At 43.9% G+C, this 288,358-nt stretch overlaps 4 protein-coding genes across 11 annotated transcripts; 2 read left to right on the top strand and 2 right to left on the bottom strand.

Moving 5' to 3' along the window:
* Positions 1–4,927: 4,927 nt before the first annotated feature.
* MNX1 (motor neuron and pancreas homeobox 1) lies at positions 4,928–9,351 on the top strand (the record flags this gene model as incomplete). Its single annotated transcript, XM_081288251.1, has 3 exons — positions 4,928–5,615; positions 8,252–8,412; positions 8,995–9,351. The coding sequence occupies 3 exons, from the start codon at positions 4,928–4,930 to the stop codon at positions 9,349–9,351; spliced, it is 1,206 nt and encodes a 401-aa protein (XP_081144377.1).
* A 21,851-nt stretch (positions 9,352–31,202) lies between these two features.
* Positions 31,203–46,270, bottom strand: NOM1 (nucleolar protein with MIF4G domain 1). Of its 2 annotated transcripts, XM_081283360.1 has the most exons (11): positions 45,364–46,269; positions 45,025–45,152; positions 43,375–43,570; positions 40,271–40,594; positions 38,719–38,829; positions 37,914–38,081; positions 36,647–36,768; positions 34,910–35,042; positions 34,337–34,468; positions 32,475–32,584; positions 31,203–31,950 (listed from the first exon to the last, which is right to left on the bottom strand). In XM_081283360.1, the coding sequence occupies exons 1-11, from the start codon at positions 46,237–46,239 to the stop codon at positions 31,776–31,778; spliced, it is 2,475 nt and encodes an 824-aa protein (XP_081139486.1). In that variant the 5' UTR covers positions 46,240–46,269; the 3' UTR covers positions 31,203–31,775. The 2 variants fall into 2 exon arrangements, with proteins under 2 accessions (XP_081139486.1, XP_081139487.1); XM_081283361.1 differs by lacking the exons at positions 31,203–31,950; positions 32,475–32,584; positions 34,337–34,468 and having other exon boundaries at positions 34,989–35,122; positions 45,364–46,270.
* Positions 46,271–91,319: 45,049 nt separating this feature from the next.
* LMBR1 (limb development membrane protein 1) lies at positions 91,320–237,967 on the top strand. 5 transcript variants are annotated; one of them, XM_081284649.1, is made up of 18 exons: positions 91,320–91,600; positions 119,146–119,218; positions 121,049–121,088; positions 130,015–130,154; positions 131,452–131,490; positions 153,174–153,277; positions 179,863–179,989; positions 180,449–180,517; positions 181,342–181,406; positions 185,638–185,710; positions 199,935–200,015; positions 204,544–204,620; positions 205,206–205,283; positions 208,006–208,079; positions 208,317–208,407; positions 209,634–209,700; positions 233,259–233,420; positions 236,432–237,967. In XM_081284649.1, exons 1-18 carry the CDS (start codon positions 91,535–91,537, stop codon positions 236,515–236,517), a joined length of 1,512 nt encoding a protein of 503 aa, XP_081140775.1. In that variant the 5' UTR covers positions 91,320–91,534; the 3' UTR covers positions 236,518–237,967. The 5 variants fall into 5 exon arrangements, 4 of the variants coding, with proteins under 4 accessions (XP_081140775.1, XP_081140776.1, XP_081140777.1 ...); XR_014020883.1 differs by lacking the exon at positions 209,634–209,700 and having other exon boundaries at positions 91,321–91,600; XM_081284650.1 differs by lacking the exon at positions 131,452–131,490 and having other exon boundaries at positions 91,322–91,600.
* Positions 237,968–244,436: 6,469 nt separating this feature from the next.
* Positions 244,437–273,032, bottom strand: RNF32 (ring finger protein 32). 3 transcript variants are annotated; one of them, XM_081284653.1, is made up of 9 exons: positions 272,779–273,031; positions 271,728–271,816; positions 270,729–270,993; positions 264,650–264,792; positions 262,272–262,304; positions 261,657–261,781; positions 261,373–261,481; positions 247,806–247,973; positions 244,437–247,095 (listed from the first exon to the last, which is right to left on the bottom strand). In XM_081284653.1, the coding sequence occupies exons 2-9, from the start codon at positions 271,740–271,742 to the stop codon at positions 246,847–246,849; spliced, it is 1,107 nt and encodes a 368-aa protein (XP_081140779.1). In that variant the 5' UTR covers positions 271,743–271,816; positions 272,779–273,031; the 3' UTR covers positions 244,437–246,846. The 3 variants fall into 3 exon arrangements, with proteins under 3 accessions (XP_081140779.1, XP_081140780.1, XP_081140781.1); XM_081284654.1 differs by lacking the exon at positions 272,779–273,031 and adding an exon at positions 272,452–272,767; XM_081284655.1 differs by lacking the exon at positions 262,272–262,304 and having other exon boundaries at positions 272,779–273,032.
* Between the last annotated feature and the right edge of the window lie 15,326 nt (positions 273,033–288,358).

Below are 288,358 nucleotides of genomic sequence, written 5' to 3'. Positions count from 1 at the left end.
AGCTTCTGCCATCTCAGCAACTACTAAATAGACCAATTAGCTAAGACTTCCTGCCATTATCTAACGTGGATTTGGACATTAGCGTGCTACTATTTGACCATAATTTCGAGTCAGAATGCACTAAAAAATTCACTCACTGAAGCATTAAAATGTTCCCAGGCAACATCTGTTTTTGTGTATTTGGGCTTCTTCCCTGTGTTTTGCCCCAAACTCACCAGCCTGTAGGCCAGTGTCACAGCCTAGCAGAACTGCCTGTCTGGTGTGACTTTCTCCTCCTCCTGCGGGGGTAGGTGGGTGACAGGTGGATTAGAAAGGTGTGATAGTGGCCTCTTCAGACTTGACATGAACACTGTGGAGGCTTTATGAAGTGGCCTTCAATCACTACGTCCCGGAAGCTGGGCTTTTGTGAGGCACCCAAGCATTGTTGATGGTCTTAAAACCGATATTCTGTGCAAGCCTCACCAGCACTGGAGGTCAGATCTAGGTAGTTTAGAGAGGGCTAGTGCAGGGGCATTCTGACATAGCCCCCCCCCCCCGCCGTGTGCATTTGTTATCTGCCTTGATCCTGACAGTATGAAGTGAGGGGGCCACGCAGGAGCCTGCAATGACAGTGGGAATCCCCTAGCAAGGATACAGCTTTCTCCAGGAGCCTTCCTGGGCTGAGGGAGCTCCCCAGCATGGCTCAGAAGCTGCTGAGCCCCCTCACCTCTCCCCGTTTGTTTCTCCATGTGGCCCTGAGCTTCCAGTGTGTGCCAGGGAAGACGTGTGGCCAGGGCTCAGCCCTGGGAAACCTGCTGGGCCCCCTTCTCTTCATGTTCAGGGAAGCTGGGCATAAAGCAGAGATCTTGGTATTGGAGACATTTTTGAAAATAGAAGTCCCAATTGTTTCAGGGTTCCCTGTGTTTATAAGCTACAGCTTCTCCCTGACTCCTTACCAAGCCCTGTTTGGGCTCAAAGGGCAATATGATGTCCAGGTGTGCAGGGAAAGGCCAAGCAGGAGCGAGCTGGAGGTGGACAAGGCCCACCTGCGGTTTTAGTGTGTGTGTGTGTGTGGGGGGGGTGTTCTGATTGCTGCATCATAGACTCCCCTTTCCAGACCCCTTTAAATGCCAGGCTCTAGGGTCAATGAGGAGGTCAGCAGATCAAAGGATGGCCCCTGGGGGCTCTGCAGGCAGGGTGAGTGAGGGAACTGATCAGAGCCCCCTCCCCTGAGCTCGACCCAGGTCTTCCCTTTGAGCCTGCTGCCCCCAGGCTGGGATGCTTACCCCGAGGTGAGGTAACCTGATGTCTGTGGCAGGAACGAATGAGGTTGGGGCACCTCCCTGAGTCCCTACTGGCCCTCCTGCCCCAAGGCTCTGAGACTTCTTGTGCCCACTGCCCTGACGTCGGTCACACAGCACCCCAGCCTCATTTCCTGAAGGGAAACCTCTAAAGGTTCAGTGGAGATTGGAGTGTGTTGACCACCTTGCCCTCCAGCCACGCAGTGCCCCTCTTCCCCTAGGCTCACCTCCTGCCGCTTCTCACAGAGGGAAGAAGTTTACAGATGAGGAGTCAATGCCTTCTGTCTGTGACGGTAAAGGTTTCCTCCCAAACCCTAACAGCTTCCCAACTTCAGGTGTGATTGGAATAGATCCTTTTATGCATGTATACACTACTGAGAACTTCCAGGCAGGGAGGGGCCACTATGGGAGCCCCATCAGGGAACCTGGCCTCCCTAGGGAACCTGTTCTAAGGACCAGATTCTGCTACCTGGGGATCCAGGGTTAGGAGCACTGTGTGGAGCAGACTTTTGATCCCTCCTTGTGGCCCTTCCCAAGACCCAAGCCCAGCTCCAGTCTTCCCCAAAGCCAGCGTGACTGGGTTAATACAGATACAGGGAACAGGAAGAGACCCAGTACACATTGTAAACCACACATTGTAAACCACACAAAGACCCCAGACTTCCGGAGAGCTCCCTCTCTCCACACCCATCTCTCTCCATACAATTTACAGAGCACCTCCAATGTGTGTTCACCGATTCTCAAATGGAAACAGAATATATAACCACGTTGAAGCCCTGTGGCCCCACAGAGTCCATCTGGCTACCCCAGCTCTTCCAGACAAAGAAACAATCCATCAAGTCAGGGAGCCTGGATGAACCAAGTTGCAGTCAAATGGGCCCTTGGGATGACCCCTCTGCCCACAGGTGGTAGGGATCAGGTGGGGCTGGACCAGGTGGACCTGCACTCATGGGTGGTCCCAGAAGTGGTTGGAATGGCAAGTGCTCTCCCAGGTCCAGGCTGTGTGTGTGTGTGTGTGTGTGTGTGTGTGTGTTTGGGGGAGGGGTTGAACATGGTTTTTGCAGAAAAGGGTGCAAACAATCCCTCTGGGAGTCATGAGAATTCAGGGTGATTCGGATGAGGAAGTGTGTGGCTTGACCAGTCTACATGGCACCTATCACCAGCTAGAACAACCCTGGCAGTGCCCATTTTAGGTCAGAAAGATGAAAGGAAGTTCTCTGAGATCCATCTTGGGAAATTTCTTCTGCAGACCCTCTCTTCTTCCCTCTTAAAATCCCTCCTCTTGGGACCAACTGATCTGTCCCCAAATGGGGTGATGAGGTGAGGAAAGGCAGGTCAGACTGGGAGCCAAGTCCTTCAGGTGAAGGGGCCAAGACTGCACTCCCCCGGCCCCCAGAGAGAGCAATCCTTATTCTCCAAGGGCATCCGACCCAGAACAGGAGGCTAAGAATCTCAGGCCTCCCCCATGGGAATGAATGGGTGGGAAACAGAACAGATATCCACAGCAGGTAGGCAGCAGGAAGGACCTCCCAGTCCTCCCCAGGCTTAACTATAGGTGAGTCTCCACCTCCTACAACCTGAACGCTAGAAAATGGAAATGTCCAAAGATCCTTCTTTGGGTGCCACAGCCAAAATGAAGGAGATAACTACAGAAAGCACATGGCAGGTATTCAAGACATGTGCTGCTCTTGAGCGTGCTCTTCAAACCCTCTCAGGTAGGACTGCACTCCTATCACCCCAAGACTTTGCATCTAAAGACAGGACAAAAACAGTGGAGATGCTGTCTTCTGTTTATTGGTAATCACCTTTGGGAAAGCTATATAGCATTTACCCCAAGCTGCTTCTGCTACCCTCCCAACCTTCCACCCAGTACTGTGTGTCTCAGAGTTACCCTGTTATGATGAAAAAGAAATACAACTCATGCCAACAAAGTTGATGTATCAGTTTTCACCTAAGTAAAAACCTAAGTCTTTTGAAGATAAATTACATGGTCCTTATATTTACTTTTTTTAAAAAAATCCCTCTTGCGCAATCTGACCTGCTATTTTTAAAGTTTGCCTGGAAAGACTTTTCCCTTGGTCCCCCACCCTTCCCACAGCCCCTTCCTGTGCTTTTACTCCCCTCTCACCTGCCTAGGAAGCCACAGCTTTAGGAACCGACACTCCCTCCCTTATGCCCTGCCTGTTTGAAGATAACGGTCTAATGGAGCTATTGACCCAGCCTGGTGTTGGTGACCTGTTGACTTCCCAACCTGCCTGTTGATTCTTTAGACGTCCTTAGAAATCTTTTTACTGTAAATATTTGATGTGTGTTTGTGTGTCAGGGGGGATGAAGTCTGGATTCTCATTCCACTGCCTTGCTCAGTCACGGGAAGCCCCTTCTCCCCGGTTTTCCGGCTGTTGCCCGCTTCTCCCTCCCTCCAGCTCCTAAGAGCTAGCCAAGTCTGGAGGGGCCGACTTGGGGATGACTCCCGGCCTGGTGCTTTTTAGCTGAATGGTAGGGGGTGGTCTCCTTCACGTCCATCAGCATCCCTCCGCAGAGAGGAAGAGCTTTGCCAATGTGGTCCCACTCCACGGCCCCTGGATGATGTCTCCAAGCAGATGTGGGTTCTGCAGTCCAAGGTGCAGACTCTGCGCTCTTCGCCTTGGCTGGGGTAGGGCTCCCAGTGACCATCTGTGGAAGCCAACTGACGCTCATGTTTACACCCCTAACCCTGGACGCCCACACACCTGAAACGCAGGGAACTTCCCAGAGCAGATAAAAAGATTCAACCTGCTCAGGGTGGGACCCGGACACTCCCCGCCGCGCCTGGAGGCCCTGGAGCTGGAAGAAGCCGGAACCACACTGTCGTCCCTGCGCTTGTCTTGGTCATTTTAGCAGAGCAGCCAGATTTGGGCGCAACGTGGGTGTTCAGGAACGCACCCGACTCCCGAGGCAGAAGAGGACAAACTAAGAGGCGCTGCGGAGGCCTCGCGGACTAGCCCTGCTGCCTTCGTAAGGCGCGAGGCCAAAATGAGACGAGGTGTCTAGCCACCGGGCACTCACGGGGACCCAAGGGCCACACACGGGAGAGCAGAGAGAAAACAGGGGTTGAGCCTCTGAGTCCTCCAACCCCAGTCGCTGTCCCCGCCCTGCCACCTCGGCTCAACACCCTGGGCTGTTTAGGACCTGGAGGCGCAGGGGCGGGGCGACAGGCGGCTGGACGGTGACAGGTGCGCCCCTCGGCCAATCGCTGGGCTGGCGCCCCTCCTCGGCCCCCGCCTCGCGCGCCAATCCGAGGCCGCGCTGAGCTTCAAGTGCGCGGAGGGGCGCGGGTCCGCGCCACGGCGCCAGCGGCCTCGGCGCGGTAGCCTGCGGGCTGGGTCCCAGAGTCGGGCGCCCGGGCCCAGACGCACCGAAGCGGTCGCGTGGGAGTTTGTCCGAGTGCGAGCGCGTGTGAGCGCGGCCCCAGCGGGGTTCGCACCGAGAGGCGCCTGGAATATGATAGCCCTCCGCTGAGTTTCCGGCGGTGACTTCGATTCTTGGCAAATACTCACAATAACCATACCGAGCCCCGGGGCTTGCCACCGTCGGGCACAGACTCCGTGAGCCCGCACACGGCCGCGACGTCCACCACCGGGCCCTGATTGCCAACCCCAAACGAGCAGATGGAAAAATCCAAAAATTTCCGCATCGACGCCCTGCTGGCGGTGGACCCCCCGCGAGCCGCCTCCGCGCAGAGCGTGCCGCTGGCCTTGGTCACCTCACTCTCGGCCGCCGCAGCTGGACCCGGCGGCGGCAGCGGCGGCGGGGCGAGTAGCGGGGCAAGCGGCAGCTGCAGCCCCACATCCTCCGAGCCCACCGCGGCACCCGCCGACCGCCTGCGCGCGGAAAGCCCGTCTCCCCCGCGCCTGCTGGCAGCGCACTGCGCGCTGCTGCCCAAACCCGGTTTCCTGGGTGCGGGCGGCGGTGGCGGCGGCGCGGGCAGCGGGCCGGCGGGGCCCCACCACCACGCTCACCCGAGCGCCGCCGCCGCTGCCGCTGCCGCTGCCGCCGCCGCTGCCGCTGGGGGCCTGGCGCTGGGGCTGCACCCCGGGGGCGCGCAGGGAGGCGCGGGCCTCCCGGCGCAGGCGGCGCTCTATGGCCACCCAGTCTACGGCTACTCCGCGGCGGCGGCGGCGGCGGCGCTGGCCGGCCAGCACCCGGCACTCTCCTACTCATACCCGCAGGTGCAGGGAGCGCACCCCGCGCACCCCGCCGACCCCATCAAGCTGGGCGCCGGCACCTTTCAGCTGGACCAGTGGTTGCGCGCATCCACCGCGGGCATGATCCTGCCCAAGATGCCGGACTTCAACTGTGAGTACCCGCGCAGCCCTGGCTGCCTGTCGTGCGCATCCTTCTCTACCCCGCACCTCCTGGGTCTCTGCGCTGGGCCCCCAACGAGTTGTGGAAGTGCAGTGAACCGTCTCTGCTCTGCCCCGGGCCTGTGAGGCCCCGAGCGGGTTCCGCGGTGTGGAAGTGGAGGCGAATTATTAAAATGGCCACGGCGAAGGCCTTGCCTTCTCTTCCTCTCTTAACGGGAAAGGGCCGGAGGTGTGAGACTTGAATCTAATGATTAACCTGCAGGCTAGAGGAGAAGGAAGTGGCGAAGGAAGCCAGCCAGCCGAAGAGCTCCCTGAATTAGGCAGGCCTGGGAATGGGGGGTCACTGAAACCAGGGGCCTTTCCCTGGGAAAACGAACGTGGCCTGGTCCCCCCTTGCTAGGCTATTGAAAGACCCTCAGCCTCTCCCAGGAGAGGGAGATCCTGGAACAGCAAGAAAAGGGGGCTCCCAGGAGCTCCTGGCTGCAAGGCCAGGGCTCAGGCAATCCCCTGGCCCTTGCCCAGGCACTACCCTCCTCCAGAAGGATGCTGGGTCTCCTTGTGATGTCCAGGAGGCCTTGTGTGGGATTCTTAAGCAGCAGGTGCCTGCCCCAGAATCGGGGAGCCCATCAATTAGGAGCCCCTCTCCAAGGTGGGAGCAAGCCCAGGAGTCCCTGGGCTGCCTGGGCCTCTTAGCCATCCCCAGGGGGACACCTCCTGAAGGCCAGGCCAGGTTCTGGCTTTACTGGCAATCAGGACTCAGTGGGCAGGCACTCATCTCAGGCTCCCCTGCTTGGCATCCCACCTGGGTAGGATGGCTTAGAGTTAGGCCAGAACAGAAGATGTATATGGCTTTATGCTTTCAGCCGCCAAACACCCAAACAAAGAGACCCCATTGTTTCCGTCTGAGTGGATTTGTTTAGACTGGGGGATGAAGGCACAAGAGGGGGAAAAGCAAAAGAGAAAACAGAAATAAACACTTGCCAGGATTCAGATTCCTCTGTTAGAAGCCATGGTTGTGACTAAACAGAAAAGCCAGGACCCCAGAGGGCTGGAGAAGTCACAGGGGGGTGAGAGAATCCAGCCTGCTGTTTGTCCACAGCACCCCCACCACTTTCCCCAAGCATGGCTCCCAGAAGGCCTTACTGACCACCCATCCCTGTCTTGAAGAATCAGCTCCTACCTGAAAAGAAGGGGAAAGCCTCTTCCTCACTTCAGGGGGAGGGCTGAAGCTCAGATATCTCAAGCTGCTGGTCCTGCCCATTAGGCCCAGGGTACCCTCTGGGTCTGGACACTGAGCCCAGCAGATCCCATCTGATGCAAAGCCACCCATGGCTTTCCTGTAGCTTTATGGCCTGCATTGCCCAAAGCCTGGGGTTCTGGTTGTCCACTGAGCAAGGCCTGGTCTCCATACAGGCCTCCTGGAGCATAGGTTCCCTGGCCACCCAGCTGCTTTCTGGGCCTTCATGGGACCTAAGGTCAATTAAAATGGAATTCCCTTGCCAACACACCTCATCATCTCTAATTCCTAGTCTTGGTGAAATTAAACACACAGCCAGTTCTAAATTTGGAAAAGGAACCGGAGCTCCATGATCCTAAAGGGCAATAAGAAATGAAGGCTAGGAAGATAGTGTCCAGAGGACTCCCCTCTGGCCTCTGGAACCCTGCTTGGGTTCCTTTAGCTGGTTGTCTCTGCCCATGGGATGGCACTTCCTAAAGGGTCCCTTCCAGCCAGTGTTTTAATTAAAGTTCTAATGTCTTGTCAAGTTGGGAATTCGCCCTTGTTTAACTAAAGCAGGGGGCGTGGGCCGGCCTATAAAGCAAATTGCCCGTCCCTGGGGAGCCTGAGCTCATCCCAGCCCGGGCTGGCCTCTTTTCTTTCCTTTGCTTTCTTTCTTTTATTGTCTAACACTTGTCAGACTCCTGGGAAATCAAGGGAAGTCTCGTTTTGAGGTCATAAAATTCTCTGTGATGTAACCGTGTGAAATTATGTAAATAAAGCCGACAGGCCTCTGGAACACACAGCAAGCCACCCACCCACGCCTTGGCCTTTAATTTGGGTAATGAGAATTATCCTGAAAAGGCTTCCAATCTCCTCTGGCTTTGTCCCCTGCAGCTGAGGAGGGGGTTGTCAAGAATACTTGAAGCAGGGAGGGTCCTTAAGGAACACAATATCTAGGTCCCAGGTTTGGTCTCTTCCCATCGTTTCTCCCTCCTTTTTTATTTTTTATTTTTGTTTTGTTGTTATTGGTTGGCTTTGGCATTCTCCTGTTCTGTTTTAAGGAGGTGGTGGTGGGAACCCTGCATCCGCAGGACCTGCTTCTCCCCAAACCGGTGTGGATTTGGGCAGTGAGAACAGGGAAGGAGGGGGGTTCCTCTGGGCCCTCTTCTCTCGCCTTCTGGTCAACCCTCTTCCTACCAACCTACCCACTCGGGCCACAGGCTTTGCCCCAGACAAAACGATTGGGTCCAGTTAAACCCAGTCCCTGCAGTTCAACCGAGGGTCCTGGGTCCCACTGAAGCGAGGGGCGAGCTCCGGCTCCGCTGGGCGGGCGCTTGGCGGTGGGGCCTGGGGGGAGGGATACGGCAGAGGACGGGGCGGCCGCGGCCTCACACCTGCTCGGTCCTCAGCCCAGGCGCAGTCGAACCTCCTGGGGAAGTGCCGCCGGCCGCGCACGGCCTTCACTAGCCAGCAGCTGCTGGAGCTGGAGCACCAGTTCAAGCTCAACAAGTACCTGTCGCGGCCCAAGCGCTTCGAGGTGGCCACCTCGCTCATGCTCACCGAGACCCAGGTGCGCCGCCTACCCACCGCCCTAGCGCGTCCTGGGCTCCCGGGGCTGCTGTCGCCTCTGTTGTCAGGGGGATCTAGGACCGTGCCTCTTGACCCCCAGGGTGCGGACTGTGAATTGAAACTCCGGTGAGGCTCCCCATTAGCAGGCGAGTCTCTGCCCGCGATAGGCGTCTGTTCCAGTAGGTTGGGGCGAGGACCCAGATCTGCATTTAACTTCCCTCCGCTCCCCATTCTCAAGCGAGTGTTCCGCGGGTTTTGTCCCAGAAAGAGAGGAGGGGACGTTCTGAGATTTTATTAAAGAGACCTGCCCCGCTGCCCTGACCCCTCCGCAGAATGCTGCGCGGTAGAAAGTGGCTGGCCCGGGGAGGTGGGGACACCTATAGTCCGAGCTTCCCTGGGCCCCCCAGCCCCGCTCTGGGTCTGCTGATGAGTAGGGGAGGGGAGGAACAGTTGGGAGACTCTGCCGGTCCGAGGTCCCCCATCCGAAGTCCCCTGCAGGGCGAGGGCGGGCGGAGCGGCCCCAGACCCTGGAGAGGAGACTCGGACGGAGGTGCGGGTTTCTCACGCCTGCTTCTGCTCGCAGGTGAAGATCTGGTTCCAGAACCGGCGGATGAAATGGAAGCGCAGCAAAAAGGCCAAGGAGCAGGCGGCGCAGGAGGCCGAGAAGCAGAAGGGCGGCAGCGGGGGCGCCTGCAAAGGCGGCGCCGAGGAGAAGGGCGAGGAGGAGGTGCTGGGGCCGCCGGCGTCTGGGGACAAGGCCAGCGGCCGTCGCCTGCGGGACTTAAGGGACAGTGACCCCGAGGAGGACGAAGACGAGGACGACGAGGACCATTTCCCCTACAGCAACGGCGCCAGCGCCCACACCGTCTCCTCCGACTGCTCCTCGGAGGAGGACTCGCCGCCCCCGCGGCCGGGCGGGCGCCAGCCCCCGCCCCAGTAGGAGTCCGGGGCCGGCGCCCACCCTCCTCGGACCAGCCGTCCGTCTGCGCGGGGCCTGGGGCTTCCCTTCTGGGTCAGGGCATTCTGACAGCGCTAGGGAGACCCGGCGGCTCCAGGTGGAACCGTGGTTCTGTTAATTTTGGGTAGTGTTGGCGGGAGGTGTTTGGGAGGCCTCCCGTCTGAGAAGGCGGAAACCGACAGTGTTAAATGACCTCTGAAACTTGAAACCTTCTCTGGAAATGCCATTCTGATGAGTATTGGAAAGGGTTTTATGCTGATGTATCTTATGGGGAAAAACGTGTGCCATGGGCAAACTGCTGGAAATTTCAGAACTGTACTGTCTTTATTTTTGTATATTGTATTTATATATAAAGAAAGAACCGTCTACTTATGCATGCTAAATTATTATTTAGCTTCTCCCATCGCCCAGGATGGAATGTAAAATAAAATGGTTTTCTACTTGATAAGAGTGCAGCTCTCTGGGGCAGTCTCACTGCTGCAGTTGCAGGGAGGGGGAGGTTTCTACCCCAGGACTGACAGCAGAGTGTGTGAATCGGAAGCACAGTGGCTGTCAGCACCTGAGACCCAGTGGGACCTGACTCTGGTGGCGAGTGGGCGGAGGGGTGTCCCAGGTGTGAAGTGTGGGTAAAGTTCCGAGGCCAGGTGTCAGAGCACTGGTGCTGATTCACCCCTGTCCCTGGCACATCTGGGTGTGTGTACTACCCTATTCCCTTGGTGGTTCAGAAATGAAAATACACTGAATGTTTTGGAAAAGAAGCTTCAAATGAGAGACTGTGGTACATGGGGGTCGGCCCAGCCCTAGGCACTACTGAAGCTTATTTCCCAGAATGCTCTGACTTGAGCGGCACCTCTCTTTCTCCTCCACCCCGTCCTGGCCTTCGCTGCAGGCAGACCATTTCTTGGGCTGGCCTGGAATGGTTTTCTTGGATCTGTGCGAATGTCCGAGAGAGCAGCCACAGGCGGCAAGAATGCTGCTCGTCAGGACTGCAATGGCTCTGGGTTAATAAACCCTGCAATGTGTGCCATCAATCAAGGGCCAGCAGCCCGCTGGCCATGTGCTGCACACATGGGGGCCCAAGCCGGGCCCACGGGACCTTGCGCTGTCCCTCCCCGCCTGGACGCACAGGCCGGCCGCCCAGCGGACCCTGCTGGTACTCGGTTCCTGCTGCTGACCCTGTGGGCTCATCTAGGGATGCCGCAGGAGCCTTCCTTCTGTGGGTCACTTTCTCACCTGGGCCTGGGCCTGGGCCGCAGCCCCTCCCCCCTCTCCCTGCCCTTTCCCAGCTGATGGATGAGTTCAGAGGGCCTGGCGTTTCATTTGGGTGATTACCGCGGGGTGCACGGGGCACTCAGTACCTCAGAGCCGGGCGAGATTAATATCCTCCCTGGCAGCTCATTATCACCCCGGGCTTCTGCGTCCCACCCGACGGCGGGGGCGAGGACAGCGAGCCAAGCCGAGCCGCTGCTGCACGCACGCGCCCGGTCGCGGGGCTTCGGCTGCCTTGGGGTCCACAGTCGCTTTGGGGGACTGGGTTTGCGACTGGTGGGGAAGGTTGAGGGCCCGCGGAAATGGAGTGGGAAAGTCGGAGGGCAGCGGAGGGGAGAGGGCGGACGTCTTTGGGGGTTAAAAAACGGCAACCTGTACACGTCTTCGTTAATCTCTACCACATTGGCAGGTCAGCCTGAAGCGATCTCCTCTCCGGCGGCTCCACATCTGGGGGTTATTTCCCCCCAGCTCAGCCGCCCCCAACCCAGAGAAGCCAGGAAAGCGGGGCCGGGCTTAGAAAGTGGTTTAACATCCGGCCCTGGGACCCCGGGCGGGGGTCCCAGCCAAGGTTTTGTCCCTCTACCCCAAGGCAAGAGCGGCCCTGGAGGGAGATGGGTCGCCCAGCCCCCGCCCGTCCTCCTGCCGAGCAAGGCCGGGTTTGGCGCGGGACCGGCCAGCGGCCCAGCTCCTGCAGCGCCGCTTTAATCGCGGCGGAATTTATCTCGCTAATAAATTTAATGATCAATTCGTTCTTGTCACAGTAGCTCTTCCCCAAATCAATTATAGCAAATTTAAATATAATCACTGGCTCGTCCTCACCCACTCCGGGCACGGCGCACAATTCATTCCGCCTAATGAACGCCGCCAGCCCTGCTCGGCCTAGCTCTAGGGCGCGCCCCCATCCAGGCACCGCGTGCTGCGTCCCGACCTGGCTGGGCCCGGGGCGGGCCGCCTCCATACCTGGCCTCCCACCTCGAACCGCACCGCGCCTCGGGATGGCCCCGCGCTCAGGAGGTCTCTGCAGCCCCACGGCGGCTCCCCGACCGAGCCATCCGGTCTAGGCCGAGGGAGCCCCGAGGGTGGGGATTCCAGGCTTTGTTCCCAGGCCGCTCCACCGCCCCTCGGAAGCCCTGCGGCTCCTCGGTCCGTGGACTGTGCGGTCTCTCTCCACCCTAGACGCCAGCCTGGTGCGCTGCCTTGGCACTGAGATACGGGGCCTGGAGTCCTATGGAAGGCACTGTCCAACGCTGACCCAACCAGGGGAACCCCAGCCCGGACCCTTGCCCGAGGAAGGGACCGACGTATTGGTACAGGGTTTTGTTGTTGTTTGTTAGTTTTGTTTTTGTTTTTTTTATTCTCATGAGAGGTTCTAACAACAGTATGTGGGTAAAGTCCTCCTAACTGGAGAAATCATCTACAGGTCCCCTCCAGACGGTGCAGGGTCACCCTCCCGCCCAGCCCCTGGTGAGAGGACATCCAAGGAAACAACAGGAAGTAGAGGAGATGGCCACAGTCCTGCCCTGCTACTCAGGCCCCAGGTGGCAGTCAGCTTGGAAAGAGGACTGAGGCTGTGACCCCAAAACCCAAACAACAAAAGCAAAAATAGACAAATGCAACTACATCAAACTGGACAACCTCTGTGCCACCGAGGGCAGCCCAGGGAGGAAGAAAGCAACTGCAAACCATATCCATGTGATAATTGGCATGGAGCCTGTGAAGAACTACCACAGCAAAACCAAAGGATGCGACTTCACCCAGCACCGAAGAGGAGACAGACATTTCTTCAAAGACCCACAAATGGCTAAAGAGAGTAGGAAGAGATGGTCACCAGGGAAACGCCAATCAAAACCTCTGAGATCCCACCTCAGGAATTCATTAGGGTGGCCAATTAAAAAAAAAAAACAATGACACATAATAACAAGTATTTCAAAGATTTGGGGAAATCAGAGCCCTGGTGTACTATTGGTGAGAATGTAAAATGGAGCAGCCGTTAAGGAAAACAATATAGAGGTGTCTCAAAAACTGAAAAATAGAACCATCCTATGGTCGGGCAGTGAGCAGTCCCGGTTCTGGTATATATCCAAAAGAACTGACGTCAGACTCCTGGAGGACCGGTCAGGTCACCACAGCCTGAACACAATGGCCGTCAGCAGGTGGGCAGGTGGGCAGGTGGGCAGTTGGTAGATGTGCACAGGGGAGCAGATTCCGCTTCAACCGAAGGAATACTTGTCACAAAGTAAGCCACCACCTGGAGGAGTGCGAGGAGGACGTCGTGCGAAGTGAAACCAGCCAGTCCCAGATCGATGCTACCTTTCAGAGCGGCGTCCAACCCCTGGAGAGTGGAAGGGTGGCCGCCAGGGGCCCTGCGGAGTGGATGGGGAGCTGGTTGAGTGGGGCGTGGGCAGGCGGCAGGCTCCGGGATCTGGGGCCCACCGGGCAGCTTATAGTCAGCCCGTGCGCTGGGCGCCTGAAAACGGCCACTGCGGTTTACACGGGTTTTCTTTCTTCCTTTCTTTTTCATTTTCTCCCCCCCCCCACACCCCCGCAGCGCTGGGGACGAACCCGGCGCCGAGCTACGGTCCCAGTCCTCAGAGGTTTCCTCTCCTCCCTCCCTCTTCCTCCCTCTCCCCTCCCTCTCCGCTTCTCCTTTTCACTCCTCACAAAGGCTAAACCTGAGGTTCCTGGGAGGGAGACCCCGGCCCAGCGGCCTGCGGGTGGGCCTCTGCAGAGCGGATCTGGCTGGTTCCGCGGGGCACCCCGGGTACACGGGTTAACGAAGCCGGGGACTGCGCTGTCCCCAGGGACACAGGGTCGTCCTCAGGCCGACCTCGGGCCGGAAGTCCTCAGGACCCGGGGGCTGGCCAGGTGGGGACCCCAGGGTGGGAGTGGCCCCCAGACGCACTGAGGGGAGGTTGGGTGACCCTGGAGAGGGGACCCGGGGACCTCTGGGGGTCAGCGCAGGGCGTGGGCGCCGGAGAAGGGCGCTCCCCGGTCTGGGTATCAAAGTCCTGCGGGGCATTGTGTCTCCCTCAATAAAACCAATCCCTCCGGAGGTGTGACCGCCACCCAGCACGCCACAGTGTTCCGACTGCAGGGCGAGTGTTTTTCAGATTTGGCTTTTATGGTCGGATTAAAGTTTATTTTCCATAATAGGACACCTAATAAAACGCACAAGGCCGGGCCGGGCCTCCAGCTGTGGCCTCGTTTAACACTCGCACTTCGTAAATCTCCCCAGGACGCGCAGGTGTGCGGCGCGCGGGCGACGGCCGGCGGCGACCGGGGAGCTCGGCCCGCGGCTGCCGGGCGGGCGCAGCGAAGGGCCGCGAGGAGCGGGCGGGTCCGAGCCCCGGGCAGCGTCCCGGGGGCTCCCGCCCGCGCCCGGCCCCGCGCCGACCCCGCATTCCGCTGCCCGCGCACCTGCCGCCCCGCCCCGTGTACACACCGGGCCGGACAATGTGCGCTCCTCCGGGCCATTGTCCCCGGCGGCGCTCGGGGCGGGACAAAGAGAGATCCCCTCCCGCGGCCGCGGCGAGGGCGGGCGCGGTTTACCCAGCTGGGGGAGGAACAAAGGCGCGCGCCTTATCTCCCCGCCGCCCAGAACTCCGCGCAGCGCCGCTCGGGGTCAGACGGGGGGCGCGGGGCGGGACCCCTGGGTGCCACCTGAGCTGTCCCTGCCGCCGCTCGTTCCAGGAAGCGGTGACCCCCACGGGCTTTCCAGTCCCTAGGGCCTCTTCGCGCAGGGCGCTGCAGGAGGCTCCCGGGGCAGGAGTCGTGCTGGGCTGCGGAGGCCCTGGTTCGTGCCCTGCGCGGAAAAAGGCTCCCCGTGAGGAGTTCGGGCGCCAGGGAAGAAAACGCGGAGGCAGGGCCGGCGCAGTGGAAGAGCAAGGCCACCCCTCGCGTGGAGCCGGCGCCCCTGGTCAATGTTGAAAGCTGACCCAGTCTCATTGGGGTGCTCCATGCTGAAGCTTTTGTATTTGTTGATGTGTTTTAATATTGCAGCTCATTTCCCCGATTGGTATCTTTTCTCTTAATCATAAAAATTCCTGTTATATGCTGATATTTAATAAAAGAAGGGGGCAGGGGCAGAGAAGGACAGCCCTCCTCTGGTGGGCTCCCAGGCTGCCCAGCTTGATCCAGGGCTCATCTGCCTCATCTCTCAGTGTCCCTTCCTGCAAGCAGCAGCCCACCTCTCAGGCCTGGGTGGCCCTGGTCCTGCATGTCAAGACTGTATATATATATAGTACCAGGGATTAAAGCCCGTCACTTAGGTACATCCCCAGACTTTTTTTACTTTTTATTTCAACACAAGGTCTCACTAAGTTGCTTAGGACCTTGCTAGGTTGCTGAGGTTGGCCTCAAACTTTCCATCCTCCTGCCTTAGGTCTAAAATTGCTGCCATTACAGGTGTGGCCACCACATTGGCTATTGTACATGTTATCTTTCAACTCATGGGTCAGTTTAGCGTCACAATGGATTTATTCCAGATGTTTATATTCATGCATGTCTTCAGATTAGGTACCTTTAAACAGCATCTTTTTCATCTGCAAACTAGAGATTATTTCATACTTCTGGGATGCCCTGTCTCCAGACCCACGTGACACAGGAGATAGCAGGGCCTACAGGGGCCCTGCTAAAGAAAGAGTGCTAAAGAAAGGGCGCACAAGTAGCTCAGTTGGCCTGGGAAAGGGAGTATGTGAGGGAACGGCTTTGTAGGGATTCTTGGAGTCCAAAAATAGTAGGCAGGAGGAAAACATGGGGTGAGACACTACCAACCAGGTGGCCCTGGGCACGAGGATCCAACTCCCTGTGCCTCGGTGTCCTGCTCTGACAGGACACTGTTGCCACACCTGTTTTATCTGCTGGCTACAGGATTATCTGACCTCTGCAAGGGGAGAAGTCTGTCTCAAAGTGTGCAGCCACACTCATTAGCTTCTGAGGTGCCCCTGGGGAGTCTCATCTTGGGGTGTGCCTGCAGGGGGCACAGGCACCACAGGCCACCCTGTCCTGACTCTGCAGCAGGTCACACCTGTGCCAGCCCCTGGATGCTCCTCTCAGCACCTCCTGCAGCAGAACCTTGAGAGGTCCTTCCCCTCTCTCCTGCCTTTCTGTGGCTGTGTCCTGCTTGACCTGTGGGACACTTGCAAATAGATGTGACTGGAGCTTTTAAAATCGGGCCTCGTTGCTTCACTTGCTGCCCTTGGTGACCAGTTGTCATTGGAGAGGCAGGGCTGGCCAGAGACAAAAACCCCCACTGACCTACAGCAGCCGCACCGGTGATGCCTGCTGACCCTTTGAATTACCAACAGCCACGAAAGGGTGAGTAGGCAGGATAGCTGTTGTCCTGCACCCCTGCTCCCGGGGCTGCATGCTGCTAGGGACAGCTGGTCAGGACCCATTTGGCACAGCTCCTGCCTTCCAGCCAAGCCCTCACAGATGTGTCAGCGAGCTCTGCCCCGCCAATGGCTACCTGGACCCCTGCCTTATTGATTTAAGTAATATTTATTGAGTAAGTCTCAGGTACCTGACACTGCCGGACAGCACAGCTACAGTGTGAGCGATGGACCTCCCCTGCTGAGCGGACTGTGGGCCAGGGCTGCCCGGGAGGAGCACGTGGACAGTGTGTCTTCTTTAGTGCTTGCTGGGGAACCTACTCTGCCGCTGCACACCTGCTGGCCGCTTGAGGGGAAGGGCCACATCAGGTTAGGGTGACTTCAAGGACAGAACAGCCAGACACCAGTGGTGACAGACAGAAGTTCATCCTCCCTCCTGAAGACACAGCCTTTCGCATCTGGTCTGCTGGCCTCTGGTCCTGGAGACTCGGGTGCTTCGTTTTGTCTCTTTGTGCACCTGAAACACACAACTTTCCTTCCCTGACCCATGATGGCAGCCTGGCTCTGTGTCCAGCCAGCAAGGGTCAGGAACCATGAGTGTGAACCTCCCAAGGGTTAGAAAGTGGACGCTGACCTCCACTGCACTGGTGAGGGCCCACAGCACTAGGGGCTACAGGCACTGAGTCTGCAGGGACACTGGAAACCAGCCATCCTGTTTGGTTGGCCGTGGACCCGACTGAAGTCTGAGGTCCAGTACTGAGGACAGAGCGGTGGGCAGCGTTGGAAAACACCAACTCTGCACACACATTGGTCTGATTCTTTTCTGTTGGAGTGTTGTATAGTGTCGTCCATTTTAACCATTTAGGGGGCATTCAGTGCCCTGAGCACATCTACAGTGCTGAGCAGCCATCACCCCTCTTGTCCTTGCCCCAACCTCACTCCCGTGCCCAGGAAATGACTGCCCCTGCACAGGCCCCAGTGACCTCTGCCCTGCTTTCTGTTCCTGCGAAGCCGCCTGTCCAGGTGCTGGCCTCTTTTCTAACTTCCCACGGTACCCACATAAAAGGGACCCGACAGGTTGGGCTGGGATGTCTCTGTTGGGTGAGGGGTTCTCCAGCTCAGCAAGGCCATCACCCTCTGTAGTGTTTCTACATCTAACTCAGTGCGCCAACTCCTGCCCACTGGGACATCCCCAGAGGGGTCCTGAGGGTGGGCGGCGTGATCTGGGGGGACTGCGAAGTTCTTTCCCTGGCAGAAGGTCCCCTTTGAGAAAGAGCCAGTGTCCACAGCCCAGGGTCCTGCCGTGCTGGAGGAAGGCTGCAGGCAGGTGGCCCTGGCAGGTCCTCAGAGGCCCTCCTTGCCCGGTGCACTGCCGGCAGGACCTGCGCCCACCTGGGAGAGCACCACCTGCTCCCCTGCTGCAGGGGCCAGGGCGTCACTCCAAGCACCGGCTCCTGGTGCCCCCAGGGTCGCCACCGGCCCAGGCCCCCACATCTCACACCTCCAGTTGGGAGCCTTCCCCCCCTATCTTTGTAAAACAAAGTAATTCACTTTTAATGACTCTGGTGTTTTCTTTCCCAGTTCTATTGGGGCAGATAATGTCTGAGGCCCCCCCATGGGTTAAACCACCCTGACCTTCATAATCAGAGAACAGAAACAAATTATATTTGCTCATAAATGTCACTGGGTCTCCAGGGCCCAGCTGCCTCCTAATCACAGATGCTGTGATAATATTTTGCTTTCATCAGGCCTCTGGCGCGCACAGGTGACAAAGTGCTTCATTGTGCCCGGGGCCAGGAGAGCGCCCCAGCGTGGAGTCATTTCCCACTGAAGCTGCAGTGGCACTTGGGGCCCTGGGACACTCTCACGCTCTTGGTGGCAGGCAGAGGAGATGCAGAGATTGCTGACATCTGACCCTGGGGGGACCATGAGCTCCTAAGGCCTTCCACATGGTGCCAAGAGGGGCCAGCGGCAGTGCAGCAGGCCTGCAAGGCCCCTGAGCTACGGCTGGACGCGACACCAGGACTCCCGGCTGGCCACCGTGCTATGCAGGGACTCCTGGCCCTCTTGGCCTTGAGTGGTCTCTACTTGACCTGCCACCTTGTGCTTCACGGCCGGGGAGGAGAGGCCTGGCACTCTTGTGGGTGGCCCGGGAGTGGCTGGGTCTTGTCCCAGGGAAGTGCAGCTCCCAGCAGGTCTGGAGGCAGCACCCGGGAGGGGACTCTTCAGGCCCTTGAGTGGAGGGCCCTGGACGGTGACAGATGGTAAAGTGGAGATGCCAGGACTTCCTGACTCCTCCCGGAGGCGCGAGTGCTGTGGAAGACCGGTCCTGGCCGAGGCCTGCTGGAACAGCACCCTCCTGCCGTCCCCTCCCAGGCCCGCCCTCATCAGCCCTGCAGCTCCACCTGGTGCAGCTCTGGGCTACAGTGGGAGGCAGGTCCCCACCGCTGTCCCACCTTCCCTGCCGGCCCCTGCTGCTCAGGTGTGAGGTCGCATTGCCGCCAGAGGCTTGACTTACCAGCAGTCCCACTGCTGCTCAAGTGGAAAAGCAGGCCATTAGCCCTGATAGATTGATGCAGAAAACAGAGAGTGGACTCTCGCTGACCACTGGGGGGTGTCTGGCAGATGGGGCAGATGGAAATGCATTTCCTTTGCCAAACGCTGGAGGCAAGGATAAAATAAATCTCAAATAATCACCTTGTGTTTTTGACGAGTTAAGTAAGTGTGTTTATGCCCCGAATGCAGTAATGTGCTTCTTGTGCTGTGAGCAGGTGCTCCCCAGGAAGTCTGTCTGTAGGCCTTGCTGGGCGTCCTGCCTTTGGGCCCTTCTGCTCAGAGCTGGCTCTTCCTAGGAAATCAGAGTTTCAGCTGTGGCTGTGCAAAACTAAGTACCAATAATGGCAGTCACCTCGGGCCTCAGCGTGTGGCCTGGGGGTGCTGCCCCCGGGTGCTTCCCTTGTTTGGCTCAACTTCGAAGCTGGGAGGCAGGTTTGCCCATAGCACCTTGGGTCTTGTCAGGAACTTTCAAACACCTTGCTTTAATCTTATTAAGAATAATTTTCCCAATGAGACAGACATTATGACCCTATATACACGTATGATTACACCACAGTGTGACTCTGCACCATGTTCAGCCAGAGGAAGGAGATATTGTGCTCCATTTGTGCACAATGTGTCAGAATACATTCTACTGTCATGTACAACTAATTAGAACAAATCAAAAAATAAAAAAAAAGAGTGATTTTCCTGGAGTCAGCAGAACCCTCTTGAATTAACCGCCCGTATGTATGTATGTACTGAATTATTTATTATTGGGTACTGGGAATTGAATCCAAGGTCACTTTATCACTGAGCTACATTCCAGCCCTTCCCCTCCTTTATTTTGAGATGGGGTCTTGCTAAGTTCCTGGGTTAGCCTCCGACTTGTGATCCTCCTGCCTCAGCCTTAGCCATTAGCTTTCAGGAAGTAAAGAGACATTAGCATAGACCCTTGCAAACTGGGGACCAAGAAAGAATGAATTCGGAGTCCTGGCTGCTGCCAGGTTCTGTCCTCAAGCCACAAGCAGGTAAGAACTACCTGGTGACTCGCACAGCACAGGGTCCTTTGAAGGACACAGGGTTCCTGGGCTGCTCTCTCAGACTCAAAGGTCACAAGTGCCCCTCATGCTGTGTCAGGCTGTCAGCAAACTAATAAGCAAGGCTGCCGGCTTATTAGGCTGTCCTGTCCAATGACTCCACCAAGAAGCCCAAGAGTGACTGTACACACACGTGCAGGTACAAGCAGGTGTGCTCAGTGGAAAGCACAACAGGCCAATCAAACACGTGCAAGGAGGGCCAGCCCCTTTCCCTGAAACACACTGTCCATCCTCAGCGGTTCCCCCTGGAGAGCTGGCCACAGGGGTGAGCTGTGGTCTGAGGACAGCCTGCTTGTCTTTTCTGCTACCCACTCAGTGCCTCTGGTCGGAGTGGCTGCCAAGGCTGGCCGACAGGAAGGGCAGGGATCAAGACGATGTCCTGCTGGAGGTAGCCATCTCCAGAAACTGCCCCACATGGCTGGGAAAGTGGGCTCATGCCTGCCAAGGCCAGCAGAGGCCACAAACCGTCCCCTGGACGTCTCAAGGTCGAGATTGCTCAGCTCTGGGCGCTTGCCAGAGACACAGTAGCTTTGTCCTCCAGAGGCACACGCAGCCCACCCCGGGCTCCTAAAACCGTTGCTGCAGCCGGAACCCTGGGGCCATGTCACCTTCCTCTCAGCAGCAGACCTCATTTTCCATGGCGCTCAGCTCCACTCGGGAGCAGCTCCCCTGCGGCCAGCCTCACCTCCTGCACAGCCGGGGACCTGCGGGTGAGAGAAACAAAAGCCCGGGGGGCCCTGCCACGTCACCTTCACAGGAAGACCTGGGCCTCACCGGCTTTTATTAACCCCGGAGGCTACACGCACACGGGACCTAAGCACCCAGAGGGCACGGGTCCTTCGCACCAGCAACCACAATCTCCTGCAGGGGCTCCCAGTGCTGCCAGCCCCGAACTCTGTGGGCTCCAGGCCTCAGACTGACTTGCTCCAAATCTCAGACTGACTTGCTCCAAATCTGCAGGCCTGGTCCCCTCCTGGGAGGCATGCCAGCCCCCCACCTCTGAGGAGCACCTGCCCTGGTTCCCCAGGGCTCCTGTGCCACAGTCCCCCTGTGGCCAGGTTGAAGTGGCGGGGCTTCTGCAAGACGAACTAATGCTGTCTCCTAGGAGGCAATTTTCCCACGAATGGGACGTACAAGGCACCCACTCAACAGTGTGGCCCTCCAGCACTGCGCTGCTTCCCTTCTGTTCCTCTCCCAGGTTGCAATGCAGCCAGGGTGCCTTCGTCCAGAGCCAAAGGCTGGTCTGAGGCTGGCAGCCACCCAAACTGTGAGCCGAATAAACCTCTTTTCTTTATAAGCACCCAGCCTCTGGTGCCTCAGGTGTTTTGTTACAGGGTCAGAGGATGGACTAAGACAGTGTCCACTGGACAAGCCTCCTGAGCCAAGAGGAAGTAGCACCTGGCCCTTGTTGATCCAGCCGCCATCCTTTGTCCAGCAGTTTTTGAACTCAGCTTGATTATTTAACCCCATTGCCAATAACCCCTGTGGCTTCCAGTGGTCAAGGAGATCCACCCCTCACTCCTCAGTGTGGAGGGAGAAGTTCTCCCAGAGCACCAAGCTCCTCTCCTGCCTCTGCCATCCTTCTCCGTGGGCTCACCCTCCAGGGTGGCAGCCCAGGGGTGGGAGGCCTCTGTGGCCACCTGGCTCTCCCTGTTCACCGTGCCCTCCACAGCACCCCCTGGAGGAACTGTGGCTCTCCTGCCCTGTTGGGAACCCCTGCTCCTGGCCCCTTTTGGCACACTTCCCAGGGGACATGTCCTGTCTGAGTTTAACCAAGCTTCTAAACTCGGCAGGAGCAGCAGCTCACACCAGCTCCAGGACTCCCCAGGTGGGGGGCAGTGGGTTTCCAGCTGGACAAACGAACCCTCCCCCTGTGCAGCGCTCCACAGGGGACCTTTAGCTGATGTGCTTCAGGGACACGGTGGCCTCACAAACAGGCACAGAATTTACAGCTGAGCATGAACTTGGGGAAGGGGGAGATGCAGGAGGGACTGTCAGTGGGCGCACTGGGACACACCAGTGGCGCCTGATGGCGGGAGTGGCTCCCACTAGACAGGGGACCTTTCCTTATGCTGCATTTGACCCAGCAGGGTGATGGTGGGGACAGCCCCCAGGGAACCGAGCAGAGATGGTCTTTCTAGCAGCCCCCGGGGAGTTTGGCTGTCAAGCAGGATGCAGTCACCCTGGCTCTTGTCACCTCCTCAGCACCCAGGGCAGGAAACCTGCTCTTGGGACTTCAGGTTAAGGAGTGAGCGGTGGGGAGACGAGGCTGACCTGCTTGCAGGGCCAGCTGCAGGGACTCTGGGCCCGTGGAGTTGGAGAGCACCTCCAGCAGAGACCCAGGTGAAGGGTGACAGCACACCCAGTGCCTCTGCAGCTCGCAGTGCCACCACACCGGCCACCCTCATGGTGACGGAGCCAGGCCTGGAGCCCTCAGAGGTCCTCCCACCAGGAGGTTGGGTCAGAGGGGCCACACACAGGAGGTGTCCTCTGCCGCTTACAGGCTGCCACTACTGGTGGTTCTGCAGCGGCCTCCTCCACCCTCCACCCTGGGGCTCCTGCTTGGGCTGTGTCCTCCCTCGGTCCCTGCTGGGCAGCCCTTCCTTATGCCCACATCCAGGGGTCACCTGACTGCTCTGGGAGCCCAGGCCCACTGGGTGCTGTGGTGGGGAGAGTCCTGGTGACCTGCAACTCCATGCCTGAGGGCCATGCCTGGCACAGTCCAGCCAGCCACGGCTGGGCCAGAGGACAGGAAGACACAGGGAGATGGGGAGTGTTAGATCCTGGCCCTGGGGTGAGCCAGGTGGTGTCCAGCCAAGAGAATGCTGGGAAAGCCCTGTGGTAGCATCACTTCTGTTCTGTGGGACTGGAATCCCCAAAGCATCTCCAGCTCCTTTGGTTTCAGCAAACCCCACTGCGATGGGCAGAGTGGCAGGCAGGTGGCAGGCAGGTGGCAGGGCGGTGAGCTGCAGCCTCAGGCTCCCATGCTTTTACCTCCCACCCCCGCCAGGAAGCCACACTCACACAGCGCCGCAGAAACCCTGCTGGGCTCACGGATAATCGGGGTGTCTGAATTTAGGTTTCCTATTCTGGACCTTGTCAGAAGCACCAAGGTTTTACAACTGTACACACAAAAAAAGAGCAGACATGAAATGGTTTGGCAAAAATAACTCACAATTCTCTGGTGCAGTGGCACACGCCTGTAATCCCAGCAGTTTCGGAGGCTGAGGCAGGAGGATTGCAAATTCAAAGCCAGCCTCAGCAAAAGCGAGGTGCTAAGCAACTCAGAGTTTTAGAAAATAAATACAGAATAGAGCTGGAGGTGTGGCTCAGAGGTTGAGTGTCCCTGCTTCAGTGGCCCCTGACTAAAGAAAAGATACAAGCAGCCCATGACCTGCTCAAACAACAATTAGCGGAAGGACATATACAACCTTCTGTATCTCCCCATAATACTCCCATTTTTCTCATCCAAAAGAAATCTGGTAAATGGAGATTACTGCAAGATTTAAGAGCCATTAATAATGAAATGGTTATTATGGGACCTGCTCAATCGGGGATTCCTCAATTGTCTGCTTTGCCAAAAACCTGGTATGTTTTAGTTACAGATATTAAAGATTGTTTTTTTTTTTCAATTCCAATTCATCCTGATTTTATTATTGCCCTTTCCCACATCATGAAGTTCTATTTTGTTTTTTGAGCTCATACAGACCTAGGTTATTGTTTTGCTGATCAGTTCTATTTTTTTGACTTTAGAGTTCTTAAACATTGCAATGGAGATTTCACCTGTAAAAAGTTATAAGGCCTTTACTATTATGTTATGTGTTGTATGTATATTATGTGTGCACACTTGTGTTTTGTGTTATATGTTTGAATGTACATATGTCCATATATCATATATGATGAGCGCTCATGAAAAAATGGATCCAAATATTTTTTTTCACGTGATTTAAATGGTTTAATTTAAATTGGGTAAACAGCTGTTGAGGATTGTTTTAATATATGAACAAAAAAGGAGATTAACAGATCTGTTTGTTTACTTTCACCTTTCCTTTTCATTATATTTAATAATTCTCTTCAAGATAATGTAAATTGTTAAGAAAATTGTTTTCTTTTAGTGCCTTCTGGAATGTTACATAATCTTTTCTTTAGCCATTATTGTCAGAATTCCTATCTTCATCCCAGTGCTGGTGAAGATAATGTAAATTGTTCAGAAAATTGTTTTCTTGTAGTGCCTTCTGGAATGTTACATAATTTTTTCTTTAGCCATTATTGCCAGAATTCCTATCTTCATCCCAGTGCTGGTGAAGACAAAGATAAAACCAATCTACAGCTTCTGCAATAGCCATCACTGAACTGCTTGCAGAACTTGCCTAGACTATGTATCACTTGTATGCATTGTGAACTATCTGTTGGTGCAGCGACTTGTGGTAGTGTTGGGGTATTTTTGCTGATGATGTCATCGGTGGTACAATTTTTCCAAAAGGAACCGTCAATTTGCTTGGTGTATCTTCCTCTCTTCTGCTTGTCATGGTCGTTCAGCTAAAATTTGGGGGCCAACAGAGGTGAGGCAAAGAACCTCACCCCCCCCGCTGGTACAAAGACCTCTCCACAGGTGTGGCTGTATGCTGGACCAGTAGTCAGTGATGGGTAAGATCCAATTGCAATGGTACCAACCTAAGACAGGAGGCTGACGCCTTGAGGTCAGCTCATCCAATGACGGGTAAGGACCATATGTACTATTGGACAACCTAAGGCAGGCAGGTCCCTAAGCCACATGCTTGTTGTTTAAACAGAGAGGGGGAGATGTTGAGAGCCAGAGCCGAAGGGGCCCCAGCAAACTTCCAGCTGCCAGCTGATGATTGGCTCACAGCAGCCCCAGCAACTTCTAGCTGCCAACTGATTGGCTCCTCTGCGGTGATGCTCATTGGGCTGTTTCCCCGCCCTTTCAGACCACGGAGCTGCTCATTGGGGGACTTTTTTGGCTCCGCCCACGCGACCCAGCCATTCAGCCTCAAGAGCAGGAGGATTGTGGGAGGTGGAGAGGCTGGTGGTTGAGAGAGAGGCTTGTGGGAAGCCGGTGGTGGCAGTTGGGCTCTGAGGGTTTTTCCTGAGGAGCTGTTTTGTTTGGCCTGTGTGGTTCTAAAAATAAAGTTTGTTTCTTTTGACAAGTGGCTCCTGAATTGTGCCCAGCCAGACTGCGGCATTTGGTGGCCCGTACGGGGACTTCCAGCTGCCAGCATCCCTGAGTTCATCCTCAGTACCAAAAACGAAACAAAACCTCACAATTCACAAATCAGAAGGAGGGGGTGGGCTCACATGGAATAGAAACAAAGGATACTTTCTGTGCTTCACAGGCACAAGGAGCCCGAGGTACTGGCACAGGGCTTCATCACCATCTCAAAGCACCGGGACAGAGTCACACACATGTCCTGAACCACCCTTGCTGGCTCCTCACAGCTGTGAGGCCAGCAGTACCACGGCGCTGTGTACTTGGGACTGTGCAAACAGGTCTGTGTGTCCATGTGCTGAGACAGGCTCTCCAGGGGGTATGCACATGTGCATGGAAAGGCTGGTGAGTGCCCACAGGCTGGCCTGGTGAGTCAGTGGTGGGCACTTGGCTTTCCACACATGGATGCATGTGTATATATGTGCGGGGGTCACATGTGACTCATATGGTTCCTCTCCTAACTGTCCTCTAAAGGAGATCAATGGGAGTGACACCCAGAAATGAGGGTGGCCTGACACCCACGTCTTGGTTTCTAAATACCACCGCGCACTGCCAGGGGAGGTGGTTGTGGGAATGCCGCCTCTGGGCAGGGCTGAGAAAGTACAGGGGCCTGGAACCTTCAGCCAGAAAAGAAGATGCTGCTCAGGGATGTCGAGGACACCTCTAGGCCAGAGGAGCCGCCTCACAGGCCAACTCTGGAACAGAAAGAGGTCAGTGAGATGCGGAACCACAGCTCAAGCCCTCACCCACTGATTTTGGCAACTGCTCATTGACAAGAATCTGTGGGAGCCTGGCATTTAGCTGAGGGGTTCTAGCACCCAGGAGAGAAAACCCACGAGGAGGCACCCTGCAGCTCTGCACCCTCAGCCCTCAGCCTGCCATTAAAGGGGAAGTGAGGGCTAAGGAGCACGGTCTTCCCAGACGTGGACGCTGCCCAGGAGGACCACTGTCTCACCCTTGGGGACAGGGGAGGAGGATGCACAGCACTCGTCAGACCTACTGAGCACGTGCTGTACAGTGGCAGGCTATCAACAAGCAATCTAAAAACTATTGAAGAACACAAACAAAATACTTAGGTATCAACTCAACCCGGAAGGGAGGCTGAAAGACTTGTGTAAAATACCAGTCAAGGAAACTTAAGCAGAAACAGATCAGTGGAAAGCGATTACATACCTAGAAGCCCACGACGTTCATGGATGGGAAGATTCACAACTGTTCAATGTCCACACGACCCAAAGCGACCTACAGACTCAAGGCCATCGCCACCAAAATCCCAACGGCGTTTTTCATAGAAGTACAACAGCCCTAAACTTGCCTGGGCACCACACGAGGCCCCGAGGGCCGAAGCTGGAGAGAGGACAATGCTGAAGGCACCGGCGTCCTGGCTTCAAGCTGGTTACCAACCATGGCCACCAGGCAGCATGACCCTGGCATAAACAGACCAGTGGACAGAAGCGAGAACAAGCCCCTCGGGCACAGCCCACTACTCTGACATGCGGGTGACAAGAGCACACATTCGGTGGGGAAAGAGGAGCGCTTCAGTAAACGCTGCTGGGAGAATCCACACTGCAGCGGGGGACGTCCACAGGGGAGACTGAGCTGGCCCTTGTAAACCACACAGAGTCAGCACTCAAAATGGGGTAAAGATCTAAATGTCTGCTGAGTTTTGGGAAGTGAATTTAAAAGCACAGACAACTGATACAACAGAACAGAAAAACCAACAGTCCCCTCCCGGAACTCACTGCTACAAACTGGGCGAAGGACCCAAAGAAGCATCTCTCTAGAGAAGAGACCAAGAGGCCCACAGGTTATGAAAAGGTGCTGGCCAACACTAGTTGTCAGGGAAATGCAAATCAAAACCACAGAGCTGTCACCTCACACCTGTTTGAATGGCTGCTCCTAAAATAACAAAAGACACCAAGGTTGGCCAGGGTGCAGACAAAAGGGGAGCCTTGTGCAGGCTGGGTGGGATGGAAATTCATGCAGCCATATGGAAAACAGGAGGGAAGTTCCTCAGACATTGAACCAGAACCCCTCCTGGGTGCAGATCCAAAGGAACTGAAACTGGCAGGTTGGAGGGACACCTGCTCTCTAGGGGGCACCCAGCAGACTGCAGAGGGACAGATAAGGAAAGCAGGCACAGCACACGAGGTGCCATCCTTCGAGACGTGGATGGACCTGAGGACACCACGCTAAGGGAATAAGCAGGCACAGAAGGACAATGCTGTGTGGTCCCACCTACGTGCGGAACCTGAAGCCAGTGCGTTCAGAAGCACAGGTGGTGCTTACAGGCAGCACTTCCTCTTTGCTAGGAGGGCCTTGCACGGTGCCCTCCCACACTCACAAATCACCATGGTGGCAGTGGCAGGGCTAGGAGGAAGCTGTGAGGAAGGGTTTGCGCCTGGGAGTCAAGGAGGTGGGGCTGCACGGGAACATACTCATCCCAACTCATCAAGTTGTACACTCTAGCTGGGCTGGGTTGTGGCTCAGTGCAGAGCACTTGCCTATCATGTGTGAGGCATTGGGTTCGATTCTCAGCATCGCATATAAATAAATGAATAAAATAAAGGTCCATCAACATCTAAAAAAATGTAAAAAAAAGTTGTATACATTAAACACATGGAGCTTTTCTTATGTCAACTGTACAAAACATGGTTTAATAAAATAGATCACAGCCAGGCTCAGTAGAGTACATCTGCAATCCCAGTGGCTCAGGAGGCCAAGCCTCAAGAAGTTAGGCCCAATGCAACTCAGTGAGACCCTGTCTTTAAATAAAATTAAAAAGGGCGGGGCTGGGGATGTGACTCAGTGGTCAAGCGCCCCTGGGTTCAATTTCCAGTACCCCAAAACTAATTAATATAAAACAGACCACAGTCCTGGTTTACAACCGAGGACGGCAGGGAGGGACGCCTTTGGCTGTAGAATGCGAACAAGCTCTAAAGGAGTGGATGCGCTCTTCCAGCCCACACAGGTCGGCAAGAGCCCAGGGAGAACGATGAGGGGCAGCCAGTGAGGAACAGGCTCAGCCTGGGTCTTGCAGCACCCTCCCGCCCTGGGATTCCCAAGCCAGGTCATAATAGCCCTGGGCTGGGACTCCCTGTTCTGCAGGCTGCCTGGAGCCATGTTGAGATCCTCACACAGAACCCTGAGGTACCTACCGGCTGGCAGCCAAGTTGCCAGCAGGGGTCAGCTGGGAAATGGCTCCTCTAGCCCCCACCTAGCTTCAGAGGGCAGCAGGCCTGAGTGACCTGAACACATCCTTGAGACCCTGACTCAGAACCAGAGATGCCTGCCAAGCGACCCAGCAGACAGGTGCCTGATGTGGGGCAAGGTCAGGGTGCTCCCTCGACTGGTTACCAGTTCCAAGGGGACAGGTAGTAAGCATTCGATGGAGAGCCCTGGAAGACAGTCCCCTGGAAGATTTTATGTACATACTTTAACACATTAAAGCTTGTTTCTAGTACCCCTAAGGATGAAATCCCCAAAACATAGCTTCCTTTTAATTCCATACACTTTAACAGTTGACCAAGGCAGATGTAACAGGTGGGATAAACTGAGACGCACTGAGGTGCAGCGGGAAGGGTGTCAGCCCACCAGGAAAGGCAGGAAAGCCCAGGGAGGTACTTGGCCTTCTATCCACAGCACTGAGTTGATGACTATTCTGGCTACAGAAGCGAAAGCTCTTGTTCTTAGGAAATACACACAGAAGCACTTGGGGTGAAAGGATGTGATAACAGAACTCCCAAGTGATTCAGGAAAAAAAACAACCAAAAAAACCCACAAAACCAAAAACAACACATTACCCCGAACCTACTCACCTTCCTCCCGAGAGGATGAGGAACGTGTCCTGGGACCTACTGACCAGGTGTGTGCTGGCATCTTCTGTTTCGTCGAGTCTGAACCCTCCTCTGGCCCCTTCAAGAGCCCCGCCCTGCCACAGGACCCCACAGCACCCCACCCGCGGTGTAGCCCTCCACACTGAGGCCAGCGACTGGCCTCCCCTCCTGCCAACTTGGGAGTGGAAGGAGTCGGCGGCCAGCTGACCGGGCTGAAGGACACCCAGCCTTAAGGTAGGTAGCCATCTGCAGCTCAGCCGGGCCCACCCCAATTCACAAAGGGAAGAGGCCTGGGGCTGGGGATGTGGCTCAAGCGGTAGCGCGTTCGCCTGGCATGCGTGCGGCCCGGGTTCGATCCTCAGCACCACATACCAACAAAGATGTTGTGTCCGCCGAGAACTAAAAATAAATATTAAAATTCTCTCTCTCTCTTAAAAAAAAAAAAAAGAGTTAAAAAACAAACAAACAAACAAACAAAACAAAGGGAAGAGGCCATCTGAATTGGTTTGCTGAATTATTTTTGTGAAAAAACAGAGTATTTTACATCTGTTTAGAATGACTTCTAAATAACAAATGCTTTAAAAATAAAAACTATTTTAAATTTAGAGCAAGGTTACAACTATATAAATTTCACCCCACCCTCCAGCAGTTACTATTTTCTCATTTGCTTTCTCTGAGGATGGGATGAAGAATTAATTTTTCCTCAACCACACAGCTAGGCAGACTTTTTTTAAAAAAAATATTTATTTTAAAATTATAGGTGGATACAATCTTTATTTTTATGTGGTGCTGAGGATTGAACCAGTGCCTCACAACATGGTAGGCAAGCCCTCTACCTCTGACTTCTTAAAACGGAAAGATACAGACCTTAGTACACCAGCAAAGCTCTTCTCTCAAAATAAACATCTATATACACTCTGTAGAGGAGAAAAAATAGATTTTATGTACATACTTTAACACATTAAAGCTTGTTTCTAGTACCCCTAAGGATGAAATCCCCAAAACATAGCTTCCTTTTAATTCCATACACTTTAACAGTTGTCCACCTGCATTGCAAGAAATCCACAAATACATAGCTACACCAAGCACCGACTGTCCAAGTGCCTTGCAGTACTTTTCCAATGTAGCTGTCACTGTAATACATTTTCAAACCTACATATTTGAAAGTAATTCTGAATTTATAGTAGCTTTTGGTCAGGGTGTATTTACTATTTACACTGTAGTACAATTACTGTCAACGTGTAACCATATTATGTTGTTAGAAAGTACACATATTGTGGGCAATCTCCCATATAATGTAAAACTCAGGCAGGGAGAAAAGTCACCAAGAGTCCACGACACAGGAAGAGGCAGTTTTGCTTTGATAATAAAAGACAATATAGAAGCTCAATTGTTGACAGAAGTTTGCCTTCCTTACTGCCAGAAGCTCTCTGGTCCCTCTGACCGCTCTAGGAGTAGCCCTGGTCAGCCCAGCTCCACTCCTGACCCCAGGGCCGGCCCCAGTGGCACTGACTCACCTAAGCCAAGACGAGGCCTTTTCTGTTCAAAGCCCTGCACAAAGTGAAGGCTTCACTAACATGTCAACAGCTGCAGCCCTCTTCCTTTGTCACCTAAATTTGCGACCTGGTAGAAGGCACAGGGTTTTAATTAGGCCTCTGGCCAAAGGCTGGTTTCTGGATTGGGACGGAGGCAGTGGAAGGACAGGAGGCCTGCGCAGCGTGAGCTCCGACCCCAGCACTGAGGTTCTCCAGGCTGCCCGCTCACTGCCGAGCTTACACCTTCAGGGCAGGGACATACATGGAGACTTGAGACCTCGCATGGTGACCCTGGAACGCTGACTGCGACAGGGCCACCCACACCAGACAAGAGTGCTCTGCACAGGAGCTCGTGACCACCTGCCCAGATGACGGCACTCTTGCTGGGAAACAGGTTCTGACCCACAATGTCTACACTCACCCCAGTGGCTTTCTCAACAGCTGAAGATGAGGCCGGCCAAGCCTGCAGCATTTGAAAGGAGCAACTGTGAAACAATCCACACCTGTGCACCCTAGTGGCTGCTAGGCAGAGGACACTTCTCTTTCCCCAGATTCCCAAAGCTTCCTGCACTTGGTGAGGGGGACTGGACACGCCCTGTCAACTCCCTGCATGCGGTAACTGTTTAATTCGTATCCACATCTCCTAGGACCCAGGAGCAACAGCAAGCAGCACCCACCAAGTATCCAACAGCTACTTGGTGACTTTGGAGTTATTTAACAAAATACCGCAGCGATGCAGACCTGAAGAGTGGAGAGAGACATAAAACTGTGCAGAGTGTCCTCTCTGGTGTCAACACGTCAGGTGAGCAGCAGTGGAAACCCACCCACACCACACTACACAAGGACACTCACGGTCTGGACATCAACCAACTTTTCAAAACCCAACTGCATTCACTGAGCAGGACAGGCCTTGGAGATCCTGAGGACACATCAGAATAATCAACTAGACCTCAATGAACTTTTAGCCAAAAAAAAACAACAAAAGAAATGTATCATTTATAATCACTGCACCCTCTAGTGGCCTATTTTTATCTATTAAAAATTAAGACAACCTGTAATCCCAGCAACATGGGAGGCTGAGCAGAAGGATCACAAGTTCAAGGCTAACCTCAGCAACATGTAAGACCTGTCTCAAAAAAATAAAAAGGGCTACAGATATGGCTGAACCCAGGTGGAGTGCCCCTGGGTTCAATCACCAGCATTAAAAAAGCAAAACCAAAACACTACACCAGTCTCACTGTGCAGGGTGCACAGTTCAGAGCCTGCCCCTCCCTGCCTTTTCCTGCCACCTCCAATGCATCATCTGAAAGTTACTAAAAACACAAACAGAGCTGGGTTGTGCTCAGCGGTAGAGCGCTTGCCTAGCACATGTGAGGCCCTGGGTTCTATCCTCAGCACCACTTTAAAAAAATAATAAAGTTATAAAAAACACCAACACGATACAATCTTGGATTAAAAAAATCATCTCAATAAATAACATTTACAATGTGACAGACTGTGACATTAGCCCTCCCCCTCTTCACTGAGCAGGACAGGCCTTGGAGATCCTGAGGACACCTGTGGGTCGGACATGCCTACATTCTCAGGGCAGCTTTGCCCTGCAAGGACCGCGTGGCAAGGCCTGCCCTCTCTCTCAGCACGCTGGCTTCCTCGGGACTCTGGTGGGCCTGCACGTTCTTCAGTAAGAAGTGGCCAATGAAGAGCTTCAGACCCTCTCGCAACATCCCCAGCTTTGGGTTCTCAGACACTCTGGAAGAGAATCAGACAGACGCGTGTCAGGACAGATCTCAACGCAGGTACCCAGGAGGCAGTCGTAACCTAGTTCTGTTCCCTGTGGTGCTGGGAAGGAACCAGGGCCTCTTACACGCACAAAACCATCTCCCACTGAGCTAAACCCCCAGGCCTTCTCTTCCTTTTTATTTCTGTTTTTGAGGCAGGGTCTTCTACGTTGCTCAGGCTGGCCTCAAAACTCCTAGGCCCCAGGGATCGTCCTGCCTCCCAAGAAGCTGAACCCACAGATGTACATCGCTGTGCCTGACTCTATGTAAAGCAGAATTTTCAACGAAGAACTTCAGGGCAGGAGGTGGCTCAGTGTTAGAACTGCATGCCCAGCACTGAGAAAACAACAAGCACTCTTAGATATCAGCTTAACATTAAGACTGACATGACTTATGTAGCTATACGTGAAGCACAATGCTGCTTCTGTAAACCAACCGGAATGAAAACATCTTTCTGTCCCTTTCTCATGTTTAATGAAACACCTGGGCACATACCTTGCAAAAATTAAACCCAGGTCTTCAACTTCTGTTTCCATTAACAGCATAGTCAACACTCTCCGTAGGAAGTGGACTCTGGGTTTGTCCAATTCACTGAACTCAACCACCTATAGTCAGGAGACAGAAAAAAGTGACACTAGCTTAGCCAACTCTCCAGTGATCTGTAAACAGTGCTAATGAGTAGGCATTTGACCCTTCCTCACTGCCCACACACCCTGGTTTAAGAAGGTCTTTTAAAATGAACAGCTGTTAGTAAGGAAGTGGTGCCATGGGGACCCTGCAGAGCTGGCAGGGGTGGCTGGTCAACCTGGCAGCACAACACAGCTTAGGGGGCCTATACTTCACAAGCCAGGAATGTAGTTTCTAGAACAGAAGCCTACTCTTGAGTGTGTTCCACCAGGTACAAGAGGCTGGACACTGCAGCTTCTGCTTTACGGCTGTCTGTGTGGCATTCTGGTAGAGTCTGGACCACCCCTATCAACACCTCTCTGTGTAGAGCTTAGGTCTAGGAAAGATGAACTCAGATATGCTTCCATCTTAGAAAACTATCAAAAACCCCAGAAATAATTTTAAATTTCAGCAGTGTAATAAACGTACTAGACTTATACAGTGGAAGTAAGATCACACAGAAGATCAGAGAAGAGAATTACAGATATTAACATATATAAATTGCAAACTTAATTTTAAAAAAGAACTGTGGAAAGTCACAAGAGCAAGATGACCACACGGTTCTGCCCAGAGGGTAGATGATGTACTGGCTGTAGATGCACAGCACAGGAAGTACAAAACCATGCCAGGGAGAGATTCTGATCAAAGACGGCCCCTCAGCCAGGTGCAGTGGCACATGCCTGTAATCCCAGTGATATCAGAGGCCGAAGCAGGAGGATTGTAAGTCTGAGACCAGCTTCCACAACTTAGCCAGACCCTGTCTCAAATAAAAAATAAAAAGAGCTGGGGAGTAGTTCAGCGGTAGAGTACCCCGGGTTCCAGTCCAGTATCAAAATAGAAAACAAGCAAAAAGAACACCAGTGGGGAGAGTGGAGGGCAGGGCTGGGAGCCAGGGAGAACCCAAGTTCTACTGCCCACGAGTGAGCTTCCATTGCTCCTGTTCACCCGGGGCCACACTGACCCATTCTACATTGAGCCCAACTTGAGTAGGGAAGCGTAGATGTAGCTCAACGATGAGAAGATGTTATTTAGTGTTCTAAATTACTCCAGTTCTTGGAATGGGGTGTGAAGACTGTACCCACACTTTCAGTGCAGTGGGAAACCCCACATCCCACACCCTAGAGAGGCAGGCAGTCATGGGCAGACGCTCTGACCAGGGTGGGGAGCACACCCACGGACGCAGGGCACAGAGGACGACTTGTCTCTGCACCTCGACCAGCCCTGACCCTCGGGCTCTTCAAATGCTCAGAATTTTTTAGGGCACCCACACCCTGGTGGCTCCACTACCCAAGCCTTACTGGCCAACCTCAAATCCTGCCTTCTACAGGTAGGTCCACCATCTCCTCCAGAGGAACATCGGGCATCTATGTTTTTATGGCTCTGAAGTCCCAAACAGAGTGGGGAGCCTGCAGCTTTCTAACACCCTGTTTTGCAGACCCAGTACCAGGCCTCTATGGGGTGCCAGTCTACTGAGCACTGACCGGTCCAGGATTTTAAGATTAATCTCAAACCCAGAAAAGATTTACTTAAGTTAGCAAGAAAACTGGAACCGAGCCCTAATGTTCTAGGTAAATTTATACTGTGTATACAATGATCACAACAATGAAACACTCTCCAGAATCTTGGAAAATTCATGCTTTACAAGTACAAAAAATAAGCAACTACACAGTGATTTTTAATTGCTTACAAACCTTCAAAATGGAAAGTGGAAGCGATTTTGTCTTCAACAAGTGTGCCACGAGATGAACCAAATTCAAGAAATTAGTGGCTGGCAAATTTTCTAAGTCCCGAAATTTATCCCATATGCTGAACTGGAAAGTCATCTAGTAACATTTAATAAAAAGAAAAAAATTAAAATTCAACAATCAGTAGACTAAACCACTAAGATGCTCTCATTCACTCATTTTTAATATTCTGAAACTCAGGACTTTCAGGAGCAACTATACTGTCCTTTCAAATGGTCAGGAGCTTGAAACAGCTTTACAGTCATCTTTTGGTTGTGGTTCTCCCCTGCATTTATGAGGCACTAGGTTGGATCCCCAGCACCAGCAAACCCTACCCCACCCCACCCCAGCAGATAAGCACTTTGAAGAAAGCCCTTGACAAGTGACATCAAGAGACTGGTCACACCTAGCCTCCTAGTGCAGGTGGTCCCTCTACCCAGTACTTCTGGCTCCAAGAACTCATGTTTAGGATGTGAGCCAGACAGAATGCTGAGGAAAAGCATCAGGACACAGGTAACTGGCACCTTCTGACCAAGTTACCTGGAATCGCCTTTCATAGCTGCAGAACTTGCTGGCCAAGAACGCATAGAAGGGATTGTATGTCTTCTCCTGCAAGCAGCAGTCCATGAGCACGTGGACCACCTCTCTCTCCTGCTGATCCTTCAGTCCCAGCCTGCAGCACAGAAACAGCCCAGCTAAGTCAGCACTCCACTTCCCTCTTCCACAGCCAAAGAGCCCACAGGTCCTTCCTGCCTGGAAGAGTGAGCCAGGAGGCGGGTGGCAGCAACCAGACACAAGCCAGAGGTTTGGCCCTCCCCAGTTTCTTTGGGCCTCATTTTTCTAGTGATGTGGCAAAGTTTGGGAGGACACAACAGGACTCGAGTTCTACCCCACCACAAAGCCCAGGACCCAAGTCCAACTGACACAGGCAGGACTCAAATGAAACCAGGTCTTGCTAAGACAATGATTTCCCTTTTTCTTTCTTTCTGTTTGTAGCAGGGATTGAACTCAGGGGCACTCAACCACTGAGCCATACCCCCAGCTTATTTACAGACAGGATCTGTGTTGCTTAGCACGTCAAAGTTGCTGAAGCTGGCTTTGAACTCGTGATCCTCCTGTCTCAGGCTCTGGAGCCACTGGGATTATAGGCGTGCGCCACTGTGCCTGGCTCACTTTTTCATTTTTAAAATTCACAGTAAACTCCATCCTCTTCAGTGTACAGTCCTGTGGGTGCAGCTGTATAAGCCCCCAGAGTCAGGTAACTGCAACCACACTGGAAAAAGAATTCCATCGCCCCCACAACCCCCACACGCCTGTGCAGACAGCCATTCCCCAAGCTGCGGGCTACCACCAATCTTTTTTCCAGTCCTCTAGCTCTGACTCTGCCAGAATGCCACACAAACAGCTACAAAGCAGGCGGGTGTCCAGCCTCTTAAACCTGGCAGAACACACTTAAGAGTCACCCATGCAGCTGTGGGACTGGTACTTCGCCCTCTGTAATAGTGAACTGTAAGGATCCCACCCACTGCAGCAAGGACCCCTGGTTTGTTCACCCTTTTCCCAGAGGGGCATGTGGGTTTTTTGGTAGTGGGGATGGAACCCAGGCTTCATGCACACTAGGCCACTGAGCCTCAACCCCAGGTCAGCCAATGACTGTGATGAATAAAAATGGGGAAAAAACTCATTGTTAGATGAAGACTGACTAGGAAACACAGAGGTATGCTCAGGGTTCCCACCCCGACAAGCCACCCCAGTTTACAAAACCCCAACTATCAGAATACTAAAATGAGCCATTTCTTCCTGTATTGCATTATGAGTTTGAAGCAAATAAAGAAAAATGAGTTAAACTGTTCAGTTAATTGTTATCTGATAACTAAGTACTTTGCATAAAGTATGCAAATGTTTTAGAAACCTGCTACAACAAATTATTACAGAACCATACTGGGACATTTTAAATGAGAAGCAAGAGGCAGCTTCAACATGAAGGCTCATACACTTTAAGCAATCCATGACAACCAACAGCCGCCGAAGACAGTGGCTGGCTACCAGATACTGGCTACAAAGCCCTCAAATTGCAGCCTCCTACAGGGCTCCGCTGAGGATCTACCAGGGCACACTAGTAGGAATGAGTGGCTTGCCAGAGACATGTGGCCCACCCAGGTGAAAGGACAGTAACAAAATTCCAGTTTTTCAGTCCTCCAAACACAAACCCCAGATTAAATTAATTCTTTCACAACTTCTAACTTGACAGGTCAAAACGTGCAAACAAATGCTTACTTGAGCAGCTTTTCAAAAGCATCCAAAAAATCCTCACTCGTCATCATCGTACAGAAGATGTTCCTCCTAATGTCAGTGTTCATTCTCTGCTTCCGAGCAAGATCCAACATCTTTGAGCTTATCTGAAAAAGGAAGGATTAGTGTGTGGGCCATACAAATGTCCTGAGAGCTATTTCCTGAGAAATACCATGCCACCTTTGGTTGAGTGTGCTCCTAAAGTTTCTAAAGAACAACTTGTACAATTTTGTGGCTTCAGCTCAGTATAACTAAATTGCACGTGAATACCTGTAGGTAAATTCCAAATCTTTATTTCTGGGTCACCACAAAGGGAAAATGTGGCAGGATAAAAAGCCACTGGAGGAGAGAAGCACTGGATTTGGGAACTCTCAGGAGGGTGGGACATCAGCCTGAGCATCTCAGATCAAGTTCAGATATGGGAATCATGGTCATCAGGTGTGCCAAGGGCCCAGGGCAGGAAAGGACACTGGGGACAAGGAAGGAGATCTGGATCAAACAGATGCTAGTAAATAATTTTTTTCCACTTTTATTTTTTTTGGGGGGGGGGCGGGGTACCAGGGATTGAACTCAGGGGCACTTGACCACTGATCCACACCCCAGCCCTATTTTGTACTTTATTAGAGACAGGATCTCACTGAGTTGCTTAGCATTTCACTAAATTGCTGAGGCTGGCTTTGAACTCGCCATCCTCCTGCCTCTGCCTCCTGAGCAGTTGGGATTACAGGTGTGTGCACCACACCCAGCTCCGACTCTAGCTAATAATGATAAATACAAATAAGTGGGAAGAAGTTTCATCCATGCTAATGGGCTGGAACCTACATCTCCTAGGATACAGAACACATCCCAGTCTCAAGAATGGGTATCTGCAAAGTCAGTCTTGATTTTCACACACTCCCTTCAACTCTTAGATCTTTTGCACAATGAGTTTTGGGACTCTTAAAATCCTTAAAAAAGAAACAACAAAAACTGAATTATATGTTTTGTTTTGTTTTCTGGAGCCAAGACCTTGCTATGTTGCCTAGGCTGGTTCATGTGTTCTTCCCATCTCAGCTTCCACGTAGCTGGGACTACAGGCATGTGCCACATGCCTGGATTTAAATCATACCTTAACACTGGCAATTTTTATAAGGCCTTCAAATAAACCTAAGTGGCACACTTCCATAGCCATTCAGGAATAATCAGAACTCCTCTAGCAGAGCGGGCACTCGGCACAGCAGGGTGCCCACAGTCAAGCACTGGGTCTCCATACCGTGCCCACAGGCGGCTTCTGCTGAAGTGCATGATGACTGTTGTCAATCATCGGAGTCCCGCTCCAAGCAGACCCCACGATCCACCAGCGCCCAGTTTGTTCTGCATTCAAAAGACCATCCCAAGAGATGCGAAGCTGAGTCTCAGAACCTGAGCTGGCACTGCGCACCTGATTAGAGAAAAAGGTTTAATGAGACGCTTTAATTGGTTCATAGTCTGTACTGTGATCACACTTTCTTTTTTTTGTACCAGGATTGAACCCAGGGGTGCTTAACCACTGAGCCACATCCCCAGCCCCCTTTTATCTTTTATTTAGAGACAGGATCTTGCTGAGTTGTTTAGGGCCTCTCTAAGTTGCTGAGAGTGGTTTTGAACTCGAGATCCTCCTGTCTCAGCCTCTTGAGCCACTGTGATTACAGGCGTGCACCACTGTGCCTGGCTCACTTTCATATTTTTGATAATGGAATTTTTGGTGCATGAACATTGCAATGAGTCTCTGGCAACTGGGATAGTTAGTCTGTTTGGAATAATGCCAAAATAAGCAGTCAACTCACGGTATTCTGTGTGAGGTCTGTGGGTCTGCCACCCAAGTAACGTCTCTTAGGCACAGTCGTGACAATAGGCTCCTACTGCACAGCAAGCTGAGCACCTTGGGAGGACCAGCTACAGGGGCTGTGCAGGAGGGCGTGGGCCACTCACAGGGCAGCTTCTGTCTTCTCTCAGGCCCCAACTCACAAGTCCCACTTCCTCTCCCAATGGGGCCGTGCTGCCCTGAGGCTCGGGGCAAGCAGTAGGCGGCCACTCACCAGAGCTCGCTGCACCTTCCTCAGTCTCTCCACGGGCTCGGGATCATAGCCTGGAATTTTGCGCATGTCATTGTTCTTCAAGGCCAGCATCGTCTCCAGCATAAATCGAACCTTTAAGGAAAAGGAAGGGGAGAAATAAACCCAAAACCAAAATGAAATCTCCCATTATTTCAAGCAGTTTGAACATTCCTGGACATCTTCCCCTTGCTGGATTTTCAGCCTCTCCAGGACCACTGGGTGGTCTTTTAATCCTTATCAACTGGAAACAGTAACACACTTACAGGAAAGTTACAAGGACAGCACAGAGTCTGTCTACATACCTTCCTCAAATATTAACTCTTGATACAATCTCCACATCATAAGATCAACCTCTTTAAAATAAACAAGTAGGTGATTTCGGGTATATTCCAAGCTAGGCAACAATCACTTTAGAATCTGCATAATGCCCAGAAGAGGAACTCCAATCCCTCAATAGCCGCTGGCATTCCCCACCTCCCTGCCCAGGCGGCCACCTCTGCTGTCAGCTTTTGGGCATTAGCCAGCAAGAGTGTAATCTGCACTCCCTCCCACCCCACCCACTCCCCACTTCACCCCCTGCTGCCTATGCAGACATGCTGCCCCGGTGCACAAAGAGCAGCTAACAATAATGCTCCTCATCAGACAATGACCAAAATGAAAATCCAGTCCCTTTCCCTTGACTTCAACATCCCACCTAAAGAGTAAATTCTTCTCAGGACTCTGGCCTCTGTGACCCACCCCCCAGTATCCTGCCACCTTGCCCACCAGCTCTTCTTCCTTCCTGCAGCTCCACACTGCTGCCTGTAACCACAGGGATCCCTTCACCCTAGTGGGGGTCCCACATACCCCCATGGCTTCCAGGATTCCCAGCATGAGGGTGACCCCAAATCCCCCCTGGCTCACTGCCCTTCGAGATGTGGATTCCTCCTGCACCTCCTCCCGTGCACCTGAAGGGGGGCCCTCTGCCTTTACTTCCTTCAGCCCTGCTCCCCACTAAACTCGGCTGCTTCTGACTCCCAAGGCCACATCCACTGCCAGGGTGCCCATGTCACCACCATCTCCCAGACTCCTACAGCGTCCCCCCCAATTCCTCCAGCCACTTCCCCTCTCTTCTACACTGTCACCAAAATGACTCCTAAAACAACTTCCACCCCTGGAGTATCTGCCGAGAACCCTCTGGGTCCTCCAGGAGGAAGGCCCCAGGCCCGGCCCTCCTCACTCCTGGTGGTGTCCCCAGGTCTAACATGGCCCTCTCCTTCCTCCTCAGCAATCACGTCTTCTTCCCCTCAGGCACATCAGGTGCTGCTCCCCACCCCTCACGACTGCAGGGGCAAAGCCGAGAGCCCCGAGTTATAGATGGGGAAACAGAGGCCCGCAAGACTCGGTCCTGCTGCTGCACAGGGGCTAGAGAAGGCTGAAAAGAGAAACCACTGAGGAAGGGAAGTGTCCTATTTGCCCCAGGGACTCACTGTTAAGCTCTGGTCAGTTTGTATGCTCTCGAGCACTTAGGAAGCAAGTCAAGTGGCACTCTTACCCTGGTCTGGTCCTGAAACATGCTGCCTGCCCCACTGGCTTTGGCCTGGGCATCTGTGATCAGCTCCTTCAGCGACAAGGCGTCATCTTTTCTCAATGCAAAGCCCACATTTTTCAGCATCAACAGGATCAGCTCAATGTCTTTTTCGGTGAAAGTTGAAATAAGTTTCTTCAAAATGTCGAAGACGAGGAGAGACTGTACCACGTGGAAGTTGTACAGATGGGCGATGATGGTGAAAAGGTTATCACACTCTTTCCCTTCACCTCCATTTCTGTAGACGTCATCAAACTTCCTCACCACGGCCTCCAGAAAGCAAGCACCAACCTGAGCAGGACAACAGCAAGCGTGTCGCACATGTTCTGGGGACTTCTCCTTCAACACACTGAATAAGTGCCTGCACACAGGCAGGACATAAACTCCAACAGGGCAGCCTTCAGGAACTCAAGTACGGCTGCCCCACAAGTGCACACGGTAAGCAGCTGAGCACCAACCTGTGCTGAAAGGGTCTCCGCTTTAGGCCAAGTACAAAGTCGTGAGAGAGGATCGAAAGTTCAAGACCAGCCTGAGACCCTGTCTCAAAATAAAATTTAAAAAGGGATGGGAATATGGCTCAGTGGATGAGTGCTGCTGGGTTCAATCCCCAGTACCTGCCCCCACAAATGTTAAAACACAACTGTATCTCTAAAAATGCTCTACCACCCAGTAACACTCATTCTCAGAACTGCTTATTTCAAGTTAATGTCCTCTGAATAAGCAAGCAGTGTAAGTGAACTTTAAAGAAAACAGCACATTCTCAACAGATATCAAAGGTCCCCACAGGCAAGTGCTTCATCACCAGGAGGGTGCTAAAGGAAGGACAGGAGCTCTAATGGCTCAGTTCCACTCTCAGGGTCCAGATGTGGGTGTGCTGTTCTTTGGGGCACCAGGAAGTAGGCTGACCATCACAAAGAGGGGAGAGCACAAGGCCAAGAAGTAGCAGTGGCCTGGTGAAACAGGGCAAGCTCACCAGAGAGCCATCCTCTTGCTCTTCTGGCACATTCTAGTCCAGATTCCCTATGTATGTCCTGGAGGAGGAAGGACTTCCATCCTGTCACTCTGTAAGACTGAGACCTAACTCAAAAATGGCAGCTGTCATCTTGCCATATTACTATCTGGTAAGTGTTTTCTCTCAAATCCCAACTCAAGTTGAGACCAGAGGAAGCAGATGGGAGTGGGGATGTGGTGGTGATCTCCAGTGACGCTGGCAATCCACAGGAGAGATGGCCTTACCAGGGCAGCCATGCTGGGTCAGAAAGGAAGGGCTGGGTGCCAGTGATCCCTAGGAACACTGGCAGGGTGTGGCAGGCCTGATCCGACACATCAGGTGTGTGTGATTTCCAGGCTTTCAATCTGGGTGACTTCTAAGCAGGTGGGGAGGAAGCTGGGTGCTGGACTGTCTGTGTGAGCTTACTACACTCTGACTGCAGGTCAGGCTGCAGACGTGCACAGGCATAAATGTCCGTGGGAGGAGGAGCTCCAGCAGACTGCAGGGTGCGGTGGGAAAGCAGGTGCGTCACGGCCGGGCTGCTGACTGCTCAATGCCAGAAGAGCCCAGCCACTGGCAGCAGGCAACAGAGGGTTCCCAGAAGCCAGCTCCCATAGGCTGGATGTGCCTTTTAAAGCCTGAGATAAACACATTTAACCTGTAAACTCCAAACTCAAGTCCCTTCACCAAAGATGAATATGAAAAATATAATCCCCTGGTATGACCATCATCTTACATTAAAAAACACTTAAAAAGAAATTAGGGGGCTGGGACTGTAGCTCAGTGTCAGAGCGCTTGTCCAGCACGTGTGAGCATGTGAGGCACTGGGTTTGAGCCCCAACACTGCACAAAAATAATTCCACTTAATGTGTTCAAAATTCATTTTTCTAGGGGCTGGGGCTGTAGCTCAGTGCTAGAGCACTTGCCTCAAATGTGTGAGGGACTGGGTTTGATCCTCAGTACCACATAAAAAATAAATATATTGTGTTCATCTACAACTAAAAAAACATTTCATTTTTCTAAAATTAAGTTTGGTGAATTTTAACACCAACCCATACAGATCTGATTGTTTCCTTGTAAATGATTATGAGAGCGATGCAGCAGCTGACACCATGATCTTTAACACATTTTTTTTTCTTCCCATGAATTTCTGTGAGGTGTTTTTTTAGTATAGCTCTGAAAGAAGTTTAATGGAACCAGCATCCTGAGCGCTTGTCCTATCTGGCAGAAGTTTTAGAGACTGTCATTAGCTGAAGTACCATAAGGACTTCCCCTTGGAACAAGCCACCTCATTGTCCTTCGTGCTATTAGTGAAGGTGTGAATGAGAAGCAGGAGCACTAACCCCATGTTTTCACATCAAGCTGACTACCCACGTGCTACGGGTGATCAGGGTCATGACTTTTACGTAACTCACTGTGAAATACTGTCTATAACACAGTTTGATTATTAAGTCTGCTGAAGTACACCAGAGACATCTAGAAGGATGGGGGATGAACTAAGCTAGCCACATAACAGCACTGAATTATGGTCATCATGGGGCACCAGCAAAGATGTCCAGAGCTTCCATTATGTTTTGTAATGGCAAAAAAATGGACTTTCACACTTATATGTGAACAGGAGTGTGGCTCTTAGGGGGAAAAAAACACTTTTAAAAAAGAGCAATTCTCCAAGTAGCTGGTGCAGAGTTTCCACAAACGATCCCAAGACAGTTGAGCAGACTCCTGAACCAGCTTTGGGGCCTGGGCCACTTTCTTCTGCCCTCAGCTTCCCTGTGCCCAGTTGGTCGTAAGGCCACCACCTTTCCAAATGTTGCCACAATGCTGCCATTGCTGGCTAAGAAAACCATGGCTCATTAAACTTCCCAGGAAGAGCAATGAGAACTGCGGCGGCAGGGAAAGGGGAAGAGCAGAATTGCAACCAGAAAATCTCCTTCCCTGTTGTGAATGGGCTCAGCAAGCACTTAATGAGCCAGCCTCTTTCCTATGGTCACCACATGTAGTAACTGTTGACCTACACCATGGAGGACCAAGGCCATCCCAGGCGACAGGGCCATCGGGTGGAGAAAAGGTGGGAGCGTACCTCAATTCCGACAGTGTGGTGAAGGATGCTGACCAAGAGGACGTGCTCCATCATCAGCCTGCTGGGCATGGCTGAGGGAGTGACGCAGGCACCCAGGAGGGCAGCCGTCAGTGTGTCATTCATGTCCTTCCTGCTATTGGCCATGTATAGCTCCTCCAGCTGCCCACTTATGGATGCCATGTTTGGCTCACTCAACCTGCAGGAATGTAAACACAGAAACACAATTAAATATAATTTTCCAGTTCAAACTCAGTTATCAATACTACCAACATATCCTATCTTACATATGCTTCTGACCCGGAAACAACTGACCCTGCTGCAATAACCCAGCATATTCTGCTCATAACCACAGAACACTACGGAGTTCTGAAATAATACAACTGTCTTTTCAGTTGAAATGTAACCAGTGAGGTATGCCACGGAGGGTCTGTGAGTCTGCAGAAACCTGGGTATCCTGATCTGACATTCCCAGGTGTAGGAACCATCTAAGTAGTGTATCATTAGGAAAACCACCAATTCGCCCACTTCTTAGATGGCACACATGCACGGTTTCTACACTGAAGAGGGTGCTCTGTCTGAATGAGTAGCGAGAGAGAACTGTGCAAGGAAGACTATTCACCACGCACCTGTGCTACTACTAAAAGGGACATCACAACAGCATGCTTCAGTAAAACTTCTGGGACACTCCACTGACAATGTTTCAATTTCAATTAAGCAACACAGGGGAAGAGGCGGCACAAAGGACAGGTTCTGTATCCTGATTGTGGCAGTGGTCACCTAAATCTTCATGTAATAAACTACACAGAACCTCTTTCTCTTAAACAACACAAGCACATAAAAACAGTGAAACCTGAACAAGCTCTAGGAGTTGTTACATCAGTTCCCTGATATGTGTGTGTGGTGCTGGGGATGGAATCCAGGCCTCATGAATACTAGGTTAGCACTCCACCACTAGCTGCACTCCCAGCCCCTGGTTGCTTCTCAATGGTACTCTAGCTATAGAAAATGTAACCTTTGGGAGAAAGCAGGTGTACAGCATGCAGGAATGCCCTGTACCCTATGAATCTACCAAAAAAAAAGAGCAATATACATTTAAAAGAGTGGCTGCCTTTCGAGGATTTACAAGAGGGGCATGAGGGTCTTCTGGTGAGAGTTATGGGAGAACTGGAGGACAGCATTAGTGCAAGAAGGACTTGAACTTGTTTCTTAAAGCCACAGGCTGACTGTAGATGGTTAAGTGGTGTGGTCCAAGCTACATGGCTTCCAATTACCCTTTTAGAGTCTAAATGTCAACATAGGAGGATGAAGGACCAGCATCCTGACCCGGTGCACTCTTTTCTGCAAGGGGGGATCCCTGCCAGGCCTTCCTCCACTATTCCTGGGAGGATGTTCCCTGCCCCATTCCAGCCTCAGAGTGGCAGTAGGAGTCCCCTGCTGCCTTCAAACCCTGTAAGGACTCACCATACCAAACAGCTGGGCAACATCTCCTCAACATAAGGATGTGGTTGCCCTAAGGTAGGCACAGAAAGGATCTGAAAACAGCTACAAGTCCTGCCCATCACTTGCATCTTGTCATTCTGGGACCGTTTCCGTGTTTTAGAAACAGAGCATTGCTCCAAGGGAGAGAGCGCAACAACTCTGGAAGGTCACCTGTTAATTAGGCCTTTGACGTGTTTCTTCAGCCTTTCTAACTCCTCCTTCTTGCGCTCGTCCACAGTCTCCTGGGCTGGCCGCAGCCGAGGTGGGATGTACTTTTCGCCACTTTCACAAAGCCTCTCCTTGAAAAAAGAGAATAATATAATCGCAAAAAGGAAAAAAGTACACTGGACAAACCTCACATTTCCCTTGCTATGTGCATATTCATACACAGAACTACCAACTCCGCGCAGCTGTTTCTACTGACTGTTTAACACACCGCGAGCGCCCCACTGCAGTGCACTGGCTCCGGGGCTGACGGCCATCCCCGGACCCAGGGAAGTTCCGCGGTACCTGCGGGGCCGTGCTGTCCGCCCCCGAAGAGTCTGCCCTCTCTTCTCCGTCTTCTGCGAAACGGACTCTCTTCCTCCCGGCTTTCTCCTGCGCCCCGCCTTCGGGCTCTTCCGGGCTGTCCGGCTCGGGCTCCGCGGCGTCCTCCGCACTCTGCGGCTCCGAGTCGCTGTCCAGGTCACTCTCGGGGAGCGGCGCGCCCGCCTCCTCCTCCTCCTCGCCGCCGCTGCTCTCGTGCAGCCCGCCGGCCCCCGACCCCAGCACGCCCAGGATGTAGTCCAGCCCGTCGCGCGCGAAGCCGGGCGGCACGGCGCTGCCCTCGGCCCTCTTCCTGCGCTTGCTCAGGCCCAGGCAGCGCTCCAGCTGGCGGATCTCCCGGTCCTCCTCCTCGTTGGCCGCGAGAAGCGCCCGCTTGCGGGCGGCGGCGGCGGCGGCGGCGGCGGCGGGGCTGGCCTGGCCCGGGCGAGCCGGGGCCTTGGCTGGGGCTGCGGCCTCGGGGACAGCCGTGGCCACGGACGGGGACGGCGTGCCCTTGGCGGGGGCGGAGGCCTGGGCCGGGGGCGGCGCGGGCTCCCCCGTGCTGCCCTCCTGCTTCCCCGCCGCGGCGCCCGCGGTCCTCTGCAGGCGCCGCGCTTTCCTCAGTTGCCGCTTCTCCCTCCGCAGCTCCTTGCGGCTCTTCCTGCCGCCCGGCCGGGAGCGCACCGCGGCGCCGCGCCCCTCGGCCTCTCCCCCGGAGGTGGCCCGCACGAACCCCTCTACGGCCACCCGCAGCCGCTGCAGAGCGCCCTCGCCGCCGCGCCCGCCGCCGCGCTTCTTACGAACTCCTCGCCTTCGGCCGCCTCCCGAGCTGGCCGCTGTCGCGGTCACGGACGCCGCCATTTTCCGGGACGATCTCGGACCACAACTTCCGCCGCGGCGGGACTTCCGGGCGAGAGCGAGCGCGGGGCGGGGCGGGTGTCGCCCCCTGCCGGCCGGGGGGCCGCAGCAGCGGACACAAGAACAGTGGGTCTCAAAGGGAACTTGTGAATTGTGTCAGGCCACACCCTCCCAGAGCTCGCGGCCGCTGCGGGTCGCGGGGCCGTGCGTGTTCGCGGTGGCGTGTACGCACGTGTGCCCGAGGGGAAAGGCCCCGTGCAGGGTCTCTGTATCCTAGGGAGGAGCCGCGTGCTCAGCCTTACGGCTCTGCCTTTTGCTCCCTGCGCTCTGCCTTGGGGCTCCTTAAGGACTCATTTTTCCTGAGAGTAGTGTAGTCCTGCCTAAGAGGATGCGACACATTTATTCAACGGTCCTCTGTTGGTAGTGCACTGAGATGAAATCAGTGTCCACCTGAAGCCTGTGATGTGCCCTTATGTGGACATGCGGTCTTTCCAGTTGTAGTCAAGTTTAGATGAGGGCATACCGATTTGGAGTGAGCCCTCAATCCAGGGACTGGGGCATCTTAGAAGAAGAGGGGCATTTGGACGCCCAGGGAGCTGGCCATGTGCGGGTGGAGATGGGGCTCATGTGTCTGCAAGCCTCATGTCTCGTCCACAGCCCAGGTGTGGCAGGGCAGTGGGAGGCCAAGGTGCCAGAGGCAGCCTGTGAGACAGATTTATTGGGGAGCACTTACTAGACATCAGTGACTGCCCCAAGAAGAGTTTGGTGGCAACAGGCTGAATGGAGCACCTCTGTCCCTCGTGGTGTCTGTCCAAGGATACTAGCAGGATGAGTGACACCTGTCCTCACCCAGTGCCTGCAGGTCTGTCCACTCACCACGGGGGAGGGCTGTCCTCACGGGCATCAGCTTGCTTAGTCTGCCGGTGTGACCAGCATCCCGACGAGCAGCTGTCCTGGGCAATGCAGGCAAGTGGCTTTCTCCAGGGGACACTGACCGGCCCTGGTTCCCACTGTGCAGGAGGAAAGCCAGTCCTTCAAGACGGTGTGTGTCCGACACTGCAGCCCAGCCTTGCCCTGTGTCCCTTGACTCAGCAGGTTTGGGGAGAAGAGAAAGGGGCGTCCAGGGTCATGTCTTACTGTTCCCCTTTTCTTTAGGGAGGCATGGAACAAATCCTGTCTGGGAGTCCCCAGAGGAAGCCAACCCTGCCATCCAATTTTGGATTTCTAGCCGCCAAATCCGAGAAATTTCCGTTGCTTCATACCATTCAGTGTGTGGTACTTTGTTACCAGGTATTTCGTACCGAGGTGTTAATGTGATCTAATGAACACATTTAGTGTGTGGCCAGTATTTCTTTTCTTTCTTTCTTTTTTAGGTACCAGGGGTTGAACTCAGGGGTGCTAACCACTGCCCAACACCCTGCATCCCTTTTTATATTTTATTTTGAAACAGGGTCTTGCCAAGTTGCTCAGGACTTTGCTAAGTTGCTGAGGCTAGTTTTGAACTCAGGATTCTCCTGCCCAAGCCCCTGGGATTGCCTGGCTCCAGTGTCTCTCTGTAACACGCTGCTTCATGGAGCCCTCTGGTCTGAGCATCTTCCTGGGGAAGTGGGATTGCTGGCTTGGGGTGTCCAGCCTTACAGGTCTGTTTCCTCCCAGGGTGTCCGTACAACTTCATAATCAGTTTGAGAACTTCCATGTCTCTTCCATGATATTTTTAAAAAGTCTTAAATTTTTGCCCACTTCTGTCAAACTGGTATCTCATTATTTTAATTCCTTCTGTGAGTGTTGTTTTATATGTACCTTGTCAATTCACGTTTTCTCTCTGGCTTATAACCTTTGCCATATGTTATGAACATGAGTTCCTTAGAGATCTTAGGATTTTTTTTGAAAAACATTTTTAATTGTAGTTGGACACAACGCCTTTATTTATTTATTTTATGTGGTGCTGAGGATTGAACCCAGTGCCTCCATGTACTGGGCAAGCGCTCTAGCACTGGGATACAACCCCAGCCCTTGACATCTTAGGAATTTTTACAAGGAAAAAATGTGAACAATCCTTTGTCTCTCCTATGTGTAAATATTTTCCTCCTTCAAATATTCAAGATACTTTAAAACATAAATCACTTAATTTTAATAGACAATGCACTCTACGTACAGAGTAAAAATTTAAGAGGTGCAAAAAGATGTGAATAAGAGTCCTTCTCCTCCTGTTCCTGCTGCTGAGCACCCAGCTGAGCACCCAGCTCTCCTCCAGGAAGCAGTAACCTGTGCCCTGAGACATCTTGCAAGTGGCCCTCGGGGCACATGTGCTGCCTTTCCTGACAGCCCACTGAAGACCGCTCTGCATGGTTGCTTTGTTTCACTGTCCAGTGTGCCTGGGAGACCCCCCCTCCAGCAGAGGCCACCAGAGCCCTCCTGGCCATCCCCTGGGCCATTGCAAAGGCTTCTGGTCTCCCTGCTCAGCCCCCTGCTTCAGTCTTAGCACAGCAGCCACAGTGACACTTTTTAAAAAGCATTTTGGTTACATAAGATTGTATTTTAAAATTTTTTAATTTGTTCTGCTTAGTTGTACTTGGCAGCAGAATGCATTTCAATTCATTGTACACAAATGGAGCACAACCTTTCAGTACTCTGGTTGTACAAGATGTAGAGACACACCATTCGTGCAATCATACATGTACTTAGGATAATGATGTGCATCTCATCCCACCATCTTTCCTATCCATGTGACCCCTCTCCCCCCTCCCCTTTGCCCAATCCAACGTCCCTGCATTCTTCCCGTGTCCTCCCCCCATCATAGCTCAGGATCCACTAATCAGAGAAAACATTTGACCTTTCGTTTTTGGGGATTGGCTTACTTTGCTTAGCATAATATTCTTCAACTCCATCCATTTACCCTCAAATGCCATAATATTATTCTCTTTTAATGCTGATTAATATTCCATTGTGTATATACCACAGTGTCTTTATCCACTCATCTATTGATGGGCATCCAGGTTGGTTCCACAGTTTGGCTATTGTGAATTCAGCTGCTATAAACATTGGTGTGGCTGTGTCACGATAGTATGCTGATTTTAAGTCCTTTGGGTATAGACTCTGGAGTGAGATAGCTGGGTCAAATGGTGGTTCTAATCCAAGTTTTCTGAGGAATCACCACAGGCTGCACCATTTTGCAGTCCCACCAGCAATATCTGAGTGTGCCTTTTCCCCACATCCTCACCAACACTCCACAGTGACACTTTTAAAATACAAAAATAGCATCGCTCGGCACCAGCACTCCAATCCCCAGTGGTTCATCAGCCCGGTGGGGTCCAGGCTCTGCCTGCCCATCTGCCTTCACTCCCTCCCTTTCTCCCAAGTCTGCCCTGCTCTCCTCCCAGCTCCTGGGTCCCTGGTCCCTCTCTGTCAGTGTCCTCCCTGAGCTACCCTGACTCCCCATTCAGACCTGCTTGTGCACCTCACTGGCTGCTGTCTGCTCCCTCGACCTCGAGGGCCCCCCGAGCATGGGTTCTTGTCCTGTGGTCTGTCTCCAGGCCTGAGAGAGCCTGGCACCAAAGGACACTTGGTAAGTGGACGATGGGAAACGATGCTTGGCTGCTCTTTACTGACTGCACTCTTTCCTTTCCCTTCCTCTCTGACCTCGTTTCTTTCCTTTCTTCCTTCCATCTTCCCCTCCCACGCCGGTCCTGAACTCCTGGACTAAAGTGATCTACTGCCTCAGTCTTCTGAGGACCATGAACCACAGCCTGGGCCCCCGTGGCATTATGGTTCCAACATACTCATATTAAAAATGATGCAACAGTGAGTATCTTTGAATACACAGCAGCCTACATTCGTCAGAGTAGAATTTGAGGGCTATATTTTGAGATGCATGGTTTCTGAATTGAAGGGTGAGTATTTTGCAAGTTTGATAGACATGGCTGAAGGGTTATTCATAGAGGTTGTATCAGTGAATGTCCATTGCCACTTTGGTGGAAGAATAATGACCGCATTGATTTTTTTAAGGTACTGGGGATTCAACCCAGGAGTGCTCCACCACTGAGCTCCATTCTCCGCCCCCAGAATTTTCTCAGATTTTGAGATGGGATCTTGAAGTTTCTGAGGCTGGTCTCAAACTTGTAGTCCTCCGCCTCAGGCTCACCTTCCTCCAGAGCCGTGTCACCTTCATCTAAAACAGCTCACAGAACAGCTGCAGGAGTGTGCCAGAGGCGAAGGTCCTGGGGCTCTTCCCCTTCCCTGTCCCCAGGTGGGAATCAGCAGCGGGGGAGAGTGGGGGGCAGCGTCTCAGCCAGGGGTGGATGGCTCTGAGAGAGGGCAGCACCCAGCCCCATCCCAACTCCAGTTGCACTTACATGGAAGCCAAAAGGGGAGGGAGAAGAAGAGGTGCCCACCTTCCTTCCCAGCAGAGTCCTGAGCAGGGGGTCTGGGCAGGCGAAGAGAAGAGATCTTGATTCGCATGTGGCTGGACCTTGCCCGCAAGGCTGTTCCTGAAGCTGAGGAGCAGGGAGCTGAGGTTCCTGTGGCGCTGTCCAGAGGGGGAGGGAAGTGTGCACGGACGTTTCCAGGTGCCAGAGAAGTGACTTTGTTTCCCACTTGCCCCTCCACCATGCCCCCCCGCCCCCCCATTCAAAGTAGGGGTAGGAGCTCCTCCCGGGGCTCCAAGTGCCTTCTCTCCTGATGTCCACTTCAAGGCCTGCAGCCCTCACCTCCTCTGACCACATTCTGCTCTTCTGGGTCAAGAGCAGACCTTGAGAGTGGAAATGAGACACGGTGACCCCTGCATCTAGCAGGTTGGCACAGGCTGCCTTCTACACACATCATGCGATCTGTCTCCATGGCCATCTTTCTAGAATGTGCTGTGCCCGCCTTCCAGCCTTCCTGTTCGCAGAGGGCCATGACATGCCACGAGGCATGGCCCAAGTTGCTGCGCTGTGGGAAGGGAAGGAGGCGAATCTGTGCAGCGCCCTCTGGGTCTCGCCTGCCCTCCCACTGTCATGTCCAGGTGGCAGCCGGGCGTGGCCCTGCTGTCTGCAGGATCAAAGCACACGCGGGCTCCTGGCGCCTCCCCAGGATGCGCCACCTGGAAGTCGGGGCCTCAGAGGAGGTCCCCCAGACTGCTCAGGACCAGGGTCCTTCAGGAATCTGTGATGGATGGCATGTGGGGGGAGCAGTATTCAGGGCTCAGAAGTGACCAGGGAAGAGAGCTGCAGGCAGGAGACCACCAGGGAACCACTCTCAGAGCAGGCTGGGGCTCTGCCACTTCCTAGGTCACTCACACCCTGTCACATCCATTTCTCAGAACCCAAGCAACAAAGCCCCCAATGCTCCACCCTGGGACATAAGCCAGCCCCCACCCCCTGCACAGGCTCCCCAGCTTGGCCCCTTCTGGTCCCCTCCCCCCTGTTTCCCAGGCTGGCCCTTGTCCTCTTGGCTGTCTTCCCCTGGGGCAGGTACACTCCCAGACACCCACTGAGCAGGCTGAGGTCCCTGGAAACAGTATTTCAGAGGCTGATGCTGTGAGCCTGTGTCGTGGTGACCCCACTGCAGGGCTGCAGGACCCTCCGCTGCTGGCACCTGTCCCCCGCCCACTTACTCCTCTTGGGAGCATCTCGGAGAGGGTCTCCTGCTATGGCCGCCCCAGGCCCTGGAGCCCGCCCCTGTGTTCTGGGCCCACCACGCCCCTCCTTGCCCTGTGCTGTGGACTATTCTGCAGAGCTGCAGGGCACCAACAGAGTGGGGAGGAGGGTGCAGAGCAAGAACCCCCCCCCCTGCCCAGCCTCCCAAGGGCCTCAGGAGGCCACGCCTCTTCTTGTTCAATAAGCTTTCAAACTGGGGACAAGGAGCCAATAACCTGCCAATGTCGCACTGTGAGGGGAACCAGGGCATTGGGTCATTGTTGAGGCAAAGTGCTCAGCTCTGGGTCTGGCCCAGGAAACATTGCTGGCTCCCAGTCCACTGCTGGCTTAAGTCCTCCACTTGCTCACATTCTCTGAGGCCAGGCAGGCTGCAGCCATCCATTTAAGTCCCTTTGACTTCCTTGGGGTGCAGATTTCTTTGCTCTGAAGTCAGACTTCTCAGACTTGGAGGGAGTTGGTGTGTGCCAATCATGGGGTACCTTTCCAGCCCAGTCCTCACGCGAGGGAGGCCCTGGTGCTGATCTGGGCTGCTTCTCCCTTGGAGGCCTTGGCATCCCAGCCCCACCAGCCACAGCTCCTCTCTCTGGGCCTCAGACAGTTGTGCAGAGAAGCATAAGGAGTCTTATTTCCCTGGTGCTGCCCAAAGGGACAGGGACAGAGGGACTGCGCCTGTTGGTAAGATGAGGAACGTCACCAGGTTGTCCTTTGCCCACCCAGGGCTGACTTATGCTAGGGAGGGTCTATGGCAAGTGCGAGGGGGGGAGGCTGCAAGCAGCCAGAGTGCTGTGGTGGGGGTGGGAGGCGGGCAGGCTCCAGGCACCAATACCTGGTGACCGAGTTGTGTGGCGACTTCTTCTGGGAGTGTGGGGAGCCCCTGCAGTGTTTTAGGTGGCGTGAGGGTGAGACCTGGGGCGTGCCGTGATGGTTGGCATTTCGAGGGATCACCCAGGCGCCCTAGGGCTGAGGGAGGCGCACACTGAGGTGGGCTGCACGGGACAGCTGCCCAGCGGCCTGGAGAGGAGTCGCTGGCTGGGGCTCTGCCTGCCACAGTCTGTTAAAAGTGACAGCACGAGTGGGCGGATGTGCCATTTAAAGCGTGACTTTGAACTCAGGCTCACAGACTTTTTGGTGTTGTTCTGGTGTATCCATTTATTGAATGGTTACTTTAAAAATATTGTCTTTTTTTCTGATTATAAAAATAACACACTCACCACACAAATTGGAAGATTCAGTTCATATGAAGCACAAGGAGGGGAGCCCACCATAAACTCTCCCTTCCAGAAACACATCTTCTGGACATTTACACATTTATTCCTCGCATTACGATTTTTTTAACCCACATAGAGTATATATGTAGCTTTCCATTTTCCCGTATGCACTGAACGAACGTAGTACGTAGACGTCTCCCTTTGCTTGTGTGGTCCCCGACGTGTGGATCCTGTCCCGGGCAGTAGCGCTCCACCTAGAGGATGGAGGAAATGCCGACCCCAGCCCCCTCCAGGCTCACGGTGACCTGCTTCTTTTTTTTTTTTTTTTTTTTTTTATTGATTTTTTTTATTGATTATTTATTGCATTACATAGTTCATGATATATCATCTTTCATACATTAGACTCAAATTGTGCTTTGAACTCCCATTTTCACCCCAAATACAGATTGCAGAATCACATCTGATACATATTCGCATTGAAGGGAAAGCATATGGAAATGGTAGGAGACCTTCAAGGTGACCTGCTTCTTAACCAGCAGCCTGCGGGCACTGGGGACACCTTCCAGGTGTGACCTGTCTGCTCAGGGCCAAGATTTGACAGTCTCCTGTTAAGACACACATAGCACGCCCCGCGGGAGCGCCTGCAGAGTTGGCGAAGATTCAGGAGGATCTCACCAGGGAGGTTGCTTAGGGAAAGCGTATGAATGGTATTTCTAAACTTAACAGACAATGCCAAATTGCTGACCCCCGAATTGTTTTGATTTGCACTCCCAGGGCAGTGAGTGCCGGCCCCCCAGCCACCCAAGGCATCTCACGTGTTTTCATCTTTGCCCACGGGAGAGAAAAGCCAGCCTCTGGGAGCAGCCCAGAGCTCAGCAAACCCCTTCTTCAGTGTCCGCCCTGCACCCTGCCACCCTCAGGGACGTGTGTGTATCCTCAGGTCCTTCTGGGGCAGCCATCCGCCCACCCTGAGGGGAACGCTCCAGCAGTGTCTCCCTCCAGAGCTGCGCTCACCCACGGTCCTGCCTATGGCCATCCCCAGGCTCCTGGCTGCCACAGCTCTCTCCAACCTGTCTTCCCTGCCCTTCCCCTGCTCTAGGTCTTCCAAACCAGTGCCACTCCTGGCTGGAGTGCAGGACCTTCCTTTCTCCCGTGGACTGTGTTTTGCAGGACCGATACGCTCTGGCCTCCGGCTCCTGGTTGCCCTTTGGTGGAGCCCTGGCCCCTGCGCCTGATCAGCCTTGACTTTGCCCGTGGTGGTCATCCCTGCTTCTGCCCCTGCCACTCCCCCACATCGACAAGCACCCTGCTGGGAAGCTTCCTCTGCGCTCACCTGTCTCCCTTGTCAGACTTGGAGTCTGAAGAGGAGGCCCAGACCTCTTAGTCAACCTGCCACAGCCACAGCATTTCCATTCCAGGGCCTCGACTCCTCACGCAGCAGCCCATGACAACCGGATGGACACTGGAGGGAGAGGCCGGGCTGACTCCGGGAGCGTGCCAGGCAGCTCACACCTGGATGGACCGAGAGCTGGACACACCTTTCCTCTTAGTGTATTAATCGCCTGTGGAATAATGGGTAAAACAAGAACTGGGAGGTTCAGCCCCCCCCCCCAAGCTCGGCCAGCAGCAGAGTGAGCGCGTTAGACCTGGGGAAGGACACTTCTGTGGACAGAGCCTCCAGTGAAACTTTAGCGTCTTGGCTGAGCGTGTCCCCAGGCCTGGAGCCGTGGTTCATCAGGGGCTGGCTGAGGGGTAGCCCGTCTCTGACACTGCTCATCCCATTCATCAGATGAGTAAGAGTTGTCCCTGTGTGCACCAGCGGCCTGTGCTGACATCTCTTGCACAGTTCGGAGAAGGAAAACAAGCCATAGTTTTGTGTTGTGCTCTTCAGTATTTTTAGTTTACAAGTCAACTGTTTATCACATTAGGACATGGATCTATAAATAAATTTGAAAGCAGTGATACATCTGGGCCTTTGCAGGCCTCAAGTTGAGGCAATGATCTGTAAATATATTTGTGTGTGTCATTGATCCCTTTATTACTAATGCTGTGGCTTTCATTGTGGTTATCAATCTCACCCCTGATGACCAAAGTTCTTGTTCCCCGGTGCAGGCCCACTGGCCTGTTCTTACACATTTGAGAAGCACAAAGTTATACCTAATTCTGGTTGAATTTCAGATGCATCATCCTGTTCTTCCGCACACTTTTCCTTCCCTCTCTGTGTTTTTCTATTATCTAGAGATGCTTTCCCCATCTGCAGCAAATACCACCTAAATGCCCTTGAATGAACCTTAGCTCTGATTTGAACACATGCATGTGTTACCCTCTCCTTAACAGGGCTGTTTTGTTAGTCATAAAGCTTTCTCACGCCGTTTCACTGGTTTCTTTGTATTTGTTGTTTCAAAGCAGGACTTTGTTGCCTTTTGTATTAACACAGGGCAGCCTCACATGCAGGTTGTTTCCTGTTAGGATTCTCGCAGGGGATGGCTGACCCCAGTGCGGACACTTGCTCTGAGTGTGGCCCATGTCACGATGTTCGGCCGAGGGCGCCTGCTGCTTCCCTAGCCCTCGAAGTCTTCCTGGGGGCTGTCTTCCCTGGGCCTGGATCGAACTGATGGCTTTGAGTGCAGCTCTTTCAAATTGCATGAAACACTGCTTGGCATTGTCCCTGGACAAAGTCACACCATTTAGAATCACTTAGACCACGCGCTGCATCCAAACAGAAACCGTGGTAATGTCCAGGCCCATCTCCTTTGTCCTGAGGGAGAACACCTTTTTCGTTTATGTTATAAGAGGCCATAAGATTTTCAGGCAATTTAAAGGTTTGGCTCCCACGCAGCACCCAGTGGTGTGAGCAGCGTTTTCCTCTCTCGAGAGCCGGCGCCTGGCAGGCCGAGCCCCGGGGCTGGGCATCTCAGGACCCCTGCTTCTTCCCCTGTGTTGGGCTGACTGAGGTCCGTCCCCATGTTTCCAGCTGACCACTGGTAAGTGACCTCGTTGCACATCCTCCGGAGTCTCTCTGTTCCCTGTCCCCATTCCCACCTCGTGTCAGGGCTTTCTGGGAGCAGTGTAGCTGGTGGCCTGCATCAAAGCCTTTGTCCCCAGGCTTGTTTCTGGAAGGACTCACCTGACTCAGCAACTTCAGATCCCAAACCCCAGCGTCCTGAGGCGGCTGTGCCATCAACACACACCCCCAACGTGTCTTTCCACAATGTCGGGATTCACTGGGAACCATCATGTCACAGGCTGCACCACCTAGCAGTGGCAGGTCACCGAATGCTTGGCTGACGGTCACCAGCAGGTGACGCGTTCTTCTATTACAGCCTTCACTTCTAACATCTCTAACTCTCAAGTCACAGAGGAGACTTCACACGATGGCATACATAGACTAAGAAAGAGAAGAAAAGGTCACAGGATGCTGAGCCAGGAGCACAGGCAGAGGCTTGAAGGCAGAGTCACAGAGCCACTGTGGGTGGTCAGGTGAGGGTCTTAGCCAAGCAGTTCTGCAGAGTCGTCAAGGCAGAGGGTCCCCACGGAGGGCAGTGTCGGTTTGAGATTGTCCACTTGGAGTGGGCTGGGCATGAGCGTCATGGGCAGGAGAGTGGAGCCTGGGGCGCAGGACATGGGAGGTTCATTGCTGGGGCTCATGGTAGTGACCAGGTGATGGGGTCAGGGTGTCGCTGTGGACAGTCCTGTGGGGTTCCTCCTTTTATGGGTCTGTGGTGAGGGGATTGCACCTGGTGAGGTTGGTAGACTCCAGAGGCTGGTATTCCTGACATGATTTAGGATGGCCCTGAGTCCAGGTGCTCCTGATTCCGACTGATAGGTTGACAGGTGTAAGTCATCTATCACTTTGTGCCTTATGGTTTTCCCGGGTAGATGGTGGTGGCTTACTTACACAAGCCAGCTTTACAGTCATTACCTGGTGAGGAAGGTTCTTTCTCACAGGCTCACACGGTTTTGAAGGAAAAGGGGGGAGACTGCATCTCAGCCCCACCGTTTCCTTGGAGCGCTCCCTGTGCCCAGGTCATGGTGAAGGTGGCCACCCCCTGAGGAGTCCTTGGCTGGTTGCGGCGTCAGGAAGCTGGGGGATGAGTTCCTAGAGGGTGGGGAAGGATGGGTGGGCAGATGACATTGCTGATGTGTCATGGGGCATGTTCCCCTGCAGCCCCTCAATACCCAGCCATCATTCTCGCTCAGAGGCTCATCACCCGCCCACGCCGCGCACTTAGGACCCACCACCCACACGGGGCTTCTCTCTGCCCTCCGTTTCTCCAGGCTTCTGTATTTTTAGGGCCTTGGGAAAGCATGTGTTTGTTGGGTGGTTGGGCTGGATATATTCTAAATTTTATAAAAATTCCCGATGCTGGGAATCCCTGACCCCTGGTTGATGTCGAGGTTCATATGGGAAATGGTGTGTTATTTTCTAATTATTCTACTTATTCTCTCTGTAATATCTAAAAATCTTTAGAAAAGTGTGACAGGTCCTTTAGAGTAGTCTTGGCCTGTGGTGCTGTGGTAGGGACAGACGCGGCAAGGCTCCGAAGACAGCAGGAGCTGCAGCCAAGTTCAGAGGGCACAGCTTTTACTGGGATCAATCAATCCCCTGAACCCCGAGTTCAGGGAGTTTCGGAGTTTTATACTCAGCCTGTGAGGGGAGGGGCTCAGAAGTTCCCAGTCTGCAGAAGTTCACATAAAAGCAGCTTTTTCTCTCACTGTTCTGGGCAAGTTAACTCTTCAAGGACAGCACCTGAGAGGGGGGGAGCTTCTTCTCTCCTCTCTTTCCTCCCCCTGCAGCTGTTACCATGGGACCCATTGTAACTTATCTTAAAATGTAGACATCTCTGCGAAGCCCAGCTCAAGGCCAGAGGCCTGTTTGCACATTTCTTCAAAGTACTATACTGGATATGTTTGTGAAAACTAGTAAGGGGGTGTCCAGCACCTGGAGTGCTGGTATCTTCTCGTCCAGTGGCCAAGTAAACAGGGCGACTAGAAAATAGGAAGTTTATCTACATTGGACTCCTTCACAGAGACTCTTTTGCTGACAGTCCCAAAATCAGCCGTGGTGAAGAGGGCGTTTCTGAGGAGAAAGGGGGCCACTTCAGTGCCATCTTTATTCTTGAACAGTCTTGCGCAGTGTCTGGTACTGACCATATTTAGCACACAATGTACTTGGGTAGAATTTGATTTTTCGGTGTCAACCGTAAGAATCCTGATGTTTAGTGTGTGTTTACTATGATCCAAGCACTATTCTACCAAGTGACAAACAAAGGACTCGTCCCTCTAATGCCCCCCAAGCCTCCAGAGGAAGTGGTGTGGAACCAGCAGACCCTGGCCCACGACGCCCCCTCGGCAGGGTACGCGCGTGACAGGCTCCGCCGGCCCTCATGGAGACGATCAGTTTCTCCACTCAGAAAGAGGGATGGGGTGCAAGGCCCGTTTTAGGCCACCTCAGGGCTTACATGCTCCCTTTGTGCTGGTGACACAAAGGCCAAATAGCAAGTGCCAGATCACCAGCATCCATCCCTAGCAGAGGACTCTGTCCGAGGTGGGCTCTGTCCAGGGGTGGGAACAGAGGAGCAGGACCCAGGAAGCTCTCTCTTTTTTTAATCTGAGGACTGCTCAGCACCGCTGTCCACAGGTGTCAGCTGCACAGCGAAGGGTCCCACTGTGCACCTGCACATGTCACGCTCCTGCCATGTGCAGCCCCACCCGTCCCCCTTCCCCCAACCCTTCCTAGCCCCTGGAGTGTCTCTTGTATTTTCAGGTCTTTGTTTCTGCATGGGAGAAACCACGCACGTTGTCTGTGTCTGCCTCCGCTTGTCACCATGATGCTGCGCTCGGTGAACACCTCCCATCAGTCTCCCCGAGTTCCACTCACTTTCCTGCCAAGGACAGGGTTTTGTCCTTCTTCACAGCTGGATAATATACCACATTGTGTGGGGAACCACCCTGAGCTATTTGAGTGCCTTCATTCCGCCTTGGAGCCAAGGAGATTTTGGTTTGGCTTTGCAAGCTATTCTGTGGCTCCTCCCACCTAGTGGATTGCATAATGCACGTGACCTCTGTCTCCCATCCGCTAGGAAGACTGATCTCATAGCTCTGGAGTTGGGTGGGACCCACTGGGAACTGGACAGTCCATCTCCTACCTTAATTGGTTAAGAACATTCTGTAGGAAGCCTTTGAAGTTCCCCCATACAGCTAATGCTCGACCCTTAAGGTCGAAGAGCTGCCTGTCCCCACTCTATAACTATTTTCTGTGTTGTCTGATTTTTCACCATGTTTCTCAGCAGCCCACTCCACGCAGGGGAATCCAGCTCCCATTGCTGTTGACGGGCACCTGGGCTGACTCCACGACTTGGCCGTCACGCAGAGTGCCATGGTAAGCCTGGTGTGCACCCTGACTCCATCTCCTGCGGAGAGAGGCCAGGAGTGGGAGAGCTGGAGCCTGGCAGCTCTGTTGGGTTTTGGGGGAACCTCCGCGCTGCTTTCCAGCTCGTCCTCCCTGACTCCTGCTCCCAGCTGTATGAGGCTTCCTTTCTCGCTTCCTGCCAGCATTTGTTTCATCATGGCCACCCTCACGGGGGTGTGGACTCAGTGTAGTTCTGATTTGCATTTCCCTCATGCCAAAGATGCAGATCATCTTTCGTATATTTACGTGTCTATTGAGAGTACTTTCCCATTTTTTCGATGGGACGACTTGCTGTTCTGTTTGTTGAGCTCTTCATGTCTGTATTCTGGACACGAACGCTCTGTCAGCTGAGAGCTGGCCGGCATTTCCTCCTGTCCACAGGTTGCCTCTTTTCCTTTCAGATTGTGTCCTAGCTGAGGGGAAAGGTCTCAATTTAATGTCATTCTGTTTGTCAATTCCTGCTTTTGTCCCTGAGCTGTTGAAGTCCTACCCAGGAAACCACTGCTTGGGCCAGTATCTTGAAGTGTTTCCCCTTTGGTTTTCGTCCAGTGGCTTCAGATTCCGGGTCTTATATGAAGGTCTGGGATCCATTTTGAGTTGGTTTGCACAGGGCGACCGAGGTGCTCAAGCCCTGGTCCCCTACTCATGGATGCCCCTTTGCCCAGCGCCGTCTGTGGAGGAACCGTCCTTGCTCCCTGGGTCGTTGGCACCGCAGTCAGCAGCCCACGGCTCAAGGGGCAGAGGTTCATTTCTGGGTCCTGGGCCGGGCCCCTCTGGTCTCCTGGCCTCCCTGCGGCCAGCTCCTGTGGCCTTGTTGCGGACCTGTGGTGTTCTGAAGTCAGGTACTGTGAAGCCTCTGGGCAGTGTTTTACTCCTGCTTCCATTTCATTGTTAGTTATTGATTTTTTGGGGCTTTTAAAAAATATCCTCTTGGTTCAGTTTTGGTAGGTCATGTGCCCAGGAATCCGTCCACTTCTTCGAGGTTCCAACTCATTAGCGCGCAGACTTTCAGGACCCTCTGGCGCTCGCCTCCGTGGCTCTGCTGCCGTGGCTCCTCTCCACTTGGCTGGACCCCTGGGCTGGTCACTCCCGCCTGTCTTTTCTGGTTCCATCCTCTGCTCTGTGAGCACCACCAGTTGGCCCTGGTCTCTGATTTCTTCCCGGTGCTCATCTGCTCTCCCGCGGCACTGGGTCTTGTTGGTGAGGCACTATCTGATGGGGAGTAGGAGTCACAGAAGCCGAGGACCCTCACGGGGGTGGCAGTCGCCACAGTTGTCTCGTTTCTTCTTGCTGTCACAGGGGTGACTGTGCCCACTTGGCTGGAAGCTTCAGTCCCTGTGGTTGAGCTGAAGGCTCAGGCAGGATTGGCGACGCCTGGAGCTGGACGCAGGGCTGAGCCGGGGTGTGGCTCAGTGGCCGAGCACCCGGATGTGCGAGGACTGGGCTTCAACCCCTAGGGAAAAAAGGGTAAGAAAAAATAGAATCAAATACAAAGATGAAATAAAGTTGAAAATAAAATGTTGGCATACTGGGAATTGAACCCAGGGGCGTTTTAACGCTGAATTACATCCCAGTCTTTTTTATTTTGAGACAGGGTCTTGCCAAGTTGCCCTGTGATCTGATGCATAATCCTCCTGCCTCAGCTTCCTGAGTATCTGGGATTACAGACCTGTGCCTCTATGCCCAGCTAATCATATTCAATACATTTTTTAAAGGGTAAAGAAAGCAGGAGGAAAATAAGAAGGAAAGAGGAGAAGGAGGGGGGAGAGAGGGGGGGAGAGAGAGACAGAGAGAGAGAGAGAGAGAGAGAGAGAGAGAGAGAAAAGCAATAGAATGGAGGCTCAGGGCTGCTTGCCTTGGCCGGGCACTGCAGGCGGGATCCATGGCTGGTGCTCTTCCTCTCCGCTGCTTTGCCTGTTGGTAAGGATTGAGAGGCCACGGGTCCACAGAGGTTCATGCTGGGGTGTGGCAGGTTCTGTGAGACCCTCCGCCCACAATCCTGGAGCCCCCAGACCTGGATCCTGTGTAGAGTCCCACACAGCCCTTCCCTCTGCAGGTCCGGGACTGCCCCCGAAGGGAAGCACCTGGCCTTCCCTCCATTCCACCCCCTTCCCACGCAGGTCGAAGCAGAGTTGTGTCAGTGACTCCTGCTGAGCAGACCTCAGACAGAAAGCACCAGGGCTTCTGACCCGCCCAGCACTGGGCACAGACACGGTGCCCTTTTCCAGGTGGCTCTCAGCGTCGGCCCCGTGTGGATACAGGGTGCAGAGATCGGATCCTGCAGTGCCGGCTGGCTGGGCAGGTCCCAGGCCTCTCGGCTGTCTGGACCATACGTCTGCAGGGTGCTGGGCTCTGTGCTTGTGGGAACCGCCAGGACTCTCTTCGTCTGTGCTCCTGCCAAAGGGCTGCTCCACCCCCAGCCCCTTGCCACTGAGCACTCAGTGCTGGGTGCTCTGTTTCTCTTACTGTTCTAAGAGCCAAAGTTTCTGGTTTCACCTGCTCACTGGCCCTGGCTCTCTCCAGGGCTTTCCCACGATCCGTACCTCTGCCTGTGGCTCCACGCCTGTTGTTCTCGTTGCACATGGTGAAGAAAGAAGCAGGTGTGTGCTGGGCGCCTCTGATCTGCCATCCAGCCCACCCAGGATACCTTTTCCAATTGGCATAGAATAAGCCTGCAGCAACAATCAAGTTGTGTCTGGACACTAGCTTTTGAAATAGCTGTTTTACATATGGTTCAGAAGTACACAACAATACTTCAGGAGACCATGTAAATCAAGGTCTGGGCATCACCGAGCTTCAGCCTCCTCTGTGAAGTGCATGGGTGACCTTGCTGCTGCCAGGAAAGTGTGCTTCCTGGTGGGGAGATCGAGTGTGGATCTGAGAGTCCCTCAGGACAGTGGGATGATGGCTCCCACTGGTTTGGGTCCAGCTGCCTGTTGGAGAGCCACCGAAACCTGCATGGGTGTCACTCAGAGTGGGTCACTCCAGTCTATTCAGATCCAGGCTGAACATCCACCAACCCACATCTTGTTCTGTTTTGTTTCTGGCATGTTGACAATCGCTGGATTTGCAATAATAGAGGCATCTCTCTGATTGCAAACACTTGCCGTCACTAGATATCAGGTCAGTGGCATCAAATTGTGACCTCAGGAGGTAGGAGTAAAGTCTCCAGCATCTGCCGGCCTGGGGTCACTACAGACCCGTAGAGATTGAGAGGATTCATCCTGGAACACCTTTCTGTTCCACCAGTGAGCACTCACCGCAGCTTCACAGAGCAGTTGCCTGGGACTGTCTTTGAACGTTTCATGAGTTTATTGATCTCCGTCTGATCTCTGCCTGTCCCTGGACAAGGAGTGTCCATGGCTGCAGCTTTAGGAGGCACTCACAGATCCAAAGCGTCCAATGCACCTTTTGCTTTTGTCGTCAGGTCACCCAGAAAACTAGAGTGGATGGGAAGGGTTTTCTGACACTAAATTCCATGTTTCATCAGGTTCCAATGGCTCTTCTTTACATGGCCCTACACCTCATGATTTCACAATTGTTCTTGCCAAGCTGGTCACATGGCTTCTAAAATTAAATAAGTAGGAGACCCTCCTCCATATTGAGAACACCAAAGCTTCTGCTGTGGGCCCAGAAGGCCTCAAGAAGCCACTAACCCTATGCCAACTATCAGCAAAAGAAACAGCAGCCTGGCACGGTGGCACACACCTGTAATCCCAGCGGCTCAGGAGGCTGAGGCAGGAGGATTGTGAGCCAGCCTCAGCAAGAAAGTGAGGCCCTAAGCAACTCAGCGAGACCTTGTCTTAAATAAAATGTCAAAAGAGCTGGGGATGTAGCTCAGTAGTTAAGCATCCCTGGGTTCAATATCCAGTACCAAAATAAAATAAAATAAAATAAAATAAAGAAAGAGAGAGAGAGAGAGCAGAATGTCAGTTATGCTGACATCAAAACACTTGTTCTTGTCCGGCTGGATCTGGCATCTTAACTGGTGCTAGTCCCCCACCCCTGGGTCTGCAGAGAATTGATTCCTGGACACCTGAGGGACCAAAACATGGAAGCTCAAGTCTCTTATCTAAATGGTGTCCACTTGGCATATGACTCACCTGTATGTCTGTTGTTCCATATGCGTTAATTCATCTCTAGATCACTTACAGTTCCTGATCCAATGTTAAGGGCTATGTAGATATCTATGTGCTATATTGTTTAAGAATCACTGTGCACATGCTCAGTACCAACACTTTATTCCAGTATTTCAACCCAGGGCTGTTTGGATCCTCAGATGTGGCACCCACAGTGTGGACTGTGGAGAGCCCACTGTGCTGACAATACTGTCTAATGGCTTTACAGTGTTGCTGATGTCAATATGCACACTTCACTTAATCAATTTGAATTTTAGAGATGGATGGAAAAATAGAAAGCCAGTTTGCTTTGTTTTTTTTTTTTTTTTTTCGGTACTGGGGGTTGAGTCCTGGGGCACTGTACCATTGAGCTATATCCCCAGCCCTTTTTGAGATAAGATCCTACTAAACGGTGAGTATCTTGCTAAGTGGCTGAGGCTGGCCTCAAACTTGTGATCCTCCTGCCTCAGCCTCCTGAGCCATGGGATTACAGGTGTGCACAACCACTCCCAGCTGCCAGCTTTTAAAGAGCTCAAGCAGGGTTTTGCTGCAAAGCCATGACGCTTGTTTGCAGGTGTTGGGCAGCAGCACTGGTGAAGCCACATGATGTGGAGGCTGTGGAGATGTGTGGGCCTGAGGGGGTGCCCTCCTTCACCCTCCACAGGAGCCAGACCATCCTTGAATCCCTGTCACCGTCACTGGATGAGGACAGCCATGTGGAAGAGTTCCATGTCACTTCCTTGGTGGGGTGTGAAGTCCCCTCCAAAACTCAGCTTGAAATTTAACAGGATTCAAACATAAAATGGGGGCTGGGGACACAGCTCAGTTGGTAGAGTGCCTGCCTCGCATGCACAAGGCCTGAGTTCAAACCCCAGCAGTACACACACACACACTCACACATACACAAAACACACACACACACATACACATACACTCACACTCACACACTCACACTCAGACATAAACAAAACACACACACATACAGTCACACTCACACCACACACATACACAAAACAAACACACACAAACTCACACACTTACACATACACTCACACACTCACACTCACACTCAGACATAAACAAAACAAACACACACATACATACACTCACACACACACTCACACTCACACACACTCACACTCACACACACACTCACACACACACACTCACACTCAGACATAAACAAAACAAACACACACATACAGTCACACTCACACACACACTCACACACTCACACTCACACTCAGACATAAACAAAACAAACACACACACACTCACACACACACTCACACACACTCACACACTCACACACACACACTCACACTCACATACACACACACACACTCTCACATACACACACACACACAAACACGACATAAAGTGGGACCTTGAGGTGGTGGGAGGAGAGCCCTTGGGAACAGAGGAAGCCACCGTGGCCGTGGGGGCTGGAGCGAGGCCGGGGTCTGCCCTCTCTTCTCTGCACCGACTGCAGATTCTGCGGCTCTTCTGCCAGGTCAGGCCCTCATCAGAAGCCAGCGGCCTGTGCTTGGACTTCCAGCCTCGAGGCCAGGAGCCATGAATCGCAGGAGGAAGGGGTGTCCAGGCGGTGAGGCGGGAGAGCTGAGGGCGGTCACGCAGACGCCAGAGTCCTGTCCTCTGATGCCGTAGGCGGGAGCGAGTGCGGGCTGACTCCAGGCCGAGTCTCCCCAGTGCTGGGACAGGAGGGGACATGTGTCATGCTGAGTGGGGGCCTAGGTGTTCCCTGTGAGGCCATAACTAGGTGCGTGGCCCCTGTGGAGTGAGCGTGAAGATGACCCCTTGTTTGTCCATAACCAGGTGCCCCGTGTCCATGCTGGTCACTGGCATTCATATTCCTTCTCAGGCCCAAGGAGCTGCCCAGTGTCTGTTCTGCGAGGTGTTGGAGGAGGCCGCGTGGGCAGCCTGGACTTTGCATCTGCCTGGCAGAGATGTCACAATGCCTGTCAGGCCCAGCTCTGATATAACTGCTTCAACAGGTAAAATAAAGAACTCAGAAAGTAGGCAAGGAAAAAAAAGAACCAAATGGAAATTTCAGAAATGAAAAATGTAGTAGCCAAAATTTAAAGGCTCAGTAGCTGTGCCCACCAGCAGGACGGAGAGGCAGCAATGGGCTAAGGAACAAGAGAAGGAAAAGCAAAGCAAACCAACAACAGCAACAACACCCGGTCTCAGGGTCCTGTGGCACTGCATGGGAAGATGACGTCCTTCCGGACTCCAGGGGAGGGACCCTGAGGCCCAGCAAGCACACTCAAAGCACCGCGCAGGAAACAGAATGAAATTCCAAAAATCCCCAGGCCACGCACAGGAAGGCGGGTGAAAACACAGGAATAAAGAGGAAAAGCAGAAACAAACTTGTTCCGAGTGAAGCCAAGCCCCCCTTAAACCTCCCACACCACAACCCCTCCCACAGACCTCCATGCAGTGCCACAGGTAGGGAAGTGGAGGACGGGTCAGTGGGTCTAGGGGTAGGAAGTGGGCATCGCAGGGCAGGGGACATAGTGTGGGTGGCCCTGTGGCTGTACAGTGTCAACACCTGGCTGGGATATTGTTCTCTAGCTCTGCAAGCTATTGAATTGGGAGAAGCAGGTAAAGGCTGAGTGGCACACCACTGTGCCTTGACTTGGTTCGCAGGTGGAAACGTGATTCGCTCCAGGTGCCTTGTCACGAGCACACCTCCTTCTTGTCAGTGTGGGAGGTGTGCGTCGTCAGCCTTGGCCATCTGGCCGACGGGCTCCCTTCTATCTGGACAGCTCGCCACCCTGAGTTGTGGTGGGACAGTCGAACAGCTCGGTCATGGTTTTGATCTGAGGTGTCCCCCAAGCTCCTATAACACAGGAACGTTCAGAGGTGAGCCGACTGCATGGCGAGAGCTGCGACGGGTCGCAGCTTAGACAGGCAGGGCGTGGCGGGAGGGGGTGGAGCTTGGGGGGCGTCCTGGAAGGGTGCTTGTTCCCTGCAGCCCCTCCCCTGCATTTCTGGGAAGGTCCAGGCAGTGCCCAGCTGCTGGCCTGCTGATCAGGCTCTGGAGGATGGAGGGAGGGGAGAGAAGACCCATCAGGGAGAAGGCAGTCGGGCAGCTGGGTGCAGCCATCTGGATTTGGCACCAGCTGGTTGGGGTTGTGAATCCCCGGCCTTCGGTCCTGAAGCTGAGGGAGTTGCAGCCTCTAAGCAGGGAGAGGAGAGAGTGAGCTGTGTGGGGGACAGCCCAGCCACTGGGAGAGGGGAAGTGTCCCTCCACCCCCTGCTCAGGGTCTAGGACCAGGGCTTTCCTGGGTCTCTGCTGGACGCTAAGGCGCCTGCCCCAGGTGTGAACATCCAGTGGCGCCTTAGATGGAAGGTAAGGCCCACATCGCAGGGGAGTGACCTGGGCTCTGGGCACCTGGAGATGGGGCGTGTGGAGCCCGGGCGCAGATCGGGAGGAGGGGAAGCCGGCCCCACACATCAGCCCTGCAAGTTTCTTCCTCCCCTTCACCACGGCAATAATGGCCACGGTCATTCCCGACCTGCCCCTGCTCCAGGCAGCAGAGTGTGCCCTGGGAGGGCCTCACTGCTTCTGCCAAGCTGGCAGCAGGGGTCCCTGTGCCCAGGCAGGGGGGCTGCCCAGCACTTTGTCAGGGCCTGGCTCCACCCCACTCCCAAGGCGCCCGGGCGGGTGCTGCAGGGTCCTGAGAAGAGCATCGCCAGAGGGTGCGCGGTTTCCCTGTCTGTCATCCATGGAAACAGGAACCACGCCAATTCTTTTTTTTAATATTTATTTTTGCCTATGATGCCACACATCATTAGTTGTAGGTGGACACAATTCCTTTATTTGGCTTATCTTTATGTGGTGCTGAGGATTGAACCCAGGCCTCGCATGGGCTGGGGAGCGCTGCACCGCTGAGCCCCGGCCCCGGCCCCATGCCAGGTTCTTAATGTGAGGAACATTCTAGACCATGTTCCCACAGCTCTGTTGAAACCAGAGCTCAGGTGTTTCTACAGCAGGGATAGGCACAGGTGACAGGGACCTCCTGGAACCCACAGAGCATTCCTGGGGGGTTGGCAGAGCCACCTGAGGGAGGGCAGCGGCAGGCCCTTTGCCAGGATGGACTAGACAAGACGGAGGCCCCTCTGGTGTCAGCCGGTGGCCAGGGCCCTTTCCAGTGATGGCTGTGGGCATGTGGCGCAGCACCTGCCTTGATGGGGTGGGGACAACGGCCTCCTCAAGTCTGCTCCCTTGCTAACAAATGTTTGTTCTGAGCTCAGGATGTGAGGAGCCCTGCACTGTGAGTTACTGGGAAATAAAGAGACGGAGCCCACAGAAACAAGCTCACAGCCTGGTGACAGTGTGGCTCAAAGCTGGAGACTTCAAGAAGCCTGCTCTGTTTCCAGGGAGCGTGGTGGGTGTTGCTCTGGGGGACCAGGCCAGGAGTCAGCCTGGATGCTGACGAGAGCCCATGACACACACTCGTCTTTCTCATGTAAACACATCTATTGACACTTGTTCCATTTTTGGACATACAATGCTACTATATTTGAAGCTGTGAATTATTTACCATGTGGTCTAGTCATTTTTAAAAACTTTGTTTTGAGCAGTGTCTTGCTGAGTTTCTGAGGCTGGACTCAAACTTGTGATCCTCCTGCCTCAGCCTCCAGAGTTGCTGGGATTATAGGCATGCGCTACCATACCTCGCTCACGCACATTTTGACCAGCTCCTCTAGAACAGCACTGAGCCACGCCAGTAAGCCATATTCAGTGGGTGTTAACATTGGGCTTCTCCCAGAGGCCAGCATTTCAGATGGTTAACATCCCCAAGCCCTATGACATAAACCTGTCACAAGGAGCTGTCGGTGGCTTACTGCAAGGCCTTTTGGAGTCATAGGTTAACATATTAATGAAGACTGTGGCTGCTACCCTGCATTAAATAATGACCATGAATGATTAGAAGAAAAACATCTTCATGTCCTCCTGCAGTGTGTGAGATTGATGAGAATGGATTACTCTGCCAGAAAACTCAAAAATATTACAACCTTTTATTCCTCTGCAGCTCGGGCAAGTGTGTATTCATTTCTATGTTATTACAAAAAAAAATTGTACAATGATTCTGAGCTGAAAACACATTAAATCACCACTTTAATTATATCAAAACAGCACACTGAGATTCTGTCACTAATCTAGTTTAATCTTGGCATCTCATTCTCATCCAATATTTTATTTCCATTTGGGTCATATTAGTCAATTGGGCATAAGCAACAGTATTTATTTATCTTACTAGTTTATTTTGGTACAGTCGTAAATTACAGTACAATTACAATGATTCCTCAGTTTAAATTCATTGCACCATCACATACAAACTTGACATTTTGAAATGTGGTCTCAATTGAGCATTAACATTAAACTTCTACGATTGTCTCTTCAACTTTTCTAGAAGAGCTTAAGTGGTTTGGAATATTCTGACTGCTATTTTTTTCTGGTTAATTTCCCCATTTAGATTTTATTTGTAGCATTACTTTATGTGCAAATGGGTACAAAAAGAGCCAGTAGGGTGGCAGTGAGCATTTGAGGAGGAAAGGGTTAGGTTGGGGGGGGAGGTGGTCCAAGGAGGGCAGCAGGGCTGGGGCTGTAAGCCCTGGAGTCAGGGTAAGGTCCCCAAGTCATCCCTGCGGAGGTGTGCGGAGCCAGGGAGTCTTCCTGCAGTACCTGCTTCTTTCCACCTGTCTCTCGCCTTGACAGCTGCTCCTGGCTGAGGCTTCTGAGAAGCGATGCCTTGCCCTGGTGCCAGGCAAATGGGCAAGTGGGCAAAGGGAGGTTTCCAGGCCAGGCTCGTTCACCTGGTAGCGTTTTCATGGTTCAGACCCTTGGCTTCCCGGCTCAGAGCTCTATGGCAGGGAAGACCTGAGGCCCATCGGAGCAGGGATTGATGCACAGTAGCCGTGTTCATGAGAGCAGGGAGGGGCTGTCGGTTCAGTGACACAGTTGCCGACTGGGGAGTTGGCTCCCTCCTAAGGCCTGGTTCCCTGTCCACAGGCCTCCACAGGAAACCTGAACCTCATCCAAGGGCTGTCCAGAGGCCAGCGTCTCAGGGAAGAAGGTCAAAGGGCTCACCGTGCTGGCTGGCACAGTGACAAGAGAGCGTGACACGTTAGGTGGACAGCCTCGGCAGCAGCCCCGGGCCCACCTCTACCAGCTGCAGCCTTCTCCACTCACCCCAGCAGTTGAAGGCCGACAGGGACAAGGCTTCTGAGGGCCGGGGGCCGTTGGGGAGCCTGCCACAGCCGTGCTCCTTCCTTTCCCTGTGAGTCTGACGCACTTCAAGTGTGTGGCATAAGCAGAATCATATAGGATTTGTCCTTTCATGTCTGATTTATTAATTAATCATGTCCTCAAGGCTTAGAGATTTTTAAAATATTTGTTTCTTAATTATAGGTGGACACAATGTCTTTATTTTACTTTATGTGTTGTTGAGGATCGAACCCAGTGCCTCACGCATGCCAGGCACGCCCTCTACCACTGAGCCCCAGCCCCATCCCAAGGCTTATAGATTTTTAAACACTTAAAATTGGCTAAAATCTTATAAAATTTCTTAAAAGACTGTCTTTTATTTCAGGGGGAGCAGGAAAAAGTTGAAGGCAGGGGTAGGCTTGGGGGAAGGGACACCTGGCCCTCTCCCCCTTTGGACGCCTCAGTCCCCCTTCCCAGGGGAGGAAAGGACCTTGGTCTATTTAGGGGTCTCGTGGTGGGCTCAGGCAGATGAGCACTTTTCTGAGAAAAGATGAAGGCGCTGAGGTTTGTGAGTGGCACAGGCACCTTTCAGAGGGTGTCCACAGTGTTGATTTGCCCTTGAACCTCCTGAACTGAAGCTGAACCGCATCATCATGTTTTCCAGCCTCAGCCCCAGTTTAGTTATGGCCACAGACATACATATTAAAAGTGTGCTCATTCATATATGGATATGTATTCGTTTGCACAGGTGGATGTATATAGTCATTTACATTTGGATATTTATTTATATAAATGGCATGATCTCATCTGTATATGAGTCTGTATTCATTTGTATATGTGTGTGCAAGAAGCTGAGCTATGGGGTGTGTGTGTGATTATTTTTTGCAGTGCTGGGGAGTAAACCCAGGACCTTGCATGTGCTGCACAGTGTTCTACTGAGGAGCCACTGCTCCGCCTGAAAGCATGATTCTATTGACAATGGTCCAAGCATCACAACTGCTGGCACAGGTAGCCCTCCTTCTCTAAGCACCTTCTTGGTAATCCCCACAGAGGAGACAAGAGCATCAACAGGTCTGACTAATGTTATATCCAGGGAAAAACAAGTGAGAGGGTTTTCTGCACACATATTTAAGTGCTTGCACATTTCAAGCAGCGTGAGTCCAGGATGGGGTCTTAAGATGAAGAACTTATAATTCAAATTCCAGCGTGCTCCCCCAGCCTGTTTATCTGGCTGTTTAAAGCCCCGTCACTTTTCTTGTAAGAGTTTGTAAGTGTGTTACATGGGACTCACTTTGCTGTTTCAAGTGTGCAACTTGCTGCTGTCCTTGGTGGGCCCCCACTGCCTGTCTCAGGGAGGCAGGACGAAGCTCTTTGCCCTTCCCGGTTGCATTGAACCAACTCCTCTCTCTGCCCCTTGGCCAACGACCAGGCCACCCAGAGGTCTAACTGGGAAAGAGTTGCTAATCTCACCACTTTTTTTCTGACAAAATTTGGAAAGAGGAAACAAAGTTGAATAAACTAAGGCCAGCCAACAAGAGCCCCGAGCCCTTCAGCGTATTGTTAGACAGCACTGGGCTGCTTCAGTCAGTCCCTGCCCAACCCTAACCTATTGATTTTTGCTAATGAAGAAGCAGAAGATGGGTTTTTACAGCATCAGGCATTATGCTTTGTAAGCCAACCATTGTTTGTCCTGGATCAAGGATGTTCACCACCCCACAGCTGCTATTTATTATTATAACATGCCAACAGGAATCAACCTCTTTTGAATTTAATTAGAAGAGAACATTCATGATTTCAGAATAAAGCCTATCCTTGCTAATAGTGAAAATTAATTGGATTATTTTACATGAGAATTTCCAAAGCTTCTGAAATGAATCTTTCAGAAAAAGAATGATGTATGGTTTCTTTTCAATGACTAAGTTCAGAAATCACCTGTGGCACATCCATTTGATGCGACAAGCTTATTCACATGTGTTTGCAACTAAAATTTCAGATTAGATCTACCTCCGTACCAGGAGCTAAATCACATAGACTTCCATGGAATTCAGGGGAAGAGAGGGGACAGAGAGGGGACAGCCAGAGAGGGAGACAGCGTCCCTGCCCATCAACATTGTGTTAGCAGATGCTGACACTCAGGAGCCAAGCCCTGCACGCAGACTTTCCTGCCACCGACAGTGGGCGAGCTCAGAGGCCTCAGCCTCTCACTCTACAAACAACCAAACAAAACCCTCAAAACCCACATTTCTTTCCCTCCCTTCCCTCCTCCCTCCCTCTCTCCCTCTTTCCCCCCCTTCCTGGGTATTGATTGACCCAGGGTGTCCTACGTCAGGCCACTGCCCTGCCACTCAGCTGCATCCCTAACCCTTTTACTTCTCTTCTGAGCAGGACTCCCTGTGTCGCCCAGACTGGCCTTGAATTGACCTTCAATCCTGCCTCAGCTTTATAAGTAGACCTGCACCACCATACCCGGATCAAAACCCACATTTTAATTAACCCAGGGGCACTTTACCACTGAGCTACATCCCCAATTCTTTTTATTTTTTGTTCTGAGACAGGGTCTCACTAGGTTGCTTATAGCCTCACTAAGTTGCTGAGGCTGTCTTCAAAATGGAAATCCTCCTTCCTCAGCCTCCCGAGTCACTGGGATTATGGGCATGTGTCACCATGCCTGGCAAAACCCACATTTTAATGATAAAGTAAAAAACCAGAAAGTGAAGAGAATGACAGTTATTCAGTGTATTTAGACAGTGTGGACATTCTGTCTCATTTAACCCAATACTCCATCCTTAAATATCTCTAATTCAAATTTATTATTTGCCTATATTGAGGCTCTTGCTCCAGAATCTCAGACAATACAATATAAATAACACATACTGTCAGGTTAAGAATATAGCATAAAATGCAACCCAGCACTGAACAACATAGTCAGGAGTTTGCCTAAACTAAGACATTGTAACAATATAACGTAACATTGTGATATAATGTAAATGTCTCTCTAGCTGGGCTCCCTACCTCCCCAGGCCCTTTCCAAGGCTTCCTAAGCAGGCTGAGCCCAGGCACTAGCAAGAGGTCTGTTGTCACTGAGGTTCTGGGCACAAATGTAGGTAAGACAGAGGCCAAGTCTTTACATTGAAAACTCAAACCCCAACCCCTTAAATTGGATAATAGAGCCACACAATTTTGATAATGTGAGTAGGGAACATTAGGGTAACACTAAACAATAATTAAATATATTTTTAAAGCCAGCCAACTGATATAAAAACAGCTATATCTATCTACTTAGAATACCAAAACATGTTTGGGAACATTCTGAATTCATGAATTGTGGGATGAATATTTTCCACCTGCTGTTCAGATATAATTCATACCAATATTGCCTCTTGCCCTCAGAGCACTTTGGAGCTGTGCATTATAGGAATGTCAGGCTGGATTTATACGAAAGAGGGTTTCTGTAGGTGGTATTATTGATGGCAAATGGAAGATTCACCAGACGCTGAAAATCGGAAGTACTTCTGAAAAACTGCCTTTCACTTGAAAGGGCTATAAATCTACAAATAATTTTGAATTCAAAAGCAAGCCTTTTTATGCAATAAGTTGATAGCAAATACATTACCAAAGAGAAACATAATTACCTTAAAATCTACACAGTTAGAAACATATTGTAGTTCCCAAATTATAATTTAATTTTATAATGGTAAGAAATGTTTTACTGTTCACTTTTTTTCATTGAGTTTTACCTTTTATCCTCATGTGTTTAAAGACAAAGCCAAGATATCTGTAAATTAATATCCTAGACTGTCCAGGAAGTCAGCACAGTTTCTAGTTATGTAAAAAGCAGACAAATTCTGATGAATAAGAGAAAGGCCCATGTCATCATCCCCTGATGTATGCAACCAGCCATGGCAGGACTCTGGTTGGCAGATCATTCCCAGGGTGAGGCTGTGGTCTCCTCCAATAAGTCCAGCTGTGGACTGGAGAGTCATCAGGAGATGGGGTGAACACTGGGGCTTTTCAGCTGTACAAAACAGTTCCTAGCTTTGTCAGTTCAAAGGGTACTTTCTATTGGTCTCTATCAGAATCTGATCTATCTGTAACTAAATATCTGAACCACATCCACAGCCACAGCTGCATGATGTAGCTGTATCTGTAACAGCTATATCCACCGAATAGCTGTCTTTATCCACATGTCATTGATACCTTATCTAATCTGTGTCAACATCTGTAACTCTCTCTCTCTCTCTCTCTCTCTCTCTCTCTCACACACACACACACACACACACACACACACACATACACTTTAGCCTTTCTGGTGCCAGTTTGGTCTGTTTGTCTATCTCTGTTGGAACCCAGTAACGTCGTGATATAATGTAAATGTCTCTCTAGCTGGGCTTCCTGCCTCCCCAGGTCCTTTCCAAAGCTTCCTAAGCAGGCTGAGCCCAGGCAGTAGCAAGAGGTCTGTTGTCACTGAGGTGCTGGGCACAGGTGTAGGTGAGACAGAGGCCAAGGTGACAGTCTCTGGGCTTGGAACAGAGACTGTGGTTTAGAACGCCTTGACCGTTTGCTAGTTGTGTGATCCCGACGGTCTTCTAACCTCACTGTATTTCAGTTCCCTCATCTGTTAGTAACGACGACCCTTGCTCTTCTTGTTGGGTTATTGTGAATTTAAATAATAGATATCATATGCTTTGTGGGCTCTAAAAATGCCACATAAAAGTCAAACATGATTATTGTTAAAATGTTTAGGAGGTGATAATAAGTTAGGATAAGTTCTTATTTCAAACCCATTCCCACAGAATCAGTGTAATTTTTTTTCTTTGCAGTACTGCGAATTGAACCTTGGGGTGCTCTACCACTGAGCACTAGGGACATATCCCCAACCCTTTTTACTTTGTATTTTGAGACAGGGTCTTTCTACATTGCCCAGCTGGCCTTGAACTCGTAATCCTCCTGCCTCACCCTCCCGAGTAGCTGGGACCACAGGTGTGCTCCATCACACCTGGCTGGAGCCACTGTAATCTGTGATGCTACGCACACATTGGAGAATCTGTGGTGCACAAGCCATCTGCTCCAGCCCAGGCCAGACCACGGGTGCCTATGTGCTAAGCCCTCAGCACCTACTGTCAGAGGGCTCGTTAAAAGGCAGAGCCTGGCAATCCATTCCAAGGAAAGAAAGTTCACGGTCAAAGAAAAATTAAGTGCAAAGAAAGTAGGTTAAATAACATCACCTTTGGTTAAAATATTCCAATCCTCTAGTTAATGAAGGGTGCCTCTTCCCCAAACTCAGAGCCCTCTCTGCCCAGGGCCTGAGGCCCCAAGGAGCAGCCATGGAGGAGTGCTGACATGTTCCTCTCTGCAAGGACAGTGGCTGGGGCTGTGTGCTGAATCGCCAATGCGGCACGAGTGCCCCCTAGCTCTGCTCAGGGCTCATGGCATGTCACCTCTGCCTGGGAGGAACAGGTGGCTCCTTCCCCTTCACCAAGTCCAACAAATGGGAGGACATGAACTACCACAGCTTCAGCCAATGCTCAGCCCTGTCCTGAGGGATCCCCTGACCTTCTGTAGTGTTTTCTGCCCTGCGTCCAGACACACGCTGCTCATGTCAGACATGCGCTGATCCGTTTTCCAAGCAAGCGCATGTGTAGATGCTTTTGTATTGGATTTAAGCCTATTCTACTTCAGGTGAGGATTTCTGCAGGGGTGGACACATAAGGCTTCCATTCTGAGTCTCCTCAGAGTGTGTCATCACCTGATCTATGTCTACAAGCGTTTCCAGACAGGCCCTGTGAGAAGTCAGGCACCGGGCAGAAGAAATTACAGAGCATGGTCCCTGAAATATTCCCAGAAAGCAAATGCTTGCAAAATTAGCAGCTCCATCCAGAGTGAAGGATCGCTCTGGTCCTCCCAAGTCACCAAACCTCCCCTGCTGTTGGTGAGTGTTCCTCAGTTCTGTGGAGCGTGGATCTTGCCTCCTGGTGATTTGCTAACAGGTTTTCCTGTGAGCTCATTGAAGCAGGGCAGAGATTCCCAGCAGCACGGTGCGTCTTGCTGTTGAAGTTCAGGCCGTGGAGAGGTCTGGCTGCCTGGTCGCCTGCCCTCATGGAAAGCTGGCTTAAGAACTCTGTGGTGGGGCATGGGCAAGGGTGTTGGGGAGTTCCGGCACCAGATCGAGGTGACTGAGGGATCTCTGCCGAGCTTTGCCAGTTGCCCTGGTAAGTCTTTCCCTGGTTAATTTCTGGGGGAGGCACCTGCCTAGGGCCTGCAGTGTCACAGCCAGCAGCTGGGAGCTGGTTCCACAGTGGCTTTTTGGTGACCAGGCTGTGCGGGCTGCTGAGTGAGTGCCCACCCCTGAGGTAGAGGAGGCTGTGGAGAGCGGGGGCGTCCTGTCCCCAGGAGGACTTCACGGGTTTTGTCCATTGGCTTGACTTGTAACCCAGGAGCCCTAAGTGGTAAAGATGCTGGCTCAGCAGAAGAGAGACCCCGCTGTGGCTGGAAGGTCTGTGTGGGAAAACGCCCAGCTCCCGGCTCAGTGCCAATCGAAAGCCGAGAGGATTTAGGGGCAGGGCATGACAGATGACATCCAAGTCCACCTGGAAAATGGACATTTGGGAAAAACCAGGAAACCCTGAGCCTAGGGAAAGGGGAGATCCTTGCTGGACACAGCTGCCCATCCAGCTGCCCCCTCCGCCTCCCTCAGCTCACCTCTGGGCCTGCTGCTCAGGCCTGCAACCCCTGTGGTTTGGGCCTGGGACTTCAGGGGCTTCTAAAATCTTGGGTATGAACCTCCTGTGCCCGGGGAAGGGCAGACTCCTAGCTGTCCCTCATGGACATGGCTGACTTTATCCTCAGGGGGTTGCCAGCCCCCAGGGGTGTTGGTTGAGGCCTGGGTTCCCCCCGAGGGCATTCCCTGAGGTTACGGAGGCACTCCCAGGCCAATAAGACTGGAAATCTGACCCACTTTCTTCACTGCCAGCTCTGTCCCTGTCCCTGGCAGGTACCTCTTGGAGCCCTCCCCAAAGGAGGACCCCTGGGGATGCTGTCCTGGGGTCTAGAGACCTGGGAGACTGTGGGAGCTTGGGGCTGTAAGTCTCCTCCTCTCAAGGCTTAGGCAGGGTGCAGAGAGTGAACCTCAAGGACTTGTGCTTGGCGTTGTTTCATGGGAACACAAAGAGAAGAAAACAGGGCAGTCCAAAAGTCTACCCGTGAGACTGGTTGATGGGTGTAACCTGTACCATCAACAGACTGTGCTCAAGCATGACAAAGAAGGAGAGCAGCACATAATGTGGGGAAATAGCCTAGATGCCAAGTTAACATGTCAAGCAGAAAAGCAAATCTCAATTGAACGTGTAGAAAATTCTGGAAGAATGGCTTGCTTATAGAGACTGGATCTGAGGATATGGGGAAAAAGGTGAACTTCTTACATGTGCCATCCTCACTGTCCTGAACTCTCCCCAGGAAGTAGAATTAAAAAGCTTGTGTGAAAAGAGTGAGTTCACACCCCTTTCAGGAACCCAGTTCTTTTTATGAGAGTGGTTTATGAGCCAGTGGTGAGATCAGTGTTTTCTTTTTTTTCTGGGGGGAGGAGAAGCTTCCATTGGTGGTCACAGTTATACATGACAGTTGGGTTCATTTGACATAATCATACACACATGGAATGTGTGCTCCATTTCAGTCCCCAGTGCCTCTCAGTCCTTCCCCTATATTCCTCCCTCTGTCAATCACAGTGTGTTTATTCAGTTTCTGAACTTGACTGTGGGCCTCTCATTCCAAGGGCCCAGGAAGTCTCTAGAGCCGGAGCCACATGGGAACTCACTCCATCCCTAGGGCTGCAGATGTGGAACCGGGCTTGAGCCTCCCTATTCTCACTGTGAAGCCCAAGTCTGCATCGTGTGCGGGGAAAACACCCTCTCCCTTCCCGCTCAGCCTCTCTGGCTCCTCACGTCCTGCTTTCCTCCGTGGTCTTGTGGCATATGGACCCAGGTTGTTCTGCTAACTTGTGAAGAAATGAGGCTTCTCTAAGGCTGAAACTCAGTAAGGCGTTTCTGGGTGAATGAGGTCTAGCCAATCTCTTACCTGAGATCTGGTGGGGTCCTGCTTTCCTGAGGCAACTCGATGTGCTGTGGTGTGACCTGCATCTGCAGCCTGCTGCAGGTGTTAAGCTGAGCCACACAGGAAGCAGATAGCTTCAGATTCTGATCACACATGACCGGTACACAACTCTGTTTTTTTTTTTTCCTTCTGCTATCAGAATCTCTATCATGTGTTTCTTTATACTTCACTGAGAGATAGTCAGGGGCAGGTGAAATTTACTCTAGTAGTCTTGAGATAAAAATCTTGTTAAAATCAGAGACCGACCCCGAGGGCTGACATGGACATTGAGGAGGGTGAATTGATGTGTGCCTTTAAATTCTGGTAGCTCTCCGTGAGCAGCTCCAGTCCCACCTGCATCCATTTCCTCTGATGGCTCTTGTAAATCTCAGCTCATAAGAGCACTTCTTCCACAAGTTTCTTCACAAATCAAAGCTCCTCCCTTCCCTCTTCAGTGCACTTTTAGTCTTTGCCATGAATTTCTTAGAAACTTTTGAACACTTTACTTATCTGCATAATAACCCAATGTATGTCATTGGGTTGCAATCCATGTTAGATTCAGGTTTTAAAAAATATGTTTTCCTCTTTCCACATTTTTATTGTTGCATCATAGTTGTGTATTTGGTGGGATTTGTTGTTACATATCTGTACATGCACACAATTAACAATGCAATTTGACCAAGATCACTCCCCAGTACTCCCTCCTCCTGGCCTCCCCCTCCCCTGTCCCTTCCTTTACTGATCTCCCTTTGATTTTAGATCTGGGTTTTTAGATACAATGATAATGATGATACCAACAGACGACTTTATATCACGTAGTTACAATTACTATATCAGATAACCCCACCCCTTTTTTACAGATAAGAAAACAGAAGTGTGGAGGGGATAAGCAGCATGCCCAGGGTCCGGGCCCTGAGAGGTGATGGAGCTGGCCTTCAGACCCAGAACTCGGATTTCTGAGCCCACATTCTGAACAACTCTCCTGCTTGGTCCTCAGAGTGTCTGCTCGTCTAATAATGTTTGTGTTCGATGCTGCCCATGCATGCTCCACGATGCCAAGCTGAGCTCGGCCCCAGGAGTTACAGGGTGGATGGGCCACTAGTGCCGAGTCAGGTGCCTGTCCCACAGCAGGAACCTCAGTGCCGCCTGAAAATCACTGTGCATTTCCTGGTCCTCTCACTTCCCCCCGAAATCACCTCTTACCTTTCCTCTGCAGGACTCTCCCACTGCCAGTCCTTCCCTGTGGTGGCTGACCTTGCTACCTACTTCACTGAGAAAAGAGCAGCAAGCAGAGGAGAAAGAGTGCATGCTGCCTGTCGTGGGCCGAGTGGGGTCCCCAAGCCCTCAGCACCTGAGGATGCAGCTGCTTTGGAGACAGGTCTTCACAGAGGGGACCAAGTTGAAATGAGGTCATCAGGGTAGGTCAAACAACTGTTGTCCTTACAGGGAGTGACAGTCAGGACACACAGAAAGGCAACCACGTGAGGACACAGACACCATCTGCAAGCCAAGGAAAGAGGCCACAGATGGCCCTGCAGCCCTTGACCTCTGTGACCCTGGGCTTCAGGCTTCTGGGACTGTGAGGAAGTGGGCTGGTCTGCTTAAGCTGCCCAGTCTGGGGCACATTGTGGTTGGCCAGCTGATCCAAGCATCACCCCTGCCTGTCTGCACATACTGTCTGCTGCAGTAGAGAGACACATTTGGCTCATCCCTGGAAAGAGGGCCCAAAAGGCTCACACGAGCTTCTACGCTGTGATGGGAGGCGCTTCTGAACTCAGCTGGACTGTGACAGATCTGGAACTGGTTTTCCCTTTGGGACTCCCCTGATGCACCTCTGCAGACATGTGGGGTGGTCAGCCACTGGGGGTCTTGTCCAATCCCCTTCATTTCCAGCAGAGATGCTCGTTTTCACTACCTGGTCTTTCAACCTGAAACCCCGATATGGAGAATCTGCATGTCAGGTGCCTCTGCAGGCTTTTCTGGCTCCAAGGTGTGCCATGATGACAAGTTTAATGACTGCCTCTTTGGGGGCAAAGGGCCCTGATATGTGGCCTTAGGTGATTTCCATCCTGTAAGTGTCCTCCCTGTGGCCAGCTGTAGCTCTGAGGTGACATTATTGGATATAATGGAGGAGCGCACCGTGATACAGTGGACGTAAATGGCCTTAAGAGCACAGGTAAGTGCACGGCATAACAAGATGATCAGGACATGCTGAGTTTGTGTGTTTATTACCTTGTAAAAATATAATGTGATTTCCAATAAGCGTTGCATTGGGCAGCTGACTTGAAAAATTCCTAAAAATCAGTTCCCAGCTCTTGCAGCCAGTGAGCAGTCTCTGGTGTAGCACGGGCTGCTCACCCCTGCCAAATTCTCAAGTCTGCTCATTTCTTTTGAGAGTCTAGGTTTTGTACCTGGGTTCTGCTGGATCTTCAGAGAACCTTGCATTTGGACCATAGAGTTCTTTCTGGATGAACAGAATCTGACGCCTCTTGTTTGTCAAGGGAATCCCCGTCTTATGGCGCAGGGAGAGACAGCAGCTCAGAACCGCAGACGCTTACCTTTGCTGCCCCTGGAGAGCGTGCCCAGCATCTAGGCCCTTCCATCCCGACACGCCTCTCCAGCCATGTAGAGGAGACCATGTGGGACTCATAGCAGCAGCCACGTTCAGGGTCCAGAAGTGAGAAGAGATTAGGAGTGAACAGGGCCAGAGAAGTCAGTGGAGGGAGCTGCCTGAGCGCACTTAGAGATTTTAGAATCGTTTCAGATTGACAAAGACAGTAGGAAGTGTCCCTGCACTCCCCAGTCCAGGCTCCCCTTTGTCAACATCTTGCTGCAGAACATTCCTCACAATAATGAGCTCTTCTGGACCTCTGGACGGGGACAGGGCCTCGGAGTTGGTTTTCCACGGCCTTGACGACCTTGGGGCGTCCCGGTCTGGTATCTCCTAGCATGTTCTTCTATGTGAATTCTTCTCAAGGCTAGAAGGAGGGTGTGGCTTGGAGAGGAAGCCACACTGCAAGACCCAGTGTCCCCCTGGGTAGAGTGCCAGCTGTGGGTGTGGCTTCCCAGAGCCTGTCACCCTGGCCACCCAGCCCAGGCAGGGTCTGCCGAGCTTCTCCACTCTCAAGATACTTTTGCTTCATCTTAAAATTTTGGAAGCAGCTCAGGAAGTTCAGACCACACTTGGGTGGGGAGCTGAGTTCCACTTCCATGCAGGGGAGGGAGTTATCTAAATTAAGGTATTATTTATTCAACCATTCATATTTCTGCCCAGATTGACTCATGAATATTTATTTTATACTGCGGATTCTAATCCAATGCTTTGATATTCATTTTGTTTTTCAAGTTGTTCTAGTTTTGACTGTTGGGGGCTCATTCAGGTTGGCTGCTGTGTCTCTTTGGCATTCTCTCTCTCTCTCTCTCTCTCTCTCCTTTTACCCGGTACAGGAGATGGAACTTGGGGCCTCACCTTCACTAGGCAAGTGCTGTGCCATTGAGCTGCACCCTTAGCCCCCACACTATCAGTGACTTGGCTTTTTATTGCTTTCTTATTTTCTGGCGTTGTATGGTGCTCCAGGGTTCATCTTGTCTGTTCTCAGATTCAGTCCTAGAATCCACTGCTCTCCCAGGAGCCTGGTGTCTCTATAGAGCTTGGTGTTAGGAACCATGATCTGCATTCCATGAGTGTTCATCACTCCTGGAGTGTCACTGTTCCTGCCTCTCGGTTGACAGGGCAAGGGAGCACGTGCATCCGCTGCTCATGTGTGTCTGACACTTGTACAGCTGTCCGTGTGTGCCAGGGGAAGCCGAGTGCTGGTTCCTGTGGGACCTTTCTGGGTGGCCTTTTCACTGTCACGCAGTGTCTTCTGTGCCCGTGTTTTAGGTGTTGAAGTCTGGCTCCTCGTTTGCGGTGGCTTCTGCTTTTGGTATTTAAGAAAGAAGGTGATGAAGACCCACCCTGGGTTTTCTTCACAGTGGAGCCTGCCGTTCTTTCCAACGCTCAGCTCTTTTCCTGCACAAGTGCTCTCCGAATTGTTGTGAACTCTCACACTGATTCCCGGAAGGCTGGGAAGGTGGACCTGGAGAGCCATCTCGCCCCTGCTGTTAGGGAGGAGAGGGGATTTGGAGGTCTTGTATTCTGACATTCTGGCAGACACCATTTTGTGTCTACTTGTGTAGGGAGTGAGGAAACATTCTTTTAATAAGTCTCTTTTCTGCTTACATTAGTCAGGGTTAATTTTTATTGCTTGTAAAGGAGAACTGTGATAAAATTGCTCACATAATTGCTTTCAATAATTTTTGTTTTGAGATTATTACCTTATTATTACTTTGACTTTTTTTAAATTAAAGAATGGTACACTAAACAGTTTTATGAAGTTTTTGTTTTATTTGTTGATGGAGTACTTTAAAAAAATTTTTTTAGTTGTCAATGGATGTTTATTTTATCTATTTATTTGCAGTGCTGAGAATCAAACCCAGTGCCTCACAGATACTAGACAAGCACTCTACCCCTGAGCCACCACCCCAGCCCCTGATGGAGTTCTTTTAAGGATATTTTCCACAGCATCTTGTAGTGTTCTTGACCTGAAGGCCTATGTGAGATATATGAGATTATTTCTTCTTGGAGTACAGTTCTGGGAACAGCCTTGCTTCTCCAGAGGAGCCGAGAGGCCTCCTGGTGGCTACAGAGAAGGATGTAATCAATCTCATTTTCTTTTTCATTTTTGATGCCATGAAGCTCAGAAACTTGAAATGCAGAAATAGTGATCAGATTACTTTATAATCTGCTAAGTTGAATTTTTCCTTCATTAACTATTCTAATATGCATCTTATTTGGGTCTTATTTTAAAAATATTTACCATATTTTCTATTTATACATCTATCATCTACCTGTCATCTATCATCTGTTTCCTTTATAACTTGCCTCAAATGCTTGCTGAGGAGTGAGGTGATCACACCTAGTCTCCACCAAGGAGACGTAAGGTCGGGCTGGCGGGGGATCTCCACTGCTGTCTGTGTTCCTTCTCTGGGAGCACTGGGCTTTAGGAGGCTGACGTGACAGTGGTGGAAGCACTGGAATAGGGGGCGGGGTTCAATTCTGGGATTTTCATCTATTTGCTGGTTGACCTTGAGCCAACTCCTGGCCCCTCCTCTAGGCTTGAGTCTTCAAGCCTGCAGAGTGGCCGCGGGAAGTGGACACTGAGTTGGACAGTACATGTACGGCTGTCAGCGTGGTTCTGGGAACAGCAGGTGTGGAAAATGTTCAACATTTCAACTGGAAAATGAGTTTGCAATGTGGGGAGGTCTTAGAGATGGCAGAGTGACAGCAGCGCAGGTCTGGAGGTGCCTTCGAGGGGAAACAGGTGAGACTCTAGGCCGGCCTTCACTCTAGCAGCTGTTGCCACCCAAGCCCTTCCTAAGAATGGGGGGAGGGTTGGTTTGGAGGTGCCTCCTGTCGGGGCTGGGGCTAGAATGGTAAAGGGCCTCTCCAGGGAGTGGGTTTGGGCTGGTGAGGCACACACTTTCCTCCAGAGGGATGCTGTGGCAAGAATGATGGGCTAGGAGGCAGTGGGTCTGGGCTGTCTGGGTGGTCAGTTGTCTCTTTAGGAAATGTTAGACCAGGACGCAAGAAAAGACCACTGACTCCAATTAAAACCAAATTAAAGCAAGCTTATTATTTTGACCGGCCGGGCTGCCTTTCCCTCCCAAAACGGTGGGAACAAGACAGCCTCGAGGCTTCTTTGTGGCCCAGTTTTATAGCCCAGAAAATTACACAAAGGGGGGTTACAGATAACAACACTCTGAGGAGCATAACACAAGTTTACATTTTTGCTGGCCCTGGCATCAGAATTTATGGAGATCTTAGAGACTCAGAGAGGGTCGTTATCCGGCCAGGGAAGGCCAGAATTTATGAGGCATCACTAAGGTTTAGGAAAGGGTTGTTATCTGGTCAGGGAAAACCGGACATGGGTGAGTTCAGGGCATGGGCAGGCATTCCAAGTAGGTTCAGAATTTGCAGTAATTTATAGTAAAGCCGAAATTACCTTTTCATGGTTTTATGGCGAGAGGCCCAATTTTAAGAAAAGATCAGGTTGGGTCTATCAGAAACCCCCTAAATTTCTCTGGGTTGTGGCTACTACGGTGCTAGGAGATCTCTCATCCTCCGGCTTTACACTCCTGTGGGTTCTCTGGTGCTCCACACATATCTTGCTCCTTTGGAAATATGAAAGTTTCACTCCATTGATTGTTACAACCTTTGTCTCATCTCCCTCCTAAATTGTGTGTGTTGAAGCTGGAAGAAAACAAGGGTCCAGATGGATGAGTAAAGCCTGAGGAGAAAGACATGGGACTGACTTCATTATGAGCTACAAAAGGATTGGAACCAACCTGGGACGCATTTAATGTCCCTGGGTGATATCAGCTTTAGAAATGGTACTCTTAGTTCCTTATGACCAGCAGTCCTGTTAGTTGGTGGGAAGGAATCATATAACACCCTCGGGAAGATGCACAGGTAGCTCCACAGCAAGGGCCTAGGGGGCACAAGCACCAGGGGCTGTTTTCTCCCCACGCCTATTAAGAGGAGTGGAGTAAAACTAGGTATCTCACCTTGTCATGCTTAAAGATGTCCACTTCATTTGGCCCTGGTCAGTCGTGGTTCTGGGTATTTCTGAGTAATGTGAACTTTGGAACTGAGTAAAGCAGATGGCGCTCTCTGATGTGAGTGAAGCTTGTCCAATCAGGTGAGGCCTGAGGAGTTCTAATGCATGAAGGGAACTCCTGACTGACTGTTTGACCGTCTTTATCCTCAAAAGGAAATACCTGCTCCTGGGTTCAAGTCTGCTGGCTTTCAGACTGGAACCACGTCATTGGCTCTTCTGGGCCTTCAGCTTGCAGAGTGCAGATCTTGGGACTTGGAAGCCTGCAAACTGTGTGAGCTGAATCCTGGTCCACACATATGGGCCCAGGCCCCCTCAGGTTCTGCTTCTCTGAGAGCCCTAGCACGCCAATCCGGGAAGAGGGGCACTTGTACTCATCTGCATCCTTGAACCTGAGGGAAAGGGAAAGTGGGCAGTTAGGGCAGAATCCCAGCAGAGGGACCTGAGAGTTGCTTTGTGTGTCATGTATGGGGATGTCAGTTTTTTGTTTTTACTGCATGACAGGAAGCCTAGGGCAGAGAGGAGGACAGGTAGCAATGAGTCAGGTAGATCTCAGTTCAACTCTCTCTTTTTTTAACTGTGGATGAACATAGAGAAGTTCTACCACTGAGCCACATCCCCAGCCCTTTTTATTTATTTATTTATTTTTATTTTGAGACAGTGTCTTGCTAAGTTGCCCGGCATAGGTCCTCCTGCCTCAGCCTCCTGAGAAGATGGAATTACATGTGTGTGCCACCATGCCTGATATTGGGTTTGACTTTTTTTTTTTTTTTTAGAGAGAGAATTTTTTTAATATTTATTTTTTAGTTTTTGGCGGACGCAACATCTTTGTTGGTATGTGGTGCTGAGGATCGAACCCGGGTCGCACGCATGCCAGGCGAGCGCGCTACCGCTTGAGCCACATCCCCAGCCCTGGGTTTGACTCTTGATTATGTGAACCAGGACAGGCTACTTAACCTCTCTGAGTCTCAGTGTCTTCATGGTAGTGGGGAGCTGACAACATTTATTTCACAGGGTCATGTGATGGTTAAATTAGATAATTCATCAAAGTGCCTGGAATATGGTAGTTTTTCCACAAAAGCTGATTCCCCAGTACCCTATCTTGCTCTCATCCACATATATTTATATTTTTTGGTACTGGGGCACTTGACCACTGAGACACACCCCAGCCCTATTTTGTATTTTATTTAGAGACAGGATCTCACTGAGTTATTTATCACCTCGCTTTTGCTGAGGTTGACTTTGAACTTGTGATCCTTCTGTCTCAGCCTCCTGAGCCACTGGGATTACAGGAAGGTGCCACTGTGCCCAGCTCATCCACATATTTAATGCCTTATTTATCCAACAAAGACTTACTGAGCTCCCAGTGTTGGAAAAACTGCAAATGAGACCGTGCTATGTCCAGACTGTGCAGACAGAAAGCCACCCATGTGTCCATGACTTCGTGGTTCTATTTTGAAAAGGATCAATGATGGGGTGAGCATAGCAGACTTGTTTGGGTGCTGCTGTAGCTCTGGTCCTGCCAGATGGCTCCAAGGCCCTGTCCTGTGTAATGCGTGAGGAGAGGGAGGAGGGGAGGCAGTGGGGACGGCTCCCTGGGCAGAGGGCAGTGACCAGCACAGTGTGGGGGGCAGGGATAAGGTTGGGCAGTGGGGACGGCTCCCTGGGCAGAGGGCAGTGACCAGCACAGTGGGGGGGCAGGGATAAGGTTGGGCAGTGGGGATGGCTCCCTGGGTAGAGGGCAGTGACCAGCACAGTGGGGGGGCAGGGATAAGGTTGGAGAGGTGGACGGGACAGGTCCTAGGGTCTCTATAGGTTTTGGTAAGGAGTCAGAGGCTAATAAAGATGGGAGGCCGTAGGGGAGGGCCCCTCTGATCTACGTGCTTATCATGAGGGAGGGAATAGGAGAGGGGAGAACGAGGGAGTAGGAAGACCAGCTAGAGACCATGTATGGGTGGGGTGGTTTGGACCAGATCACAATGGAGGAGCAGGTGGGGAGCAGCAGCCGGCATCGAGATGTGCTTTGGTGGAGGGCCCACGGTGCTTCTGGTGGACTGACGGGGGATATTAGGGAAAACGTCATTCGGGATGACGCTCTGGGGCTGTCTTTTCACCATCTATAGCCTGTGGAAACGCCCAGAGACGCCAGCTGGTGTGGACCTCTTCCACATTCAGTTTTAAGAGGGTGCTCAGGTCTGTCCCCTGAAAAGCCAATGGAAATGTGACTGCCTGGTGGCCATGTGGAGAAGTGGGGACTAGCGGCAAGTGTGTGGGTCACGGGGTAAAGTCCTCATGAGTACTGATTCTTTTCTCAAGCTCATGGGTTCTCCTGAGGGAGAAGACTGGTAATCTCAAGGGAGGCTTGTCAGAAAGCCTTGGTTAACCTCCTCAACTTCTCTTGCTCTCTGAGCTAGGGGGGCTTTTGGGGAGAGAGACCCAAGTGGACAGAGACCTGTACCTAACATCATGACGTCATGCTCTTCGTCAGATAATAAAACCCACAGCGTATACTTGCAACAGATCAATTAGAGCAAAAACATAATTAATTTAAATGTCATCAGATTCAAAGACTTCAAATGTGCTCATAACTGACCAAAGAGAAATATTTTGAACCCCCAAAATACAGTGATTGCCAGTGGTCCTGATTGTCACGAAGCTTTCCTGAGAACCTGCACATTTCTTCCAGAAACAAAGAGTGCTACCCTGGGCTGGCCATTTGTCTTGTCTTCTCTGAGAAGTGAGGGGCCTGGGCACCCCACCTTCAGGTGTGCACATCTTTGCTGTCTTTAAGTAAATCTTTGCTTGTGCTTTGTTTCTGATGTGCCCTGAAATTCTTTTCAGAGACAAAAGTCAAGAACCCACATGGGCCAGGTTGAGGTCCCACTTTCCTCTTTGGAAGGACCTCCTCAGACTGCTGTCAGGGACATCTCTTCTGCACAAGTCGCTTGTCATTCTGCTTTCCAGAGTTGAACTAGCCCAATACTTTCTCTGACGCCGTGCTCTGGGGCTTTCCACTCTCCAGAACCCTGAGCTAAAATAAATCTCTTTCCATTATATAGAGATCTTCAGTGATCTTCTGTTTTAACAACAGAAAGTGGACGAAGTCCCGAAACAGAATATCAGTGCTGGAAGGAACTCAGGCATCTTTGATCTAACTGAAGCCTCAAAGGCTGATGCATGGAACAACTGCAGCCTAGTTTCCAGAATCCTTGCTTGGGGTTTATTTCCCTTTAAGATGCTGTCTTTAGCCATAAGCCAAGCTGACATAGAAAACCCACGATTTAGGCTACCAGAGGGTGATGCTTATTAAAATGCTAAGTATTAAGTTCATACATTATGCATAAGATGCAAAGAACAACAGCACCACAGAACTGTGAGCTACCCACTTGAGTTTCAAAAGAGCATTGTTGATCTATTTGTAGTCCCAAATGCCTCTCAACAACCCCTTCTCTGACTTCCTGTCTCAGAGTGTCCACTGGTTTTCTTTACATTCCACGACCCATTTGTCTCCCTAAGTGAGGTCTTTGTGCTTTGCATGTTTTTGAACCTCTACAAGTGGAAGGCAGTGAGCCTTCTCCTGTGACTCACTTTTGCTCGACACTGTGTTTTAGAGATCCATCCACAGTGGTGCTTGCAGTTCTTATTAATTTTTCACCCTAATTTATTTATTTTTATATGATAGTAGAATGCATTTTGACATATTATACCCATGTGGAATATAACTTCTCATTCTTCTGGTTGTACATGATGATTACATTGGTCCTGTAATCATATATACACATAGGATAGTAATACCTGATTCATTCTACTGTCTTTCCTATTCCCCCTCCCTTCCCTTCATTCCCCTAAATCTAATCCAAACTACTTCTATTCTTCTCTATTCCCCCACTGCCTTATTGTGAGTTAGCATCTGCATATCAGAGAAAACATTTGGACTTTGTTGTTTTGAGACTGGCTTATTTTACTTAGCAATGATATTCTCAAGTTCTATCCAATTACAAGCAAATACCATAATTTCATTCTTCTTTATGACTGAGTAATATTCTGTTGTGTGTATATACCACATTTACTTTTGCTTTTTCAAGCAGTGCAGCCAAAGGTTTTTGTTCAACTTCCTGGTACACATGTGCAGGAGGGTCTTTAGGGTCTGGGCAGGAGTGCATTAGCTGGTTGCTGTTGTTAACTTTACTGGCAAAGACAGTTATTTTCTCCAGATGCTGTGTTGGTTCACACCCCCACCAGGAACGCAGGGGATTTCTGTTGCTCCACATTCTTGCCAACACTGGATACTGTCAGACTAAAAAATCTGCTTACCTGATGAATAAGAAAAGTTTCATTTAGGTTTCAATTTGCATGTCCTGGGTATTAAGGAGATGGACCATTTTCTAAAACATTCATGTGAGTACCACTCTTTGGATGTGAAATAAAACTGAATATCTTACAGCAAGTTTTGGGAACCAGGGAGTGTCATCACAATTTAGGAGCTTGTTCTACTGGTGTTTTGCTCCCTTGGCTGATGCAACTCTGCCCTTCCAGTTCTAAAGCCAGACTCCTTCCTCAGAGCCCTCTTGCTGTCCCTCTTTACAGCCACATCTGTATGGTAGGGAATCCTGTCTTAGGCTCTTCTTTAAAACATACTCAGGGTCTGCCCACCTCAGGCTCTGAATTACTGTAGTTTCTCTTCCCCCTTCACCCTCACCTGCTGTGCAGTTTCCAAAGAGAGAACAGATTGTGTCCAATTGTCAGTACCCCCATGGTGCCTGCTCACCTCTCCCAGAGTTAAAGCCAGCGTCCTTAGAGTGATGCCCTGCTTCTCACAGGACAACTTGTACAGGGATGTAGAGAAGGGTGGTTGGAGTGGCACAGGCCATCCTCTCCAGTCTACCTGGGCACTGACTCTTGGAGGCTGCTGGGGCCACAAGAAGAGCAGGACTTGGTTGGGCACAAGCCCATCAGCAGCTTCATATTCTCTGGTTTCCTATTGGCTAGTGCAAGCCACATGGTCAGGTCCAGATGCAAGATAGGAGTAGCCCCAAGGCAGAGGAGTGAACCAAAGTGAAGGCCAGGGAGGGGAGATTGTAGCCATTTTTGAAGTCATCCTGGATTTAATGTTGCAAGTACTAAAGACTGGGAAACAACCAAGATAAAAGGCATATAAGTGCTTTAGACAACTGCATGAAAGAAACTCAAAAGCTTTATATGGTTGTAGTGGGATTAGAATGATCCGAAACATTGCACGTCTAACTGCCACCCACCTTCAGACCTGATCTGCTCACTCTCTGATTTGGAGAGATTGACCCGGGAATTATATAGGTCAGTTTGGGAAGGCATTTAATCCTGCTTTTAGAATGTGTGTGTCAGAAAATCAGATTCGATTATCTCCTTACCTTTCATTATTTCTTTAGGGGTGAGACATTTTAAAAAATAAAGTTGAATTTTGAATTGAATGAATGAGGTGGAAGTCATTCCTGGATGATTATCAGCTTAAGGCAGCAGGGCATGGCTTGTGCAAACTTCAGGTTCTCAGAGTTCTCCTGAAGGACCCCAGCCCCATAACCTAAGGCCTGATTATGAAAAGTAGAAAGTATGCAGTAAACAGGGTGAGCTCACTACATAACCTGTTAGAAAGGGCACCCTGACCACATCACAGGACATGCTTGAGCAAACTGGGATCATAAGCGGGAACAGGGAGGAAACACAATGTAAACCTGTGAGATTAATGAGTTTTTCGGGAAACTATAGTGAAAAATAAGTTTATCATAGTGAAAAACAAGTTTATCATAGTGAAAAACAAGTTTACCCTTTAAGTGACGTGTATGCTGGATTCAAAAATACCTGTTATTGTGCTAGGTGGAAAACAACTCCTTTTTCCCTATAAAAGATCTGTACCCCAAAGCCCGGTGTGCCAGTTCACCAAAGCTTCGGCTGAGGTTTTGCTGTGCACCCGCAGGCGCCTGTGTATTAATAAACTTGCCTCTTGCTTTTGCAGCCAGTGTGACGCTAGTTCTCTTTTGGACGGGGGATTTGAGGGTCTGGGGGTCTTTCACTCCCAACACCTACATCCAAGGGCAATTTAAATAACTTCTGTGTAGCCATATAAACTACAAAGCAAAATTGCAAATATTCCTTTAAATTTCAATTTAGTCACAAGAACAGAAACAATGTTAATGTGGAATGGGGGAGGACTAGTCATTGTATTTGGCACATTTGGTGGTGCTCCAAAAAACCCGTGCCCTGGAAAGGCTGGCGCTGGTCGGCCTGCCCGAGGCTATCTGGGTTTTGCAGGTGGGAGCCACGCCCTCGTCCGCCGGGAAGGGCCGGGTGGCGCTCGGGGCGTGCGCGGGGCACAGCTTTCGGAGCTGGCGCACCCTCGGCCGAGCGAGCCTCCGCGGGGACCCCGCCTCCTCCTGTCCAGAACCCCGAGGCCGCGTTCCGCGCACCGAGCACTGAGCACCGAGCAAGGGCACCAGGCAGGCACCATCAGTAATCAACTCCTGTGGGGAACTAGAGCAGCGCGCCCGGACCGGTCCGGCGAGCAGGGGTCGCAGCGGGCCACCCCGTCACCTCAGCACATCAGCCGACCCCGCCCCGGCCGCCGAGGCCCCGCCCAGGCCCGAGCCCCCGCCCAGACCCCGAGGCCCCGCCCAGACCTCGAGGCTCCGCCCCCGCCCCTCCCGGCTCCCCGGACGCCGAGGCGCGCTTCTCTGACGCACCGGCGCTTCCGCGTGACGCGCGGCTCCGCCCCGCCGGCCCCGCCCCCGCCGCGGCACTGGTCCTCCGCAGCTTGAGCGGCGTCTCCCGTCGGCTGAGGCGGCGGCTGAAGAGGCGGTGTCGAGACCCCGCTGCGGCCCGGGCCCGGCGCGGCGGTGCGAGCCCCTGCGTCGGCGGACGATGGTGCGGCGGAGCGCGCGGACGCGGGCGGCGCGGCGGCGGGCATGAAGGAGGATGGACGGTCAGGACGAGGTGTCCGCGCGGGAGCAGCACTTCCACAGCCAAGTGCGGGAGTGCACGGTGCGTGGCGGCGCCGCCGCGGGCCCTCCCCAGCCCCTGCCCCCGCCGCCCGCGCTCTGCCCCGCGGCCCCGCCGCAGCCCTGCCGGCTGCGCGGTCCGCGCTCGGCTGCGGCTCCCACCTCACCCCGCCTCCGCCGCGTCCGTGCCCCCCCACCCCTTCCTCCCTGGGCATTGGAGGGCCTCTGCCCCTGCCCTCGCCCCCCGGCCCAGTCACCTGCCCTATTTCCCCCACCCCTGCCTTCGTCCCCCCTCCCATCCCTGTCCTCTACCTCCCCCCCCGCGTCCCCTGCCCTCGCCCGCCCCTCCCCGCGTCTCCTGTCCGCGTCCCCCACCCCCCTGTCCTCGCTCTCCCCTCCCCCCAGTCCCCTGTCCTCGCCTCCTCCCGGACCCGTGCAGGTGCAGCGGCCCGCGAGCTGGGCACTCGGGGAGCTCGGCCGCCTGGGGGCCGCGGCGGGCGGGGGCGGGGTGGCAGTCCGGAGGCGGGCGGAAACGTGTGCCCCTAATCGTGTAAAATACGTTAACTTATCTGTTTGTATTTACTTCTCCTGTCTTCTGACACCTCTCGTGTTCAGGCACACTCTTGATTAGAGGTTTAAAATTGTTCAATTTGTGTACTTATGGTTCTTGAAAATTGAGAATCAGCTTGCCAAGTCATACCTTGCTTGGGATAGAAGGAGATGCAAAATTTCAGAGAGTGGAATTTGCTTTTTTTTTTTTTTTAAACGAATGTTATACAGGGAGATGTATATAATCATAGGTGTACCCCTGTGTGTATTTCTTACTAAACACATCTGTGCAATTCCGTATCAAGAGTAAGAACCAGAATTTTACTAGAGGTCCCCCCCTCACCCTCGCTTTGTGTACCCTCAGCTCCAACGAAAGTTAACCACTGCCCTGGCTTCTAACACTGTAGATGACGTTTTGCTGCCATACAAATGAGATCTTACAGTATGTACTCATTTGTATCTAGTTTCTTTCACTTAACAATGAGTTGTGAAATTTCTCCATGTTGTATGTGGTTATAATTCATTCTTAGTGCTGTAGTTGTGTCACTGTAGCACAATTTATTTTTAGTTTTTCGTTTTCACTGTTGATGGGTACTTCAGTGCTTTCTAGATTTTGGCCATGAATAATTTTGTGCATGTCTTTTGGTGACCGGGTGGGTGCATTTACGTTGGGTGTAGACCTATAAATGAAATTTTCTAGGTTAGATGCTATATATTTGTTCATTTTAGTGGATGCTTTTAAACAGTCCCCCCCACCACCATCTTTACCAACACTTGATATTATTTTCGAGCCCTTTAAAAAATTGTTGCATTTTAGCAAGGATGTCAGGGTATTCATTGTACAAAGGTTTTTAATTTGCCTTTTCATGATGTATAATGAATTTGCACCACTTTATATGTTTATTGGCCATTTATAATATTTTGTGAAATATCTTCAAGGTTTTCTTTTTCCATTTTAAAATTTGTGTGTGTGTGTATATGTGTATATAAATGTGTGTTTTTTTGGTACCAGGGATTGAACCCAGGTACACTTTTCTTGAGTTGCTTAGGGCCTTCCTATACTGCTGAGGCTGGCTTTGAACTCAAAATCCTCCTGCCTGAGCCTACAGAACTGCTGGGATTACAGGTGTGCGCCACCGTGCCCAGTAGTGTATACTTTTTTTTTTTTTTCCACAATACCTTTATTCTTTTTTTTAAAAAAACAATTTTTGTGTCAATTTTATTGAGGTACAATTAATATACAGTAAGATTTGCCATTTTTTTTTTGTGTGTGTGTGTATGTGGTGCTGGAGATTGAACCCATGTCCTTGTGCGTGCGAGGCAAGCATTCTGCCAATTGAGCTATATCCTCAGCCCCACAATACTTTTATTCTATTCATTTATTTTTATGTGGTGCTGAGGATTGAACCCAGGGCCTCATACGTGCTAGGCAAGCACTCCACTACTGAGCCACAGCCCCTGGTAGTATTGATTTGCAGGGTTTTTGTTCTAAATATGATTTCTTTGACATATATGTGTATTGCAAATACTTTTTTTCCCACTCTCTGGATAACTTTTCACACTTAATGATATTGTTCTGATGAACATAAGTTCTTTTTTTCACTTTTTAAAATCTCTCTCTCTCTTTTTTTTTTTTAGATATACTGACAGTAGAGTGTATTTTGACATATATGTAAGTTCTTACTGTAGTTCATTTTTGCAAAATGTTTTCCTGTATGATGAGTAAGAAACCTTTCCTTGCAATCGGGCATCATGATGTTAGACATGCCTGTAATCCCACCTTCTTTGGAGGCTGAGGCAGTTGGATTGTAAATTCAAGGCCAGTCTGAGCAGTAAGACCCTGTCTCAAAATAAGAAATAAAAAGTGTGGGGGTGTGGCTCAGTGGTAGAGCACCACTGGGCTCAATCCCCAAGACTGACTGGAAGAAGAAAAAAAGATTGAGGAATCTTTGCTTACTCCTAGGGTATGAAGATATTCTCTTATGATTTTCTCTCAGTGCTTTATTTAATTGTCCTTCCCATTTGAATCTATAGTGCATTTGAGTATTTTTTTTTTGTATATAGTATGAGGTAGGAATCATATTTTTTTCACATAAATGTTTAATCACTTTGGCACTATTTATGACCTTTGCCACAGGCAGCTCTATATTTGTGAGGTTTAATTTTGGATTCTGTGCTGTCCCATTGGTTTATTTGTCTTTGGCTTTATTTTTATTAATTAATTAGATATTCTGTAATTATTATTGAGAAAGGGACCCATGTTATGGTAGTCCAGAGCTTTATTACCTTTATCTACTTCATTGAAAACAACTCAGTTTTGGCAATGATTCTCTGATCATAGTTTCTTAGTTCTGTCTCTCCTCACCCCATTTTCCTCAACTCAGCACCCCTGGGTGGTCAAGTGCACTTCACCTTCAGTAGAATCAGGGTAATAAGTACCCAAGTGTAGTGGATTTCCAGTGTTTGGCATTTCTTCCTCAAATTATTCATATTTAGGGTGTCTGTCAATACTTGCCTTTTCTCTAGGACTTGTGTCTAACTTTTAAAAATTATTCAACTCTTTTTGGTTTTTCCATGTAGTGCTATAATTTTTGTTTAATGTTTTTCTTGTGATTAATGTACATAACATAAAATTTGCCTAAAGGTCCAATTCAGTAGCATTAAGTAATTCACATTGTTGTGCATCCACCACCACTGTCCATCTCCTGAAGTTTTTCATCATCTCAGACTGAAACTTTATATCCATTAAACAAAGACTCCCTTACTCCCTCAAGCTGCTAATAACCATTGTATTTTCTGTCTTTATGATCTTGACTATTCCAGATAGTTCATATGAGTTGAATTCTACAATATTTGTCCTTTTGTATTTGGTGTATTAGCATACTGTTTTCAAGGTTAATCCATATTGGAGTGTGTGTCAGAATTTCCTTAAGGCTAAAGAACAATCTGTTTTTGTATATAACACATTTTGCTTATCCATTCAGCCGTCAATGCAGACTTGGGTTGTTTCCACCTTTAGGCTGTTGTGAATAATGCTGGTATGAGTGTACGGGTATCTAAGTCCCTGCTTTCAGTTCCTTTGTGTTTATATCCAGAAGAGGAATTGCTGGATCATGTGATAATTCTATATCTAATTTCTTGAGGAATTGCCAAATTATTTTCCATAGAGGCTGAACTGTCTTATCTCTCTGCCAGCAGTGTGCCAGGGCTCTAGTCTCTCCACATCCTCACCAGTACAGGTGTGAGGTGTCATCTCATTGAGGTTTTCAGTTGCATTGCCTATACCTATTGGCTGTATGTCATCTTTCGAGAAATGCCTACTGAAGTCTTTAGCCCATTTTAAAATCAGGTTTTAGTTGTTTTTAATTTTGAGTTATAGGAATTTCATTTATATATTTCCCTTCTCCTCCCTGAGGCAGGGTCTTGCTGTGTTGCCTGTACTTATCTCAAACTCCTGGGTTTAGGTGATATTTTTGCCTTAGGCTCTTGAGTAACTGGGATTACAGGCATGCACCACTATACCCTGCTTGTGTTTTGGATGTTAATTCTTTTTTTTTTTTTTTAAAGTTCTATGAATTGTTTATTATTTTCATTTTTATTATTATTGTTTGTTCTGCTTAGTTGTACATGGCAGCAGAATGCATTTCAATTCATTGTACGCAAATGGAGCACAACCTTTCAGTACTCTGGTTGTACACGATGTAGAGACACACCATTCGTGCAATCATACATGTACTTAGGATAATGATGTGCATCTCATCCCACCATCTTTCCTATCCATGTGACCCCTCTCCCCCCTCCCCTTTGCCCAATCCAACGTCCCTGCATTCTTCCCGTGTCCTCCCCCCATCATAGCTCAGGATCCACTAATCAGAGAAAACATTTGACCTTTCGTTTTTGGGGATTGGCTTACTTTGCTTAGCATAATATTCTTCAACTCCATCCATTTACCCTCAAATGCCATAATATTATTCTCTTTTAATGCCGATTAATATTCCATTGTGTATATACCACAGTTTCTTTATCCACTCATCTATTGATGGGCATCCAGGTTGGTTCCACAGTTTGGCTGTTGTGAATTCAGCTGCTATAAACATTGGTGTGGCTGTGTCACGATAGTATGCTGATATTAAATCCTTTGGGTATAGACCGAATGGATATTAATTCTTTAGTCAGTCTTCAACGGTTTGCAGATATTTTTCTTCCCCTTCTTAGTTTGCTTTTCCCACTCTGTTTATTGTCTATTTTGTTGTGCAGAAGCTTTTTGGTTTTATGATGGCCACTTTCTAATTTTGTTTCTGTTGCCTCTGCTTTTGGTGTCTTATTCATGACACAGTTGCCAAAACCAATGTCATGAATGTTTTCCTCTAGGAGTTTTCTAATTTCATGTTAAACATTTAAGTCTTTAATCCATTGTGAATTGATATTTGTTTATGATGTAAGGGTTCAGTTTCATTCTTTTACATGTAAATATCCAATTTCCTAGGATAATTTGTTGAAGACACTATGTTTTTCCCATTGTGTGTCCTTTGCATTCATGTTTAAAGTCAGGTGACCATATCTGAGTGAATTATTCCTCCGGTCTTTGTTCCATAGTTGTTTATGTCTGTCTGTCTTCTTGTATCACATTGCTTTGACTACCACAGTTTTGTAATAAGTTTGAAATCAAGAAGTGTGATGTTGGGCTGGGGATGTGGCTCAAGCGGTAGCGCGCTCGCCTGGCATGCGTGTGGCCCGGGTTCGATCCTCAGCACCACATACAAAACAAAGATGTTGTGTCCGCCGAAAACTAAAAAATAAAAAATATTAAAAAAAAAAAAGAAGTGTGATGTTTCCTGCTTTGTTCTTGCTCAATATTGATTTGGCTCTTGGGGTCTTTTTTGGTTTAATATAAACTTTAGACTTTTTTTTTCTATTTCTGTAAAATGCTATTGAGATTTTGATAGGAATTCCATTGAATTTGTAGATTGTTTTGGGTAGCAGGGACATTTTAACAATATTAAGTCTTTCTTAAAAACATAGCTGTCCTTCCATGTATTCTTGCTTCCTTTAATTTCTTTCATCAGTGTTTTGTAGGTTTTAGTATAAAAGTCTTTCACCTTCTTGATTAAATTTATTCCTATGCATTTTATTCTTTTTTGGTGCTATTGTAAGTGGGATTATTTTACTAATTTCTTCAGATACTTTGTCATAGTGTATCGAAAAATACACCTGATTTTTTTATATTGACTTTGTATACTGAATTTATTAGTTGTAACTTTTTTTTTAAAAAAATGTAGTCCTTACGGGCTGGGGATGTGGCTCAAGCGGTAGCGCGCTCGCCTGGCATGCGTGCGGCCCGGGTTCGATCCTCAGCACCACATACCAACAAAGATGTTGTGTCCGCCGAGAACTAAAAAATAAATATTAAAAATTCTCTCTCTCTCTCTCTCTCTCTCTCCTCTCTCACTCTCTCTTTAAAAAAAAAATGTAGTCCTTAGTGTGTGTTTTCTTTTTTTATAGTTAAGATGATTTCGTCTGTTAACAGGAATAGTTTTGCTTCTTTCTTTCTGATTTGAATGCCTCTTTTTTACTTTTCTTGTCTGATTTCCCTGGTTGGGACTTCCAGTAATGTGTTGAGTAGAAGTGGCAAAGTGGAAATCCCTGCCTTAGTCTTGATGTTAAGGGGAAAGCTTTCAGTTTTCATCATTGTGTGTGATGTTGGCTATAGGCTTTTCATGTATGACTCTTATTATATTGAGATAATTTCCTTCTTTTCCTGCTTTGTTAAAAGAGTTTTTACTATGAAAGAGTGCTGGATTTTTTCTAGTGCTTTTTATGTATCAGTTGAGATGACATTGATTTTTTTATCCTTTATTTTGTTGGTTTGGTATGTTACATTGATGGTTTGAGATCTTTCTTCTCTTTTAATCTAGTCATTTATTGTTATAAACTTCCTTCTCAGTACTCCTTTTGCTGCATTCCATCAGTTTTGGTATATTGTGATAATCAGTCTTGAGTTACTTTCTAATTTCTTTTTTGATTTCTTCTTTGTTCAAGATTTTGTTTTAAAATTTTCACATATTTGTGAATTTTCCAGTGATCCTTCTGTTGATTCCTTGTTTGGTGATTTCAGTCTCCTTAAATTTGTTAGGACTTGTTTTTGTGACCTAACACATGATTTCACGTTGGAGAAGGATTCCTGTGTGCTTGAAAAGAATGTGTTTTCTGTTGCTGTTTGAGTTGTGTGTTCATTTTTAAAAAAATATTTATTTTTTTAGTTGTACACAATAACTTTATTTTGTTTATTTATTTTTATGTGGTGTTGAAGATCAAACCCAGGGCCTTGTGCATGCTAGGCAAGCATTCTACCGCTGAGCCACAATCCCAGACAAATGGTGTGTTCTTTATGTTTTGGAGTATCCATTTGTCCATAGTATTACTTAAGTCATCTGTTTCCTTATGATCTTCTGTCTGGGTGTTTTGTTCATTATTAAGGTTAGAGTATTGAAGACTTCTATTATTCTTTCCATCTTATTTCTCCCTTCAATTAGTTCTGTTGCTTTGTACATTTAGGTGCTTTGATGTTGTGGACATGTATGATTGTATTGAGTCTTTCTGGTGTATTGATTATTTTGTCATTATGGTATGTACTTTTAAAAATAATTCTTTGTATCTTGTGTCAGGTTTTGAAATAAGTATATATACCTACTGTTTTTGGATTATCGTTTGATAGAACACCTTCTTCCTATCTCTTTCAGCCTTTTTTTTTTCCTATGCAGTGCTGGGGATAGAACTTAGGGCCTTATGTGTGCTAGGCAAGTGCTCTACTCCTGAGCTGCAACCCCAGCACAACTTTCAGCCTGTATATATCCTTAAGTCTAAAGCAAATTTCTTGTAAGCAGCATATAGCTAGGTTTTTTCCCCCATTCAACCACTCTGTACCTTTTATTAGGGAATCTAATCCATTTTCTTATAAAATAATTATTGATAGGGAAGGATTTACAATTTTCATTTTGTTGTTTTCTGTTAGTCTTTTAGTTGTTTTTATTTTTTTGCCATTTTCATTATTTCTGTCTTCCTTTGTATTTTATGATTTTTGATATTGACAGGTATTGACTTCTTTTTATAAGTTCAATAGGTATTTTGTATTCTTTCTTTATTAAATTATAGTCAGAATACCTTAGAGGTATAGACATCCAAAGAATGTCTTGTCCTTTTAGCATTATCTAATGTCAATGTTTTGTTTCCAAGCCAAAGTTAGGCAGGAGGATAGTAAGTCTTCTCCAACCCCCCACCCCCATTCCCCAGTGTCTGTAATATATTTTTGAAGCTATTCATTCATGATGGTTTTACAGATTTGGAGAGTACATCCAAATATAATAAACAACAGGTCAGTTTCCTGAAAGTTTTGGTGATAAGATAATTCAAGAACTGAAGGCATTATAGGAAGAATACAATAAGGGGCTGATGTTCAGAATTTTTCTTTGAAAGCTTAGTAAAATAGAAAATTCTAATTTTACACTTTAATATCTATTATTATCATTCATCTTTATTATTATTATCATTCATCTTTATGTTATGCAGTCAGTACTGTTCTCAATATAAATGCAAGAGTATTTTACTCATGTGGAATCACTGAAATTATACAATTCATATTTAGTAGTTCATACATACATATATATATGTGTGTGTGTGTGTGTGTGTGTATTTGTTCTACCAGAATAGTGAAAATGCTGCCTAAAATTAACTCAACAGTTCTTAAGCAGTTTTGTTCATAGGCTTAACATACTTTACAGTTCACTCAATTTTGTAGTTTTTAGTATATTCACAGTGTTGTGCAGTTTACCACAATCCTTCAACATTTTCTTTATCTCGAAAACAAACTGTCTACCAGTTAGCAGTCATTTTCTATTTCTCCTCATTCTCTTTCCTGTAAGCTTCAGCAACCCTAATATACTTTTTGCCTAGATTTGCTTGTCTAGATTTGCATATTCTGGTTGTGTCATATAAATTGAATCGTGTAATATATAATTTTTAATATCTAATTTCTTTTAATTAGCATTTTTTCAAGGTTCTGTCAAATTGAAGCATATATCAGACTGAATTCTTTTTTTTTTAAGAGAGAGAGAGAGAATTTTTTTTAATATTTATTTTTTAGTTTTTGGCGGACGTAACATCTTTGTTTATATGTGGTGCTAAGGATGAACCCGGGCCGCACGCATGCCAGGTGAGTGCTCTACCGCTTGAGCCACATCCCCAGCCCAGACTGAATTCTTTTTTATGGTCAGAATCTATTCCATTATTTGGATATGTTACATTTTGTTCATTCAATTATTATAGAGCTTTGGGTTGTTTCTACTTTTTGGCTTTTATGAAAATGCTAAGACCATTTGTGTACAAGTTTTTGAGTGGAAATCCATTTTCATTTCTCTTGGGCATATATGGAGGAGTGGACACATTGGGTCATATGGAAACTCTATATTTTGTTTAGGGGAACTATCAACCTGTTTTCCACAGTTATGAAACCACTTCACATTCCTGTCATCAATGTTGAGATTTCTTCATATCTTCATTTTACTTGTCATTTTGGTTTGAATTATAATGATCCTAGTGGGTGTGACATGGTCTCTCATTGTCATTTTTGTATGCATTTTCCTGATAACTCATTCTGTTGAACATCTTTTTTATGTGCTTATTATTTGTGTATTTTCTTTGGAGAAATGTTTATTCAGATCCTTTGTCCATTCTTAAGTTGGTTTTTTATTATTATTATTGAGTTGGAAGAATTATTTGTATATTCTAGATAAAAGACCCATCTCAGATATAAAACTTGCAAATATTTTCTCCTTTGAGTCATCTTTTCACTTTTTTAATTGTAGGACAAAGGTTCTTACTTGTTTTGAAGTTAAATTATGTATGTTTAAAAATTTTGTTATTTGTATTTTTAAAAAACATTTTTAGTTATAGATGGACACAATACCTTTATTTATTTATTTTTTTTGTGGTTCTGAAGATCAAACCCAGTGCTTTACACTTGCTAGGCAAGTGCTCTACCACTGAGCTACAACCTCAGATCTATCATTAATATTTTTTATGTGATATGTAAGAAGGCCTTGCCAACTTAGGATCATGAATATTTACTTTTTTTTCTAAGTATGTTATAGTTTTAGCTGTTACATTTGGCTTTAGACTTCATTACAGTTTATTTCTATGTATAATTTAGGAAAGAACTTCATTCTTTTTCAAATGGGTATCCAGTTTTTCAAGTATCATTTGTTAAAAAGGCTATTCTTTCCCTCAATGAATTGTCTCAACATTCTTGTTGAAAATCAATTGACCATAGTAGATATAAGGGTTCAGTTCTGTTTCATTGATCTGTGTGTCTGTCATTGTACTAGTACCACACTGTCTTGATCACTGTAGCTTTGTAGTAAGTTTAAAATTTGGAATTGTAAGTCCACCAATTTTGTTCTTTCCATGATTGGTAATTCTGGATTAGTTGGATTTTTTTGTGAATTTATGATAAACTTGTCAATTTCTGCAGGAAAGCAAGAACTAGAATTTTCAGAGTGTGTTGAATATGTAGATCAATTTGGGAGTTATTATCATCCCAAGGATATTAAATTCTCTGATCCATGAACGTGGATTTCTTTCCATACTCAGAAATTCTATGTCCTTCAACATTATCTTGTAGCATACAGAGTACAATTTTATTCTGCCCAGGACTTCTCATGCTTCCCTTTTACCTGTTCCTTTTTCTTCTCAAGACAGGCCAAAGAAACTAGAATTTCTTTTCCCTATGGTGTCATGGAAACTCTTTCCCCACCTTTCTTCATGTTGGCCATAAAGAATTTCTCTGACCTATCTTGTCTGATGGTAGAACATAAGACCTGTGTTTTGGAAGAGATCCTGTCCCATACGTGTGGGGAAAGAATGCTGCACTCAGAGGTCAAGAAGGATCTGAACAGTCAGTCACAACAGGCCTTGTTAGTTTCCCCTATGAGTCTATTGATGATTTGTTCAGTCACGTTTTTGCATGTCTTTCACGCTTCAATCATGATCATGCAATGGAATCTTTATAAATATCCCAAAAGACATGGTTCAGGGAACTTTGGGACAGCTGAATACCTAGAGACTTATAGGATGTAAACTAGAACTCATCACGTGCCAGGAGGGTGCCACACCCCAACTCCACATGGTTGGAAATGTCTGTGCTTGGGACCCGTTCAGACTTTGTCCTGTCTCTTTATCTGGCTATTTATTTGTGTATCCTTTATAAGAAACTGATAAACAAGTAAGTGCTTCTCCGAGTTCTGTGAGGTCTTCTAGCAAATTAATCAAACCCAAAGGTGTGGGTGTATTTGTATACAAGGTGTGTGTATATGTATGTGTCTACACCTTAGTTGGTAGCTGGTTGGTCAGAAGTTCTGGAGGCCTGGACATGTGAGTGGCATCTAAAGTGAGGGCAGTCTGGTGGGATTGAGCCCTTAACCTGTGGAATAACTACCTCCAGGTAGATGGTGTCTGAACTGAATTGATTTGAATGCCCAATTCACTTGAATTGTTGTCTGCTGTAGAGTTGCTCTTGCGTGAGGGTGGGGAGAAATCCCTGTATATTGGAATCACAAAAGTCTTCTGTGTTGATTATTGTTGAGTAAGAGTGTAGGGGAAACAGAGTTAGAGTTAATTTTTCTTCTATATCATCAGAATGGGCAGAAACTTTCAACTCACTGGGCAAATACCAAAGAATGAGATTGCCGAATTGTATTGTAAGATTATGTTTAACTTTGTGTGGAACTACAAAGTTAGTATGTAACCAAGTTTTTTGTATGGAAGACCATCCGATGGTCTTCCAAAGTGGCAAATGATTTTGTTTTCTCACCGGTGGTCAGTGAAAGTTCCTGTTGCTCCACATGCTTACCGGGCATTTGATGTTGTCAGGTTTTTTTTTTTTTTTTTTTTTTTTTGGATTTTAGCTTGTGCCTCTGGGCTGTGACCTTCACTAATGCTGCTCAGCTTTTTTTTCTCCTTCCTTAGGTAACGAAGACTGGAAGGGAGCTGGAGTTGTACGTTTCCTTTTCCCTCAATTGGTTAGGCTCTTGTAATCCCCAAATAGGTTGGGCTGTGAGTAAAAATTGTTTTCCTTGAGGGCAGACCATTCATAAGGCTAACATGAAGCTCTGGGCATATTCAAAATGGTTATTTCCTCCTGCCCCTGCAGGAAGAATGAAGGGACACTCCCCTCATCCCCATATCCTTACCCTGAGAACCTGGCTGAGTTCCTGGGAACTCAAAGGATGGCAGTCCTCTTCACACTGGACTTTTGGAGTTTCTAAGTCTTCACCCAGCCCACGCTGATCCTGCAGTAGCACATCAATGGCAGCTTAGAGATCCTGCTGGGACTGGTGCAGCAGACACAGGTATAGGACTTTGTTTCCAGTTTCTGGTGCAGCAGTTTGTCCTGGGATCTCGATTTTCTCATGGCCCTAAGAAGAGCTGGTGATTTTCAATTTGTTCAGCCTTTTCTTGTTTTGAAGGTGGAGTGATGACTTCAAGATCTTTTTGTGTTCTTGAAAGGAGAAATCACTGTTATCTTTTTGGCCTTTAAGTCTTTGGTTTACCTGAGAAATTCTTTTTGTGAATAGTATTTATGGTATAATTTAGATTAAAAATATTATATTCTGTGTGGTGACTTCCCTTGACTTCATCATTTGGTGGCTGCTTGAGAATATATCTGATATCTAGTCTCTGCATAGGTTTAATCCAAAGGAGTTATTTTAGGACTTTTTTTTTAATATTTATTTTTTTAGTTTCCGGCAGACACAACATCTTTGTATATGGTGCTGAGGATCCAACCCGGGCCGCACGCATGCCAGGCGAGTGCGCTACCGCTTGAGCTACATCCCCAGCCCTATTTTAGGACTTTTTGAAGTTGATTCTTATTTAATTTTAAATAACAGGTTTTGGTTAGCATGGTGAATATTAGTTTAATGTTTTTTTCTTAAATAATTTTTAGTTGTAGATGAACACAACACCTTTATTTTATTTATGCATGCTAGCCAAGCGCTCTGCCACTAAGCCACAACCCCAGCCCTAATTTTTCTTTTTAAATATAAGATATGTGATCATGAGGGGTGGTATCCTTTATTTATTTATTTTTTAACATTAAGTTGTTTAGAATGATCTGTTCCTTAATCTTTTTGAGGGAACTCCATACTGTTTTCCCTAGTGGCTGTACTAACCTACATTCCTAGTGGAATTCAAGAGTCCTTCTTTCTCTGCATCCTTGCAAGCATTTGTTATTTTATATCTTTTTGATAATAGCCATTCTAACATCTCATTGGGTTTTAGTTCACATTTCTGTGATGATTAGTGAGTATTTAAAAAATACGTTTGTTGGCCATTTTTATATATTCTTTTGAGTAGTGACTTCAGGTCATTTGCCCATTTTGAAATCAGATTTATTTATTTCTTTTTGCTGTTGAGTTGTTTGAATTCTTTATATGTACTGAATAGTAATGCCTTGTTGGATGAATAATTTGCAGATGTTTTCTTCTATTATGTAGGTAGTCTACGCACTTTGTTGATTGTTTCCTTTGCAGTGTGGATCTTTTTAGTTTGATGTAATCCCATGTGTCAATTTTTGCTTTAGTTACCTGTGCTTTTGGGGTCATATCCAAAATCAGACCAAAGTCCTGAAACATTTTCTCCTAGTGGTTTCATAGTTTCTGATCTTACATTTAAGTCTTTGATCTATTTTGAATTTATTAATTTTTTAAAAAAATTTATTTACTTTTGGTACCTGGGATTGAACCCAGGGGCACTCAACCATTGAGTCATATCCCCAGCCCTTTAAAAAATATGTATGTATGTATGTATGTATATGTATATATGTATGTTATAGATGGACACAATACCTTTATTTTACTTATTTTATTTTTATGTGGTGCTGAGGATGGAACCTAGTGCCTCACATGTGGTTGACAGGTGCCTTGAGCTACAACCCCAGCCTCCCCAGCCCATTTTATATGTTATTTTGAGATAGGGTCTTGCTGAGTTACTTAGGGACTAGCTAAATTGATGAGGTTGGCTTTGAACTTGCAGTCCTCCTACCTCAGCCTCCCGAGCTGCTGGGATTACAGGTATGTGCCACCTCGCCCTGCTTGAATTTATTTTTTTATATGATGAGAGTAGGGGCTGGTTATTTATTCTGTCCATGGATATCCAATTTTCCAAGCACCGTTTATTGAAGAGATTCTCCTTTCTCCAATGTATGTTCATGCTGTCTTTGTTGAAAATCAGTTGACTATAGATATATGGATTTATTTTTGGATTCTCTGTTTCATTAGTTTATATGTTTGTTTTTATGTCAGTACCATGCTGTTTTGAATACTGTGGCTTTTTAGTATGTTGTTAAATCAGGTATTGCGTTATCTCCAGCTTTGTTCTTTTTTGCTCAGATCAGGAATGCTTTAGCTATTCAGGGTCTTCTGTGGTTCCATGTGAATTTTGTGATTTAAAAAAAAAAATTCTGATAAGAGTATCATTGGTCTTTTGATAGGAATTGCATTGACTCTATAGATTACTGTGGGTAATATGGACAGTGATTGATATTAATTCTTCTAGTCCAGAAACATAGTTCTTTCCACTTTTCCTGTATGTATCTTCTTCATTTTTTTCCATTAGTGCTTTCTAATCTCATTGAAGAGATCATTCATGTAATGACTTTATCAGTTCTGACATTTCATTTTTGGTCTTTCTATATTTAAAAATATCATGTTGTCTTGCAAACAGGGATAATATGATCTCCTCTTTTCCTCCTCTGTTTGACTTCTTTCTCTTGCATTATTGCTTTGGCTAAGACTACCAATACTATGTTGAGTAAGAGTTTTGAAAGTGGACATCTTTGTCTTGTTCCTGATATTAGAGGAAATGATTTCTGCTTTCCCCCATTCAGTATGATGTTGGCTTTGGATTTGTCTTAAAACGCTTATATTGTGTTGATATAAATTCCTCCTATACCCAGTTTTCTGAGGGATTTTTATCATGAAGGAATATTGAATTTTTTTTTTTTTGGGGGGGGATCTGTTGAGATAACCACATGGATTGTTTTTGACTTCCCAGTCTGTTCATGTGATGTGTTTGTTGATATGCATATGCTGAGCCATCTTGTATCCACTCCATCTTGGTATATAATATTTTTGATATTGTTGGATTCAATTTGATAGTAGTTTATTAAGTTTTTCATCTATATTCATCAGGGATATATTGATTTGTAGTTTTCTTTGGTGTGTCCTTGTCTAATTTTTGTATCAGGGTAATGTTGACCTTATAGAATGAGGTTGGGAGGGTTCCATCTCTTTCAGTTATTTGGAAGAGTTTAAAAGTAACTTTTTTCCTCCTAAGGTCTGGGTAAGTCATTCAGTGAAGCCATCTAGTCCTGGGCTTTTCTTTTTCTTTGTTGGAAGACTTTTTTTTTTTTTTTTTTTTTTTTTAACCAATTCAGTTTTTTACTTGTATTGATCTTTTTAGCCTTTCTGTGTCCTCAACATTGAGTTTTGGTAATTTTTGCCAGAAATATACCTATTTCTTGTAGGTTTTTAAATTTGTTGGCATATCATTGTTCATAATAGTCCCTAATGATCCTATGTATTTCTGCAGAATCAATTGTAAAGTCTTATGTTTATCTGTGTCTTTATTTCTCTTTTTTTTTGCTTATTGTAGCTAAACATTATTGATTTTGTTTATCTTTAAAAATAAAGTTGTTCATTTCTTTGATTTTTGTGTGTTTTCCTGCGTTTCATTTAATTTTGCTCTGCTCTTTGTTTTTCCTATGCTAATTTTGGGCTTGGTTTATTTTCTAATTTCTTGAGTTGCATTGTTAGTTTGTTCTTGAAATCCTTCTCCTCCTCCTCCTCCTCCTCCTCCTCCTCTTCATCATCATCATCATCATCATCATCATTTTTTTGTTTGGTGTTGTCCTGGGGATTGAACCCAAAGTTACTCTACTGCTCAGCCTTATTCCCTATCCATTTTTATTTTATTTTGAGATAGGGTCTCTTTCTGTTGCTGAGGCTGGCCTTGAACTTGTCCTCCTGCCTCAGCCTCCTGAGTAGCTGGAATTACAATTATGCACTGTCATGCCTGCAATTTCTATTTTCTTAATGTAGGCCTGTATTGATATAAATTTTACCTTTTGGTGAAGTTTGGTATTGCCTTTGCTGTATTCCATACATTTGGGTATGTTGTGTTTTCTTTTTGATTTGTTTAAGAAAAACTTTAATCTCTTGTCTTGATTTCTTCTTAGACCTATTGGTTGTTTGAGAATATGTTTAATTTCTATGTATTAGAACAATTTCTAGAATATCTCTTGTTTTCAGTTTCTGGTTTTCAAGCATTGGATGCATTTATATTTACAACTGTTACTTTCACTTTGTTTCTTGAGATAGTTTTTGTCTTAAATCTATTTTGTATGATATAACTATTCTTACTTGCTTTTGGTTTATGTTTGTATAGTAATTTCCCATTTCTTCACTTTCAGTTTATATGTGTTGTTACTGGTAAAGTGAACTTCTTGTAGACAGCATATTGTTGGGTCTTCTTTCTTTTCTTTTCATCCATTCAGCCAGTCTGTATCTTTTCATTGGGGCGTTTAATCCATTTACATTCATTAATCATCTGTGTTCTCTTGATTTCCTTTTCTTTATTACTGATAAATAAATGCACATGTCCTTCCATTGTTTCTAATGAATCAGTTTTCTCTATTAAGACTTTCTTGGGCTGGGGATGTGGCTCAAGCAGTAGCATGCTTGCCTGGCATGCACGCAGCCCGGGTTCGATCCTCAGCACCACATACAAAACAAAGATGTTCTGTCCGCCGATAACTAAAAAATAAATATTAAAATTCTCTCTCTCTCTCTCTCTCTCTCTCTCTCTCCCCCCCCTCTCTCCTCTCCCCCTCCCCTCTCTCCCTCTCTCTCTTAAAAAAAAAAAAGACTTTCTTATGGAGACCAGTTGGATAGGCTGTGCTGGGTTTGGTTTGGGTGGATGCTTCAGTGAATTGTCCTGTAGCTTCTTCAGCTGTAGTCAACATTGGCGATTAGAGGATCGCACCAGCTGGCTTTCTTTCTATTTTTCTTCTTATTGTGGTGCTGAGACTTGAACCCAGGGCCTTTATATGCTAGGCAAGTGTTCTATCACTGAGCTGCAATCCTAGCTCAGGTAAGTGGTGTTCTTATACGGGCAGGTTTGCTAGTGGCTCAGGGCCTGGTGCACCTGGCTTTGGCTGTGGGACTTGCCATGAGTTTCTGTGGGTTGTGTCAGGAAGGGCTGCTTTGGCAGGCTCACATAGGTGAGGTGTGGTGCTGTCAGTTTCTGAGGACTATACGGTGGTGGTGGGGCACCATATTGGGCTTAGGTGACTCTGGCACAGTTTACCTGGTAGTGGGGTAGGGTACTTGTCAGTGTTTTAGGGCTGTTGTGTTTTACATTCAGATGTGTGATCCACTTTGAGTTAACTTTTGTGAAGTATATAAGTCTATATTCATATTTTTCTCATGGATTTCTATTCTGGCCTTGTTTGTTGAAAAAAAACAGTACTTTATTGTATTGCCTTTCCTCTTTTGTCAAAGAATTATTTATGTGAGTATATATCTGAGATCTCATCTCTGTTCTATTGACCCATATTTGTCTATTCTTTACCAATACCATACTGCTTTGATTTCTATAGCTCTATAGACTGTCTTGAAACTTTACGATGCCAGTTCTCTGACTTCATTCTTTTTCTTTAATATTGTGCTGACTATTATGGATCTTTTTGCCTTATATAAGTTTCAGGATGAATTAGTATCTGCAAAGTAATATGCTGAGATTTTTGGTTGGGATTACATTGAATCTGGAGATCAAGTTGGAAAGAACTGAAAATTTGAGAATATTGAGTCTATCTGGGAACAGAGGATATCTCTCCTTTAATTAAATTATTTTTTGATTTCTTCAGTTTTCTAGTATTTCTTATGTAGTTTTTGTACATATTGTTTGATTTATACTTGAGTATTATGTATTTTTTTGAAGTGTTAATGTAAATGATATTGTGTTTTTTACTTTCAAAATCCACTTATTCATTGTTGGTATGTAGAAAAGCAATTGACTTTAGTATATTAACCTTGTGACCTGCAGCTTTGTTATAATTGCTTACTTAGTTCTAGTTATTTTTGTTGATTTGTTCAGATTTTTTCTTTCATCTGTGAACAGACAGGTTATCTCTTCCTTCAGATCCTATATATCTCTCATTTTCTTTCTGGTCTTATTGCATTTACTAGTATTCTCCATATGTTATGGTTTGGATATGAGGTGCCCCTCAAAAACTCCTGTGTTAATGCAGGAATATTCAGAGGTGAAATGAATAGATATGAGAGCTGCAATCTCATCGGTTCATCCTAGTTTGATTGGACTGACTGTAGGCAAGTGGGGTGTGGCTGGAGGAGGTGGATCGCTGGGGTGTGTACCCTGGAAATGTTCATCTTCCTTGTGGCTCCTTCCTGTTCTGCTCTCTGCTTCCTGGCTGCCATGAATGGGGCATTGCTTCTTGACCATACACTTCTGCTGTGAGGTTCTGCCTCACCTTGGGCACAGAGCAGTGGCCTGGGCTGGCCATGAACCACACCTTGGAACTGTGAACCAGAATAAGTCCCCTTCTCTCACTTATTCTTTTCAGGTATCTTAGTCACAACAACACAACGGTGACCAGCACAGAAATCAGTATAATGTTGAGAAAGGTTGGTGAGAATGGACATCTTGCCCTGTTCCTGGTCTTAATGGAAAAGCTTTGAGTTTCTCATTATTAAGTATAATGTTATTTATGTATTTAGATATTTATTGAGATTCCCCTCTAGTATTATTATGTTTTAAAATTCTCATTTATTATTATTTATTTGATTTAGGCTTATTTCTTGCATGATCAATCACAGTCTCTTAGCTAGTATAATATTTTATTTATCTTTTTATGTCCAGTTTTTAAAAGTGTTTTGGTGTTGTGTTTTTTGGTATAGGAAGATTTATGATGGTTCTTTCTTCATTGTGGGTTTTACTATTTTTTCCTGAAGTGCTGTACTTTGTCGTGCTTTGTACATTTTTTTCTTAAATAATTCAGCTTTGTCTGAGAGAGCAGGGGGGGAGAGAGAGATTTGGATATATATATAGAGAGAGAGGGGGGGGGAGGGAGGGAGGGAGGGAGGAAGGGAGAAATAAAAAAAAATCCAACCATTGTATTCCTTGGCTTAATATCTAATAATTTTTAAAAAATCATAAATTAGTTTTATTTATTTATTTATTCTTTGTACAGGTACATGGCAGCAGAGTGTATTTTGACATCATACATATATGGAGCATAACTTATTCTAATTAGGCTCCCATTCTTGTGGTTGTGCATGATGTGGAGTTTATTGGTACTGAATATGATCATAGGAAAGTTATGTCTGACTCATTCTATTGCCTTTCCTATTCCCATCCCAGTCCCTTCCCTTAATTCCCCTTTGTCTAATCCAATGAACTTTTCTACTCCAAAACTTTTCTACTCCCTTCTTATTGTGTGCTAGCATCTGCATATCAGAGAGAACATTTGGCCTTTGGTTTTTGGGGGATTGCTTATTTCACTTAGCATGATAGTCTCCAAGTCCATCCATTTACCAGCAAATGCCATGATTTCATCCTTCTTTATGGTTGAGTAATATTCTATTGTGTATATATACTACATTTTCTTTATCCATTCATCTGTTAAAGGGCACCTAGGTTGGTTCCATAGCTTATCTATTGTGAATTGAACTGATATAAGCATTGATGAGGCTATGTCACTGTAGTGTGCTGATTTTAAGTCTTTTGGGTATAAACTTAGGAGTGGGATGACTGGGTTAAATGGTGGTTCCATTCCACGTTTTCTCAGGAATCTCCATATTGCTTTCCATGGTGGTTGCACCAATTTGCAGTCCCATCAGCAATGTACCAGTGTACCTTTTCCCCCACATCCTCATCAACATTTATTGTTGCTTGTATTCTTGATGATTGCCATTCTGACTGGAGTGAGATGGAATCTCAGTGTTGTTTTAATTTGCATTTCTCTAATTGCTAGCGATGTTGAACATTTTTTTTCCATATATATTTGTTGATTATATTTCTTCTGTGAAATGTCTGTTCAGTTCCTTTGCCCATTTAGTGATTGGGTTATTTGTGTTTTTGGTGTTAAGTTTTTTGAGTTCTTAATATATCCTGGAGATTAATGCTCTGAGGTGCATGTAGTAAAGATTTTCTCCCATTCTGTAGGCTCTCTCTTAAAATTCTTGATTGTTTGCTTTGCTGTGAAGAAGCTTTTTAGTTTGATTCCATCCCATTTATTGATTCTGGATTTTACTTCTTGCATTTGAGGAGTCTTGTTGAGGAAGTTGGTTCCTAAGCTAACATGATGGAGATTTGGGCCTACATTTTCTTCTAGTAGGTGCAGGGTCTCTAGTGTAACGCCTTGGTCCTTGAGCCACTTTGAATTGAGTTTTGTGTAGGGTGAGAGATGGGAGTCTCATTTCATTCTACTACATATACATTTTTCCAGCACCATTTGTTGAAGAGGCTGTCTTTTATTCAATGTATGTTTTTGGCGCCTTTGTCTAATATGAAACTAACTGTATTTATATGGGTTCGTCTCTGTGTCTTTTATTCCACTAGTCTTTATGCCAGTTTTGGTGCCAGTACCATGCTGTTTTTGTTACTGTAGCTCTGTAGTATAAATTAAGGTCTGGTGTGTGATGCCTCTTGCTTCGCTTTTCTTCTAAGGATTGCTTTGGCTATCTGGGCCTCTTACTTTTTCCAAATGAATCTCATGACTACCTTTTCTATTTTCATGAAGAATGTCAGTGGAATTGTAATAGGAATTGCATTAAATATGTGTAGTACTTTTGGTAAGTATGGCCATTTTGACAATGTTAATTCTGCCTGTCCAAGAACATGGGAGATCTTTCCATTTTCTAAGGTCGTCTTCAATTCTTTCTTTAGTATTCTGTAGTTTTCATTGTAGAGGTCTTTCACCTCTTTTGTTAGATTGATTGCCAAGTTATTTTTTTTATTTTTTGAGGTGATTGTGAATGGAATAATTTTTCTAATTTCTCTTTCAGTTGATTCATCATTGGTGTACAGGAATGCAGTTGATCTATGGATGTTAATTGTGTATTCTGCTACTTTGCTGAATTTATCTATGAGTTCTAGAAGTTTTCTGGTGGAGTTTTTTGGGTCTTTTACATACAGAAATCATGTGGTTGGCAAAAAGGGATACTTTGAGCTCTTTTCCAATTTGTATCCCTTTAATTTCTTTCTTTTGCCCAATTGCTAGGTCTAGAGATTAAAGAACTGTGTTGAATAGAAGTGATGAAAGAGGGCATCCCTGTCTTGTCCCAGTTTTTAGAGGGAATGCTTTCAGTTTTTCTCCATTTAGAATCATGTTGGCCTCGGGTTTAGCATGGATAGCTTTTACAATGTTGAGGCATGTCCTCAGTTTGGGTAGGTCATATGACTTTAGAAATTTGTTGATATCTTCAAGATTTTCTATTTTATTGAAGTATAAATTTTCAAAATAGTTTTTGATTTTCGTCTTGTATTTCAGTAGTGTCTATGGTGATATTCCTTTTTTATGATGAATTTTAGTAATTTGAGTTTTTTCTCTTTGTTAGCTTGGCTAAGGGATTATCTGTTTTATTTATTTTTCAAAGATCCAGTATTTTGTTCTGTTGATTTTTTTTTGAAAATTTTAAAAAATTTCATTGATTTTGGCTCTAATTTTAATTATTTCTTGTCTTCTGTTGCTTTTGGTGTTGATTTATTCTTCTTTTTCTAGGGCTTTGAGATGTAATGTTAGGTTATTTATTTGGTGACTTTCTATTCTTCTGATGAATGAACTCAATGCAGTGAACTTTCTTCTTAGAACCACCTTCATAGTGTCCCAGAAATTTTGATATGTTGTGTTGATATTCTCATTTACTGCTGAAGTTTTTTTTAAATTTCATCCCTGATTTCTTTCTATCATTAAAATTTTTTTTTTGTAGTTCTACATGGACAGCATACCTTTATTTTATTTGTTTATTTTTATGTGGGGCTAAGGATTGAACCCAGTGCCTCACACATGCTAGGCAAGTGCTCTGCCACTGAGCTACAGCCCCAGCACCTCCATTGATCATTTAATATCATATAACTTAGTCTCAAGGTGGTAAAGTGGCTTCTATTTTTTATTTTATCATTGATTTTCTAGTTTTGTTCCATTATGATCAGATAGAATACAAGGTATTATCTGTTATTTTGTATTTGCAAAGAGTTGTTTTGTGGCCTAAGATATGGTCTATTTTAGATAAGGATCCATGTGCTGCTGTATTCAGTCATTGAAGAATGAAATATTCCATATATGTCTGTTAAGTCTAAATTATTAATTGTATTTTTTAGTTTTATAGCTTCTTTATATAGTTTTTGTTTGGATGATCTATCCAGTGATGAGAGGGGTATGTAAAATTCACCCACTATTATTTTGTTGTGATCTACTTGATTCTTAAAATTGAGAGGGTTTATTTGATATATGTATGCATGTACTCAATTGTTTAGGCATAGATATTTATGATTGTTATGTCTTGCTGATATATAATTTGCTTAAGCAGTATAAAATGACCTTCTTTGTCCCTTCTGATTAACTTTGGCTTGAAGTTCACTTTATCTGATATGAGGATGGAAACTCCTGCTTGTTTATGAGATCCATGTGAATGATATGCTTTTTTTTTTTTTTTTAATCTTTTTACCTTTAGTCTATGGATGTGCCTATGAGGTGAATCTCTTGAAGACAGCATATTATTGGATCTTGTTTTTTAATCCAATCTGCCAGTCTGTTTTTTTTTTTTTTTTTTTTTTTTTTTTTTTTTTTTTTTTTGTATCAAGGATTGAACTCAGGGGCACTCAACCACTGTTTTGTATTTTATTTAGAGACAGGTTCTCACTGAGTTGCTCAGCACCTCACTTTTGCTGAGACTGCTTTGAATGCACAATCCTCCTATTTCATCCTCCTAAGCTGCTGGGATTACAGGTGTGTCCCATTGTGCCCGGCCAGTCTATTTTTTTTTTTTTTTTTTTGGTCCTGGGGATTGAACTCGGAGGCACTCAACCACTGAGCCATATCCCCAGCCCTATTTTTATATTTTATTTAGACACAGGGTCTCACTATATTGCTTAGCACTCACTTTTGCTGAGGCTGGCTTTGAACTTGCGATTCTCCTGCCTCAGCCTCCCAAACTGCTGGGATTATAGGTGTGCGCCACTGTATTGATGAGTTTAGGCCATTTACATTCAGTGTTATTATTGAGAAATGATTTTTATTCACTGTCATTTTGATTTGTTTCTAGTTTTAATTTGAATTATTTTCTCTTTTCATTGACTACTCTAGTGTTCCTCCCTTTCCTGATTTTCAATTTTCTTTTTCATTTCTTCTTCATGGGATATTTTATTGAGTATGTTTTATAGTGTAGGCTTTCTAGTTGTGAATTCTTTTAACTTTTATTTATCGTGGAAGGTTTTTATTTCATCATCAGTTCTGAAGCTTAATCCTGCAGGGTGTAGTATTCCTGGCTGGCATCCATTTTCTTTCAGAGCTTTGTATATATTATTCCAAGACCTCCTAGCTTTGAGGGTCTGTATTGAGAAATCAACTGAGATCCAGACTGGTTTCCCTCTAAATGTGACCTGTCATTTTTCTCCAGCTGCCATTTATTTATCAATCTATTTATTTTTTTTTGGGGGGGGTACTGGCAATTAAACCCAGGGTCACTTAACCAGTGAGCTACATCTGCAGTCCTTTTTTTGTATTTTATTTAGAGACAGGGTGTTGCTGAGTTGCTAAGTGTCTTGTTACGTTGCTAAGGCTTGCTTTGAACTCCTGCCTCAACCTCCTGAGACGCTGGGATTTCAGGTATGCGCCACCACACCCAGTTTCTCTGGCAGCCTTTAAAATTCTATTCTTATTCTGTATGTTAGGCATTTTCATAATAATTTGCCTTATGTGGGTCTGTTGCAGTTTTGTGTATTTGGGGTCCTATAAGCTTCCTGTATTTGATTTTTCATTTCATTCTTAAGATTTGGGAAATTTCCTGATACTGTTTCATTGAAAAGATTGTGCATTCCTTTGGTTTGTATCTCTGAGCCTTCATTATCCCAATAGGTTGTTTCATGTTACCCCAAATTTCTTGGAAGTTCTTTTCTTTTTATTTGTTCTGTTTAGATATACATGACAGTAGAGTATATTTTGACATATTATACATACATGGAGCATTACTTACTTGGAAGTTCTGTTCATGATCTCTTAACAATTTTTCTCCATGGCCAACTTTATTTTCAAGATTATATATTTTGTCTTTATTGCCTGAAACTCTATTTTCCAAGTTGTCTAGTTTGCTGGTGATGCTTGCCATTGAATTTTAAATTTGGTTTATTGACTCTGTCAATAAATCAGAAATCCTCTCAAGGATTTCTGCTTGTTTCAGAATCTCTCTTTGACCTTTCACTTCATGTATTTTCTCTCTGACTTCACGACTTACCTCATTCTTTATCTTGCATATCAGTTTAATTATGATCATTCTGAACACCTTCTCTGACATTGATGTTGTTTTTCTCTACTGGCATATTCATTCCACCTTCTATATCTTTTGTAAAAAGCCTCTTGACTGCACATTCCCCTTCACATCTGTTTCTTCCTTCCTAATGACTCTCTGAAAGAACTATCTACTTGCCTTGCCATTTCTAACTCCTCTGAACCCACTCCAGTCCAGGGTTGGCCTCCATTACTATAGAAAAACAACTCTTGTCAAGGTTGCCAGTAGCCTCCATGGTGCTAAACCCAGTTGTCAATCCTCAGTCCTCATCTTACTTGGTGGGTCAGCAACATTTGACACTGTTGTTGATAATTCCCTTTTCCTTCATGTGGCTCTTTCAGTGCCTAGTCCTGTTGACCCCTCTACCCCCCATGCTTTTCTGTCAGCTTTTGCAGATTCCTCCTAAATGTTTGAGAGCTCCAGGGGCTCTGTTTCTAGACTTCTTTTCCTAGGTTGGAAATCTTTTTTTTTTTTAATTTTTTTTTTAAAGAGAGAGAGAGAGAGAGAGAGAGAGAGAGAGAGAGAGAGAGAGAGAGAGAGAGAGAATTTTTAATATTTATTTTTTAGTTTTTGGTGGACACAACATCTTTGTTGGTATGTGGTGCTGAGGATCGAACCCGGGCTGCACGCATGCCAGGCGAGCGCGCTACCACTTGAGCCACATCCCCAGCCCCTAGGTTGGAAATCTTATCTAGTCTCAGGACTTGAAATACCATCTGCTGATTTTTTTTTTTTTTTAAGTTTCTAGCCTGGTTCCTTCCCCTGCACAGTACAGATTATTATATTTTTATATCCAACTGCTCATTCAGCCTTTTTACTTGAGTGAATATATGTATTTCAGATTTAGCAGTGCTTGTTTCACCCCAGAACTCCTCTTGTGATCTTTCCTGACTCAGTTTTTCCAGTTTCTCAGGCTGAGAACCTTGTGTTCGTTCCTGCAAGTCCTTCCAGGTCTGCTTTCAGAACATACCTAGGACTTGATCGCTTCTTAACGCCTCCACTGTATAGGTCTAAGTGACTTTGCTTTTGGATTTCTGTGGCAAATTCTTGTGTGGTCTCTTGCTTCTGTCCTCACCCTCTTCTCGCTTATTTTCTATGTAACAACTAGAGCATCTACGTCTACATTATGTACATCTCATCACATCAACTCTCTGCTGAGAATCTTACTGTAGATTCCCATGTCATTCAGGTTCAGGACCAACACAGTAGTTACCATGTCTAGGAAGCAGAAATTCCTACAAAGGTCTGTGGGAACTGGGCCTCCATTACTCTCTGACCTCATCTCTTAGTTCTCTCCCCTCATTGTTTGAACACACAGGAGCCACTGGTGCCGGAGACCCTTGGCATTGCTGTTTTCTCTGCCTCACTCACTTCCCCCTGGGTGTCTGCATGACTTACCGTGTCTTCTCTCACAACTCTCTCCTCACATGTCACCTTCTTGGTGAGGCATGCTCCCACTGCTGCTGGCACTGTCTGTTCCCCCGAGTCTATACGGATTGTCATCTGACACACTGCAATTTAACTCTTTGTCATTTACTTTGTTATTTCTCCCACTGGATTGTGAGCTTCATGAGGGCATCAGCTTTGTTCACTGCTGTGTCCCCAGTTCTTAAATGAATACTTGACATATAGTGAACACACAATAAATTTCTGTTGATTGAAGGAATTTTAGTCAGCCTCTCAGAAATATCAATTCTTTTTATATCAACTGTCAAATATCAACTCATCGCACTGGCTTTAACCATATAATTTACTTTTTCTCTGCTCAGTTACTCTTCTTTCCATTCTTCTTTAAGCCCTACTCTGACTTCTGTTACATTGTAGAACATTTCCCCCTTATCCTCAGTTCCTTCCTAGAAGACCCCTCTGTTTACATTTCTTTACCAACAACTCGTTTTCCTTATGACACATGTCCTGTATTCTGAGGATTACTAGGAGGACGTGGTGTCTCTGTCAATGATCCCTAAGTAGCTGGTGTTCCAAATAGGTCCTCGGACTGTGCAGGTGCTCGTGAATGCTCTCATTTGTTCAAGGTCCATGTTGTATTCTGTCAGTTTTCCATATGTATTTGGAGAACTCTGACCCGTGGTTTATAGTCTTCATTTTTGAGGTGTAATTTTCTAGATGGTGTCATTGATCATAGTGAAACCAGAGTTTTGAGATGAAACTCAAATTTTCTTCTTCCACTAGCAGGTGAGACGGAGTTTTTTTAGATGAGGTCTGCCTTCAGGTGCAGGTCTCTGCAGCCAGGAAGTGTTGCAGCTCTCAGTGCTGGGCCATGCCTTCCAGTGTTACAGCAGTAGGCCCTAGGCACTCACCATCAGTTCCTAATTCTTCTATTGGTCCAAATTTATGTTAATTAGGGTTTAGAAATGTACTTATGCTATTGGTCGAAATTTATGCTAATTAGGGCTCAGAAACATAGTAACGCTATTGGCCAATACTTTTTTGTGAGTGTGGTGCTGGGGATTGAACCCAGGGCCTTTCATATGCAAGGCAAGCACTCTACCAACTGAGCTATATCCCTAGCCCCCAATATTGGTCCCAACTGTCATTCAAGTCTGTCCCACTTTCATTTTTTTGTGCCAGGTCAGGAAACTGGAGGTTGAGGTTGTGGAATGGGGCTTCAGAGCTTATCCACTATGTGTGTGTGGATGAGTTTGCTGGTGGGGAGTGCGTGGGGGGATGGGCCGACGCACCTTGGCTCCCCTTTGCACTATGAGCTGTGCCTGGAGCCTCTACCTAGCCTGTCTGGCAGGCTCCAAGCAGCCTGGTGGCTTGCTTTGCTGGATTGAACAGTTACGCCCCGCTCCCCACATTGATTTGTGATGCCTCATTTATGTTAAGTTTTTACATAATAGAATCTATTTCATTCATCTGTGAATTCTTGTTGCCAGCACACACTTTGTCACTGAAGCTTCCCTGTGTTTTGATATTTAGTAGGTAGTGGATTCTCATCGACTTTGCTTCTTAGACTTGTTGGTGATAGTCTGGTTCTTGACACCTCCATATGATTTTGAAAAACATTTGATCAAGTTATGAAGAGAAAACTCTCCACTGGGATTTTTACTCCCTGGAATAGTATTAAATGGATTAATTGATGAGGTCACATAAATTAGTATTTTAACAAAGCTTTATATTAGCAAAATGTCTAAAATTTTTACTTTTTTTTTTAAAAACTTGATTTTATTTGTTCTTTCTTTATATGGTGCTGAGGATCGAACCCAGGGCCTCTCACGTGTTAGGCAAGCACTCTACTACGAGCCACAATCCCAGCCCCAAAATTTTACTTTTGTATAATGTAAATCCTTTTCCCTATAAATGCTAAAAGATGTATCTTGTATTAGTTAAGAAAAAGGCAAAAAAATGTAAATGATGTGTTAAATTTGTTTTGTTTCAGATATGTTTTCTTCTTTTTGCCATTCTGTACATTGTTTCCTACTTCATCATCACAAGGTACAAGAGAAAATCAGGCAAGTACAAACATTTTTGTTAAAGCTTTCATTATTGTGCCTCCTGGTCTCAGTGTGGTACATGGGCTCTTTGGGTACTTGTTAGTGTGGTACTGTATTGAATATGCCCATGGTTGAAGTAAACAGTGCCTGCTGAACTGGTGCACTAAAAATACCTTCCAGGGAATTTGATTACTGTTAGGATCACCTTTGGAGACCAGAGTCCTTGTTTATCACAATTCTTAGGCCCAGCTAAGAATAGTGCTGGGCTATTTAGTATCTGGGGAAATTCCAGAGTTTATGAGGCAATTTGGTTCCTTGTTACTGGCTCTGACTTTGAATAGTCAATTCAGTCCCACCTATCCTTTCCCAGCTACTAGAATATCTTTTTTTTTCTCTGAAGTACTCTAGAATTGATAGTCTCCATAATACTATTGGCATTCAGTTATCTACTATCCTTTTAGTACTTTATATTATCCTTACCTAGCTAGTGGGACCACGATATCTTTTCTTTGTTGTTGTGATATTGGGGATTGAACCCAGGGCCTCTTGCATGCTAGGCAAGTGCTGTACTATTGAGCTACAGCCCCAGTACCCCCCCCGCCTCCTCTAGTGAACTTTGTGCTAATTAAATTCACAGACTTTTAGGTCAGAATTTCACAAATACCTAAGCAACTGCCTTGCTGCTTTCTGACAAATCTTAGTTGTTTTCTGGGAATCATAATACTTTCAGCCTGTGATGCTGGGCTAATAGCACGATTCCTTGTTTTAAAGATTCTTTGATATTATATTATCAATCTAAAAACCGTCAAACTTTTGAAAGACATAAGGAAACAGCTCTTTCTCTTGTGTATTACTTTAGTAGTGTTACTTGACTCTGAACATACTGAAGTATGCCTAGATTCTGTAATTGGTCAAGATTTTGAAGATCTGAAAATCCGAGATAGTATCTTAGCTGTTTTGAAAGATATTTTGGCATAATTTCATAGGTATGGGCACAGAAGGAGGGGGGGTGAGTGAGTGAACATAAATACATTGTTTTAGGGGAGATCAGGGGTGATAAGAAGGAAAGTTAAGAGACTGAGAAAGGAAGATTTAAGAGACTTAATTTTTAGGGTACCCTGGATTTAGCAGGTGTTGGGAATAGAACTGAAGTGGCCATGGGTATATTGAAGTTCCTCCCAAGACTTGATGATTGATTGCTTGTGTATGAACTAACTGTGACTATTGCATTGTGGTCCTTTTGGTTGTAAAGCTGTTTTGAGCAGCCTGGAATTAAGGGATGGACACTGGAGTAACAGAAAGGCCCAAGTACACCATCAACACTGAGGTTTTAAAAGATATTTTAAAAGGCTGTGGTATCCAAATTAGTTTAGGATGGTCTCATTCTCAATGAGAATCTCATTGCCATTATTAATGACAAACTCAAATTATAGAAAATTTGACGAGTTCTAAGATTATAAGTTTTAATTTTATAGTGAAAACTTTAGTGTACTGTTATCAGCCAGAAAATTTAATTCATTAGCTATTTCACTTAATATTCTTTGACAGTACGTTTCATACTGGCCCTCAGGTTCTACTAACTTTTATTTTCTTGAAGAGAAAATATTTGGGAAATTTAAATTTACATATGCAATCAGGATTTTAAAAAATACCACTGCCTTCTCTAATTGTATGCCATTCTGTCTGAATTAAATTTGGATCTTTGATGAAATAAACACAATGCTCTTTGAAAGTCTTTATTTCTATTTAGTAATTGCTTTTTCAAGTTTATGTTTTTGTTACATTTTTAAGTAAATTAGTGAAACATTTTGTTGAAAAAGGATATTAATACTTTAAACATTTTTGCAGATGAACAAGAAGATGAAGATGCCATAGTCAACAGGATTTCGTATGTATTCTAAAATTCAGTTATTCTGTTTCTATTTCTGAAGTCAAATTCTGAAAATAATTCTGATTTTTGGACAAAAATACAGAGAAAAAATTACCTGACGTATTATAACACCTTTATCAATATATTTTAAAAATTCTTTTTAGTTGTAGATGGACGCAATACCTTCATTTATTTATTCATTTTTGTGGGGTGCTGAGGATCAAACCTAGTGCCTTATAAGTGCTAGGCAAGCATTCTACCACCGAGTCACAACCCCAGCCCACCTTTCTCAATATTAATCCTACCTTTGAAAAGCACATTTAAGCAAACACATGTAAGCAGTTTTAAAATTTGCTTATTTAAGGAGATGCCAGATTTTATCTTTACAAGGTTTAATGAGAAAATGGACTTAAGTTTGGAGAAACTGCTGGGTTTAAGAAAGAAAACCCCAGCTGTTTGAATTGTCTTTGGGAAAGACTGTGACTTTCTTGAAACAGGGAACAGATGTTTTCTGGTTAGTGGAGTGGGCACCTTCTATGACAGGGAGGTGGGCCCTGATTGTTCATTATAGCAAAAAGAGCCACTTCAGAACCACACATTGCATTTAGTCATCTTGTCCCTTTAGTCTTCCTCAGATAACAATCCTGGCCAGCATTTCCTCAGGTTTCCTGATCTTGATGCTTTTGAAGAGTACTGGTCATTTGTTTGGTTTTGTCTGATGTCTCTTCATGACTACTATCAGATTATGCATCTTTGATAAAGGGAGAGGTAAGAGGGCAAGAAAAGGGGAAGAGGGAAAGAGATTACCTGTGCTTCCAATACATTGATACACGTGTACTAACATGTAGTCACATGCTACAGAACAGTATTCAGCCATAAAAAGAGATGAAGGACTAATAGGTCTTGCAGTGTGGATTTCATATAGTGTGAATTTCACCTCAATGAAAGAGTCGTTTTAGCTAACAAATGACTTGAATAGACCAGATTTGATTCATAATTGAAAAATGAATATAAATAGATTCTGCCTTACTAGATTTGGCAATTTAAATTATTTCAAGTGTCCTAGGAAAGTTGGATAAGAAACAAAAATAATTGCAACTTCACTGTAGAGATTCTTTCCTTAGGCTCCAACTTAGGCCCTAAGCTTGATGTTTTAAATTTACAGGGTTAGGGGGTCTTAATTTTATTACTAACATTGTGATATTATCTAAATTAATGCTTCTGTAAAACCACAATTCACTTCACTACATCTAAAAAGCAGTCATGAATCACAGACTGAGTAAAGGGCAGATCTTCCTCCATGTGAAATCCTCTAGGTGTGAAGGGTAAGTGAAGTATGGGCCTTTCTCTTCATCATTTAGTCTGCACAACTTTGGTGGTAAATGTACTTAAATGCACTTCGAAATTAATAATTTATAAACTTAACAGAGCATATCACTTTGCCCTTTATCTGTAAAAGTGTGTTTAATGAGGATGCAACTGTGTCCTGTTTTCTTGTGAAACTGTCCACTAGCAGGCTTTACTTCCTTCCTCTGCTCCAGCGGGGCAGCTGCACAGCATGATAGTAAGCTTTCCCACTAAGTAGTTTCTGTGTCGAGGTTTGTGCTGTATCCTGTTCCTAAAGGTAGATGGGTTTGCAGTTACAACAGAGTTAGGAGGGGGAAGCCTGGAGAGAGTCACCGGAGAGGATGAGTGTTGTCTGGTCAACTCCCTTCCCCTGCATTGGTGATAAGAGTGAAAACGAAAACCAGAGAGTGAGGCTGGTATGCGTTCATAGTTTGCACCCAAAATTAACTTGCATCCAGAAGAGATGGAGAAGCAAAGATTGGCTTTCTCTATTTGTAAAGGAGGGCTTTCATCTCCTTTGTAGGATGTGAATTAAATAACATCGGCAAAACAACAACAAAAAAGGTTGCTTGTGGTGTAGCAGGTGGGATCAATGTCACTCCCCTTTTCCCGTCTCGTCTCCCTTTTCCCTTGCCTTCCCTCCTCTCCCTGAAAGCAGTTGTGAGCAAGGTAGAGAAGAAAGGTACCTTAACTAGGACAAAAAAGGAGTTGAGACATGGTGTTGAGCACAGGTGAGGGTGACACCATTCTGTTCACGTGAGAGGGCTTTCCACGGCTGACTAAGCCTCTTATTGGCTTTTTTGACCCTTTTAGAGGCCACCTTTGGTTTCTCTTCTATTCCTGATATGCCTTTATTCCATGCTCTGTTTCTGTGTACTCAAAATCCTAAATTAACTTCCTCTGCCCTTTGTAACTCAGTGCATTTTTGAGAACTCTTCTCAACTAGGTATTTAATTTGATTTGAATTAATAGTTGATCCAACTATCAAGCAAAAAAATTAAAAAAATAGGTGAGATTGCTTTTGCTGGCTGTGAGCCTGGGCAGGACAAGGAGGATGTCTGTGCTGGAGGGAAGGCTGGCGTGTGTGTGTGTGTGTGTGTGTGTGTGTGTGTGTGTGTGTGTTGGAGCCTGGCCGGTGAGGTCAGCTGCATAGGTAAAGAGAGCTTCTGAGAAGGGGGTCCCTACAGGCTGAGGATGGTGTCTGTGCTTGTGGGAGTCTGGCTGGGGTGGTGGAATGATTCAAGGGGGAACGAGGGTGTCTGTATGGCAGACAGTCTAGAGTGGGGAGCTCCATAAATAGGAGAGTGCTTGTCTGTACAGGTTGGGGATAGTGTGATAGGAGATTGGTTATTTGTGATGGCAAAGCCTGATTCTGTAAAGATAATGGGATGAACCAAGAACAATCAGAGGAAAAGGAAAAAATGGAAACAAATTACCAAGTTGTTGCCTTGGAATTGGAGGTATCAGCGTAATTTCATGGTTTCCAGCATCTAGAGAGTTTAGAAGTAAATATAGAAATAAATATGGGTCTTTGTGTGCACATGTGTGTGCTCAGCACATGCTGCACCGCTCAGCTCTGTCTGCCCTCTGAGGCGCCTGGAAGTGCCTTTCCCAGCATCAGTGAGCATTTCCAGCATGCCCAGAGACGGCGCCTGCTGAGCAGAACAGTGCTTTTGGAGAGAGGTTGGGTTGCAGGCTGGGGTCAGGAAAGGCCCAGGCTAATTTTGTACATCTTTTTTTTTAATATTTATTTTTTAGTTGTAGTTGGACATAATACCTTTAATTAATTAATTAATTTATTAATTTATGTGGTGCTGAGGATCGAACCCAGGGCCTTTCATGTGCTAGGCCACAATCCCAGCCCCTAATTTTATACATCTTATTGTAAAGAATCAAGCAAGTATCCAGAGAGTGATGGGCATATGTTGAAGGAGGCAGAATCCTTCAGGGTTCTCATACCAAGTTAAAGGCAATTCAAGCAACAGTGTCAATCATTGTAATGGATCCTAATCCATTGAGTATAGTAGAATGGTTTTGAGTCCATACAGAAATCAGTAAGTGAATTAAATCGAAAGTTTCGACAAGAAGAACTAACCTTACTCAGAATACTAATTAAAAGAAAGAGTAATTTTATGGTGGAGAACCCTGGCGGACACCACTTTGACCAGTGATCTAGACAACAGTGTTGGTAGAAGGGCAGGCAGCAATTGCCAGCTACTCATAGCTATCGAAAGAAGCGTGGACACTTCTGTGATAGTCCTGTCAAACTCCATGTATCCACAACGGAATCCTCATTTCCCCTTCAGCCTGCTGTGCTTTGTAGCCTTCTGCATCTGAAGTACTGTCAGCTCCACCCTTTCAGTTCAGGCCCAAAGCCCCAGAGTCACCCTGATGCCTCTCCCTGTCCTCCTCTCCATATTAGGCATCTATCTGTTCTGTCTTCAGGACTGCACTGCCCATCTTACTGTCTTTATTGCTGCCATATCTGCTTCAGGAGCTTTCCAGTGAGTCTCCTTCTTCTGTCCTTGCTTCTGGTCAGAACATTAGCCAGATCATGCCCCCTTCTGCTCAGAGTTCTGGAGTAGCCACTCCTGCCCACTCAGAGTGCGAGCCAAAGTGCTCACCTGGCCCAAGACATTCCTCCATGGCCCTCTTGCCCTTCTCATTGCTGAAAGGCAGCCATATCTTGTGCTTTCCTTAAAAGGCTGGCCACGCCTGGCTTAGGGCTTTCAGACCTGTTTTGTCTTCCCAGAGTGCTTTTGTTGTCAGCTGCCCCACTGAGCTTTCAACCCCTTCCATTTTGTTTTGCTTTGCCTTACCTTCCCCCTAAATTTCCGACAGCCAGCCTGCCTTTTCTTTCCTTTTCTTTCAACAGGAATTGAATCCAGGGGTACTTTACCACTGAGCCCCATCCCAAGTCTATTTATTTTTTATTTTGTGATAGAATCTTGCTAACTTGGCTTGGGGCCTTGCTAAATAGATGAGATTGGCTTTGAACTTAAAACCCTTCTGCCTCAGCCTCCTGAGCTGCTGGAATTACAGGTGTGCCCTACCACATCCATCTAAATCTTTGCTTTTCAGTGAAGCGTACACTGACGGCCATACTTAATACTGAAACTCATCTGTCTTCCTTTCAGTTTCTAGTCCTCCGTGCCTTGCATTATGTTTCTGTAGCATTTATGATTTTAATGTTATACAATTTCACATTTACTCTTTTATAGTTTATTATCTGACTTTCCCAACTGGATTCTAAGCTCATGAGGGCAAGAATGGTTGTTTTGTTCATTGTTGTAACATGCCTAGAACAGTCCTAGCACAGAACTTTAAACATATATATCTTTCTGGTGAATGAGTGTTACCAAAAAACTCACTGAGTCAGATACCCTGGGATATGTGTTTAAAAAAGCCTCATGGTGGTCCAGATGATGCTTCTCATTACTCCTTGGGGGTCCTGATGCTAGAGCTGGGTACTCCTTCTGTGGTGCTGATAGTACTGCTGCTCAGAATAACATGATTATTCTGACAATCACTGGTTAAAGAACCATTGATGTAGAGTGAGGGATGAGGGAGCCTAATTCATGCAGCATATATTTACTGATTAGCTAGACAAAGACTTAGGATGGAAATAGTGCTCATCAACTTGAAATATCATGCAAGGTCAGGTTCAGATTGCAACTTAAATGTATCTGATAAATTTGATCATAAGGAGAACTTTTTCACTACTGTGGGGTTAGGGTTTAGATATGGAATGTCCACCGGCAGCTCGTGTATTGAAGACTTGATTTCTACAGCAGCAATGTCCAGAGGTGGGGCTTTGAGGAAGTGAGTGGATAATGAGGGCTGTAACCTTATCAGTGGGTTACTCCATTTGATGGATAAATAATTTGAGTGGACTATGGGAGGTGGTCAAAATTCTTGTCAGGTTGGGTACATTTGGAGGAAGTGAGTCGCTTTGGACATGCCCCAGGGGACTCTATCTGTCCCTGGCTCCTTCTTTTCTCTGGCTCACTCTGTCTGCTTCTAGCTGCCTTGAAGGAAACAGCTCTTCTCTATTTTGTCCTTCTACCATGATATGCCCTCACCTAGGGCCCAGGGCAATTGAGTTTGCCGTGGTGGACTGACGTATCTGTAACAATGAGCCAAAGTAGATCTTTCCCCTAAGTTGTTCTTGTCTGGTATTTTGGTCACAGTAATGAAAAGCTGACTAACATGTGGTGAGGAGTGGAAATCCTACTGCAATGTGTTAAGAAAAAAACTGATGTAGAAGTAAAGATGTAACTTGTATGTCCTTCTCAAGAAGCTTTTTGAAAGATCAGAAATCCCGTAGGACTTTTCTATTCTGAGGATTAGGAGCTAGAGAAGGTGACATGGAAGGTTAAAGATGTCCAGCTGGTGAGGAAGGAGGCCTGTGGAGACAGCAGTGTGGAGAGCTCCCAAATGGTAAGTGTTTTAGTCAGCTTTTGTGTTGTTGTGGCTAAAATACATGATGGGAACAATTTAGAGGAGGGTAAGTTTTTTGGTTACAGAAGTCTTAGTCCATAGATGGGCATGTTCTGGACCCAAGGTAAGGCAGAACATCGCGGGGGGAAGGACATGGCAAAGAGAAGCTGCTGCCCTCAAGGCAGCAAGTAACTAGGGAGAAGCGGGGAAAGGGGAGAGGGAGAAAAGGGGTTGCAGGGACAATGCTTCCTGCCAGGGAAGATCCCTGTGACCCACTTCGTCCAGCCATGCCCCACCTGCCTACAGTTATCACCCCTTTAAACTGGGTTGGACTGGTCAGATCACAGTTCTTGCAATCCAGTCATTTCACATTCTTGCATTAATACAGGAGCTACTGGGGGATACCTCATATCCAAACAGTAACAGTATGGAAGGAGTTTACCCTTCTGTTCCCATTCTGAAAGAGAAGACTGTCATTTTCCAGGAATGAGGCACTGCAGGACCATGTCAGAAAGCTTGGAAAGAGCTTGAAGATTTGAAGATGTGGTCAAGAACGGGGGATTAGAGATCCAAGAGTCAAGGTTCTGGCTCTTGTTTGCCAACTGAAAGTATATGAAAGTTTTGTGGAGTGTTCAACTAAGTTGAAGTGGTCTTATTGTCTTAATTCATAATCACTGCACAAGATGTGGTCTGTGGATGACCAGCTGTCTTTACCCCCATTATATTCAACATCTCAGTGTCGGTCCTCACCACATTTTGGAGAGGAGGGGAGATTCTGCCTTTCTCATCGGATCAAGGAGATAGTAACAAATGTTAGATACTTGGGAAAACACTGGTCTTTCCCCTCCACTATCACAAAAGACATATTACTCTAAAGATGTAATTTTTTTATTCTGCTGCATTTCAGAAGGACATTTCTGAAATTTCTTCAATTCTGAAAGGCCTCTCTTCTTTAATTACATAAGTAGTGTGGTCTAAAGCACAGTGTTCTATGGTGCTTTTTCAACTTGGGGCCTTATTTTAAGGACCAGCTCTCTGCCAGCTTTAACTGTCACATGAACCTTTTATGAATAACTTTTTTATTCAGCTATATTCAGTGGCAGCAGCAGTGATTTTTAAAAAATATTTTTGTTATCATTAGGGCCAATCACAACAATTAAAGTAATAGGCTCTAATAGTTTTTTATGAAAGATCAAGCATTATAGTTGTGATGATCAATTGTTCAGGAATTGTGGGTTTTCTTTGACTTTAAATAATTTGTTTGTCCCAGAAGCTGACTCCTTTTGTTAGATCACTGGTTATAGTTTTTGATTTGAAAACTGTGTTGGCCTTTATTGCCAGGTGTATGATGAGAGTATTACAGGAGTCAAGAGGGGAGAGGAGCTAATTTTCTGGAGAGGAGAAGATGGTAGAAGCTAAGGAATGATTCTCAGGGCAGATGACATGTGAAGTCTGTTTTGAAATTTGTGCATGACTTGCCATGTGGGTATGTGGAGTGTACTTTAAGGAGGGTGCAGGTGTGGATGCTAACAATGCAGTTTGATGTATAGGGAACAAGGTGGGTAGGGAAGTCTAAGTGTATGCTGAAGTGTGTCCTGGTAAAGGCATCCTGAAAAGCACACAAGGAGAGCCAGTCCTGGAGAATTTGGATTTGATCTTAGCTTTGGCCCTGGTAGGAATGATGGCAGCTGGGCTAACATCCTCATTTTCCTAGAGAGGTTTGCTGGTATTACCACTAGAGCTGCCATTCACCCTAAGATGACCAGTTCGTAGCATTTCTCATGTGTTTTATCTGAATTATGTGTTGGTATGTAACACATGGTCCACATTTGAGGTTTTTTTACATCAATTTACCAAACACAGCAGGTTTTCTGGGCACTTTGACTTTAACTAGGAATATATTTCACTTCTGTTTTTGGCCACAAGATGGCACTGACCTCAAAGTTACTTTAGTCAGTGTGTATTTTGAGCGTTTAGTATGATTCTATTTTGAATGTTAGTGAAGTTTTCTTTTCTTTTGCCATTATATTCTGTAAAAACTTTTTCCAAGTTAGGTATTTGATATAAAAAGTTTAAACATATCAGGAATAAGTGTAACTGAGAAAGCGAAAACCCCTTGTAACTATATGCCTCGCCATGGGTTATTATACAATGTGTGGACTTTTTATGTCTCTTTTTTCTTGATTGCATTTGTGCATTTTGGGGGGATGGGGTGGGGAGAGCATGTTTTATATTTATTGTTCATGCTTTTTTTTCCATTTGTTTTGTTGACTTAATTTATTTTAGATTTTTTTTTTTACATTACAGCTGTGTTTTATCTATTTTATTGATAGACTATTTTTTGAAAATAAAATTTATTAAATAGGTAACTTCATTTATATTTGTGAGGTAGAAGGATTAATGCTTTTTCTTGTTCTTGATCATTTATAGTTCTTTTTTTTGATTAACATATACTGATTGTGCATATTAATGAGATTCAGTGTTTATTTCAGCATTTGCATATTGTCTACACTGATCAGATCAAGGTAGTTAGCATTTCCCTTTTCTTGTCATGAAATAATCATTTTATTTTATTTCTTTATTTTTTTTTTTGGTTTTGAGGATTGAACCAACAGGTACTTTACCACTGAGGTCTCATTAAGATTCTGAGGCTGGCTTTGAACTTGCAGCATTCTTGCCTCAGCCTCTTGAGTTGCTGGAATTACAGATCTGCACCACTACACCCAGCTGAGATAATAATTTTAAATTAATTTTTTTCATACCTTTTTCACAAGTGTTTTTTTTAACCCAAGACAGTTGTTGCATTGCTTTTAACATACATTGTCAAAGCTATTAATTAAATACAATTGTGAAATAAATACTTGTGTTTAAAATATGAATGGAACCACTGCTGCAAAATGTGAGAAGCTTGTATTTTTATATATATATATATAATCTGTCTTTTAGGTCTAGTCATCAGATTTACTGATCTTTTCATGGAGTTTGAGAGTTTAACTTCCAGGACCATATATACATCATTTGTCTTCCAAATACATATATTTAATGATATCCTTGTATAATATTTTTTTGATTAGAAAATTGAGTTTGTATTCTTCTGATGTTGCTTCTGTGATCATTGTTTGTCCTGTCTGGTGACCATGACTCTCTTCTCTTCCAGGTTGTTTTTGAGCACCTTCACTTTAGCAGTTTCAGCTGGGGCTGTTTTGCTTTTACCCTTCTCAATAATCAGCAATGAAATCCTGCTTTCTTTTCCTCAAAACTACTATATTCAGTGGCTAAATGGCTCCCTGATTCATGGTTAGTATATATTGCTTAGTATAACCATTATTAACATTTTAATTTCTTACTACATTGTATTTTTAAATTTTTCTTTTCTTAGTTTCCTTCATAATTTGTAACTTTCTCTAGTAAATCATTAGGATCCTTAGTAAATCAGAAAAGTGGATTTTATTTACCATTCCTGTTTTTTAGCTGTGAAAGGCTTTTTTCTCTTATTTAATCTAAAAGCAGTTTTTAATATTCATTATGATTTTGATAAAATATCTTCATTTAAATATTTAGGAAGAAAAATTTGATTCAACTGGTTATGTTGAATTTTCATTGAAAACCTGAAAAATCAGGGACCATAGTCTGTTTTATTTATTTTCTATTAGTTTCCTTTGTCATTTCAAAATATATGATGGAAGGGGGAAAACACACTGTATCAAGTATAAACTTTGTGATTTAAAAAAGTAATGACTGACTTAATATGGATAATCAGATATATTGCTTTGAAGGGAAGTAGACTTGCATTCCAACTTTGGTCAGCCATTTTCTAGCATACCCTGGGCATTATGGTTTGGATGTAAAACGTCCCATGAGCTCCTGTGTAAGACACTGAAAGGATGTTCCAAGATGGAGTGATTAGATTATGAGAGCTGTAACCTAATCCACTGGTGTGGATTAACTGGGTGGTGACTTCAGGAATGAAGGGTAGGGTATGGCTAGAGGAGGTGGTCACTGGGGGCATGCTTTTGGGTTTAATATTTTGTCCCTGTGAGGATCTCCCCCCCATCCCGTTTCCTGATTGCCACGTCTGAGCTGCTTTTCTCCCCTGTACCCTTCCACATTAGAGTTGGCTGTCTGTGGACTGAGACCTCTGAAACTGTGAGCCAAAATAAACTTCTCCTCGTCTAAGTTGTTCTTTTTTTGTCACTAGAGTTTGAACCCAGGAGTACTTATCTGATGAGGCATATCCCCACCCCTTTTTATTATTGTGTTTTGAGACAGGATCTTGGTAAGTTGCTCAGGGCCTTGATAAGTTTCTGAGGCTTTAAACTTGTGATCCTCCTACCTCAGCCTCCCAAGCTCGAAGTTGTTCTTGTTGGGTATTTTGGTTACAGCGAGGAAAAACTAAAACACTGGGCAAGTCATAGTTATTATCTGACTTGTTTCCTATTCTCTTAGTTAGGATGATAAATAAGATCTATCTTGCAGGCTTGAGTTTAGAAATATAACTAATGTAAAATACCTGTCTCTTAATTGGTGCTATAGGTTATTTAGACTGTGTCTTCTCTCTCTCTGTCTCTCTCTCTCTCTTTCTCTCTTTCTCAAGGTGGTGTTGGGGATGGAACCTGGGCCTTCAGCATACTAGGCAAGTGCTCTACCTCTGAGCTACATCCTCATCTCTCTCTCTCTCTCTCTCTCTGTTCTTCTTAAAGAGACTTAATGTTTTTTATATATTAATTTAGTGTAGGTACACTAAACTGTTTTCTCTCCTAGAACATGCTGGTATAATTCTTTTATAATTGTCTCTTAGAATTCATTAATGTTCTTAGAGATTTTGATATTTTTCTTCTTTATCCTACTCATACCTCCCCCATTTATTAGCAGTATTTTAAAATTTTTTTTTAGTTGTAAATGGACACAATACCTTTATTTTATTTTATTATATTTATTTTTATGTGGTGCTGAGGATCAAACCCAATGCCTCACACACACATCCCGGGAAAGTGCTCTGCTACTGACCTACAACCCCAGCCCCAACGTTATTTTTTGTTACTAGTTATTGTAAGTGTTGTTTTATTGGTGTCATTAGATGTTAGTTATTAGTGTTAACACTTATTTTCTTATAGAGATAATGTAATTCGATAGTTCTATGGTGGGTTAGATACATTCTTTATGAAAACCAAATGCATGTAACAGAATTAGGGCACCTCATTTTCAGGTGTTTTAGTGTGGAGTCAAATTTCCCCCCATCCTAATGAAGTAGCACTTTGAAATTATTGAAGAGTGTCTTCTTATGAAATAATATCTTTTTAAAAAAAATAATTTTGTTATGTGGTGCTAAGAATTGAACCCAGTGCCTCACACGTGCCAGGCAAGCGCTCTACCATTGAGCCACACCCCAGTTTAGGAAATAGTATCTTGACCAGTATTTGCTGCATGTTTGAATTCCTTCATGCCATGTTTAAGGTAAAACATGACTTTTTCTTACCAAGGAGCCTTCTTTTGAGTTAATGGTAGAATGTCCTTCTTTAATAACATGCAGCTGACCTGCCATTGGACCAGAAACAGATGTATCAGAGATGGCTTCTCCATTAAATATATGGTATTGGCCAGTGCAATTTGGAGCTCCCAAGTGGACATACACCTTGGGATAACTTGCCTTGTAATATTATGATAACTGCTAGTGGACATACACCTTGGGATAACTTGCCTTGTAATATTATCATGATAACTGCTAGTGGACATACACCTTGGGATAACTTGCCTTGTAATATTATCATGATAATCCATATGCAACAACTGAAATACCTCTTGCATGCCTTAAATTGCTGCAACTTCTCTTTTAGCTGTTATCATGTTCTTTGTAACTAATGCAAAAGAAAAGAACAGAGTAAAATGTAAGAGATCCACTAGTTTACCAGTTTAATGTATGAGATGAGTAAATTTGAGAAAATACAGAATGTTTGAGGAAGTACAGAGTGTACCTTTTGTAGATGAGGTTCCTTCAGCATTCCCTTAGCTGTTGCCGTGACTCAGGCCCTGCATGTTAAGAACATCAGGAGCAACAATGGCTTCTTCTGACTTTTTTCCTGAACATAAAAGTAGTATATTCACTATAGAAGGATGGAAAATAGGGAACAGTTCAAAGAAGAAGATAAAGCCCACTCTTTCTCAGTGTATCTATGTGTGTGTGTGTGTGTGTGTGTGTGTGTGTGCGCGCGCATGCCACGTGGCACATGCCATTCACATCTTTTCAAGCATTTACTATCACATGGTGAATGTTTTCCATTCCATTTGATGGTCTTGAAAGCACTGGCTGGCTTTCTTCTCTTCATGGGGCACAAAGATATAAAAACTTCAGGTACATGTATAATTTGTTCCATATCTTTTGTCTTCTATTTTGTTTTCATATTGATTTATGTGGTCTTTTTGTATATTGATGTGAAACACATTTACTATATAATTATATTGAATAATTATTATTTAATTTCCATGAATATATTTTTTGGTTGTTTTAATTTTGCTTTTTAAATTTATTTGCTCTTTTGAGTTTCAGAATTTTATATTTTATGTTATCTGGTCCTTTTCTTAAGAATTTTTAATTTTTATTTATTTATTTATATTTATTTTTTAAAAAAATAAATGACAGCTGAATGTATTACAATTCTTATTATACGTATACAGCACAATTTTTCATATCTCTGGTTGTACATAAAGTAGGTTGACACCCAATTCGAGTCTTCATACATGTACTTTGGATAATGATGTCTATCACATTCCACCATCCTTGCTAATTCCCTGCCCTCTCCCTTTCCCTCTTACCCCTCTGCCCTATCTAGAATTCATCTATTCTTCCATGCTCCCCCTGCCTACCCCACTATGAGTCAGCCTCCTTATATCAGAGAAAACATTTTGGCATTTATTTTTTTAGGGATTGGCTAAGTTCACTTAACATTATCTTCTCCAACGCCACCCATTTACCTGCAAATGCCATGATTTTGTGCTCTTTTATTGCTGAGTAAAATTCCATTGTGTATATATGCCACATTTTTTTTTTTTTATCCATCCACTGAAGGGCATCTGGTTGGCTCCACAGTTTAGCTATTGTGAACTGTGCTGCTATAAACATTGATGTGGCTGTGTCCCTGTAGTATATGCTGTTTTTAAGTCTTTTGGGTATAGACCGAGGAGAGGGGTAGCTGGGTCAAATGGTGGTTCCATTCCCAGATTTTCAAGGAATCCCCATACTGCTTTCCATATTGGCTGCACCAATTTGCAGTCCCGCCAGCAGTGTCTGAGTGTACCTAGAAAAATAAGAGACCCAGAATAGCTAAAGCAATCCTTAGGAGGAAGAGTGAAGCAGGTGGCATCACTGTACCAGACCTTAAACTACACTACAGAGCAACAGTAACAAAAACAGCACGGTATTGGCACCAAAACAGACTGGTAGACCAATGGTACAGAATAGAGGACACAGAGACTAACCCACAAAATTACAATTATCTTATATTAGACAAAGGTGTCAAAAACATGCATTGGAGAAAGGATAGTATCTTCAATAAATGGTTCTGGGAAAACTGGAAATCCATATGCAACAAAATGAAATTAAACTGCTATCTCTCACTATGCACAAAACTAACTCAAAGTGGATCAAGAACCTGGGATTTAAACCAGAGACTCTGGGTCTAATAGAAGAAAAAGTAGGCCCTAATCTTCATCATGTGGGATTAGGCCCCAACTTCCTTAATAAGACTCCTATAGCACAAGAATTAAAACTAAGAATCAAGAAATGGGATGGTCCTTTTCTTCCTTTGGTTTCTCTAACTACTTTTGATTTTAGAAAATCCTTTCTCATCCTGAGATGTGACAAATATGCACTTTTTTCTTTTTCTCTATTTTTTAAATGTTTTCTTTGTACTTATCTGTTATTCCCTCTGGCATTTATATGGGTAACTACCTTTTCTCTAGTCCCTTTCCCAAAGTTAGCTCATTTTCCCAGTATCACCAATTGAATATATTTTTATCTGCTTTTCTAGAAATACTCTATTTTTGATTTGGTAAATTATTACATAGGGTTTTGTTTTGGGGCTTGGGTACACAGATTTTGGAGTCAGATAGATCTGTGTTTGAATTTCAACTTTGTATTTTACTAGAAGTAACCTTGTTGAATTTGTTTAAGCTTTCAAAGTTTCAGTATTTTATCTGTCAAAGGAATAGAAAGATCTAATTTTAAAATAAGATATATGGACCATATATACAGCATAAAAATATCTATCTAGTCAGATGGTACAGAGTAAGCTTGAAAAAATAAATGCTGAGTTTTAATTCCTTGTTCTTTCCCACTGTACTAGTGATATTGTTTTAAAGACTGTAGTTTTGTCATGCTTTGGTCCCACTAAGTTTTTAAAAGCTAACACATTTTATGAAGGTTTTCATAAGCTAGTCATGCATTTTGTTTCCACTGCATATAATATGGAGATACGACAATTCTGTGGTAAGTTTTTTCAATTGTTGCTTATTATAAATAAGGCCATACCACAGATAATCACATGTGTATGTATGGTTCGTGTGTGTTTATTAAAGAAATATATATCTGATGTAGAAATTTAGAAGACAAGCAGCATAACTGGCAGATTGGACCTTCATCAGTGACTATAGCCAGGTGTTTTGGTGAGTGTAGATCCATGTTGCTGAGCCCATGCACAACCTCCAAGGCCACCAAGGACACTTTGTGCATGGATCCCCTGGGTGATGACATGCATAGCTGTAAAGCAGCTGACTGGTATCTACAGTCATCCTGTCCCTTTGGGTCATTCTGTTCTCTCGGCTATTATATTCAGAGAAGTTTGTCCACATCTGTTTATCCCAGATGTCCTTGTTACCAATTTCCAGTTATATTTCTTCCAAGTTCTGGATCATCCAAACCATTCACTATAGCCCCATTAATTGGTTTGTAATTGCACATTTCACCATTTCTTTCTCCAAGTAAAATAAATAGCCAAATTTGCTGCCCATTGTAGTGCCCACTAAGAAGATTTCCCTTCACCTCTTTACTTCAGAGTGTCTAGAGAGGAGCTGTAGTGCCATTGCTGTCCACATTAGACTATGCTAAACCAGGCCCAGGTCTCCACTTTTTGTCAGCTTTCATAGGGATTCTCTTTGAGGCTGGTAGATAGATGCAGCTTGAGGCAGAAGAGACAGTGTAGCAGGGGTGGGAGCTGTTGGTATTTGGGCTACTTTTTCATGAACTTAGTTATTCCTTCAGGACCTGCTTAGGCCTGAGTACATATATACCACTTCCATTTGATGATGGAATATTGTTCTGTTGTCCAACTTTTTGGATTGGGATTTCATAAAATGCCCAGTTCTTATGGGCAGCCTAGGATATATGGTTAAGAATTCAGTCTCTACTAAAGCCCAGTATCATGTCGATAGCTGTTTCTCATAAGAAGATTAATTATCTGAAAAGAATGGCAGGCATTGCTTCAACATCCTAAGGGCCTTTCTGTGATTCATCCATGGGGTCCTGCCAGGAGCTCCAGACTGCATACTTATCTACCACTAACACCTGAAGCACCATTGGATCTGCAGGATCACATGGCCCAAGTGGTAGAGCAGTTTGTGTAGCAACCTGGACCTGTTGCAGAGCCTTCTGTTCTGGGCCCCACTAAATACTAGCATCTTATTAGGTAAACTAATAAATGGATACATCCAAGTGAGAAAGTATTGCCTCCAAAATCTAAGGTGGCTCACTGGATGTTGTACCCCTTTTTGGTGTAGGAGGGGCCAGATGGAACCACTTGTATTTTATCATAGAAGAATATCTGCAAATGCTCCATACCACTGGACTGCTACAAATTTCACTGAGAAAGAAGGCCCCTGAATTTTATTAGGATTTATTTTCCATTCTCTGACACATAAATGTCTTATAATAAGCTCAGAGTAGTTGCTATTTTGCACTCACTAGTTCCAGTCAGCATAATGTCATCACTGTAATGAACCAGTGTGATAGCTTGTGAAAGGAAAATGCAATTAAGAGCTCTGCAAACAAATGATCACAGTGCTGGGATGTTGGTGGACCACTGAGGTCAGTAAAATATATTTCTGGCCTTGCCATCTGAAAGTAAATGCTTCTGGTTGTCTTGATTGACAGGGACTGAGAAAAGGTATTTGCCATATCTATAGTTACGTATCTGGTACCAGAAGATGTGTTGACTGCTCAAGCATTGGAACCACATTTGGCATAGTGACTGCAAATGGGGTCACTCCCTAAGCTTATGATAATCCACTGCCATTCTCTCAGATTGTCTTCTGCACAGGCCTTGTGGGTGAATGGGGGTGTGGTGGGAATCACCACCCCTGTATCTTTCAGTCCCTGATGATGGTGGTAATCTTTGCAATTTCTCCAAGTTAGTGGTATTGCTTTGTTTACTGGTTTCCTAGGTAGATGCAGTTCTAGTGGTTTCCCCTTGACCTTTCCCCTATAGGAAGCCCTCACTGCAAAGGTCAGGGAACCAATGTGGGGGTTTTACCAGCTGCAGAGCATGTTTATTCCACGTATGCATGCCAGAATTGGGGAGATAACCACAGGATGGGCTCAGAGACACATTGTGGGTTTGACCTGAGCTAAAACTCCATTGATCACGTGACCTTTTAAAGTCCCTGCTTTGAGTCTCCCATGATCAATGTCAGATCAAGGCCAGTGTCCAGAAGTTCTCAAAAGTTCGGATTATTTCCTCCCTAGTACACAATTATATCATCTGTATTCAATTGTCAGTCAACCATTTACATTTATGGCATTTGTGGGATTCTTTGAGATTCAGAAAATTTCTCAAGTTCTTTAATCTCCCATGGAATTTCTGTTTTAGTTATTGGACATTGAAAATGTCAATAAATATTCCTTGGTTGAAGGAGTAAAAGTTATTCTATAATTAGGAATACTTTGGTAGAAGTTTTTGGATTAGAGGCTGAATATGTGTTGATAATGCTTTTATATGTGTAAATGTAGTTAGTTTATTTTAAATACAGCGTCTGGATTTGGATGCACAGGTTTGAGATATTACACATTAGTCTTATTTCCTGGGAATGTGACTTGACTTCTGTGAGTCAGAACACAAATACATACTTACATAATATAAATAATCAACCTCAGTTCTAAGACTGCATATCATATAACAAGACGGGTATCTGTCTACAATGAGAATGATTAAAACAGCTTGAAATATTTTATAAAAAGTGATGTTGGAGCCCTGGATTAGACAGAACCGGTAGTGATCTTCTGTGGTCATTATGTTCTTCCTTGTAGTCTTTATCACTGGTCACTTGATCTGTATGGCATGTTCCATCTTTCATTTAGTGTGGGCTGTGGCATGCCAACTGCTGCAGTTTGTTGTAGGAAGGGACAAAGAAGGAGAGATGACAAATTAAAATGGCGGCAGTATTTTTTATTGTTGTATAATTAAAATAAAGGGGTGAAAATGGGTAGAAAAACTCCATTTCTATTTACTTTTTGTATCCCAAATATTGTTAAAATGTTAGTAGAGCTGGCCGTGGTGGTGTGTACCTATAATCCCAGTGATTTGGGAGGCTGAGTAGGAGGATTACAAATTCAAAGCCAGCCTCAGCAACTAGCAAGGCTGTAAGTAACTTAGTGAGACTGAGTCTCAAAGAAATAAAAAGGGCTGGGGATGTGGGTTAGTGGTTAAGCACCCCTAGGTTCAATCCCTACTACCCCAAATACCTTGCCCCTGCAACAAAAACAAGTTAGTGGAGTTGGATGTGGTGACACATGCCTATAATCCCAGTTACTTGGGAGGTAAAGGCAGGAGGATCACAAGTTTGAGGCCAGCCTTGGTAAGTTTAGTGAGACCCTATCTTAAAATAAAAAAATAAAAAGAACTGGAAATGTAGCTTAGTGGTAGAGCACTTACCTAGCATTTGTTAGACCCTGGGTTCGATTTCAAGTACCACATGCACCAAAAAAAAAAAAAAAAAAAAAAAAAAAAAAAAAAATGGTGGAAAAACATGTATTCTTCAGTTCCTTAAATGGAAAGACATTGATACAACTGTTTGCTGGGTGCGTCTCCTTCTAGGTGGTGAAATGTTCTGGAACTGGGTAGAGGTGCTGGTTGCACAGCATTTTGAGTATGCCAAATGCACTGAATTTTTTACTTTAAAGTGGCTGTTTTTATATCATGAGTTTAATATATGTGCCGTCGAAGCGAGCACTATATCATGAGTTTAAAATTAAGTACCAAGTAATAGTAAATTTTGGTAGATAGAAAAATGGTAGAATTAATTTGTAGCTTTAAAGTCAGGAAATAGTTCTTTAGCATTTGAGGTATTTTCCTCCTTGGTGTCCAAGGTTTGCTTCAATGTCCATTCACTTGAGATTAGAGGTACACATTTATAGCCTGATTGCCCAGCTTAGGATTTTGTATGTTCAGAATTAACCACAGTGAATCAAATTAGTCTTGGCAGGGACTGAGTGCTTTATTTTGATTTGTCATTAGGAATAGATGATAATGCCATTTTGGAAATGAAGAAACAGTACAAAATCATCTTTTTGAAAAAATGCATTTTAAGTTACATAGAAAGTCAAAACAGTTTTAAATTACAAGCAAACTTATATTTGCTTATAAAGTTATTAAATAAAAGTAAGTGCTTAATAAGTTTTATTTTACCATTATTAGTTAAATGTCACTAAGAATTTAATACTAAATTGGTGTTAAAAGCTTAATAATTTATTATAGTATACATCAAAAAAGCTACTGGATATTGAGGTATTTGTTTATGATATTAAAAATAAAAACAATCTTGGCTGGGATTTGGCTCAGTGGTAGAGCGCTCGCCTACCATGCATGGGGCATTGGGTTTGATCCTCATCATCACATAAATGTAAAATAAAGATATTGTGTCTAAAAAAAAAAAATCTAAACATTTCAAGTGGGAAATTAGCTTTAATTAAATTTGGTAGATTCAAACAGTGGAGTGCTTTTTTTGTCCATTATAGTTGATAATATAGACAAATATTTGTTGACATACAAATATGTAGGAAAAAAAGTATATTTACAATCTGATGTACCTTTTGTAAAAAGAAGTAAGTATATATGTATAAAGAAAAATATCTTGGGGGGTGAATACAAAGGGTTAGTGGGTGCCATGCTTCTTTGTTTCTTTAATCCCAGCTGCTTGGGAGACTGAGGCAGGAGCTTTGCAAAGTCAAGGGAAGCCTGGGCAACTGAGCAAAACCCTGTCTCAGTACAATTAAAAAGGGCTGGTGGTGTAGCTCAGTGGTAGAGTGAGTACTCACCTAACACGGTGAGGTCCTAGAGTCAATCTGTAGTGTCACAAACAAAAAGACAAAAAACAAGGGTCTATACAATAGTTTTTTTCTCAGGGTAATAGGATTATATGATACAAATTTTCTCTTATTTGTATTGTATGATATTTATACCATGGACATTTCATTGCTCTTTGTCGTAAGAAAAAAGTTGTATGTTAAGGTGAACCAAGTTTCACAACTAACAGTTAAAATGTTCACTATTTTTTGTTTTTCTTGAAAGTAAATAGAGACTCCTCTTATTCTAAAGTTTTTTGAACACTATTTACTCAAAAACACATTTGTCTTTTTTTCCCATGCTTACACTTTCTTGAAGCAGTTTAAAAAAATATGTCACTTTTGGACAATTAGATTCTTCATTTCTACTGAACAGGGGTTTTAACTTAGTTTTGTTTTGGAAGTTGTTGAATATGGCTTAACTTTGATTAATTTTCTAATTTAAATTCATGAAAGGTTTTGTTTACACAGAAAATTATAAATTATATTTTTTATAGAATTGTATATTGTATTTTGAAATATTTTGTGACTCCAGCAGATGGAGCTAGAAGTTAATGAATCCTGTGGTTATCTGTCTGGTGTTTTTTTCTTTTTTAAAATATCTTTTTAGTTGTAGGTGGACACAATGCCTTTACTTTTATTTATTTTTACGCGGCGCTGAGTATTGAAACCAGTGCCCCACTTGTGCTAGTTGAGCACTCTACCATTGAGCCGCAACCCTAGCCCTGTCTGGGTTTGTTTTAAACCAAGTATTTTGGGATTATTAATCTTTAAATTCAAACTTCTTTTGGGGATGGTGCATTGAATCTTTCATAAAGGTTGTCAGTGATACTGATTTAGACAAACTACAAAATTTCTGAATTTTTAGATTTCTACTATATTGAAGCATGCAATTTTAGCTTTATGAGGAAGAGATATTTGACTATTATTTTATAAATTAATAATAATAAATAATGTAAAATAAAATACATGTATTCACTTAAATAACAATTTTTAATTTAAGAATGGTCTGTCAGAATCATAAACTATCATTAAGGGATATTTTCATGTGTAGGCATGATGTATGTTGGTAAAATCTAGAAACTTTCTGACTTTGCATAGTTGCCAAGAATATAATGACTTATCAATGTCTATTAGAGACATTGTTGTATCTTTATATTGATCTTCTCTTAGTAACTAACTTATATATTGCAAAATATTATAATTGGATCACTATGAGCTCTGTTCATCTGAAACTTTCACATTTACTGTAGTTAATAAACTTAGTTTTTTACATCAAATTATTTAAAGTGAGAAGGCTGGTAGGTAAGTACATGAAAAAAGGGCATCTGATTTCATGACACACTGAATTGCTTGGTATTCAGACCCTTTGGGTCCTGAATCATTTTCTATAGTTGTCCAACGGATGCTGCTGCTCATTATGAACTCTTAATTAAAATTTCTTTATTTAGGTTTTGATAACTATCTGATTTTTTTTTTTGGGGGGGTACTGGGATTTGAACTCAGGGACACTTGGCCACAGTGCCACATCCCGAGCCCTGTTTTGTATTTTATCTAGAGACAGGGTCTCATTGAGTTGCTTAGCACCTTGCTGTTGCTGAGGCTGGTTTTGAACTTGTGATTCTCCTGTCTTGGCCTCCTGAGCTGCTGGGATTATAGGTGTGTGCCACTGAGCCCAGCTTAGTTTTAATTTTTAAGTGAATGTATTGGTTAGAGTAGACACTTCTTTCTAATTTATGAACTTTTACTTAAGGTAGGCTTTATTTTTTAACTTCTGACTTTCAGATGTGATGGGGCATGTTTAGGGTGGTTTGGCTATAGACTCACTTTTGACTTTGAAAGAAGAATTTGAATTTGTAGTTTATGAAAGACATATAAATTTTGAAAGTATGTGTATTTATAGACCCATAATAGCAATAAAAGTTCTTTCTTTTGTACTATGAATAATAATTTTTTTTGATTATAAAAATATAGTGGACCCTTTGCATTTGAAGATTTATATTTATAGTTATAACCAGTTGAAAGCAATTTTCTTTTCTTTTCAGGACTGAGGATCAAACCATGCTAGGCAAGCACTGTACCACTGAACTACATCCTCAGTCCTTTTTATTTTTTGAGACAGAGTATCATAAAATTACCCGAGACTTGCAGTCCTTCTGTCTCAGTTTGCCAAGTAGCTGGGGTTATGGGCATGCACTACTGTGCCTAGCAGTTGACAGTTATTGTGAGGTCCTTGATATGTGATAATTGATAATTTTTCTGAGCCTAAAATTTGGATTTTGCAGGCAGTGAGGCTAGGAAATGAAATGAGCTGTGTGGCTAATGAGTGAGGCTAGCTCAGCACCTCCATTTCAATTCAGCTTAGTTCTATGCTGTTTTTATGCCTCTTATGGGGGAAGTAATAGAGGGATATGGAGAATTATGTATTTCACATACTTGCTTCTGATTTTTTTGGAATACTGTCTGTGTTCCTTTTAGGAAACTTAGAATATGCAGAAAAATAGGAAGAAAAAGTCATGTGTAATTGTGCTCCATTCATAATTTGGTGTATTTTTTGCAATTTGTCTTTTATGCTTAATTTTTGTTATTGTAATTTTTATATATTTTTAATGTTGTATGTGGGTTTTTGTTGTATAAGCATTTTTGAGAGAAGCTAATGAGAATACTTAATTACATCATTTTTCTTACCTTTCTGTGGTCTAAGTTCTAAATATTGGAATTTTTCAGTTTTTTGGACCATTTGTATCATGTTGAAAAAGGACAGTGGGGAGGCATTGACATTCATTTGTTTAGCATTTTGGGTGTTATTTCTCTTCTGTTCTTCATAAGTGCCATATGACGAGTAACGTTTTTTACGTGGAAAAAACTGAGTGACAGAGTTGAAGTCCCTTTTTAAGATCTTACATTGATTGGTGCAAATCTTGGCATGTCAGATGTAGAGTGTCACTCACTTAGATATAAATAGTGTGAGTATCTTATTTTTGGTTGGGTACATTATAGTACACTAAGTACATAGAGTATATTCAGTTTTATTGAAATTGAGTTTTTAAAATCTTCTTTGAATTGAAAAATGTTTTGGTTTTAAGAAGGCTTTGGTGTACATGTGGAACACCCACACCTAAACAACTGAGAAAATAAATGTAGAATTATTATTATTATATATATATTTTTTCTGTTTCACTCTCTTACAATCTGATCACAGATTCAACTGAGCATTTTGTTTTACACTGATGGGTAGAATTAATGGGTTATCATAGTCACTTTTCCCTTAAAATTTTATTTGACGGACTTGTTTTTTTTTTTGGCAGCTAATATTAACAAAATTCAAAATATTGTCTCTTTTCCACTTAGAATGATATGTATGATCTATCATATACTAATGTAGAAAGAGCAAGAGATCTGGGATCTAAGTCCAGGTTTATCATTTGTAAGTTATAGAATTTATGGGGAATTTGTTGACTCTCCTTAAAAAATTAATTTGGTTTATGAGCAAATTGGACAAGGAAATCTTAAGTTATTTTGTGTTACAAATTTCTCTGTTTCTATATTGTATTTGGTGCACTAAAATAAAAGTAAACTTTGTTTATTTTGAATAAATCGTGATTTCAGATTCCTAGAAATGTTTACTCTGCTGAAGTATTTTATTGAAACAAAGATCCTTGTTTAGTTCATTAGAAACAGGAAGAAAAGTTCTTTGAATCAAAAGCAATTCTTTGGAGAAGACAGAAAACTGGTGCCTATTTTTCTAAGTATTTTTGTCCCCCTTTCTGAGAATAAATTGACAGTAGCAGGTATTGGACAGGGCAGTAAGAACTTAGCCCAAGTCAGGCTTTGCAATTACTTCATTGTTATGTTTAAAGTATTTCTAACGTACCATCATTTGAGGAGATATAATGGAAAGAGGGTGAGAATAAACTTGATGCCGTTTGCGAAGTATCTGGGAGACCCACTGTAGAAATGTACAATGGAATAGTTAAATTTTAGGTATTTAGGGCAAGAGAATAAAGAGATTCACTATAGGAAACAGTATGCATCTAATAAGAGAAAACTAAGACATAGAAGTGGAGGTTTATTCATCTTATGATAAAGATTTTATTCTATTGTTGAATGTTGAAATAAATATTTAAAAAGGAGTAGAGATTTCAGTAAGAATCTGGGAGGTCAACTTGCATAGACTAGGTAACTCCACATTTTAAAACACATTATTTTATGATTAACAAATCCATCAGGACAGATAAGAGGTAAAGAGCAAGCACTTTCTACTGCGGTATTTTATGCCTGGAGATTTTTCTGTATTGTTTTATAAAAAATCATGTGTAATTGTGCTCCACTTAGATTTAGCTTAAGAAAAATTAAGAACACCAGTATTTAAGTGTTGATAGCAAAACACTTTAAAACTAAATATAATTTGACTAAGATGGGGTTTAAGGACTAGATTTTCAAGAAAATACATGTGCTTTTGACTCAGTAAATCCATCCTAAATTGAAACTATCAGAAGTTGAAGATACATTTAATCTACCAGACCTACCAAACATCCTCGCTTAGTAACAGAGTGCACTGCAGAGTGTCATTTGGTTAGCCACATGGTCGTGTGACTGGGAGCTGCAACTAGCTGCTGCTGGCTAGCATCACAGGAGAGTTAGACTTCATGTGGTTAGCCTGGGAATAGGTCACAATTCAAACTGTGGTGTCTTCTAAATGCATATTGCCATTGAACCATTGCAAAGCTGTAAAATCATGAGTCAAACCATTTTAAGTTGGAAACTGTACAGCAGTAATCACTCAGAGATGGGAGACAATACAGTGTCGCTTGGAGAAGACTTCTAGGCTGCAGTGCAGAGAGGGAACCTGGTGGAGCTAATTGATGTTCTGTGTTGAGGAGGAAAGGTGGAAGTTCAGAAAGACCAAGATAGCTAGAAGGTATCAGGCCAATATTGGAAAGCAAAGATCTGCACAGAGATGAGTTATGTTATACTTCCTGGAGTGTCCCTGAAGCCACATGTAAAGCCTTGGTTCTCAGCTTGGTGCTATGAAGAGAGAAGGCTTAGTGGGAGGCTTTCTGGTCACTGGGGCCATGCCCTTGAAGAGGTAGTGAGGCCCGAGCTCCTTTCTCTTCCTCTCTTTCTTGCCCTGGCCATGAGGTGAGAAGTTTTGCTTTGCCACATTACTCTATTCACTCAGCTAGCTTCGTGCACAAGAAACACGAAGAAAACTATACTATGGCTTATCATCAAATTGCTCAGAATCAGTAAAATCATGAGTCAAACCATTTTAAGTTGGGAATTGTCTGTACAGCAGTAATCACTCAAGAGATGGGAGACAACACAGTGTTGCCTGGAGAGGACACTACAGCTTATCATCAAATTGCTCAGAATCAGTGGCAAGGAGAAAATCTTAAAAGCACACAGTATTTGAACATCAATTGATAGCACTAAATCCTTATCAGAATAGAAAAAAAGGTTTCAAATCAGTTTCCATAAATTCTAGCTTAAGAAGATGTATTTTATATATATTAATAGAAAATAATACTCTGTATTTTAATAGAAAAAGGAGAACAATCAATGAAGTAAAGGAAGAGGATTGAGGGGAAGGGGCAGGTACAGGAAAAGGGAGGAACTGTGGCATGAAATTGACCAAATTACACTATATACCTATATGGATGTACCATAGTAAGTTCTTCCTTTTTGTATAACCTATACAGCACTGATTAAAAAAAATAAAACAATAAGTAAACAGAAGGAAGACCGGTAGAATAGAGGAAGGGGAACCGGGGGAAGGGAAAGAAGTAGTACTGGGGACTGAAATGGAGCAAATTATATTCCATGCATGTATGATTATGTCAAAATTAACCCCACTATTATGCATAACTATAATGCATTCATAAAATAAAAAAAGAAAAAGAATAAATGAATACTAAAGAATAAAGGAAATTTTAAAAAGAGGAGAAATCAGTGAAACAGAAAACAAAATTGATGAGATCAATAAAATTGATAGATGATGCTAGGCTGATGAGCATAAATTTTTTTGAGTGATTATAAGAATTGACATTACTACAGATTCTATACCTATTGAAAGGATAATAAATGCATATGGTGAATATCTTTATGTTAGTAAATTCAGTAATTTAGAGAAACGAACAAATTCCTTGAGAGGAAAAAACTATTAAGACCTTTTCAAACATTGTGAGAGTGTTACACACATTCTTACAAATAAAACTCTAGGCCAAGAGGAACTCCCTGTCAGTTCTACCGTGTGTTTAAGGAAGAAATAAAGACTGCAGTTATATGTAGTCTTCAGGAAAGTGGAAGGTGAAGGAATCTTAACTTATTAAGCCAACATTACCATGGTACTAAAGCCTGACAAATACATTAAACACTACAGACCAGTATCCGTCATGAACACTGATGTATAAATTCTGGACAAAAATTTTATAAGATGAACAGCAGCATATAAGAAGGATAATATATTATGGCTTTTGAAAAACAAGTATAACTTAACCATATTTACATGCCAAAAAAAGAAGTCACAATACATTCAGAAAAAGCATGATGAAATTTGACATCTATTCCTGATAAAATTTCTCAGCTCACAGCATTTCTAAGGAATATATCATCCTCCCCAAAAGCAGCTGATGAAAATTTGGCTCATAATATTAGCCAGTGGTGAAGGGATGGGCACTTTCTCTATGAGATCAAGAACAAGGCAGGTGTGCTCCCAATCAATTGTATTCGACATTGTTCTTGAAATTATACACAAGTTGGAAAAAAAAAGTAAGTATCTACTGATAGATGATATGATCATATAGAAATTCTGTTGGAATCTGTTATAAAGAAGTTATTAAAGCCAACAAGTAAATCATGAAAATTTGCAGATGAATATATAAAACACAGTTGTATTTTTATATGTCAATGAATAATTGGAAATTGAATTAAAAATCAATACCTTTAAATATAGAAACATCAAAAATGGGAAATACTGGGCTAGGGTTGTGGCTCAGTGGTAGAGCACTTGCCTGGCATATGTGAGGAAATGGCTTCGATTCTTAGCACCACATATAAATAAATGAATAAAAAAAGGTCCATCAACAAATTAAAATATATAGAAAAGTAAAGAATTAAAAAGAGAAAAAAGTAGGAAATACTTAGGGATGTGTGAGATCTATATATTTTAAACTACAAAACATTGTTGAAAGAAAAGTGTGTTATGATCAATGAAGACATATACTCTGTTCATAGATTCCAAGATAGTTTTGTCAATTTGGGCTACTACAAGAGAATACCATACACCAGGTGGCTTTAACAATACATTTATTTCTCACAGTTTTGGATACTGAAAGTCTGATATCGGGGAGACCAGCATGGTGAGATTCTTGGTGAGGGCTCCTTCCTGTTTCACTGGTAGCCATTGTGTGTCCTTGCAAGGTGGAGAGCAGAAACAGAAAGCAAACCTGGTTCTGCTGCTGCTTGTAGAGGCACTGTCCCATCATAAGGATGGAACCCTTGTGATCTCACAACCTCCCGAAGGCCCTTACCCCAGATGTCATTACACTGAAAATTAAGGTTCCAATTTGTGAATTTGAGGGCACACATTCCATCCATAACAATATTGCTAAGGTATCAGTTCTGCCCAAGTTGATCTATAGATTGAACACAATGCCTGTCAAAATCCCAGCATGCTTTTAGGTAAAAATTGATAAGTTGATCTAAAATTCAGATGGGAATATGGTGAACTTAGTATAGCCTAACAATTTTGAAAGAAAACAGGGTTGGAGGACTTACTACCTAACTTAGAGACTAATTTTAAGTCTACAATAATCAAGATCACATGATAACAGCATAAAGAAAAATAGACCAACTCTGTAGAGTCCAAGAATAGATACACATATACATTATCAATTGGCTTTAAACAAAGGTACAAAGATAATTTAGTGGAAAAACAATCTTTAACAGAGTGGAACAATTGGATAATAATCACAGGCAAAAATGAACTTCAGTTCATACATGGCACCATATACAAAAAGTAACTCCAAAGATCATGGACTTAAATACAAATCCTAAAATAAAAAAATTGTAGAAGGAATCATGGAAGAAAGTCTTTGTGATATTGGACTAGATCATAATTTCTTGGATATCAAAATCATGATTCAGAAAAGAAAATTTTGATAAACTTGACTTTGTTAAATTTAATGAATTTTATTCTTTGTAAGACAAAAGAAATGAAAACTTTTGTGAGAAAATACCTAGCAAATCCCATACCTGATAAAGGACTTGTATCCAGTTTATATAAAGAACTCATCAAACTCAGCAATAAGAAAGCACACAACCAGGTCTAAAAGTGGATAACAGACTTGAAGAGACAGTCTACCAAAAAAGACATCAGTGGCAAAGTAAGGTCATGAACAGATGTTCACATCATTTTGAGGGGAAAGCAAATTAAAACAGCAGTGGCATGCCACCATGCATATGTTGAAAGGACTACAACTAAAAGAGACTGCACTTACATGTTTGGCAGTTGTGTAGGTGAACCTGAACTTCGCTAGTGGGAATGCGAAATGCAGCCACTATGTCAAACATTGTGGTGGTTTCATAAGCTACATGCCCACAGCATGATCCAGCTATTCCATGCCTCATATTTACTCACAAGAAACGAAAGCATATATCTGCCACAGACAGGTGCATGAGTGTTTATAATAGTTTTATTTGTAGCAGCCACCAATTGGGAACAGCCTAAGTGCCCATTTACATGTGGCTGCAGTCCAGTAAATTTTGGGTCTGATCCATGCTACAGCAAATCAGTGTTGAAAAAATCTCAAAATAATTGTACTGGAATGCAGAAGATAAAAATGACTACAGAATGCATGGGTCCACTTACATAAAATTCTAGAAAATGTTTTTTAAAGTGTAAAGTCAATGGCTGACTGGGGATAGGGGTGGGAGGAGAGTGGCATAAGGTATAGAAAAGTGGTGCTGGTGTCACTGGTGTGTTTTTATGCCTGCGCTTATCAAATTATATACTGTATATTAGGCCATTCGATGTTGTTACAATAAAATACCATTGCTGGTACTTCATAAAGTAAAGAAGCATTTGGCTCACAGTTCTTGAGGTCCAAGATCATGGTTCTCCTGATCAGCCCCACCCTCAACACCGCTGCATCACCACAGAGAAGCTGAAAGAGGACCAGCTGTGTGCAGAGAGGGCCCAGTTATGGGGTGGGTGCGCTTGCGCTCGCTCGCTCGCTCTCGCGCTCTCTCTCTCTCTCTCTCTCTCTCTCTCTCTCTCTCTTTAAATACTTATTTGTTTTTTAGTTGTAGCTGGACACAATACCTTTATTTATTTATTTTTATGTGGTGCTGAGGATCGAGCCTCGGGACTTGCATGTGCTAGGTAGGTGCTCTACTGCTGAGCCACATCCCCAGCCCAAGGGTGGGCTGTCTTTATAACAGCTGCCCTCAAGAAATTTCTTACATGAGTGCATCCTGTGAGATGAGCATTCATCCTGTCTCCAGGGCAGACTCTGTCCTCCTAGCCTCTACCTCTTGAAGGTTCTGCCACCTCAACTTGGCCACACTGGAGACCAAGCTTGCTGCACATGAGCCTTCAGGGCAGGACACAAACTATAAGCCCTAGGTGCACTTGTGTAGTTTATTTTATGTTAGTTATAGCTAAATAAAGTTGAGAAAATTAGTCTTTCATTTTTTGCATACATTGTGCTTTGATTTTGCAACGATAATTGAGAGTTAATTCTGAGATCATCCCCTTAGTTTGGTTTGTGAGCTTTTCCTAGAGGGTGATTCCTTGTTAGTGGTTAGCTGTATAGGATGTATCTTCCAAGTGATTCCCTGTTACTGATTCTTTGGAACTGGAGTAGACACATGGGAATCAAAAATGAGGAAGAGAAGTAATGTGTATCTCTTGGAACTTAGATCTAGAGACATATAGTGATAAAAGTGTAGACATCTGTAAAGAATTGGGAGTTATAGGAAATGATGGAATTTATTTTGCCTAAAATCATGTCAGCAAATCAGATAGTGGAGCAGCTTTCTCTCTGCTCTGGGCAGGGCACCTTTTTGATGAGCTGTGAAGTGAGGACCTGGCTCGAGAGGAGACATCAGTCAGTGCCTGGCACATCCAGCACAGGGCTGCTGTTAGGTTGTAACAGGTGGTGGATTATTTTCTTCTATAGTTTTCTGAAAGGACTGTGTGACTTACAATTGGATTAAAGCTATCTCATGTAAATTGAATATAATCTTTGACATGAAGATGTTTTATCTTTTACAACAATGTTACAATGATTTAAAACCAGCCTTTGTGTTTTGTACCATGAGTGAATAAAGCAACACATTAACAATCACAGTTCTCCAGCCTACAAAAGAATACCCACTTTGTATGCAATAGTTCACATAGTACTAATTATCACCTTATGTATTTGGAATAACTTATTTAGAAACCCTGAAGAAGATAAAATGCTGTTGAGCAGTTGAAATAGAGGTCAGAGACCATGCTCTAAAGTTTATGAACTGGACCTGGAGGGCACAGTTTGGAATCAGGTCCATTTATTCTTACTTTAGATAAAGTACTAATGAAATTTACCTCTTTGTATAAGGGAGGAGGAAAATGTGGATGGACAAATGCAGATTGTTAGTAAGAGCAGTGGATGTAGCTGGCAGAACGGGAGGTGAACCTCGAGCCTGGGTACTCTGAGGGAGAGCAGTTGGCAGAAGAGCTGATAGTGCTATATACTAGTAGCCTCTGTGAAGTAACTGGTAACAAAAGCATTAAGTCACTAAGTGCTGATTTTGTGATAGACATTGTGCTGGTTCTCGTACATGCATTATTTCATCTGATAATTAACAGCTACAGACGTGGCATTATGCCTTGTTTCATAGATGAAGAACCTGTGCCTCAGCAAGGTTGTCACATGAAGTGCAGACAGGATGTGGGCCAAGTCTTTGAAGAGAGAGAGAGTGTGTGTGTGTGTGTGTAGCCCTTTCTGGTTATTGGCACAATAAAATGATTGACTCTTATTTTTGAAACAGTGTTTCGCTGTGTTGCCTAGGCCAGTCTTGAACTTGTGAGCCTAAGTGTTCTTCCTGAGGAGCTGGCACTACAGGTTGCACCATTATGCCCAGCTTAGCTTAAAAATTTATTTTTATTTTTATTTTATTTTATTTTTTTAGAGAGAGAGAGGGGAGAGAGAGAATTTTTAAAAATATTTATTTCTTTTTGGTGGACACAACATCTTTGTTGGTATGTGGTGCTGAGAATCGAACCTGGGCCGCACGCATGCCAGGCGATCGCGCTACCGCTTGAGCCACATCCCCAGCCCCCCCAATTTTTTTTTAAAGGATCAGAATGTATAGAACAATTTTAATTTAAAAAGTTCAAATTAGTTTTTCCACTAAAAGATATTAAGCCATTACTTTCTAAGAATTTTCGTAAAACATTTTATTTCTTACAAAGATAAAAGGGTATTATAAATTCATAAAAATCTGTACAGACTTTTGGATAGAAAATTATAAATTGCTTTTATTGTGTTACTTTATGTAGAAAAAAAGTGAATCAATCTAGATAAGCTGTGCAAGTGCTAAGTTAATTATTGTCTTCCACACTATTCCAGAAAGAGCAGAGCAATTCTAGAGCATGCACACTAATTTCAGACTGGGTGGCTGGGGAACGGCGTGTTGAGGCTCACCCTCTTCCCTGGAGCATGTGTGCAGCCTTGTGAGCAGAGGTGCTGGCTTATCATTGTGCCTCAGTGCTGTGATCACTGCTGTGAGTGGAGTGGAAAGAACGCAGGCTCCTGTATCTCCAAGCCTCAGATTACAGTTGCATGTGGTGCACTGGATTTACACTGAAATCATAATTTGCATAATTTCTATCTTTGCTTTGATTTTACAAACTTTTGTAAGGGTGATAGCCATTATTTTAAGACTCAATTTAAAATTCTAGTGTTTTATCTATTAAAAAAAAAAAATAGGAGATACTGAGCCACTCTGCCAATGACATACCTAAAAGTCTTTCTAAATCTGTTCTTATTTTAGTTGCTGCATTTTGTTGTGACATTATAAAGGACTGCAGAATGTCCCCAAAAGGGCAACCACCACATGAGCTTGCTGCTTCTGTGACCTCTTTTTCCCCACTTGGAGTTGTTCACTGGCACTTCTGTGATGTAGTGGTTCTAAAGTCTCAGGCAGAGAGTCAGCTCTGCCAGTTGCAGGCTCTGTAGCCTTGGCAAATGAGGTGGCCACCCCTGTCCACTTTGGGTAGCAGTGCTGCCGGGCTCAGGGACTGCTGTGAAGAGCAGACGAATGTGTGGAAGGTCTGCAAATCACTTAGAATGGTGCGTGGCACATCAGCCTCAGTCAATGCTAGTTATTATTTTCGGGGTTTTATGAGGCTTAAATTAAATGGGATTATACATGTAAAATGATTAGCAGAGTGTCTGGCATTTATTAAGTGCTCAGTAGATGCTAGTGGCTCTAATTTAAATATTCTGGTGCCTACATGTCTAAAGACGTGTGCCTTTGGATCTCTGCATGTCATATTGTTAGTTAATTTATTTTAGGGCACTAGAAAAAAGAAACTAGTTTCTATATTGGCCTTTCTCAATAGGTACAAGTTACAAAGTTAAAGTTTAACAAATATGCAGTTACTTTCTGATTTCTAAGTTTAAATTATTTGTTATTTCAAGTTTATATTTACTTTTAGTATTAAAAGGTTTAGATGTTGGGGCTGGGGATGTGGCTCAAGCGGTAGCGCGCTCGCCTGGCATGTGTGCGGCCCGGGTTCGATCCTCAGCACCACATACAAACAAAGATGTTGTGTCCGCCGAAAACTAAAAAATAAATATTAAAAAAAATTCTCTCTCTCTTTAAAAAAAAATAAATAAAAGGTATAGATGTTGATTAACATCACCATTTAGTGAAATCTCAAAAGGCCTGTCAATATCTAACCTGAGTTTCCTCTTCTTTTGTTATCTTCTTTATAGGTTTGTGGAATCTTGCGTCTCTCTTTTCCAACCTTTGTTTATTTGTGTTGATGCCCTTTGCATTTTTCTTTCTGGAATCAGAAGGATTTGCTGGCCTGAAAAAGGTAAGTAAATTGAATTTTGGAATTAAGAAGTAAATGTCGGGCTGGGATTGTGGCTCAGCGGTAGAACGCTTGTCTCAAGAGTGCGAGACCCTGGGTTCGATCCTCAGCACCACGTAAAAAATAAATAAACAAAATAAAGGTATTGTGTACAACTAAAAAATAAACATTAAAAAAGAAGTAAATGTCATGTTGAACTGAAGATCAAACAAGCATTTGAATAGAATATAAAAAAAAGTTTAATAAATAATATTAAAACCACATTTTAGCAATAATAGTAATATTGCACATTGAATCATTTTGTATGTTTATGGGGGAAGTTCTTCATCAATCCTGTATATGTTTGTGCTGTGCATTACTCTAGTGGAGTATTCCTTTGGAATAGATAAACCTATAGGGTTGGTGTTACTGCTTTCTTAGGTAATCTCATTCAATTTTAGAGTTTGATATGAGATTCTAAAAATCCTAAAATACATCTTGATGTAAAAGTTATCTCACATACAATATTTTCAGGGTAGTAGCACGTTATAAAATCGGATATGCTTTATTAGGTAGTCAAATTCCCAGGATACCAAGAGTAACTAATCTTAGGTAAATGTGGAAGGCTTAGAAGTGGGCAAACTGGGAAACGTCTCAGGAACTTCTTAAACTAATCAAGACTTTAAAAGAGGCAGTACTTTAGTCTATCCTTGAAGATAGTATTTTCAAAAATTTTTTTATTTATTCTTTTTATATATAACAGCAGAATGTTTATTTTCCCATTCTTTTTTAAATTTAATTTTTTTTTTTAAATTTCCCCTTCTTGTGGTTGTGCATGGTGTGGAGTTACACTGGTGGTGTATTCATATATGAGCACAGGAAAGTGATGTCTGATTCATCTACTATCTTTCCTATTCCTGTCCCCCTTCCCTTCCCTTCCCTTAATTCCCCTTTGTCTAATCCAATAAACTTCTTTCTCTGCCCCCACCTTATTATGTGGTTAGCATCTGTACATCAGAGAGAACATTCAGCTTTTGTTTTTTTGGGATTGGCTTATTTCACTTAGCATGGTAGTCTCTAGTTCCATCCATTTACCGGCAAATACCATAATTTCATTCCTTATGGCTGAGTAATATTTCATTGTGTTTATATACCACATTTCTTTGAATACAGTATTTTAAAGAAAAAGAAACTAGGTTCTATTTATAACCTATGCAGTTCTTTGTCATAAATTTTTGGAATATAATGCAAATGCAAAGATTTAAGTACATTAATACCTTTTAAATGATTTTTAAACTTGCAAAGTGAGACTAGTGTTACAGTTTAGCATGTTTTGCCTTTCTGACTTTAGTTCTATTCAGTATGTTGTGGTGGCATACAGAATGAAATGTGCTTGTATATCTTATTATCCAATAATAGTATAATGCTAATTCAGAAAATTTGGCTTGGGAAATTGTAAACTGCATGTGAATGGTTATTATTTTCATCTTGTATAACTCTGTGTGGGATCATAGAGGTGAAATTATTTAACCATTTGATAGCTTTCTGACTTTAAACCTTAAATACCATACATTTTAAAGATGCAGTGTATCACTGGGGTGATGATCACAGTGCTGGACTCACGGGAACAACTGTCTGGCTGTTATTCCATAGGTGAACGTGTTGCAGCTAGCTGAAAAGGAACAGCTAGCTTCTTATTTAATGAAGGTTCCGAGATAAGAATGAATGAAGGAATGTGTTTGGCAGTCAAGCCTCACATTGAGAAAACTGGCTTTTGTATTTTGGACGTTTTTTAATCCTGTTATATTATTAAGATTGGCAATTAAATTTATATACTGTTAAGAATTGTATTCTTTCAACTTAGAAAGCTGTTTGCTGGTTTATATTTTCTTGAAGAAATAATACAAAATATTATTGCTGAAAGGGATTTAGTTTAAACTCTTCTTCTATAAGGAGAAAACTGATATTAAATTGTATCAAATTGTCTGTGATCCATCCATGTAAAATAGCACAATTAGAACAGAATATCGAGGGTCATGTCTGACCTTCCCCAGGTCGGTGTTCTTCACAGTCAGCACTCTGGAGGGCACAAGAAAAGCCAGTAGGAAGATGAGGTGGCCAAGGACAGAACGTGAATGTGAAACACTGTCAGAAGAGAGGCGCAAGGAAGAGTTCCGACACTGTCAGCTAGTGTGAGGAAAATGGGGTGACCACCTGGAAGCCAAGGGACAGAGAGTTCCAGGAGATGCTTACCACCAAAGTAGAACTAAAAAGAATGAACAGAAGAAAAGGGGCATTGGAGACTATTGAAACGGTGGGTTTCTGTAGCATCTTGGAGTTTGGAGGTAGAGCTTTTGATGGACATTTATTCCAAGAGTTGTTATGAAGTAGTCTACTACTAGTTAGTGGTTATTGTAGGCATTAGCAATCCTCTAACTACTGGTTAGTATTATAGGAAATTTCTAGGGACACAAATAAAGAAATGGGTCTCCTGCTTCCAAGGAAACATGGAGAACTTACAGTTGCAAACCAGATGAACTTATTACAGTTTGATGAACTTATTCATGAGGTGCTAAGGAAGAGGCTGAAAGAAATGGTTATCTTGTTCTGCTGTGCACCAGGGGCAGGCTGTGAGGAGGAGGTCAGCTGGGATTGAGCTGGGATCTGATCCACCAGCAGTGTTTGTTAGAGTATGACGTTCCAGGCTTGAGCCATGGCCTGGAACTCTAATGGAATTGAGGGAAATGGCTGGTACCTAGATGTGAACCATGAACAGTCAAGATGCACAAGTAGCCCTCAGGGTCAGCTTCTGGAAGCACTGATCCTCTGCCAGGCAGTTTGGATTCTGTGCTGTAGACAACAGGGAGCTGGCATTTTCCCATGAGGATTTTTGCATCTATCATTTCATTTAAGTGAATCACACATTTTAGAGTTTCTGCATATGTCACAAAGGAAAGGAGCATCAGGGAGCACATGGGCCAGGGAGTGCTTGGCACCGAGTTTTGTAGAAAGAACATATGCATCCAGCTCTGCTCAATAGAACATTTTGGTCTGTGTCACAAAAACTGCCTGTTGGTGTTTGCTTTATGCATTAAAGCTCTGCCTCTTCCTGATACTGCCTCTTTGCAGTGTTCCCCAATGCAAGAAACAACTGGAATTGCTCAGTGTTAAATATGTCCGTGTTTGGTGTTGTAGAACTATCTACCTGGTGTTCTTTATGAAATTCTAATTGTTAGCTAGGTAATTTTTCAAAATAGCATGTGACGTGGACAGACCATTCTACCCTTCTTGTGAACTGACTATCTAGAAAGGGGACTTGGCTACCTCTAAGTGCCCAGCCAGTCAGGGAAGGGACTCGGCTCTATGTGGTGAACCAGTCAGCCAGGGAAGGAACATGATTGCATTTGATGAAGCAGATCAGCAACACACTGTAGGCTTTAAAAAAAACTCTGACGTTACTTTTCTCTTGTGCCCCTTTGTAGACTTAAGATCAAAAGGGAGAATCAGCTGAACAAGGACCCAAGAGATAGAGGTATTTTATGACTACACTTGTACACAGTTGTATAGTTCTTCCCTTTGAATTTTTTTTCCTTTTTTTACTCCTAGTCTCTCTATTCATGATTAAAAGAACATTCTTTCTCCTAAACACAAAGTTGACTGTGTTCATCTGTTAAAACCCTTCAAGGGCCTCCAGTGTACTTCATGACCTCATATGGGACTGAAGTGTTGAATGTTTGTGTGATACAGTTGTGATTTTCAGACAGGTAATTCCCAGACCCAGTGAAGGATTTAAAAAGGGGGCAGTTAGAGCCCTGATGATTATCATTGATCCAACTTGGGAAGATTGGAATGAATAGGTGCTATGGTGACCAATTTAAACGTTTTGTTTCTCATACTAGTGAAGAAGGGGAGTAAGGGGGTTGCGGCCTGAAGGCAGAGGAGGGAGAGTAACTGTCAAGTGGGGAGTCTCAATGTATGGGCATGCCCAAGGGCAGGGGCCAGGGAAGAAAGAGGGAGGGCACAAAGGTAAGGAAGTGGGCTTTAGAGTCAGCTGCCTGGGCATGTTACTTCATCTGAATCTCAGCTGTTCTTTCTGTAAGATGGCTACAATAAAGATACTTACCTTACTGTATTATTTTCATGGTTATATAAGACGAGATTGTTCATGTAGAGCATAGAGCCCAGGACTGCATTTAATGTAATTGTAAATGTTAACTATTATTAAACCACCACTGTCTTCATGGTAGTGTGTACGTGCATTCAACCAATAAATATTGTTATTTATTCTTTACTTATTAATATTACTTACAATATTAATGTTATTTGGGATTCAGAAAGAAACCAAATACAGTAGAGTCAGCTGTTAATTATTCACATGTTATTATCATGAGCAGTTCTAAATTCCAAATTGTTTTTCACATTTTGAAATAGCATTGACTAAAGCAGAATAAATCAGTTTTAGCATTAAAGGTAGCATACTTTGGAAAAAAAGCCTTCTTGAAGCTACAGTACATTTTAGACCCTAGTAGAAATGTTTTAGAAAGCTTTAAACTTAGGTGATCAGGTCGTGCTATTTTAAAATGCTCTTTTTTTTTTTTTTTTTTTTAGTTTTGAAACCAATTACTTGAAAGTTGCAGGGGTTATTAGCATTTTAAGTCTCAGTGTGTGTGTTGAAATGCTAGGTGTCTTTCTGCAGCATAGGATTATTTGGTGTTTCCTTGTGCAGCTCTGGATGTTGCTCCAGATGCATGGCTCTTCTCAGGCACTGTCTGTATTAGAACTACAAACTTTACTGCTTTATTGATGTTAATGTTATCATCGGCCACAGTCACAAAGTGTTTGAATTGTCTAGTAAGTATTCATATATGTTCCTAAAAGGTGTTTATCATTGGTTACCTTTGACATACTCATTTCTGACTGGTACTGAAGAAGGTAGAACATTTCTAATGGCAGATGCTGCCCAATAATTTGAGTCCTGATGAACTTGTATTATGGTTAAGTTAAATTTCCTTTTTTCCTCCATGACCACCCTCCTGGTTTTGTTTTACTATGTCTAGTCTGGTGTATTCCCTAAGTGGCACATGGCCCACCATACTCCCACGGAGTCCCCTGGGCGATCGATTTTAAAACAGCTCCTTGCATATTGTCCCGAGATGCGGAAATTGGCCACTGGCCATGGGGCGGATGCAGAGCTTGAATTGAAAATCAAATTAAGCAGAATTCTCTACTTAGTTTTTAATTAAGCCACTATGTTAATTCAAACAGGACATTTTAGGCCTGGGGGTTGACCATGCCCTTTTAAGGCCCTTAAATAGCCTTTCTTCTTTCTCCTCACTGTGGCGTGTGTTTCAATTTTATTAGGACCATCTTTTTGCTATTCCCTTTCTTTATTATTCTTAAGCCTAAGAGAATAGAAGTGGTTTTGATAAAGTTTTTTGTAAGAAGCTAACTTTTACTTGGATCTTAAACTACTAGCAGTTTAATGTTGATGCAGATTCTTCTGTTGTTAGATTCATGTGCTGCATCAAGCATCGAGTTTGTTCATGTGTGTTTGAACCTGATCCTGTGTTTACATCTGAATTTTCATTTCTGATAGAAAGGCACATCATGGGGTTTGTTTGGTTTTGTGATGGAGATGCCTCTTTGCAGTTTTGAGCTTCGTTACTCTTTAGTGGCGGGTGTCTGTGGGTCGTGGGGATTGGGGTCATCTAAGGGCAGACAGTGCAACTGTTGCTCTCATACCTCAGATCAGAGCTGTAGTTTTTCCTCTCCTCTACCTCAGGAAAGACCTCTAGGTTAGCTGCACAGTCATCAGGAGATGCTTCTGATTCAGTCATGAACTCTAGAGGTATCATCTCTGGTTGGTGCTCACATGAGATGTAGGAATCTATTTGTTGCATATTGTGTCTTAACATCTACTTTGAATTAAATGTTATAAGGAAACAGATTAGCAACTAATGAACGTGGGAAAAAACTCAAATGTGACTATTTATAAGTTTAATGACAGATTAATTCATAAGCCCAAGATTTTTCTGGGAACAAATGTATATTGTTTTTACCTTAATGCTTATCTTTGATTTGAAGTCCTGGTATAAAATTTAACATCAGCGACAGCAACATCCTGACCAATTATCCAAACCACACAGACATCCTAGACTGTCCAGAACTAGCGCATGATCTGTAGGATTAAGAGGTTAACTCCTATAACTTCAAACAAGTGCTTAATAATAAAAGCAAAAAGTACAAAATTTGAGGTGACTTCCTTTCTTAATTAATTAGGCTGACCAGGTGGGAGCGAGAGGCTCTGTGCTGGCGCTCGGGACGTCCATAAAGCCGAGCAACATGACAGCACAATGGAGGAGGAACAAAGATTTTTTTTAATATGTTTCTGTCCTGTGTCACAGTTTGAGATTGTCCTGGTTTATGTCCCTTTTGGCAAACTTACATAAAAGTGACCCTGTACTGTATTTTATGACCAGATGACTTTTCCCCTCAGTGGCTAATTTGTCTCAGGCCTCCATCTTAAAGAGAAGTGAGTAGGAAGTTCAGCCTCTGTCTCTGTGAGCTTTCATTGCATTCTTTCATTATTTTTGCTCGTTTTTTTTTTTTTTTTTTTTTTTTTGCCACTGATGATCCATAAATTGTTGGGAATGAGTGATTAAGGAAGTGCTGCTTAGTGTTAGTGGCACATGCGCATATTTGGCATGGTTCTGGTGGGTGAGAGGAAATCACAGACAAGAGGAAGGCTCCTGCTGGGAACCCTTCAAGGAAATTTAACTTGGGCATGTTTTGATCTTGGTGTTTATTGCAGAAAATGAATTCCTATCTTACTAACTATTGTTATGTGTTAATTTGATTCTTCCAACACCTGCAAGAAAACCATGGAGTAATGCATTAGTAGAGCTGCTCTACATTCTCCCAGCTGGGAGCACTAGTTTTTCCTCAGAGATGAGTGTGGATGAGAATGGTTCTTTTCTTTTTTTATATGTGTGTGGGGGTACTGGGGATTGAACTCAAGGGTACTCAACCACTGAGCCACACCCCAAGCCCTATTTTATATTTTTTAAATTTAGAGACAGGGTGTTATTGAGTTGCTTAGCACCTCGCTGCTGCTGAGGCTGGCTTTGAACTCAGGATCCTCCTTTCTGAGCCCCTGAGTTGCTGGGATTACAGGTGTGTGCCACCATGCCTGGCAGAAAATGGTTATTTTCAAAACATTCCATCTGGCAGTGCTTTGCAGTGGAGGCCTTAGGAATCACCCCTTTGCTGTGAAAGGTGTGGCGGTGGAGGCATAGGTGGAGAGCCTTTCAGATAGGGAGGTTCACACACGGGCCCTCAGAGGAAGGGCAGAAGCATCATGTGAGGAGCAGAGCACATGTGCTGGTTTCCTTTAGAGATGGTTTGCGTTCATAAAGACTTTGAATGAAACTTCATTTAGTTCCTGAAATGGCATCAACTTCATTGCTCTTAGTGCAGTTGCCTATTGGAGGGAATTAAATTATAGTCACAATGAATTGTTGAATAGCAGCTGCTTTTTTTAAAAATTAGTTTTCATATACTTTGTGAAAGTACAGCGTTTTGAATTGGACTGCTACCTATTACTTTCATCTTTCTCTCCACCTAGAATAATGAGGGATTTCTGCATTTAAGGCTAGATTCTTTCTTTATTTGCATAATAATATAATGGCCAAAAATGTGCATTTTGGAGTTCAGAGCAGCCGGACTCAAGTCCTGATCTGGTCTAAGGTGTTGGTGAAATAATGTGCCCAGGATACATTATCTGTAGCAGTTACCACAAAGAGCTCAAACGTGACAAGTGTGTGAGAGCTGCTAATGAAACATCAGGAAAATTAGTCATAGCACAGTGACATGGGCAGTTATGTTGGCATCGACATGGCCAGCTTTTGTTATGTATCCTGAAACAGGATCTGTTTTATCTTAGAACAGTACAGGTTGTAAAAAACAGGTCTCATGTTTAATAGGCAACTAAATTTTGAACTTTATTTTATGTGATAATTAAATTACTAACTAATGTCTCATAGTTCAGGCTTCTTTGTTAATTGAGGAACGTTTTGGTAGGGAAGAAATAAAAAGTTACCAGGTTCAGATTTTAAACTAATTATACTTTTAATTGTGCTGGCCTCAAATACTTCCAATATTCATGAAATATTTGGTCAGAGGAAGGGTGAAAGCATCATTTTAGGAGCAGAGCACGTTTCTGTTTTATAGAAATAATAATTGTTTCATTAGAATTTTTTTCCAAGACTTTTTTTGGGGAATTGAAAATTACCCACCCTTGGTTGAGAGGAATGTTATTTGAAAGTGAAGTTAGATGTCAGACTTCTTAAGTAATTATGATATCATATGACTGCCAGGTAAGTGCTCACCAAAGAGGTTAGAGTTTGTATTGTGAAAATCCTGTATTTACATGGCATTTGTTTTGTACTTATTTGTCTATAAAATCATTTATTCAGCATGTCACAAGGATGATCTTTGATCTTTATGAAATGTTTGCCAATATGTAGCTGAAACTTGGTACATAATATCAATCTACAATCCATTAATTTGGCTCATCTATATACCAAAAGTAGATACTGTGTACTCAGACACATCAAAGACAGTATGATTGTTTGATAACTTTACTTAGGTAATATTTAGATTGTGCTTCATCTACTTTTCTTTAAGTTACTGACAGTGATACAACTTAAAAATGTATTGGTTTGAACTTTCTGTTTAAAGAAAGGAAATTCTCATCTAGAAAGACAAGCATTGTTCTGGAGTGACTGAACTTTAAAGCAACTGAAATGCTAAACTGTATGTATGTAAAAGACACATTTGTCTTTTAGTGATTAAAAATTAGGTTAGCAAGCAAAAACTGAAAAAACATAAGGGTATGTTGACAGTCAAAAAAGTTAGAATAAAGTGTATTGAAAGGATCAGTTTTATGGGAAACATTTCCTGTTTTTTATGAATACAGGAAAAGAAATTTTAGGTTTTATAAGGCTAGAGGTAAGTATTTTATACTTTAAAAGTTTATTTCAGGTAGAATTACTTAATATTTAATGCTTACATTGCACATCAGTGAATATTTTTATAAGCAGTTGATTTTTAAATAGACTTGTGAAGGGCTTAGATTTTTTAAACCTTTTTTTGAGGTATCAGAATGATAACTGTTATTGATATTTACATCCTTTTTTAAACACATAGAATTCAAGTTATATTTCTGATGTAATTTTTAAGAAAGTAATGAAATAATAATTAATTGCATTAAATGACTTAAAATGCTTTACTCAATATTCAGAATAAGATTTTCTTTTCTTCCTGCTGTTATTTTGGTTCAGGCTTCCTCATTTCTCACTTGGACTATTTAAGTTACTTTTTTTTTTTCTATAGCCAGTTTCATCCCCATACAAAGTAATTGCTGTAGTGCCTTTTAGCTTTGCTTCCTTAAAAATTAGTTGTATATGTACCTCAGCTCCATAAAATCCTTGATAGCTTCTAATTCCAACAAAATAGTCTAAACTCTGGTGCATTGCACATAGGAGCATCTTATGTGTAATTTGGCTTCCATCTGTCTTAAGCCGAGTCTTTCCCTGGGCTCCCTGCCTGCCCTGTGTTGTGTCCCTACCAACTCACCTCTCCTAGAACAGGCCCTGTCCTTTCTTACTCCACCTCTTCCTTCACATCGCTCCCTCTGCCAGGAAATTAGTTGTTCCTCAATACACTCCTGCCAGATCCTTTTCCTGAGTGTTGTCTCCACAGCATGATTCTTTTGTAATTGTAACTGCTTTGGGTTAGGATTGTGGTTGTTCCTCATTGTGTCTTTAACTTGAATACTTAGGGTGCTGGGGTGGAGTCCTTGTGCAGGGAGACAAGGGTGAAAGTGAGCACTCTGCTATCTCTCTCCGCTTGTCTTGTGGGTGTGGGACCTGAGTGTGTTCCAGCAGAGCCCTGTGTGGGAGAGATGGGTTCCTGCAGTTCCTTTCAGGATGTAATGTTTTTAGAACCTTGACACAAAATAAGACTCTTAGACTGATGCATTATTTTAGTGCAGCTTGGTTGACTGATTCTGAACCTTTGCAGACCCCTGACCATCCTGAGCTCTGTTTATAGGACTGGATGTCTTCCCAGCCCCAACCCTGCCTGGTTCCTCAGCTAGCTGGGTAGATTTAGGATTTTATGTGTCTGGAACCAGATGTACTGTTTCCCACAGTTCCTAGAGTGTTTGCCCCATTGATGGCATGGAGCTCAGCCTCGCCACATCTGTCCTGGCTGGACATGACCTCTGCTGGAACTCACAGCTGCCTCTTCCCACTGTGTCCTCAGGGTCCTGTTCTGTTGATCTGGTGCTGCCTTGCTCCCTGTGCTGTCTGCAGGTTTAGGAGAGCTTGTGGCTGGAGTTCTTCCAACGGTGCTGTCAGCTGTAGTTTTTGTTATACAGTTGCTGAGAAGTTGAAGTGAATCTAGAGGATGCTATTACTACTGTTAACCGCAAATCTTACATGCTGAATCCAGTTCTTACATAAAACAGGCACTAGATCTTCCCCCTGCATTCAGACATTATGAAAGAGTCATATTTATTTACTATTTTACTGTTTTTAAAGTATTCTTATGTATTTTATTTCATTTGGTATTTTAAATATCTGAGCGATAATCAAGGCATACTTTATTGCACAAATTTTGTAGATAATGTCTTAATATTTTAGTTTTCTCATGAAATTTCCAGGGTATATAGTCAGCAACAGAATCAATAGTGAACCCAAAAAGTCTTTTTTTTTTCTTTTACCCTGTGAATATGTACAACAAATGATTCTCAAACTTTTCAGAAATTACGGAAGTGTTTCTGCAGTTTAATTCTCTAAAAATACCTCATGGTGATATTTCTGTTTTTTAAAAAGTCAATAAATATTACATGTATTCATACATATTATAAATATTTTTTCTTTGAAGGCATGTTGTGAGTCTGTGACTGTCATTTGGTGAGTATGCCAGACAATTTGAGAGATCAGGGTGCATGCTCAAGGTTTCAGGACTTAACTGATCACTCATTGAACCCCATGAGCCACAATAGTAGTTTTGAGTATTATGTTTCTGTTTTTAAAAATTCTTAATCATGTGTTGTTTATCTGATACTCATAATGAAGGATTGATTAATACCATAAATATAAGGGACATTGATGCTTAAATACAAGGTGATGAGGAGTATGCTAGTAAAGTTGAAGATGATGACTCTGTAGAGCTACTCAGCTTAATCTTCAGTGAATTAGTGTTCTGTATTTGGCTGATGAAAACTTGTCTATACACATCAAGATAGCCCTAGAACTTCAAAATTGATGCTAAGCAGAAAAAAAAAGTAGAATAATGCTTAGGCTTAATTTGGTTCTATTTATTAAAAATAGATAGCTTGGATCTGGGATGTTATTCATGAAGAAATATTTGCAAGTAATTCCTGAAAAATTCAGGTGCGTGACTGATAATTCATATTAGGAAAGTAAAAATGATAAAACAAATAAAAACAACCCACTAGTGAGCTTCTGAAGAGAGAGAAAACAGATCCAAGATGGCAGAATGGAGGAGGTAGCATTCCTTGCTGCTCTGTGGTATGAAACCGAGAAAGAAAACAGGCAGCTTCTCTGCAAGTTGGGTGAAAAGGGACAGAAAACATATTCAATAAAGTTGATATTTATTCATGATTAAATTAGGAGCACATTGCCTGTAATTGCAGCTATGTCGGGGACTGGGATAGGAGGTTGGTGAGCTTGACGTCAGCCTTGGCAACTTGGTGAATCGCTGTCTCACATAAAATAAAAAGGGCTGGAAGATGGAGCTCAGTGGTAGAGTGCTTGCCTAGCAAGAGCGAGGCCCTGGGTTCTCCCTAAACTGAAAAAAAACAAAACCAAAACCGAAAAATGACCCCCCCACCAAAAAGCAAAACAAAATAAAACAAAACAAAACAAAACAAAAAGCACCCAAATGCAAAGTAGGAACAAAGGGAATTTTCTTAACTTGATAACAAATACCTACCTTAAGCCAATAATTGACATAATACTTATTGGTAACATGTAGAAAGTATTTAAAATTGGAATGTCATTGCAAATATTTTTATTTCAAATAATCAATTTTATTTTCTAAATAATGTTAGAATTGCCTCCCCTGGATCTTTTAATCCCTGATGGTGATAGTAATCTTTGTAATTCCTCCAAGATTGTGGTATTGCTTTGTTTACTAGTTTCCTAGGTAGATGTAGTTCTAGTGGTTTCTTCTTGACCTTTCCATCATAGGTAACCCTCACCTCACAGGTCAGGGAAATGATGTGAAAAGACCATCACCAACAAAAAACAAAACAGAAAAATTCAAATGATCATTATTAACAGATGATTATTGAAAAGATTGTATAAAATCCAAAAATTATTTATTGTTTCCAATAAGAAAATTTAACAGGAAAGCTGGACATAGGATTAATACATAAAGTCAATAAATACCAGCAACAAGAAATCCAATTAAAAATTCCTTTTATTCCCTTTAGGCAAGATAGTCTAAAATATGTTGAAATAAATCTAATGAACAATGCTTAAACCCTTATGACAAGCAGTAATGATTTTATGGAAAATCAGAAAACCAAAACTAGTCAAAGTAATTTTGAAGAACAGGGTGGTAGAACTTTTCAGTCAAACATCAAAACTATAATGAAATATTACTTCACACTTATTAGAATGGCTATTAGCAAAGAACCCAGAAAATAAGCATTAATGAGGATGTGGGAGATTAGAATTCTGGAGTGTCATTGGTGAGAATGGAAAAGTTATTGCTGATAGACAAACGTGGTGGTACCTCAAAAAAACAAAAACAAAAAACTGAGAGTAAAATTACCATTGGATCCTGCAATTTCTCCACTGGGCATATAACTTAGGTGGTTATTTGCACACTCATGCTCGCAGCAGTGGTGAGAGGATAGGAACATCCCGAGTGTCCGGGGACAGGTGAGTAGATGAGCAACATGTGATTATGCATGCATGGGATATTATTCTGCTTCAAGGAAGGATGTGCTGACACTGCTGCAGAATGGGCAAACCCCAGACGTTATGCCAAGTAAAATAAGCTAGTCCTCAGAGGACAAATACTGCATGATTATGCTCAGGTGAGGTACCTCAAGTAGTTAGTTACATTCACAGAGGAAGTAGAAGCATGGCTGCCTGGGCTGGGGCGGGCACAGTGGAGCTGTTGTTTAATGGGCTCATAGTTTCCATTTAAGAGGAGTTCTTGGAGATGACTATTGGAGATGCCACCGCAGCATGTGAACAGACTTCTCCCATGAACCTTATTTAATTAGAAATGGTTAAATAGTGAATTTTATGTCTCATGTATTTTATTACAAGTTTGAAGTAAATGATAAACATGATAGTGTTTTGTTATCTTTTGGGTGGGTTGATGTCATTGGGAGGGTTACATGGATGCTACAACAGTCATGGTAATGTTTTTTGAAGTTAGGTATATACCTGGGTATAGTCCACCTAAGTTGACATACAAAGCCAAATAGTGTGCTTTTTATTATTTAATAATAAATAGACATGAAAGCCGAACAACGTGCTTTTATTATTTAGACATAGAAGGAAAAAAGATGATTCATTTCTTGGTGATGGGCTCACATTAACAAAACAGATGCTACTACATTAAACTAGTTTATTGATTTTCAGTGGAAAAATTTATTTACATGCATGTACCACCCAGCTTTGCTCTCATTTATCAAGGGCTGTAAGAAATGCAGAAATCTGGGAGAGACAGCCTGGCGAAGCTCACCCAGGACCTGGTTTAGAGAGAGAGCAGACACCTATAGTTCTCATGTGCTTGTGTACTGTTTCTGCCATAAAGTACAGCTCTTTTGTAGTATTTTGGAATTTCTAGTGCTTTTGTGTAAGTGTATTTTTTGCCAGAAAAGCATTATGACACTTTATCTAAATTGTCATGTGACATTCCTTTATTTTGAATTGCAAACCTGAATATCTTTTCTGCTTTGTGTAATAATGTAATAAATAAGAATCCTAATCTTTTTTGTCTAAATATTAGAGTGTGTGCTTGGGAGTTTTATGAAAGTGGAATAGTAGCATATTGACTAAGATGTTCTCTTGTATTAAAAGTTTCCCATGGGACTGAGCATTTGACCGCGGTATGAGCTGGCTATTGTAGAATTGAAAATTAATGTCTGGTGAAAGAAGCTTTTATGTTCCTTACTGAAATTGTAGGTTTGTCATATGTTTAAAGCTTTCTTCCCACTTTTCTACTTGTCATTCTTTCTTTTGTACCTAATTTCTGTCTTTTTGGGGTAGTGGAAAGCATGGGCTCTGAAGGTTGGCAGACCTGAGTTAAAAAGTCAGTTCTGAAGTGCATTGAATGTATGACCACAGGCAAATCACTACTCTTTGAGTTGAGCTTCTTGTGGATAATAAAATTGAGCTTTTTCTTTATTGTGAGGATTTGATAAGCACGTAGAAGAAGGCTGATGAGAGCTCTGCATGTTAGCTCCCATCTCTATTTCACAGGAAATTTATTACTGAAGGCTTAATTAAAACAGAAATAGAAGAAAAGAGCCTCACTGACTAACCAGTAAATTGTTTTGATATGAAGTAGTGCGGTGAGAAGTAATTTCTCCCCAAATTTAGAGTTACATTTAAGTTTTTATAGTTCAGTTCTTTCATTTCAGGCTAGGAATTTGTTGTTTTATTTTATTTACTTATAGTCTGGAGCTTATCTAATATCATGGGAAATTTCTGTCCACAAATTTTAATATAATGAACATTTTGAACTAGCAGTATTAATGTTTTTATTGTAACTTACCTAAAATACTTTTTTGGGAAAGTTTTAATAGCTGGAGTATTTTATAGTGTCAATTTTTCCATCTTGTGTAGATCACTGTATGTGTTTTTAAAATAGACTGCATGACATATTAATATTCAAGAGCATCTCACTATTGACCACAGAACTTGAGGAGAGCTGTTTCCTTGGGCAAGCCCCTTTGTGCATGTGCTTAGTGGTTGTTGGGTAAGGGGGACATTGGATGCTCTCCAAAAGTGCTTGCTTGCAGTTTTCTTGTGGTTTAAAATCATTAGTCCTCCTTTTATTTTCTGTTCTGCTTTAGTGTTCCCCCATGACTGCATGTGTGACAGGTCAGCCTTGATGCTATGCTGAGTAAACCTTATCTTAAAGTTACTAAGAAACCCTTTTCATTAAACCAAAACAATGACTTGATCTTTACATGTTCTGTGAACATAGAGGTTTTCCCAGGCTTTCTTAGTGTGTGGAGACATGGCATATCAAGTGGTGTTTGCATTCCTTATAGGAGGGCCAGATGTCAGGAGAAACCTTGTTTGATTGTTCATCACCATAGAAACATATCAAGTTCTTAGTGATGCTTTTGTAAGTACATTGTAGTTTCCACTTCACTGATATTCAGTATAGAGCAATTAAATGTATCATTGACCAGCACAAAAATTCCAAGAAGCATTTATAACATTTCAGTATTGTAGACTATCCATTCAGTGCTTATATAAATCTAAAATAAATCTGTCTCTGTTTAGTCTTTACTAGCCTACTTCATCAAATTTAGCTATTATGATGTTGAAGTCATTGTAATTTCACAATAGTACTGGCATGAACCAGTGTGATTACATATTTATTCCTTGAAAACAACATGGCACTTCATTGGCAGAGAGTACTTATCTCAATAGTATTTTGCATGAATATGCTCTGCGCTTGTTATGCTATGATCTTAATCGAAGGGAAGGGTTTCATTAGAGGAACTTAGAGTTGTACTTTTGGGGTGGGTCAAGATATGCATTCATACTTGAGTGTAACAATACTGTGAAGTTTTTGAGGCCCTCGTAGACATAGCAGCCTAAGCATTCAGAATTATGTGAAGGAAGTGCAATTGTTGATAGTAAAGAGAAGTCCTCATAGTCCTCTTATCTTCAGGAGGCTTCTCACTTTTTAAGGTCGGCCATAGGGCCCTTCTCCTTCCTTGATGATATTTTGTCCTTGTATTGTTTGAGGGTATTTCAATGAGGTGTTCTAACATCTGATGAATATCTTAGCTCAATATATGCAGGAGTAGAGTTGATAGGAAGCGTCCCCTTGGAGTTGGCTATCTCCTAATTCTGACTCTGGATGGAAAAAGGACTGTAGAGTAGGCATATATGTTGTCCTGCTGGCAATTAATGGTAGTGATAAGGGCTCATCATGCTTTTCATTACTTTGTAGACAGAATCACACCCAGAACCCTAAAAATCTCATGTGTTACATGCCATAAATCCTGCAGTCTTTCAGGCTTTGTAATATTCTTATGCTCTCAAGAAAGATATTAAGTTTATAGATTTTTAGTACTTCTGTAAACTAGTTGACTCTGAGTTAAACAATGAAATTTCTGATTATGTATAGTCCTGTTATGTCTTCCCTAAAGTTTTTGAAGATAAAAAAATTTGCTATATTACATTTAATGAATAAACTTATCTCTTCCCATTAGTTTAACTAAAAGTTCATGAATATGATAGTTAATTGATTTCATGTGCATGGCTGATTTTGTCTCATTTAATCATAAAAAGAAAATAAAATTTAAAAAGGGAAATACAACTGTCACATCCTTATACTGGATTAAGTCAAAGTAATACAGAGTAACACTCATTTCTTACTGTAGCAGCTACCCTTAGTATTTCATTGAAAAGTTATAAGTTATACCAAATAATTTTGATGGCTTATACTGTAGCAGTCTTTTTGTAAGTGTAATATTGTTAATTTATTCTTTTTTTTTAGAGGAGAGAGAGAGAGAGAGAGAGAGAGAGAATTTTTTAATATTTATTTTTCAGTTTTCGGCGGACACAACATTTCTTTATTTATACGTGGTGCTGAGGATTGAACCCAGCGCCCAGAGGCCAGGCGAGCGTGTTACTGCTTCAGCCACATCCCCAGCCCATAGTTTATTCTTTTTTATATAGCTGAAAATCAGATTTCTTTTTGCAAATATTTTTTTTTGTCTTTCAAACTGAAAGCATTTCCTATGAAATCAGGAGCAAGACAAAATGTCCACTCTGACCTCTTCTATTCAATATAGTTCCAAAACTCTAGCCAGAGCAATCAGGCAAGACAAGAAAATTAAAGGGATACAAATAGGAAAAGAAGTCAAACTGTCTCTGTTTGCTGATGACATGATCTATAAGACTCAAGGAACTCCACCAGAAGACTTGTAGAGCTAATAAATGAATTTGGAAAAGCAGCCGGATACAACATCAACACTCACAAGTTAATCACTTCAACTGTGATTCTGTTGAGAAAGAAACGAGGTAAACCACTTCTTTCACAATAACGTCAAAAACAAAAACCAAACAATGGGAATTAATCTAAGAAAGGAGGTAAAAGCTTTCTAAAATGAAAATTATAGAACTCTGAAGAAAGAAACTAAAGAAGACCTTAGAAGCTGTAAAGCCCTCCTATGTTCCTGGATAGGCAGAGTCAATATTGTCAAGATGGACATGCTACCCAAAACAATGTACAGATCCAGTGCAGTCCCCATCAGTGCACCAATGACATTCTTCACAGAACTGGCAAAAAACAGTCCTTAAATTCATTTGCAAGACGGCTGGGGATGTGGCTCAAGCGGTAGCGCGCTCGCCTGGCATGTGTGCGGCCCGGGTTCGATCCTCAGCAGCACACAAATGAAGATGTTGTGTCCGCCGAGAACTAAAAAATAAATATATATAAAAAAATTCTCTCTCTCTCTCTCTCTCTCTTTAAAAAAAAAATTCACTTGGAAGAATAAGAGCCGGAGGCATCACAGTAACTGATTTCAAATTATACTACAGAGCTATAGTAATAAAAATAGCATGGTATTAGTATCAAAATAGACATGGAGACTAGTGGTATAAAATAGAGGTCACAGATTCAAATCCACATACTTACAGCATCTGATACTTGACAAAGGTGCCAAAAATATGTGTTGGAGAAGAGATAGCTTTTTAAATAAGTGATGCTGGGAAAACTGGATATCCATAATTAGAAGAATGAAATTAGATTCCTATCTCATCCTGTACAAAAGTCAAATTAAAATGGATCAAAGAATTAGGAATTAGACCAGAAACTTTGAACTGCCAGAAGAAAACAGGAATAATACTCTTGCACATTGATTTGGGCACTGACTTCCTTAATAAGACCCCTAAAGCTCAAGAAATAAAACCAAGGTCAATAAGTGGGATGCTATCATATTAAAAATCTTCTGAAGGAAATGGATTAATAGCATGAAGAGAGGGCCTACAGAAAGGGAGAAACTCTTTGCCAGCTCTTCCCCTGACAGAGTTAATATCCAGCATATATAAAGAACTCAAAAAACACATGCCAAAAAAAAAAAAACCCAAAAAACACAAGCCAATCAATAAATGAGCACATGAACCCAACAGACATTCTCAAAAGAAGAAACACAATGGCCTACAAATATATGAAAAAATATTCAACACTCTAGTAATCAGAGAATTGCAAATCAAAAGTGCAGTAAGATTTCATCTCATTAGCTAGAATGGCAGTTATCAAGAACACAAATAATAAGTGCTGGAGATGTGGTGGGGAAAAAGGTATACATTGTTGGTTGGACTGCAAATTAGTATTTGGAAAGCAATATGGAGATTCCTCATAGTACTAGAAATGGAACCACTATATGATTCAGCTATCTCACGCCTAGATCAGCATACTATAGTGATACAGCCAACTTCAGTATTTATGCAACACCATTCATAGTAGCCAAATTATGTAATCCACCCAGTTTTCATCCATAGATGAATGGATCAAAAAATGTGGTATATATACACAATGGAGTTTTACTGAGCCACAAAGAAGCATGGAATTATGGCATTTGCTGGTAAATGGATGGAAATGAACAACATCACACTAGGGAAATAAGCCAGCCTCAGAAACCAGGGATTGAATGTTTTCTCTCTAATGTAGAAGCTAGAGCAAAACAAGGGAAAGAAGGTAGTGAGGGGAATCAGATTTCATAAAGATATAGGAGGATAAGTAGAACAAGGAGATAAGGAGGGTGGGAAGTGCGGGAAAAGGGAGGAAATATGGAATGAATTTAACAATCATGTTGTATACACATATAAGCATACCATAAGAAATTTCACCTTTATGTATATGTAGAAAGTACCAATCCAAAAAAAGTAAATAAATAAAAAAGTGAAATGAAGGCCAGAAGGGTAGAGGAAGAATAGAGAGTAGAATAGAGACTAGGGGGAGGAAGAAGGGGAGGGAAAGGCGGAGGAATGGGATTGAAATAAAATTTTGTGTGTGTATGATTTTATCGAAATGAACCAACTATACCGTGTGTAATTATATTGCTCTAACAAAAAAATATTGAACAATTTGAAATAAATTTTGGAGCAGTTTATATGGTTCTACTACAGAGAGAGTGGTGTTTGTTTCTTGTCTAAATGTTTCTGGCCTGAGAGCTAAGGCATGTGACTGCATTTCTTCCTGATGTTCTTGTAGAGATGTGATACTGGAGCGTCTCTTGGGTGGGTGTGGAGGCAGGGGAAGAGGGGGGATGTTCTGGAGTTGAACAGTAGAGTCAGAAGGACTTGGTGTTTGAATGAAAGCTCATCAATGGGGGTGCAGGAAAGTAGGTGACAGGGATATTTCACAAATGTTGGCATAAACAAAGTGGGTAATGATACCGTTGAGGTACATTTCACTGAAGGAGGAGCAGATACAGGGAATAAAATGATGAGTTGATTCTAGAAATAAGTTTAGGGTACCTGTGTGTATCTTAGGAAAGATTGCAGTTGGTTTTTATGGGCCTTGGTCACAGTGGTAAGATTTGGTCTAAAAACATACAATTCAGGGTTGTTGGCTACAGGAGGAGTCAGAGCATATAAGGAAAGAACAGTGTATCAGTGAACCATCTTCCCCAGATTTAGTTGAGCTGCTACTGCTTCAGGGTCAGTGTTCAGGAAAGGGCAAGCCCCTTGTAACTTTGATGCATGCCACTGTTTCAGAAACTAATAATCACTTGTGAAGAGTTAACCATCTGGGATTGAGCTATGGGAGGAAAGAGACCCAAAGTGTCTTCTTTTATAGGATCAAAGAAAACCATACAGAAGCAGGGTAGAGGAGGAAAGCCGAGGGGGTCACAGGCCACTCTGCCGTATCCTACTGAGGTAGAGATAAAGTCAGCTATAGTTGGAAGAAAGAAGAGGATGGATCACAAAGGAAGGAAAATGCTTTAAAAACCATGATGGGAATTGTTAAAACCAGCCAAAAGCCAGTGTTAAGATAGCCAAGTAACTCTGAGGCCCATTTTAGAATGTTGTAGCCAAGGTTTCTGATGGTTTTGTGAATCTCTTTCACAGGGTTGAGAATTCAAGGAGTAAGTCATTCAAGGAATTGTTTAAGCTGGCCTGGTGGGAGTCAGTGGGGCAAGGACTGCTAGAGCATCATTGAGACTGGATTGTCACGAAAAGGCACTACTAGTTCACAGTGCAGGCAAGTGAAACAGCCTGATGGAAGGATTGGAGAGGTCAGGGAAGAAGAAATTACGATCACAAGCACCTGGGCCAGGTCAGCGGTCTGAAACTGGAGAACAGTGGGAAGTTGTGAACTGAGAGCAGTTTCGAAGTTGAAGATGTTAGGCATTATTAGCATATTTGCGGGCAGCTATGGTAGAATGGAGGTTAAGTTAGTTGGACCCAAGCTTGTACTATACTTTATTAAGGTAGAGGACATTACGGCAGCCACTTAGGAGCTAGGTGGCTTCCTAGTCATGAAGGAAGATGGGGTTGCTTCTTATAGGTTTGTAGGTGGCAGAGACAAGGAGAAGGGGATGATAAGATGGTAGTTGAGGGTAGTAAAACATTGATTTGGAAATAGAAGTGATAATTATCAGAAGTGATAATGTGAAGCATGTGTTAACTATTACATTGTGTTGACTGAGTACCAGATACTGTGCTAATAAGCATGTTGCACATACTAATTTATCTGATCTTTCTAGCAGCCCTGTGAGGTGAGGGTGCTTTTCATATCCCCTTCTTCACAGGAGGAAACTGAGGCACAAAGAGATATAGTAATTTGCGGGGTTATATGCTAAGTGGCCGAAATGTAGTAATTTGCAGGGTTATATGCTAAGTGGCAGAAGCAATACTTGAACCCAGCGGTCAATTCAATTGCTAGAGTAGAGGCTTTAACCAGCTTACTGTACTGTCTAGCTTACAAACTGAACTAGGAAAATTTTAAGTTGTGTTTTGGGTGACAATCTTGAGGAATTTAACCTTTATAAGAAAAAAATTGAAATATTAGTTTGTTTTAAAAATTATTTAGTCATATATACTCACTATAGACAGTTTGGAAAAATAGAAAAGCATAAAAGTGTATAAGAAAAACAACTCTCCAAAATTGTAACCCTAGAGATAAAGACTGTTAGTATAATACTGATTACACTTGCTTGCTCTGAATGTACTTTTAAAGACTGAGGTCTGCAGACTTTAATTCCACATGGTGGAATTGTGTTATGAACATTTCTCATAGTTTAAGACATAGCTTCTTACTCTGCAGAAGTGTCATAATTCATTCAGTCTTTTATAGTTGGATGTGTAGGTATATATGCTTATCTTGTGTATATATATGCTTATCTTTAATATCTGAAAAAATTGTTTATGAAACTTTTCATACTATTTTTGGAATAAAATTAGCATGGAAATTCTGTTATTTGGAAGTTTCAAATATACTCATCTGTAAAACAATCATGCTAACAGGTTTTACTAAAAAAAGTTCTTTGCCAATATTTTTAGTTTCTTCAAAGGATAATGTTCTTTTGTTTTTTTCTCTCTCTTCTGCTTGAGTCAGTTTTAACAACATATATTTCCTAGAATTGGACCCTACCCATCTCATCCTATTTCTCAATTCATTGACAAGAGAATTGTATTTGGTATTCTTTTGAAAATGTATTCTGTATCTTGTTTGTATTTTTTCTCATTCCTACTGTTTTGTTCTTTTATTTTCTTAATTGTTCTAGCCAGATAGTTATCTAAATCCTTTTTAAAGAGCCATCTTTTAATTTTCTTACTATTTTGCTTTTTTTCCCCTGTTAATTGCTACATTTAATTTCTTCCTTTATCGTGTCTTATTTAGTTTTTTTTTTTTTAGGTTTTGCAAATTTTCTTTCTTAATATTTATTTTTTAGTTTACCTAAAAACTAAAAAATAAATATTAAATAAAAAGTTTTAGGTGGACACAATGTCTTTATTTTTCATTTTTATGTGGTGCTGAGGAACAAACCCAGGGCCTTGCTAGGCAAGCGCTCTACCACTGAGCCACAACTCCAGTCCAGGTTTTGTAAATTTTGAGCACTTTATTTCCTTAATAATAAAACTTATTTGAATGTCTGAATACAAATTTTCTTTGCCCTATGAGTTTTTTCTTTTTTTTTTTTTGTACTGGGGATTGAACTCTGGGGCATTTGGCCCCTGAGCCACATCCCCAACCCTATTTCGTATTTTATTTAGAGGCAGAGTCTCACTGTGTTACTTAGAACTTTGCTTTTGCAGAGGCTGCTTTGGACTTGCTATCTGCCTGCCTAAGCCTCCTTAGCCACTGGGATTACAGGCATGTGCCACCATGCATGGCTTTCACTGATTTTTTTTTTTTTTTTAGTATGGTTTTATTATAGATATGGCTTATACAGCTGATTTTTTTTTTTTTTTTACCTAATCTGCCTATATAGTTATAGTGGGTATATTTGGTTTTTATGTTTTCTGTGTCAGTATTTTTTAATATATTTTGTTGTTAATATTTTGCTAAACTTGTTTTCTGCTTTTTACTATGTTGATTGTTCTTTTCTATAAAATCTTAGTAATATTGCTTTTGATACCAGGTTCTAGTACTGTAACTTTTTTAAAAAAATATTATTTTTTAGAAGTAGTTGAACACAATACCTTTAGTTTATTTATTTATGTTTTATATGTGGTGCTGAGGATTGAACCCAGGGCCTCGCATGTGCTAGAGTAGCGTTCTCCGCTGAGCCACAACCCCAGCCCAGTACTGTGACTTTGATATTAGTAAGATTAGTGTTAATCTTAAATGTTTAATAGCATTATTTCAATTTCTCTATTACCAGAATAAAGAGGGACATAATTTAAATGACTTCTATTTAAAATGGAGGTTTTCTTGAATTCTTTTTCTCCTCCTATCTAAACATCAAGTTGTTGGTAAGATGACTAGAATTATCATCATTAAATCACTTCTTTCAAAATTTTTTTTTGTCATTGCATTTTAGTGTGTAACCAAACAGGTAATTATTTATATTTGTCTCTATTTAAATTTTTTTTTCATCATTTACCAGCAGTTCTGTGTAGCCATTTCCCAGGCCCAGTTAGAAGGGTGCCCTGGGCCACTATAGTCAGCAGAGCCATAGAAGTTTGAGGCCCTCCTGCCTGCAGTCCCTTTCATACTCCCATGGGTATGTGTGATTTCCCTTCCCCTCAGGACGGAGAGACTGCCACTTTAGCCCACATGTCCTTTTTTGTGTGGCATTTGAGTTGGGGTAGGGTGTGAGGGACGATGGAGCTTGGAGAAGGCCATGGCCTGCCCCGTTAAGCAAGGAACCTTTATCCCTAGTGACCTTATGACTGCTTGTGGCCAAACCAAATTCCTAATGTCTTCAGGTGACACAAAGCTCTGTGGCCTCATTCTTGGCACCATTTACTGAGCGTAGGACTTCTTCATTCAGCATCATGCCTGTGAGATCTCTAAGCTGGTATTGCTGGCCTTACTGTTCCAGTCAGGGTGACGTCCATCCTGCTAGTCATGGCACTCATGGGTTTGTCCACATCCTTTCTATGGCACAGCCTTCTGATGTGCACCAGCAGTAGGTGCATGGACATCTTTGTCAGCTTGCCCACTGTTTGGGATCATTGCTAGATCTGGATAGTCTTTTCATATTCCTTAACCCAACTTGGATGGGTGCTTGTTCTTTTTTTTCGATAATGCCCAAACTGACAAGTCCTGTGAAGGCTCTGAGACTTTATCCTGCTTGGGAGCTGACAGCCTGCCAGGTTTGTGGATGTTGGCTGGAGATTTGAGATTTCTGGGTCAGAGACAGAGGGCTTTGTCATGCACAGCACAGTAAGGGCAAAAATTTCCTGAGGAGGTTCCTCTTACCCTGAGCCCCACAGCTAGGTAGAGGCTGCCTGCCCCACTGTGGGCATGGGTCACAGCTGAGGAGACCCAGGCTTGGGGAGCCCACAGCATTCATTATGGGCTGCAAGCAAGCCTGTCTGACCTGTGATTGGAGGTCACGTCTCTATTGTCCCGGACAGTAAACAGGTCTGTCCTCTGCTTCAGAGGGCACAGTCCAGATGGAAGGCTGAGTGCTATTATACTCATCCTAAGAAGGCAGCCCAGAATAAGACTGTCTCTGCCTCTGTCAGGTGTCGAGACTGAGGAGAGGTGCCTCCGGACTGAGGGGTGTGTTTGAAGAAAATAAGTGGAATTGCTAACAAATATTTCTTACCTGACAGCCAGAGAAGTTTGTAAGTCTTATTGTGATTGGCTTCCCAAAATTTATTATCATGATGCTTATACTTATGTTATTATAATTATTTAACATAATTGTAATTTTTAAAACTTTTTTATTTGTTTTATTAGTTATACATGACAGTACAGTGACTTTGATATATCATACATTTGAATCAGATGGGATATAATTTCTCATTTTTCTGAGTGTACAGGTTGCAGAATCATATTGGTCATGCAGTCACCTATATACACACAGTAATAATAATGTCTGTTTCATTCTACTATCTTTCCTATCCCCCCATCCCCTCCCCTCCCCTCCCATCACTTCTCTCTACCTAATTTTATAATTTTTTTGAATATTAAGTTTCAGACAGGTCCTAGGAGCCCTACTGTATTATAATCCAACAATATTAAACTGTTTAGCTCAGATATCCTGATTCTTAAAACCCACGAGTTACATGTTTTGGGAACCCTGCTGGTTATCTCACATATTTCTGGGGACAGGCTGGAGGCAGAAAAGGTAGCTGGGAGGGCATGACACACACTGCCGAAGTCCTCCTCTCTCCTTACCTGTTTTGTGTATAGGCACCAGAATGTTTAATGTGTATCGACTGTTGATTAGAAGAGTGGGTGGGAGGAAAAGAGGGTGAAATCACCATTGAAAGGTGATGGTGTGTTTTGGTGTATGAAGTTGTGAAGTGGAGATTTAAAAGCTTCTCCAGTAAAGAAATACTGTGGCTGGCCATTATGTTTGGCTGTAGCAGTTTATGACTTTTTCAGTTTCTTCTCAGGTGAACAATAGCTGCTTGGTGTTAGAGCTCATGTATTAAAATGCAGACCTGGTTGGTCCTGGCTCTCCAGCCTTCCTTAATGTGTGCGCTTCAGGTGAGCTGGCGTTCACATCCCATGTAGTGTTTCAAGTCTGCCAAGGGCAACCCTGTGGCAAGGCTATGATACTGTTGAGGGATTGGCAAGAGAAAGCCACTCGTCTCAGGTTCTCACACAGGCCTTGGACTAAGTCTCCATGGCTTTAAGACATTTCCTCTCTATATTGAATTTGTGTAACTAGGGTTACTGTGATTTAAGTGCATCCTATTTCTGCTATTGAGATAATAGAAAAGAATATTTAGGACAAAATTGAAATGAATGTATGTTTTAGGTCTTTATTTAACTTATAATATGGAGTGAAGGATGACATGATTTATTGAGAAACACATATATACTTATAATTTTGTTGTGTTAGATGTTATAGGTATAAAACAATAATATACATCTTTAAGTTTAGGTACAGAAACAATTATTTGGTGACTTTGCAGGAGTATAAAGAAGTTTCTGTGTTTGTCTTGTTTTCAAGTTTAAAAGTCTGGCCTCTGGTTTGGTCCCTAGGTCAGAATTTATTTTACATTTGAAAATGTACGTAATGATTATTATATTCCAGCCTTGTGAATTAACACAAATTCTATCAAATATGAGAAGGGAAGTATGTGCAGTTGCCATAGTACCCTTGGAGTTTGTGGTGTTGGATTGCAGCAAGTAGTTCTGCAGCTGCACGCTAGAGGGCTCCGGAGGCCACGAGCTGCTGTGTGGGTTCTTGCCTTGGGAGTTGGTGCACCATGCTCCCACCAAGCTGTGTTCCCCAGACTGGCCCTCTGCTGCAACAACTGCTTTGGAGCCCCTTGACTAGAATCATAGGCAGAAATTCATAAATTATTTTCTTTGTGAAAAGTGTTAGGAAAGTAATTATTCAAAATGGTTCCATAAAGTGTTTTCATAATTTTTTTTGTAGTTTACTCCAAGCTTGATAGTATTTACTATAATTTTGAAAACTCAGTCTATTCATTATAAACTAAGCATTTTATATTAAATTTTTAATAAATAAAAATTTAAATAAATTTAGATGTAATAAACATTATGTAAATTAACAAGGTAAATTTCATAAATATATAAATAAATCTAATAAAGTATTTCCTTTCCTCCCAAAGGATTATATAGGCTTTTATATGGACTGAAGCCTAATTGTTCATGAAATGAAATAAAATATTAAAATCATCTCTCTTACACATTTTCAGGGAATACGAGCCCGCATCTTGGAAACTCTGGTCATGCTGCTGCTGCTGGCATTACTGATTCTTGGGATAGTGTGGGTGGCTTCAGCACTGATTGACAACGATGCTGCAAGCATGGAATCTTTATATGGTGCGGATTTACTTGTATTAATCAGTTTCTATAATGGAGACCATAGTTTGGGATATAATTACATATGACTTTAATAACATTTTAAATAATTCTTTATATAGTTCACCCTTGATGTTGATTTATAGAATTAAGAAGACTTTATATGTATTTAAGAAATGAATGTACGTTTGTTTTATGAGTAAGAAGCCTTTTATTTTTAATTAATTGGTTTCTGTTCTTAAAATTTTAGAGAGGCTCTTTTTTTTTTCCTTCCTCCAAACAGGTTTTGCAAAAGGGTTATTTTCTATCCTTCTATTTTATATTTTTTTATTCATACAATTTAGAAATTATATGGTTTAGTACACTCAAATAAGCAATTACAGTGTTTATTATACTTTAAATATAGTCAGGCTATATTAAGATAAAACATCTTAATGTGCAGTATTTTGAACTTATTAAAGTTATTTACATTTTTTATAGACCTCTGGGAGTTCTACCTACCCTATTTATATTCCTGTATATCATTGATGGGATGTTTGTTACTTCTCTGTAAGTATTTTTCTGACCTGATATTGATAGGAGAGTAGTTGTTTTGTATTCTGGGAAATTATGAGAAAGCTTCCTGATGAGATTCCTTAACAACTTGGAGAATTTTTAATTATTCAAGATAAATTCGATAAACTGAAATCTTGAAATAATAATATGCTTTTTTTATTCTCTGAGGAAAGCCTTTCTGCTGGGTTGGAAAAAGAAAGAGAGAGGGACACCCCCCGACACATTCTTATACTCTGTCTTGCTCACTTCCTGTTCACATGTTCAGTACCCCACCCTAACCCATTCAGAGCACCAGAGTCTATTTTTAAATGGAAATGGTAGGTTAATATGTGATGAATTTGTGATTTTTTATTTCAAAACTTGTTTTGTTTTACTTGAGGCGTCACATCCTATCTTAGGGATTAGTTGTTAAATGTATTTCAAAGGACTTAAGACTATAGTTGTCACTATTAAATATTCTTTTCAGGTTCTCACTTCTACCAGTACATGAAATTTAATCTGTTCTTTGCTTGGTTTTATACAATTTATTTTAAACAAAAGTACTTATTGTCATCCCACTGTTAGAATCTTAAGTGTCCTGAACCTTCTCTCGCCTTAACTACCTTTCATCAGATGTCACGCTGCCCGCCCCTCACACTGCTCCTCTAGCCTCTTCATGGATGAAATGCAAGAACCTTCTGACAGAGAACTGGGAGAATCTGTTGGAGTCAAGAATTTACTTAAAACAATGCTGTTTGAGTTGTTTTAGTTTTCTGTGCTTTATCTTTCTGAGCTCTAAAGTATATATCTCTCTGTTGGTGGTCTTCTCATTTCTGCAGTGTGTACACCAGTTGGCCTTTCCCGCATGTTCACAGTAATGGGCCAGTTGCTAGTGAAGCCAGCAGTAAGTATTCTATTATAAATTATTTGACTTATTAATTAAATATGTTTACATTTGAACTTCTTTTAGATTGTGAATTAGCCTTTAGAAATAGAGTATTTTTGTAGGTTTATTACTTAAATTTTACATTTTTTAAAATCTTTTTTTATGTTTAGAAGCCATATTTGTTTTTGCTTTAAAAGTACTAATTATAGGTACTTTGGTAAAAATTTGGCTAGGCAATTTTAAGAGAAAATTTTGCAGATATTTACAGATATTCATTGCTTTATATCAAACAATTCTATTGTTTGAAAATTAACTGCATGTTTTGATTTACAAAGCAGAATGATTTTGAAAATTTGCACATTATATATTATAATTGAATTATACTTTGCTTATTCTTTTATTTATTTCTTTTTGGTGGTACTGGGGATTCAGTCCAGAGGCACTCTACTACTGAACTACATTCCCCAGAGCTTTTTATTTTGAGAGAGCGTATCTCCAAGTTGCTGAGGCTGGCATCTAACCTGTGTTCCTCCTGCCTCAACCTCCCATGTTGCAGGGATTGCCCAGCTCTCTATATTCATTGAAAAATGATTTTCAATAGCAGAAAGATCAGTAGAGTACAGAGAAGGGAGCAGGAGGAGGGAGGAGGGGAAGGAAAGGAGAAGTACTGGGGATTGAATTAGAACAAATTATATTCCATGCTTTTATAATTATATCAGAATGAACCCTAATGCTATTTATAATTAAAAAGAACCAATACAAAATTGGAAAAAAATAAAATATGTGACTCAAAAGACAATAAAAAAATGTCTTAAGGCCCTTAAAAATGATTTTGAATTGATAGTAATTCTGATGACCTATTCTTAAGTTTCTTCTATCTTTAACTATTTTGTCAGATATTTAATAATGAGAAAATAGTTTCTTGGTTGTAATTAGGAATTTGCCACTTAAGTTATTTTCACTGGATCGTCATTGCTGACAGATTCAACTCTAACCCCTTCATGCTCTTGGGTTTTCCTAGCCCATTCTGATTGACCTCTCCTACCCCTCTGCAGTCTTTCTCTAGCTCCCGTACGGCTCTGTGCCGCTCCCCTCCAGTCATGCCTTTGTCCCTCTTACCTACTCCAGCATCAGCCGCAGGCTCTGCACCTCGTGTTTCTGCTCTAGGCCGAGAATCAAACTCCTTCCTCTGCACTTCTCACGTTCACCTTTTTAACTGACTAATACTACGTTATTTTAGTTATGGGTTTATCATCCCTATCACGGTGATTCATTAAAGGAAAACCCTGAGGAAATGTTGTAGTAGATAATCATTTAGTAAATGCTTATTTAATTTTGAAAATTATAATCTCATCATATCTTCTTTTAAAAATAAAGTCTAACTTTATATTTGCTCCATAAATGTATGCACACCCACAGCACACCTGCTGTCAAATCTTAGAGAGGCTTTGTGACACTGCATTCCTGTAGTTTCTCCCTGCTTCCTATAGAAAGAGGCCGAAGGTCCTCTGGTGTTTTGAAGTTCTGCTAATGCTCTTCTGGGTGCTCTGGACCACCCCTGCCACTCTGACCTCACCTCTAAATATCTGATTCTAATGAGAAGACATTGGAAATAGTCTTTAGCACCTCAAATGCTATCCAGTACCTCATGGAGCTGCAAGCTCAGCATGTAGAACCAAACTCCTTATTTGTCTCCCCTCCTCAGGCTAATTTGTCTCCCAAACCCGTCTCTTATTAATGACCGCCTCAAAGCCATATTTATATTTGCCTCTTTCTTACTCCTAACACATAATAACAGTGGTTGGTTATACAACCTGTAGTGATAAGCACTGTATCGGACACAAAATTTCATTGTCTCCTGATGATTAAACCATGAGTTAGGTGGTATTATAAATGAGAAACCCATGAGTTAGGTGGTGGTATTTTATGGCTGAACTAGGTCATAGAACTGTGATGGAGTAGGTTTGAACCCAGAGGCTGGCTTCAGAGTCCATTTTGGAGCACTGTTCCTCCTTGAGCTCCAGAGTAACATTGCTGCTTTCCTGCAGAGTGGACCTCTCCTCCTCTGTGTTTCTTGTATGGTTTCCTTTGTTGAAAGGCCTATCTTCCTCTTGTCAGTTCAGGTCACTGGGTGATGTGCTCCAGCCATCAGCCACACTGGCCAAGACTTTCTTCTCCCTAACTGGCAGTAATCTTTCTTTCTCCAACCTTTCAGAACATTTTATTTAAGCCTCGCTTTTGACATTGATTTTAATCCTATAATTACTTTTTGAATTCATTTGACCTCTTCTACCATTTGAGGTCAAAGACTATGTCTGACCCATATTTAAGCCCTCATTAGTACATAGTAGAGCAAAGGCTTTGAAGGCAGAGAGCATTTCTTGGGAAGCCATTGTTTTTTTGGAGTATAAAATGGTGATGGTGGGAGTGTTTTTATGGTTTTGTAGAAATCAAGGGTATGATGCTCATGGGCACTTGACATATGAACCTCTGTCCTGCTAATGCTGTCACTCATTCAGCACCTGTGATGGTACGTAACATTCAGTAATTTGCAGGTAAAACAAGCAGAAGTGGTCAGTTCTAATCGAAACAGTAGAAACTGATGAAACACTTTGATAGGAGAGAGCTTTCCTGTCATGATCCATACAGGTATACCCCTGTCCACTTGTGTAGGAACCTCTGATTTGTTATCCAACTGGTTCTGTCAGAGGGCCACTCTATTGCTCCCTTAGGACCATCACACTTTCTGGCATGTGCCACTTGTCTCAGGTTAAGTATTGTCTCCCTGGATAGGCCTCACTGTTGGTTATCTGGAGAAGACTTCCTCCCCTTCTTCCCATTCCTTATCCCTCATAGGACAGTCATTCATTGTCATTATTTATTTATTCGTCATTAATTCATCCTAATTATTTATTTGTTGCCCCCTTCAGGTTTAGGCTTCCTGGGGGAAGAAATGGTATGTCCACCCACTGATTAGCTTAGTTCTAGGACGATAAGTACTTATTGAAAGACTGGGGATTTTTGGATTGCTTTACATAAATATAACATAAACTATTAAAATTCCAGGTGTGATAGGGATTGAGTGATTTAGGAATATCATATTAGGCAGCTGAAAGGGCACACAGTTTCCACTATTGCACTTTGTTCACAAACCCCTCATGATTGAGTAAGTAGTTTTGAGTTTGAATGATAGAGAACATCGATACCAGCTCTGGGTTTCTTTCATGTTTTCCCCTTTCATAGAAGGATGGTTATGTTAGCAAAGGCAGAACTGGAAGCATTAGGTTTTATCAGTTTTTAAGACAGTGCATGTAATATGCCATACAATCAGTAATTGACGAGTGAGGTTCTTTTCTTACTATTGTATGGCTTCATAGTGAGTAAAAACACCCATTTCTCTAGGGTTCTGTCTGTTGGATGATTTGTTTTGGTCTCAACTTATATTTTTAAAAGATTATAATTATTAACATTGTATAGATTAACAGGATCAGTATATTTCTATATATGCACATATTGGCAATGGTCATGTCCAAATGAGATGATAAAAAATATTGACTTTATTTTTATATTTTTTCTACATTTTTTTGGTATATTATAGTTGTACATAATGGTGGAATTTGTTACATATTCATACTTGCGATGTACACAATATAAAAATATAATTTGCTAATATTATTCCCAATACTAAGTCAGATGATTTTGATGTCATCAGTGTTCAATATTCATGGAGTGTTTTTAATGTATAGACATGACATAAATGGAAGGTTCTGCATGTTACTGATGTAGTTTATAGACTCCTTGAACTAGAAATTCTGTCAGTAAATATAAATGGGAGGACAAGTGTTGGACTAGATGATCATTCCTTCCGGCTTTAAAATAACAGCTTTGGCATGAAGACATATTTGCTATATTTAGCTTTTTGACTCTTTAAAATTCATACATTTGTTTGCCATCAAGAAAACTGCAGATGTTTTTAGTTTAAACTTTAACAATATCCAATTTATATGAATGTAGATTTTGTGAGAATAAAGTTTTGATGTGTTTATTTATACACTAAATTGTAGAAAATAAATACAACGTCTATAAAACATGCTTAATTTATAAATAAAATAGTTTGGACATTTTATTTTGGGTTCTTAGTTATTTGAGTGAATATATTATCTGAAATAATAGGCCAAGTAGCTTAAATAGTCAATAAACAAGAACTTTGTAATGTTATATAATTGAATAGTTTTGTCTTTAAATTTAGATTCTTGAAGACCTGGATGAGCAAATTTATATTATTACCCTAGAAGAAGAAGCACTCCAGAGACGGCTAAATGGTACATGTATATTACATATTTAGACCAGTGTAACAACTGTTTAATTAAAAAATAACAGATAATTAAAGGAAAGAAATGCAAACCTCTTATAGGCTTCAGAGTAACAAAGGGACTTCCAGGTGAAGGGGATCTGCCAAGAGTTGGATGTAGATACATTGTGATGAGCACAGCTGGCCTCTAGAGAAAGTGGCCACTGGGGGGCCAGCAGCCTTCTACCACCAGCTCTTCAGGTGATTTGCAAGTGCAGAGGTGGTTTGGTCTGTATGCAGCATTAGTGACTGTAATGTCCCTACTTCATTTCCGTTCTGCTGAGATCTTTAAGATAAAGAGTAGCATGTTTCTTGGACACAAAGGTGCCAAACGTGACTCTCAAAGTTTTACTTGTGAACTCTGTTGTCTTGAGGAATACTGTTGGCTATCAGTTGGTAACTATGTAGGCACATTAAAGATTCTAAAATTTCATTTCAAATTATGTATTGTTTTTGGTTTCCAGTGAAGAAAAGTGTAATGATAGTTTAACAGAGAAATGACATAGTTTAGGTACATATCTTTTAATTTTACCTGAGTGATTTTTCACCCTGTACTTTCCTCTTATGTAGCATGTTTTTAAAAAGTTGAAAAACCACCCTTTCTCCACCAAGATCAGATTAATATCTAATTATGTTTCAGAATCATAATTTAAGAGTAGGTATAGAACGGAAAGTTATTTTTACAATGAAATATTGAGAAATAAGAAATATATCTAGGGGCTGTGGCTGTGGCTCAGTGGTGGAGCACTTGCCTGGCCTGTGTGAGGCACTGGGTTTAATTCTCAGCACCACATATGAAATATATCTAAATATGGTAGAGAGATTATTGAATCAAAAAATAAAATAAATCTTGCTGGAAAGTTGAACTGTCTCTGTCAGTGTTCAACAGTTTCTCAGTCCTGGAAACTTCAAACTTCAGTTTGAAGACTCCTTGATGATTCAGTTTGGATTATATGTTTTGTTTTATTTATTACTAGCATTATGTTAGGATTATTTATGTTTTCCTCTTAAAATGTGCTCTTTTTAAAAAACAATTAGGCATCTCACACAAGACTCTCTAGATATAAATTGGGGCTTTTCTGTGGTTCTTGTTAAAAGGCAAAGATTATTTAAATTCATTTTTATGTATTTCCAATAACTTGTCCTTTGAAATAATTTCATCAGCTTTCTTTACTTGAATCTTCATTCAGACTGTCCAGTTTCTATTACTAAATTAAAACCTTAGAGTGTGTATACACACACACACACACACACACACACACACACACATACACATACACATACACACATATTTTCTTCAACTACAAATAGGAAAATTAATTCATCAACTTAAGTTATTTATTTGGTACAGATAAATTGTGTCAAAGACTAGAACTCCATGTGTCTTTTATTTTTCTAACTGGATTAAAGTTATTTTAAAATTTAAACTTACTTAATTTCAGAATTACAAACTTAAGTCAACAGCATCAGCTTTATAAAAGTTTATAAAATTTTATTAAAGTGAATATTGAAATAAATTTGTCTTCTTTAGATGATCATGCTGTTATGTAGTAAACAAGCCTGAGTCACTTATTTTGATGTGGCTTCATTTTATATTATGGTTAGCTTTCTAGCAAGATGTCAGACTACCTCCTGCAGTATATAGACATGTTTCAGCCTGTGGTGTGTGTTATTTCTTTTTTTTTTTTTTTTTTTTTAAAGAGAGAGTGAGAGAGGAGAGAGAGAGAGAGAATTTTTAATATTTATTTTTAGTTCTCGGCGGACACAACATCTTTGTTGGTATGTGGTGCTGAGGATCGAACCCGGGCCGCATGCACGCCAGGCGAGCGTGCTACCGCTTGAGCCACATCCCCAGCCCCTGTTATTTCTGTCTTTAGATAAGAAAGGGTAAAACATAGTATTCCATGAATGAAAGAATTTGAATTAAGTCTTATCAAGACAAAAAATAAAAATGAAGCCTATTCTCACTTTCCTATTGCGTGGTAGGGAAGGGTTCCTTCAGAATCCTCAATCCTTTGACTCCTCAACTCAAAAGTAGTTCACTATATCCAAAGAAATTAAAAGGAAAACACTGGCTAGAAAGCTAACCATAATATAAAATGCAGCCACATCAAAGTAAGAGAGAGATCCCAGTAGCATGGAGAAGGCAGAGGGATGGTCTGGGGGTAGAGAGGGTAATAGAGGTCAGGACAGTGAGTGCTTTGGCTAGCCAGGCTTTATTTGTGATACTTCAGGCTAGTAGGGCATCTTTAAAGATCTTTTTGACAAAGCTCTTTGATGATGTGCTAGAAGGTTATGATTTTGCTTTTTACTGCTGGTTAGCCACTGTGGACTATTTCAGGTGGGAGATAGTAGGCTAAATGGTTACTGATTATTATACATAAATGGTTCTGTGGCAAAATTGATGTTTTGACTAACAGGGATTAAGAATTGCAAGATTCATAATCTTCCAAGGCTGGGGCTGTAACTCAGAGGCAGAGTGTTTGCCTAGCATATATGAGGCACTGGGTTCGATCCTTGGCACCACATAAAAATAAACAAAATAAAAGCTTCTGTCCATCTACAACTACAAAAAAATTAAAGAGAAAAAAAAAAGAATTCCAAGATTCTGGGGCTGGGGATATAGGTCAACTGGTAGAGCACTTGTCTCACATGCAGAAGGCCCTGGGTTCGAGATTCCCAGCACCACACACACACATACACACACACACACACACAAAAAAGAAAAACAACTGCAAGATTATGTAGAATATATTGATCAATATGTATAGAGGAAAAAGCAAGAACAGATTTTCATAATTTGCTATTTTTAAAGAAAGTACAGAGATAGGTTGGTAGGATAAACCATCCTCATGTATTTTATTTAACCTAGTATCATTTCAGATATATTTTGTTGTAAGTTACTTTATATTTTAAATTTTAAAATAGAAGTCTTTATTTTTTATTGCCATTGAAGATAATTGTAGAATAATGAAAGTAAAAAGACTTTAAAATACAAAGTATGAGTGCTGATGTATCACAGAATTCAGGATGGTGTTTGTCAATGGCATACTGAGAGGGATGGGATGCGTGATGCACATCATAGGAATCTCTGGGACATCTGTGCAGTTCCTTCAGTTCAGTTTTACAGTTACTTGAAAAAATTATGACACTTAAACAATATCAAGGGAGTAGTAGGAATCCTGCTACTATTTTTTTAAGGTAGTAAGGCTTGAGTAGCAGTTCTTGTGTTATTGGAGTTGAATTTTCATGCCTCATTTAAAAAATATCAGTATAGCTGTAAGATGGAATGCTTAGCTATGTCTTAACTATGTCTTCTCCAGTGTTCTTAATATATTGTTCTTCATATATTGATGTATAGAGAAAAAAGCAAGAATAGATTTTCATAACATGGAGGGTGCTATAGGTTCAAAGCTTTGTTTGGAGGCTTTGTTCCTGTTAATATTGTCATTTCCATAAAGAGTGTCAATAAAGCAAAGTCTTGCACTGTTGCGGTGTTTATCAGTATACTAAAGAAGCCATCCTGTTACCAGTCTCTACTGCCTCCTCCTTTTTGTTTACTGCATATCTTTTAAGGGTCAAATGTAGTGCAGATGAATTAAGACTCCAAGTCTCAAGATCATAGACCAGTTGACTGAAGAAGGAAGAAAAGGGATAAGAACATATAAAGAGTTATTCTAGTGCATCAACACTTAAGAAAAAGATGTGGGGGAGTAGTTCTGTGTGTTGGTGAGCAGGAAGGTAACGCAAAGCCTCACTCCTTTGGCTCCACAGCTGTACCCCTTTGGCTAAGATAGCCCCTGCCTTGTGTCCCCATCAGCATGGAGGGGGTGAAGAGATGTCTGTAGAACTTCTGTGATCTGGAAAGACTCCCACCCTCTCTGTCCCTCAGCACACATCTCCCCTCCTTTCCGCCTTGAGACTCAGGGCTGATGGGCATGTTTTTCTCGCTGGCCTTCTATCACAGGTGGTCCGTATCAAGAGCCCAGAACATAGAGCAGAATTCTTGCCTTCAGGACTGTTGCCCTGTGTCTCGGTACATCACGTTCTGGTCTGATGTTCCACTTCCCCTGGCACCTGAAGCTTTCTGCTGTGCCACTGGACACTGAGTGTTGACCTGTTAATGAGATCCTGGACCCTCAACCCTCCTCTTCCTCAGAGAGGTACGGCTCTCCCCAGCACCATCGACCTCCCTGACCACTTTGTGAGTTGGCCTCTGCTTTCCCAGGTCTCTCCCTTTGCTCCTGGGGTTTGCTATGTGCCCTTTTGTCTTCCTTGCTGCTTCCCGAACCTTGGAATCTCATGCTCTCAGACCGTGACCTGTTTCTGCCACCCCCTTTCCTTCCAGGCCATTTCTGCCCTCTTTGGACTTTTTAGCTCCATATTCCCGAGCATGGATTCCGGGCATGTCGTGTCCTGTTCATGACATTTACAGCACTCTGGGGAATGCCTCGCCCTCTCTTTTGTGGAGCTTTGTCTGCCTTTGACATGACTTGGTCCTGGCCTTCAGCAGTAACTCAAGTTCTCACATTTCCTACATTCAGGAATCGTGCGACCACCTGCTATTCCAGCTCATTTCCTCTGGTACTCTGTTTCCTATAGTTCTTCAGTGTGGAAACCCAACATGCCACTTCCCCTAACAGCTTTTCCTTACCCTTCTCCCGCCATTTCCTTTAAATGGAAAATGCCCAGGATGGAGAGTATCATTTTACCATAGAAGTGAAGAAGGTGGGGGAAGTAAAATTTGGTGAGAGGGTAAAAACCAAAATCTCCTGGAGAATATTAGGAAGGCCCAGAGTAGGACTGCAACAGACACACCAAGGTTGAGGGGGCAGGAGAACCATATGCGCTATAACAGAAATAAGGTGGTTTCCCTCTTGTATCCATGGAACATGAGCAATCAAGAACCATTTCTACTCCATGACCCCTGAGCAGGAGCTCAACAGCAAGTCCCATTACAGTAATTGTAGTAGAAAATCTTCTGTAATTCCTTCCCAGTGTTAAGAGGATACATATATCATTAACATGTTTAAATGTTTAGGTAATGCAACAGCATTAATTGAAATAATTAGCTTTCGTGTGTGTATAGCCTATGGGTGTACTGGGTAACTTTAGAAGTACCATAATGAATAGAAATTATTTTTTGTTGTTTAAGTTCAAAACCTCCACAATCCTTTTAATGTAATTTATTTAAAAATATTGTAGCCTTTGAACTTAATAATTTGGTTCAATTTTGTTAGATACTATTTTCATCATCATGATAAAAAGTTAGTATATCATTTTTGTAGCAATTACTTTCCTACTTGATTCTAATCTTTTTAAGAAGCCTTTTCCATTGAAGCTTATATTCTTTATTCTTAGGAGTATGGCAGAGGTGGTTGTTTCATTTTTGCTGAGTTCTGGGTTTCAATGCCCTTGTATTCTGAAATATATAGGGTTAGGAAGAGCAAGTCATGTGCTGTGCAGCTTTTCCTGAAACTTGGTGACCCCTCAGATGCTCTCACTGTCGTCAGTCCTCCAGTCTTCCTGTTTATAGCCTAGTTTGAATTTTCAGGGGACATGAAGGTGCCAGGGCTTGGAGTGGGGTCTGTGTCTGCTTTAGGGTCATGCGTCCCGTCAGAGGCATTTCCTGCTATCACAGGCAGGTCAGTGTGCAATTTGGTCTTTGCTTATCTGATGTCTTTCATGTAACACTTTATACGAAAAGTTTTCTTTGGGGCTGGGATTGTGGCTCAGCGGTCGAGCGCTTGCCTAGCACGGGCGGGACCCGGGTTCGATCCTCAGCACCACATAAAAATAAAGGCATTGCGCTGTGTCCATCTACACCTAAAAAATAAATATTAAAAAAAAGAAAATTTTTCTTAGATTTTATTCTATGTCTTCTGCATTACTTTCATCTTGGCTTTTTCTGGGCATTCTTCTAGGTTTTGGCAGTGGTCATTCTAAGAAATTTATACATATTTCTATATATCACTGAAGGGAGACTGTCTTGACATTCTCAGACTTTGGACCATTGTGAAAAATGCCTGGATGAAGTCAGACATTCTGGAAGCGATCAGATGCCTGCAGAAATCATTTCTGTACAGGGGCTGAAACAGTGATAGATGCTTGCTATATAACTTACTCAACCTCTTGGGCCCTTTAATCAGTTTCATGATGTTAAAATGTGGTCCAAACAAATTATTTGTTGCAAGAGAAAATGAGGTAACTGTAAAGATATAAGCTAATAGATATAAACTATTCCAATATGAGTAGAGGAGGAATGTTTTGTAATAACAAATTAGAATAATGCATTGAGTATCATTTTCTATGAAATTTAGAGAAAGAAGTCATACTGTAAAAATAATCCAAACTTAGGTAACAGAAGATGGATTTATTATGCACAACCACAGTGTACATGGAGGTGCTGTTCCTAATGGTAGCATATGTGAATCTACCATTAAGAATGGTCTTAACATCTTATGTAGTTTAAGCCCCTTCAAGCTTATATTTGAAGTAGAAAAAAAGCCAAACCACTATTTTAATTATGTATAACACTAAATAACATTCCTAAAGTTTACTGCTTAATAATTGCCATCATGCTTGCAGTCATTAATAGTGAAAGTATATTTGCATTTTCACAATTCAGTTGGGTATCAGAAATCTTACATTACTTTTTATGGCTCAGTGCTAGAGTGCTCGCCTTGCACGGGCGGGACCCGGGTTCGGTCCTCAGCACCACATAATTGTAGATGGCATTGTGTTGTGTCCATCTACACCATAAAAAGTATCATAAATAATAAAAAGTGTCATAAAATAAATAGAAACTATTACTTTAACAAATACCAGCATTCTGAATGAAATAGACATAGGAAAAGTTTTGGTGTATGGGCTCTCTCTCTCCTTTGTGGATTGCAATAACGTTAGTTCATGCAAAATAGACATGAGATATTTGGACAGGAGATTTCAGTTTTTGCATGCTTTCAGGGGTTAGCTCAGTCAATGTTGGGCCTGTGGTACACAGGAAGATGTTAGGGAGATGGAGGCTGTTTGCTGTATGAATTATTAGGAACCTTGGACTTTAACAGCAAAGTTGTTTGCCTAAGTGATTGGAAATAATTAACACTACTTGAGTGACCTCCCATTCTTGAGGATAGAGATCAGTTTGGTCATATTTAAAGTTGTAAATATGATCAAATTCTTAAAAGAGTTACTTGGATAAGATATTCTAAGCAGACTATTTTTGGTTATGTTAAAAAGTCAAATGTAAGAAGAATGTATACTGGAGGTCTCTATTTCAAATAATATTCATTATGAGACTAAGTTTAGGACACTGAGCTTAGTTTAGGGAGATAATTGTATTGCATTAAGTTATTCAAATTGTTTACATGTTCATTTGAGAATATAAATTTGTTTTAAAAATACATTGAATATTTTAAATTAAATAATTAGCATCTGCTCTTTAATGTATGAAGGCTGTCTTATGTATTTAGTCTGTCTTGTGTGTTAAGAAAAGGCATAAGGAAGTTTAGCTATTGAAGAAATGCTGGACTTTAGGAAATTCTGTTATCTTGGAAGTAAGATATTTTTAATACCACACTAGTTTTTCAACTTAAGAATAAAGCTGGGAAAAGTTGCCTTTAGCTATTAGTTTTCCTGAATCCAAAGAGACGGGTGGGGCAGGATCAAAAATACTTATTTGATCAAAGTTATTGGCTCTGAAGGTATTCTTACCTATGTAAGAAAGATGAAAGGTGTTGTTTTTATTGCATGCTAGTAACAGTGTAATTTTGAACTAATTGGTGTTGAACTGCCAATCACCTGGGGGGAATGCAAATAGATACTCTTACAATTTCCTTTGAGGTAGTGAAATCTTATGTCGGGGCTGGAAGAAAAACAGAATAATACCGTTAAATTGACCTTAAATGAGCTGCTTTGTGGTTTTCTTGGAGAATCCCTTTCTATTTTTCATGACTTGTCTAAACAGGTTTTGTCTACCAATTCAGCTTATTGACTAGACAGTATTGACATTGGACATTTTAGGTTCATTTTGAAATAAAGTAATGGTAATACAGTTTTTAGGATATTTTTATTTTTTAGTACAACTTAAATTCATATAATCATCTAGTATGTATTTGTACTGTGTCATAATTTCTCACACTAGCTATCATTTTCTTCTGGTCATTTTTAATGAAATATTCTGTCCCACAAAAGCTTGCTTTTTAAACTTAGGTATTGGTATATCACCATGTAATAAAGGTGGTAAGGTCCTTGAATACTGTGCTGGTAGAGATGAATCTTGTCATTTAACAAAAGCACACCTAGTTTGTGGATAATAGGAATGTGTTCTTGGTTTTCATAGGCCAGTCAGTATTTACTAATCACCTGTTGTGTGGCTAGAGGTGGGCCTCCTGAAGTGAAAGCACAGAATTTCAGAAATGTCACTTGTTGTTTTCCTCTGAAAAATCATACAATGACTGGCCTAGACATTTGCATTGAGCTTTTTTAGGTGGACTCATAAGGTAGTCATGTATGTCTTTTCATTTAGTTTCAGATTGGCAATGGAAATATCATCTATTCTGGTGAACAATCATCAGGTTATTTTTTTCTGGCCTTGTATTGGTTACTGGAATAATAGTTCTTTACAAGTGTAGGAAATGGCATGTAGTTTGGAATTATACTAATGGAATACAGAGGCTAATTGAGTGTTAATTATAGTACTGTATAATTTATGAAGAATTGGGATAAAAAGTAAAATATAGTTATCACTATTTATGCAAGCAATGTTGGGAATTGAACTCAGAGTCTCGCACCTTCTAGGTAAATGCTCTACCACTGAGCCACACCCCCGTCCCCAAACAATAAATCTAAAAGATCCAGCTTTATCTTACAAGATTCCTGAATTTCAAAAATATTGACTTGGGGCCAGGGGGTCTTAAACTTTCACATAGAAAAATTACAAAGTAAAACCAGGTCAACGTCAGACTTGACATTTGCAGCCTGCTAAGGATCAGTGAACAGCATCCACAGTTGGGGGGGGGGTGGTGGTAAAGACTACTTCTAAGAACTCACATATATCAAAGATTCCATTCATCTCTTAAGGCAAAAAAGCAATGCTTATTCATTTCACATCTGTGTAGTGAGTAGTTAATCTGTGCGAGGCACTTTTCTAACTTTCATACTGAAGCAACAATTTACTAATAGCTAAAAATATTTTTTAAAAAAAGACTATCAATGGACCTTTTCATTTTATTCATTTATATGTGATGCTGAGAATAGAACCCAGTAGTGCCTGGGCAAGCACTCTATCACTGAGCCACAACCCCAGCCCCCTAGTAATAGTCTTAAGCTAAGTCTCTTTTTGTAGAGGTCCTGGAGATTTAACCCAGGGGTGCTCCACCACATCCCCAGCCATTTTTGTGTTTTTATTTTGAAACATGGTCTCACTAAGTTGTTGGGGCTGGCCTCCAACTTGTGATCTTCCTGCCTCAGCTTCCTGAGTTGCTGAGATCACAGGCCTGTGTCACTACACCTGGCTATTAAGCTAAATATTTTTAAAGCATCAGTCACTGCTCCCTACTCATCTCTCCAACTCCTTGATCTTGTTAAACAACCTCAGCAAGATCAAGGAGTTGGGGAGATGAGTGGGGAGCAGTGAGTGATGATGAGATGAAACAGTCATGAGCTTTTCCTAGAAAGCGTCCCTGTGGAGTTAGAGAGCGTTGTGTGGATATGGAATGGAATGAGAATGGGAAAGTGACCTTGAAGTGCCTAACACGGGGGCGGGGGGGTAGGGGGGGCGATAAACAGGAATCCCACTAGCTGGGGAAAGAGGAAAAAAACAGCAAAATAGAAATTATAGAGTTAAATGAAAGGAGAAAGATCACCAGTCTCTCAGCCAAAATGTGGGTGGCACAATTTAGTCCCTTGATGTCACTGTTGAGCTGCTGGAAAACTCACTTGGAAGCTTGCTCTATGTTCCAAGCTGCTAATTATGTGAACTTATTTCCTTACTTTTAAGCTACTCTGAATTTTCTTATTTAGTGGTGAGCTTCCTAATAGATACACCCAGTTTCACAGATAGGAACGCTAGGTTCAGAGAAGCATACACTTACAGGGGTGAAAAATTGAGAGAAGAAAACTATAATAAAATTTTGGAATATAGCAGACCTGAGAGAATTTTGGAAAAAGCCAATTTAGCAGAATCAAGAAAGCTGACTCCTAAGCCAGGTGTGTTTGGTCTATATGCTAGTCTCCCCCAGAGTCTCAAAGGGTGGCACCACCAAGCGGAGTAGTGAGAGCTCAGTGAGGAGGGCTGCTTGAAAAGCCTATTGGGAAGGGGTCTCAGTCCCACATCATCTCCCTCTGAGCAAGGTTCCAGGCACCTGTCTCCCTCCTGAGGAGAGGAGTGAGTGTTACTCTGAGGGTAACAGAGGGCAGGTCTTAGCCCAGTACAGTGAGGGTGGGAGTGCCACGGATGAGATGCACAGGCTCCCTGTCCTCACCTAGACAGCCAGGCTTCAGTCCTGTAGGGAGAGAAGGAGGGTCTTAGCTGAGGATCTGTCTTGTCTAGGAGGAAAGCGCTACACATCCAGCAATAAGCTGTTAGCTAGGTGATTCTACAGGAAGTGTCACCATTGTCAGTCCAATCCACAGAGTCTTGAGCTTCAAATTGGCATTTTTGTTGCTTCATTATTTATTTAAATAAAGAATTTAACCTTTATTTATTTTTTATGTGGTGCTGAGAATCAAACCCAGTGCCTCACCTGTGTTAGGCAAGTGCTCTGCCACTGCGCCCCAGCCCCAGACCTGTTGCTTCATTCTTAAACAGGAACAGACAAATGAGGTTCACCAGACTGTGTGAGGAAAGCCTCTCTGTGGCACAGCAAACAAGACCACTTGGGGGACAGAATATGCATGGGAGAAGAACAGCTCATCATAAACTCCCTCTTCATATCCCTAGGGACAGGGATTGTATTCTTGAGAAAGGAATCTTGTAAGCAGGAAGGGATTCTTGAAAATTAGAAACAATAGCATACTCAGAATATTGAACAATAAAGAAAAACTGTTCCAGGAAATTGGTCAAAATTACAAAAATAGGGAAAATAGGAGAGTTAATATTAGAGAGCTACTTCAGGAGATCTGATATATGGCTAGCAGGAATTCCAGATAGGGAGAAGAGAAGGAATAGTGCAGAAAAAAAACAAAATCAAGAAAATGTTCAGTTTGAGGGACATGAGTTTGGAGATCCAGAGGGAGGGCTCGTCTTGCACTGAACAGCACATATGAAGATGGACTCACAGCAAGAACACCGGGAACTCGGATGCTGTGTACTTCACAGTGGGACTCACAAGCACGACTCATAAGACACACAAAGGGGCAGGAATAAGAACAGCAGCAGGCTTCTTAACGTAGCAGTGGCTTCAGAACTCTGAAAGAAAAGTTTTAGCCCAGTACACACCCAACTCTGTATTTAACCAAATGGCGAGAGAAAGGTATTCCCGTTTGTGCAGTCTCATGTGATTTTCCTCCCATTCATCTGTTCTCAGCAAGCCACTGGAGGACACGCACCACCTAAGTGAGGGGGAGAGGATGGGCCTTGCAAGAAGGGCAGCCCTAGATGACCATGTGCACCTGGCAGGGGCAGCAGTCTCCGGAGCGGGCAAGTCCCAGACTCTAGGAAAAGCTCTGTCAAGATAATGAAATTCCAAAGAATATAAAACCCAGGAGAAAATAGAGACTATTGGTGCAAAGTTTGAATTGGTGATAAATACATAGAAAACTAATAAGTAAATGAAAAATAATTTCTAATTCTGGGGGTAGAAGAATGTTAAAAAAGAAAGGAAAGCTGATCATAGTTTTCTACAGGGGCAAGCAGTGGGTAGCATTTCTGTTGTTACAGTGATGTGTACAGTGAGGAAGGTGGAAATGGAAGTGTACCGACTGCCACGTCGAGTTATTCTAAAGGCAGAATCAGATCTTAAGGATGTAAACCACCTGAATTCCACTGTTACAGAGCAGGCCCAGTCAGGCTGGGTCCTTCAACATGCGTTCCTCATGTTGGCTGCAGGCTCCATTTGCCCTTTCTTCCAGGAAAGCACCTAACTTTGACTTTGAGTTTTCCCATTAGATAAGATCTGTGGGATTGCTTTTCAAAGTTCTCCACCTCTTCTAGCCAAGGAACTGAATCTTCAAGGGTCATCTGAGCCCTGTCCTTAGGACACTTGCTCAAGGGTCACTCTGAGCCCTGTCCTTAGGGCACTTGCCCTGTGGGCTTTCATTCCTGACCCCAACAGCTTAAAGACTGAAAGTGGTTGGGCAGATTCCTCTTGCAGTGACCGTGGAGGGAGATCCTGATGGTCCTGCGCTGACGCTTCCAGCTGCCTGGTGTCCTCTGTTTGCCTCACTGGCAAGTTTCTTGCTATATCTCATGAGTTCCTTTTCCGTTTTAACTAGGGAATCAATTTCAGTTACAATAACCAATGATGTGGGTTTTAAACCTCAAATAAGTTTCGATTGGATAAAAGAAAACGTTTAAAATGAAAGGCGTGTGTGTGTGTGTGTGTGTGTGTGTGTGTAGGTATGTGAATATGCAAGCAAGACAAATAAAAAAGATTAGAATTTAAGGCCATAAAATAGAATTTTAGTTATAAAGCATTGCAGATGGGGGTCACATGAAGTGGTAAAAGGTGTGATTCATAATGAAGATGCAGCAGTGATAGGTATGACAACAAAGAGAAACCTCAGCAGCTAATACAGGTTCATGAGGAGAAGCTTCTGCAGAACTGAGGAAATCTGACCAAAGCACAGGTGTGCTGGGGATTTTAACTTATCTGTCGCAGAGTTTAAAAGATAAATCAACAAGAATAGGGACATATTATGTGCAAACCATTAGAGAAAGCAGCAGAAGACCTGAGTAGGGGGATGCCCAGGTGGAAATGTGGTCAGTCACATCAAGGAAAGGACGTGTTAAGTAGCAGAGGGAAGGTACTTGTCACCCATCACTTCCAGTGCTGGGGAAGAGACTAGAAAACAGGTACTTTCAAAAGTTATTGATGGAAATATAAACTGTTACAGTAAATTAAATTATTACAGTAAATGACACTATTTTGGCAATGTAACCTTTAAATATCTAATAAAACTAAATGCTCACACCTTTGACTCTGATATGAATTTAGAGAACTTGTCATACAAAAATAATAGAATCAAAACATACTGGATGTGCAATGATAATTTTTATTACAACATTGTTTGTAGTGGCAAAAAATGAAGAAAACCTGAATATTCACAAATGGAATAATTTTGACTAGAATTGTAGTACATTCCTATTATGGAATAACATTCCTATTATGGAATGTTATTCAGCTATTGTGGAGTTGGCCCTATGTGTCAACTTGGATGTAGCATTGAAAAGGACAGCAAACGGTCAAGTCAAGCATCTTATTTGGTCCTATTAATATAAAATGCACAACAATATATGATGAAAGCTAAGCGCAAAAGTGAAGAAAGGTAAGGAAGCGTCAGCTGTGCTGGTGATGGTGGTCACTAAGGAGGTGAAGGGAGAGGAGGAGACCTTGGTTCTTTCCCACTTGGTACAACAGTAAGCATGTGATGCTCTTACAATTAAGAAAAGATTAATAATAGATCAAGTAAGAATTTTATCAACTTAAGAAATTTTCTAGGAAACATTTTTTTTCTTTTGAAATGTATTTCTTCTTCTTTTTATTCTGATTTGTTATAATAGGACAGCAGAATGCATTACAATTCATATTACATATATAGAACACAGTTTTTCATATCTCTGGTTGTATACAAAGTATATTCACACCATTTGTACATGTACTTTGGATAATGATGTCCATCTTATTCTACTATCATTTCTAACCCTATGCCTCCTCCCTTCCCCTCTCAACCCTTTCCCTATCTAGAGTTCATCTATTCCTCCCATGCTCCCCCTACCTACCCACTATGAAACAGCCTGATGCAGGTTGTTTTAATGAATCATAATAATAGCCATTATTTATCAGGTGGTTAGTATGTTAGGAAACATTTTTAATCAAGAAGAACCTGGATGTCTTAAATAATAAAGATGTGAATGTGCTTTTTATAAATCACAGCAACATTTGTTTTTATTCCCAATTATCAGGATTTGCAGTAATGTTCTAATGTGCTAAGGGTTCTGTTGTTATACTTCTAAATATTTTTGCTTTGGGTAGGTCTGTCTTCATCGGTGGAATACAACATAATGGACTTGGAACAGGAACTTGAAAATGTAAAGGCCCTTAAGACAAAACTAGGTACTGTACTTCTTTTTCTTATGTATTGATCTTTAAAGACCTTTCTTATGTATTGTCTTTAAAGACCTTTCTTTGGTATAGTCTGAAATACTAGAAAATTTGCAAAATCTTTAGATTATGTTAGAACTTTCTGTGTGAAGTCATTAGTAAAGACTGTCTTTTCGTTTGGGAAGAGGACAGTTATATATTCACTCACTTTTTTGTGTGTATATACTAATAACTTTCAAAGATGCTAATTCTCAAAGGTGTTACTCTTCTGTCTTCTCATTTACATTATTTATGATAAATAATCTGTAATACTTATCTTTTTTAATATTTATTTTTTAGTTATAGGTGGGCACAATATCTTTTGTTTTTATGTGGTGCTGAGGATTGAACTCAGTGCCTCATGCATGGTAGGCAAGTGCTCTACCACTGAGCCCCAGCCCCAGGCCATATTTATCTTTTAATATATCTTTTTAATGTATCTGCTATTAGGATACCTCCTTAACTGTTAATTTTGGGCAATCTGCTTATGATGAGCCTTTCAGTGCGCTGTATTCTTTGGATTTATTGAGTCTCTCAGATCTGGGAATTTGTACTTTTCATCTAATTTGGAGAATTGTTGGCTGTTAACTTCTGCAAATATATTTTTCCTTGTCTCCCTACCCTTTTATCAGGAGCTCAAGTTATGTGTAGATTAGCCCATAGCTTGAGGATGCTTCTGTGCTTTTTTATCTCTTTTCTTTTTGTTTCATTTTTGACGGTCTTTGACTGTCCTTTCACTAATCTTTATTCTACAGGTCTGACCTGCCTTCTGCATGTCTGACCCATGTGTGTTTCTATTCCCAGTTACTAGGATTTATAATTTGCATCAGAGAGTGCAGTTTTCATTTCTATAAGTTCTCTTTGGGTCTGGTATCTTTCACACCTCTAATTAATATTTCAATCTCTGTCTTCCACCTTTATGAAAATAAGGAACATAATCATGACACCACTTGGAATGTTTTTGTTTGATAAGTCTAACATTTGTGTTGATTCTTGAAAAGTTTGGATTGATTTTCTTCCTCATTATTGGTAGTATTTTGTGCTTCTTTGTATGCTTGGTAGTTTTTGATTTGAAAATTTTGGGGGTGCTGTTTTTTGGGGGGATATTGGGGATTGAGCTCAGGGGCACTTGACCACTGAGCCACACCCCCAGTCCTATTTTGTATTTTATTAGAGACAGGGTCTCACTGCATTGCTTAATACCTCGCTTTTGTTGAGGCTTGAACTTGCCATCCTTCCGCCTCGGCCTCCCAAGCCACTGGGATTACAGCTGTGCACCACCTCGCCTGGCTTGGGTGCCATTTTTGTTACTTCCAGAAGTGAGGCGTTTTGTTTTGGAGAGCAGCAAATTCACTTGTAAACCATGTGATGTTACTGTGTCTTGGTGTGAAGCCTTATGAGGCCAGATGAGAGCTTTACCACATTCAGGGCTGATTGTCCCCTGCCTCTTAGGCAGCCACTGTTCTTGGCCCTTGCTGATTGCCAAGTTCTGTTCCCTCCGACTTTTGTGTGGAGTGTTTCCTGACGTGTCTGATCTGATCATTACTGAGCACATGACTGGCCCTTTGCAGGCCCTGGGCGTTCTTTGCCTGTGTTGCAGTCTCCTCTCAGGGACGGTGCTCTGTATGCGGCAGCAGGTTTGGTCCCCTCAGGTCTTCTGCTCAGGAATGAGCAGATCTCTCCTTGGGTTCATCTTCCCTGTGCCATGGTCTGGGGACTCACAAGAAGGTTGGTCAAACAGACTTATACTCTTTGTTTCCCTTCTTCAGGGATCACTGTCCTGCCCCAATAAGAAGTCTACTGTCTTGAAAACTGTCATTTCAAATATGGGTTCTTTCTGGTTCTTAATTCTTTCAGGCTGGATGGCAAATCCGTGCCCTGTCATTCCATCCTCAAAAGTCCAGAATTAGGTTTTCAAAATCAGATATGTTCATTTTAATTTCTGTAAGTAATATTATATTGCCTCAAGTTATCTTAGTCATTTTACTGTGGATGGATTTCAGATATGTTTCCAGTATTTTGGTTTTAAGAATAATGTTGTTTAAGCATTTTTGTGCGTGTCTTTTAGTGTATGTTTTTTTCAGGACACACTCTAGAAGTGAATTACATTGTACTTAAGTATATTCACTTTTGTAGATAAATGCTAAGTTCTTTCCTAAGTATTTGCATTATTTTGCATTCCTTCTAGGCATAGTAGGATTCCCTATTGTCCCCATCCTTGCTAACACTTGACAATGTAGAACTTTTAAATGTGTACCAATGTAGTGGATGGACATGGTGTTCCATTGGTGTTCTCATCACATGTTCCATTCTGTGATTGCAGGGCCCTTCTAGCTTCTGCTTGGAAACACTCTTTGGAATTTCACTTAGTACATGTGTCCTGCAGTGATTCTTTCAGTTTCTGTTTGTCTGGAAACATTCACTTTGTAGGGCATTTTTTAACAGAATGGAGAATTCTTATTTGTTACTTTTCTGCATTGTGGAGATGTCATCCCAGTGTCTTCTGGTTTCTGGTTTAAAGTCATATTGTTGGTTTTCGAAGGGCTTTAAATATTTCCTTTTTGTCTTTGTTTAGCTGTTTTACATTGATGTGCTCAGATTTTTGTTTGTTTGTTTCATGTGTATGCATTTTTTTGGTTTCTTGATTATGGTTCTTAAGATGTCTGTGCCTTCATGACTGTGGCTTGATGTCCTTCACCCACTTGGGAGAATTATTGGTCATCATCTCACCAAACACTGTTTCTGCCTCATTCTCTCAGTTATATACATGGCAGACATTGTCACTCTTATTCTTGTCCATATGTCCCTCCTTTTTCATTTCCATGTTTCAACTGTGATACTTTCTGCAAGTCTTGTTTTCTATTTCACCATCTTTTCAGCTATGCCATAACTATTCCAAACTATCTGTTGAACTCTTAATTTTTGTTATAGTTTTTTTCTAGTTCTAGAATTCATATTTGGTTATTTTTATTGGTTCAAACTTACTTGTGAAATTTTCCATTTTGTCACTTACCTTATTGAACCTATCAATCATTTCAGGCCTCTTTCTGATAAGTCCATAAGTGGACCAACTGAGGGTCTGTCTTCCTCTTTATCCTGCCTTCTGGACATGTTTGACTCAAAGCTAGACTTTTCTAACAGAATCATAGAAATTGAATGCTGTTTTCTTCTTTCTGAGCAGTTTCACTTTGGCCTCTGGTGGGCAGTAGAGTGAGACATAACAGCTTAGTCCTTCTGGGCTGGTGTGTTTCCAGCGTGACCTTGATCCTGGGTTATGGCATTTCATTGGTCCTCACTGAAAACCTGGCTATTTTGATCAGGCTTTTTTAATGAACTCTAGCTTGCTTCTCAAGAAACTTGAGCCAGCAGAGCTTTGCTGGGCTTCCAGCCAGGGCTCCATCCTTCTGCTCTCCACAGTCTCTTGGCTACTGAGGCTTTCTGGGAGAGTGGGTCTGCATGTCAGGTTCTCTTCATTACCCTTCCTTTCTCTCTATAATGGTGGCATCTCAAATTCTGGCTGCCCTGGTAGCCCCAAACTCCAGGGTTTGTCTCCCTGGCCCTGTTGAGTTTTCTGAGAGTTTTGCTTTAACTTCGTTGTCTCCTGACTACTGATTTCTGCTTGATCTCTGAGTCTCGGGTCCATGCCAGCTGCTTATTGGAAAACACCTTTGGGATAAAGTGGTGTACATGGGGGGCTCACCTGCACACAATTCAGAGAATATTGGCTCCTAATTCTCCTATCTGGGTAGCTTTCTGGTGTCTTAATGCAGATGCTTTAAAAGTGGAATTTCCTTTGTCCAGGTGTTCTTGGCAGGGGGACTGGTATAGTTCATGGTGTCCTTGGTATCTAGCCATGGGTGTCTACTTCTAGCCTTCAGAAAGCTGGGAGTGTCCCTGAGGCTAGAGGAAAGTTTATGTATGTTATTGTACTCATTCAAGGGTATGTCTATGTCAGTATGTATATCTATACCAAATGCAAAGCTTTCTGTATTTCAAGTAAGCTGTATATTTACAGTATGTTTACATAAAAATGGAATTGTCTTTACAGGGATAAAATTTAGGCCTCCCAGAATTGAGCTGTTTAACACAGTGAACTGATTGTTTTTTTTTTTTTTTTTTTTTTTTTTGTACCAGGGATTGACCTAAGGGGCACTTAACCACTGGACTACATATCCAGCTCTGTCTTTATTTTATTTAGAGACAGGGTCTCACTGAGTTGCTTAGCGCCTCACTTTTGCTGAGGCTGGCTTTGAACTTGGGATCCTCCTGCCTCAGCTTCCCTAGCCTTTGGGATTATATGTGTACGCCACTGCGCCTGGCACAAACTGATGTTAAAACTCTGATTTTTGTAATTTATGAAGGAAAATTGAAAGTAATTTATGCTTTTCAAAGTGGGAAAAAATAATGTATACTGCTAATATCATGATGGGATGAAAATATAAATCTGGAGATAATATTTAGAAATTTCTGAAATTTTTGTCTTGTTTTTTCCTTCTAATAGAGAGGCGAAAAAAGGCTTCAGCATGGGAAAGAAATCTGGTGTATCCCGCTGTTATGATTTTACTTCTTATTGAGACAGTAAGAATTTATTTTCATTCTTCGTAAAGCATATTATATTTTATTTACTTTAGCCTTTGAGTATTGTAGCTTTCAGCTAAATGGTTTCTAGTGAACAAGATTTTCTATTGAACAAGATTAAAATGCGTTTATACCTTTGTTAGAGCAAAGATGGAAGCTAATGCCAATTAGAAAAAGTCCTCAATTGTCTGTTTCCTGAGGAAATTCAGACTTTTGTCTCATTTGAGAAAACAAGATGTTGTAGAAACCCTAGTTTAAACTTGCTGAAAGGATATGAAAATTGCATTGTGAAATTAATTCTGTTGATACTTTACATGTCTGAGATCTGTAGAGTTGTGGGTTTCCAATTGGTGAGACTACTTAGTGAATGGTCTATCTCATTATCTTTTGTCATAAGCTTTGAAATCATAATAATTTGCAGAATTTTAAAGAATTTACCCTGGAGCATTTATACGTCATCTGCTTTGTTTGTGGAATTTGGTCTTGGCTGCTTTCCCTCAGTTCTGGAGCATGCATTTGGTCCTGTAGACTTATCATCTGCATGTTGGAACCAAGAGCTGACCCAGCCCAATCTTTGTGTTGCAGGCTATCTCGGTCCTACTGGTGGCCTGTAATATTCTCTGTCTGCTGGTTGATGAAACAGCAATGCCGAAGGGAGCAAGGGTACAGTAAAGTGCTTTCCTCTCTTTTGCAAATGTGTTCTGTGTATAGACCTGAGTGTTTTCAGTAAGTGAATGAAAACATTTGCCTTTCTGTGAGGTCAAGTTGTATGACTTTCTTTATGGAAAGCGTTTTCAAACAGTGTTTTTATAAATATTGATTTCTCTAATTTTTTTTTTTTTTTTTTTTTACTTTGAGTTGTCCTTTTTTTCAGGTTACAGAGTTCTCTTTAAACTCTGGTATCAGAGTTAAACTTGGTTTTACTGAAATTCCTATTGGTGATTCTTTAAGAAAATGCATGCTCTAAAATAGTGATGTATAAAGAGTATACCTGTTAGACTCATTGGATTTTTTTTTTTTTAACCCAGGGCCTCAGGCATGCTAGGCAAGCACTCTGCCACTGAGCTGCATCCCCTGTCCACTCACTGGATTTTTCAAAGATCTAAATATACAGCTATAGGGACTTATACTTTAACTGTATCATACATTTTGTGAAACTATAACAGTTACTGGATAAAAGTATTTCTTTTCATGAATTAACTTTTTTCCTGATTTAAAAATCGATGATGTTATTTAATTGTATTGATGAACCTCTTTGAATATATTATTCATATGTACTATAGTTATCCTGATGTATTCATATTTGCTATTCTTTTTTATATATTACTACAAAAGTTTGAATCCTTAAAGTGGCATTTAAATTTTGAAATTTTATTTTATTTTTCCCAAGTCACCAGCTTTTGCATTCCCCATAGCCAGATTCATGATATCACTGATCCCTCTCTGACCCAGATGACATATCCTTGTCTCTCATAGGAACAAGCCAGTGTCTGTCTTAATTCCTTCCCTTCAGTTTCAGAAAAAGATCCCCTGTTCTTTCAAAGACCGATTTCTTTAGCCATTTTCTTGATTCACTCAACCACCAGCCTGCTTGGGACCTTGTGCCATCTGCCACTGCCATCGCCATACTTAGTTGTGCAAACCTACCGACTTCCCAGGTGCCTCATTCTGCACAATAAACAAGATGGTACTCCTTCTCCATCTTAGCCTTGGCTTTGTATCTCTGAAACCATGGGTTGACCAGGAAGTCATTCCTGTATTGACTGCCCGTTGACTCTTTAATCCATTTTAATATGCCATCAAGACAAAGTAAGTCCCAAGCTCTGTGGCACATTTTTATACTACCCCCCTGAGTGGATATTAGAGAGTGGCATGTACCTTTAAGGGCTTCCTGTATGTTGTACAGATAAATTAGTTCATCTTAATCCTGCTATAGCTTTCTCTTAAAATGGAGTATTCCAAAAATATTTTCCATTTTAGTCAACATGGATTTGCAGGGGAGTAAAGTGTCTTTTCCTCACCCAGCATACGGTTCATGAGAGGTCTCTATATCAAAAGAGATCAATGAGAGAAAAGTGAACATATTTATTTAACATAAGTTTTATGTGACACAGGAGCCTTCAGAAGTGAAGACTCAGAGAAACAGGGAACCCTCTGTCTTTATTCTGAGGTTTGAAGCAGATTGGTCAGTGGAGTGGTGGCCCTAAGAGGGTATGGTTTACTTGGTGTGTCCTTTGTCTTCAGAGAGGGGAATTCTCCTGGTATCTGGGGTTAGAGAAAACCTAGGGTCCTCTCTTTGTCCCTCCCCACAATAAGGGTCCCATGGTCTGCTTCAGAGAACTTTGGGAGGTCAGAGAGTGATCTTTGTAGGTCTTCTCAAATACCGAGGTGTCAGGTTTTGGGGTAGCATGTTCTAAATCCAATCATTTTCTATTGACATCATTCTTTTTGTCTTCAAAATATTGGCAAGAAATTGACAAATTCCTTTCCCTTTGTTTATATCTGAGATTTTCATAGCTACTCTTACATTTGTTGGCAAAATTGAGTGGATATATAATGTGTATGATAATATTTATTGGCTTATTTTTTATTAGTCTGACTACACATTCTTATCTCTGGTGGTGTTATATAAGCTGACTAGTAGAACAGTAATTCATATGCAGATCATTCCTTTAATATTTAGTTGTAAGATTTGAAAATATTGTTTGCACTTTACTAGGGAATTATATTTTGCCTGTCAGGGCTCATTAAATTAATATATTTTGTCTGGTTTGATTTTTTTTTTTTTAAGTTCTAGGTTTTGAAATAGATGTGACATTTAGGGAAAAATGATGCATTGCTTTTTAACAATCTGTGTTAAGTTACATTTTTTGTAACTCTGAGTTTCTAAGGAAGATTTGGGGAAGGGAAATAGGATAGGCATCCACTTTCTTTCTAAGCTTAGCTTAACTCTGACACAATTAATTTGTGTAATTCTGCATGTTGCCTCAGCCTTCAGATGAGTATATTTTCTATCCCTATTGTAACATTCTATTTGTAAAACATTTATCCCAAGAATATTTAAGATCTATTTTCTCAAGTAGCAAATTGCTACACTTTTTAACAGTAAGTATAATATCATTTTGGCAAGTACATTAAAGTACATTTGAGGTAAATCAGATTTTTTTTTTTTGAGCTTGTTAAAGTTGTTAACATGGTAGCTGAATTTGTTGATGAATTCAGTCTGATGTCATGTTTCATTGGCCTTTGAAAGCCTACATGTTATTTCAAGGTATTAAACATTCTTAGTTTCAACTGTCTAATGTTTGTGAAACAACGATTTTAGGAAAACTAAATATAGTGGTGTCAGTGGATTCTGAATTTTTTTTTTTTTTTCCTCTTCCAGGGGCCTGGAATAGGAAATGCCTCTCTTTCTACATTTGGTTTTGTGGGAGCTGCACTTGAAATCATTTTGATTTTGTATCCTTTCTTTAACTGAATTTTCTGTCTGTTAACAAGTTTTCTGTCTAGTTTCTGGGACAGTGGTAATTTACTAAGACACTTGTCTGGAAGAGAAAACAGGTCAGTCTTCCCCAAGCACTCAAAGTGGTGTTTTGTTTTGTTTTGTTTTTGCTGTGGGCCTTAAGACCTTTGGGAGGTTGCTGAGAACTCATGGAAACTCGCATTCTTCTGAAGAGTTTTCCTTGATTCTCACAGCTATCTTATGGTGTCTTCTGTTGTTGGTTTCTATAGTCTCCGATTTTTTGGAAACTTTACACCCAGGAAGGATGACACAACTATGACAAAGGTAAGGTAAAGTCTGAGGCAACTGTGGCCCTCTTTTGCCTTACAAGACAAACGGATTGTTTTATTTAGTAATTGCTCCGAATGGTTCATCTGCTGTGATAGGTGTTGGTTTGCAAGCTACGTAAACACAAGCGGGAAGATTTTCAGAATGCTGAGTGAGTGGGAAAAGGATGAGCTCTGTTTGATTTGGATGGGGTCCATTCACTTGTAAATGCACAGAACTGCAGAGCTTGTTCACTGCTATAGAAGGGTCCTGAAAGGACTCTTTTGCCTATAAAGAAAACGTATTGCTAATGAGTAACTTTGATTGTACTAACTCTACTTCTGGGAGCTTGTCTGAAATCTGAAGAACTTAGTTGCTACAAGTAGTAGAGACAAAGTATCTCAAATTTGAATAATTAAAGTAAGTCAGAAGAGTTTTATTCAGAAACATTTTGTAGTCTGAGGTTAATTTGACTTTGTACAATATGTCATTGCCTTCATAATAAAGGCTGTTATCTTATATAGTGATTGAATCTCTGGAAAATGTTCCCACAGGCTGACAAAGAATGACTAATAAGAGTTGCTGGCTTACTTTTTTCTTCCATCGTATGTTTCTTATTTTTAACTTATTTAAAAAGGAGAAGATATATTACACACACACACACACATACACACACACACACATTTACACACATATATAGTGTTACAGCTTCTTTAAAGTCAGTAGTTGAGGGTTTTTTAAAATCTAGTATCTAGTTTAAATGATCGTAAGTATTAATAAACATTTCGCTCCTCTTATTAAATGTGAACAAATAGCCTAGGACACCTTGAAAACGAGTGACTAAGTTCAGATGTTTAATAGCAGACACTTTTAAAATTAGATCTTAAAGAGAAGTAGATCTTATATAAGAGAACTTGAACAGTAGTCTGGTTTTAAAAATATAGTAAGAATCAAATATATTCTTTTATATTTGACAAGCAAAGCTTTTTGAAATTGGCAATCATACCAATAATGTGAAGTATATTGTCTAAGTGAAAAGTGACATGAGTGTTCCATGACTGTGTGTGTGTGTGCCAGGTACTGTGAATATTTTATAGAATTCACAGTTTTATTCTCGCAGTTCTGTCCTGAGCAGTCAACATCGCTCAGAAGCTGGCTGAGTGCGGCAGTGACCCACAGGGTGGGTGGTGCACTGTCATCCTGCTGCCTGGTTGCCCAGTATTCTTTCTGATCTCTCCTCACAGATCATTGGTAATTGTGTATCAATCTTAGTCTTGAGCTCTGCTCTACCTGTGATGTCAAGAACTCTGGGTGAGTTTAAATGAGAAATGTTCATTTAAAACCTTTTTTCTTAAAGATACTGTTACTAAACCTTTTTAACTTTTATTTTTTCAACTCTTTTAAAAAGATCACCTTTAAAATATAATGTTTCTTCCTACATTGTTATACCTTTAGTTCTGTACTTGGCCATACCAAGACAAACACTTTCATCAAATAAAAACCATTAAAAAAAAAAATTTAAAGTGTTTCTTCTCCAAACAATAGACTCCCCCCCTTCCCAGCCCCCACCACATTCACAACTTTTGAATCTTCCAGTGAGGAAACTGTCTTTAAAAAAACATTTTCATCTAGAAAATATTAAACTAATGTCTTTTTTTGAATGTAAAATTTAGTATGTAGTTTAAAAAACTGGAAAATTGTAAACTCATTTTAAGCTGCTTTGTATTCATGAGAGTAGAGTTGAAAAATATGCATGATGCAGTTTCTGGGAGCATATGCTTGTTCCAAGGACGTCCTTGGTCCTCAGTCTCTCTCTGCCTGTCAATCAGATCATTTCCTTAGTTTGTCATTATACAGAGGATTCTGATCATCTTTTAAAAGTAAAACAGATTTCTACTTTGTCACTGAAAGGTCATTTGACCTTCTATATAAAATATTAATTATAGAGGTTCAGTTCTTGCCTAGGTATTATTTCAAACAAAACTTTCTATTGGACCATTTTGTATAATTTTCTAGATTCAGGTTTTAACTTAGGAAACTAATGATTATAGAAACATCAGTAACTTCAGCAACGCGCTCTGCAACAACTGTAGTGCCTCTGGGTTTCTTCTGCTTTAGCTGTCATGTTGCCTCCATTATTGATTCAAGGCTAATGGCTATCAGCAGTGCAGGCTGTGCATGAAAGTGGGGGCTTTGTAGTTATCTTCATGATTTTTATGAAGACTTCATTTTTTTAATAGAAAGTGTAAAGTGGACACGTAAAGGGACCACTGGAAACCCATTTACTTAGTCCATCAAATAATTTTGGTGATATGACAGCCACCTTGCCATTTAAACATTTAGAAAGCTTATGTACTGTGCTCTGTTACTTAAGATTAGTTGCTCATTATTAATAGATACTGATTTTATGAAGAAAATTACAGACTGAATATAGTTTTAACACAAAGAAAAAAAAAAGCAGGGCAAAATTCACTTTTTGAGGCCTGACAAATTAAATTCCTGAGTAGTTTTCCATAGAGATAAATAAAAAGGAGAAAAGAAAGATGGAACAATTAAGATGCAGCTAACAAATGCCGGGGCCCAGCTGTCCAAACAGGATTAATGGAGTGCATTAGGGTACAGTGAGTCATGTGGCGCTTTGCAAGGTGTCAGCCCGCTCGGCAGTGCAGTCTATGCCCAGTGGCACTGCACAGATGAAAAGGAGTAGATACGCTAAACAGATGCACAGAGGCTTTTCACAGTGTTAAAGCAAATTTCTAGACTAAAAGATAAAGCTTTATTTTAGTATTATGGGAAATGCAAACTAGAGAGTTACTTTGTAATTCCTCTATTAACTCTTTAGAATTGAGTCTTTGATTTTAAGAAGGTAAAATATAGAGAATTGTCATGAATATTATCCTAGTGTATAGCAGGATTTCAATTTACTAGCTGAAAAGCTTATAAGACTAGAATAGAGGACGTACTTAACAATCAAATTCCAAGCTGTGAAATTTTCCACTCTTTTCTCCTCGCCTCTCACAAGGAAATCTGACCTTACGTGGTGGTCTCATTTGCTCCTGCAGGATCAGCCAGCAGTGTCTCATCACTTAGGTGACATAAGAGAGACAGTAACAAGGAGAATCATAATTTAACTGAATCGTGCATTTTCCCTCTTATTCCAATAATTTTCTAGTGAAGACTGTAATTTTAATTGGAAATTGAAAATACATCAAACCTAGTAAGATTAATTTGGCGATATTTTTGCTTCAAAAGTGAAAAATGTTCTGTGGGTGTTTTTCTCTTTTGAAAAAATTGCTGAATTCTATTACTGTTTTATTATAGGCATTATAAATTAAAGCTTTAAGTTCATAATGTGAAATAATACATTTATTAAAGAATTCCTTTTAACATTTAAAGCTTGTTAATATTTGAATGAAGAAAATTTTGTACTATTTAGGTAAAGTCACCAATAAATTTAATAAGGATGTCACATGCCACAAAGAATTAAGTGGCAAGGAATGTTTTGACCAGGTAAAAAGGAATGTTTTGACCAGGTACTTCAGTCAAAATTAATGATAGTTTTATTGCCCATAGGAAGTACAAAGACTCTTCTTAAAATTTTGTGTTTGAACTCTTTAAAGCCCTTCTAAAGTTTTGAGCCATGCCAGTGTTCCAAAACATTATTTTGTTGAACATTTAGACTTTAGTTTTGAAGAATCCAAATTGGGTTTGTGGGGTCATTTGATATCTGTTACCTTTAGTAAAGGGTTTACTGTTTACTTTAATGAACTCTCCAAGTGGTAAGAGGAGATGGTTGCAAACGGGGTACAAACAGAACAGGATCAAATTGGTCATCTAGAGATGTCTCAACTTCTCTATAACTATTTCAAGTTTAGATGTTGCAGTGAATTCCTTAAGAATAGATTTCGTATGATTGCTGTCATGCTCTTCATTTTGCTTAATCAAGAAAACAATGAAAGGTTGACATCTTTTCATTGCTCTTCATTTTGAAATTTCTAATGATGGAGAAATTTTTCTCAAATGCAGATAACAGTATTTGAAATGCTTTCGCTAATTTTTGCTTCAGAAATATTTTAATTTTATCTTTATTCTAGATGGTCTTTCTTGCATAAAATATGCAAAGTCCATAATACAGATTTTTTAAAAAAGTGTTTTTTGGCATTTTGATAAAAATATAATTTCAAATGAAGTTGAATTTATTTTTAGTATTTCTACATGTTTCTCATCCAGGTCCATGCAGTCTGTCACCCATAAAGGAAACACAGTGGATTACTCTCTTATTCTCTGATGAAGGGCTCTTGTTAAAAAGTGGTCTTTTTTGGAGAAGGCTTTATATGAGTTTTTTTTAATATGTTACTAATATTTGCCCTCAGATATACCTCTTCATTTCTCTCTGTAAAATGGAAATAAATGATCCTTTTACAGATGCTTAGCAAGGGCAAATTATGATATTGATATAAAAGTAATTTCAAGACCCATATTGAAAGTTTCTCAGCAAAAAATATTGAATGACTTAGTTATATTCAGATATATTATAGAAAATAATGAGTGAGTGGAATTAATTAACTTTTGATTATTAATGTTTTTATAGCAAACTATAAGTTTGTATATATAGTTAGGATTTTTAAGAATAAAGAATTCTTAGAAGTATTTTGTTTATGGGGCTGAGTTGTAGTTCAGTGGTAGAGTGCTTGCCTTGTACGTGTGAGGCACTGCATTCAATTCCCAGCACCACATATAAAGAAGTAAATAAAAATAAAGGTCCATCAACAACTAAAAAAAAAATTTAAAGAAATATTTTGTGTCAAATGTCTAAGGGGGCAACTAATGATAACTCCCTGGAAAGTCATGTTCCCTGTGTCTCCTTATTGTGTTTTTGATACTACACTGATTTAGGGAGATGAAAAATGGTCTGAGAAAATGACACATTGTTCAGATGAATCTAGACTTAGCCATCTGTTGATACTCAGATACCTTAGTTTGCTATAAAATAAAATAAATTTTATATGAAAATAATCCCAGATCATTTAGCTAGAAGGAACCTGAAGAGGTAATTTTAAAAATGTTACAGTTAAAGTATTAGTTAAAACTAGACAGTTACAATGAGGGTTCAGGCTAGAATGGCTTCAGACCACCAGTTTGAATCCTAGTCCCTAGTTTCCAGAAACCATTTTGGTTTATAGCTTTTCAAATATTATCTTGTAAATGTGGGTGTGAGTGTGTTCTCTGCAGGAAATTTTAACTCTCACCTGGATGTGACTTTGTTTCTAATTCTTTTATTAGCATTCTTGTTCCCTTTGATGGCTCTTGACTTTGTGTGCTGCCCAGTGGGAGTTAAAAGAAGAAAAGATTTTGAAATAATTTACTCTATCAGAACTCAGTCATCTGAAACTGAATTTCAAACCCAAACATGTGACTATCTCTATGTGTAGGTTACTGGTGACCTCCTAATTGTCTACTCTTGTGGATTCTGATTTTATCTTAATTAATCTGGCATTTGCTGTTTGTAACCTTGGCCCTCCCCCACCACTTCTTTATTTCTGAGCACCAAGGCCTTCTTTTCTCCTTCTCCTCTAGCTTTGCTGCTGTGCACCTACTACAACACATCACTTGTTCCCACTTCCAAACCTTCAGCTTACCACCCACCCCTAAGCTAGGCAGAGGAGCCCAGCTCTGCTCCAAGCAGGGTTCCACTGCCATCCCATACTGGTCCTTTCTAAATCAGAGCCTGTTGTGCTTGTCTCTGAATTCAGTCTTTGGAACACTTCTATCCAAAAGGCCAAATCAGAACCTTAAGAGTTTTGGCAGGCTCCTCTGCCATCTTGCAGTGATATTCAGTAGCAGTACTAGGTTTCATCTTCCTCCCCATGTTTCTCTTGGAAAAGTGAAGAGTTTGATAGTGTGGAAAGCAGAGAGCTGTATGTGACTTTCTCTTAATAGTTCATCCTTGAAAGGAGTGTCGTGGATTATAAGCAGGTATCCTCCCTTCCTCCCTCCCTCCCTCCCTCCCTCCTCCCTCCCTTCCTTCCTTTCTTTCCTTTTCCTTTTTTTTTTTTTTTCTTTTGAGAAGGGTGGAGTAAGAAGACACTAAGCCAAACCAGAAGAACTAAGAAAGTATTTAGTTTTGCAATTTAATTTCTCCCACAGTGAGAAAGTGTGATTGGGAGGTGTCGCAGAGGCCCTTTCTGGAGAGTTTCTCCAGGAGGATAGACAGCTGCCTTCCGCGTTGCAAGGCTAAGGCATTCACTTTTTTGCAAATTAGTTCTTTCTTGGACTCTGACTCGAGTTTTCCTTGGTTGGCTCTGGCTTGTCTTCAAGTTCACCTGACTGCTAAATTGAACTACCTTCTCAGGTGAACAGAGCACCCTGGCAGCGTGTAGTCATCATGAAGGTTGTTCTGAGGACTACAGATGCATTTTCCATTCCCAGGCTTTGGCTGGAGGGCTCTTGTGGCCTTCTCCCCTGACCTTTCTGTATCTGTCCAGTCTTCTGCACTCTCTGAGGCCAGTCAAATCCTGTATTGTGTGGGAAGGTGGCTTAAACTCTTGTATTTTAAACCTTGTGTCATGCCTCCTGAGTTTCTCAAGAATCTTTACATTACTTCAAGGACAAGGCCCTGTTTCTTGCATCTTTTTATCTTTCACAGCATTGGTCAGTAAGCATTTGTGATGTGAGTGCTGCTTCTTGTTGAGGTGGGCTGTGTTCTCAGAGTAGATGAACCAAGACATTCCAGTTGTCCTGATTCTATCCTGCTTCTTTTATTCTCCCAGAAGCAATTTAAAAAAATTTTAAAATTTGTTCTTTCTTAGTTATACATGACAGTATTATATATATATATATATATATATATATATATATATATATATATATATATAGAGAGAGAGAGAGAGAGAGAGAGAGAGAGAGAGAATAACTTCCCATTTTTGTGGTGGTACATGATAGGAACATAGGAAAGTAATGTCCAATTCATTGTACTGTTTTTCCTGTTCCCATCCCCCCTTACTTCCTTCACTCTGCCCTGTTTAATCTGGTAAATCACTTCTTCCTCCCTCCACCCTGGCCTATTGTGAGTCAGCATCCACATATCAGAGAGAACATTTGGCCTTTGGTTGTTTTTTGGGGATTGGCTTATTTCGCTTAGCATGACAGTTTCCAGTTCAATCCATTTACCGGCGAATGCCATAATTTCTTTCTTCTTTATGGCTGAGTAATAGTCCATTGTGTATTTGTACCACAAGCACTTAGGTTAATTCCATAGCTTACCTATTGTGACTTGAGATGCTATAAACATGGATGTGGTTGTGTCACTGTAGTATGCTGATTTTAACTGCTTGTCTTTATTTCCATGTTCTAAACTGGTTTGACTAAGATTTTATTATTTTAAAAAGCCCTTATAACAATAGCCAAATGTGGAGGTAGCTAAAGTTTCCATCATCAGCTGAGTGGATAATCATGGCCTACCCATACAATGAAACATTACTCAGCCCTAAGAAGGAATAATTTCTAAGTGAAGCAAGCTAGTCATCACAAGGACAAAGGCTGTGAGATTCCACTTACAAGAGGCACCTGACTCATCTCGTGCACAGAGAAAGGAGGATGGTAGTTTCCAGGTGCTGGAGGGAGAAGAGAGGAGTCGTCATTTATGGGTTCAGAGTTTCAGACTTGCCGGTTCTGGCAGTGGATGATGATGAGGTTGTACAAAAATGTAAATACCATTAATACCACTGAACTGTGCATGAACAGTGGTTAAACTGCTAAACCTTGTGTTATGTACCTTTTACCACAATTAAAAACAACAAGATGGGATGACTTACTGATTGATACATGGTACAGTATGGATGAGCCTTGAAAACATTATGCTGAATCAAGTAAGCCTGACACAAAAGGCCACACAGGGTATGATTTTGTTTAGATGAAAAGTCCTGCATAGGAGAATTCACGGAGACAGAAAGCACATGCGTGGTTCAAGAGGCAGGTGTCGATGGGTGCAGGGTTTCACTCAGAGTGATGCATGGGTGCTGGGGCTGGCCAGAGGTGGTGGTGGTCCAACATGTGAGTGTCCAGTGCCCTTGGATTATTTATTTAAAATGGTTAATTCTGTGCTATGTGAATTACACCTCAGTAAATTATTTAGAAGGAAAGAGTGTTATGTAGTAAATACTGGTTTTCTTCACTGTTCCCTGGCCACGCACGACATACATAAATCCCAAGGCCTTAACTACTTCTAACTGTGTAAGTCACTTTCTCTCATTCATCTTCCAGTGCTGCACACAGTGGACAAAGGGAGCAGGCAGGAAGAACACCGTAGATGGCTTTTGCAGTGCAGGCAGAGTCCTATCCCGGAGGGCCTCCTCTGTCCCTTCTCTGTTCCATCTACTCATGGTTAAAAGGCTAGCCCATCCCTGCCACACCCACCCCATACACAGTGAAAGCATGGCCCTGTGGTCCCCTGCTCCAAATGCTGCAAGGGTTTTTGCCATTCAGACAACACCCAGCCTCCTTAAGGGGCACCTGTGCCCTTTTATACCTAGCCCTGCCTGCATCTCCTGCCATTCCAGAGACATTCTGAGCTGTTTCCAATAAAGGCATGCTCCTCATTGTGTTGGGCAGAAAGTGTGGCTGCTGTGTTTACTCTGCCCTTGAACACACTGCTTCCTCTACCCTGAGTGTTTTTCCCCTGTCGCCAGGTAGGGCCTGCCTTGCCCAGAACCTGACATGGTGCTCAAGATGGCTCATCAGCTCAGTGGGCAGTCTCCAGGAGCCTTCCCTCCGCCCTTCCTTCTTATCCCTCTCTGCTCTCAGAACACAGTCAGACCTGCTGTGTCACACTGCATCCTGATCTCTCAGTTTCTTCTCCTGACCCAGTAGCCCAGAGGAAAGGAGCCTGCCCCACCCCATCATGCTGTGTGCACAGAGGGGTCCTGTGCTGCCTGCTCACTTTCAGATGCTCTGGGAACACTAAGTGTCCTGAGATCGTCTCTTCCTGAGAAGGCAGTTCTAGGAGGGGAATCACTGCCTTACATGCTTACTTTGAAACTCCTACAGAATCTGTATAGTGTTAAGAATATGGTAGGAAATTTAAAAAAATCATGTCATGTATCATGACACAAATACAGAAATATAGTTTCTCATTATCATTTCAAGGGCTGAGCCATATACTGACATATCCATGCAGGATATTGATTATATAGTCTGAAGTTTAATAAATACATTTAAACAGTTTTATTCAGATATCATTAGCATACAATTAACCCACATATTTAAAGTACAGCTTGATAAGCTTTGATTGATGTGTGCAGTCAAGATCAACAACATGCCCATCACCTTAAATGTTTTCTTTTGGCCCCATGTATTTTTCCGTCATACCTACTCCCCAGCACTACTGCCAGGCAACCAAAGACCTGCCTCCCCCCCCCCCCCAAGCAGTTTTAGGTTCACAGTCTAGTTGAGGGGAAGGTACAGAGATTTCCCACATACCCCTTATCACTGTCCCCCACCAGAGAAGTCTGTCTGTCTGTTATAGTTGCAGTACTGCGTGGGCCCCTCTATGTCACCCAGAGTCCATAGTTTACCCAAGTGTTCACACTTGGTGGTGTGCATCCTGTGGGTTTGGGCACAGGCACAATGATGTGTATCCACCGTTGCCTGGAAGTCTTCTGTGCACCTCCTGCTCACCCCAGCCCCCAAGCCCCTGGCAACCACCCATCTTTTTATTGTTTCTATAGTTTTGACTTTTCCAAAATGTCACATAGATGGAATCATGGTGTATATAGTGTTTCAGAGTGGCTGCTTTCAGCTAGCAGAGGCATTTACTGTCCCTCCAGGTCTGTTTTCTTTCTTTCTTTTTTTTTTTTTAAGTTGTAGATAGACACAATACCTTTATTTATTTGTTTATTTGTATGTGGTACTGGGGATTGAACCCAGTGCCGCACGCATGCTAGGCAAGTGCTCTAGCACTGAGACACAGCCCCCAGCCCCCTCCATGTCTTTTTGTGGCTTAATAGCATATTTCTTTTTGTTGATGAATATATCCTGGGATTGTTGGGATCTATGAAACAAGTTGGAAAGGATTAACATTGTTACAATATTCTTCCAACTTCTGAACACAATACACTTAGTTTCTTTATTTTGTTTTCCCTGATGTTTTGTAGCTTTTGTTGTTGTTCAGATTTCATTTACAAAAATGATATTCTAAAAATATTCTGTTCTCAATACTTCACTACCAACAATGTAAATTCGGATGATTTTAATATGTTGATCTTTTTTATTGTGTAACCTTGGTAAACTCACTAGTTTTAGTAGCTGTCTTATGAACATCATCAGATTTTTCTTCTTAGATGGTTTGACATCTTAGATGAGTCCTTTCTGGTAGAATCTTTTATTTATTTTGTTCCCTTTGTATTTGGTGCCTCCAGGACAGCATGAGTGAAGGAGGGGAGCAGACTTCTTGCCTTGCTCTTCCTAGTTCTAGGAGAAGCATCTGTCCCTCACTATCAACTGTGAGTAGTTGTAGCCTTTGTGGTGTTGTTTCTCATTTATTTATTTTTTGTAGTTACATATACCAGCCAGGTTGAGGATATTCCTTCTTTTTCCTGCTTTTTTGGAGTTTGCTTTTTGTTTTTTAAACCAGGGATGAAGTTGTTGTTGTTGTTGTTTTTAATCAAGGATGGATGTTGAATTTTTTAAAAATGTTTTTTGTGCATCTTTTGAGATAATATGGCTTTGCTTTTTAGTCTACAGATATGCTAAATTATGTTGAGTAGTTCTCAAGTGTTTGTTAAAACCACCCACTTCCTGGGGTAGGATCCTTGAGGTTTTTTCCTTGTTTATATTGGATGTGTTTTCCTTGTTTATATTGTTGGATCTGCTTCACTGTTTATGACTATATTGGTCTGTAGTTGTCCTTGTTAGTATCTAATATGGTTTAGATTAGGTGTACTCCAAAAACTCATGTGTGAGACAATCAAGAAAGTTCAGAGGTGAAATGACTGGGTTACAAAAGCATCAATCTAATCAGGGCCTTAATCCCCTGATAGGGGTTCAGGTGGTGGTAGAAGTAGACAGGTAGGGTGTGGCTGGAGGAGGGGTCACTGGGGTGTGCATTTAAGGTTTATATTTTATCGGTGGTGAGAGGAGCCTCTCTCTGCTTCCTGATCATCGTGTACTGAGCTGCTTTTCTCCACCACATTCTTCTGCCTTGATGCTCTTCCTCACCACTGCCAGAGCCATGGAGCTGGCTGTGGACTGAGACCTCTGAAACTGGGAAGCTCCAAATAAACTTTTGTTCTTGTCATGCTTGTGGTCACAGTGGTGAAAAGGCTGACTAAAACACTGTCTTTTACTCTGGTTTTGATGTACATATAAAGAATGCTCTCCTCATTCAGAATATTCTGAAATATACCCTCTTCTTCAGTTATCTGGATAAGCTTTTGTAGAATCAGTTTTTTCCCCTTTAGTTCTAATATAGTTCCTCACCGAAACCATTTAGGTCTGGAATTTATTGTTTTGGAAAGGTTTTAGTAACAAATTCTTTTATAAATAGAAGGCTACTGTTTTACCTATTTCTTCTCCAGCAAGCTTTGTTAATGTCGTTTAAGCAATTTGCTTTTTTTATCCAACTTGTTTATTGACAAGAGTTCTCTTACTTTCAGTGAAAGTAGATTTTGCAGTGAAATAATCTTTTGAAGCAGATTGGGTAATTGATATTTTTTTTTTCCTGAATAGTATGACTGCAAATTTACGAAATTTTATTGATCCTCTCAAGGACCAGCTTTTGGTTTCATTTATTTTCTCTGTTCTTTTTCTATTGTCTAGCTCACTGATTTGGCCCTTATCTTTATTATTTTTTTTCTTTCTACTTACTTTGGAGTTTATTTTCTCTGATTTTCCTGTTGCCTTGAAATAAAAAGATGGGTTCATTGATCTGAGGTCTTTTTCCATTTCTGATATTGTCACTTAACACTAAAAATTTCCTTTTAAGTTCTGTTTTGGCTGCCTCCTCCCAGTTTTTATAGTAAGTATTTTTGCTTCTCATTCAGTTCAAAATACTTTCTGATTTAATCTCTTTATTTCATCTTTGACCCATGAGTTATTTAGGAGTATGTTATTCAGTTTCCACATATTTGGGGGGATTTTCCAGAGATTTGTTACTGATTTTTAATTTGTTTTTTATTGATTTCATTATGGTGAAGAAGTGTATTTTATATGAATTGGATCATATTGAATTTATTGAGACTTGCTTTATGACCCAGAATAAGGTCTGTCTTTAGTGTACAGTTGAAAAGATGGTATATTTTGCTGTGGGTAGATGGTGTGTCCTATAGTAAAAGGTGAATTCAGTTGGCAGTGTTACTTGTACCCTCTATACTGTTCTATACTGTTCACTGTTTTATCAGTTATTGAGAGGAGAGTTTTGAAATTCTGACTCTATTGTGGATCTGTTTATTTCTCCTGACAATTCTGTCAGTTCTAACTTCATGAACTTTGAACCTCTGGTATCAGATGCATAAATATTTAGGGTTGTTCTGCCCCCTTGATGAACTCACTCTTTCATAATTATGACAGTGCTAATGATTTTCCTTATCCTTAGTAATATTCTTTGAAATTTTCTTTGTGTTATATTAATGTAGCTATTTCAGCTCTTCAGTTAGTATATATTTTTTTCATTCTTAAACTTTTAACCTGTTTGTGTCTTTATATTTAAATAGTTGGTATTTTATAAACATACAGTTGGATCTTGTTTTCTAGCTGGCCTATCAGTCTTTGTGTCTGAGTTTGGACACTTGAGCCATTCACTCTGAATGTGGCCATGGACATGACTGGGTCTGAATCAGCTCTCATGGTGCTTGTCCCGTCTTTCCTTTGTTCCTCTTTTCCTCTTTATCTGCATTCATCGAAATAAATTGCATTTGAAAGAGATGGTTCTGCTTTACCTCCTTTGTTGACCTATTTGCTATAACTCTTTGTTGTGTTATTTGACTGGTTACTGCAGGGTTTGTAGTATTAGTAAGAAATTTACATATAGTTTATCACCGTCTGTCAAGTAAAGTGCCATGTAACATAAGAACCTTCCAACAATCTTCTTTCATTTCTTCTCTGCTAATCTTGTGCTATTATTTATTAAAATCAGATTTATTGTAGTATCATTGACATATTCAAATTTTATATATTTAAGATGCTCAGTTTGACATTGTGGTGATATATATATATATATATATATATATATATATATATATATATTCTGAAATGATCATCGTGATGAAGCTAATTAGTGTCATTACTTCTGTGTAGTTACCAGTGTGTGTATGGTGAAAGAATTTAAGATTTATCCTTTTAGCAGATTATAAATATACAAAATAGTTTGTTAATTATTGTCACCACAAAGTACATCAGATTGTGAAAAACTTAACTCATATTACTGAAACTTTGTACCCACTACCTAATGTCACCCATCTCCCCCAATCCCTGGCAGCCACCATCCTACTTTCTGTATAAATTTGACGAGTTTACATTCTACTTATAAGTGAGATCAATGCAGTATTTGTCTTTCTATGTCTGGTCTGTTTCACTTAGCATAATTTCTTTATCCATGTGGTCATAACTGGCAAATTTCCTTTACTTTTAGGACTGAATAATATTCTAGAGTGTGTGTATATGTGTACATCTATGTGATTTGTACATGTGTGCATTTTCTCTATCCATTCTTCTGTTGAAGGACACTTTGATTGTTTCAGTTTCTTGACATTGTGAATAATGTTTCAGTGTACAGGAAATGTGGGTATCTTTTTGTGTGATCTGGTTTCAGTTGCTTTGGATATACACCCCAAAGTGAGATTGCTGGATCATGTGGTAGCCCTGCTTTTAATTTTAAAGAATCTTCGTGCTGTCTGATTCAAATGTATGATATGTCAAGGTCATTGTACTGTCATGTGTAACTAATTAAAACAAATTTTAAAAAAACATGAAAAAGAACCCTTCATACTGTTTTTCATGGTTGATTATACCAGTTTACATGCTCATAGCAATGTACGAGTGTCCCCTTTTTTAGTGTCCTTGCCAACTCTTACTCTTGTCTTTTTTATAATAGTCATTCTAACAGATGTGAGGTGTTAGCTCATCATGGTTTGGATATACAATCCCTAATCATTAGAGATGTTGAGCACCTTTGTATATATTTATATTTGCTGGCCATTTGTATATCTTCTTTTGAGAAGTGTTTATTTAGGTCCTTTACCTATTTAAAGTCAGGTTATTTATATTTTTGGCATTGAGTTGTAATGGTTTTTAAATATGTATTTTGGATATTAATCCCAAATCAGATATATGGTGTGCAAATATTTCCCCAGTCCGTTGGTTGTCTTTTCATTTTGTTAATTGTATCTTTGCTGTGCAGAACCTTCTTGACTCTTTTTGCTTTTATTGCCTAGCCTTTTGTGTCATAACCCCCAAGACTGTTGCCAGGGTCAGTGTAAAGAAGGTCATAAGAATGTTTTCTTCTAAGAGGTTTTTATGGTCATGTTTAAGCCTTTAGTGTATGAGTTGATTGTGTGTGTGTGTGTGTGTGCGCGCGCGTGTGTGTGTGTGCGCGCGCACGCACAATGTGAGACAGGGACCTGACTGCATTCTTCTGCATCGAAGATGTCCACTTCTCCATCTTCATAGTTGAAAAGACTGTCCTTTCCCCCCTGTGTGTTCCTGGTGCCCTTGGTGTTCTTGTGCTCAGCTCATGATAATGCATAGATTTATTTCTGGGTTCTCGCTTCTGTTCTAGTTGTCTCTGTGTCTTTTTTGTCAGTATCAAACTGCTTTGAGTTTCTGTAGCTTTACAATGTATTTTGAAGTCAGGAAGTGTGGTGCCTGCAGTTTTGTTCCTGCTCATGATTGCTTTGGCTTTTGTGGGCCTTCTGGAGTTCCAGAGGAATTTTAGGGTTGTTTTCCTATTTCTGTAAAAAGATTCTATTGGGAATGTGATATAGGTTTTATTGAATCTGTGGATTTCTTTAAGTAGTATGGATACTTTAACAATATTAAGTCTTCCCATCTACAAACATAGGATGTTTTCCCATATATTTCTATCTTTTAAAATTCCCTTCATTGTAAATTAATTTTCAGTGCACAATTTTTTTACTTCTTTGATCCAAGTCAGTTCCTAAGTATTTTATCCTTTTTGTTAATCCTATTTCTAATTTAAAGGATTGTTTTTGGATAGTTTGTAACTAGTGTATAAAAATGTCACTGATTTTTGTATGTTGATTTTGTATCCTGCAAGTTTACAGAATTTATTAGTTCTAAGAATGTGTGTGTTTGCTCGTGAGCACACATGTGTGCATGTCCTGTAGGGTTTTCTGTGTATATGATTATTTTATCTGCAAACAGAGACAGTTTTACTTCTCTTCCAATCTGGATTTCTTTTCTCTCTTTGTCTAGTTTCACAGCTCCAGCTAGGACTTCCAGTATTGTGGTTGGTAATAGTGACTAGAGGGGGCATCTTGACCTTCCTCCAGGTCTTAGAAGCTTTGAGTTTTTCCCCACTGATTATGATGTTAGCCATGAGTTTTCCATATGTTGCCTTTAAAATGTTGGGGTAAATTTCTTCTTACTATTTTGTTGAGAGAATATTTAAACCATGAAAGGATGCTGTATTTGTTAGACACTTTTTCTCCATTTGCTGAGATGATCAGGTGTTTTTTTTTTTTTCCTTTGATTCTGTTAGGAAATCACATTGGTTGATTTTCATATGTTGAACCTTCCTTATTACCCACAAGTACCACTTGTTTTGACATATAATCATTTTAATATTGCTGTTGAATTGTTTGCCAAAATGTATTCATCATGGATATTGATTGGCCTGTACTTTTCTGTGTCGTCTTTGTCTAGCTCTGAAATCAGGGTAATACTGGCCTCATAAAATAGTGAGAGTGTTTCCTTCTTCTGTGTTTTGGAAGAGTTTAAGAAGGGTTTGCAGTAGGCATGATTGTGCATGCCCATAATTCTACCTACTTGGGAGGCTGAGGCAGGAGGATTGCAAGTTTAAGGTTAGTCTCAGCAACTTAGTGAGCCCCTCAGCAACTTAGTGAGACCTTGTCTAAAAATTTAAGAAAGGACTGGAGGGGGGGGGGTTGGGGCTGTGGCTCAGTGGTAGCACACTTGCCTGGCATGTGTGAGGAACTGGGTTTGATTCTCAGTACTGCGTATAAATAAATAAATAAATAAGTAAATAAATAAGTACTATCAACAACTAAAAAAATGTTTTAAAAAGTGGGGAGGCTGGGGATGTAGCTTGGTGGTAACCCAGGGGTGCTTTATTGCTGAGTTGTGTTCCTGGCCCTTTTTATTTTTTGCGACAGGGTCTCAGTAAGTTGCTTAGGGCCTCACTAAGTTCCTGAGGCTGGCCTCGAACTTGTGAGCCTTCTGTCTCAGCCTGCTGAATTACTGATGAGCTTTTCTTTATTGGTAGGTTTTTGATTACTGATTGGCTCCTTGGGCATTTTGTTTCTTCTTGATTCAGTCTTGGTAGTTTGTATGTCTTTAAGAATTCATCCATTTCTTCCAGGTTATCTTATTTGTTGGTGTATAATTGTTCATATTAGTCCCTTAGGATCTTTTTCTTTTCTCTGTTATCTGTTATAATGATCCTACTTGCATTTCTTATTTTAGTTATTTGAGTCTTCTCCCTTTTTTTCTTAATGTTACCAAGGGTTTGTCAATTCTTTTCAAAAAAATCAACATTTTATTGATTTTTTTTTTTTTTTGGTACTGAGCATTAAATCCAGGGGCCCTTTACCACTGAGCTACATCTTCAGTCTCCCTTTATTTCAAATTATGTTTTATTTCAGACAGGGTCTCATTTGATTGCTGAGACTTGTCTCAAACTTGAGATCCTCCTGCCTCAGCCTACCAAGTTGCTGGGATTATAGGTGTACACCACTGCACCCAGCTGATTTTTTAAAAATGCTTTTCAAAATTTTCATGTATTTCTTCTCTAACCAACATATTTTTCCTTCTTTATGCTAACTTTGGTTTTTTTCCCCTTCTTTTCTAATTTCTCTAGTTTTAAAGTTAGTTTGTTTAATTGAGTCCTTCTTTTTAAACATGGACATTTATCACTATGTACATCCCTCTTTTCCCTTGCTGAAGCCCTTAAGTTTTGTTAAGTTGTATTTTAATTTTTGTTTATCTCAAGGTATTTTTCAGATGAACACACAGATATGTATTTACAATCTTGTTGATTTGGCCCTTTGATAATTATATATGACCTTTGTCTCTTTTGACAATTTTTGACTTCAAGTCTATTCCGTCTGATATAAGCATGGTCACCCTTATTCTGTATTGGAATATTTTTTCCATCCCTTCATTTGATACTATGTATAGCTTCATATATAACATGAGTCTTATAAACAGTGTATTGCTAGACCTTGTTTTTTTAAAAATATTTTTTTAGTTATCAGTGAACCTTTATTTTATGTTTGTATGCTGTGCTAAAAACTGAACCCAGTGTCTCACACATGCTAGGCAAGCGCTCTACCACTGAGCTACAATCCCAGCCCCATGGACCTTCCTTGTTTTTTATTTATTTGTTTTTTCTCATCCAGTCATCCTCTCTGTCTTGTCTTCTCCCCAATATCAAACTCAGGGCCTCATGCATGCTCGGTAAGTGCCCTACCAGTGAACTACATTCTTAGCCCTCTATGCCTTTTGATTGGAGAGTTTAAGCATTTACATGTAAAGTAGTGATAGATAGGTAAGGACTTACTGTTATCACTTGGTAGTTTTTAAAGAATTTATCCAGAATTTTTTGGATGCATTATAATTATACACAGTGAACTTGATGTCATATATTTGTATATGCACATGATGTGACAATACAGTTTGGTTAGTATCAATCCCTAGTGACTTCCTTTCCTTGATTCTGCTAGCCTGCTTCTTCTCATTTACTTGTCATCTTTCTATTTTCCTTTCTTTTTTCTTTTTTTCTCTTTAGCTTCCACATACGATAAAAAATATATAACCATTAACTTTCTGAGTTTGACTTATTTCATTTAATGTAACGCTTTTAAGTTCCATCCATTTTCCTGATATGACACAATTTCATTCATCTTTATAGCTGAATAAGCTGTGAAACTCCTAGAAGAAAATGTGGGGTCAACATATAGATGCATATGACCCCTGACCTTTAGGGGCCCTCAGGAGGAAGTCATTGCAATGTTAATAAGTGGGATGGCATCAAGTTGAAAAGCTTCTGAACAGTAAATGAAGCAATTGAGAATGTGAAGAGAGGATCTACAGAATGGGAGAAAATTTCTGCTAGCTACACTTTTGACAGAATATTAATATTTAATATACAAAGACCTCAAAAAACTTAATACCTAGAAAACCTGGTAACCCAATTAATGAATTGGCAAATGATCTAAACAGACACTTCTCAAAAAGGAGAAATATAAATGGCCAACAAATACTGTTCAGCATCTTTAGCAGTTAAGGAAGTTCAAGTCAAGACTACACTGAGATTTCATCTTAGATTGGCCATCCTCAAGATACAAGCAATAGGCTGAGGTACAGTGGCCCACGCCTGCAATCCCAGTGGCTTGGGAGGCTGAGGCAGGAGGATTGCAAGTTCAAAGCCAACCTCAGCAAACTCTAAGTAACTCAGTGAGACCCTGTCTCTAAATAAAAAACATACAAATAGGGCTGAGGATGTGACTTAGTGGTTGAGCGCCCCCGAGTTCAATCCTTGGTATCCCCTTCTCCTTTTGTTCTTATATTATTTTCCCGATTTCATTAAACTGTTTATGTGTGTTCTTGGGTAGCTCATGAATTTCTTTTAGAGTACTGTTTTGGATTCTTTGTTAGGTAGGCAATGTGTGGATGTGGATTTTTTTTTATTTATTTTTTTACTGGAAGTTCATTGTATTCCTGATTTCCCATTTTCTTGTATCCTTGTGTTGACATCTGGGCAGTTGAGGCAATAATCAACTTCTAGACTTCATGGATGGTCTTGAGTAAGGAAAGCTCCCAGCTGTGGGGGACATGGGGTCACTACCTAGGCAATGTGTGGGAGTGTGCTGTTGCACGAGGCGCAGGCATAATGGCATGCATATGTCAAGTGTGGGATTTGCAGGGGCTTTGGCTCTAGGGGATGGGGTCAGTGGTGTGGTGGCTCAGGCAGTTGTGGGGTTTCAGTGGTGAAGTCTGTGTGGATATTGGTTATGGCTGCCAGGGCTGTTGATGTCCTCCAGGTGGCCCTGGGTCCAGCAGCAAGTATGCATGGGTAGGCAGGGGCTGGGCCAGTTGTCAGTGGGGGCACACACAGCATTCAAGGCCAGTGTTTGGGGCTGAAGCTGGCCTCTAGCAAACAAAACACTGGGCTCTAGGAGAGCGGTCTGAGGCAGGGCTAGTTTTAGGTGCGTATACCGGCTGTTCTAGGTCTTGTGACCAGAGCACCTGGAGCAGCAGTTGTTGGAGCAGCAGTTCTGGACTCAGTATGGTGGTGATGGCTTAGGGCAACTCCATCTACAGAGGCAAAAATCTTGAGACTCTCAGTGCCAGAAGCTGCAGGATGTAAGCTGTGGTTGCACCAGCTGTCAGTTTCTTTAGTGGCAGAATCTGTTGGGGGCTTCTGGTGACCATGGTGGCACATGCCACTTGATGGGGATCAGTGGCTTCTGCACAGCTATGTTGGACTGCCAGTGATCTGTGTGTGTGACAGTGCAGCTGGGGAGGCCATTGGCTTGTCCTGTTCTTCTGGTGCTAAGGTGCAATAAAGTGAAACTTCTTCCTGCACTTCTCTGTTTGCTCGGCTCTTTGCCTCACCCTGAGGTTGTTCCTCCATGGCTGCGCCCGGCTCTTCCAGAGCTGGTCTCCTTTGTGGGTCTCTGTCTGGTTGTGTTTTTATAGGTGGGCAAGGTGCAGTCTTCCACTATACCATGCTTCTGATGTCATTCTTAAGCTGTTGTCATCAGACATTTTACTTTTACACATGCTGTAAACCTCACAATATGTGGTCTTTGCTTTTGCTTTAAATGATGATTTCTTTTTTCCTTTAGTGCTGGTGTTCAAATCTAGGACCTTATGCATGCTAGGCAAGCACTCTACCACTGAACTACATCTACCCCGTCCTAAAACAATGACCTTTTAAAAAAGTTTAACAGTGTTTAAAGAAGTTTTTTAAAATATAATTATCCACATGGTGATCATTTCTGCTGCTTTTCAGGTCTTTCTGTAGAGTCAGATTTCCTTCTGAGGTTGCTTTTCTTCTACCTCAAATACTTTCTTTAACATTCTTTGCAGTGTAAGTCTTTGGGTAATGAATATTCAGCTGTTTGTAAGTGAAAGTTCTTTATTTTGCCTTGTGTTTCAAGGTATTTTTGCTGAATATGAAATTTTATGTTACTTTTTTTCTCTCAGTACTAAAAACAATTACTTCATTGTCTTTGCATTATCTTTAACAACAAATACTTTGCAACCAGAATTTTTGCTCTTTTTTATGTGAGTTCTTTTGGCAGCTTTATTTATTTATTTTTTTATTCTTTTAAACAGATTGGTTGCTATGTGCTTTGGTATAATTTTCCTTGGATTTCTTTTCTTTGAGTTCATTGTGCTTTTTGATCTGTTGGTGTGCAGTATTCATTAAATTTGGAAGATTTTCATTTATTATTTCTTCAAATAATTTTTCTTCTGTTCCCTGTCTTTCAGGGACTCTGATCACAGGCACATCAGTCGTCAGGAGTGAAACAACAAACAGTTCTCTGATGCTCTGTTCACTATTTGGTCTTCTTTTGCTCTTGAGTTTCTTTTACTTTATCTTCAAATTTGCTAATTTCTTTTTCTGCATTGTCTAATCTGCCATTAATCCCATCTGCTACTATACTTTTCATATTTTCCATTGTAATTTTCCTTTGAAGAAGGTCAATTTCAGACTATTTTATATCTTTCATATCTCTACTTGTAGAGTCAATCGTTTTTTTTCTAGCTTTTGAAATTAAAGGACTGTTAAGGTTATCTTATCAACTGTGCGATTTCTAGGCTGGGAGTTCCCTCACATGCCTGCAGTCCTGGGCTCCTGTGTGCAGCTCTCTGGACACAGAGCCATCCGCATGCTCTAAGCTATGTCTCTTCATCTCAGGGAGGTGGCTGAGCCTGACTCCTTCTTTATACACTGCAGCCTGAAGCCTACCTCAGGCTGTGAATGGTGCCACATAGGGGCCCACCTTACGTCTCATCTCCCAGCAGTCTCTGTCCCTCATTGCCTGGTGTCCAGGATCTTGAAACCATCATTTTGTATATTTTGTCCAGTGGATATTGGTTATGGCTGCCAGGGCATATTTAAATAGGATGGAAAATCTAATTGCCTTTACTCCATCTAGGCTGGCATCTGAAGCCAGTAATTATATTTCCAGTTGATGTCATTTAACAAAAATATACTTTCACAGTAAAATGTGTCACAAGTTAAAATCTTTGATCTAGCAGTGTCATCTACCTTTCCAGCCCCACATTGGAACCTTCCTTAGTCCGTGAATACCTTGATTTTTCTAGCAAATAGAATAGTTGACAGTGAGCCTAAGTACATTATCCTGGAAGTCATGATGTTTAAAGTGATGTAGACTTTATTATTTCATACTCTTGAGTCATGTTTGGTTTTTGATACCATCTTAGCTAAAATTATTTTAAAAGTTTGGTTTAGAGAAGGGAATTTGTAAACCTAGTCAGAATAGTGATTTAACCATTTCCAGAAAGAGAAAATATGTTCATCCTAATATTTCAATAGAATTTAATGTATGAGTTTGTTTTTTATAATGCGATGATGACTGTGTGCTTTTGGGCAGCCTTACATCTAAGTCTTGGATATTTGCGTCAGCCATTTGTACAACAGGCCACGTGTGTGATTCATTGACAAAGTCCCTTTGCTGTCCTTTGTGTGCCAAGCTTCTGAGTGCTCTCCTACCCCCTCCTGCAGAACACGAGTGTGCTTGCTAAAGGCCAAGTCCACTCAGCTGGGCTGAGAACAGCAGGAGTTGTCTGACTCACCTTGTGGGTGGAGTAGCCATCTCTTTCTTAAAATGAGGTTTTATTCTGTACATTAGTTCTTTTAAAGTGTGAGTAGAAAAAGATTGTTATTCAAAGAATTACACCTAAAACATTTTTGATTGAATCCTGGGGGTGGGGGTGGGGAGTTGTCATGCAACTTTTTATGAAGAGTGTTTTATTCTCAGCAAAGAATATGATGCAGGCGATGTGACCTTCTGCCCAGGTGCGGCTTGACTAAGCTTCTTACTTACCTTTTAACAAAGGGAACTTCTGAATGGGTGTATTTAGGCATGTAGTGTTTTAAAATTTGCTGTCCAAATACCCTTTTGCCTTTCTCCAGAAATACAGGTTTTGAAGCACTGTATGTTCATATGATAAGTGTTAATAAACCAAAGCTTTGTCTGAGTGTGGCTGCATTGTGTTAAGTATTGGCGCTTTTTAATTTGAAAATAATTTTAATTATTGCTGTTATAGAAGCCTCAATGCCAGTATCTTAAGTGATTACTTCAGTTTTTTTTTTTTTTTGCTTCAAGTTTCAGAATTAAAGAGCTATGTGTGTTGTCCACAGTAATCTTTGTCAGTATCAGTTCAGTTTTTTAAGAAAAGTTGCAGTGGAAACAGCAGTTATTTTAGACTAGTCCCTAGGAGCTAGTATTCTGTCTGGATTCCCAGTACTCTATGGCAGCAGGCTCCTGGGTGTGTCTTTGTGAGGTCAACCTGAATGATCCTGGGAACCACACCTACTGCTAAAGGTGTCCTTTCCCTGGACATCCCTGTTAGGCCTGGGCCTTGATTCTCTCGGATGCCTGGTCAAGTCCATTGAGGTGGTCTTAGTCAAAGCCCACCCTCCTCTTCTGGCACACTACCCCTTCCTACTGTGGGCTTTCCATGACCTCACCTCTCCACTCTCATTCCACGTAGTGCTGTCACAGTATAGGGCAGGCCACGTCCAGGGTGGTCGAATGACCACATAGCAGGTTCTGTTGGTTTCCAAGTTTCTTAAGATCAGCCACTGAACCATGGGAAGAAAACGTTAGACCTAGTATTTGTGTTAGTAACTTTCAAAGTGTTTGATATTAGTAAATAGTACATATATAGTTTATGAATAACTAAAAGCACATGGTAGGTATATGTGCCCAGATTTTGTCTTTACTCAGGGCAGTATATGATCCACATTGTTGGGCAGGTGAGACTGCTCTGGACCTTTGAGGCAGGGTTTTCATCCTAGGCTGGGGCCTGTCAGTTCTTAACAAATAAGCCTCATGGAGTGCAAAATTTGGGGTGTATGTACATATGTGTGTTTTTCTAGTAAGGCAATGCATAACCCTTACCAGATTCAAAAAGGGATGACCTGCTCTGCAGGTCAGATAAACTGCCAATCTAGGGTCTTAGTTGAAATTACGGAGACTTGTTTTGGTAGGACCATAACTCGTTTACGGGTAACTTCCTAGGCTCCCTCAAAGTCTGCTTTATTTGGAAAATTGAAATATATAATTAGATACCCATTCCTTTAACAAAGTGAAGCTTTACTGGACTTACAGCTGAGATGCTGCAGCCAAGATGGCTGTCACCATCTCATAACAACACATGACAAATTCCACATACACTTCTGAAAGTCTCTGGTAGGAGTGACTACAGAGCAGGCTTGGATCCCCTGTTCTTACCCTTTTCTGTGAGAGGGTTTTCTGTTGTGTGTATGCAGTTCTGTGCTGCTCTCTGCAGTTGGCAAGGCTGAGAGTCAAGGTCACAAGTCAGCTGACACTGTGAGACTGAGTCAAAGGTATTCTTGAAATCACCTGTAGAATCCTTAAGGCACCCATATTATATGATGTACATAACTGTACAGTTCTGTAGATGGTTTCTGTTATTTCTTGTAATTCTTTGGAATTCCATTTTTTCATGGCTCCCTAGTAGCTCTTCAGTTTATTCCTTGAAGGCTCTTATAATCTTGTTATGTCACTTGACTGACCACCTAAATGTTGGGATTTATTTACCTATGAGTGGTCAGAAAAATCTTGCCGTTCACATTTTCTTTCCAGTGAGTACTGGACCTGGGGTGCATGCTCACTGAATAGAATGACTATTAATTTTTTTTTAAAATAAGACTTTTAAAAATATGTGTGTAGGTAACTTTAAGTAACTTAAAAGCATATATGGCATAATCCCATTGCATTTCCAGTTTTGCCCTTTTAGTTTATAAACCTGTAGCATTTAATTCAGATTAATGATGTTTTATAGAAGGAAATTATCCTCTTTATTTATTCTCTTATGTAATCAATATTAAGATGTGTAAAGTGTTGCTCTGGGCACTGGGATTATAGGAGTGGAATAAAATTATTGGGGAAAATAGGCAATAAATAATCCAAAAAGGAAAAAAAAGATTAAGTATTGTACACTGTGAAGACATATACTTGGGTCAGAGGGTGCTGGGGCATCTGGCTGTTCTTGGGGACAGTCTATCTCACCCCAGGAGACGGGCAGTGTGAGGATTTGCTTCTACACCCTCCTCAGTAGGACTCTGGTTCCTGTGGCCAGCTGCAGTCACCACATCCCCCCAGGCAAGCAGCACAGCAGCTTCCTTTTTAACGGAGGCACGGATTCTGAGCAGGTGCTGGGCATTTGTGCCATCCTCTTGCTTGTTGCTTGCAAGTGACTGGTGTGTACAAGAAGCAGGGTGGGGCTGGTGTGGGTGGTTCCATTGGATACAGCCAGGCGTTGTCTGCAGCACCATTCATTAGAGCATCTCATAACAGAGAGAGACCTAATTAGATCTTATTTGTACTTTATTTGGTAACAAATATATCTTACCTGACTTTATTAAGGGCTCTTTTATTTATTTCCAACAGGAATCACGAGATTTGATCTACTTGGAGACTTTGGAAGATTTAATTGGCTGGGGAATTTCTATATTGTATTATCCTACAATTTGCTCTTTGCCATTGTGACAACATTGTGTCTGGTCAGAAAATTCACCTCTGCTGTACGAGAAGAACTTTTCAAGGCCCTAGGTAATCCTGAGGTTTATGGGTATTTTTCTTTTTGCTAATTAATAATTTTGACATTTCAGGTAACTTAAAGTCTTTCTTCAGTCTCTAAATGTGTGTAATGTGAGAAGTTCAGTTCTTGATCCACCGCATAGGATTGTGACCTCTGTGGAGTCACAGTGTTGAGCCTCAGAGCTCCTGTCTGTGAAAGGCTGGGTGACTCTTCCTCCTTAGGGGCAGTGAAGACATTTGCTTGCTGAAGTGCGTCCTCGGAGGACTCTGCATACTGCCTGACACACTTACTCCAAGAGCCCAGTGGGCCTCCGCTCCTTTATTCTCACGGTGATGGTGATGAGGATGACACTGTCGAACTCTTGTTTTCTGATAATGATGCCTTTTACTATTTCTTAAAACTTTTTTGAGGCTCAGAGTTTAAAAGTATCAGGATGACCCATAATTCTCTTCAGTAAGTCAGACTAATTCAGGATGACAGCAGTGGCTGTCTTGGCATTGTCTTGGCATTGTCACACACCACAGGCATCATGTGCATGGTGACTATGGTGAAAACTGTTGTGAGCTCTGGGTATACTTTTCATGCTTACATCCACGTGAATGCTAAGCATACTTCAAGTTCTATATTTTAGGACAACCAGGACAATATAAGCTATCTTGGGATTGGAGTATATAGTTTTAAGACAGAAGAAGGGAAACAGCAATTTATTGTATAGAGCTATGGAGAATCCTGGCATTAGCTCATTTTCCCAAGTTGACACCATTTGAATGTTTATACTCAATATTACACTGTGGTTTTAGCTCTTTCAAAGGCAAGATATTGATTGATATCATTAAGGTCCAACTCTCAGATAACTTAACCACATGAGCAGCAGTAAAGCTGCTCACACCACCAACCTGGTGACCTTTGGGAGGAAAAAATGATCTCAGCCTACCAGTCCATGTGCATTTTTCTTTGAATGTGCCTTGTGAGGATGACTGACTGAAGTACTGGCAGAAAGGAAATAGCTACATCTACTATCAGCCAGAGCACCAGGTAATTTATGAGTGTTAATGCCTAGGTTTCATAATGCTGGCCAGATGAAAACTGCAAATGAAGTGGGACTCATAGAGCTTCTCAGTCAGCTGCCTGGAGTCGAACTTAAGGTGTACTTGTTTGCTCAGGAGAACCCCACTGGCCACTGGCTGGCTGAGGCCGTGAGCTGGTGCTCAGTGAGGGCTCTGGCTGCCTTTGTGCCGAGGCGGCCTCTAGTAGGCATGCAGAGGTAAGGGCTGTCACATGTTGGCCACTCTGCGTTGCAAAAGCTAGTCTATTTCCTTCTTTTCTTAAGTGTTTTCCATTACTCTTTGGGGTGCTCTCCAGGGGCCATTTGGGCATAGAAGGAGGTTCTCTTTAAGTTCCTACAGTGTTTGAATGAGCCCCGACCTCAAGGGTGACTTTTTTAAAGAGGCAAAATTTGGTTCTAAAAGTTAAATCCTTTTTTCCTTTTATTTTCCTGTAGTCTTCCCCCTCTGCTACTATGTTCATTGGCAATAACAGTGTCCATCTCAGAGAACTCCTGGGACATATGGTGATGGTGGTAATGGGGGGTTGTTTCTGGAGCTGACCACAGAAAAGGGATGCGCAGGTTTTCAGAATGCATGCCCTGCACTGTGCCCGTGGCCTCCCTGCTCACTCAGTGGTTTGGCCATTACTGGGACCAGAACTGTTTTTTCTTGGATGGAGCCTGTTTTCCTTCCCATTCAAATGTCATACATAAGTTCAACTTCACTTTTTCTTTCCTTAAGATAAACAGGTGACAGAAATTTTTAAAATTGAGATTTGAGTGTTTAAGAGTGATGTAAACTGCCTAACAGGAAGATTACTATCTGGAATTTTAGGAGTAAAAGAGTCTTTTCTTCATTCATTTTTGAAGTGTCAGAAAGGTCTGAGCTTCATGAAAATTATTTCTTTCTTGTAAATGTACTTTTTAGGTATTCTTATGTATCACTGGGTTTCATTTTTGATGAAAGTGTTTGAGGCTTTCGTGCCACCTGAACTCTTTTGAGTTTTCTTACACCTTTCCTTCCTGTGAGGGCACACTGTTGTTTCCCGTGTCAGGCACAGTGTGGAAGTGAGAGCACAGGATGCTAGAGGGAAGTCAATGTAACTGAAAAAGATGATGATTTTTATTTTATAAAATATCTTTGAGTGATGAAGTATTTTTATATTTGTTTTGTTCCTTTGTTATTTCTTTCTGTTCCTTTTGGTAATTTTTTCCCCATTAGTTTTCTTCTTAATTACATGCTTAGTATTTCTGGTGTTTCCTTCCCTACATTTTCCTGCATGTGCATAAGTGCATGTGTATTTTGAAGGAATACTGGGGGTTGAACTTAGAGACACACATCCCCAGCCCTTTTTTATTTTTCATTTTGAGACAAGGTCTTGCTTAGTTGTTTAGGGTCTCACTAAGTTGCTGAGGCTGGCCTTGAACTTGCCATCCTCCTGCCTCAGCCTCCTGAGTCATTGGGATTGCAGGTGTGAACCACTGTTCCAGGTGTGCATGTGTATTTTAAAATAAAAATGGGAACATCTCCATCTCAGGTTTTCTGGGAAGCATGCTCTGTGATGGGAGTGAGCTTGCCAAGAGGAGATTTTATGGGGGAAGGGGGAAGGGGAGAATGGAGGGACTGTGAAGGGAAATTTAGCTTTGATGCCTCTGCTGGCCCTGTGGAGAGTCATGACTCTGGATGACCCTTCAGAGCTCCACTGAGGTAAGAAGAGGCCCCTCACGCCTGCCAGTCGCTAGAGGCAGACTATCCTGGAAGGGGGTGTGACTTCCTTCCAGCAGCTATCTTCAGCCGCCGTCTATCCCCAGGGTGCGCTGCCAGTGGGGAGAAGAAATCCTTCATTCCTAGAAAGCATTTGGCCAGCACATACAACTTCCACAATAAAATGGAATATTCTCTCCCCACAACCCCAGCCCCTTGCCCAGCCCCTCAACAATACATCGTTTCTCACCATTTTCTCAATCTTTCTGCAGGGCTTCATAAGCTTCACTTATCGAATACTTCAAGGGATTCAGAATCAACCAAACCTTCTGCAAATGGGCACCAGAAGGCACTGTGAGACCCGCAGTGGGTGCCACTCTGCAAATAGGAGCCCCAGGGACTCCAGACTCAGGCCATTCCTGTCAACGCAGAGCACTTCATACCGACTTTGGTCTGTGTGTAGGGACTGGGCCTGTCAGTGTCATTTTCTTCATTATCCAAGAAACTGGCTATAACTGATCTTATTTTTTAAACTTAGCTTTCTGATGTACCCCATAGTTTCTAGTTAAACACAAGTTTTTTGTGATGTTATGGAAAAGCACACTCTTCTGCAGACACCTTTGCCATTGTCCAGACGAAAAGTCCCCACCTGGAGTGAACATGCGAGGAAGGGCAGATGTCCAGACTTTCTGAAGAGTCACTCAAACCCCACTGAATGCTTTATTGAGCATTTAGAAGCCTTCAAAAGGCCCTGTTGGCCCCAAGTGAAGCTTCTTCAGAAAATGAAGTTTCTAAATTCTGGGTGGTTTTGTTTTTGTTTTTCTTTTTGAGACAGTATCTCACTGTGTTGCCCAGGCCATCCTCGGCTTCCAGAGAGCTGGGATCACAGGGGTGCATCACCACAGCTGGTTCATATTTTGTAGGAACTGCTTGTACCAATCATCATAGCAGTGGGTGCATTGGGCTGTAATAATTGCAAATTGTATTTTTATTTACCAAAAGAAAAACAGTTTCTGATTTATGTTATAGAGAGTTCATTAGACTTTGAGCCAAGAGAAAAATACTAAATTCTTTTAAAGTTTGAGCCTTGGTGGACACCACAGGAATACCTTCTGTTGTACAGTATAGTAAGCTGTTACAGAGGAAGTACTAAGTAATTGTAACTGATGGACAGTTTATGTGCATATAACTCAAGTTACCTCTTGTGACAATTGCCAGTGGTGAGTACACTCATAACTTAGATTTTGCCTTTTATGCTACATGTACATTTAAAACTTTTTAAAGCATTTTTTTCAAAGATCACTTAATTTCCTGGCTTCTGTGACATTTATGAAAAATGTAAATGCTGAGTGCGAGAAACCCCTTCTCTCCTCATATTCTTCAGGCTTTTGCTACTTTTGTATATGCCATTTTAAACTTCCAACTTACAAAAGTTACCAGTTCAACGCCCAGAACTCCTAAGATTAGTGGTTTCCATGTTAAGCATAGGTTTGCACCGTCACGGGACTTGCCGGTCACTCAGACACTGGCAGGTCAGTAGTTGCTGGGATGGCCTCTTGACTCTTCAGTCCACAACTGAGACCACAAACATGATGCTCTGCATTGCTGTCACCAGGAGGGACCCAGGGCTTTGCATGCCAAAGCACATGGCTGGCTCACTGGCACCAAGGTCAGTCCTGCACAGCTGTGTGGATATGTGTCACATGCACTCAGTGTGTGGCTTTAGGTTGTGCTCAGACAAAAGTAAAAGGTCATTTTTTTTTTTTTTTTCAAATTGTTGAATTTAAAGTTTTCTTTGGGGGTAGGGAGGCGTTTTTGAAAAACAGTATTTCCACTTACCACCAAAATAATAAGAAACTTTAAACTGTATATTTATAAGTTCTACTGAGTGTACTTCTCCTTTATTTATATCTCTACATTGCTTTTTGAGTTCATATCAATGAGCTTAGTTTTAAAATAAAAAAACATTCATTTTCAGTTGTGGTTCTCAGCAACACTCAGTGTATACCACCAGTCTAGTAACAGTGGATTTCTCAGCATAAGATCCACATGCCTAGAAGATTATAAATACCAGCTGCTTTCTAATTTCACTGTTAATTGTCCCAATTTTAGTATTAGTTGCAAGCTTTGATTTTACTGAAACTTGGAATTCATACTTTGAGCAGATCAAGTAAGGAGAGTACAGAAAAAAAATCAGGAGTATACCAAAATCATCTTTAACTTAAACCAGTTTCAAGGCACTTCCAAAAAGAGAGTTCTTGGATATTTGTAAGATGTATAAAACTTTTTTTAGTAAAATATTAAACTTCTTAGTGTCTGTCTCCACTTCTTCTTCATCTGGAAGTCTCTTCCGTCTGAGAACTCAAGTCAGGTCTTGTGTGTACTGGGTTTTCAGTCTCAGACACTCGCTGGGTGTACTTTCATTGCTGTGGAGACAGGCTGAGCTCCAAATGGAAGGGTGGCTCCCCTGGGGTCCCTGTGACTGTGAGATACAGAGTTCTGCTGCACAGCCACAGTCCTGCCAGGCTCTGCTGTGGTCACACACACAGGGCTCTTCCTCTGGAGTGAGGTGTACTCGAATGCAGGTGCTCTGCTGGACATAACGCTGGATGCTGGTTTGTGTGAGAACCACACAAGTGGACGGCAGCTTGCCGAGGACACGTGTTCTGAGTCCTGGTGAGGACGGCCACGCTCAGGGGCCTTTCTTTTATTGTAGTTGTATGCTGGAGGAAGAGAAGGTGAACAGGCTCTGAAGGACAGTACTCCGAGTGCTCAGAGGTCATCAAGTCTGCAGCTACTTTGCTATACTAGATGGACAGGGTGCCCGAGTGACTGCCTCAAGTCAAGTGGGGTATTCTTGCTTGCCTTTAGTTTTCATTTTATTTTTTAAAGTAATTTTTTAGTTGTCAAAAGACCTTTATTTTATTTATTTATATGTGGTACTGAGAATCGAACCCAGTGCCTCACACATGCTAGGCAAGTGCTCCACCACTGAGCTGCAACCCCAGTCCTAGTTCCCATTTTGAAAGGTCATTAGGCGTTATACCTAACAAGGTTGTTGAGGGGACTTAGCTTTTTATCGTCAATTGGTTCTATAATATTTTAAGTGATTTTACAGTTAAAAATTTTGTAAATTATAACATTTGTATTGGTTTTTAGTGATTTTCTGGGATATTTCTTAGATTTAATATTCATGAACTTTATGTACGTCCTGTTTTAGAGACTTGCTCTAAACCAGACTTCATGTGAAATTGCACACACACAACACACACTGGTTCTTACATTGCTGTGCTGAGGGACTAGTCAGTGGGCAGGGAAGAAGTGTGGGTTTTCTGCCTCCCATGTGTATCAGAGGCATGTGTGCCCCTGCTTGCAGCAGCCACACCTGCCTGGCTTTGCCAGGTGCTGCAGACTATCCTTGCAGCTTCAGTAATGACTTCGTGGGCCTGTGGCACAGGGTCCCATTGTTTACAAGCCCCTGTGTGCTTGCCTGTGTTTAGCACAGTATTTAATGCACACAGGAAGAGCATACATGCAATACTAACTTTTTGAACTTTAAAAAACTAGTATAATCTTTAAAAAGCAATGTTAGGTAACACCAGTAAATTATTTTGTTTCTATAAGATAGTTTGTGTGACTTTTAAAATGTTTTAGAAATTAAAGTTTTGTAAACAGTAATTTAATATTTGGTTTACAAATACTTAAGTTTATGTATTATTCCATCATGCCTAAAGCTTATTTACAGGCAAATTCCATTTCAGTTTTACAAAGGGCAATAATTATTCTGGTGAAATGTCGAGTAGAGGAAGAGGTGGATAATGTCACTCTCTTTTTGTTGTAGAGTTCTTAGTAGGTAAATTTGTTTGCAACCCAAAAATGAAACACCAGTAGTTGAAAGCATATGTTTTTTTTTCCTTTTTGAGTTATTGAAGCTAATTAGATTTATTTGATTTCTCTAATTTCTTTCCTAGGACTGAGCAGCTCCTGCTCGTGGTCTAGCCAGCTTCACCCAGAGTCCTGCAGAGAAAACGCTGCCAGCCTCTGTCGGCTCACTGGCAATGCACAGGGGCTCTGTGGGTTCTTGTCCACTATGAGCAGCACACTTCACTCAGTAACTCAGTATGCGCTTTGGCTGTGTGTGCTGCATGCTGGTGTTTTCTGTTTTGTTCTAGTGTTATTTTTTTAAATACTAGACATGAACCTCTAAGTTAATTTCTCAATTTAGAACTGGATAGTAAACTTGAGTTTGAAAAACAACTTTGGAGTCTACTTTGAAAGAACTAATGTAAAGACTTTTTTGTTTTTTTGTTTTGGTCTTTGGCTTTTGAATATTGTTAAGGCAAAATTCAATGTTACAAATACCAAAAGTACTGTATATGTAAATTACTTGTCACACTTTAAGAAATGTAATTAAAATCAGAAATGGTGAAGACTCGTGAATATGATGGGTGAGATTTCAGAACTGGATGATCTATTCATGTCTTATAGGGGGTCACTCAGGCCACATACCACCAGCCTGTGAAGAGAAGCTTCAAGTTCCAATTTAGGTGATTGAATTAGGAAAAAGTCCTTTTTCCAGACAACAGGAAAATCCGATTAGAAAACCAGAGAGCAGTCACTGACTGTTGGGTGTGCCTTGGTATCGCATCCGTGCTTGTCAGGGTCCTGAGGAAGTGGGGCCTGCCAGGGTCATGTGACAATCTGGGCATCTGGACAATCTGTGAGTGGCTGCAGAGGACTCCTGTGCCAGAGGTGAGGCAGTTTGGGTTCAGACAGGCTATGTCTCGGGAAAGCTTCGTGAGTTGTGAGAGGCTTGTGAATGTCATGAAGTCTTGGCTTCTCCTTTGAAATGCTGCTGTGAAGTGACTAACAGTAAAGCTTAGGAGTCGAGGTGTGCAGTGCAGCTGGCCCTAGTGGGCCTGGATACTGGAGGGACACTGCAGCATTGCCAGCCCCAGTGCTGGCCGCCTCTGCGTGCACTCCTGTGCATGGGTCTCGCAGGCCCTCTCTTGGCTCTGCCTTGGTGCAGCCTGGAGAGGCTCCCTTTGTCTTTTGTTTTAACTCTCACTGTGGAGTCTTATCACAGACTTGGAGGCGGGGCTGGTATAACAGGGCTTTGGGGCAGAGCCCATGAGCTCACATGCCCTCAGAACCTCCCTGTAAGATAAGGAAATACCCCTATTTTACAGATAAAGGAACCCAGTGCAGAGAGCTGAAGGTGTGTAAGACCACAGTGAGCTGGAGAACTAGATGGCCATGGTGGCCAGTCCAAGTTTAGCCCCAGCCTTCTTGGTTTCTTGGTAACTCCTGTTGGCTTGTTTGGAATGTTCAGACCAGGCAGTCTCTGGAGGCGCCTCTCCTCCCACTGTCCATGTGCTGAGGGGTTGCCCGTCTCTGGCCTGAGACCCTCAAGTGAATGTCCTTTCACTTAGATGCAGCTGACAGTTAGTGCAGATCAATGTCTGTGGTGTGATTGTGAGACCAATCTCGTGTGTACTTGCAAAAGGAACCCGCTTTAACCCCCAACAGTGATGACAGGGTGTCAAGCTGTCACGCTGTCTTCTGTCTAGGTGCAGCTGCTGTGCTGCCCCGCGTGTGTACCTGGACTCACACACAGATGTGACTTCCTTCAGCCCCACAACAATGCTGGAAGCAGGCCCTGTCCTTCCACTTTGTAGCCAAGGAAACTTCACCCAGGAGTCCCTCTATGGACAGACAGCAGAGCCCTGTCATCTTGGGTTCCTTCAAGAACCGAAGCAAGGTACTAAAAGGCCCAATCATTTTTCAAGATCATCACCTCGGTCTTGGGCGGGACCTGTTGAGGATGCTGGAGGCCCTTGTGAGACAGGCCAGCTGTACTAGTGTGGGCGAGTGTGCTTTGAAAGGAGGAGAACTGTTTTGACAGCCAGTAGAGTAAGACCCCACTCAGCTTGCCACCACTGTCTGCCTCCCTCCCAGGTTTCCGGGTCTCCTGTACTGTGCTCTGGGGAGGCTGTGACAGGAACCTCAAGCTGCTGCTGCTGGCTGGTTGAGAACAGCGTGGACTTGGCAGACTCCCATGACCGCCATGCTAGAGGGGGCCCTGCAGTGGCAGCTCCTCCCTGGAATCAGCTTTCTCAGCACAGCCGCGTCTGTCCCACGGTTTAGTGAGGATGGCACCTGGGGTTGTGGTCCAGGTTGGAAAACAGTAACCACAGTGATCTGTGTCACACTTGCCAAGGGAGGAAACCCTCGGCTCTCCTGCTTGGTGGAGGGTGGGCGGGGCTTGTGTCTGTGTGAGGTTGTGTAACCTCCTCACCGGGACCCTGGCTGCCCTGCTGCAGTGGACTGGTGTGTCATACCCACCAGATACACCTGGGCACATGGTTTGTGTTAGCTGTTACTTTTGGTCATTTATTTAAATGTTCTATATTGACTTGACTTTTAAGTTAAATGTCCGGTTTGTTATAGCAGATCGTCTATAGCATAAATATAAATTTAAAAATTTTTAACAGTGTATAATAGCTGAAGCTGGTTGTTTCCTTAGAAGTTATATGGTCTTCGTCTAGTTCATGTGAGACTTCAAAATGCCCTCCGTTATCCTTATGGACACTTTCATTTGTGTAATTTCAAAAAAAAAAAAAAAATCAGAGTTTCTTCAACTCCAAAGAGGATTTTGGATTGATGTTGGGTAGGTTAAAAGACTGCCATGAGCAGGAAATCAGTTTTATGAGTCTCAGTTCTGTATCTTCATCATGTCTCACCTGGCCAAGCTTCACGTCTCATGTGTCAGACATTAATCATAGTTTTCTTGTGTGGCTTTGTCCTGGAAATGTCAACCATGTCCAACTCTGCAGAAGGCACAATACTGGATCACAAACATGTTTCCCCTGATTAATTTCATTCCATCTTAAACTCCAGTGTTTGTGTGGGGCCATGGTGATTCGGCATGGTTGCCCAGGGTTGCCTCACCTGTGACTTCCTGTGTTCCTGGATCCTTCCATTCCAGGAGAGGCGGGCTTGTCCTGTGCTGCGTGGCTGTGTGGTTGTGTGGCTGTGTGTGATAACCTCCTGATGACCGACCCACCTTGCTACACACATCTGGGTTGCTGATACCTCCCCAGAATGGCTTTCTGGAAGCAGAAGTCCTGGATCAGAGAGCATGGCAGTTCTGAACAGCCTCCGCAATGGACCCCCGCACTTGCTGCAGCAGTGTGGAGAGTGTGCTCTGTGACTGGCACAGGCCTCACCAGTCCTTCCACACTAGTGGCCACTCCAGGCAAACATTTCATTGCTTTGCTTTGCATTTTTTAATATCTTGTGAGGGCAGATACTTTGAATACTAGAGCAACTCTGTTATTTCTGCTCCTGTGAATTATCATTAAACACACTAAGCCCATTTTTCTTCTGGTATTTCATAATTTCCTTATTTATGAAAATATATTATGGATACTATTTGTCTTTCTGGTGTGTCATAAGTGCTATCCTAATTTTTCAGTTTTTTTTAACTTGTTCACAATGTTTTTCTGAATGAAGACTTTAAATCTTGATGTCAAAATTTGCATATCCTATGAATTTCTTGTGTCATACTTAGGCCTTCCCCACTGCAAGATTTAAAAATGTTTACCATAAGAGTGAGAGAGAATTCTCCTACCATGAAACCCACTCTTTTAAAGCGTATAATTCATGGCATTAAATATGGACACAGGGTTGTACAGCCATCACCGCCATCAGATCCCAGAACACCTTCATCACTCCAGGCTACAGCGCAGTCATAGGCTCGTGTCTTTCCATGATGGACCACTGTGTGGCTAGACCCCTCTGGGGAGGAGTGGCAGGGTGTGTCAACTGCCACCTGCACCAGCGACTCTTCTCCCCTTCATGCTGCACAGCAGCAGGGCGGCTCTCAGCTGCAGTGTCGTGAGCCGAGCCTTTCTGCCTGTGGGAAGAGTGTCCCATCCCCTGCTCTGCCCAACTCCTGTCCTCTGTATGGTCCCCCTCCTCCCTCAAAGTCCTCTCTGGTCTTTCCCAAAGATGGCCTTGTACCCAGAGGGTGTTTCATGTCTCTGCCAGGCAATTTCTTGATTGGAAGTGGGTCTTCTCCAGCTCACCCCAGATCAGCTGCGGCCTGAGGCAGGGAGAAGAGTATGCGCCATCTCCAGCATCCCGTGGGTCAGACAGGTCCAGGGCCAAGCCTGGAGTCAAGGTCTGGTGAGTCCATGGGCCCACTGGAGGCCAGGGATGGAGGAGGCCCGCGGGCAGCACATTCAAAGGCATGTGATGACAGTCTAACTCCTTTGAGGGCTTCTTCGTGGTCTAGTATGTGGCCAACTTTCACAGATGTTCCCAGCATCCTTAAAAAGACCCTCTAGTTTTTCTTTTTTTATGTATACATGAGTATTCACAGCAGTTTTATTCATAATAGTGAAGACACGTAAATGACCCAGATACCCAGTCAACATTTGTGTGGAGATGCATACAATGCACTCTTGTCAGACATTTTGTTTTCTTGATCTGTTTATGGTTTGACAAGTGAGTTAATTCCTTTTTCTGACAGTTTCTCTTGGCAACCCATTTTTGATTCAAGCACTGTACAGTTATGTTTTCTTGGTTCATAAAGATTCATGACAGTTATATCCTCATTGTGGGTTGTAACCTTAATTGTTATAAATGCCTCCAGCTCCGCTAGTCTCTCAAGTATTTTCTCCTGCACTTGATGGTGGTTTTGTAATTGCCTCCAACCCAGAGCGTGCCAGGCTCTTAATTATGAGGATTAAAGACAGAAGGGAGGTGTGAGGAGAAGGCAGGAGGAGAATGGGCTTCATCTTGCAAGGTGACCCAGGGGGCTAGCGCCTGCGAAGGGCCTGCTCTGCCTTGGCTAGGAAGCACAGGGAGACCCGGGACACAGCCTCGCGCCCTCTGAACCCTCCCGCTAACTCTTATTTCTTTCTCAGTCAGTGCTCCAGTTTCCATCTGGGAGACCTAATGGGACAGTGATGAGGCAGTGTAAAGGTTTGCCTGTCCTCGTGTCTGGACCCAAAAGCGTTGTGCTCAGATTGTCTGTGGAAGAGCTTTCTCCTCCTGTGCTGCAGTTGTTTCCACACCTCACAGGCTGGCCATCCCAGAAGGCCACTTTTCCATAATCACCTGCTTGGTCTTTACTGTCACAGGGTGCCTGAGACCAATCCCTCAGTACTCATCTCTGATGGGGTCCCATGACCAATGCCAGACTTCTGTCCCCATTGACTTTCCTGAGGACCTGTTGCCTGCAAGTAGCACCAGGGAGCACTTGGTTGCAAAGAACAGAAACAGACCACCAGCCAACGCAGGAGTGGACTCGCTGTCACCGGTGCTCTGTGCAGGTTCCGAGTCAGGGCAGTGCAGTCACTGCCCATGGCCTCGCTGCAGGACAGTGCCCTGCCTGTCAGAGCGGGAGACACATCTGCTGCTGGGGCCTCTGAGTGAAGGAGTGGGGCTCTGCGATGTGGCATCCCCCTGCTAATTGTACAAAGCATTCTCCAGACCAGTCTCTAGGTTTTGTAATGTCATATACCCATCATAATAAAGGGTTTGAGCAAACCCTAACATGCCCATTTGTTCACATATAAATAAAAAAAAACCATGCCAGAGTGTGAATGTGCCCAGTGAAACCCATTATTCCCCATAATTATATGTACCAGAAGTGAAAAATGCTGAGATGAAAATAAACAGAAATATGGATGGTCACTTCTCTGGGTTAGTTTGGACCCTGGCATGTCACATGCTTGACAGCCTGCCCCTCTGCCACCCTTGGGCCAGGCTGTGCTACTTCTGCACATAGACCCCACCTATTGGCCTGGTCTGTCTTCTTCAAGCAGATCTCCCAGGGGTGCTGTCAAGGAGCCGTGGCGCTGGCAGGCCTGACGGGTGGACCCTTGGCCTACCTCACTGCTCTGCTGGCAGGAACTGGGTGGGGTCTCCTCTGTGCAATGCCACACTAACTGGCCACTGTAAATAACCAGCCCCTATCCACGGGGTCTGCATCTGTGGATTCAACCAACCTGGATCAAAAATATTCAGAATAACATCTGTACTGACCATGTACAGACTTTCCTTGTTATTCTTCCCTGGCGGGATTTACAGTGGTGATCTGAAGCATGCGGGATGCTGTGCAGGGAGCCAGGAGGGTGCTGCAGCCAGTCTCCACCTCAGAGAAAACTGTCAGTGGGGCTGCTTGGTCATCTCATGTCGCGGCTACAGTAGTCTGTGCTGTTCTGTCACTAAAGTATGACTTACTCTATCGAATAACATGGAATATTTTTATTTTATTGCTTTACACAAAGTTCTCAACTACAACAGCAATCTATTACCCCAAATAAAATGATTATTACAAAGTAAGTTTAGGACCAACAGACTGTAAGGTATGTGGTGGTGGAAAACATCTCTAACTTAAAAGTGTTTCAGTTTCTCAGCTTCTTGGTCAGACACTAACTGTATTTTAGATGACAGAATTCCTCATTTTATTTCAAGAGATTAAACTAAGGAATCTGACATTTTTTAAAATAAATAAAGGCTAAAACTAGATAGGTTGGTTGGCAGGTTTTGCAATATAGTTATATTTCTTCTCTGTAATTACCAAGAGTTGTCACTGGGTTAGAAATGACCCTGTAGTATTTAACTCAAAACTCAATACAGTCCTTAAGTTTTCTCCTCAGAACTATACAACTTTTCAACATTCAAGAATTTTCTTTTGGTAGCAGGAGCGGCAGAGAGGACACACGTGGAAGGGGGAACGATCCCCCACGGAGAACTCCTCCAGAGCCTGTAGGCAGGTGTGGTGGAACAGGTGCGCACAGGACAGGAGGACTGTGGCCCGGGGACAGGGACACGGGTGGCTGCTCGTCCCCAGGGCTGCTTGTACATCAAGGGAGAGCGGGGTCAGGCAGATGGAGCACTCGCAGATCTCCCGATGAGCAGCCTGCAACACAGGGTGGACAGGTTTGTCCTGGGAGGTGGTTAGTCCCATCAGGCTAGATGCACAGACCCGGAGACCCGGAGTGAATCTTCTAAAGGACCAAGTTCACTCTGTCAGATGACAAATTATAGGCGCGCGCGAGCGCGCGCGCACACACACACACACACACACACACACACACACATGAAATGGAAGAGATAGTAACCCACTTGTAACAAGCAGTTTTAAAACAAAATTACTTTGTAAAATACTGAGCATTAATGATATAATAACATGGTTCCTTCTAATTAAATAATAAAAATAGAAATGTTCACAATACTTGAGTCTTTGTAACCACAAAATCTCTCTACACTTAGGATGTGTTGTTTCCCCCCATGGCTTTGAGTCATGGGAGGCCTTTTCTCTCTGTCCCTGGGTTCTGTGGGTGCAGGAGAGGATGGGGGGGGGAGTCCCAGAAGACCTTTAGGAAGAGTTGTGGTTGCTCAGCAAACACATCAGCCAGATGTCATCTAAGCGATTTCACCATGAAGGGACCCTGGCAGCCACTACCTGGCTCATAAAGGCCTACCGTCCCGTATGGGTGCAGGTCCAGCTAGGGCAGGCCTCCCGGGCTCCTGAGTCCTCCAAGGACCCCCGTGGAGCTCCTCCCGCCCTCTTACTCACCCGTGCCTCAGTCCACTCCTTCAGGGGTCACTAGGCAGTCCAAAGCCTACCTGCACTTGGATCTTCTCCCAGTCCTCTTCTGTGAGCTCTTGCCCACACTTTTCATCCAACTGCTGAAGAATGCTTCGGTTCACAGCCAAGCAGTGATCGATTTCTGAGAAGAGTTCTTCTATGTTGGTGTCGTAGGAGCACAGGATGCGGTGACTGATCTCTAAGAACTGGGGACGGGAGAGGTTGCCTAAGAGACTGCAGGCTGAGGGCAGGAGCTTCCTGGAGCCCTAACCACCTGTTTACTGACTTGCCTCAAGTCTGTGTCTGAACAATGCTTTTTGGGGCAGTAACTATAAATCCTGGCAATCGGTCTGGACAGATGACAAATGTCGTGATGGGGTCAGGACACACTCCTCAGAGACGCTCCACAGTTGAAGGAAGGTGTGCTCCTCCGTGAAGGAGAGTCAGCAAGTCCAGGAGGACTCTGACCCCGGCCCCTGCCCTGCCGTCAGGATGAGAGCCCTCCTGTGAGGGCTCCCTGTACCTGGAGGACAGGCCTTGCCAGGTTTTCCATCCTCCGCCTGTCTCTTTCCCTTCTGCTTCCCAGTCTTCATCTATCCTAGCTGTTTGCTCAGGACTTCACGTCCTCAGGAAGCGCCCATGTCACAGGAGATTCATAAGGGGGTATGTGTCTCTGGGTCATGTGTCTTGTGATTCTGATTTACCAGACTGTCCAGGTGAAGAACATAGGAGGGTAGGGGGAATATATTTTCTTCCCCTATAGTTTATTTGGTTGTAAACTCTAGCAAAGAAGCAAAGAATGCATTTGAAATTAAAAGTAGGAGACAGGAAAAAATAGGATTTTACAAAATTAGGTCACATTGTCATCGTGCTCTGGCACCATTTACTCTAAGCCACAACTCCTGGCACCAGCAAAGCTGGTTCGTACCTCTCTGCTGGCCAGCCATCTCCTCACAGAGGTTGCATTTAGGTGAATTTAGTGTGACATAAGAACACAGAATCCAAGAGAAAGACGGTGGCCTTCATTTGACTGACTTCACCCTGCTTTTCTCATTGGCTCTGAACTCCAGGTTTCAAAGTACTCCCTGCCTGAGGCCCTTAAGCAGCCTCTCGGGCACAGGGGTCGACTCCCACAGCAGCCTGCAGCACTCACTGCCAGCACTGGGACGGAGGCGGCGGTTCTGTACCCAGACTACAGGAAACTTGCTCTGAAAGTCCTGTCTTTCCGGCATTCTGGAGTGGCTTCCAAGCCCACTTCTTTGATAAGGTGATACACTTTGATATAAAAAGATCTAGAGAAGCACAGCAGTCTGAGGACGGAAAGGCTCGACTGGAGGACCGCTGGGTGGTTGTGGCAGGGCATGCTGTCACCTCCTCATGGCGATAAACAGGAGTCATAGGATGATGCAAAACGAGTACAGGTTTTGTGCAGCTAGTTCATAGGATCAGAGCTCAGGATTATGCAGATGTCACACATATTCACAGGTGACTTCCTCTCTCCCACTTCTGGGCCAGGCAGACAAAGCAGCTCCAAATACACAGCAAGGTGTGGCTGGGTATAACCTCCCAAATTACAAAGGTTCAACCCTTGTGTATATGCCCTTCTCTCGGGGGGATGCCACCTCCAGTCGGTTTGAGGATGGAGGCTGACTCTATTACTCTTGTGCTTACAGAGTGGTACAGGTTTGCCCTCGTGGCCTGCCCTAGTGTGTCTCCCACAAACCCTCTACAATTTCCTAGGAACACACATTAGAAGTAATGCCTGGGTGGATTAGTGATGCTGTGATCACAAAAGGCTCCAAGTCCAAAACTGGTCCTCAGATGGGCTGGGGAGCGTGAGGAGTTCCTGGACTTCAATTAAGTTGTAAAGACTGTGATTCCCCGAGTAGGAGGAAAGCAAGGAGCAGAGGCTGCAGAGTCCCCGGAAGTGAGTGGCAGCATTCAGGGCTTGGGGCATGGACTGTACCTGACTTTATTCTCTCTCATCATCTCAGAGGTATATCGCACACTCATCTAAAAACCTTTGTGGACTGATTGGTAGAAGCAATGATACAATTATTTTGAGGACTTTCTAATGGCATGGCTCAGGAGGTGCCCTTGACCACTGACCAAAGGAGTACAGCCCAGCCACATGCACTCTTAAAAGTTTCGAGTAATCACCTTAAAAAAGCTCCTAAAATTAATTTTAACTTTTGTTCTATTAGCACCACCAAAACATACGTTGACATCTGCTCGGCCATGAGCTGTGTGGATGTTTCACATTCCTGTCACCCACCGAGGACTGTGCACCAGCACTTCGAGTGGGGTGGCCTGGGGCCACCTGTACCAGACCCTTCATGTCACAGGAAAGTGTACAGTTTCAGGCTGGGTTGTTGAAGCTCTGCTCTCCTGCTCTGCTCTCCATCCACTGCACAGAGTGGCTACTGGACGCTGGCCTCTGCTCCGCTGGGCCCCGGATGTTCCTCCTGACGGGATGGCCGTGCCCCTGAGTCCCTGGCCACACAGGCGGGTCTCTGAGGCTGTGGTGCAGCAGAGTGCCCAGGGCAGCTGCCGCCAGAACCCGCACTGCTGCGGGGAGACAGCCCAGCTGTGGCATGGTTCCGTCTGCAGGTAACAGGGCGCGCCGTACCTGCCGGTAAGCTCACTGCTCTCCACCTGTCCTGTTTTCTTTGTCCTGCCATTGGTTCCTCTCTCCAATTAAATTTTTTTTGCGCCCTGTTTTTCCTCTGTCACCTTGAAGATGAAGCCTGTTTCTATTCTTGTTGCTGTCACCCTAGAAATGCATACTTACAATCACACAGCGTGTCAGAAGCTGCAGCCTCTGAGACAGGGCGGGATCTTGGGGCACTTGAACTGCAGGCCTCTCCTGCCTTATTCCTCTTCTTCAACGGGTGGGCGCCACTGTTCGCACTGGGCAGAATCAACATCCACATGAGCGTCTGTTTTCCACCACGAGGGCCTCCGCCTCTCATCCAGGCATTCTCTCCTTGGAACCCATCCTTTAGCACTTGCCTTAATGAAGGCATTTGGAGGAAGCCGGGGTCCGTCGGTGTAAAACGGTGTTCCTTTTGCCTCTGATCCTGCACGTGGTTCTCGTTTGGTACACACATGATTCTGTGCTCCCTACTTCGTCTTTTCCAAGATGTGGCTTCTGCTGCTCCCTCCGGGGCCCTGTGGCAGGCCGCCTTCTACTGTAGTGGCGTCCCGGGCTTCAGACTTCTGTCCCACATTCCCTTCCCTTCTCAGCTCTGGTAACTGGCAGGACCCACACATCCTCGTAGCAAGTGAGGGCCTCACAGCCACTTCATGGGAAACGATACTCTGGAGGAACAGGAGAGCCAGCCGCAGGGTGCCCTTTCCCCAGGCCTCACTCGCCAGGGACCAAGGGCGAGTGTCTGCTTAGCCCTTCAGCTGCTCCGGTCAGAACGAGCTGCACAGGTATTACAAGGTAGAAATTCAAACTGTGATACTGGTGGTTCCATGTTTGAATTATGTTTATGTCTGTACTTGACCTGGCATGGTGCAGTTCAAAGATAACTGGTAAAGTCCACACCAAGTTAAAACTTTTCCTTGGAACAACATTAAATATTAAGAAAATAAGAAACAGCACAAGAGGAGAAAGGAAAGTTTTATGCCTGCATTTTGTTTTCCCGGCCCTGGACCGTGCTCCTCCTTCCAGCCCCCATGGGGCACCTGCCCACTGCTCTCTCCCCTCCTGGCTCTGGACCTCTCTCCTCCTACACAGGCCACCAGGCCCTCCCTCCCTGGGCTGCTCCTCCCCACCAGGGAGTGGTGCTGGGAGCACACAGACTCCTCACTCGGCACTCCTGGTCCTTTCTCTCTTGGGGACCAGGTTCCTCGCCTGGCTTCCAGGACAAGCCACCTATCTGCTCTCCCTAGCACTGCTGGTCTCCTGACTGAAGACATGCCACCTTCTCTGTTCCTCCCCTGCCATCGCCCTGCAGCTTCCCACAGCTTGGAATCCTCTTCCCTACCTCCAGGTTGTCCATCCATTGCCAATGGACAGTCACTTGCAGCAAGCCCAAGGTAGTCCCGGCCCAGCCCCTCAGCCTCCTCTCCCTGCTCTTCTCCTTCTTTCCGTAGAGTACACTCAGGTTGCTTTGGTTCAGGTCCCAGTTGTCACCCACAGGTGTCTCTTTTTCATCAAATCCCATGTCCAGCTGATGAGCAAATCCGGTCAGTCTGCCCCTGAACACTTCCCCAAACTGGGAGCTACCTAGGTTGCTCCCCCAGCAACTGTGTGATCACATCGCAAATGTCACCGTGGGTTCCCACTGGTCAGCTTCCAGAGTCACCAGTGAAGCACCAGACCTCCTGTCCCGGTCCTGGGAGGTGGGCTGGGTGGCCTCCTGTGCTGTGGTCCGGTCATGGACATCCTCTGGGAGCTGGGGCGGGGCCCTGTGTCTGTTTCATCTCCATTCCTCTCATTTAAAACACCACACTCCCCACTTTACCCTTGATTTCCGGTCGTCCTGTCCTCGTGGCATTTACTATTTCCTGCAGTTTCCAGTGTTTTTACCGAAACCTTCTTGCCTCTCCTGACTCGGCTCAGGCAGGCACCTGGTCAGCTCCTCACTGAGAATGCGGCTTTGCAAAGTGCAGCCACTCCAAGCATCAGCCCAGGAGGGCAGTTTAGGTGGACTTTCCACTGTGGGTTAAATTTATACTCTGGTACCACTGAGTCTGCCTCACCAAAGAACACTTTCACACTTAACACCTACACCCCCTTATGAAATCAAAGGCGTTTTTTTAAATGAGAAAAAAAACCTCCCATTATATGCAGTAGTGGTCAAAAGCTGCTCTTTGATTCTGTCACAGGTATCGCATGGTGAATGACACGAGGTTAAGCCGGTTTTCAGAAGAGCTGGGGGGCTGCGGAGCTGCTCCCCCGGCCCCGAGCTGCCCCGAGGCCTGTGACCACAGTCACTCCTCGAGGGAGCTCTTCCGGGTGGCAGGACAGGCAGCCCCGCCACCTGAAGTGGTGCCTTCTGAAAGGGGGCTGGCAAGTGGAAGCAGGGCACAGGGCCAGGGGTAGCACAGCTCAGGCGAGTGGCCAGGGCTAGGTGGCCCCAGCGCTGCCCTGGCCATCCGCCGTGCTTCTTTGCAGGCTGCCATCACTTCTCGGTGTGAGCGAGATGCTCTGCTCCAGACCTCCCGCCCCGGTCCTGGGAGGTGGGCTCATGACCCAGCTCTTGAACACCCGTCTGGTCTCCGTCTCCGTCTCCCTCATGCCACTCCTGGGACTGCCGAGGGGGTCCTCCACAGGCACCCTGGTGCTCGGCTGGAGGTGCATTTCCTCTTCTTGGCTCCCAGTACCCTTCTGGTCCCTTCGCCTGCCGGAAGGTGTCCTCGTCTGCGTGTGTCCTTCTTCTCAAATGCGCCCTTCAGGTGCAGGGAAGCACCTGGGTCCTCTGTGTAAGGTCCGTAGCATTCAGTGAAATATTCTGACTTCAGATTTGCAATGGATTCAAAATAGGGACAAATATATGCCCCAGAGGGACGTGTGTATCTGAAAGGGCTGCAATAGAATTCCTTCTTGCGGGGAGAGTAAGGAGTGATGCGAGCCTTTGGTGATTTTGAAGTTACTTCTGGTGTCAGAATTTTTTTTTAAAATTTAGGTTATTAACAGAAACATTGGTGCTAGCTTGTTATTAAATATACTCAAAGTCCTTGGGCATGTGTTTATGATGTGCTCCTGAAAGTGGTCTGATACGACTCTTCTTGTAGCCCCAAGTATTTGAGAGCTAGCAAGGGTGATGTTTTGGGGTCTAGGGTGCATCTCAGTGGCAGGGCATGCTTATCAGTATGTGCAAGGCTCTGGGTTCCAGAAAGTATTTTTCAACATCAAGGTATATTGGCTGGCCACTATTGTAATCACTCAAGGCAATTTTGCAAGGGTGGCTACTGTGAAACATTCTGAAATATAGATCCTGAGGTGCTCAACGTTCTCTCTTCCTTTATTTTCTCACTTTTCTTGTGGTGAGATGACCTTAGTAATTGAAATGTAAATAAGTGTCCAAAGGGGGGAAAAAAAAGAAACCGACAAGTGGGTTTTAAACTATGGTCAACATCACGAATTCCACACAAACAGAAAAGAACACAAAATGTTCAATTTTAAAAAGAATGTTTTTCTTTTTCAGTCTTCTATTTCAGACACTTGATAAATTAAGTAACCAAGAGTTGGGGGGCCATTGATATGTAAAGCAATTACTGGTCATTTACAAATAACATACTGGCTAAACATTAAAAAAAAAATTACTAACAGAATTCCAGGTGAACTCTGTCTGCCCAGGAGGCTGTCCTGAGTGATCCATCTTGATGTCAGCAAATTGCTTACTAATGTGTTGACTTATGGCCGCCCTCAAAAGCAAAATGAAAAGCCTGGAATTTACAGCATATCAATGAATCAGGTGATAAGCTTTTACTGGTTTAATATCCTTCCAGTCTTGCTGGTTGGAGCCACTTGAAGTTAGCAACAGAATGTTTGCCATCTCTATGTGATAAAGGAAGTCAAAGGACTGAACAAACTTCAAGACCATTATGCTGTTTGGTAAGATGGAAATGAAAAGCCCGCGGAGTCCCAGGCTGGAGGGTGGGAGCCGTGGCCCCTGCAGCCGGTGCAGCACCTGACAGATCGCTGACCTGCCTTTCAAACAATGGTCCTGGCTTTAGCTGGGGTGGAGATAACATAATGCATCTGAGAAGTTTTAATTGCAGCAATAAAAGACCATGCCTCAATTACATGACATATGCTAGCAGAATTCCCAGATAAGGATCAGAGGCATTCAAGGACCAGCCACCGGCTCTGGGCAACCTGGGCTTTCTGTACACACTGCTGGTGGGACTTAGCGTGACAGCTCCAGTGGCCTCTCCAGCCCTCTTTGATCCGAGTTCCCAAGATTTTCCTAAGTGTGAGGGACCAGCCTGTCCTCCCCAGACAGCCCAGCGTCCTCTCTGACACTTGACTGTGGGCGTACCCGTGGGGTAGCACCACATCATCTTGTGGTGGCTGATTTGTTAGGAATGTGCGAATGGAACTTTAAAGCCTATTTATGGGAAGAGAAGGTCCCAGGGTATGTATTCTTACTTGTACAGAGATGAACCCTGTGTTTATTAGTTGACACAAAAGACACATGGAGAAACAAAGAAAAGACCATTGACTCTCCTGGGAACAGAGGAGTAGAGATGCAAAAACCACAGTTCTTTTACAAGTAAAGTAAATTAACCATAAAACCAGAATGGCCCGAGCTGATCTAATATGGAGCGTCGTACATCCCTCCTAGCAGGGAAACAAGGAACCCAACTCTTCCTAATTTACTGCGTTAAAACTATCACACAGATTATGCTCCTTTTTCCCGTTTTCTATTGGCTGTACTTCCTTTTCCCTGAAGGTGATTTATCTTTGACCCAAACCAGTAATTCCTAAGTGAAGCAAAGAGAAGCGTTGACTCTCATGTAGCAGAGGAAAGTTAAAGTCAAGGCTCGAACATAGGTGAAGGTAAGTGTGTGCAGGGCCGGGCACGGCCTTGCCACCTGCCAGGCTAAAGGCTCTTTTACTAAATGATTCTGAGAGTATATGGTATTTGGTTTTTATACAACTCCTGTTTGGTAAAATAAAAAGTTGGTATGACTTGTTGAAGCCCCAGATTTCTGTCACACTTCTAAGATCTCAAAAGTCTGGAAGCCCCTGAGATGCAGGAGTGATAGGGGCTGTTTAGAGACAGGAAGCTCAGCTGCCATTTCTCCAACATTTATCTACCTACCTTTCAAATGTGCCACATGGTTTATTTCTCCTAGTAACTGGCAATTTCATTTTTTAAAAATTAAAGATAAAATGAATTTGCCTCAGTTTAACTTTCACCAGCGGTGAGAATGGAGATTAGCTTGGAAATGTGGCTGGTGGTTTCACATGCCACTCCGACTCAAGAACTGTGGTCACCGACACATAACTAACAACTAGTCACATCCCATTTTGTAAAATGTCAAGTTCCTAAAATTCAGACCTTTGATCTTCAGTACTTCTCTGACTGCAGAGAACTGTGGGTTGCTCCCGCACACACTGCAGCTGTGCGAGGGCGGCAGTGAGCAGGCCTGGACGGTGGTGAGCTCCCCCACTCACAGACACACACCTGGCTTCCTGGAGCTGCTTGGTGGCAGAGTGGTCTGCTGCCCAAAGGAGCCTTGACAGAGCCCTGTTCCTGCTGGCCATGGACTTATTTCTTTTAGTGGAAGCAATTACTAGGAAGCCTACAGATAGCATCCCTGGCTCAGCTAAAGCTGGACTCCTTACTTTATTGCATATTTTGGTTCTGAAAAGAACTTTCAGAAGTAAAAGAATGAATAAAAGAACCTAAGACCAGCAATAATGTTCTCAGTCTAAATATCTTAATTCGTGTCATCTAGATCTTAAATCCTCACTTCATTTACAACCTCATATTAAGCAAAGTATTTTATAGGTTTTTAAAGGAAAATAAACTGTAAAGAAAAAAAAGTTTCAAACTCTTTTTACTGAAGCACAAGTTTGTTCCTTGATGAAAATAATAAAATCCCGTCTCTATCATTACCAGACATGTCTAACGATTCCCTAAGGTGGCGTACCCTGGGCCAGCGGTACTGTGGCGCTGCCCGGTGATGAGAGTGGACCCTGGCAGCACAGGGCGCTGGTCAAGTTGCGTTTATAGCATTTGTTACTGGGTTGCTTGTAATGTTCAGACAGCTGTGAAATACTTCACTGTATGATGCAATTTTAAAACTCATTAAGTCCCAAGTGTTCAGTTAATTCAATAAAATTAATAACTTACTTCAAAGTTACTGTCTATTTGGTAATGTGTGTTGCTCAATTTAAGTTCTGATGGGTGTCCCATATCATCTGGGATGATGGGACAGAAGGAATTAAAAAAGCACCAGAAAACAGTTGCAACCCCAAACATTGGTACATAAAGAAATACTCCACTTTTACTAAAACTTACTTTTATTATCTTGCTAAAAATAAAGATGACCCCTTTGCCTTGTCCAGGACCAGTTGCAGGCCCTTCCTTGGTACCAGCCTACTGGGGCAGGGCACCACCATGCAGGGCCCCTGAACACATGGTCTTCCGTCCTCTGCGGTGAGGATGCTGGCTGGTGACGCCCCTGCCTAACCAAGCCCAGCGCCCAGGAAGCTGTCCTTGGCTCCCGACATTTCATTTATTCAATCGTGACGCAGGCGACGCTCTTCTGCGGAGGTGGTGGGAAGGGATACTCCCTTTCCCCCCACATGGACGGCCTTTCTCGACTCACCTCAAATGTCCCCCTGACTGCAGACTAAGAATTCCTCTAGGCTGATACATGCAACTTTCTACGGCTTATCGATTTTCTATTATTTCATAAGAATCTTAGTTGCCAAAAATATAGATGGAGATGTCTAGCAAGGATCATTAATCTTTCTTCTAAAAAATGTTTAGCTCTTTGTACTTGATGAGATAATCTTTAGAATTCACCTGTAAAATTCCAAGTGCATGGTCAAGCCTACTCTTTGGTGAGTTGAAAAGGATACGGAGTTCATATAATCTGGAGAAAACAGACACTTTTGTTTGCATTCACCATTTTATGCAAGTCTTTTATTTCATTAGAAGAAAATCTGTCTTAAGCCATGCACTTCCTCTTTCAGTTTCGTCTTGGTGTCAACTACGAGGAAAGTGATCATTTCTCATTGAGTTTTATTTCTGATTAATGCTATTTTTCAGGAAACGATGACGTCATAAATGTGCTACGGGTTGACCCTAACATGGGCATTGTCTTGTCTCCCGTGCTGCTTTCCAGCAAAGCCTGGCCAGGTGCGCTGACAGGGGGCTTGTTTTGTATCTCTAGGGCTTCACCATGGGAAACAGGTGCCTTTAGTCTCCTACACAGACTTGGTCACAAGGAAATCTCACCTGGCTTTGGTGCTGACTGCCAGGATTAGTTAAATTCTGATGTCTTATCAATAAAAATTGGGATGCTTATAATTTTTCTGTCATATTTTAAATTTATTTCCATGTTTGTTATTTTTATAGGAAATGATTTCAATTACATTTTCAGCTTTAATGACATAAAGTTATAAAAAATAGTCTTCTTATTTTAAAATGATTACTGGGTACCCTCCTTTTCTGTATGTCTGCATTCTGTTTCATGAAATGGTTTTTTAAAAAATTTATTAAATTGATTTTATTTTTTAAAATACACGACTGTGGAATGCATTACAGTTCTTATTACACATACAGAGCACAATTTTTCATCTTTGTATATAAAGTATGTTCACGCCAATTCATGTCTTTATTCATGTACTTTGTTTTTTTTTTGCATTACAATTCTTATTACACATATATACTACAATTTTCCATATCTGTTTGTATCTAAAGTAGGTTGACACCCAATTCGAGTCTTCATACATGTATTCTGGATAATGATGTCCATCACATTCCACCATCCTTGCTAATCCCCTGCCTCCTCCCTTTCCCTCCCACCCCTCTGCCCTATCTAGAATTCATCTATTCCTCCCATGTTCCCCTCTCTACCCCATTATAAATCATCCTCCTTATATCAGGGAAAACATTCAGTATTTGTTTTTTGGGATTGGCTAACTTCACTTAACATTATCTTCTCCAACGCCATCCATTTACCTGCAAATGCCATGATTTTGTGCTCTTTTATTGCTGAGTAAAATTCCATTGTGTATAGATGCCACATTTTTTTTTTTATCCATCCACTGAAGGGCATCTAGGTTGGCTCCACAGTTTAGCTATTGTGAACTGTGCTGCTATAAACATTGATGTGGCTGTGTCCCTGTAGTATATGCTGTTTTTAAGTCTTTTGGGTATAGACCGAGGAGAGGGGTAGCTGGGTCAAATGGTGGTTCCATTCCCAGATTTCCAAGGAATCTCCATACTGATTTCCATATTGGCTGCACTAATTTGCACTCCCACCAGCAGTGTACAAGTGTACCCTTTTCCCCACATCCTCGCCAGCACTTGTTGTTGTCTTCATAATGGCTGCCATTCTGACTGGAGTGAGATGGTATCTTAGGGTGGTTTTGATTTGCATTTCTCTGATTGCTAGAGATGATGAGCATTTTTTCATATATTTGTTGACTGATTGTATATCCTCTTCTGAGAAGTGTCTGTTCAGGTCCTTGGCCCATTTGTTGATTGGGTTATTTGTTTTTTCAGTGCTTAGCTTTTTGAGTTCTTTATATACCCTAGAGATTAGTATTCTATCTGATGTGTGAGGGGTAAAAATTTGCTCACAGGATGTAGGCTCTCTGTTCACCTTTTTCTTTTGCTGAGAAAAAGCTTTTTAGTTTGATTCCATCCCATTTATTGATTCTTGGTTTTAATTCTTGCGCTATAGGAGTCTTATTAAGGAAGTTGGGGCCTAATCACACAGAATGAAGATTAGGGCCTACTTTTCCTTTTAATAGATGCAGAGTCTCTGGTTTAATTCCGAGGTCCTTGATCCATTTAAGTTGAGTTTTGTGCATGGTGAGAGATAGGGGTTTAATTTCATTTTGTTGCATATGGATTTCCAGTTTTCCCAGCACCATTTGTTGAAGATGTTATCCTTTCTCCAATGCCCCTAACCCTCTGCCCCCAGTGCAGGGGGCACACACACGGAGGAGCTGTGCCTCTTGGGTTCTTGTCAGCTGGTAAACTTTACAGGGTCATCTCAGCCCCAAGTGCAGACCAGGCCGGTCACACACCAGTTCATGCAACGTACGTGTGCTCCTTTCCTGCCTCTGGGACAGTAGTGACCTGGAACCCACGCACTGCAACAGTGAGATCCATCGCAAATAAACGAACAGAAACCTAACGCTGAGAGCAGCCCCAGCGCGAGCCTGACCGTGGAGAGTGGCCCCAGGGAGAGCCTGACCGTGGACTACTGCTGCAAAAACGCACAAGAAGGTGGGTTCAAGAAGACTGAAACCACAGGGGAGACCACCATCCCCTGACGGGAGAACGACTGCTACAGCACCTCTCCATGTGGGGAGAGAGCCACCGCCTGGACACACGGCGCCCCGACCTGTTCCCGTTGCAAAGCTGCAAACGTGGCTGCCACTGCGACCTTGGCCCGGGGGCCGGGACCAGAGCGGAGACCGAGAAAGAAGTTGGCTGCTGCTTTCTCTGCAGCAAGAGAGGACAGCTGTCGAGAGAAGCAGAGGCCACACACATTCTTTATCCAGTTACTTGTCAGAACTTTTAGCCCATTTGCTGTGTTTTCTTAAACGGGGATGTCTGAAAAAGAACCAGGCAGTGTGGGCAGGTGGAAAGCTTCTCACCACCAACAGCACACAGCAGGGGAGGGTCTTGTACCAGAATGTGGCCCTTCCTCAAATATCCCTGCCTCCCAGTTCAGTGGTGGGACCTCAGTCTTCCTTACTCCCCTCTGCAGGGCCCCCACCTCCCACAGCCTGGGACCCAGGCCAAGAGGGGACAGCATAGTCCACCACAGTAAGCCAGTGGGATGTACTGTTACTCTCACTCACATCTGTGTTGCTGAAACAAACACTTAAGTGTCGAGGAACAGTATTAGAAAAAGGTCATCCTGTGTTAGAGTCACCGAGGCCAGGGCTTGCAGGACTCATATGTGGTTCTGGGATGATTCAGGTAACAAAGGGGTCTCTGAAGCCACACTTGAGGTACAAGGTCACTGAGCTTTCGTCCAAGGTCACACCAAGTCACATGAAACCTTGCAGCAGGCCGTGATGAGCCCAGACCTTATCCCTAAAGCAAAAGATCTACTATGCCATGCCCCAGGCCCAGGGCATGTGGGGAAGGGGCCTGCTCCAGACAGGGAGGCGTGCTCCCACCTCGCGTTAGTCCAAGTGGGAGTCCAAGGAGCTCGGCAGAGAGCCCATCACAGGGCGCTGTGGTGGTGAGCGTTAGCTTACGAATGAAGCTGACTAAGGCGCAGAGTGTCAGTAGCTCCAAGGCCCTTCCCATGCACATCCGCTGTGTTCACAGTGGGACCCCAGTGCTGCTGTGAGCGCTCAGACCGACACTGCAAGCCGAAATCCCTCTCCTGTCACACACAGGAGACAGGCCTGGGAGCATCTGTGACCCGCCTGTGCCCACCAGGCTGGACAAAGAAGGCAGGATCGGGTGGGCTCCGGGTCTGGGGCACCCTCCCCTCTGCCATGCCTGGCCTGTGTTACAAGGCACAAATCATTGAAATTGTTAAATAAGCCCCCCCCACCCCCAGCCCAGTAAAAATAGAAGTAAAGAGCAGTACAAAGCCCTGCGTGCGCAATCCGGTGGCCCCTAGCCCAGGGGCGCCCAGCCAGAGAGCTGCCGTCTTCCTTCCCAGCTCTGGCTTCTGCTTCCCTTAGAATTACCAGGACGTGAAAACTCAAGCCAGTTTCCAAATGGGGAAGCGAAAGTTGCTTGCAGTCTAACCTGTTGTCGTTTTATGATCAAGGTCGGAGGAGGGTGGGGTTTTCTCAAGCCTTCACTCATCTAAACGCCCTAAAAAATGAACTAAGCCTCAGAGCTCTCCTGCCCCTACTGGCTCCATGGACCGGGGTGAGCACCTGCACACAGACACCATTGGAGAGAAGCGACCCAGGCCTACCTTCTCTTTGAAGAACTTCTTCCGTAACTTGGCATCTGTGGGAGGCACTGCTTGCCTCAGGCTTCTGTACCACTTTCTAACCACGTAGCCTCTCCAGCAGGCTTGGATCCTACAACACACAGGTTTGCTCGCTGTTCTGTGAGGCCTGGGCTGAGCCAGGCCCAAGGGAGACCAAGGTGACCAGGACCCAGCAGGGACATGAAGCCCTCTGCTTTTAGGCTTAGCAGCCCCAGACACCCGCCTCACCTGGCAGGACACTGGCCACAGCTGGGCAGAGCTCTTACCTGGTAGCACACTTGGCTTTGAACAGACGGGCCCCATCATGGATCACTCGGGTTTGATACTGGTTCTTTCTACAGAGAGGACATGTTTTTTTATTTGTGAACCTTTCGAAAGCTTGAAGGCATGCCTGCAAAACAGATTCCATTTAACATTTCAGAGTCACATTTTCACTTCTAATATGATTACAGTGTTCTATTCTCTCATAATTATGAGACTTAGTCCAGTTTAGACTATGACGTGAAGGAGTTTCATCAGATGTCAACACCTTCCTCATGAAACCTGTTCCAAAGATGGCTTTTTACAAGAATACACATGCAGAGACATCAGAACCTCCTGAAGACCTATGGGTGGTAAGGCCAGCAGCCGTGTACAAGACGGCCTCAGAGACCACGGCAGGAATCACGCCGTCCGCCACTCACCCTGATGCGCCTCACTGCGACAATCTGTCGCACAAATGTCTGTGGTTCTTTTGTCACATGAAATTCACTGCAGTGTGGCCGACAGTCACAGTGCTAACTCCAAGTGGTGATCATGGGTAAAACAGAGGGCTCTCTGGGGACGCTCCAAGATGATGAGCAAGCTGCTGGGGGCAGTGTGGCGGGGCGGGGGTGACTCACCCTGTGGAACACGTGGGAGCAGGAGAGCAGCACCTGTCCGCGGGAGACAGAGGGGCCAGTCAGCACAGCATCCTCACAAGGGCGACTGTCAGGGCCTACAGGGCAGCAGCATTACACTAGGAACACTGACACCGTTCTGTTTCAGGGCCAGTGACCCCGCGGCAGCCAGCCTCATGCCTGCCCCGCTGATGAGTGGGTTTAGGGGTGGGGCCGCCGGGTACAGGGCTATTTCCAGGCAGATGGGGGCTGAGAGGGACAGACGGCCACAGGGCGAGGTCTTGTGGGAAGGAGCAGAGGAATGCTTTGTCCAACTTAACTTTTAATACAGCTTTATTGGAATATAATCTGAGAGACTTAAATACCAGAAATCACGGATAAAGGAATCAGTTTTTCCCTTTTTTTAGGTGCTCGGGGTTGAACCCAGGGCCTTGTGCGTGTGAGGCAAGCACTCTACCAACTGAGTACATCCCCAGCCCCAGTTTTTCTTTTGTAAATGTGGGGGGAAGTGTTTACAAGAAAACCTTACCTTTCTGTGACCCATATTCCCCACCAAAAGTGATGTGCTGGGACCAAGGACAGGAGCTTAGCCCCAGTGAAGAGAGGCAGAGAGACCAGCAGGAGTGCTGAGCTCAGTTCCCCCCAGTACCCACCTCCACCTGGGCCCAAGGTGCCCACGGCCCGGGAGGCCCCGGCTCAGATGCAGGCCCTGGGAGGCGGGGAGGCTCTGTTTCAAGAGCCCCGTCTTCCTGGCCCTCACTCACGCCATGATTCTTAAATAGGAACGAAGGAAGAAATGGAGAATGCACAAAGTTTTAAAACCTTTCCTTGATGCTTTCTGTCAACAATAAGTGTAAACTGGACAAATTTGTGCTTAAACTCATCCGAGAACTTTATTACTCACTCTTGGTAGAAAAATCAGGTGTTTTATCAATAGATGATTGACCAACAATAAATAACACTCTACTTCTCTAGACTTAAAATATTATACTTCTAGATGTAAACGTCCACAAATATGCATTACTGGCAAACATCTGGTGATATAAGAAATTAATGATTGATAGTAAACAGACTAAAGTGGCCTAGAAGTCGGGCCTGAATTCTAGTGGGGCTCTCCCATGTTTCCCAGGTGGCCTGTGGAGCGCTTAGAGGACTGCCTCATCTGCTAAGTGGGCATGTGCCCACCTCAGAGCTGTGAGCCTGACCGGAAGGCCCTCTGAAACGGTAAAGTGTTGGGAAAATGCTAACTTGGAAATAATTATCAGACATGCAGAATAAACAAGAATAATAGAATTTAGTGAGAAACAAAGAGCAGAATGGAAGAAATATTGGGCAGGATGTACCCTGATACCCTTTAAGATATTTAATTTTGAGTTTTCCATCTTCATGTGAACAATCAGGCTAAATGTTCACAGGGTAATTAAGAAAGAGGTTGCTGAGGCCAGGAAGATCCCCGTGGGTTTATTAACTCTCTTGCTACACTCAGCACTGAGTTATAAACCGTCCTACCTGGCAATCTGTTGTTCTAAACTCTCTTCTAAAATGCTCAACTCAGGTCCTGATAGAGAACTGGGATATAATAAGCATGATTCAAATAACTTGTGAATTCAAGTTAGTGAAGAACAAAAGTCTAACGATTGTGAACTTACTTGTTGATAATTAAACTTTCTGAAGCAGATCAGCCCTAGAGACTATGTGCCAGGGTGTCAGGGAGGCCTGAAGCTCCCCAGGCCGGGATCCGCGCCAGCTCTGACCGCAGCTGCTGGTCTGTCCTGGGGGAGCAGGGTGCTGCGGCCAGCAGACAGTCCCTGAAGGGCAGTCGTCAGTACCAAGGACACTCTGGGAGCCTGAGTCTGGCGACAGAGCAGCAGGCAGAGTGGGCCACTGGTCACCAGCCATTTATAAACCCAGGTGGGATCCTTGCTCACGCACCACAGGTTCAAGAGTCAAGATGAAAGGATACGGCCGTCTTAGGGTTCTCCCCCAAGTTCTTTGAAGGCATTCAAACACAGTCTCTCTCCTCTTTTATGACTCAGTTCACAAAATAACTTAAAGTCCCTTTGTGCCATTCCCCTGCCCTGGGACTCGCGGGCCTCCCTGTACCCTCCACCTGCCATCTCTGCTCACGCAACAGAATACTTCCTGTTGTACGTGCTCCTGCCCTGAGACTTGGCATCATTCAGTAAATCACAAGCTGCCTCACGAGGCTGTCTGCTCCTTCACACACACTCTGACTGGCCACATGGGGAACGTCTTAAGGGTCAGAGGAGGACGGGGCTGGAAAGAGCAGGCCTGGCCGGGCATCCCACGCACGTCCAGCTCGGCTCACTGTGTCGAGAAGGCAGCCCCTAGCCTGACCTGCTCCTCTGCATGCCACGCACCTGGGGGTGCAGCTCAAACTCCTCCTTGCATATGGGGCACGGCTGCATGGAGTCCCCGTGCAGGACGGACCTCTGTTTCACACTCTCCCATTCTTCTGAGGACAGCGGCACTGGGGGAGGCGCAATGAGGCCCAGCTTCTGGGCTGCAGGGAAGAAGCGAAAAACGAGGGTGATGATCAGAGTAGGGACCCCCCCCGTGATGGTAGTAAGGACAGGCATTCGTGGCTCACACTCCATGAACAGTGCACAATGCTGTTTCTACAGAGGCGGAGAACTCAGTGGTTGAACACTCCCTAGACTTCCGCTGGTGATCATTCACAGTGGTGGGGCTGCTCCTGGTCCTACATGCACACAGCACTGCAACACAATTTTGCCAATATCCTTCCCCACTATTTCCCTTCCTCCCCTCCTCCTCCCCCGTCCCTTCCTTTCCTACTGCTCTTCCTTCAGTTTTTAATGAGCGCCCCCCAGCCCCACCTTTATTTTCCCTTTTCCTCTCTATCTTTCATATGAGAGAAAACATACAACTTGACCTTCTGAGGTTGGCTTATTTCACTTAACATAATGGTCTCCCGTTCCATCCAACTTCCTGCAAATGATGTAATTTCATTCTTATTTATGGAAGAAAAAAAACTCCATTGTGGACACACACCCCGTTTTCTTTTCATCCATGGACGGACCCCTGGGCTAGTTCCTTACATCATCAATAGTGATTTATGTTTTTTACAAAGAACCTCCCATATTTTACTTAGCATTCACAATAATTCTACAAGGCAAGCAGGATATTTAATTTTATAGAAGAGAAATTGAAGGGTACTAATTTTTTCAAAAATTTCCTCACCGTGTCCTGCCTGATTTACCCACGGCCATCAGCACCTCCTCCTCCACCTTGACTTGCTTCTGCCCCCAGTGACCATGACAAGGGTGCAGCAACCACACATCTGCCCTGCCAACTCATCCCTGCCTGGGACTCCCTGTCCAGCACTGCCTGAGCACCCACCAGGCATCCGCTCCGTCAGACCTGGGCGCACGCACCACGGGAAGCGCGTGGCGTGGAGAAGCAGCATACCTGGGCAGGACGCTGGCGTCCCTCCACACCCTGTGCAGAAGAGTGATGGACATCAGCCCACGAGGGCTCTGCACAGGAGGAGGCAAGAGAGACGTCCACAGACCCCGAGCGGGAGGCCTGACAGAGGACCCCTCCCAGTGCAGAGGGAGCTCTGGCCATGGAAACCTCGCCGTGGAAATGCCCTCCACCGAGGGCTGGGAGTGGGTAAGGCGAGCTCACCCTGTGGGGACAGGAGGGCGAAGGGACATCCCAACACGTTCCAGAGGAAAGCAGACAGAAGGGAGAGTAAGGTTCTGTAGAACACAACCAAGGTGACGCCGAGTGGGGGCGGCAGGGTGAGGGGCACAGGAGGAGCCACAGCATGGAGAGAGCTTTCTCCTGTCTTGCTTACAGAGCCAGCTGTGATGAGTCGAGGCTCCGAGCATGCCACGGCAGCCTGGCCCTCCCTTGTCCATCTGTAGACGCCAAAGTGCAGTGACTCATGTCAGGTGAAGTGTCCCCGGCCTTTCCAGCCTGCCCCCTGCCCTCTAGGACCTGGCCCTGAAACAAACCTCCGGGTCCACTCAGGTCACTATCATCACCCCAAGGTGGTAGGGCAGGGAAAAGGCTGTCCGGGCGAACGTGACCCCACCTTCTCAAGACTCGCTCCTCGAGTGGGTCCTTCCATATCTGCAGCGGCCCACATCTGAACTACCCACCACAGAAAGGAGCCACAGAGGCTCAGGCCTGATGGCTTCGCGGGTGAGGCACCCAGGGCTTTCGGGAACGTGTCCTATTTCACGTTACTTCGGGGTACTGAAGAGAGGGACGACTACCCGCTCACTGCATGACGCTAGTATGACCTCCGCCATCCCATGAGACAAGGACGGCACACGGACATGCCTGGTCCAGCGAGGGCCACGGCCACAGGCGTGAGCTCCGGGGTAAGTGTTAGGTGCAGCATCCACCATGGCTGGACAGCACCACAATCAGGGCCACTCAACTCTCACAAGGTTCGCAAGTCTATCAGGGTGACTCACAAAGGAGGAAACTCAGCAAGAGCATCTCAGTAGCTTCAAGCCCAAACAGTTAATAAAGGACATCTATTTATGACTTTAAAAAACTCCAGAAACTTGTTTAAAGGGAAACTCCATTTTTAAAGGCTAACCAGAAAAACAAAATAGGATAAACCTCATATAAACTGAGAAGTTGTGTTAGGCACAAGAGCAAGATGGAAATGCCAAGAATTACTACTTACATTTAACACAGTTCAGAAAATCCTGGCCAGAGCAAAAAGAGACGAAAGCAGAAAAACAGGGCAGAAAAATGGAGGGGAAGAGACAGTGATCACCCCTGCAGACCTGGCAACTCACTCAGCAAACCCCGGGGTCGAGGACCGAGGGCTGACAGTGACAACAGAGTTCCCACATTTGTGGAGCAGAGCCCATCTCTACAAATGTGTTTCTCCCCGTCCACCAACCCAGACATGAAGATCTCCAGCAGAACTGTGTACGACCCTTAGGGGAAGCATGAGAAGGGCCTTTTCTTACCTCTATTAAAATATGTTACAAAAGTACATTAATTAAAACACAAAGTGACTTGGGAACAAGAGCCACAAAAGGACTCAGCAAAGCCTCATTCCAACCAGTTTCCCAATGAACAGGATCAGCTGAGGCGGGAGGGAAATGGGAATGTGCAAGACAAAGCTTTAAAGGCAGATGAAGAAAACCCCTGCGAGCTCTGAATGGGAAGGATTCTTCAGTCTCCCAAAACCAACAAGGTGGGCTGGGCGGGGCTCAGGGGCCGAGCGCTGGCCTAGCCCGTGTGAGGCTCAGGGTTCCATCCTGGGCACCCGATTAAAAACAAACAAAATGAAAGTATTATGTTCATCTACAACTAAAACGTTTTACAAAACACAATAAGGTGAAAAACCAATGGACAGGGCATCAACTGAAATGCAATGTATTTATTATAAAATAGCAGATAAGGTAGAAGGAGGGCCAGACAGAAGACATCAGGAGGTCTGTACGTAGAACTCACAGAGAACTCCAGAGAGCAGAGTGAAGAGACAGGAGCCAAGGGCGTGTGAGGTGGGTGGGTGTGGGTGAGTCTGTGCCTGATGTGAAGTACAGTGTTCTGCTCATTCACTCTCTTTCACACTTTTATTTTCCATATTGGGAAGTTCTTCCTGATGTCCAATATAAATCTTTCCTGATGAAGTTTTTAAGACTGACCATGCTGAATCTAGCTGACCATCTACATAAGCTCTACATGCACAGATGCTGTCCACCGATACACTGTGTGATGTCATTCCAAGCTTCAGCAGGCTGCAGGACCACACCATGTTCTCCAAGCAGACATGCAAAGAGCCCCATAGCACGGCTCTGCCTGCTGACACGCCAACCCACAGGCCTGCACAACCCTGTGTCCATCCACCTGCATCAGGACACAACACTCCAACCAAATCTATTCTCCATGCTCATCATTTAAAAAAAAATCTTTAACGTTTCAGTTTAACATCATTTCAGATTTATGAAAGGCTGAAAGAATTCTTGTATGTCCTTAACCCCAAAATAACATAGCATATAACCCTAGCCAACAATCAAAACCAGGACATCAATGTTGACATGATCTGTCAATTACAGCAGTCCCCCTATCTGCAATTCCACTTTCTGAGGTTTCAGTTAGTCATAGTCAACCATGCCTGAAAATACTGAATGGAAAATTATGCAAATAATGTTTCAAAATTGCATGGCATTTAGAGTAGCATGATAAAACCTCACTGTCTCAATCCACATCCACCTGGGAAATGAACCATCCCTGTGTGCACAGTATCCACACAGTATACACTACCCACCCTTAGTCACTATCTTGGTATTCAGGACCAACTCTTGCAGTATTGCAATGATTGTGTTAGTAATGGTTCCAAAATGTAAGAATTGTGATGCTGGCAATTCACATACATGAAGGAAAAGCTGTAAAGTGTTTCCTTTAAGTGAAAGGGTGAAAATTCTTGACAACACGAAAACAAAACTGTACAACGAGGTTGCTAATATCTGTGGTAAGAACAAAATCTTCTATCCATGAAATTGTGCAGAAGGAAAAATAAAATTCATGCAAGTTTTGCCACTGAAGCCAAGCCTCTGTCCCAGAGCAGTGGAACAATCCAGCAGGGTGGACTGGATAGTGTGTGGTGTTCATGGGCCACAGCTGCACAGAGCCCGACATACCAGCTGCGGTGCAATGAGCCTGAGCCGCGGCAAGACAGGGTGTGCTGACCTGCCGTGCCTTAGCAGCCCAACCCAAGCCTGGTGCAGACACCTGCTCTGCACAGCATTGCGCCCCGAACCCCAAGCATCCACCATCCTGCAGCCTCAGCCTCCCACCTCCCAACTCCGAGGAGCAGCAAGGAAGTGCAAGTGGGGCAGAGCCGAATGGCAGTTCAGATTCCAGCGTCACCAACAGCAGTAGTACTTTTCCAAAACCTGTCAGCATAAATTTGGACCAGTGTTTTTCCCAAATCCTGATAAGCATAAATTTGGAACAATAGCATTAGCACTTTTCCAAACCCTACAAATCCCTACACTAGCATACTAGGTGGCAACCCTATTGTGGTCCCCTCTGGTCCTGCAAGAGTTCTGTTTTTATCATTCTCACTTGAATAAACCCTACTCCTTTAACCCATGCCTTCCACTGTCCTGTGAGACAATAAGTCAGAAAGAAGTCGTAGTGAGCTCTGGGGTCTATTGCAACACTAGAGGGAACAGCCCACACTTACTACTACAGCACAGGACTTCAACACGCGTAGTGGAGAAGAATCTGGCTTTGCTGGGCCTGCCCTTCGGAGTGGGTGCCGGCAGGCATCCCCTGCCGTGATTAGCTGCCAACACAAAACAGGCTTTCTCAGCAGCAGCTTTCTCAGCTGCCTCCCCCACCAGCAGAAGCAGAGCATCACATTTTGTCTCACACTTCAGTTTCACCGTCACACCAATGTGGCCCAGGTCTGTGTCAAGGAACGTCACTCACTTCAGCTAATCACGAGATGACGGGTGAGTACAGGACAGTATTTTGAGAGACATGTCCACTCAACTTCTATCACGGGGTATCGTAACAGTTGTTTTGTTACTGTTAATGCTGCTAACCGCTTACTGTGCCTAATGTGCAAACCAAACTTCATCATAGGTCTGTATGTATAGGGGAAAAGCACTACATATGGGGTTCCGTGCTCTCTGTGACTTCAGGCACCCATGGAGGTCTGGGAACACACTCCTCAGATGGGTTGGACTGCATAGTCGACGGACCTCACTTAAATTTCACTGATGTCCTTTTCCTGATCTCGGAGTGGATGTCACATGGTGTTTAGTTATCATGTCCCTGTAGTCTCCTGTCATCTGGGAGTTTCTAGGTCTCTGCTTCTCTGGAGGCTTTTGAAGAGTACTGGCAGGAAATCTGGGTCTGAGGTTTCCTCATGGTCACATTCAGATGTGCATTTTGGGCAAGCCGCCCAGAAGTGAAGTCACACCTCTTCTCAGGAGGCACATGAAGTCGAGTCTCTACTGGTACAATTTGCTGGGTGAAGGTGCTGTGTGCCGAGGTCACTGTGTTACTGCCTTTCCATCTGAGTGTCTACCGTCTGCACATGGTTCTCCCTGAATTCCTTTCTGCTGCTGACCATTCCTGTGGTGGTCACCAAATGGAGGTTTTTCTGTCACCCTGGCAGCTGCAATTAGTTGTCATTCCACTCTCAGGAGTTTTTTTTTTTTTTTTTACAAAATTTATTTATTCAATTATTTATTTCTATTGGTATGGATTAATGGGTATTTCATCTAATCTGCTGTTTTTTATTCTCATTCTACCAAGTATTACTGGCTTTATGTTCTTGTTCAAATTGTCCCTCATTGTTTGTAAGCTTCAATACATACACACCTTTCTGGGTAAGCACAGGATCTCTGTATCAAAAACCCTCTATTACTAAACTCAGCAGGTTCATCAGCCTAACGAGCCAATGTGGGGACGGTCAGATCAGCTTACCTAAAGTCAGCGGTGGTGGTGTGGGATCAAGAACGTACTCTCTTTCCGGATCTTCTACCCTGGGGCTGTGCGTGGGTTTTTTAAGTCCAGTATCTACTACTGCTTTTGCATCTCTCTTCAGAGATTTTGCCTTGTTCTCTTTCCTTCGTACTTCTGTCTTAGAATTATCTGCTATTGAAAGATTTCCAAGTTGAAGGTCATGTAAAATGTGATCTTGTAAAGCAACCGCAGTGATTGCTAAGTTATCTTTTTTAGATGAGTGATCCTAAAAAATAGGAAAAAGGTCTCATTTACAGGAGCACTGTGTAATGCATCATTGGGAAGAAACATGAGGCCTGGCCCTTGATGGCACAGGAGATGGAATCACCTGGCAAAGGAGCTCGAGCCATGGCTTCTATACCAGAGCCAACCCCAGGCTCATCAGCAAGGTTAGCAACAGGAATATCTGCTTATTTGATTATTAAAGGCTTAATTATAGTGTAAATAAATCCATTATGACCTATAAACCTATGCATGTCTAAACAAACCTACTGTTTCATACTAATTAAATTCAACTCCAGGCAAATCCTAAAGAGCATCTTGCACTTCAGTGCATTTAAAAAAATTTTTTTTTTTTTTAGTTGTAGGTAGACATGATAACTTTATTTCTATTTACTTATTTTTATGTGGTGCTGAGGATCAAACCCAGTGCCTTACATATGCTAGGCGAGCGCTATATCACTGAGCCACAACCCCAGCCCCCTGTATTTTTTTTTTTTTTTTGGTCAAAATACTTTTCTCCTATGGACGAGTTCCCCATACAGGATGCCTGGGCAGCTCTCAGAAACACTTGTCTCTACCTTCCACTGCCCCACACCATGTGCTTCTCCTCTCTGCTCACAATTCCTCACTGAAACACCATTGAGAGTGTACAAATACTATTTGTACACTCTAAAAAGGCGGAGTTAAAATCTATCCCACGAGTAAAAGCCTGTGTATGTTTTAAGAAGGATGGTATACCTTATGTTTTAGCATGCTGAATCAGGAAAAGTTGTGACTTGGCTTCAACAAATCCTATCATCACACTATATCACATTGCTTTCATTATTCTGCAAAAAAACACAGTGAACAGAAAATCAGAGTGTACATAAAAAGCTCTTATGGATTTTCTGGGAACATACATATCAAGAGTCTAACTGATGTTGGGCGGGTGGTACGGGCCTATAATTCCAGTGGCTCAGGAAGCTGGGGGAGGAGGATCCTGAGTTCAAAGCCAACCTCAGCAAAAGCGAGGCACTAAGCAACTCAAGTGAGACCCTGTCTCTAAATTAAGCACAAAATAGGGCTGGGGATGTGGCTCAGTGGTCCAGTATCCCTGGGTTCAATCCCCAGTACCAAAAAAAAAAAGTCTTTGATAATGAACTGATAAGAGTAAGGGGAGGAATTAAACCAGTCAATACCTCAGTCCTGTCCCCACGCAGTTCCCCATTGACTTTGAGAGAACACATTAATATGAACAAGAACAAGCTACTGGTAAATAAGACATAAATGCAACAAAACTTCAGACCAAATCAGAGACCTAGGACTAGTAAATGAAACCTCCTACAGCTGAGATCTGAAGAACCCAAGGGAACAAGTGGCGCCAGGGGCGGGGACGAGGGCACTCGATGCAGCCAGTGGGCATGTCTATTCTTTGGGGACAAGCGGCGGCTAGACTCTGGAGGGAAGAGGAACCCTGCCCTGCCTGGTGGCCCCGCACACCGCTGCCTTCCCGGCACGCTCGTCTGCTCGCTCATCTGGGAAGCAGCCGGGTGTGCGGCCCCGACGCCGGGTGCCCGTCCACGGCCGGTGTCCGGCTCCTCCCCAGCGGGCCTCTCCGGCAGCGCGCGTTCCCGAGGCCCAGCGCAGAGCCAGGGGCACGTTCCCGCGCGTCCGGGGGCGGCGGCTGCCGGCACGTGCCGGGGCTGGGCCCGTCACCCGCCCCGGGCAGCCTCTCGAAGGACCCGGCACCCAGGAGAGCGGCAGCGCTCCTTCGGTTCCGTGAAGGCTGGCCCTCCAGTTGTGCGGTCACCTTTCCTGTCCCTTCGGTCACGGCATCGAGAGAGCAGGAAAGAGGTTCTCATCCAGTCCCCAGGCGTCGAGGGCGGGCCCAGAGCCGGGCCGTGGAGGACCCCGCGCCTTAACGCTGTACAGCAGCGGCGGTCGCCGCCAGCTCCGCGCAGGGCACGGCCTGGACGCCGCCAGGCACTGGTCGCTAGTGAACCGCGCGGGCCCCCGGCCACACGGCCGCGCCGTTTGTCGGCCGCGCTTGCCGTTGCCGTAGCAACCGCCGCCTGGGCACCGGCCGCGGTGCGCATGCTCCTCCCCCCTCCCCCGTCCTCTCTGCTTTCAGCGCGCACGCGCGCCGGACACCGCCGCTGCGCACGCGCGTCGACCTCTCCCGCGCGTCGCGCCCACGACCCGACGCCAGTGCGTCGCGGGACCGCGCCGTTGACCAGTGTGGCGGGGAGCGCGCGGGGACCCGTGAGGCGGTACGCTGCGGTCGGCTGCGAGCGTCCCCAGCGCCGCGGGCCCCTCGGGGTCCAGGCTGTGCCTGCGCACTCGCGCGCCCCGCCGACCTACCCTCCAGCGGCCCGCGCGCCCTCCGCCCACCGCTGGGTCGCCTGCCCGCCGCCTTGTCATCAGCCACAGGGCCTGGTCACAGGTGTCTACAGGTGCACCAGCCGTCGCCTGGCCAGAGGCCACACAGGCCTGGTCCACTAGTGCCGCAGTTAGGCTGGGTCACAGGGCCTGGTCAGCCAGGCCCGTGGGTGTGCAGCGTTGCCAGGCCTGCTCACCCGCCTGCGTGATGGTACTGTCAGACCTGGTCACCTATGTCCGAAGCTGTCCTGTCACTCACCTGGCCTGGTCACACATGTCCACGGCTGCACCGTCGGTCACTGGGTCTGGTCACCCGTGTCCTCCGCTGTGCTGTCCGTCACTCTGGGCTGTCCCGGGCCTCTGATGACTTGTCTGCATCGGCACCTGCATCTGTGTGACAGCTGGGCCTGTTTCGTGGTCCTCTGTCCCCTGTGTGTGCCTGGGAGTTTCGATTGTGTGCCAGGCCTGGTGGGCGCTGGTGTGAGCTGTTGAAAGAGGCTGGCTCGCAGGGCTGCTTTCCCACCGGCCACAGCCCTCAGATGCCCCAGAAGTGCCCGGGCTGCCCGGGCTTCGGGTCGATCCCCACAGGCCTGAGCTGGTGCGTGCTCAGGTGAAGACCTAGAGGAGCTCAAGGAGACCTCGGAGCAGTCTCCACAGGTCTTCCCTTCTGGTCCCTGGAATCCGAGCTGTGTGCTCAACTCCACCACAAGCGCCTGTTTGCGTTGTGGCCCGGAAACTCCACAGGCTGCTGAAACAGCCTTTCCTTAGGACCACAGTCCTGTGCTGCCTGCTGTCGAGGTCTGCAAACCACCAGTTTACGCTTTTCATCTGATTTTTGAGTTGTTGAAATCTACTAACTCATATTTCATCATGGTCAGTAGAAGTTTTTTCTTCTGCTTTCAAACAACAGTGACTGTATTTTGTTAGTTTAACTTTCTTGTACTTTAATTGGAATAAAATATGACAGTACAAAAAATGTAAATGTAATTTTTTTTTAATTTCCTGGAAAGCAAAATCTGAAAAAGTTACCAAGGTAGATTGGAAAGTAGTCATTGATCACCAAGGACCTTAAAAATTAACATAAATTTTGGATATATCTATGAAAGAAGACAATAAAACTCCACTTAAGGTTCTAATTTTTTTTTTTTTTTAGTGGAAATGAATTTTCTAAACTGGAAACTCCTTTTTGAAATTTTCAAAAGCATATTTAAAATAGGTTACGATTTTTTTTTTTTTTGGTTAGCCAAATTAAATTCATAATGAGCAGTGTTGTAATGTTATGTTTCAACTTGGTGATATATCTAGAAGTTAAGTAAGGGTCTTTTTGCAGTGTTAAATTCTAGTGCTAAACAGGTACATATAGGTGTGGCAAGTAGACCTGAGGTCAACCTAGACTTATTTCTAGGTGTCTGATTTTCAGCAAGTCACTTTATCTTCCTAGACCATGGGCTCCTGAACTGTAAAGGGGATCTTGTTCCTTTTCCCTCAGCATTCTCCAGGAGTAGCCTGGGGACACTCTTGGGAAGTACAGGTGGCCAGCTCCTCAGAAAACCTGGTGACTTGCCCCTGGAGCCGGCCAGGGGTGGGCATGTGACCTCCATGGGCCAATCAGAGGCACTCAGCTACTTTCCCAGTGGTACTGGGAAATTCCTCCACATTCCCCCCAATGTGGAGGAGCTCTCAGCATGCAGGTGAGAGCCTGGAGCTGTGGGCGCTACCGCCTGGGCCTCAGAAGGAGGCTTATGCAGGAAAAGACAGTGAGATTTGCACAGAGGTCAAGCTCTGGAGCCTGGTGGGAGCCCTGGAGCTCACCCCACTCCTCTTGCCACTGCAGCCCATGTGGGCCTGGTTTCCTGTTGTTACTTGAATGACAAATGGTGATGCTATTGCCACCCTGGAACTGCGATGAGATTAAAACAGGGTACTGCAGCGGACTGCTTGGTACAGGGCCTGCTAATTTTGTATGTTTTAGGGGATTTCTTGAACTTTCCAAAATTCAAAAACATTCCCTTTTTAAAAATTACTGCCACCATCCAATTGCTTAAATTTTCATGACAGTTCCTCTGTCTGCAAGTTTTTTTTTTTACTTTAAAAAAAAAAATTGTTCTTTTTAGATATACATGCCAGTAGAGTGTATTTTGACATATTGTACATCCATGGAGTATAACTTATTCTAATTAGGATCCCATTCTTGTGGTTGTACATGACGTGGAGTTACACTGGTTGTATATTCATATATAAACGTAGGAAAGTTATGTCTGATCCATTTTACTGTCTTCCCCATCCCCATCCCTCCCTTCATTCCTCTTTGTCTAATCCAATGAACTTCTAGTCTTCCTTCCCCTACTTTATTATGTGTTAGCATCCACATATCAGAGAAAGCATTCCATCTTATGATTTTGGGGGATTGACTTATTTTACTTGGCATAATAGTCTCCAGTTCCATTCATTTGCCAGCAAATGCCATAATTTAATTTTTATTTATTGATAAATAATATTCCATTGTGTACATGAACCACATTTTCTTTATACATTCATCTGTTGAAGGGCCCTAAGTTGGTTCCATAGGTTAATTATTGTGAATTGATCTGCTATAAACATTGATGTGGACACTTCACTGTAGTTTGCTGCTTTTCAATCTTTTGGGAATAAATTGAGGAGTGGGATGACTGGGTCAAATGGTGGTTCCATTCCCAGTTTTCTAAGGAATCTCCATTTTGCTTTCCAGAGTGGCTGTACCAATTTGCAGTCCCACCGGCAAATTGGTATGAGTGAACCTTTTCTCCACATCCTTGCCAACATTTTATTGTTACTTGTATTTTTGATTGTTGCCATTCTGACTGTAGTGAGATGGAATCTCAATGTAGTTTTAATTTGCATTTCTCTTAATTGCTAGAGATTTTAAACACTTTTTCATATAGTTTTTGACCATTTATATTTCTTCTTCTGTGAAATGCCTGTTCAGTTCCTTTGACCATTTATTGATTGGATTATCTAAGTTTTCTATCCAAAATAGATTGGTCATTCTTGTTAGTCACACACAGTATTTTCTGCAGGATTTTACTTGAAATTTTAACCTGTAATTACTACTTTGTGATTCTCAACAAAAGCAGACCTGACATGGTTGATATTTGGAGAGTAAGGAACAATTATTCATCCTTTCTCAAGATAGTATGTTTTGTTGGGTTAAGTTAGATAATCAGAATGCAGCATTCTCAGACAGGGTTTATTACCATCTCTAACTCACCAGGCATTTATCTTCCATGGTCTGCCTTCAGGGCATTTGTTGGTGAGCTACAGAGTGTGTTCGGGAGGCCCGTCCTGAGCCCACTCTCCAGGGCCTCTGGCCTTTGTGTTGGACTCATTCAACTAACTGGTTTTAGAATTTCAGAATCTTTATTGGCTGTCCTAGGAATGGTGAAGATGGATGAAAGAGAAGACCAGCGGGCCAAGTAGGTGCTGGGAGGCATGGTGACTCAGAGCCTTTGACTTCTCACTGGGCTTATCAGACTATTGAGTGCTTTTGGCTGTTGATATTTTTGACTCAGGTGGATTTGTTGGGAAGCAGCCTTCTTGCAAGTCCAGGGCCTCTGTTCCCAGGATGTCAGAACAACTTCTGCTCTCACCTCTCCATCGAGCCCTGGACGTCCAGCTTAACCTAAGCAGAAGCCCTGGGCACGCGTGTTCTTTGAGCCCTTAACTTTCACCGTCACCACTCCTTCAAGTACTTCTCTTGATCTGGTACTGCCCTTGACTTCCCACAGCCACTTCACAGTCACCAGCTTCTATCCCAAGCTTGTTCGCATCTACTTACTTTCTTCAAATAACCCTTAGTCATTTCTGTGTTTTGCAATATGTGAGGTCCAGAAATTTGTTAGGAATTGCCAATCTCTGAGTGTTCTGCAGCAGCCATTGCTATGAAGATTCAGGTACACCAGTGGGGACTTTCTGAAATTTTTTTGTTCCTATAGATTGTATTATGGTTTTGTTTTATATTAATAAAATAGTGAAAAGGGGCTTAGGAAAAGCTGTTTCAGCTCTTCTTTAAAATGTTTATAAATACCTCCCCCGACAGTTTAGAGTGCCCTGACAGATGTCACATGATCATGAGGAACAGTAGAAACATCTCCTGTGCTGGGAAGGCAGAAGGAATTGTACTTCAGTCTTTCAACTGTGACCTAAAGTGGTGGGTGATACAAATGATCTCCTTTAAAAACTGTTTTCTGAATAGAGAAGGCAGCAAATCCATCCTTTGCTGTTGACTCCAATATATTACAACTAGTTTTCACTCTGTGTCTAATGTATGACATGATAAAGGTATTCAGGCTAAGCATACTGCAATTTCTAGGTCCCAGGTACATATATGTATGTGTATGTGTATTCACATATATAAATAAATACACATAAATTTATTTTTTATATTTATTATATTTTTTGTGTGTATATATACACACATATATTTGAGATGAGGTCTCATTATGTTACAGTTGGTCTCAAACTCAGCATCAAGCAATCCTCTTATTCAGCCTCCCAAGTAGCTTGGACTAAAGGCATATGCCACCATGCCTGGCTCCTCATTACCTTTATTAACATTTTTATTGTACATTCTGATTACATCAGAATTCACTCTTTGTTTTTTTTTTTTTTGTAGCTCTAAGAGTTTCGAAAAATGCATAAAGTCATGTACCCGTCACTGCGCAGCAGTCACAACTGTTCTGCTTCCTTATCCCCCCCAGCTGCCCACTAGAACCCTGGCAGCCCTGCCCTATGACTGTCTCGCAGTTGGCCTTTCAGGCATGTCATCGAGCGGGAACCCGGCAGCATGTCTGACTGGTTCCTCTTGGCAGCAGGCCTTGGCGTTCCTCAGAGTCTTCTCATGGTGGATCCCATTTCTCTTTATTGAAGGGCCTTTTGGTTGCTTCCAGTTTTGTGATCATGAATAAAGTGACCTAACATTCTGTCCAGGTTTTTTATTAGGCCCAGGTTTTCAGCTTCTTTGGATGGATAATAGGAGCACGATGGTTGGTCATGTGGTGAGAATGGGTTTACTCTTGCAGGGAACCACCAACTGTCTTCCCTAGTGGCTGTGCCCTCGCGAACCCCTGCTACCGTGCCTGAGATTCCTGCCGCTCCGCGTCCTCACAGCCATTGATGGGGCAGGTCATTTAGACTTCAGCCATTGCTAATAGTTATGTAGGGATATTTTATTTTTGTTTCAGTTTACAACTTCCTAATGACATGTGAGATTGAACATCTTTCATATGCTCATTTTCCATTTGCAAAACTACCTCAGTGAGGTGTCCACTCAGATCTTTTGACCATTAAAAAAAAAAATAGTTTCTTTTTTGTTGTTGAGTGACAAGAATTCTTTGAATATTTTATTTATTATTTATTTTATTTTATTTTTTTAGTTGTAGATGGACACAATATCTTTATTCATTTATTTTTATGTGGTGCTGAGGATCGAACCCAGGGCCTCATAGCTGCAAGGCAAGTGCTCTACCATGAGTTACAGCCCCAGCCCCTTTTCTTTGTATATTTTATATGCAAGTCCATGATGAGATATGTGTGTTGCAAAGATTTTCTCTGTGACTTTTCTTTTTATTCTCTTCAAAGTGCCTTTCACAGCATAGAAGTTTGGGTTTTTATCATAGTCCTATTTGTCATTTTATTTCTTTCATGGATTATTCTTTTGGTAATGTCATTCCCCAAACCAAAGTTAACTAGGTTTTCTTACATATTATCTTCTGGAAGTTTTATGGTTGTTCATCTCACAGTGAGATCTTTGATTTGTTGAATTACGCATTTTATGAAATGTGCTAAGATCTGTATATACCTGGGTGTAGTAGTGCATGCCTGTGATCCCAGCAGCTCAGGAGGCTGATTCAGGAGGATGGTGAGTTCAAAACCAGCCTCAGCAACAGCAAGGAGCTAAGCAACTCAGTGAGACGCTGTCTCTAGATAATATACAAAAGAGGGCTAGGGTTGCTGGGCTTGAGGCTCAGTGGTAGAGTGCTTGCCTAGCATGTGTGGGACCCTGGGTTCGATCCTCAGCACCACATAAAAATAAATAAATTACATAAAGTTATGGTGTCCAACTACTACTAAAAATAGCCACCCCCTCAAAGGATCTGTATGTAGATTTTTTTCCTCCATGCAGAAGTCCTGCATTTCCCCCAGCAGCATCTATGGGAAAGATTGTCCTTTCTTGATTGAATTGCCTTTATTTATTTATTTTTTTGTCAAAAATCAATTGATTATATTTGTGTGAGACTACTTCTGGGTCCTCTGTTCCATCTCATTGTTTTATTCTTTTGTCAATACCCCTCATTGCCTTAATCACTACAGCTGCACAGTGAATCTTAAAGTTGGTGGTGCTGTCCTCCGACTTGGCTCTCCTCAGCATCGTGCGGCTCTTGGGGTCTTTGCCTCTCCATGTAAACTGCAGAGTAACTGGACTGCAGTACAACTTGTTGGGATTCTGTGTTGACTCTATAAATCAAGTTGGGAAGAACTGACATCTTAAAAACATGGAGTCTTCCTATCTACGGACATGGGATATTTTTCCATTTGTTTAGATGTTCTTTTATTTCTTTCATCAGAATGTTATAATTTTCCTCATATAGATCTTGTACATATTTTGTTAGACTTATACCTAAATATTTCGTTTTGGGGGGTTACTAATATAAATGGTATTCTGATTTTAGTTTAAAAATCCACTTATTTATTGATGATATATAGGAAAACAATTGACTTTTGTTTACTTATCCAGCAACCTTGCTATAATTGTTTGTTGGTTCTAGGATTTTATTTTTGCTAAATAATCAGAATTTCTGCATAGGCAGTTAGTTGTGTCATCTGCAGACTAAGATGCCTGTCTTTCTTCCTTCCTGTCTATTTTTCTTCTCTTGTCTTACAGCTTTACCTAGGGCTTTCAGGATGAGCTGAAAAGAAGTGGGGAGAGGGAACACTCTTGCTGTTCCTGATCTTACAGACAAAGCCTCTAGCTTTACACCATTAGACAAGGCTAGATGTAGGCTTTTTTTTTTTTTTTTGGTGTTATTTGTCAATATTAGAGGATTCCCAATTATTTCTAGTTTGCTGAGTTTTTAAAAATCAAGAATGCGTGTTAAATTTCAAATTTTTCTTCATCTGTTGCTATGATCATGTGACTCTTTCTTTAGCTTATTTATATAGTAGATTAAATTAATTAGATTTTGAATATTGAATATGCCTTGTATATACAGGATAAACTCCATCTGGTTGTGGTGTATAATTCTTCTTATACATTATTGGATTCTATTTGCTATTGTTTTGTTGAGGAATTTATATCTATGTTCAGGAGAGAGATTAGTCTGAATTTTCTTTTCTTTATATTTTGTCTGATCTATGAGGTCAGGTGTTTTAGTCAGCTGTTACATCACTGTGACCAAAATATCTGAAAAGAACAACCTAGAGGAGGAGAAGTTTAGGTGGGGCTCATGGTCTCAGAGGTCTCAGTCCATGGAAGGCTGACTCCATTGCCGGGACCCAGGAGAGGCAGCTCATCGTGGGGGAGAGCCCAGCAGAAGAAAGCTGCTCAGCCCATTGGGGGTCAGGGAGCAGAGAGAAGGGGCTGCAGGAAAGAGCTCCTTCCAGGGCAGCCCCCTGGGACCCTCCTCCTCCAGCCACACCCCACCAACTCAGTCATTCCAACTAAGATGCACTGATTAGGTCACAGTTCCCACAGTCAGATCATTGCACCTCTGAATATTCCTGCACTGAAGAAGTTTGGGGTCACCTCAGAATTAAGCCATGGTATTAGGTTGTCCTCATAGAATGAGTCAGGAAATTTCTGACTCTGTATTTTCTGGAAGAGATTGTAAACAATTGGTATCATTTCTTCTTTTAAGTGTTTGGTACAATTCACCAATGAAACCTTCTGGGCCTAGTACTTTATCTTTTGGAACTTATTAAAACTATTGGCTGAACATCTTTGATAACTATAGGTCTATTCCCTTCGTCTTTGCCTATCGGCCCCTCCCATCTAAGTCGTCAAGTTTGGGGGCATACAGTTGCTCATATATTCCTTTTCCATTTTTCCAATGCACAGGGGCTCAGTGCCCGCTTTCATTTCTGATTAGTAACTTGTTCTTCTGTCTTCTTTTCATGCGGATAGGTCTGTCAATTTTAGTTTTTCTGGAGCTTCTCTATGTATTTCTGTTTTCGATTTATATTTTTGCTCAATGTGTAGAATGTCTCTTCTTCTGCTTGTTTTAGGTCTGTCTGCTTTTCCTCTGGTGTCCGGGTGGGAGCTGGCAGTGGCTCTGGATGTGACTTTCTAGGGCCTGCATTCAGTGCTGCACATTTTTCTTCAAGCACTGCCTTTGCTGCATTTTATGTTTTCATTGCATTCAAAATATTTTTAAAAAATTCTTTTGTGGCTACTTGTTTGACTCATGTCTTATTTCATTATGTTCTTTGATCTCCAAATATTTGAGAATTTTCCATCTGTTTCTATCAATGATTTCTAGTTAATTCCTTTGTAGTCCGAGAGGGTGCTTTGTATGGCTTCCACTCTTTCCAGGTGTGCAGGCATCTGTGAGGCCCAGAGTGTGGTGTGTCTTGGCGAGTGTTTCATCTGAGTCGAGGAAGTGTTCTGTGGTTGGGTAGAGTGTTCTGCAGTTCTCAGTCGATTCAGCCGATCCTTGGTGCTTCCCACTTGATGGACGGCATCCTTGCTGCCTTTCCACCTGCTGTCTGGAGCTCTCCAACGCAACAGTGCATTCATCTGTCTGTCCTTGCAGTGTGTCATCTTTTGCTTTGTGTATTTGAGTGCTCTGCTGTTGGACAGATACACAGTGAAGATTGCTCTAACTCCTTGGGCAGTTGACCCATGTCATTATGCAGTTGCCCCTCTTTATCCCTGTCAGTCTTCCTTGTTCTAGAGTCTGCTGTGTCTGGAATTAATATAGCTACTGCAGCCTTCTTTGTTTGGTGTTAGCCCTTTACTTTTAACCTGTCATCATCTTTGTATTAAAAGTGGGTTTCTTATAGACGCACACAGCTGGGGCTGTCCATCCTTTTGTTTTATCTTTGTGGCACTAGGGATTGAACCCAGGACCCCGTATGTGGTAGGCAAGTGCTTTCTCATTGAACTACAACTGCGGCCCAAGCTTTGTTTTAATTGGTATATCTAAATATACCAATTAAAACACAAAGATATTCATGTTTAATATATTCATTATCTTGACAGATTGATATCTAGCATATTTGTAACCTTTTTCTATTTTTTGAACTTATTATTTTTAAAAAATTTCCCATTTTCTGCCTTCTGTGGTTTTAATTGAGCATTTTTAATGATTCTTTTTTTGTTTCCTTTCCTAGTTTATCAATTCTACTTCTTTAAAAATGTATTTTAGCGGTTGCCCTACTGTTTGCTGTAGACATTTAGAACTAATCTAAGTCCAGTTTCAAGTGACACTACACTGTGCCATGGCCAGGGTGGGTGCCTTATGAGACTGCTCCCAATCCTTCCCTCTCGTCCTTCCCCAAACCACTCATTCCACTTACTTCTAAGTTGCAATCATCCAATGCTTTGCTTCTTTTAATTATATTGAACTGTGATATTAGGAAAATGAGAAGCAAAAGCTTGTTTGGCCTTCATTCTTTCTTCCTAACACTCTTCATCAACGGGGTCTGAGTGTCTGACTTATATCTCTTTCTTTCTCTCTGCACAGCCTTTTGAACTCTCCTTGCAAGTCACGTCTTCTGATGGCATTCCCTCAGTTTTCATTTGTCAAAAAAAAATCTTCATTTCTCCTTAATTTTTAAGAGAATTTTAGAGGTAAATTCACACATAATAACGTTGACCATTACAAAGTGAGTGGTTCATTAGCATTTGGTTCAGCCAGAGCTGTGAAACCCCCCTATCTAGTTCTAAAACGTCTCTGATTCCGCAGTGGAGCCAGACCCCACCCCAGTCTTCCCCCACTCTGCCCCAGCCCCTGGCTGCCTCCAGTCTGGATTCTGTGTCTGTGGATATGCCTGTTGTGGGCCTTTTATACAACGTGTGGCCCTTCACATCTACTGTTGTCTCTTGGCATGTTGGAGGGTGATCCTTGTTGTAGCACACGTCAGAACGGTGTTTCTTGATAGGACGATCATATTCCATTGTGTGTATGTACCAACTTGTCTATCTGGTGGAGTGGACAGACGTTTGGGCTGTCCCCTTTAGCTGGGGTCAGGAGTGCTGCCTTCAGTGCTGGCGACTTCTTTGAGTCAGGTCTTTTGGGTAGGTTCCAGGAGCTGAGGTCTGTTGCTCCATGTCCCTGCCACACTCGCTATTTCCTGCTTTGGTTGCTAGCTGTCCTGAAAGTCACAAGGGCACCTCATTGTGTTTGATGTGCATTTCTGTGACAGTGATGCTGTGGAGCATCTTTCCATCTTGTGGCTATTTAGTTGGGAAGTTCCCTGTGACGTGTCTGATTCCTGCCTTGGGCATGCTCCATCAGTTTTCACTTCTGTGACTGTGTTCTCAGGTTCTGGTGTTGCCTTCTGAGTCTTTCTGAAGTGTCCCTCTCTCTGCTTACATTACCCATCTCTTCTTGCCTGCTGCTCACCTTTTCCACCAGAGTCAAGTGATGGTTTGATTTGTTCCCAAGGCAGGCTACTTTACAAAGAAAAGAGGTCCATTCAGGCTGCAGTTCTGGCCTTGGCTTGGCTCTGGTGAGGGACTCCTGGAAGAAGGCTCCCAGGGCAGGAGTGTCTGAGTAGGAGAAGGTCGCTGGCCAGGCGGGAGGCCAGAGAGTGAACAGGGCCGTGCTCAGGCTTCGTAACAACTTGCTCTTGCAGGACCTAACTGGGGTTCCTCGGAGCTACCTTGACCCCAGTGCCCTGAGGATCTCCCACCTCTTAAGGTCCTATCTCATCACCATGGCAGTTGGGACCAGCCTCCAGCACAGGAGGCTTTGGAGGACAGACCCCATCCAAGCCGTAGCAGCCTTAATCTTGTCAATCATCGTTTTCAAGCCCCATTTGCGGATTGCACGTTCTCTGCCATGGCTGTGTCTGTGGCTGTTTTCCCCTGTGGGTTGCTGTTTCCTGGCTGGAAGCTGGATGTGTGGGGTGGAAGTCAGAGCTGAGGCCTGGGCCCAGTGTGGGGTGTGGCACCCCTGCTGGGAGTCGTACTGCTGGCTGCAGCTGAGGGTGAGGCCTCTGCGTCCCTCCAGGGCCTTTTTTTCTCTCGGGATTGTCTCTGATTCCCTTTAAACTTCTTAGGTGGATCCTGTCTTTCAGCTCTGTGACTGTAACCAGCCTGTGTTGGGCTTCCTCTGCTAGGTCCTGATTGGAGGGCGGGGCGAAGCATACTGGAGCTGGCCACTGTCCTGACGTCCTGGCCCTGATGGTCCACATGGGTTCAGGGCTGGTTGCTGTAGGTTGTGGGTCAGCGTTCTGCAGCCGGGTGTGGCCTGGCATCCTGCGCCTGAGTCCTGAGCCTCAGTGTTTCCATGCTGTGTCAGTATGTCGCTGCCATCTTGTTGAATTCCGACCCCTCTTCTCCAGCACAGGGTTTCAAACATAGGCAAGTTTGCAGGTTGGAGATTCTATCCAGGCTCAGCTGGAGATTGTTTTGGTCTCGGATGAATAGGCAGTTTGCTGAAAAAGAAACCAAAGCAAGCTAACCTTCAGCCAGTGGCCAGTGTGCCAAGCCAGGCTGGCGCTGACTGGGGCCAGGGCCAACTCAGCCCTGCTCCACAGCCTTTCACTGTTGTGCTGGCTAGCCCAGGCATGCCCTTCCTGGTGCAGGGAGGCCACCCCCGGAGTGCAGGCCTGCTCTGAGCCTGTGCCTGCACACCTGTGGGTATGCTGCCAGGCAAAACAAGTCACGTGGCAGAGCCCAGAACCAGAGGGGAGGTGCTGTGGGGATGCCTGGCACAGAGGTGCACGCAGGCGGGAGGGCAGGGAGCTGCTCTTGCAATCTCCTGCCACCCTTCAGCCCTGGGTGAGGCCACATGATTTGCTTTGTCTGTGCAGGTGAAAATGGTTGGATAGAGAGAAAACAGCTTCACTTGTGGCTTCACAGTTCAGAAACTGTCACACATGAAACACATCAACACTACCTTTTAAATGAGACCTCAGTCCATGAGTCCAGAATTTATGAATTCATAAAGAGTTTAAAATGAGACCACTAATTACCTTCTTCAGTTCATTCTTTTATATATATATATCTTATTACATAAAGAGTTTGGCAGTGCATATTTTATGAAAGTTTCGAGTGTCTTAGGTGGCTCTTTTGTTCATACAGTAGTTCTCTCCACCGTTTCTTAAATCCTCCAGGAGTTTCCCCAGTAAACAGCCTTTCATTTCATTTTGATTGGACTTAACTTCTTGATTAGGGCCTTGAGGTAGCAGTGATCTTGTTGCTGGGTTTTATTTCCATTCACCTTAAATCCTGCTACAATAACTGTCACTACCCCTTGTTACACTTAAAAGGACTCATCGAGAAATTTAGTTGAGACCATATTTAATACAGCAGGTGTGTGGATTTTAAAGGTTCCATTGTGTTTCACGTATGTATTACTGTGAACCGTTCCATACCAGGAGAGGCGAGAGCCTTTTGTGGTTGCCCTGAAATGCTTTTGTATTCTGAAGACACAAATAGGTAATAAACATGACCTCCGAATAAACATCATGTAAGAACTTCTACTGAGTTGAACCTTCGTTAATAAGTTGCTTCATGCATGTAGAAATACGAATACTGAAGGTGCTGCTTCTGTTTCCAAAATCACTCTATAATTCTCTGTGGCTTGGTATTGCAACATTTTTATGCAAATACATATTTTTATGTCCATCATGGGTTATTTGCGGCATAACCATGGGGGAAGTTGGTGGCATGTTTTCACATTTTTATGTCCCTTGTTTTATTCATTACACTGGTATGTTTTCTACAAGTGCTCTGCCAGGAACTCCAGCCACGACCAGGTCCAATCAGTAAAGAGCTCTACCCTGAAGGAAGCTCTGGTTTAGGCGGGAAAGAAAAACGAGTCCATGAAGAACTGAAACAGGTTGGGAAGAAGGATGGGCTGTTGAGGGGTGGAAGGCAGAGAGGAGAGCGTTTTTGGAGGTGAGGCTCAGAATCAGAAGAATTGGAGGAAAACAGTGGTAGTGAGAGGAGGAAGAGGTCAAGACATGGCAAAATAAGGAGCGAGAGTGTCCTAAAGGAGCAGCCATGGTGGAGCAGCCAAGGTGGAGCGGCCATGGTGGAGTGGCCAAGGTGGAGCGGCCAAGGTGGAGCGGCCAAGGTGGAGCGGCCAAGGGAGTGGTGAAGGTGGAGTGGCCAAGGTGGAGTGGTCAAGGTGGAGTGGTGAAGGTGGAGCAGCCAAGGTGGAGCGGCGAAGGTGGGGTGGCCATGGTGGAACGGCCATGGTGGAGCGGCCATGGTGGAGCGGTCAAGGTGGAGTTGCGAAGGTGGAGCGGCCAAGGGAGCAGTGAAGGTAGAATGGCCAAGGTGGAGTGGCCAAGGTGGGGTGGCCATGGTGGAGCAGCCATGGTGGAGTGGTCAAGGTGGAGCTGTGAAGGTGGAGCGGCCAAGGGAGCAGTGAAGGTGGAGTGGCCAAAGTGTGCGCGATGAGGAGCCAGGCTCCAGGGCCTCATGACAGGCATGGCCACAGGACAGGTGGGGTGGGGTGTTTACCAAGAGCAGTCGGGGGCCATCAGGAAGGTGAGAGATGTTCTGCTGGTGGAAGATGGGAACTAACAGAGTTGAGGGAGTGTAGGGAGGACACTTTGTCAGTGCTGGGCTGTAGGAGGCTGGCCCTGCCCGGAACACCACCTGTGGGAGGGAAGGAGTGTGGATGGGCTCTGGGTGAGCTCTGGAAACTGGATTCATGAAGTTAGAAGGAAATATGTTCTGCTGTGGAGGGCCGGTGCTCCCGGGATTGCCTTGGATGATCCAGACTGCTCCCAAAGATACTCCAGGGGGGAAAAGAAGAGTTTCAGATTCCTAATATGACTCTCAGGACCAATCATGAAAGCATATATCTATACTATAAAACGACTATTACCAAGCATTCCCAGGTCGGCATGTGCAGCTCAAGAGCCCGCCATCTTGGCTGTTGGCCCAGGGCGCTGGTACTTGGGCACTTGTACGTCACATGGCCCAAGGCTTTGATGCCTGTTGGCTGTCTCTCCATTATGGCTCTGTGACTACAAATTGTTGCCCACATTGTACATACTGTGGTTCTCAGCTGTTCTGAGTCATGGAAGTCACCACAATACAGGGCATGGAGTTTGGGGAATTGACCATTTGCTTCAGTTTTGGATTCTAGCAGGTTCTGAATCCAAAGACACATTTTTTTTTTAATGAATTGAAAGAAAACATCATTCTCACAGAATCCCAAGTCATTTCTGCCTGTTTTCTTAATTCTGGTAACCCCAGTAAGCAGCACAGAGCAGGTACCCAGCATGGAGTTTGTTGAACTCCTCTTCTTTCCTATGGAGGAGATAAAACAGGAGCCTCTTTTGCCTCTTTGATTAAGGAAAGATTCTGAAACAAAAAGTCACTCCATCCATTTTTGAACCACTATGGTATTGCCTGTATTTTTAGAAAACAATGTTGTCACCTTAGTGTGAGGGAGTTTGGCTTCAGAAGTAAAGAGACAGGTTCGTGTCAGGCTCCGTTGCTTATTAGATGCATATGATCCTGGGCAAGGTAGTAAACCTTTTCTGTGCCTCAGTGTCCTCATCTGGAAAATGGGAGTAATGGCATCTGCCTGCAGGACTTTTGTAGGGATTGAGGTGGATAACACATGGAAGCATCATCCAGGGAGGGTGAGTGCTCAATGAGTGCAATCCATGTTTGATGCTGGTGGTGGCCAGACAATGTTACAGATGATCCAGGTGAAGCTGTGTTTCTGTCCCAGCTTTGCTTAGTGTTGTTCCTTAGGGAAGGGCACCCAAGGTCAAGTTCCAAGCAAAAATGCCAGTGGTGGTGTCTCCTTGAATAACGGAAGGCCAGGTGTGATAGGGTG

The sequence above is a fragment of the Spermophilus citellus genome, assembly GCF_964194105.1.
Source record: "Spermophilus citellus genome assembly, chromosome: 3".
Classification (NCBI taxonomy): domain Eukaryota; kingdom Metazoa; phylum Chordata; class Mammalia; order Rodentia; family Sciuridae; genus Spermophilus; species Spermophilus citellus.
The sequence above is the reverse complement of the archived record's forward strand: the minus strand, read 5'-3'. Positions and strand labels throughout refer to the sequence as shown.

Bases quoted from the DNA above. Each gene is read 5' to 3' on its own strand.
- LMBR1 (XM_081284649.1), top strand. From the start codon at position 91,535: ATGGACGGTCAGGACGAGGTGTCCGCGCGGGAGCAGCACTTCCACAGC. The intron at 180,518-181,341 runs GTAAGTATTTTT...TCATTTCTGCAG, and splicing joins GGGATGTTTGTTACTTCTCT to TGTGTACACCAGTTGGCCTT. The intron at 181,407-185,637 runs GTAAGTATTCTA...CTTTAAATTTAG, and splicing joins AGTTGCTAGTGAAGCCAGCA to ATTCTTGAAGACCTGGATGA.
- NOM1 (XM_081283360.1), bottom strand. From the start codon at position 46,239: ATGGCGGCGTCCGTGACCGCGACAGCGGCCAGCTCGGGAGGCGGCCGA. The intron at 36,769-37,913 runs GTATGGAGACCC...TTCCTTTTTCAG, and splicing joins AGAAGCCGCCTGTGGGCACG to ATAAGCTCAAAGATGTTGGA. The intron at 32,585-34,336 runs GTTTGTAAGCAA...TCCTGACTATAG, and splicing joins TTCCACTTTCCATTTTGAAG to GTGGTTGAGTTCAGTGAATT.
- RNF32 (XM_081284653.1), bottom strand. The intron at 264,793-270,728 runs GTAAGCTGATCT...TCTTCCCTGCAG, and splicing joins ACCACCACCGCTGACTTTAG to CCCAGAAGCTGGGCCTCATT. The intron at 261,782-262,271 runs GTGAGTCACCCC...TCTGTTTTGCAG, and splicing joins GCTCCCACGTGTTCCACAGG to GCATGCCTTCAAGCTTTCGA.